This window comes from Panthera pardus, unplaced genomic scaffold (assembly GCF_024362965.1).
Source record: "Panthera pardus isolate Hobbes unplaced genomic scaffold, ASM2436296v1 HiC_scaffold_22, whole genome shotgun sequence".
Classification (NCBI taxonomy): domain Eukaryota; kingdom Metazoa; phylum Chordata; class Mammalia; order Carnivora; family Felidae; genus Panthera; species Panthera pardus.
In genome coordinates this window covers 46,450,869-46,689,805 of record NW_026526788.1, presented here as the reverse complement: position 1 = coordinate 46,689,805, position 238,937 = coordinate 46,450,869, and the positions used below count along the sequence as shown (strand labels likewise).

The 238,937-nt window shown below is 47.0% G+C and overlaps 4 protein-coding genes and 1 long non-coding RNA gene across 16 annotated transcripts in view; 4 read left to right on the top strand and 1 right to left on the bottom strand.

The window, feature by feature from the left end:
• The first annotated feature begins 40,403 nt into the window (after positions 1-40,403).
• On the top strand, positions 40,404-76,669 carry DRGX (dorsal root ganglia homeobox). Of its 3 annotated transcripts, none has more exons than XM_053909692.1 (7): positions 40,404-40,569; positions 43,547-43,662; positions 47,722-47,819; positions 48,732-48,833; positions 51,784-51,962; positions 52,046-52,158; positions 73,341-76,669. In XM_053909692.1, exons 2-7 carry the CDS (start codon positions 43,629-43,631, stop codon positions 73,604-73,606), a joined length of 792 nt encoding a protein of 263 aa, XP_053765667.1. In that variant the 5' UTR covers positions 40,404-40,569; positions 43,547-43,628; the 3' UTR covers positions 73,607-76,669. The 3 variants fall into 3 exon arrangements, with proteins under 3 accessions (XP_053765667.1, XP_019300451.1, XP_053765666.1); XM_019444906.2 differs by having other exon boundaries at positions 52,043-52,158; XM_053909691.1 differs by lacking the exon at positions 40,404-40,569 and adding an exon at positions 42,980-43,113 and having other exon boundaries at positions 52,043-52,158.
• Positions 76,670-102,342: 25,673 nt separating this feature from the next.
• On the bottom strand, positions 102,343-131,457 carry CUNH10orf71 (chromosome unknown C10orf71 homolog). 7 transcript variants are annotated; one of them, XM_053909689.1, is made up of 4 exons: positions 131,002-131,110; positions 126,279-126,380; positions 111,917-112,020; positions 102,343-107,455 (listed from the first exon to the last, which is right to left on the bottom strand). In XM_053909689.1, exon 4 carries the CDS (start codon positions 107,303-107,305, stop codon positions 103,052-103,054), a length of 4,254 nt encoding a protein of 1,417 aa, XP_053765664.1. In that variant the 5' UTR covers positions 107,306-107,455; positions 111,917-112,020; positions 126,279-126,380; positions 131,002-131,110; the 3' UTR covers positions 102,343-103,051. The 7 variants fall into 7 exon arrangements, 5 of the variants coding, with proteins under 5 accessions (XP_053765664.1, XP_053765665.1, XP_019300444.2 ...); XM_053909690.1 differs by lacking the exon at positions 131,002-131,110 and adding an exon at positions 128,664-128,922; XR_008424861.1 differs by lacking the exons at positions 102,343-107,455; positions 126,279-126,380 and adding exons at positions 107,692-109,574; positions 131,346-131,457 and having other exon boundaries at positions 131,002-131,111.
• Positions 129,109-134,171, top strand: LOC128779017 (uncharacterized). 2 transcript variants are annotated; one of them, XR_008424862.1, is made up of 2 exons: positions 129,109-129,464; positions 131,522-134,171. It is a non-coding gene; the product is annotated as an uncharacterized LOC128779017 (long non-coding RNA). The 2 variants fall into 2 exon arrangements; XR_008424863.1 differs by having other exon boundaries at positions 129,356-129,464; positions 131,018-134,171.
• A 163-nt stretch (positions 134,172-134,334) lies between these two features.
• On the top strand, positions 134,335-227,394 carry LOC128779057 (uncharacterized). The gene is made up of 5 exons (XM_053910123.1): positions 134,335-134,345; positions 135,624-135,807; positions 223,296-223,492; positions 224,318-225,684; positions 227,165-227,394. Exons 1-5 carry the CDS (start codon positions 134,335-134,337, stop codon positions 227,392-227,394), a joined length of 1,989 nt encoding a protein of 662 aa, XP_053766098.1.
• A 6,410-nt stretch (positions 227,395-233,804) lies between these two features.
• TMEM273 (transmembrane protein 273) overlaps positions 233,805-238,937 on the top strand; it is a 34,644-nt gene continuing 29,511 nt past the window's right edge. For 2 of the 3 annotated variants that reach the window (XM_019444895.2, XM_019444896.2), the window contains exon 1: positions 233,805-233,988. In XM_019444895.2, coding sequence (XP_019300440.2) covers positions 233,943-233,988 — 46 coding nt within the window. In that variant the 5' untranslated portion in view covers positions 233,805-233,942. The remainder of the gene's footprint in view (positions 233,989-238,937) is intronic. The other variant, XM_019444897.2, reaches the window with a different exon arrangement.

Genomic DNA, 238,937 nt, shown 5'->3' with positions numbered 1-238,937 from the left:
TATATGGATTTTGTGCTTCCTGAATTTGAAGATTTGTGTCTTTCAATAATTCTGGAAAACTGTAGGCATTATTTCTTTGAATATGCATCTCCCAGTTTTCTCTATTCCCATCCTTGTGGAACCCTTTCTTTCTAGTTTTCTATTTAAGCCATCCATTGCATTTTTAGTTTTTTATTTTGTAACTCCATTTGTAGTTTTAAAACTAAAATTTTTATTTCTAAAGCTGCTCCCCACCCCAAACCTTCCTGAGTTTGTTTCACACTATCTTTCTCTTTGAATTTTTCTTTTATGGTTATAATTTTAAGCAGTTGTTTTAGAGACTGCATCCAATTACCGCAAGGGCTGAAGTTTTTGGTATTTGTCCTGTTCTGTGTTGTGTCTGTTGGCTCTTCCCCACAGTGGATTGTTTTGTGTGGTTTCTAACGTTGGATGTGAATTCTCTTCAGAGGGATGGTTATCTGTGGGTGTAAACCATGCCTCTCCAATGTGGTTTTGCGTTTGTTGATGTCCCATGATATTATCAGCCTGAGACCAATTTTTGTGTTTATTTCTTGGCTTGAGGCTTCCTGGATCACATGGTAGTGTGTAAATTTGAACTCTAACCCATGTGAGCCTATAGTTATAAATTCTCAGAGAGTGGGTGTAGGGGTGAGGTATGAGGAGAGGAAAACCCCCAGTAAGAATTCAGGCTCAAAGAGAAACGCTTCTTTGTTCCAGGAGGAGCCCATTGTTTTTCTGAGGATTGTGGCTATAAGTGGGGGTCCTGCTCTGACTCCCTTGTCTCTTATCCATGTTTTGGTAGTAAATCTAAATTTCTAGATTTCAGGAACAGCACTTTTTTTTTTTTTTAAGTTTATTTATTCACTAAGAGTGCGCTAGTGAAGGAGAGACAGAGAAAGAGGGAATGAGAGAGAATCCTAAGCAGGCTCCACGCTGTCAGTGACACTGACAGCGTGGAGCCCAACGCAGGGCTCAAACCATGAAATTGTGACCTGAGCCGAAACAAGAGGTGGGCGCTCAACGGACTGGGCCCCCCAGGTGCCCCCAGAAATAGCACTTTACACTGTGCATACACTACTCTATATTCTTCAGGTTCTTTTTCATTTGTAGGCTCTGACAGTTTACTTTGTGAAGAGCTCAGCTTTTACATTATAGAATGTTTCTTATTTACAAAGACCTTTAGATGATCCTATGTGTTATATTGCTGAAACTATGGTATTTTCTGATTAGTCATGTTGGTAAAAAGGGTTTACAATAGTGCTTGGCACAAAAAATAAGAGCTTAGCTGTTATTATTTTGTTGTTGTTGTTGTTACTGTTGAATTATCTTTATAGTTCTAAGATTTTGACAGCTGATTCTCTTATATATTCTAGGTCTTTCAAATATCATCTATAAATAATGACAGAATTTTCTCTTGCTTTTCAATACTATTACGTCTTATTTTTTTCTTACTTAGTTTCTCAAGCCCAGTGATAGCCAGGATTGGTGATAAGGGTGGCCACTTCCCATATTTTAAGAGTATTTGTGCTGTTTCTGGTTGATACTTCTTTTTTTTTAATGTTTATTTTTATTTATTTTGAGAAAGAGCACGAGTGAGGGAGGGAGAGAGCGGGGAAGAGAGAATCCCAAGCAGGCTCTGTGCTACGTGGAACCCAACACAGGCCTTGATCCCATGAACCGTGAGATCATGACCTGAACCAAAATCAAGAATTGGATACTTAACTGACTGAGCCACCCAGGTGCCCCTCTGGTTGATACTTTTTAATGCGTTAAAAACTTTTATTCCTATTCCTAGCTTACAAATTATTTTTATTAAGAATGAATGTTTAATTTTTCATTTGCATTTTCTGCATTTACTGTGATGACAAGACTTTTCCTTAATTTGCTACAGAAATTAGTATAGTCGATCTAGTTTTTGTTGAATCAATTCATTCAATCAATCCTGGGATGTTCTCAATACTGGGTTGGAGGTGGGGGTTCCCTATCGGGTCATGATAATAGTTTGCTTTTAAATATATTGCTGGTTTCAGTTGGCTAATACTTCATTTGATTTTTAACCCTTTAGTTCATAAGGGAATTTGCTCTACAGGTTTTTTTCTCGTTTTTTGATGTGCTCTGTGTGTGTGTACATGTGTGTGTGTGTGCACATGTGTGTGTATGAAGGTTATATTACTCTTGGAAAATGAATCGGGACACTTCTCACCTTGTTCTAAGAAGATTTCATACAACATGGGAATTTATATGAACATTTGATGGGATGCTTGTAAAACTCTTTGGGTTTGGTCCTTTTGGGTGAATGTTTCTGCTTGATCCTTCCATTCATTAAATTGATCTTTAGCAATGTTAATTCTGTTAGTCTGTCTATGCCCTGCTGTGTGTCTTCTAATTTCACAAAATACTGCTCATTTCTGAGATTTGTCATTGGTCCTTCTTTCCTAATATCCTATTCCTTTGTCATGGATGCATTAGGCTCTTTTATCCCTCCAGTGTGTTAATTATCTTTAATATCTCCTTTCATTGCCTCTAGTCAGTTCCTTTCCTTGAACTCCAGTGCTGCAGTTCATTGTTTTGGTACTAATTTTTATGGTGCTGGTTTTCCTCTTTGATGATTGATTCTTAGTTAATGTTTGCATCGATATCTCTGAGCTCCTCTGTCGGTCTGTCTACAGATGCTCATGTTTATCCTAACCTGTCTTGAGCACTGTGGAGGGAACCGGGCTCTGCTGCTAGGGAGGGAGTTCCAAAGCAAGTCTCAGGTGCGTGCGGGTCCCCTTTCTCCTGACTGCTTCCAGCAGAGGGCATGGCAAAGCCCCTCTGTTCAAGTACCTGCCTGCAAGGCCACAGTAGGGGTGGGCGAAGGTCGGGGGGAGAGAGCCCAACCTCTGCCTCATCCTAACAAAATGACCTGCTGCTGCCTGCAGAACCGCTGACTGTGGGCTCAGCACCCAGCCACTCCCACACTGGCAGCCGCCACCTGCTCTCATCCCATTGTGTCTGCCCTTCAGGGATGCTTCATAATTTCTGATTCACAGTGGGCCCTCCTTTATTCATCTTCCAACACTTATTGATATATCTATATATCTCATACAACTATATATAACTATTTTTATATGTGTATATATATTTTGTCTGGAAGGGGTGTCAAATATTTATGCTCAGTCTACCATTTCATTCAGTCTCCATGTAATGACTCCGATTTAACTTCTTTAACCTAAATGTATTAACATTTAATTCATGGGAGTAATTTTAGAACATATTTTTTATCTGAATCTTAATTTACTGCCCAAGTGGGAATGGTTCTTTCAGAAGTTGAATTTCACTTTCCCATTCAGTGTCCTCTGTTGTTAAATCTCTGGGAGCTTCATTTATGCAGTGAGGGAAGGGAAGGTAACCTCCTGATGATCCAGTCACACCAAGGGGACATTTTATACCTCCATTGGCACAAGTGTCTGAAGTGAATGCAAACTAAGTAACTATCTACAGGAGAAGAATGACAACTAACATTTTTAGTCTGTTGGACATGTTTTAATCCTCAAATTAATGCCTGGAATGTAATTTTGAAATTGTTTTCCCTGGAATATAAAAATTTCATTTTGCTAAGCAAGTAACCTGAGAGTAAATGGAAAATACTTTTCACTAACTATAGGAATGAAATTTGGGAGGTGAAGAATCTAACAGGACCATAATCAGTTCATCCCCACAGAAGAGGCTCTTTGCAGTTCTACGACCACCTGCCCCCTGGTAAGACCAACCCAGCAAGAGTGTGGGAGACCTGTGCCCCCAAACCTATGTATTGCATCTGTGTATTGTAGATTTCAGATCTAAAAACCTTTGTTCTGCCTATTTCCTTTACCTGTTTTGTGGATTTCAGATTTGAAAAAAGTCGAAAACCAGCTTCAATTTAGATTATGGCTTTGGATAGAGTCTGAATTTAAGACAAACACATCTTTACATCTGACTGATGCATCTCATTAGTATTGTCACTGTCAATAACTTCTTCTAAGCTGCTTGTTAGAACACGCTGCTTCTTTGGAGGAGAAGAAAGGACAGCACCTTAGCTTGAATCTTGGTTTGAGAAACTGTGTATCTGAATATTGGCCACCTCCATTTATCATTTTCTTTTCCGCAATGAATTTGGTGCTTTCAACCTTGTAGGCACTGTACAAAGAAATCTACAAACATTTTTTGTTTTTCACGACAGGGTAGACCAGACCACTCCCACTCAACATGGGGACCCTCAGGGAGGAGGCCCAGAGAGGAGGGTGGTTCACATTCTCTGGTAACCTTGACCTTAGGGCTCTAACTGTACTTTGGAAAACAGTGATACGGCTGCTGAAAACTAGGCGTTTAACTCTCCAGCCTTGGCCGGGGGTTGGGGCGGTGGAGGAGGTGGTGGGCGGTGTGAGGTGGGGAGGTGGGGGGGTGGGAGTTAGACCTTTGCAACTGTGGCTGTCCACTTTAGTTTTTGGGAGAGGCCGACACCTCCAGGGCAGGGATCTTGTTTGGATACAAACACCAGGGGTGGGAGAAGATGGTCAGCAAGGGACAGAGGTGCCTCAGGTTTCCCTTGCTCCCAGGAGACCGTCCTGGCTTATCTCACAAGGTAAAGTTTTACTTTAAATTTGAAACACCATCTCTCCCCGCTTTCATTTGTTTCTTCCTCATTCTTTCATATTTCTGCCTCCTCTCTATTTGGTTTTTAGTGGGTCATAACCAGTAATCACAATAACCAAAGCTCCATTTTTAAACCCATGATATCAGGAAAATGGCTTTGTAAAGCTGTGCTGTAGTCAGTACAGGCTGCTGGTGCTGTGGATGGAACTCAGCCCCGAGGGCGCTCAGGGTTGGAAAATCTGTGCCCTGGGTGACACCTGGGGTGCACAGAATGTCCCCCTGGGAGAGTGGCCGCAGAGACCCTGGGAACTGTGGGACCACACATTTCACTGTTAAGAAATCAGGATGCAGAATTGTGCACCATATAAGATGAGTTTGTATCCGGGTAAAAGGCAGAGGAACAGGGAAAGATGTAAACAGCTGTTCTGCCTTTAAGAGGACAAAGTGGGTTTAAAGTTCTTTTTCATTTGTCGAACTATTATAATAGGTCACATTTTAGAATAATTTTGATTTGCATTAAAAAGGAGTCTCCCTCCATTTAATAACCACACTTTGGAACCTCAAACATTCTGAGATATCAAGGCAAGAATGTGATATATATAATTTTAATGTTTATTATTTTGAGAGAGAGAAACAGAGCGTGAGCGGAGGAGGAGCAGAGAGAAGGGGAGACACAGAATCCAAAGCAGGCTCCCAAGCTGTCAGCATAGAGCCCAGTATGGAGTTCGAACCTATGGACGATGGACCATAAGATCATGACCTGAGCCGAAGTTGGAGGCTTAATTGACAGAGCCACCCAGGTGCCCCAGGAAGGTGATATCTTAATAGTGTTTCCAGCTGCTTCTCTCTGCCTCCACCCAGGTAACTCTCTGCCTTACTGCTCACCTGTTCTTCAGAGATTTCAGCCCCGACTCTCAAGCTTCTCACTCCTAGGGATAAATCTTCATTTGTATGGTGCTTTCCCTACCCCCTGCATTTCCCCTTTTTCTAAGTAGATTCTTACTAGTTTTCAATGAAGTACCTTTTAAGTTATGTTCTTTCATGAAGGCAGAATATTTTGCCGAGCTTTTGCAAATGTGAAGATTGTGCAAAATTTGTTTCAGATCTGTTTCTTAGACTAAATGTGACAAAGGGATCCACCATCTCAATTCCTTTTCACGTCCTCTCTCCGAGGTAACTAGATTCCTAATGTTGGCATATGTTAACCCTCTAAAATTGACCTGTGTTCTTCCAGGCATATTTTTATTTATTGACTATATGCCTAGCCATACACTAAATGGAATTTTTTTGTTCATTTTTTTTTTTGTTATTTCTTTTAAGAAGGAGGGAGAATGTGAGTAAGAGAGGGGCAGAGAGAGAGGGAGAAAGAATCCCAAGCAGGCCCTGGTGCTGTCAGCACAGAGCCCAATGCAGGGCTCTAACCCACGAAACTGAGATCATGACTTGAGCCGAAGTCTGATGCTTGACCCACTGAGCCACCCAGGCACCCTCTGAGTGATTTTTAAAAAATTTTTTACTTATTTTTGAGAGAGAGCGAGAGAGAGCGCATGAGCCAAGGAAGGGAGAGAGAATCCTAAACAGGCTCTGTGCTGTCAGCACGGAGCCTAAGGTGGGGTTCGATCCCACAAACCGTGAGATCATGACCTGAGGCAAAAACAAGAGTCTGATGCTTGACTGACTGAGCCACCCAGGAGCCCCTAAAATATATTTTAAATGGATAGATAGTGAAATTGTATCTCATTGTTTTCTTTTCATTTCTCTGATTACTAGGAACGTTGAGCATCTTTTTATTTGCTCAAGAGACTGTTCATGTTCCTTTTCTGTGAATTGGCTGTTTATATCATTTGCTTATTTATATTACTCTTTTCTTACTGATTTTAGGACTGACTTACATAGTCTAGACACCAGTCTTTCTATCTGTATGTTGCAAAAGCTGCTTCTGAGTAGATTGTGTTTTTACTTTGTACAAGGTATCTCTTATCAGAGAAGTTTTCAGCTGTTAGTCTTTTTATTTAGGGTTTGAGCCTATGTTTATTAAATCATTCCCTCTCCCCAATGTCATAAAGATCATCTGTATTTTATTTTATTTTATTTTTTTTACATTTTTTTAATGTTTACTTATTTTTGAGAGAGAGAGAAAGAGAGAAAGCATGAGTCGGGGAGGAGCAGAGAGAGAGGGAGACACAGAATCTGAAGCAGGCTCCAGGCTCTGAGCTGTCAGCACAGAGCCCGACACGGGGCTCAAACTCACCAGGTGTGAGATGATGACCTGAACCAAAGTTGGACACTTAACTGACTGAGCCACCTAGGTGCCCCCCCCCCCCGTATTTTCTTTTTTTTAATTTTTTAAAGTTTATTCACTTATTTTGTGAGAGAGAGAGAGAGAGCAAGTGGAGAAGGGGCAGAGACAGAGAGAGGGAGAGAGAAAGAGAATCCCAAGCAGGCTCCACACCACCGGTGCAGAGCCTAACGTGGGGCTCAAACTCGCGAACTGTGAGATCATGACCTGAGCCAAAGAAGTTGGATGCTTAACCGACTGAGCAACCCAGATGCCCCAGATCATCTGTATTTTCATTTAAAGTTTTAAAGTTTTTTTGTATTTAGGTATTCAATCTGTGTGGAATTTGTTTTTGTGGATGATGTGAGACAGGAGCCTGATTCTTTTTCCATATGGATAGCTGATTGACCCAGCATAATTTATTTATTTCTTCTCCTCTGATAATTTTACCTCTGTCAGATAACAGGTTTTACATACACACACATACAATATATGTGTACATGATTTTATATATATATTTATACATATATATAAAATATATAAATATATATATGTAATATATAAATATATATAAATTATATATATAAATATATATAAATTATATATATATATATATATATATATATATATATATATATATATAACATCTCATGGTTTCAATTTCTGTAGCATTGTGGTAAGACTTGATATGTGAAGTAGAAAGTCTATTATCTCTACCTTTAGAACAGACTTGGCTTTTCATGTTGTTGGTTTTTTTCCTCCCATTGGAATTTTAAGATCAGCTCTTTGGGTTCTATGAAAAATCCTGTTTGGATTTAAGTTAGAATTGCATGGAATTTATAGATTATTTTAGTGAGAATTGCTGTATTTATGATTTGAATAGTCCATTAACCATGGTATGCTCTCCATTTATGTAGGTCTTTTATAGCCTACTGTAAGGTTTTATACTTTTAACAATAAAAGTTCATACACATATTTTGTTAGTCAAACGTATCTATAGATTTTATTGCTTATTGGGATTAATACCTTTTAGAAATGTACATTTTCTCATTATTTGTTGATGTATTTATCAGCTGGTGATTGAATCCTCTGATTAGGTCTATTAGTTTTATCTGTAGGGTCTCTTGCTTTTTCCTCTGCAGCAAATTCTTATTCCTTGTTTTAAAGGTAATGATTTCAAGGTTTCACTATTATGTATGATATTTGCTTTAGGTTCTGGTAGCTGGCCTTTATCAGACTAAGGAAATTTCCTTCTCTGATTTTACTAAGAATGGTAATCACAAAAGGGTTTTTGAATATTACCAAATCCTCTTTCTACATCTGTTGAGGTGATTGTGGTTTTATTTCTTGCTTTGATCTTTTCATGTGATGAAGCACACTGCTCTGGTGTCTAAGGTGAAACCATCACTATATTCCTGTGATAAATCCCGCTTTGCTACTATGTTTGAATATACTGTTAGGTACCATTTGCCACTATTTTATGTAGGGTAGTTGCATGTGTGTTCATAAACGAATCCAGAGTATGACTCTCCTTTTGTGTACTATTCTTGTTTAGAATACATGTTGGTTAGGATAGTTTTCTTGCTTTTTCAACTCTTTGGAGTAATATGTGTAAGATTATCTGTTCCTAGAAATTTTGAAAGAACCCACCTGTTTTACTGTATATGTCCGTATTTGTGTGAAGAGTTTCAACTATTGATTCTACTTAAATAGGTACGAATCTATTCTGCATTTTCATTCCTTTTGTGTTACTTTATTGTTATAGTTCTGTAGAAAATATATCATTTTATCCAGGTTTTCAAATTTATTGGCATAAACTTAACTCATCTGATTTTCAAATGGTTATTTCAATTTTGACTGTACCTGTAATTATGGTCCTTTGTGTTTCTGAGATTGTTTTTGTGTTTCTCCTTCCTTAATCTCGCTATTGTGCTAGAGGTTTGTCTCTTTTATTAGTCTCTTCAAAGAACCAGCTTTTAGGTTTTGTCATTCTCTCTATTATTTCTTCAATTACTATGTTATTAACTTTCTAATGGACCTCAGGTGCTCAGAATTGGATAAGCGAGAATTCTTGGCTCAGGATGCTCATCATTATCCTGCCATGGCCTGTTTTATTGTGTTTATGTATGTAATAATAATCAGGCTGGAGCCCACTGCTCAACATTAGAGAGAGGACAACCCCAGTAGTTCACATCTACCCATTTATTCCTCCCCCCTTCCCTCAGGTTTCTCCTCCAACTGAGTACTACTATTCTGGACCATGTGCTTTTCATTTTCTTGCTTCCGTATTTGTGTATATTTCTAAAAGAACATTGTTTATTTTGGGGTGCTCTTAATGTAATAAAAAGGGAATATTGCGGTACATGATATTCTGGGATTTATTTTTTATGTTTATTTATTTATTTTGAGAGAGAGAGAGAGAGAGAGAGAGAGAACATGGGGAAGGGCAGAGAGAGAGAGAGAGAGAGAGAGAGAATCCCAAGCAGGCTGCACGCTCAGTGGGGAGCCTGATGTGGGACTTGATCCTACCACCACAAGACCATGACCTGAGCCAATATCAAGAGTTGGACGCTCAACTGACTGAGCCACCCAGGCACCCCTCTGGGACTTTTTTTTTAATGTTTATTTTTTATTTTTGAGAGAAAGAAAGTGTGAGCAGGAGAGGGGCAGAAAGAGACAGGGACAGAGGATCCAAAGTGGGCTCTTCACTGACAGCAGATAGCCCAACATGGGGCTCGATCCCACGAACCACAAGATCATGACCTGAGCCAAAGTCTGACGCTTAACCCACTGAGCTGCCCAGGTGCCCCGGGACTTGTTTTTTTAAAGTCAATATTATCAATATTATACTACTGTGTCTCATCCATTGTTGCTGCATGTAGCTGTACTTCTTCAATTTTCACCATTGTATGACATGCCATTTGGTGAATAATTTATTCACTTATTGAAAGGCATTCAGTTATTTCCAGGTTTTTAAAATTATAAATACAGTACCTATCAATATTCTGATATATGCTTCCTGGTATTACATGAGTAGGGCTGTCTCTTGGACATATTTTACTGGACAATAGCCAGGAATACAATTGTATGAATTGCTCCAAAAATCATCCCTTCAAGCAAAGTATAAGAAATCCTATTAACTCATATCCTTTCCAATAGTTGATGCTATTGATGTCTTAGATTTTGTGGATCAAATGAGTATAAAATCTCCTAATCTTAATTTGATTTCCCTTGATCGTTGACTCACAAATGATAGGGAACATTTCCTAATATGTGTTTTCTTTCTTCTTCATTTCTTTCTCCTGTTCATTTTTATTGGGTTGTTTGTCCTTCTCATTGATTTGTAGGAGTTCTTCATATTCTTAATACTAATCTAGTGTAGGCTGTGCATGTTACAAATATTCTCTCCCAGTTAGCTTGTCTTTGCTGTTTTTTTAAGGTGTTTATTGATAAACATAAATTCTTAGTTGGATACAGTCAAATTTATCAAACTTTTATTTTAATGCTGGTACCTGCTATCTCCTGTTTAAAAGATCTTTTCCTACAGTAAATTCAGAAAGATGTTTACTTACATTTTTTACAAAAAAATTTAGTTTGCCATTTAAGTACTTAATGCACCTAGGAATTAATTTTTATGCATGGTGTGAAGTAGAGGTCCAATTTCATTTATTTCCCCAAATGAACTTGTTTTTAAAAACCATTTTCTTCTTTCTATGCTTTTGGAGTTTTAGCTTTAATTCTTTTAATAACACTTTGAGTTGGATTCTTGCTTCATGAGTCTTCAATCTTCCTTGTATTTTAGTGCATGCAGTTAAAGCTATAAATTTCCCTCTAAGTGCTACTTTAGGTGGATCCTAAAGTTTCTAAGCTTATATAGTCATCATTGTTTGGTTCTAATTTCTTATTTCCAGTATTATTTCTTCTTCACCTCATAAGCTATTTAAAGTGTTGAATTTTCAAATACATTTGCAAGGTTGACTGTCATTGATTTTTTTTTAAGATTTATTTATTTTGAGAGAGAGAGAGGGAAAGCGTCAGTGGAGGAGAGGCAGAGAGAGGGAGAGAAGAATCCCAAGCAGGCTCTGCACGAATAGTAGGGCCCAAACCCACAAACTATGAGACCATGACCTGAGCTGAAGTCAGATGCTCAACCAACTGAGCCACCCAGGCACCCCTGTTATTGATCTCCAATGTTATTTTACTGTGGTTGGAGACCATGATCTGCATGGTATTGATTTTTTTTGTATTTGCTGAGGTCAGTTTTGTTGTGTAGATGCTGATTGTTGGGTATACTGTAAATGTTTGTCAGATAAAACCTGTAAACTGTGTTGTTTAAATGTTCTGTGTCCTTACTAATATTTTTTTCCCTCTACTTTATCAATTACAGAGTGGGGGGTTATAAAATTCTATTATGATGTGGAGTTTTCAATTTCTTTTTATAAATGTATTGATTTTTTTCTTTGTTTTATAACTATGTTGTTAGAAATGTACAAATTTGGATTTTTTATATCTTTATGCTGAATTGTTCTCATTATCATCATGTATGATTTTTTTACTCTAATAATGCTTTTTGTCATGTCTATTTGTCCAATATAAGTATGGCTACAGTTGCTCTCTTTTGAATAATATTTTCCTCCTATATTTTCTCACCTTTTTACATTCATCTGTTTTCGTGTGTGTCATAGTGTTTAGCTGCATCTCTTACAAAATAGCATATAGCTGGGTTAAAAAAAATCCCATCTGAAATTGTTGTATTTTAATGGGAAAATATAGTCAGTTTATAACTGAGGTTACTAATAAATCTGTATTTACTTCTTTTTTTGTATTTATTATTATCATGCTTAGTTTCAATCCTCAACTTCATTTTTTGTGTCCTGTCCTCTATGAATTAACCGAATTTTTGTTATTCCCTTTAACTTTTATTTACTTGTTATATAGTTTATCCCTATTCTTTAAAAGTTGAATATGCTTTTTAAAAAATCAGCATTTTTATAATTTTTCTGAAAAATAAAAGAGCCACAGGACCTTGAACTGTTTTTGTATCTCTCCCCCTAACTTGCATGCTCATTGTCTTGCTTTTAGGTCTATCTTGTTTCCAGTGATGCCCACTGATCATAGTGTTACTTTGTACAGCTTAAGCTCACTTAGATGTACCTACAGATCACTCAATTCTTTGTTCATTATTGCTGTGAGCATCTCACTCCTTACTTCTAGGTCCAGTGTTTTTCTTCAGAAGTACATTTCTAAATAGTTATCACAGTGAGTGAGTAAATGAGTGACTGTAATGGCATGTTCTACTTGAATGAAAAATTACTTTATTTCCCCTCATTCTGGAACTATTATTCTACACCAGGGTATGGAATGCTAGGTTAATAGGTATGTGCTTCCGGTGTGCTGAAGATTTCCTTCTCTTGTCTTATGGCTTCTTCTATTGCTCTTTCGACACCTGCTGTCAGTCAGATAGATGGTCATTGCCTTGCAAGGTCATTGGTCTTTCCTCTCTGGGTGCTCTGTAGACTTTCTTTTTGTTTTTGCCTTTTAAATGATTCTTAGTGAGGTATAGCCATGGGTTCATTTTTCATTTTTCCTGCTCATGACTGTTTCTGCTTCCTCAGTCTGAGGATTCACTTTTTTTTTTTTAATAATTTCTTAAAGTGACCAACCTCTCAAAGATCACTTCTCCTCCCTTCCCCACATGCCTTCCTTCCTGAATGCCTATTGATATGTGTCAGTTCTACTCATCCTAGTCTATAGTTCTTGAACTCCTCAAAGAGTTCCATCTTTTCTTTTATTGTGATGCATGCTGGGTGATTTCCTCAGAGCTGCCCCTCTCACTCATTCTCCCCCCACAGGCATTTAACTCACTCTTAAACCTATTGCATTTTGAATTTCTGTGATTTACATCTTTAAATATTTTATTTAATTTCCTTTTTGTTAGCTAATATTTCAAAGTTTCTTGTTCTTACAGGACTTCTAATTTCTTTTTTTTTAATTTTTTAAATTTTTATCCATTTTTGAGAGAGAGACAGACAGACAGAACGTGAGTGGGGGAGGGGCAGAGAGAGAGGAAGACACAGCATCTGAAGCAGGCTCCAGGCTCTGAGCTGTTAGCAGAGGTTGATGTGGGGCTCAAACCCACAAATCATGAGATCATGACCTGAGCCGAAGTCGGACGCTTAACTGGCTGAGCCACCCGGGTGCCCCTCTAATTTCTTTAATCATTTAAAACAGTCTCTCTTTAACCTGGAAAAGGAACAGCAAATAAAACCCTAAACGAGCAGATGATGGAAAATAAAGATTGGAGCAGAAACCAGTGCTATTGAAACAAACAAACAAAAGAACAGAACAGATAAATAAAACCAGGAGCTGGTTCTCTGAAAGAATTAAAAAAAATTGCTAAACCCCTAGCCAGTTTGATCAAAAAGAAAAAGGAAAGGACCCAAATAAATGAAATCAAGAATGAAAGAGGAGAGATCACAACCAACACTGTAGAAATACCAACAATGATAAGAGAATATTATGAGCAATTATACTCCAATAAGTTGGGCAATCTGGAAGAAATGGACAAATTCCTAAAGACATGTAAACTATCAAAACTGAAACTTAAGAAGTGGAAAATTTGAACAGACCCATAACCAGTAAAGAAATCGAATTAGTAATCAAAAATCTCCCCCAAACAAGAGTCCAGGGCCAGATGGCTTTCCAGGGGAATTCTACCAAACATTTAAAGAAGAGTTAACACCTATTCTTTTGAAGCTGTTCCAAAAAATAGAAATGGAAGGAAAACTTCCAAATTCTTGCTATGAAGCCAGCATTACCTTGATTCCAAAACCAGACAAAGGCCCACTAAAAAGGAGAACTACAGACCAGTTTCTCTGATGAACATGGATGCAACAATCCTCAACAAGATAATAGCAAACCAGATCCAACAATACATTAAAAGAATTATTCACCACAACCAAGTGGAATTTATACCTGGGATGCAGGGCATGTTCAATATCTGCAAAACAATCATGTGATACATCACATCAATAAAAGAAAGGACAAGAATCACATGATCCTCTCAATAGATGCAGAGAAAGCATTTGACAAAATACAGCTTCCTTTCTTGATAAAAACCATCAGGAAAGTAGGGATAGAAGAATCATATCTCAAGATCATAAAAGCCATATATGAAAGACCCACCACTAATATCATCCTCAATGGGGAAAAACCGAGAGCTTTCCCCCTAAGGTCAAGAACCAGACAGGGATGTCCACTCTCACCACTGTTATTCAATATAGTATTGGAAGTCTTAGCCTCAGCAATAAGACAACACAAAGGAGTAAAAAGCATCCAAATCAGCAAGGAGGAGGTCAAACTTTCACTCTTCGCAGATGACATAATACTCTATATGGAAAACCCAAAAGATTCCACCCAAAACTGCTAGAACTGATCCATGAATTCTGCAAAGTCGCAGGATATAAAATCAATGTGCAGAAATTGGATGCATTCCTATACACCCAACAATGAAGTGACAGAAAGAGAAATCAAGGAATTGATCCCATTTACAATTGTATACCAAAAACCATAAAATACCTAGGAATAAACCTAACCAAAGAAGTGACAAATCTATACACTGTAAACTATACAAAGCTTATGAAAGAAATTGATGACAACACACAAAAAAGGAAAAATATTTCATGCTCATGGATTGGAAGAACTAATATTGTTAAAATGTCAATACTACCCAAAGCAATCTATATATTCAATTCAATTCCTATCAAAATAACACCAGCATTCTTCACAGAGCTAGAACAAATAATCCTAAAATTTGTATGGAACCAGAAAAGACCCTGAATAGCCAAAGCAATCTTGAAAAAGAAAACCAAAGCGGAAGGCATCACAATCCTGACTTCAAGATGTATTACAAACCTGTAATCATCAAGACAGTATGGTACTGGCACGAAAACAGGCACTCAGATCACTGGAACAGAATAGAGAACCCAGAAATGGACCCACAAACATATGGCCAACTAATTTTTAACAAAGCAGGAAAGAATATCCAGTGGAATAAAGACAGTCTCTTCAACAAATGGTGCTGGGAAAAGTGGACAGCAACATGCAGAAGAATGAACCTGGACCACTTTCTTACACCATACACAAAAATAAACTCAAAATAGATGAAACACCTAAATGTAAGATAGGAAGCCATCAAAATCCTAGAGGAGAAATAAAGCAACAACCTCTTTGACCTCTGCTGCAGCAACTTCTTACCAACATGTCTCCAGAGGCAAGGGAAACAAAAGGAAAAATGAACTATTGGGACTTACTTCATCAAGATAAAAAGCTTCTGCACAGTGAAGGAAACAGTCATCAAAACTAAAAGGCAACCGACGGAATGAATGGGAGAAGATATTTGCAAATGACATATCAGATATAGAGTTATTATCCAAAATCTATAAAGAACTTATCAAACTCAACACCCAAAAAACAAATAACTGGTGAATAAGTGGGCAAAAGACATGAATGGACACTTTTCCAAAGAAGACATCCAGATGTCATCATCAGGGAAATACAAATCAAAACCACAATGAGATACCAACTCACACCAGTCAGAATGGCTAACATTAACAACTCAGGCAAGAAGAGATGTTGGCAAGGATGTGGAGAAAGAGGATCTCTTTTGCACTGTTGGTGAGAATGCAAACTGGTGTGGCCATTCTGGAGAAGAGTATGGAGGTTCCTCAAAAAATTAAAAATAGAACTACCCTACAACGCAGTAATTGCACCACTAGGTATTTATCCAAGGGATACAGGTATGCTGTTTCAAAGGGAGACATGCACCCCAGTGTTTATAGCAGTGCTATTGGAAATAGCCAAAGCATAGAAAGAGTCCAAATTTCCGTTGGCAGATGAATGGATAAAGAAGATGTGGTATGTATGTACAATGGAGTATTACTTGGCAATCAAAAAGAATGAAATCTTGCTGTTTGCAACGATGTGGATGGAACTAGAGTGTATTATGCTAAGTGAAGTTAGTCAAAGAAAGCCAAATATATTACTTCACTCATATGAAGAATTTAAGATACAAAACAGATGGACATAAGGGAAAGGAAGCAAAAATAATATAAAAACAAGGAAGGGGGACAAACATGAGACTCTTAAATACAGAGAGCAAACTGAGAGTTGCTGGAGGGGTTGTGTGTGGGGAGATGGGCTAAATGGGTAAGGAGCATTAAGGAAAACACTTGTTGGGATGAGCACTGGGTGTTATACCTGGGGGATGAATCACTGGAATCTACTCCTGAAATCGTTATTGCACTATATGCTAACTAACTTGGATGTGAATTTAAAAAAAGAAAGAAAAAGAAAGAAAATAGTCTCTCTTTAGAAACCTTTTCATGTTGTCCTCACTCAAAATTGGTGGGGGAGGGGAGGCTAATCCTTTTGTTTGATATCCCTGCTAATTTTTACTCATCGTGTCTCATTTCCCTGTGTATTTTGGAATTTTTAAATTGACACCTTCTACAAAGCAGGGATTTCATTTGTTTGTTTTGAATGTAGGAATCTTTGGGCTGGGAAATTATTCCTAAGGACTGGTTTTGCCTTTGTTTTCTCTAGCATGCCTGAGGTCTCACCCAGTCATGACCAATTCTCATGTTCATTTTTCGGTTTAGGAATTTCTACGTTTCCCTGACTGTGTACATGGGGACTGCAAGCCCATGCGTGATGTAAGCTTAGGTTTTCACTTTGCCTTGGGAGACTCCTCTGTCTTCCCCTGACTTCAGAGCCCTGTGCATGTTACCAGCTACTCTGACCTCTTTTATGCTGCTGGGCGGGATTTTATTTGTTCCCCTTTGACTGTAGCGCCCCCACTGCTGCGAATCCCAGCTTTGTGCAGTGGTTTTAGTTCCAGCTTTCTGGCTTGAGTGGGCACAATGAGTTTTCTACTGTCTCTTTGTGGGATGTTAAAGCATAGGGGTAATTATCTCTGGTAAGCAATAGAAATGTACCAAATACAGGTAGGAATCTTTTTAAATATTAAATCACTGGTGAAATGAAATGTACACTCTAATGAGGGGACAGTCCCACAGGAAGGTCACCCATAGAGTTGTGGGCACATGTCTTCATCCTAGGATGCGTCCTTGGAGGAGGAAGAGGGGTGTGTGGGTGGGATCGTGGGGAGACCATCTATAGCTGCACTTTACAAAATGTAACCACCAGGCAGATGTGGCCGGTGTCAGCTGAGATGTGCTTCAAACTTAAAAGATTTCAAAGACTTAGTGTAAGAATGAATGTAAATATGGAAATAATGTAAGAATAATATAAAATATTTCAGTACCTTTTTATATGGATTATGTGTTGAAATAATAATGTTTTTGTGGATTCGTGTAAAGAAAACATCATTTAACTAAGTTAGCCTCCTTTTACATTTTAAAACTGTGGCTACTAGAAAATGTCTAATTTAATCTGTGGCTCAGATGATATTTTCGAGAACCTTACTAGTCAAAGTGAAGTCCTTGGGCCAACAGCATCAGCATCACCTGGGAGCTTGTTAGAAGTGCAGGACCTCAGGCCTAAGAACCTGTATTTTAACAAGATCTCTGTGATTTGTGTGCATGTTACAGATCAGTGGTTCTGAAACTTGAGTGGGTATCACTATGTCCTAGAGGGCTTCTTAAATCAGAGTGCTGGGCCCCACCACCAGAGTTCCTGATTTGGTAGGTTTAGGCTGGGCCCAGAATCTGCATTTCTAATCAGATCCTAGGTTGTGCTAAGGCTTCTGCCTGAGGACCTCACTTTGAGAGCCACCTATTCTATATATATTCTGGAAGATAATAGCCAGATATATCCCTGGAACTTAGGTTAGAGCAAAGTTCTGGGGATTAGTTGTTCCAAGAGTGGGATATTGTCTTCTTTCCTCTCCTTCATACCAGGCCCTCCCTCTGAGAGCCATCCCCAAATCCCTACTCTTTCAAATGGATTGGAGCAAAAAAATACTTTGAAGGTGGATATGAAAGTTACAGGAATGTGAAAAAGTTTTTCCTTCTCTCAGAGATGGGAAAGAGCTTCCGAGCCTCCATTCACCACCATTCACCACCACCATTCACCACTATTCACCACCCACCATCCCCCTCTACTCACCATCCACCATCCATTTTCTCTCACTGTCCACCTCCATTCACCATCCGCCATCCACCTCGATCTCATTAATGTCCCTTCACTCTCAGTCCTTACAGCCTGTATGTAGATTTTCTTCTCAACATAAGGATGAAGAAGCTGAGGCTACAGGAGGTGAGCGATTCACCCAGTGTTGGGGCAGAGTGGGTGTGTTTCTTTCCCTCTTTTTAGAGCCTTCTTTCAGCAGCACCATTGAAAATGGGTGCAGCAACTTCTCCCCATGCTGTCATTTCCAGTGCCTTGTTCAGTGATGATGGAGAGGTTGCTGTTCCAAAGACAGAGCTGAATCCTGGGTACACAACACACCCAGGCACTTGGGTCATCAAACACTTTGAGATCTTAAAGATGACTGGAAGTCTGCATTCTTGGCTTTCAAAGGTGTTTACTCATGCCCAGAGAAGTCAAGAAACATTCTTCAAAGCAATGTAACAACTTAGAAAATGAACCAGAGACATCCAGTTAGAAAGTGTGATTGAGGTCACAGCTCTCTCCCCTCCTTCCTGAAGCCATGGTGTAGACCCACAAGGGCATGAGAACAGAAGAGGAAAGAGTAGATGAGAAATACCAAAAGTATTTTCTTCTTCTTTTTTAATGTTTATTTTTGAGAGAGACAGAGCACGAGCAGGGGAGGGGCCGACACACACACACACACACACACACACACACACACACACACACACACAGAATCTGAAGCAGGCTCCAGGTTCTGAGCTGTCAGCACAAAGCCCAGTGCAGGGCTTGACCTCACAAACCACGAGGTCACGATCTGAGCTGAAGTTGGATGCTTAACCAACTAAGCCACCCAGGCACCCCCAAAACTGTTTTTAAAAGGCGACACAGATGAGGGAGGGTAAGTAATTCGGCAGAATAAAGTTGAAGGGGGAGGAAGACAGTATGCTGAGGATGGCCAGAAAGGCTCAGAATTAGAAACACAAGGGCCTGCTGGAGACTGAATGCAGAAGAATCTCCTCCAAATCAGGAAATGCCAGATCCCTTCTACTACCCAAGCAGTGCAGGAACATTGACCTTCTGCAGAAATGAACTGGAGGACCTGTGGGCTTTGGGCATCAAGCATAGCAGAGACTGGGGGTACAGAGATGTCAGCAAGATAGAAATCAGGTGGACGTCTGTGGAACTGGAGAGAGCCAAGCCACTTTCTCCAACCTGGGCCCAGAGTCCCAGTGGCCAGAATTCATCCCCTAGACAAGAAATTGGCAGAATCCTCTGGAAAAGCTGAATGACCAAGATAAAAGACCTCACTCTTCATGTCCTTCAGGATGGAGGGGCTGCAAATAGTGGGGCCCCTCCTGGAAGACCATCACCCAGCCAGCTCTGTCCTTGCACAGGGAGCTTCCACTTTTGATACCTCTTTCTGCTGCAGTAAGAACAGGCAAGTAAAGATCCAACAGTTGAGGACAGCGTGTATACCTGTGTACTCCCACCCCGATGAAGGCATACAATGCTTTTGTTTAATTACCAGCTTTAGAGTCACGTTTGACTTTTAAAACATATACATATATTGCTTTGTTAAAAAAGAAAAGTTAAAGAAAGACAAAAGAGCCCCATTTCTCTGAGGGGTTCTTTCATCTCCAACCACACATGGACTCCCTCGAGTGAGTGGTCCCGATACAGCTTCAGCATCCATGTCATACACCCATGGGACCCCATCAAAGTGAGCTGGGTGTGCATGGAGGATGGAGAAGGGACGTGGTGTCTGCAGCCCCACCTCCTGCGACACCCAGGCTGGGTCTCATGACCTTGTCTGGGCTAGTGGTGAAGGCTGTGGGGGAAACCCAGGGCCCAGGGGCTTGTTGATTTGGTTATATAAATGAGGGCTGACTGTGCATGGAGAAGCCAAGAGAACCCCCAAGACTGAACTGAAGGTATCCCTATGGTCGCTTGGTTTTCTCATCAACAGGCCCTTTCTGCCTGCAGTGAATAGGGCCTCGCTGGGCTCTCTGGGAGAGCTGAGAGGCTGAGTGTGTTTCCCTTCCTCAGGAGCTTGAAGTGAGGTAGTTGGGTGAGGGATAAGATGGAGAGGAAGGGGCCCAGGCTGATTTCTGGTGTCCCTGTTGTACAGCACACTATGGCTGGGTGAGGGGGATCAGTGAGGGTTTCCTTACAGAAGAGTGTGGTCTAGAAACAGCTGTGAGAGGAGCAAGCCAATACGGCAGTTATCACAGTGTGAGCAGGGCCTTTGGGGGGGGGGGTGTCGCCCACCAGTGATAGGTGGGGAGGCTGCTTGCTTCTCTGTACCGGTCTCAGTTGAGCTGGAGGGAGTGTGTCTGGAAGTGGACAACCAGCCTCGGCCTGTCCAAATACATTTCCCTGGGGCTCTCAGGTTGCTCACAGATTGTCGGCCCAGAGGCAGGTGGGTTCCCACTGGTTTCTGGTGGGAAACCATTTCTGAGGGAATGCTCTCGCTCTTGGGTTGACTAGGAGGCCTGTGGGGAGATAAGCCATGGACGGTTTCCTACTGAAGGAGACAGGATAGATAGGCATCTTCAGCAGCAGGAATCCAGGAGGTGCAGGGTGGGTGCTCTGTGTTTCTGGGGTCAATTTAGCAAGTCCCCAAATGCACCTTTCCTTCCTTATCCACCCCCCCACTTCCTCTCTTTCATTTGGTCATGTTTATTGAGTGTTGACTGTATGTACCATTTTTAAAAAAAGTTTATTTATTTTGAAAGAGTGAGTGGGGGAAGGGAAGAGAGAGAGAGGCAGAGAGAGTAGATCTCAAGCAGGCTCCGCATCACCAGCACAGACCTTGATGTGGGGCTCCAACTCAAGAAACCATGAGATCATGATCTGAGCTGAAACCAAGGGTCCGATGCTTAGGCGACTGAGTCATCCAGGTGCCCCAACTGTATGTGCCATTAATCCATCCTCAGGGGAAAAGAGGGTAAAGACTCTGTTCTCAGAGACCCTAATCCTAGGGGAGACAGGCTCTCAATGAACCATCAAGAGGCAGGCTGTACCAATGCCCTGGTGAGACTCAAGAGAAAGGCGGCAGATGGATTGCAACACGGATTCTGAGGGAGCTGGTGTGGGAGACGCCATTGTACTCATTCATTCCACAGTCCTCTATCAGGCAGCATCCCTGGACAAGTTCCTGCCATCTGGGCTGGCCCTGAGATATGCATAGATGCTACTATGCAGAAAAGGGAAGGTATTCTAGGAAGGGGACAGGGAAAACTGTGTAGGAACATGAGTGGGGTGGTGGGTTGGAAGTAATTGTAGAAGGCCTGGAATGAGAACAGACTGGACTTTATTCCATAGGTAACAAGGAGAACTATGCTCGCTGGAGGAACTCTGGAAGTTATATAAAGTATAAAGAAGAACCAGTAAGAATATCCATAATCATACTTCTCATGGGCAACTTTAACAACTTCTAGATGTATTCATGTCCAATCTTTTTCTCTCTCGTGACTCTTCTTTTATAGCAGATTATATTTTACAAATGTGTTTTTCATTTGATGTTTTCACTATATTATTTTCCCATGTTAAAAATTCTTTTGGTCACATAATAGTGTATCATGTAGATGTGTCATAGTTAACATCAGTTTCCCATTTCCTCCTGTTACAGATAATACTGATGGACATTTCCAGGCACGAAGGCTTTATCTCCCCTCTCACTCTGGATTTGTTTCTTGGAAGGATTCCCAGGTCAGTGGCCCTTCAACTTCTCCAGAAAGGAGGAGGCCAGCTTCCTAGTTGTCAGAGCTATGGCATTTCTTGGCATCTGGGTTTTATTTCTTAATGGTGCCAAGGGCAGCCTCTCTCCTCTTTTGGGAGTATGAGCACAGCTTGTGGCAGGTTGGCATGTCCTCATGTATAAGGCCATGAGATCCTGAGATTGACCCCAGAGCTGGAGCGAGGGAGTCTCCCCTCAGCCAGGGATCTGCCTCTAACACTGGCTGGTGCTTGATGGCACCTGGATGGTAAGGGGGCAGGGTCTCAACTCCCTGGGTTGGAAGAGCTTGGGGGTAAGGAGGCAGCATTGCTGGGTACCAATGGTGTGCCAAGCACTGCTCCCACTGCTACCGTATGCACTGTCTCAGGTGCGTCTCCTCTAGCCTTCTCCAGCCTGAAGCCCAGACTTCTATGGTTCCAGGTCCCAGGTGGTGCCGTCAGGCTTGGAGGTCTCTGGAGACTGAACATGGGTGCTGGGCCGCAGGGTGCCCACTGGCCGCACCCCATTTCCACTCTTTCAAGGATGCCCAAAGCAGAGAATCAGGGTCAGCACACAAACACCTTTAATTTTAAAATATTTCTATTTTGAAATAATTTCCAACTAACTGAAAAGTTATGAGAATGGCAGAAAACTTCCATGTGCCCTTGACCCAGATTCACCAACGGTTTACATTTTTGCCCCATTTGCTTATGTGCACTCTCTCTCTCTCTACACACACACACACACACACACACACACAACTATTGCTCCTGAACATTTGAGAGTAAATTGCAGACATCATGCCCCTTTACCCCTAAATATTTCAGTGTGTTTTTCCCAAGAAAAAGGAAAATATCTCCGTTATCCACAGTACACTTACCAAAGTCAAAAATTTCATATTGATATAATACTGTCACCTGATACAAAGCCTATCTTCAAATTTTGCCAGCTGTCCCACACTGTCCCCAGAAGCTCCCCCTGCCTACCTGTCTAGGACCACACACTGCCTTGTGTCCTCCAGCCTTTTAATTTCCTTCAATTTTTACAGTTCTGTCTTTCCTCTGCCTTCATGATAGTCCCAGCCTGAACTTGGCAGGGTGTCTCTCCACTGGGGCCTGTGGGTCCTCATGGTAAGGGCTAGGTGAAGCATTGTTAGCCGAGGTGGTGTGGTGTCCCCTCAGGGCATGGCATGGGCAGGTGCGAGGAGCCTCTGGTCCCATGTAGGTCATGCCAACTTGACCACTGGGGATGGTGGGCTCCTCCACTCTGCACTACTCTTTCGTTCCCCCTTTGAGCTCAGTAAGTAATTTGTGAAGAAATTATATGAGATTCTGTGGCTGTTTCTCGTCAAACTTGCCCAGTATTTTCAACCTTCATTGAAATGTTTCGCCTGAGTCCGTGATTACTACAATGGTTGCCAGAAATGTTCTAACTCCGCCATTCCCTCTATATTTATTATTGGCATTTACTGGAAGGAAGAGCTGTCACTGCTTATGTATTTATTTACAGCAGAACGAACTCATAGAATTTTATTTTGTTCAGTAAATTATAATCCATTAGTATCCTCATTTATTTTGATGCTCAGATATTCCCAGTCTTGGCCAGGAGCTGCTTTAAGTGAGCTCTTGTGGCCTTTTGACATGTTCCTATCATTTTTGGCCACTTCCTTACCTCCTGGCACAAGAAGCTCGTTCAGGCTCATAGTGTACTTTCCTTGCCTCAGTTGGAATAGCCATTTCTCTGAGGAATTCTGTTCCTCTCTCTCTTTCCCTCTATTTTTTACCTTTTATTTTTTCTGAAATAATTTCAAATTTACATAGCGTTCATAAGTCTGGCTCTGTTTTAGTGGGGAATGCTATTTAGAAACCAAGTAGTATGTGCTCATTGCTACTAGAATATTGTTTGTATTCTGTATTCAGTCTGTCCTCATGAATTGAAAGATAATGGCTTTATGATAGTGCTTTAAAGTGTTCATTTAAAATAAATTTTGGGTTACCTAGATGAGGCAATTTATAGAAAAAACTGAAGTCGATAGTAAGCCCTGGATTTGTATCACATCATACAGGTGGGATATGAATCAGTGAAGTCAGGAGAGCCCCAGATCATATTGCCGTGGACTTGGTTTTGAACACCAAAGGGCACTTTGGAGTACTCCTCCCCTCCCCCCATAAAACACTGAATGCTGAGAATGCCCAGCTCATGGCAAAGTTGGCTTAGGCTAAGAAAAATAGCTCATTTGTACCAAGTCATAGGAGTTAATGCTCTCAGCAGGACTGTGAGGCTTATACCATTCTTACTGCTATCATATAGATGGGGAAACTGCAGCACAAAAGGCTACTCAGTGAGGCAGGGCTCCTTGGTGCTGCAGTAATTCAAGTCCATGATGGTGACCAGGGATGCTGATCTCTGCTTTCCTAATCTGGGGTGTCAGATGTGGGGCTGCGTGAAATTTCAAGTCTCTTATATTGCTAATATTCAAAGATAAAATGTTCATTGGAGTTGTCTTTCCATTCAAAACATACATTGACTTGGGTCTGTTTAAGCAGAAAATTGTGACTTACTCGCTCAGTTTGTCTTAAGGGGAAGTGGTACATATTAAGGACTTTTTACCTGTCTCTACATGTCTCACAAGTCTCAGATTCTTTATATATAAAATGGGGATAAATATGGTTCCTATTTCATGAGGCTATTGTGAGGATTGGTTTCAGATAATGCACATAAACTATCAAGTGTCTGGCACGTAGTAAGTGCCCAGTAAATACTAAATATTAAAAGAAAACTACTCTGCTAATAAGAGCCAGAGTCAGAGTTTGGACCCAGGCAGTGTGGCTGAAGGACCATCCTGTTGAACCCCTACCTGTTTGGCCCCTCGCACTTGGATGCTGTCCCCCAGTGACTACCTGGATGCAGACAAAAGCCTTGGCCAGGAGCTTTCTGGTTCTGACCACAAAGGATGTGGGCAAGCCCAAGAAGTGACCAGGAGTGGGGCAGGAAAGGGAATGGGAACCTTTTGTAGGTTGCCTACACCAACAACAGGGGCAAGAAGCCCCTTGGGGGGACTGCCCAGCCCTGCCGGCTGGTGAGGATGAACCACGCTCAGCCTGAGTGAGCGAGAGCTCTGTTGACAGTGTGCTGGGTGTCACAGGACCATCCGACAGGCAGGGGAAGCATCAGACATGAAGGTGGCTTGGTGGGCCAGGAGGGAGGCCCGGCCAGAGGGCGACACAGAGCCCTGACATCAGCAGGCAGCCCTGTGATGCGGCCCGGCCATAGTGCATGGGCAGCCTGTGCATTTATGAAGCCCTTCAATATCCCCCTCTTTGATCATACGTACCAGCAGGAAAACTCTGCCAAGAGGTGGTGCTGTCTGCATTTTCTGCATTTTACACATCTGACACTGAGGCACCAAGAGGCCACCTGTATGAGGTAGTGGTTAAGAACATGGGCTCTGAAGCTTCACTGCCTGGGTTCAAATTCTAGCTCTGCCATTTACCGCCTGATGACTTGGTGAATCTACTCACCCTCTCTAACCTTCATTTCTTTTTGCAAAAACTGGGGTCAGCTTGGGATCTTGTGGGGTTGAATGAGTTATCGAATTAAGCTCATCCACACCAAGTCAAATGACTTTAATGTTCTCAGCAGGCCTTTGAGGTTTATGTCATTGTTATTACTATTGTACAGGGGAGGGAAACTGAGGCACGAGAAGGCCAGAGGCAGAGTTTGAATCCAGGTGGTGTGGCTGCAGGGCCATCCTGTTTAACTCCTACCCATTTGGACCCCAGCACGTGGATAAAACGCATGAACCATGTCTGACGCTTGATTGGTGTTGCTCACAGCCACCCGGCAGGGAAGAAGTGGACCTGCGTCTGAGAGGCAACAAGAGTGCTTGGTCACAGGTAAAGCCCTACCTGTACCTACTGCCCTCTGGAGAACAGAGGTGGAGGGTGGGGGCTGGGACAGGGGCAGGGAGGTGAGGCACCGGCCAAGGCTAGGTGCACATCCTCTATAGCTCCTTCTCACATCACCACTGGCCACCCAGGGTGGGGGGACTGTGGAGTGCCAGAGGCAGCTCAAAGGGCCCTATGGCCTGCCGGAAGCACCTCTTCTACGTGGACCTCCAGGATATCAGCTAGTGGAGGCTGGGTCATCTTGCCCACCCCAGGTCAACTACTGCACGGGACAGCATGTCCATCCACTGGGCCATAGGATCAGTACTTCTAATCACACCTCCTTCACGTCCTTCCTTTCCCACTGTAAGGTGAACCCCGCCATCTCCAGGCCTTCCTGTGTCTCCAATAAGCTCAATGCTGTCAGCTCCCTCTACTGCAATGAGCAGAAGACACCTCACCATGGTGGTGTGCAGGCATGTTGGTGGAGAACTGTGGTTGCCAGTGAGGCAGGGATGGGTGGCAGTTCTTCCTGGGGCCTCACCCTGGCATAAAAACTTGACTCCCTTGAGTAGGGGGAGCAGAAATCAGGCATGGGAAGAAAAAGATCCACTTGGAAGCCCAGAGCACCAGATCTTGCCTAAGGATGCATTGAACTCCTTGTGTGACAGGCAAGGCATAGACTCTCCCTAAGCCTTGCTTTATCCATCTGCAAAGTGAATCTGAATTTTGATTGACCTCACAGGATGAGACAAGGACTTGGGAATGGTACTGGCTTGGGTAGGAAAGGGTGGCCGGTTCCATTCTGGGAGGGGCTGTTATTGCTTGTGTCATCCTCTCCTGCAGGGTCGTTCACTGCTGGGTCCCTGTGGACCACATAGGCTGGGCACAGAGTCAGTCCTTGATAGTACTGAATCAATAATAAATGAACTGGAGGCTTCTGTAGTCATTCTTACCAGGCCATGTCTGGAGGAAGCAGGAGGAAGGGTTTCATGTCTTCCCTGCCTTCTTCCATCTCCTCCACTGCTTGGGTCTGAGTCCTAGCTTGGGGTCTTTCCCTCTCCCAGCTGGCTGGACAATGGATGGTGGGGGCTGTCCATCTTAGAAGGTGGATCACCAATGGTGTTTATGAAGCTTAGGGAAGTAGGTCACTGGCACAGCTGAGACCTTGCAAAGCCAAGGGGCCAGGGGCACCTGTGTCCCTGTGCAGCTGAGAGAGCAGTAAAGCAAAAGGTGTCTTTGATCCTCACTCTTCTCCTTGACAAACTCAGCTGGATCCCAGATGAGATCACCAGAGGTCTAATGAAATCAGAACAAGAACTTTGCCTTTCCTGTAAGCTACCACTGTCAACCATGTAGTGGAAAGAGAAGTAAGTCTTCCTCTATGGTCCATTGTAGGTGCGTGGTGTTGCTTAGATGAAATGAAGCAAACAAGAAAGAAAAAACTCCCGCCAGAAAATTCTTTAGTATGTTATCAAGGAGAAACCATTTGGAACATTTAAGAATAGGTGTGAACTAAATGTCCATTTCTAGGGCACTAACTGGTGAATGAGTGACCTTCCTTCCTTCCTTCCTTCCTTCCTTCCTTCCTTCCTTCCTTCCATCATCCACCCATCCGTCCGGCATCCATCCATCCACCCATCATCTACCTATCCACTCATCTACCACCCATTCATCCACTCTCCCATCCAAGTTATGGAGAAGAAATAGAAGATGATGTTCATAGCAAGATGTTCACAGCATCATTGGATGAAAAAAAAAAAGGTTACAAACTGGTTACAAAAGTTGGTTATTGAGATCTTGTGTGCTTTTTGTTTTCTTCTTACTTAACTATGTTTCCCACCTTTTCTACAATAAAGATATTAACAAGAAAAAAACAACCATTTTTAAAACAAAACAGATGTACTCTCCGATTTGGGCAGCATGGAACACTGACCAAGGGAGATGTGTGTCTCTGCAGGAGGAAGCAGGGAGGGCCAGGGACACAGGCCTTGCCTACAAGCCTGCGGTGGGCTCCTGCCCGGTACAAATGAGGATCTGGTGACCTTGAGGCTTTGCACAACTTGGGTTTCCCAGATCAACCTAAGATCCCGTTCAAGGATTTTTTTTTCTCGGTGTCCTGCAGACCTAAAAATGAGGGCTGTTGGCTTACAGCCCTTTGCACACTGAGAATGTGGTCAGAGTCCTGTGTCTGAACCCAGCTCTGCCCCTGGCCAGCTAGCTGTGTGACTTTAAGAGAGTGCCCCAGGTTTTCTGAATGGCAGCCTCCTTATCTGTAGAGAGAGGGAAATGGCACATCTCTCAAAGTGTCAGCAGAGGGGCAGACGCACAGTAAGAAAATAAGAGTAAAGGGACACTCTGGTGAGGGAGATGAAACAAATACTACTTCACAGAAAAGGTGGCAGAGAAGATGGTGTGGGGCCAGGCCAGGAGCATCTAGAGAAGATTTCACGGGCCCCTCTTCTGCAGGGCAAAGTGTGGCACAGAGCTGGTGTGTGGGACTTGTCTACTACTTAATGAAGACATGGGATGAAGAGGAGAAAGACATGGGGCCTACACGTGCCTGGGGTAAGGAAGGCATGTCAGCAGAGGGGCCATTAAGCCTGGCACACACTTGGCCCTCAGTGCATACATGTTGGATGAATGAATGGACGGATGGGTGAGCTGAGTCTAGAATAGGGTTTCTGGATTTCCGTGCTGTTGACGTTTGGGGCCTGATAGACGATTCTTTGTTGTGAGCACGGGACTCCTCTGCATTGCAGGGAGTTCAACAGTATCTTTGGCCTCTCCCACTAGGTGCCAGTAGCAACCCTTACCCCAACAGGTTGTGACAACCAGAAGCATCTCCAGAGGTTTCCAAATGTTCCCTGGGGATAAAATTTCCCCCGTTGAGAACCACAGGTCTAGAAGGATGCTGGGAGCTCTCAAAGGTAAGAGGGGAGCAGGTGCTGTGGAAAAAGTGCTCAGTCTTCCTCAGACGCCCTGGGCTCGATCTCTCCCCTCTCTTCAATCACCCCCTCCCCTGCCCCCCAACGCAGCCCTGCCTGCTGGGCCCGCTGGAGACAGGGCACAGTTCCTGAGCCGCAGAGCTGGGTTTTGCCCACCAGTCTGCTGTGATGGGGTTGGGGGCTACTGGTGGTGCCTTGCCCTGCCCCAGTTCAGTCTCTTCACAGTTCTGTGGTTTTACCCTCTTGTCCCACCTTCTGTGAGTCTGGGGCCTGCAGAGCAGCTTGCTGTCAGAGGCCGTGGCCCATGGGTCCCCCAGCTCTCAACCACCAGCATCCCCTAGCCTGCACCCCAGACAGAAACTTCATTATCCTGCACAGGCAGGAGTCTATGGGAGCACTGGCCGTCTGCAGGGACAACAGGCACAGATTCCTTCACAGACCTCCAGAGCCTGCTGCTATTTGATCCCATAGGTGTCCTGCTCTGGGTATGTCTAGGCCCCTCTGGCCTGGTCCACATTATTGACTGGTTAGATGACAGCATGCACAATACCCACTGTCTTCAGATAATCCCCTGACCACAGGGGCCAGACTTGCCACTGTGCCCTTTCAAGTTTTTGTGTGCCCAGGACCAGCATCTGGCTGCACCTGGAAATGCTGTGGGGGTGGGGGTGGGACCTCCCTTCCTCCCAGGACTCCAGCTCCAGGGCCAGGTATGGCTCTGTAGAGCCCAGTGTCACCTGCAGCCTTGGCTATTTCCAAGGCTCCCCCACCTTCTCTGCAGCTGACGCCCCCCAGATCTCACCCTTAAACACTGCTTTGCTGGTGGGCAAGAGCTGAAAGGAGGCCCCACTCTTCCATTCGCTGACTGGCCGCAGGGTATTGAGAAGTCTTTCTGGGAGCCATCAGGCAGGGTGCCATCATGTGGGGTGAAGACAAGCCATCATGCGGGGTGCTCTCCAGGGTTCCGCTGGGTCCTTTGCCTGGATATTTCCTTTCCCCCGAATTCTCTCACTGTTGCCCAGAGATGTTTTTTCCCCAGTCTCCTCCAGAGGAGAAACAAAGATTCAAAGGAGGCAGGAGCCTGAATGTGGAAGTAGAATAGAGTGTTTCTACTTCCTAAAGCTGGAAAAGCCCTAGTGGGGAGCACAGGGTAGAGGAGGGACAGGGTCCTCCTGGGGGTTGGAGAGGAGGGGGTCGTTCTTCTTGGGCAGCCAGGGAACCAGCCCCTGAGTGAGGAGGGAGGGTGCTGCCTCCCACCGACTCCACACACAGGGGTTGGGCCATGGAGGGACCACTTCTGCCCTCACCAAGGCCAAAGCACAGAGTCACTGGGATTGTCCTGTGAACGGACACACCGCCACTGGTGCGTGATAAACCAAGAAAAACGTTGGCCACGTGGAGGCCAAACAGAAGAATAAAATCTTATGGCATCCAGAGCTCTTACAAAGCATTAGTACTCCAGTAGAAATTTTGAAATTTCCAACAGAAAAACAGGCATGGAATGAGAAGCCCCCCCCCAAAAAAAGAGCCCCCAAAGAAATAGAATACAATATAAGCAATATAAGTGTGGCAAACTGTTTAACACCATATAATGATTTAAAGAGAGAGAGAGAAGAGAACATAGAAAAAGATGTCTTTTATGTGTGGCTTGTCAGACTGTCAAATTGTTTTAAAAGTTTCCCGCTGCCTCAGTGAGCATGTGGGAAGACGTCCAGGTACCTGGCCCACAGGGATCTTCCGCTGTCCCCCTGGTCCCGGGGTTCCTGACTGTTCTCCATGAGGGTGGACATCCTGCAGGGGTGGCAGGCTCAGAGCCAAAGGCAAAGAGGGATGAATAAGTGATGGGTTTCTGGGCACAGGGAGGCAGCCGGCATTACAGTAAATGAAATCGGAACAGCAAGGCCTTCACTCACCAGCAGCTCTGTACCGGCGCCTTCTCTAAATGATCTCCTTTTGTGCACCCAAGCCGTAGTTTCATTATGGCCCATTAAACAGCAATAATTAAAACAAAATATATTGGATTTGTTTATCCTGGACTTCATAAGGATATGAGGTTTGCAATGGTGGCGGGGCAGAGCTAGGACTATAGGGCTTATAATTAGCAAGATAATTAAGGAGAAGTTCTCAGCAGCAAGAAGGTACATTTCTCAGGCATCAAACTCTGCTGGTGGTGGAGAGTCCTGGCCTGGAGAGTCCTGGTGGTGGCCAAGGGGACCTGGGGCTGCTGGAAGCTGGTCCAGCCAGGGGGAGAACTGGGGTCTCTTCAGTCAGCAAAATGCTGTGCACCAGCCAGGTGCTGTTCTAGACTCCGGATGTACCATTAAGCTTGCATGCCAGCAGGGAGATGACACTAAACACGTGCCATTAAAACTTGTGAGAAGGTGTTGGGGCCCCCGCGGGGCTCAGTCGGTTAAACCACCAACTCTTGATTTTAGCTCAGGTCATGATCTCACGATCGTGGGTTGGAGCCCCACATTGGGCCCTGCACTGACAGTATGGAGCCTGCTTGGGATCCTCTCTCTTCCTCTCTCTCTGCCCCTCCCCAGCTCTCTCTCTCTCTCAAAATAAATAAAGATTTTAAAAAATTCTTTTAAACTTGTGAGAAGGTGTTGATGACTAAAAAAGAAATGAAGGCAGGAGAAGAGCAGAGAGTTGGGGAGAGTGGAGCTGTGGTGTCCCTAGAAATCTCTTGAAGAGCTGACTTTGAGTTAAGGGTGGATGAAGTGTGGGCCGGAGCCCGAAGGCTTCCCAGACAGTGAGAAGGGCAAGCACAGGGTGGGAAGACTGGCCAGGTAGGGGCGGGGGGTGGGGGGTGGCAGCTGGGAGGGTTTCTGGAGGGGCTTCTCTGATGGACCAGGAAGCTGACTCAGTGGTGTTTCCTGCTGTAAAGGAACAAGCTACCCCCCTTTGCAGCTTGGGGCCTCCTGGTGGCAATTGTTGGCTCTGGCTGAAATCAGTAGGGTGATTCTGGGTTGATTGGCTCTCTGTGACTTCAGGATAGTGGCCATTTCAGAAGTCGCCCAGCTGCTTGGTAACTCTTTCTCAAGGAAAGCAGAGATCTGAGAGAACTGGGCTGGAAGAACTAGGAACGCAGAGACCCTCCCCACTCCACTTCCCTGCTTCCGAAGATGGACTTGCCTAGGATATCCTCACCCGCCTTCCTTCCACTTCCCCAGTCTCCTTTTGAGGCACTCATGGCTAATCTGAATTTAGATTTTCATGGAGTTTATGGTGTTGACCAGTGATCCAGGAAGTAGGGGTGTAAACAGAGAGCCCCATCTGCTGGTGGCAGCTTCCTCTAAGACCCACCAAAGTTGTGGAGCGGGTTTAAGGGAGGCCCTCAGAACCACTACTAGATGAACCTGTTTGGGGAAGAAATCAGCCAGGGGCCTGGAGTCTTGACTCCCCTGGCATTTGACCTTGTGAATATCTTTCTCTCCAGCCCTGGGAAAGAAAGCTCTAACTACCTGCCTGTTCCAGGACCTGCCTCCATAGCATTCCAGCCCACATCCCAGTGTCCTTTTGCCTAAGGTTTCCTGATTGTGACCTCTGCCCCCGACCAGCGCTTTTACCTAAGAGTCTGTCTGAGGGGATCAGGGGCTCCATCCAGACTTCCATCCCCTGGCAAGGGTGTTCTCAGCAGTACCTGACATTCCAGACCGGCAGGGGCTGGGGGTGCCAGGCTGGTCCCTTTTTAAAGGATGGAGACCTGAAGTGTGCTCAAGGCAGAAGGAAAGCCAAAAAGAAAAATGTTTAAGTGGGTATGACCTTTTACAGAAACGAGGAGAAGTGAGAATCGCTCTTTTGAAACTTAAGTATGCTTATTCTTTGATAATTTGTCTACTGAAAATTTATCTTCAAAAAATAACAATAGGTGTATGATCCCACAGTAGTCCCCAAAATAAGATAGTGGCAGTAACTGACAGTTGTCTCCCATTATCTATTCCCCCTGTTCTATCTAATGGTAGAAGCTGCCCTATTCATCTGGCACAGGGATGTCAAGATAAGAACTGTTTCTAAGGCTAATGGTGGGTGTGGCCACAGTTCTGGCCAATGGGAGGAGAGCAGAGGTAACAAGTGCTCCGTGTAGACCCTGAGAGGGCTGTGCCTCTGAAGGAAGGATGTGTCACCTTTTCCACCCTCCCTGGTGACTGCAATGCTGATCTGGGGAGGGGTCCTCCTGAGCCATGGGGACAAGGACCACACCCGAGGAATAGTGGAGAAACCAGGTCAGGGGGAGCCTTGCCACCTCACGGAGCACAGCCACCTTACCAGACTGGATGTCCACATAAAAGGGAAATAAACTGTCTTGTTTAAGTCACTATTTCAGGTCTCTATTACAGCACCTGGACATATGTCTAACTACCCGTATAGAACCTCTAAGAATACTGTGAAACATTCAGTGATATCGAAAGATATTCACAATATTACTAAGTGAATAAGAAACTAAAAGACTGGGTAGTGGTACAATCCTGGGTTTTTTTTGTTTGTTTAAAAAGTATGCATACAATAAATTTATGTAAAACACCATAAGCTATATAATAACATATTAATGATTATCTTTAGGTTGTGAGATTATTGATGGTTTTAGTTCATTGTCTTATTGATACTTAAAAAACATTTTAACATTTCATTTATTGGGGCTTTTAGTTAGTTAAGCATCCGACCCTTGATATCAGCTTAGTTTGTGATCTCACTATTGTGGGATTGAGCCCCGTGTCGGGCTCTGTGCACTGAGTGTGGAGCCTGCTTGGGATTCTCTCTCTCCCTCTCTCTCTGCCTCTTCCCTAGCTTGCTCTCTCTCTCAAAATAAACAATAAACATTTATAAAAATGTTTAATTAATTGATTGATTTTTCCTTTAGACAACTTTTTGTGAAGAATACAATAAAAGGAAAGTCAGCCATAAGCCCACTAACTTAAAAAAATCTATCTAGAAAAAAAAATCTAGGGGTTGTAAATTCAGATGCCTTCAGAGGTCAGGCAGAAATCATTGTGTGAAGGGGCCATGGCCAGTTGTGTTCTGTACAGTTGTTTTCAATTTTCAAATAATATAAAATAAAGTCAATATCAATTCTGGTCAAACAGAAAAACTCTCATAGCCAGGTGGCAACCTCTGCATACAGTGAGAAATGAGGGTTTCTTTCCCCTAAACCCATTCCCCACTCTGACCTCCCCCGTCTAAACACTGTTTATAGCAGAGAGGAAAGGAGGTAGGCATCACTTGGACAGAACAGAGTTTAGCATAGGCAATGCCAGATGGAGGCAAGACTTGGGACGGGGGCAGAAGGGAGAGGGAGATAATGGGAATACCAGAGAGGCAGGCATGCTGGGGTCTTGACAGAGGAGCAGAAGGGGCAGGCTGTTATCCACTCCCCTGCCCACCCCCCCACTTACCTTTATGAAAGAGAGCCCCCACCTGCTAACAACCACCACCACATCCACGGAGCATTTTACCACTTCATAAACAACTTCTGAGATGGGAATCATTTCTCTTTTGCAGATGGGGAAATTGATGTTCAAAAAGTCAGATGACTAGAGAGCTGGAAAGTAGCAACAGGGATTTTGGATGTGAAATGCCATACGCATTCTACTACCTCAGGCTTCGGAGTGGGGAGACAGAAAGCTCGAGAATGGCTTGTGAGTCAAGTTTGGCAAGACAGCTTAGGAGAATGCTCTCATGCTGTTGTACCTTTCCTGCAAGACGGGACAGTGCATCTGCCGTGCTTTGCAAACTGCAAACTGTGAGTCACTTACGACCATCTTGGAGGTGACCGCTGTGACTGAGAGGTTTGCGGCACGGTTTAGTAAGAGATACAGGAGAGAAGGGACGATTGATTGGCCCTTGATTCATGTACTTATTTATGCCCTGACTTGTCTGAGAGAGCATCGAAGGACATAAGACAGCACTGCAGGGAGAGGCATTGATCGCCAAATGTCTGTTCATGTCTCTGTCCTGGAGACTTGAGCCCAGAGATCTTGCCTTCTTCATCTATGCACTCAACGGATCTTACTGCGTGCCTATTAGGTGCCAGGCATTGGGCTAAGTGCTTAGCGTCTCATGGTAAGCCCACGCTGACCTGCTCTCTACCTTCATGGCATTTATAGTCTACTTGGGGAGATAATATTAGCAAACACAATACAAAACAACAACACACATATATTAAAAGGTTTTGAGTACAGTGAAAGAAAAGGTATCTCTTTTCTCTTGCCCTTAGCATAAGGCTGGCACAAACATGGTTCTCAGTGAGCATCTGTTGAGGGAATAAGAGGGTGAGGGAGAACAGGAATGTTGGGGCTACAGGATGGACATGTAGGGGGCTGTGCTGGGGACCTCCACCTTCCCTGCATCCCTGCTTTAGCTGTCCTCCTGCAGCTTCTGGAACCCATTCCTTCTGGCTGGGACTTTCTGAGCCTAGCTTCTGGGGGGCTGTGGGAGTAGCCTTGGGCAGCTGGGGTCCTCTCCAGGGGTGCAGCCTGCCACGGGAGGCCTGGCTTTGGCAAGCTCCAGTACAGCGGTTATGAGAAGCTTTCCTGACATATTAACCCCCTAGGTCTTTGGGGTCTTGTTTACAGGTGCATTCCCTGAATGTTACCTGGCATGAAACTGGTGCTCCACAGTTATTTGTGGAATGAATGAAGAAATAAATGAGTAGACAGGTAAATAGAGAAGGCTCCCAGTGTGTCCCAGTGTGTGGCACTGAGCTTTGCTCCTTGCCTGGCTGGCCCGTGGAGCCCTGTGGGCTAAATGGCAACCAGGCTGAGAGGTGGAAACTGCCTGCACCAGCCTTGCTCAGACATCAGTCAATTTCCTTCAATAAATATTTATGTTGGGACTTAAATATATTCTGAGAGTCTGCTGTTGGATGGGGCTGAGGCCGGCAAGAGAAGAGGGAAGCAGTGAGTGCCTTACCGCTAGTGTGTGCAGAAAAGTCCTGCTATGCACACTCATGGCCTGGCCATGCTAGGCAAGGTGATGGCTGACCAAGTCACAAAGGTGACTGGCTGACCCAATACTGCTGGACAGTACAAGGAGGGCAGTGGAATGGACAGGTTAGGGGGCAGTATCCTGGAGGGGTGGGTTCTAATCATGGGCAGAAGCCGACTGGTCAAAGGGAAGAGGAAGGGTCCTACAAATCCAGGTTTGCAAGAGTATCACAGAGAAGTCACAGTTATGAAGTACCTACTTTGTGTGTGTGGACAGAAGACTGAGGTTCAGGTCCTCATGGCTGGGACACATAGCTTTACAGACAAGGAAAAGGGAATGTAGGAAGAAGCCAAATTTGACCCCAAGTCCACCTGATTGAAAACCCACTCCTCTCCCGCTATAGATGTTGACATAATTCAAGTCTGTTAGAAATTGGAACGCTTTCATTGTGTTTACTAATCACTCATGTAGCAAACTTAGTTCATTTCTTCAATAGTCATTTCGATTAAATTCTACACAATTATTGAGCACTTAGCATGGGCAATTGACTGTATATTTTGTTTCAAGAGAAACACGTCCGATGAAAGAGAGTAGCAGACAGCACTGGGCTTGGGGCTGGGAGGGGTGGACTCCAGTAACGCTTCTGCTGTTAGGGGCTACTGCACCTTATTCTCTCTATGCTCCCGTTCCTAAGATTCTACAGCTCTATTTTATTTCACTCTTATGGAGAATTGTTGTGCACCAAAGAGCTGACCTTGAAAGTTATTTTTCCTGGGTTTATTGGTGAGGTAATGTAGACTTGGAGACTGAGATCTTTCTTCTATTTTTGGCTGGATCTTATTTGAGATTTCCTTGGATTGGTTTCATTTTCTTGTTAGCAATTCATTATTACATTTTTAATAATCGTCAGCTAGACTCACCAACTGAATGTTTATTAAATGATTTTGCTCCAAGCCAGTGACTCTGGTAGATCCATCAGAGTAGTCCTGGATGTTGGGATCTTACAAATTGAAACTGTAGGTGTACCTGTAGGATATATCCCAGACTGATGTGTGATCCAGTCCCCCCAAATTCTCACTGCAGCTGGAACTGGGGAGGGTGAGGCTGAAGGCTGATGCTGAGCCCTGTCAAGATTCCTGGACCACCTCAGGACAGAGGGGAGACTCTCTGAATAAGAGGGTGCTTCTCCATCTAAAGCTGCATGGGGGTACATGAGTGTGGGAACCCCACCCCCAGCTGCGGGTAGCCTGTATTCTGACAGCTATCCTTTCAGAAAGCTCTGTAGGACATGGAGAGAAGTCCCAGTGAATCCAATGCCTTTTGGTGTGGTACCAGATAGTGCCACTGTTTTTTCTCCCTGCTATCTCATCTCCTTTGCTAGCTAGAATCTCTAGGGACTGGCTCCCACGACCAAAAGCTCAGGTCTGCGTCCTCTGCACCTAACACAAGTAAGTTACTAGGTATGTTTTTGTTGAATTGGGCTGAATTAAACTCTGAAAGTTCAGAGGCTATGGACTGTTTCCCCTCCCATCCTAACACTTGAGAAGAAGCCCTTATCGGTCTGAAAATTATGATAGACTCATACAGAATTTATGTCCGGGGTAGGGAAGTCAGATGCCTGCAGGAACCAGATGGGTCACACAAATGCATAAAGTGGCCTGGGGGAAAGTAGTGTGGAATAGTGGGGCTTGTGGCCAAACAGAGTTGACATGCTCAGTCTAAAGGCAGTCCATTTGAATTTCTAAAAATGTTCTGTTGGCCAAATAAAATACCCCTGATCCAGCTTAAAGGCCTTTGGTTTAGGTTTTCTGGGGTGTGCTGGGTGAAGCTCAAAAACCTGACAATGGCAGACTGACAGATAGGTAGGATGAAGAACCTTGGAAAAGCCCTCCCAGGGTGGTGCTGCTTTGGCCCAAGTTAAATACAAGCCAACTTCCAATAACTTCAGCTGTGATGGCCACAGGACAAAGTATATTCCCACGTGGTTCCCAGGGAGTCTTACAGCTCAGCTCAAAGTTGCCTAATCCTGGAAACACCCAGAAAATGAGTGTGCCATCTATTAAGTACTCAAAGCAGCACAGGGTAGCACCTCTCCAGGCACGTACCCCCTAGGCATGTGGGTTGTAGTAGTGGCAAGGCAATAATAACAATAATGATAGAACAGTCATGGCTGGGGTTAAGTGGTTGCTATGTGCTGGGCATTGTTTTCAGCACTTTTCCCCCATTCCCCCTTTTTTTAGAGGAATTTTCAATGCACAGCACAACTGAGCAGAAGGAACAGCAACAGTGCCCCTATACGTGCACAGCTTCCCGTTTATCAATAACCCACCAGAGTTGTAGGTTGACACATCATAATCCCCCAGAGCCCATAGTTTGTATTAGGGTTCATTCCTGGCATTGTCCATTCTGTGGGTTTTGACAAAAGTATAATGGCACGTACCCACCTGTAGTATCGTCCAGGATAGTTTCACTGTCCTGAACATCCTGTAGCACTGTTTTTAATCTCCTCATCAGCACTTAGGCATTTTTATCCTCCTTTCTCAGAGGAAGTCATGGGGTTTCTGAAAGGATGAGTGGCTGGCTCAAGTGCACCTCGGTTATGAAGCTAGTAGACATAGACTCTGTAGGTGGTGGGCCTGGTCACGTGCAACGCTTTCTTGTCTTGGGAGGATTAGGCAACTTTGAGCTGAGCTGTAAGACTCCCTGGGAACCAAGTGGGAATATACTTTGTCCTGTGGCCATCACAGCTGAAGTTATTGGAAGTTGGCTTGTATTTAAGTAGCTATTACTTTCACATGACAGTAAAACTAATGAATGATAGGAAATTTCCAAGATAATAAAAATGTGTATCTATCCCTTGTTGTATATATATTTTTTCTGTTCATCGTTTCCTGCTCATCTGGAATTTCAATTAGCTGCTATTTTTTTCCCACATATTCTATCTAATACGTTTAGCTAACTTGAGTTTTCTCGGCAGTCTCCAAAACTACAAAATGACAATAGATTAGCTGACAAGTAGAAATATGTGGTGTCCATACTGAGTATGCATATGCTTTACCTTCTGCCTTGGGAGAACTGTATGGCCACTGGGGATTACACTAGGGAAGCTTTAAAAAAATTCAATAACAAAACAACATTACAAATCACCCAGACCCTTTCCAAACACATAATTAGGAATTCAGTGTGGTTTTTTTCCTCCTTGAAAACTGAAATATTGTTATGGTTAAAAAAATTTTTTTTAATGTTTATTCATTTTTGAGAGAGAGAGACAGAGCATGAGCAGGGGAGGGGCAGAGAGAGAGTGAGACTCTGAATCTGAAGCAGGCTCCAGGCTCTGAGCTGTCAGCACAGAGCCCGATGGGGGGCTCGAACTCACAAACTGTGAGATCATGACCTGAGCCGAAGTCAGATGCTTAACCGACTGAGCCACTCAGGCACCCCTGAAATATTGTTATTGTTTTAAGCCATGTTTACTGAAATTGTTTCTGCTAAACCAAGTTTTAAAAGGAAAGTTGGGAAAATCTCTTCCAATCACAACTAAGATGTCAAATCCAACGTATGTTCATGTATTTGGGCTCAAAGGATGTTGACCGTGGTATCTTGAAACATTTCCCCACTCCTAAAGACAGACAGACAGACAGAGCAAACCCTAAGAAATGAATACCGTGTGTGATGTTTGCGACATCAACCTGGAGTCTCAAATCCCTACATTTTCTAAGGATTTGGGATTCTTTTTAGGAATCAATTTAAAATAACTCATAATTCAACTGAAAGACAAGTAGGGCTTTCAGATATAGATGCTCTAATTTCCAGCATTTTATTGCTGCTCTCAGTGTTTTTGAGATGACAGTTTTCCCTTCACAGAACAAGCTTAAAATTAGAAAAATCAAACACCCATTAGAGAAAGCAGATTTACTCTGCTATTAATTGATGTAGAGATGTAAAGCTCCCATCACCCAGGCGGGAGCCTCGCCCATCCCCTGCAGACATTTTCAGGGGCCAGTGGGTCAGCAGCAGCTTACTCAGCCTAAACAGGAGCTGTCTGTCTGTCTTTAGGAGTGGAGGCTTGAATTTTCGGTGGTAGAGATGCCCTCACTGCCAGGGGCGGGAGCCACATCTGCACACAAATCTTAAGGTGTGTGGGATACTTTCTTCCCACTTTATTTTTTAAAAAGTGAACAACCTTGAAAGTTGAACAACCCACCCTATTCTGGCTTCTCTCTGCTCTGCTGGACAGGAGGTAAAGAAGCACGGACTGTTTGGTAACCAGAAAACGATTCTTAGAGGGAAAGGAGACTGCGGCTGCTGTGAATTAAATACGGAGAAGAAGGAGCATTGAGGACCAACCACAGAATTGTCTCCTTCCACAGGCTGGAAGCAACCCAGGTGGGGGTGGGGAGGGCCTGCCGTGTGAGAATCTGTTGAAATATGACCCGTGGTTTTAACTTTAAATAAGCATTTCCGTCCTAATAGAAGCCCCCTCTAATGTCTCCTGCAGCTTTGATTTTGGAACACGTCACATTCCTCATTAAAGCAATCACTGTTAAAACATAAAGCAACACAGGATTTATTTCTTCATTAAACTGATGATCCGTATATGAAGCCAATTAACATTATGAGTCTGGTGAACATCAAGTGTAAAGAGGTTAGAGAAAATTAAAAGCAGTCACCTTGGTCTTTAGATAAAGAAAGTACACTTTTAGGCTGTAAATTATCAGAGTGTCCAAGCGGGACAGATCGGTGAATTTGGTTAATTGAAAAATACATTTTACCGCACAAGAATTAAGGAAAAATAACCTTTTCGTTTCGAACGCCCTTTTTGGTGGGGGAGGGGGACGGTAGCGAATGCATATTGGTCACCTCCGAAGGCCGAGTGTCAGAGACAATCGGAAGAAAAAGGGGACTCGCGTCATCAAAGTTTGTTGTAGGCTTTCGTTTCTACGTTGCTTGGCTGTGTGTTTATTCGCTGTTTTGTCAACAGAAAGGAGCCGGCCTCGCGGCTACGGGAGAGGAACGTTGGGCGAGGCGAGGCGAGGAGAGGCGAGGCGGAGGGTCCTGAGCTGGCTACGAGCCCCGCGCGAGGTGGGTGATTTCCGGGAGTCCGGCTACTTGTCCACCCCGGGGAGACGGCCAGGCTCGAGTCGGGGACGCTGCGAAGGCCATGGTCAGGCAGCGACGCGCCGCGGGCGGCTTCCAGGCTGGAGCCGAGAGACAGGAGCAGCGCGCGGGGTGCGGAGTCGAGAGTTCGGTCCCTTCTCTGAGCGCTGAGCGCGCGTCGCAAGTAACTTCCGCAGGTTTGAACCGGGAGAGGATTGGTCCCTCAAAGCCTGGGATCCTGCAGGGCGGGTCCCACTGCCGCGCAGCACAGAGCCCCAGAGGGGCCCGCGGGACTGGCCTCTTTTCCCTCCCGCAGCCCCAGAAGGTCTTGGGGCCGCTGTCCAGGGTTCTGACTGGCTAGGAGGCCTGGGGAGTGCGCTGCCCGCAGACCCAGCCAGGATGAGCCTGTCTACTTCCCCGGGACCTCTCTGGGCCTTGATAGGAATCTGCTTCGGCGGATGTGAGGGATGGAAAGCTGAGACTGGGGCTTGGACTTTGTTGGCTTTGGGGGCCAATGCGGCGCCGGGCGCCTGGTGCCGCGGGTTCCCGCACAGATACTCAGGTGCGCCTCGAGCATCTCGACCAAGCCCTCCCGGATACCTTCCTCAATTCGCTTCATGGGCACCAGGCTCTTGGAGCTCACAGCGCGCGCAGACGGGGAGCTGCCGCCTAGGGCAGATGCGAGCCCGAGGGGGCTTTTTGCAGACCCGGGCACGCAAGGGTAGCCTCAGGCTCTTTGAAAGGTCTCCAGAGAGCCCGGGTCCTCTGGGCGACACAGGAAGTGACAGAGATAGCGCGCCAAGCTTCTTGGCCTGGGTTGACGGAGGGTCCGCTCTTGGGGCTCCAGCCCTCTCTGGATGAAGTGGCAACGGCGCTCTCTGCTGCCCGGCCAGCCCCTCTGGCTACCGCACCTGCCTCCCGGTCCTCTGGGCGTGTTCCCCGGAGCCGGCCGCCTGACTCGGAGTCAGTGGCCCTGGCGGAGCTGTCGCCGGGGTTCTCTCCGTTCTGAACTGAGCCAGACTTTCCAGCGGTTTCTTCCTAGTGGCGCGGCCGACTCCACGAGCCAGGGTGGGCCAAGCCCAGGAGGGGCCGCTGAAGTGCCCTGGGCCCTAAACTGCCTCCGCTGGAGCGTTGCTGCGTCTTCCTCCCAGCGGTTTTCCGAAGGGTTGTCCACCGGAGTCCCAGGGCCCCAGCACTCGCTGCCTTTCAGCTTGGCGCGCCTTGCCCACGGCGGGTGTCCACGTGTGGGGTCGCCAGGCCTTTTGTTTCCAACGCGCTGTGTCTTTAAGATCAAGGCTGGAACCCAGGCGGTGCAGGGACCCGACCCACCACCTCGCCAGGGCTCCCGAACGCAGCATTAGAATGTTTATAAAATATTCAATTTATGCAGTCTGTCCAAGAAGCCATCGTCCCAAAATAAAATCAGCAGTCTAGACGGAACACAGACACCAAACTTATCAACAGTTGTCTGACTTGCCTCTTCTGATGCATCTTGAGTGGGTCATAATACCAACTTTATTTTCAGTGGTGCATAAATTAATTACACGCATTTAATAACCAAAATATCATTATATTCCCCCTTTAATATCATAAAGGCTTTCCGCCAGGGAAGCACTTAATAGTGCAGGGGGCCGTAACGGGCTATTATCCTGGTGTAATGCTATTACAGAACCAATTATGCGCCATTAGACTTGCTTTTTTTGCAGTTTATGTGATTTGATCCAATCCCGCGCCCCTGACTTGAAAATTTCAGCCCGGTACTTTAGAGTTTAATTTTCACCCAGGCAGAGGGAAGGGCGGTCTCTCTCCGCTGAGTGTCTGCCTCGAATGCATTTTAAAAGTAATTGCGAAGGGGTCCCACCGCATATCATTTGCATGGAGAAGCGAACATAAATTCAGGGACCCCTTGCTGAGAACAAAATCAAACTTTCCTTTTGTACGGGCGCTTGGAAAGGGAAGCCGTGTGCAGAGTCCCCCCAAAAACCCATCCGGCGGCTACAATTAGCAGCGCTTTGTCAATTCGCAGCCCGGGAGTCGCCAGGCCTGACAAGGGCGAGCCCATATCCAAGCTTTTCACGGAGAAAGAAGGTTTGAGTCAGAGGGGACTCGGGGTGGGTGTGGGTGGAGTGTTCAGAAAATAATGCCTTTTTGGGGGTGGTGGTAGTGCTGGTTGTTTCTATCCTCTTTTAAAAGAAGGAAAACATTTCTGATGTTTGCTGAGAAATGATGGATTTTTTTTTTTAACACCACGTGGGCCATTTGTAAGGCCCAATAGACCTATCCAAGTTACTCGCTGTAGACAGCGCTGGAAATAATCAGATTAAGGCCAATTATGCGTGAGATTATAAAGGCGAGTGCTGAGCCGCGGCGCGCGCTGTAGACAGACAGCAAGACATCTGGCCACTTCCCGAGTCACTTTTCTGGTCCTGCGGGCGCCAGCCGCGCCGAGCCCCGCCCGCTTCCAGCCGAGCCCAGCGTGCGGACGGGAGGCAGTCACGCTCCGGCCTTCCTCGCCCGCAGCCCACCGAGGTACGCGCGGCTCCCGACCCACTCACCCGGCCCCGCGCGCCTGGCCTTGGGGCTCGGCTGCCTTCCTGGCCAGGGCTGCAGCTCGCTCCGATGCCCTGGCGCGTTCGCTGGACCCGGCTGCGGTGGCCTGGGTGCAAAGCTTGAGCGGGGAGGGGGGGACCCCTGAGAGCCGGGAGCCAGATTTCCCAGGTTTGGTGTTGGGGCCGAGGTGGGGGCATGGCTGTCCGGGAGGTGGACCCGAACGGAGGGGCTGTCCCAAGGGGACCGGGCTTGAGGTGGGGCTGCCACGTCCCCTCCAGTCCCCACAGTGGACTTAGGGCGTTGGGGGCGGGGGGGAAGGGTGGTTTCCAGGAGGAGGACGCCCAGTGCGCACTAGGGCCAGTCCGGGCGCAGGCAGAGTGAGACTTAGATTCTATCGATGCTTGCCTTGCAGCCAGGCCGGAGTTACGCGCCCCTTGTCTGTCCAGCGGTCACTCTCCCCGGGCCCCGCCGTCCAGCTGATCTGGCCGTCGGCGATGTTTTATTTCCACTGTCCGCCACAGCTAGAGGGTGAGTAAGCGCCGTGCCTGGGGCCGCTCCGAACGGCCGGTGCTGGCCAGAAAGGGCCAGAGCGGCGGTGTGGCAGGTGGGTGGTTGGGTTCCCGCTCCGCTAGGGTCGCAGCCGCTGGGCGTTGGATACGGGTGCCCCTGGCCTCCTCCCTACATCCCACTCCAGCCTTCCGCCCTGTCACCACCTGCCTCCCACCTCCCTCCCCGCCTGGGCCAGTCGGCCCCCGGGCTATTGGCACAGCAGGGACCCGCCGGTCCTCCCAGCACAGATGCTGGTGTCACGCCTCTAATCGGGTCTCCCCCGCCCTGGGGGCCGCATCAATCTTTCACGGTGTTTTGCAAACATCCAGAAAAGCCAAGGTAGACTAGGGAGTTGGCCCGCATGGTCTGACATGGACCCTGAGCCCGACCCATGGTAGTCTGCTCCCACTTGGAAGCACAGGGCAGTGCTGCTCAGGGAAGCTGTAACGTCTGTCCTGGTCCACCGTGGCTCTCTGGATCTAGGTGGCCCTGCGCACCCCCGCACCCCTCGAGTGCCCTGGCTTGGCTCCTCCCTGTGACTCACTGGATTTCCTGATCCCAGATGCCAACCACTCCCCACTCCCAGGGGGAGCCCCGTGGCCAGGGTTTGAGACTTTGAGGGTCTCCAGGCCTCAGAAGAAATTTTGCCTCAGGATCCCTTGTGTGGTCTCTGCACTGGATTGTTAGGTGGAAGTAGGTTTGTGAGAAGGGGACAGCTTGGCTCTCTGGTGCCCCCACACAGGGCCTGGGGGACCCCCAAGAGCCGGCGTCAGACAAATGCAAAGCCACACATTCTGGCCTTTTAACAGCATCTTCCTCAGAACAAGAGTCTCAGCCATGCACTATTAGAACTTTTCTAACTGGGAACAATACCAGGCTAGGCTTTGACAACCTACTCCTACGATTCATTTGTGGGGTGGGAGAATGTTGGAGGCCAGGACGTTGAGGGAGGCATGGGGGAGGGCAGAGGTGGTGAGGCACTGAGGGACCCGGAGATATCCAAGGACACTAGTCCACCTTTTCTCCAGTTACCTAGAGCAGTAGCTGAGCCTCAGTTGGCCAACATGCACAGGGATTTCAGAAAGTTTGTTTTGTCTTAACCGTGGAAGCTTTTAAGAATTCAGTAGAATTTTCTAAAGGAGGCTAAGGATCAGTGTTTAAACCCTGCTAACTCGGGTCAGCATTCCTAAGAAGGGGAGACCAGACACTTGCCTACGTTTCAAGTCCTTTAATCTCCAAGGACCCAGGCCGATCTGTTTTATGAAGAGGTTAAAAGGTGCACTCCCTGACATTGTACCCCAGGTCCGGAGGGGGGATTTGAACTGACTGACATATCGCAGCCTACTCTTCTGGTTAAAGAGGGGAAGGCAAAGATTTGGGTATTTAGCGCGTGGTGGGCTGCTTGGATAATTAAGGGGAAGCCCTGTCCGCAGGGTGGGTTGCAGAAGTCACTTAAGGAGGGTCGTGGCCCGGCCTTATCATGGCTTCCGTGCACTGAGCTGTATGCTGCTCACCCTTCCTTCCCACCTCACCCGAGGCACATCCCACCTCAGTGCTGATTCTTCAACCAGAAGAAAAGGAGGTGTCTTTAAGAACCTTTTTATCCCTTTGAAGATGTCTTTCTGAGCCAGTTTTGCAGAAGTGGTGTTGTATGTTACTCTAATGTTGCTGGGGAGGAGGTGATCTGCGGCAGATAGAAAGGCCGAGAACCGACCTTTGGAATATGACATCTCGCTCAGGCTCTCAGCTTTTTAATTTTCATTTCTTATTAATCTAGAGAGGCATAAAGGAGAAAGCAAGGCATGACTCATAATCTCACTTCTGGGATTCTACTGATATTGAATTAAAAAGTACTGCATATACCTGCTAAGGAAATTCAAATAGAAGAGAAAACTGCATTCAAAAGTGAAATCCTCCTTCCACCTCTTTTCTAAAGATACTCTCTATTGTTGGTTTCTTATGATTCCTTCATGAAAAACACCCCCCCCCATATGTTATGCTTTATTTGTGTTGAGATCATATTGCCGTATCATTTGGGACTTGGCTTTTTTTTTTTTTTTTTTTACTTTGTAACCTATATTTTGGGGATTATTCCATGTCAATATATACAGATCTACTGATTTCTTTTGAACAGCTGTGTAATATTCCATTATATGTTGTACTGATGGGAACTTTGGCTGTTTCCAGTAGTTCCCCCCCCCCGCCCCCATCGCCATGTTGCCAGGAATGTTCTTCTTTTTCTATTTTGGAACACTTATTCACAGATTAAATATGTGTATGTGCCCTTAAATTTTTGATGAATATTGTCAAATTACCCCTCTAATAAGGCTGCACCAATTAATGCTCCTACAAATAGTTAATGAACACACACATTTTATTATACCATTAACTGTACTGGGTAACATTATGCATCTTATGTTTGCCAGAATGGTGAAAATAGCAGTTCATTGTTCTGTTTTGTTTAATTATCGGCAAGGTTTAACATTTTCGTAGTGTTATCAACACGTCTACTTATTTTTAAGTAAAAAGTTTCTTCAAAGGTTTTCCTCTTTTCTGTTTGTTTTTATTCATTTGATGGACCATCAGTCTTTTTTAGGATCCAATTTGACATATGATGTTTCACCTACAGATATTATGTGTACGCATTGTGAAACAATTTAGGACCGGCAGGTGTAAGTTAGAAGGCTGAGGCAGATAACGATTGGAGCATCTGAGAGCCTGCATTCTGTCCTCGCCAATCAAGTGCTTTGTTTCAAAAGGAGACAGTTTGGTTTCCCGCAAAATACTGGAAATAAGACCGCTTTGGGGCTGTCCTTTTGAAGTTTCCAATGAGGGGAGAGAAATATTTGTAACTAGGGTTTTTAGGAAGAGTGCAGTTTGGACAAGAAGATGGAACAGAAGGCTTCAGGGAAGCATGGGGTATTATGGCAAAGGATGTGTGTGGCACTGTAGAGCAGGATAATAAGTAGGAGGGACCCCTGTTAGTGGATAGAATTTTAAAGAGCCCGGAGAACCTTGCTTCTTTGGGACTCAGGTCTTTCTGAGGGAGGTTGCCTGTGTGGCTTGCCGGCTGCTAATGCCAAACACGCAGTGATTCTGAGACCAGAGCCCATGGCAGGTACAGCATGCACGGGCTAATGGGAACTTGCTCATTTGTTTTTCTAAGAGGCCATTGTAGACTGTTGAGCACATGGTGCAGATTTGGAAAATGATGTGAATGCATGTTTGGGGCCAAACTCTGTTCTGGCTTGGGAGGTTGTTGGGGAGGACGGTGGACAGGACGACTTTCTTTTCAGGGAAGTGGAGAGCAGTGGGTCCTTTATGAGCCTGGGGAGAGGGGAGAGAGTGGCCGTGTCTAAGCCTGCTTGGAATTCAGGACAGTAGCTATTGGTGCAGACCTCTTGTTAATTGACATCAATATAACAGATCCACTATGGTGCTGATGAGCTGTGACCAACGGTAATTAATATTCATTTATAAACTTCTTACCTCCTCGTGTCCTGAAGTTCTAGGAGAAACGTGCAGTGAAAGCTCTTGGTGTTTTCTTTCCTCCCCCGCCCCCAGCTGTTAAGCTTTGTTGTTTATAGAAACAAGGGAAAGTTAACAGGTAAGCAATAGGGAGCCGTTGAGGCTTCTATGAAAGAGTCAGAGGTAGGTAGGGGATGAGATAAAAACACAGTGGATGGAGGTGCAGCTGGAAACCAGAGGACAGGTGAAGGCTCTGCCTCAAGCCCGTGATTTTTCCTGGCACAGAGTCTGGAATTTGACAAGAAGGCGATTTGGCCATCCTGGGGGGAGTAAGGTTGCCATCCGCCCTATGAAATAGGCATAGTTGGGCCTGAAGTCAAAGGTTATTGGGAGAGGGAGAGAGCAGGAGACAGTAGAAAAGAAGGGCCCTTCATGAGAGCAGCAGAGAAAGACGCTCTGGGACAGACGGGACTATGCCTGGAGGTGCCTCCGAATAGAGCAGGTGTGTCGGGGGTTGGTGTGAGAACAGGGAGGTCCTCTGCTCAGGCTGATTCAGTTTGCTCCCAGTAGGCACTGCACCCTTTGGCAACCACTCTCCAGGAGATTTCGATGATGGGTTTCTGCGCAGAAAACAGCGCCGGAACCGGACGACATTTACTCTTCAGCAGGTAATGATGGCGTTCCCTTTCTGAGAGTCGGCTACTTCCTGCCTCCAAAAAACCCAGAGTTTGAGCAGCTCTTCTTTGTGTTTTAAAATAAAGGCAACTATGGTAACTGGATCGTTCTTGAACACTCTATGTGTCAAGAAATCTGTCTGGGGAGAGGGCAGGTGATTTGGACTTCACGACGCCAGGCAGTGAGTGAATCGGTAATAATGATCGCTCACATGTGCCTGAGGTTGCTAGTTTGGGGAACGTTTCCACATCAGCAATATCATTTGAACCTTGAAATCACCCTTTGAGAAATTCAGGTAGGACATTCTTATTCCAAGTAGAGAGATGGGAAGACCGGGGCCCCCAAAGTTGTCTGATTTGTAGAAGGTCTTGCTGTCCATAAACGGAAGGGCTAGAACCGGGACCCTCATAGTGTGTTTCCTGGACCTGGGCTCTTTCCCTTAGGTCTGTGCCACCCCTGGAGCAAACTGGGAGCCATCAGGAAAGTAACCCAAATACCTCTAGCTTGTTTCTGTGGGACTGGCACAGTGAGGACCTCTGTTAGTTGTTTCTATTCTCCTCTGTCTTATGGGGAAAGCTGTGTGGGTCGCTCTGATTCGTAAGGCCACTCTTAGGCTTTGATTCCTATGAAGATATGTAAATGGAAAAGCAAATGAATATTTGTGCTTCTCCCCTTATTCTTATTTCTTGGGGGAGCACCGATGTTGTAAGTCTTAGCTCCTCCATCATCCGTGGTTAAAATTTTAATTCTGTGGCGTCTTCTCGAAGAGCTCTCTTCTCCCTCCTCCTCCCCTATTTCATCCTCTAAACCACTTCCTCACCGCTCCTAGCAAATTTGCACTATGCATCTGCTTCCTCTCACCTAGCCACAGCCTCTCACCGGTAAATATTTTTGCCTGTTACCAGCTGGAAGCTCTTGAGGCAGTTTTTGCCCAAACACACTACCCTGATGTCTTCACCAGAGAAGAGCTGGCCATGAAAATAAACCTCACAGAAGCCAGAGTGCAGGTAAACCTTCTTTTTAATTATTTAACTCTCTAATATTAAAACTGGCAAACTTTTTTTTTTTTTTTTTTGACATCATGACTGCAGAGTGCACATTTGGCCAAAGAAAGCAAATGAAGACTATCTGTCATTTTCATGATGCACTTTAATAACATCAACATAATGTGGAATATTAGATTAGGTTGATTAATCGGTCATTCATAATTAACTAGTGATAATGTTCTACACTAATTTGTCCGCGTCTCTAAGGTACTAAATTACATCAATGCACATCCATTTCCTTGCTTTGGAAAAAAAAAAAAAAAGAGCTGAGATGCTATTCTCAAAGCAGCTCTGACCGCTCTGGGGTAAGGCCGGTCAATTGCAGAGAACTGTGTTTTCAGATGGGAACAGGGTAGGATCTGCTTTCCAGAAATTGCATCATGTCCAACTTTTCCCCTGGACGTGGGCTCTTTCAGCGAAGTGGATCCGAAGAACGTGTGCAATTTAAAAATCTTTAAACGGCAGCAGCGAAAGGGCTGCCTCAGAGCTGAGCACGGCTCATGGTGGCCGTCTCTAAGCAGGATTTTTTTCTGGAAGCCACACGGTGATTATGTTTAAGTGCACAAACCCGTCGAGCCCAGCAGATGTGCCCGAGCGCGGGAGGAACAGATTCGCAGCGCCGCCTCTCCGGGAGAGCTATTCTTTGAGCACAATTATATATTCATTTTATTTATGGGGTTTCCTCCATGCTGTTTCTGTTCTTTTTTATGTAGGGGCTTGGGGTTAAGACTATGCAAAGATCTAATTGTAGGAAATATAATAGTTTGCTTTTGGTTCCCCTGGGTCATGTTAGTATCTCTTAAAAACCAATGGCTGAAGAGAGATAATGGAATTCTGAGCAGTAAATTGGGGGTTGTAAACAAATTATTTCCCCTATAATCAGATTATGTGATCCTGATTATTAAATCTGAACATGAATCATTGGTCATATGCGGGCAAATTAAACTGATTATTATTTGGAAATGAAAATCTCCTTTGGCCAGGATGTTGTCTATCCCTTCTTTATTTAATGCCAGCTTGCCAATAGCTGCCTAAAGACTGAACTGCAAATTGAGATAAATGACACAATTATTGAGCATTCAGAAGTGGAAGATCATAACTTCTCCCTGAAAGGTGCAAGGGTGAGATAGGGGTGGTAACAATTAAAGCGGGGATTTGTTGTGCCGGCTGTTGTTGGCTATTATGCAAACAGACAATGGCTGTGAAGTATTTGTTTCGTGAGCCTCCGTGTGGGGACGTGGGCCTCGGTGGCGGGAAGGGAGATGTGTTTACATTTATACCCCTTGCTCATTCAAATATGATTAATGTTCTATAAAGCAGGGTCTTAATCGAAGCTGATGTTGTCAAACAATAACTAAATAGGGAAATAAACGACTCCATCATGCTCTTTCCTCAGAAGCAGGCGAACTGTCAGTGCAAAGTCATTAAAATATGATAATGAAAAATAGCTCAATTAAATGTTGTTATAGCTGTGACCTTCATTCAATTAAGACACAAGAAAGTGTCTGCATTTTGCTTTGCATTTAACTGCCCTAAATTTAGAATATAGATAAAATCATTATTCAATGGTTGCTGATATGTGCAATTAAAAGCCAACTCGATTAAAAACGAAAGAAACCCAGTTAGAGGAGAATGAAAATTCAGAAGTGGGGTGGGCTGGCAGAGGGCTTAGCCCCGGGACCCAGGCTCTCTTCTGGGCCAGCGTGAGGTGGAGGAGGAGAGGATTTCCCCCCGGGAGAGGAGGAGGGAGGTCTAGCCAAGCGTTTTTTTAAAGCCAGGCATGGTTCCCCAGGAGAGGAGGGAAGAGGTTTTGCTGGGTAAAGAGCGGCAGAATTCCACTGACCTCTGGGAACACCTTGGGCCCCGTCTGCCTGGCTACCATGAGGCTGGCCTTCTGTAGATGCCGTCCTGATGGGCAAAGCTTGAAGATTTCCACACCAGTCTCTAAGAAGGCACTTAAAGCAGGTGAATCATAAGCCTCCTGCTAACCTGAGGATGGCAGGGATAATGCTACCTGATGTTTACTGAGTGACTGATTGATGGCTGTGTGTCGGGCACAGTGCTCAGTGTTTTTCGTGCCTCTCTGTGCTAACAGTGCTTGGGGGTGGCCACTGTTATTACCCCCAAGGAGTTTGGGTCATAGTCCCTAGACAAACCACTGGTCTTCAAGCTGTGTGTCTGCCACTTACCACCTAAATGACCTTGGGCCAGTCGATTAACCTGTCTGTGCTTAATTTTCTCATCTCAAAAGCAGGGATAGATCTACCTGCCTTATAGAGTTGGGGTAGATTCTAGACCAGATTCACACTAAACTAAGGCTGACTCCAGAGTCAGTGTTTCTCATGGGTGTGCTGGGCTGCTGGTCATGAGCTTGTCGTGATGTGTCAGAGATGATTTCAGGGTTAAACCCCAGGTTTGAGGACAGACACACTCAGGTGCTTAGGAAAAGCCGCCGGAAGAGTGAATGAGTATTTTTGACGAGGAAACCCCAGGGCAGTGTTTTACAAACTGCTTGGATGATGATTCCCTCACCTCCCTCCTCCCCAACCATAGGAAGTACATTTCACATCAAATAATGCCCTTGAATACATTGAGCATTTCCACAAGACAACACTTGCACCCTTTCATGGGCCATGCATTTGGCTTCTTTCTGTGGTTTAACAGTCATTAAAAAAATGCCTGTCGTGCCTCCTACACTGATCTTCTGACCCCTCTCTGGGTCTGAAACTGCAGTTCAGAGGGCACTGCTTTGGGAGATCTTTTGGAGAGAGGAGGCTGTGTCCCCCACACCTGCTGCAAGGTGAGCAGTGAGCACTGGGTACGGGAACCAGGCATGTGAGTTTCAGTCTGGTTCTCTCCTCCTGTCTTACTTTCTGCCTCCATTGCGTATGCATTTCGACTGGGGACTCAGGTTTGGTTCCAGAACCGAAGGGCCAAATGGAGGAAAACAGAGAGAGGAGCTTCCGACCAAGAGCCAGGAGCCAAGGAGCCCATGGCAGAGGTGACACCCCCGCCTGTGCGAAACATCAACTCCCCGCCCCCCGGGGACCAGGCCCGGAGCAAGAAAGAGGTCCTGGAAGCCCAACAGAGGTGAGGCTGGTGGGGCCCTGGGGTCTGGAGGCTTGAGGGGGACACAGGGTCGGGAACTCAGTGTGCGTTTCTTTCTCTAGCAGCCTGGGGAGAACTGTGGGTCCCACAGGACCCTTCTTCCCCTCTTGCTTGCCGGGGACCCTCCTGAATACGGCCACGTATGCCCAGGCTCTGTCACACGTTGCCTCTCTGAAAGGTAAGCTTCGTCTCTGTTGGCTGGCAGGGCAGGGCTGGGGCTTTGCTGGCTTGCCACTGTCTCCAAGGGGGTGTGGAGATTGTGCGGTCATCCCGTTTTCTCAGTTCCATCCATCGTTGTACCTAGGGCTGGTGCAGCTCCCTTTTCTCCTGTCAGTCACAGCCAGCACCCTGCAGAGCATCCGTTTCCAAATGTGCTGTCTTGTTTGATTTCTGCATGGCCTGAGATTGTGGGATAATGTCTTAGGTAACCCTGCACCCGATGGGGAATGTCTGAGCGGTGGTTGTTTCCGAAGAGACCCCTCCATGTTCACAGGCTGTTCCTTCTCATTGAGCAGTTTTGGGGGTTAACCTGCAGCTCATGGGTGAGGCCTGGGTGGGCGGTTGTCCCCAGCTTATGAGGACCCTCTCCCTATGGGTGGCTCGCCCACCTGCCTCCCTGGGGACTCCTGATGGCAGAGATCTGAACTGTTAGGATTTATGATTTTCCAGGATTTGCTCTCTTCTTAATAGCTGTTGTCTGAAGGATGCAAGCCATCAGCGATGTTTTGTCAGGCCCAGAGAGAGGAACTTTTGGCGACTTCTGGGGCAGCCCCACCGGATGAATGTGCCCATCCACTGTGTGTAAATTCCTGGCCTCAAACTTACTGCTTCTGTGATGAGGCCAGGCAGTTGTGCTGGCCAGGAGTGGGGCTGGGTTCTACCGTGGGTCTGAGGCAGTGCGGGTTACTGCTACTCTTGGGGTTTGTCTGTCATAGGGGTTCTGGGAGCTACAAGTGCAGGTGTAGGCTGTAAGCTTATTCCTGGAAATGGGCAGTGGGAGAGGACCTTCCTAGGGTGTCCCCTGTTTGTTCTGCATTAGGATCTGGGGTCTCCTGCCCTTGCGGGGGGTCACACACGCGTGTGTGCGCACAATGGCAACTGCATTGCAAATGTGGTTTCTGGAAGCTGAATGAGGGCATGAAGGAACTTCCCTGGAGAGTCTCTAGAAGAGAAAGAAGGGCATTTTAGGCTTAGAGAACAGCACATGCAGAATGCCAGGAGAGGGGAGGAGAACGAGGCTTGTTTAGAGAATGGTCGGTATGTTGGGTGCCCATGGGAGAGAACCCACAGATAAGGTGGAGGTGTCCTACAGGGACCAAATCTTGAAGGCTGGAGGCCATGCTCTTGGGTTTGGGTTTTCTACTGTAGGAGGTGGGGCCCCAAGGCCCGGAGCCACTTCTGAATGGTCCCGGTAGCGGGCAAATCCCCTCCCTTAGACAGCTGGCATGAATGGATGAGGCTCACCTCTGTCCGTCCAGCTCTGGGCCCTGTGCCCTTTCTAATGCTTCCTTCAGCTCCAGGGCCCAGATGCTCCAGGGGCCGTGTAGAGCCCCTCGCAGAGTGACCTTGGAACATATTCACAGGACACAGTAGGATGATAGGGCACTATGGAGGTGGAGTCCCAATTGGAAGGGGCTTCTGGAAGATGATCAGTGGGACTTCAGTATCATGTCAGGGACTGGTCTGGGCAGAGGGGCAATCCTGTGTCTGTCTCCCAAATCCTCTCTGCTTCGGTGGGGGCCAGCTCAGCTCCTGAGAGTAACCATCTCTTTTCTAAATGTTCTTTGCTTGCCCGACTCCAGCCTCGTGAGTTGGAGGTGATTCCCATGTCTCTGCTATGGCAGCCCATGGCTGGGCTCTCTGGCTAGCCAAGCTGGGACCCACGGAGAGGCCTGTAGTGGCTCGAGGAGGGGAGAGAGGGCCAGGTTGCTGGGCAGGGAGGGCATGACATTGTCTGCAGCCGGGAGGCCCAGGGTGGTGGTGAGAGGGAGACAGAGGCTTGTATCTTCTGAGTGAAGACCCAGGACAGAGGCAGGGGCTGGTGAGAGAGGCTGGTAAAGGTTAAATCTGTCACCCCCTCCTCTTCTTCCCTCACTGATATGTACTCCCCTCTGGCCCTTCCCTAAACTTTTCTGGCCGGGCTCTGACCCCTGGGGCCTGTCCTGTGCCTGCCTCATTAGAAACAGACTTTCCTTTGATGCTGCCCTTGTTAAGGGGACACACGGGGTGGAACTTGGGGAGTGTAAGAGCTTGCAGAAGTGACATCAGTCACAGTGTGCTCGCCAAACCGGGTGTATCTTCGTATGTTGTCCTGGCTCTCGCTTGGGCAGCCTGTGTGTGCCCGTGAGAAGTCCTTCCTGACTGCAGTCATATGTTGGGGCAGGTGACGTGCTCAGATGTTTCCAGAGCCAGGCAGGCGGTGAGTGAAGTGAATGTGTGTAGGCATTGTCTTCACTTCCCCACATACGAATGAGCTCTCGCTCACTTTTCTTGAGTGATATAACCCTCTTGGTCTATATGTCATTTACACGCTTTTGAGAAAGGCACGGGAAAAGACACACTTCTCTACTGTCAGAAACAGTTATTTGAGGAGCACGTTAAGGGGCACTCTCAGATTTGGGCTGGGCACAGGTGGGGCTGGGGGTGGACTGCAGGAGCACTTTTCCCGCTCGAGGGTCAGCTGTTACTCAGGCCAGCTGATGGTGGCCGAGTGGGTATGAGGACACAGCACTGCCAGAACTACTGAACTTTCTGGAGAAGTTAGAAGTATGGATTTTTAGTTAAGATATTCCCATCTTTTTTTATTAAAACATTTTTTTTGTGTATTTGTTTTTGAGAGAGAGGGAGAGAGCACACACGTGTGAGCAAGTGGGGACGGGGCAGAGGGAGACACAGAATTCAAAGCAGGCTCCAAGATCTGGGCTGTCAGGACAGAGCCCTACGTGGGGCTTGAACTCACGAACCGTGAGATCACGACCTGAGCTGAAGTCAGACGCTTAACCACCACCAAGGGGGCCCTAGATAGTCCCATCTTTTAAATGTGATCTCCAAGTCTTTAGGCCAAAGCGGCACACAGTTGGTCTGAGCAGTTGGTCTGGCTTGATATTTTGGTGTGAGATAACAGCTGGTGTCGGCTGGGGCATCTTTGCCTTCTAGAAGCCCCCGACCCCATGTGGTGGCACTTCTGGAAGCAAGGTTTTCTGAGCTGGAAGTCTCGGAGTCAGCTGGTCAGAACTCCCGGGCTCTAGTCCTGGTGGGCTTTGCTTTCCCTGGAGGTCCGGCTTGGGACGTCCGGCCTCTGCCTCAGGACCTGGGAAACAAGTGTGTGCCTACGAGTCAGTTTCTAGATACCCTGGGGTCCAACACCTGGTTGTTTTGTGGAACATTTATTAAGTGGTCTGGGGACAGGGAAGATTTCAGTCTCCTGCACCTTCTTTTCCCAGGCTTCCCCAGGCTACAGAAATGAAGTGCATAGGCCCAAGAGAGGAATACCCCCGATTTTCTAGGGCCTGGCTTGGTGCCAGGACTTCTGGGCTATGACCTGGCCTCCCTTCCCTCAGTACACCCCCAGAGGTGGCTGGTCAACCAATGCTGGCAGAACTAGTGGCCTGAGCCCTGCTTCCCAGGGGTGCTGGCCAACCGGGGGACTGCTCACCTAACTCGGAGATGCTTCATGCCTACTGGTGTTAGAAGGCACCTCTCTGGGCTTCTAAGCCCATCCCTCTTGTCACAAATGAGAAACTGAAGCTCAGGGAGGGAAAGTCACGTGCTCACACATGGCTTATTCGGCTAGGTCTCCCCTTTGGGGTCTAGGTTGCCCTCCACAGGATCCTAATGTGCCCTTTCATCCAGACACCATGTATTCATTTTCTCTCGGATGGGCACCTGTTGGTAGGGACCTTGGACCCCTACTCCCCTTTTCCCCAGCAAGTAAGGACAGCTGTGAGTCCACTGGGTATGAGCCCTGGGGAGGAGTCTAGACTTACCCAGGACTATCAGAGACCAGGACCATTGTAAGCTGAGCGCCACAGTCCCTCCAGCCTGGAGATGCCAACTCACTTCTCCAGGGCTGTGGCGACTTGCAAATAACCCAGAAGAAATAAATCAAACTCAGTGTCAGCTACAGACTCAAACTAGTGCTCATGTCTCCTTTCCTAGACTCTGTGGTCCTAGTGGGATCGTATGGCCCTGGGTTGAAGACAGCAAGTATCCTGGGTGGGCCACTGAGGTCTGGCCCCACCCTAGACAGCACCTAGGTGCCACTCCTCTGACACTCTGGACCTGTAGCTCCAGACCAGGGGCTGAGGATCTAAGCAAAAACTGTCCTGTGCTGAAGCCAACAGCTGGCCAGAGTGTGAAGGAAATGCCTGGCTCTCTGTGCTCCAGGGCAGGATCAGTCCTCTCAGGGAGCATTTGGAGCCCCTCAGCTACTGTTCCCAGAGCTAACTGCCTGGAGAGCATTATGTATAGTTACAAGTCAAAGGACTCTGAGTTGGGGGTTCTGGTCTTTTGGTTCAGGCGTTGTTGTGACAGATGCGACATCTTTCTCTGGGAAATATTAAGAGAACCTCCAGGGGCATTTGTGGGATAGCTTGGGGGTTGTTGAGTTTGCTGAGTTCCTTTAAGCTGCAGTCCCTGAAGGCTTATGTCCTTTAACGTAGTTGTATGGCTATTCACTTGTCTGGAAGTCTTTGGACTTTGAATGTGCTCTGAAAACAGGAGCATTCTTGGAATACTGGCTATCACGCTCCTTGAGCAGGCTGTGCTGGAGAAGGGGAAGGGCCAGCAGGGATGTTGGATGTAGAGGGAATGAGCTCCAGCCCCCACCCCCCAACACTTGCCTCCCAGAATACAGAGCTGTGTGGTGATGCCAAACCCTGTTTCCAATGTGAGTGGGGTGGACAGGCTGGGCCCTAGAAGCTCTGTGACTGTGGCCCAGAACATACCAATGGATTATGGGGGGAAGTAGCCCAGAAAATATGAAGGGGAGCAAGTCTCTCGGCCAGCCACTTTGCTGAGACTCAGCAGCACACAGACTGAGGAGTCAGTAGCAGAAAGCTCTGGAATATGGTTTTCTTAGCAAAGTAGAGAGACTCATTTTGATTCCTTGGAGAAACCTGTTGAAAGAAGGGGTCTGGAGTTTGGAAGCAGCTAGAGAGCTGGGGAAACCAAGATCAGACTGAAAATTGCACCATGGCATCTCGGAACTGCCGTGGCAGCGAAGCTCGACTCGCGGTTTTGCGTCAGGCCAGGGAGTGAGTGCAGAGACTTTCCAGAGCTTTGCCCTCTGCCGCAGCCCCATCATCCTGTGTTTGGGGGACTGTGCTTTGCTGCCGGCCAGGTCCCAGGGCTTGGTCAGGGTAGCTGAGACACAGCTCTGGGGCGGAGTGCCGGGGATACTCATTTAGCAGGCTTGGCGTGGGGGGTGGTTGAGGTGGTGCGTGCATGGATAGGTCAGCAGGCCTGCTCGGGCAATAGGGAGCCAGGGAAGGGTGGGAGGTGGGGGTGGCATCCTTGAAGGACAGGAGGTCACTGCCCCTCCAGGATGGCTGGTCAAGCAGAGTGTCCATGCGTGGAGGCGTGGCAGGCTAGCTTCCAGGCTCTGCTGGGCAGGCCCCGGACAGGCACTGGGCTGTGCCCATCAGGGAGTGAGGCAGCTGGCTACCTCAGGCTGGGAAACTGCCCACCGGGGACAGAGCTACGTAATTGAAAACCAGGCACTTGTGGGGGTTTCCTCCTTTAATTATCCTTTAATTATCGAGCAGCCGACTAGCACAGTGGCCTCAAGCAAGCGCTCTGGGGTGGCCCGCCTTGTGTGAGTCCTCGTCCTTCTGTTCCCTAGCCATGTAAGTCTTGAGCACGGTCCTGGGAGTCTCTGCCTCTTGTCAGCTATAAGATGGGGATCTTGATCATAATAAGACTGAAGTCATAGGACTGAATGAGAAGCACGTGAGCTAGAACACCTGAGGCTCTTGGAACAGTGTGTGGCACATGAGAGATGCTCAGTAAATGCTATCATTATCACCGCATCTCTCCGTTCTCATTTCCAAGTCCCTGGGTCCCACTCACCTTTAAAGGAGCCTGTGAAATGTCTGCTTCCTCCAAATGTCTTCCATTTCTCTGAAGTTTATTGCAGCTGTCACTTATCTTTTTCTTGTAACCTTCCTTGTTCCAAATTTGGCAACGATGGGGGTTCCTTCCTGTCCCTGGTAGGATTTCCTGGGCAGGGCACCCATTCCTTCTCTGGGACTTCACAGGCAGTGATAAGTTTTGTATTTTGGGATGGTCAGAGAGGGCCCGTCCTGGCCAGGCATGCAGTTAGTGTGTTTCCTTATTGAGGGTTCCATGGAAACTCTCAAATAAAAAGGCAGCAGGACCCTACCCCATGCAGGGAGGGTTTGCATAACAGTAATGGGTGTCCAGAGAAAAAGCCTTTGCAACACAAAGAATTTTCCTGTGCTGTCTTAATGGCCAGCCTTGTGTTCACAATTCATTAATGCAGTGGAGGTTATTAATGGCTGAGGGAGGCGCTTGGGTTTGTTCCGGGGAAGTGCTGGCCACAGGACGTGCGCGATGGGGCAGGAGAGCCACGGTCGGCGGCGGAGGCCCCCTCTCCCTGGTGCACTTAGCCCGGCTGCCTCTAACCTGTGATTCGGAGAGCGGAGAGCGGGGTGTGAGGTGGAGACTAATTACAGCTGCCAGGGGAGAGCTTTCATAACTCAGTCTGGGCTCATGCTGAGGGATCACAGTCACTCTCTGCACTGGGCAGGGGCATCCCATCCGACTGTCCTTAACTGGAGGGGGCGGTGAAGGGGAGGAGGTGAGACAGCATGCTGGGCAAGGCAGGCATGGGGGCACTGGAGTCATGGAGTCACGCCTGAGGGGAGGGAACAGCAGCAGAGCAAGGGAATGAGGTCTGACCTCTTTTTACTCTCCCCTTCCATCCCCTCCCAGGGAGCTGAGGTGGCCCCAGCCATCCCATGCTGGAGGGGCCCGAGGCAGACAGCTCTGATCCCATCTCCTATTATCTGTTTGAGGCACAGCTCAGAAGCTGCTAGCAGTTGGAGTAGCAGTCCTGGTCCTGAGTCCCGTATGTGTGTGTGTGTGTGTGTGTGTGTGTGTGTGTGTGTGTCTACCAAGGGGAGGCGAGGGACAGGGTGTCCATACTGGGGAAGGGTCTGGCCACATCCTTCCAGAGAGCAAGGCCCCTTACTTAGCCGAGTATGTTCCCTCCCTGCTTCACATTGGCCTTGGCCTTGGGCTCAGGCCAGGCTGAAGTGTCCAGATTCTGGAACTGAAAGGGCTTTATTGCCCAATAAACATCTGCCCACCGAAGCTAAACTCAGAGCTGGAGGCAGTCTTTTCCTTCTCCCAGTCCCCCAAAAAGCATTTTCCCTCTACTCCTCTTTAAGCACTTTTTTCCTCTGGCTTGGGAGTTTAAAACACACACACATGCACACACACACACACACACACACACACACACAATTAAAGAACATTAAAAAGTGTTTTATGGTGGAATATAATATTCATGAGAAAAATTCATAAAGCATGCATCTAGAGTGTAGTGACCCATTTTAAGCACCTAATATACCTACCCTCTGGGACTTTGCCTGCACCCCAGAAGCCCCCCAATGCCTGGGCCCCTTTTTCTTCCCCTTAAATGAGAGCACTGTGCTGACTTTTATGCTAATATAGCTTTGTCAACCACCTAAGCAGGCATTCTGAAACTTTCTTTCTCTTTCTTTCTTTCTTTCTTTCTTTCTTTCTTTCTTTCTTTCTTTCTTCCCTCCCTCCTTTCTTTCTTTTCTTCTTTCTTTCTTTCTTTCTTTCTTTCTTTCTTTCTTTCTTTCTTTCTTCTACCAAGAAACTTCTTCCAAGTTATGTTTCAGTAGTAGAATTTAGTGATTCATCACTTACATACAACACCCAGTGCTCCTCACAAGTGCCATCCTTAATGCCCATCACCCATTCAGCTCTTTCCCCCACCCCTCTCCCCTCCAGCAACCCTCAGTTTGCTTTCCGTATTTAAGAGTCTCTTATGGTTTGCCTCCCTTTCTGTTTTTGTCTTATTTTTCCTTCCCTTCCTCTGTGTTCACCTGTTTTGTTTCTTAAACAAAAACACTACTATTGAATCTTGACTCTTTTGAACTTTACGTATAAATGAAATCATACGAGACCCAGGTTCTTCATGTCTGCTTCTTTGGCTCAGCATTATGTTTGGGAGATTTATTAATGTAATTAGGTTCAGTGGTAGATTCTCTATGATATGTGTATGATCAGGTCATCTGCAGATAAAGATAGCTGGTCTCTCCCTTCCAGATCCTGATGGCTTTTCTTTCTTTCTTTCTTTCTTTCTTTCTTTCTTTCTTTCTTTCTTTCTTTCTTCTTTCTTTCTTTTTGGTCTGTGCCAGCCAGAAGCCCTAGCACAGTATTGAGTAGAAGTGGTGATGACGGGCATCCTTGCCTTATTCTATTTTTTAATAACAGCTTTATTGAGATATAATGCACACACGATACCATTCATCCCCTGAAGGGTACAACTCAATGATTTTTAGTATATTCAAAGGGTTGTGCAGCCATCACTAGGATCAACCTCAGAATACTGTCATTACCCTGTACCTATAAGCAGTCACTTCCCACTTCTCCCCAACACCCCCAGCCTCAGGACACCACTGACCGTGAACATTTTTGCTATTACTGCTGTGGACTTTTTATATGAATGGAGTCATACAATACGTGGTCTTTGTGACCACTCCTTGCCTATTCTTGATCTCAGGGTTTCAGTTATATTTGTGGTCTTTTATTTATTTATGTTTTGGATATCCTTTATCAAGTAAAGATATTTTCTTCTTGCCTTGGTTTTCTAAGAGTTTTATTTAATTATTAAAAAAAATCATGGATATGAATGAATGTTGCATTTCATTGAATACTTTCTCTGCTGCTATTGAGACGATCACATGATTTTTCTTTCTTAATGGGTTAATACAGTAAGTTACATTGATTGATTTTTTTCAATGTTAATCCAACTGTACATTCCTGGAATAAACCCAGACTAGATGTGACATGTCTTCCTTCTTATCTATAGCCGGATTCTGTTTGCTAATACTTTGTTCAGGGGCTTTTGCATCTATGATCATGAGAAGATTGGCTTGTGATTTTCTTATAATTTCCATTCCAGGTTTTAATATTGTTTTACTTTACCCCCAAAACTGAGTCTAGTAAAAGCAGCAGCAGAACTGCCCAGCTGTTTTATTATCTCTTCTGATTCCGAGGGCTGGCTGGGTTCAGCTACTTACAACATAGTATTGCTTCCTTGTCTGGGGGCTTGGTAGGGATGCTGGGAGGCTGGGAGCTCTCTTTTTCTCTCTCCCCATGGTGAACTTGGGGTGAGATTGAATGGTGGTTGATTCCCAAGAGTGTAAAAGAAGAAGATGCCAGACCTTCTTAAAGCTTACACCCAGAACAGGCACCGTGTTGCTTCTGATTCAGTCTATTGATTTAAGCTGGTCACAGGGCCAACTTAGACTTTAGTGGAGGGGACTGCATACAGGCATGAATGCCAGGAGGTTGGTTCATTGAAGGCCCTTTTTAGACACTGATGGACACAAGCATCAAAGATACTCCAGCATTGTGATTTGAGTTGGGGTGTTTTTGAACCTACCTTGCTTCCCAATCTTGACTACAAGCACTTTGAGGGCACTGGCCATATCTGGCTCACCTCTAGGACCTTCCAAGCCACTTACATCTGCCCCAAATGCAGAGCTAATGGTAGTTAGGCTTGGGTAAAGAAGGAAAAGTCATGCTGCTCTGGTGTGGGAGACAGACCTCACTTGGGAAGCTCCGGTCTATTCATCCTAGCCTGCAGTCCTGGCTGCCTGTTGGATGCCAGGAACAACTGGGCCCTCCTTTTTTTCATTCTTCATCCACTGAGTACCCTACTTTGTCAGACTAAACCAGTGGCTGAGCCTCTGGTGATGAATTAGACACATCTTTGTCTTAAGTGGTTCATAGGCTAAGGGTGAGCTTGGAGAGATAGTCAACAAAGAATTCCATCTCATGTGACATAGTCATGTGCTCTCTTAGAAGCCAACAAGGGCATGCAAGGAGTGGGGGAAGCCCTGAGGAGGGAGGACACATTTCCCTGTAGGAATAAGGAAGGCTTTCCAGAGGAGATGTTTGAGTTGGACTTGAAGGAAGCATAGGAGTTGCCCAGTGAGTAAGAGGACCCCAGGCAGACAGAACAGCGTGAGCAAAGGCACTGAGGTTGGCAGGGTTAGTTTGTCAAGGAAAGGGCAGAGCATGAAGTTGGACAGAGGCATGTTCTCAGGAGAGGATGGCATGGCCTCAAGGTGAGCCCAAGTTCTGGAGTCAGACTGGCCATGACCCAGAACTACTTCCCTCTCATCCTGGGGTCAACTTAGGGCAGACCCCAGTCTCCTCACCTGTGAGATGAGGATCATGATGGCCATACCCAACAGGACTTGTGTATCTGTGCTCTGGCACATCTAAGCATCCAGTAGGTGCTGGAAATTGTTAGGGCTATGTTAATGAGGCTGAGAGTCACTCGGGATCTAATTAGTGTTTGGTTTTTGACTCTGGGGCAGAGGATCTTATTTCTTGCAAGCATTTGCTCCTCAATGGGAGAGCCTCTTAGCCTCTAAGGCACACTTTATGAAGTCTGGGGTGTGTGCAACTCCAGAAAAGCAACACAGCCCTCTAGGTGCCCCTGTATTGTTTGTAAGGGTATAGGTATTTGGGGAACAGGGAAACTTGAGGGACAGAAGGTGGTCAATCCTTATGGGGAAAGTGATTGGGTCAACCCTAATCTTCTCCATGCCTAGTTGATATCAGGAAGACAGGGGTAGAGAATCCCAGCACCTAAGATTTGTAAGGAATCTTTTCTTTTTAATGTTTTATTTATTTTTGAGAGACAGAAAGAGAGAAAGAGTGGGCGAGCAGGTAGGCAAAGAGAGAGGGAGACACAGAATCCAAAGTAGGCTCCATGCTCTGAGCTGTCAGCACAGAGACTGACACGGGGCTTGAACTCACAAACTGCGAGATCATGACCTGAGCCGAAGTCGGATGCTTAACCAACTGAGCCACCCAGGTGCCCCAGGAATCTTCTTAATGAGTGTGTTACCATTCCAGGATATAGTGGGGAAACTGAGGCTCAGAGAGGAGATAAGACTGCCCAAGGTCACATAGTGCATCTGTGAGAAGTAGGACAAGTCAGGGACCCAGGTGTCCCATTGGCAAGCCCCCTACACCCTTTATTGATTCTGTTCCTTTTACAGGCACCTGCTGTCATTCTCTGGCTTTAAAAACTGCAACTCACTTTCCAGAAGCCATTTCCTATGGGTGCTGATGGGTTTGCCCTTCCTGCTAATCAATGGGGCCCTGGAGTGCAGGGAGCTGAGCAGAAGGTTTCTGGCTTGTGCCCAGAGGCAGTGGGAGAAGCAGCCTGCCTGTCCAGGGTTTTGGCTGCTGCTTCAAGGAGGGAGGGCGGTGCTAACTGGCATCGGTCTGCCCAGAATCTGGGCATCTGATTGTGCCAGGGTCCTTGGAGCTGGGTGTTGTCGTTATTTGTTTGCCCCTTCAAAGACATCCAAGCAGAAAGGGGGCCGTGGCACTGGCCCTGAGACTATCACAGTCCCAGGAATGTTTGGCTGGGCTGCCTCTCATCAGGGAGTGTTTGCTGAGCAAATGAACAGACGTCAAGACAGCGAGTATACAAGTAATAGGTGGAGTTCAGACCGGGGTGGGATTTAGTGTTGATTCTAGCAGAATACCCTGCCAGATTAACCTGGGGGTTTTGACATTAATCAGATTGAGCAACTTTGTCATGACCACGGCTTCTCTTTCCATGAAGTGCTGAGGAAGATTACCACCTGGGAGATGGTAACTCTGAGGACCTAAACTCTGCCAGTGCAGTCAGGAAAGAGACTCTTCCTCCCTTTCTTCCTTCCCCAAGTATTCAGTGTTTACCTTGTGCCCAAATGGGGCATTTCAGTTCTGGCATCAGGAGTACAGGGGTGAGAGTGGGTGAAGGGTGCTTCCAGCAAGTTTGGGAGGTGAGCTGGGTACACAGATAGACACAACTCGTGGTGTAAGGCACCACGTGTTAAACTCGTTTACCACATTTAACTCATGGTAAAAGGCAATTTAGACCATAAAACGGAGACAGGAGAAAGCACTTCAGGGGTTCTGAGTCAGAAGACATTTGGTTATGAGACCTTGTCCACTTGATCATTGGTGAGCACGCATAACCACCACATCTAAAAATCCGTGCTTAAATATGGCAGGCATCTGCCAACACCTTCCACTCAGGCACTCCTGTGAATGACAAGGAACTGGTATTATGAATTATAAAATACATTTTCCCTCTGTCTAGCATCTATCTATTATTCTATATCTATCATCTATCTATCTATCTATCTATCTATCTATCATCTATCTACACAGAAAAAGACATGAACTACAGTATTTGTGTTAAAGGTCTCATAAATCCACATACTATTTCCTCGTTCAATTCTGTTATCTTTAACCTGAACATTCCACAAGAAATCAGTGCGCAAGAGCTTTACTTGTAACCGAAATTGTAGTTCACGTGCCTTTATGATGAAAATGTGCTATCGGCAGAGACGAGACAGAACTAACTTAATTTTTCCTGTCAGTCTGTAGTAGATCAATTAAACTGCCAAGCAGATCAAATATTTCAGACTGTATTTATTACATTAAGTATTTATGTCCAGGCCAAGCCTTTAAAGCATGATGTCATATAGGAATGTAGGCCGATTAGATCAATTCAGCAGAATTTGCTGTAACTTAATGGAAATCTAATTGTGTGTTTTAATTTAGTGTCCAGGAGGTAGTATGTTCTCCAAACAAAACCATTTTCAGGCTGCATTTAGGGGTCAGATGGCTCTTGTGCAGACGTTGGTGATGGCTCATGTTGGTAGGGCTAGAGGGGAGAGGTTGTAGCCTTTTAGGGGGTTCGCTTGCTGGCAGGTTGGTCATACCCCATGCAAAGGGACTCACTGACCTCGAATCCCACCGAATGGGAGGGGGGTGGAGTATTCCTGGTGGGTTTTCCAGGGCGCTTCCTCTGCCCCATGTTCACTGGTCAGTGCCGACCTTCCATTAGCAGTTATGGAGGTACAGTGAGGTGCTGAGGACACAGCCCTTATTCCTTGGCAATTTCAGTGAGACTCTGTTCTAAAGGAGAACATCTGTTCTCATCATCTGAATAGAAGGAGACTGGAAATCACGAGTCACGAAAAGGACACCATTTTTATGACAATAATACCTGGTCAGTATAGAAAGGGTGGAAAATACAATAAAACACAAAGAAAAAGATAATTATCATTCATAAACTTGGTACCCAGAATCAAGCAGTATGAGTATCTAATATTGGTACATTTGTTTTCCTCCATCTATAAATGTGTGTATCTCTAGTGAATTTATGTGTTTTATAGCTTATTTAGAAATCAAAAATTTTTAACCAAAAAGCTTAAATTTATCAATATTTTCTACTCATAAATACATTTATATTTGTGCTATACCTGTGACTCCACGTGGATATGACACATCACTGTGCATATACACGTACACGTATATACTATGTGTATACATGTGTGTATTATGTATACACACACATGCATATACCAAAGTAGGATCGTGTTGACTTATTGTTCCTCAATCTGCTTTTTAAACTTAACATTTCCTTATTGTGTTTCATTTTTAAAAAAATTTTTTTTAACGTTTATTTATTCTTGAGACAGAGCATGAACAGGGGAGGAGCAGAGAGAGAGGGAGACACAGAATCCGAAACAGGCTCCAGGCTCTGAGCTGTCAGCACAGAGCCCGACGCGGGGCTCGAACTCACGGACTGTGAGATCATGACCTGAGCCGAAGTCGGACGCTTAACCGACCAAGCCACCCAGGCGCCCCTCATTATTATTTTTTTGTTCATGGCACTAAGTGTCCTCCTGTAATAGAATTTTGCCAGAGCTTGAGTGTGTTCTGTGTGGGTGACTATAACTTCTTCAGTCAGTTCCCTAGTATTGGGCCGTGAGGTTAGTCACAGTTTTTGTTACTATATGCCACACTGGATTGACTTCCTTTGTAGCTAATTTAATTTTTAGCCCATTCATGATTTATAGCTTTTTGATAGGTTTAAAAAAAGGCCGGGGGGAACCCTAGAGCCCCAAGTCTGGAAATCTAGTAACTAAAAGATGATGCTTTTATTTATTTATTTTATTTTGTTATATTTTAAAGTTTTTAAAAAACGTTTATTTATCGAGAGACAGAGAGAGAGAGAGAGAGAGCGCACAGGGAGTGGCAGAGAGGGAGAGAGAAGGAGAGAGAGAAGCCCAAGCAGGCTCCATGCTGACAGCACAGAGCCTGACCTGGAGCTCGAACTCATGAACCCTGAGATCATGACCTGAGCCAAAATCAAGAGTTGGATGCTCACCTTACTGAGCCACCCAGGTGCCCCTAAAAGATGACACTTTTAAACTTTATTTGTCTTACTCCTTACAATTCTGTTGGCAGAAAAAGTTATTTTACTTTTTGGTCCAATAGGAAAGGTTCCACCCAGGAAACAGGACAGCCCTGCATCTCCAGGAGTGTGTGTGTGTGTGTGTGTGTGTGTGTGTGGCTAGTAGAGGTGGTGGGATGCCTCTTGCACACTCCCTACCTGTGGCAGAGCTCACTGCTCATCCGGGGTGTCCTGGGGGATGCTTACAAGTTGTGTTCTTCAGCTGCTGGCTGAAACGAATCGGTAATTGGAGTAAACCGTGAATTGTGACTTAGAATTACCCTTTAATTAGTATGGGGTTATGAAAATAGTAATTGTTTGAGGCCTTCATATTAGCTGCGTTACGGAATGTCTCTCAAAGGTAGGTGTCTCTCCTCCTCTCACAGATAAGGAACCTGAAATGTGGAAAGATGGTGTGAAACCCCATGACTGGTGAAGAAGGATGGGGCTGGGGGCCAAACCTCCAAGTCCACTTTCTTCTGCCATAGCAGGCTGCTGAGATGCCCCAGAGATGGCCTATGGTCGTTCTCATTTTATGGAATCTTGATAATGGATGACTTGCTTTTGGGGTAGACATTTTCTCAAGGGTCTCTGTCACCTCTCCGACATAATAAAGGGGGGTGCTCGGCCCCTCCTGTGGCTGATTCAGCGTCACCCCATCACTAACAGCGACGTGCAGGCTTGGTGCAGTTTTCTGAAAGACTTCCAGACTTCATCTCTTGTGATGATTCCTGCTGTCGGCCAGCGGTGTCAGGCCATCTTCATGGGGATGGCTTTGCTTGCTCACCCCTGTACCAATCAGCTCCAGGTTTCTGTGCATGTTGAGTCTTTTGGCTGTCATGAATTTTTGTCTCTTTTTTCAATGTTATCCATCAGTATGTCTCCCATTAGCAGCCACATTTCTCTCTAGTTTGTGGTAATCTTGTAAACTGAACAACTTCTGTGAGAAGTGCTCTTGAAAGAAACTTTAAGCACTTGGCGAGGGTCTTGAGTATGGCTTTGCAGGGGCAAAGTGCCAGTGCTTTGGGATCTGGGATTTTATTTGGTAACTATGTGTTCATCTGCCATCCAGATGAATCTCTATTTTGTTATTTCTGGTTTTCAGTCAGCATCCTTCTGGGCGGGTTGCTGACGTTGTTTAGGCAGGAGGCGTATGGGGAAAGCTGGGGATGCTCTTGGTACTGTGGAATCATGAAGAAATCAAGAGTTACTTTTATGAGAATCCTATTTGTGGAAATCACTTGTTTTTTCTGTTAGAAAATTGTTGTAGGAGTTGAGAGAGATTCTGGTTGTTGGATAATTTAAGTTCATTTACAACCAATTGAAATTCTGAAAACACGTTAAAGTTGGAAGAACTCAACTTTATAATTCACATCCCATTCTAAAACCCCTCCTTTTTTGTTGAAAGGGATTTCAAACCTTTTCTTGTCCAATGGCCCATATCGTGCATGAAGTTTCTCTAATGTCCTGTCAGGGGACCTTCAGGGGGTGCAGACCAGGAACCTCACAAGCCCTCTGCATAAACATAGCATGTGATGGTAAGGAAAGAAAAACTCCTTTTTTTCACACTTCTGCCCATTGCTTCGATTTCACCCTCTGCACCAAGAGAGATACAGAGACAGTTACCTCGTATCCACTGTGCCCTGGGGTCAGCGCAGCTAAATAACCCCAGTTCTTTCATTTTTCATTTCTCCCTCCTTCTTTCCTCCCTTCCTCATGTTCCCGATCACCTTGACCTGAACTCTCTTTTGGCTCTTACAGCTTTATTTTTAAGAATTTATTTTACTTTATTTTAGATTGTGATAAAATATGTGGAAGATAAACTTTGCCATCTTAACTGTTTCTAAGTGTACAGTTCCAAAGTATTCAATACGTCCCTTGTGCTGGGCAACCATTCCCTCCATCTACCTCTAGAACTTTCTCATCTTCCCAAACTGAAACTCTGTGCCCATTGAACAAGAACTTCCTATATTCCCCTCTCCCCAGACCCCCGAAACCACCATTCTGTTCTGTGTCTCTATGAATATGTCTACTCTAGGCATCTTGTGTAAATGGCATCACACGGGATTTGTCTTTTTGCGACTGGCTTATTCCCTTAGCATAATGTCCTTGAGGTTCACCCATGTTGTCGATGTGTCAGACTTTCCTTCCTTTTTAAGGCTCAGTAATTCTCTATTGTATGCATAGCCCTTATAGTTTTAATCACAGAGTGTCCCAGAGTTGTTGGGTTCGCGGTCCTCAGTTTCCTCATCCATCTGTTGTGGGGGGCGAACTAGGGCCTGTGCACAGACTCTGCTCCCATCTGCAGCCTCGGTCCTGTGAACGAATGTATTTCTCTTATCACCGAATCTGGGTTTTGAGGGCAAGGAGTGTAGTTATTGGTGGCTTTCTTAGGAGCCCGCCGATGGCAGATGTGACCTAGCAGGTGTAGGCTGTGGATCCCAGGGAAGAAGGCTCTGTGTTGTCCACGTGGCACTTCTTCATCCTGTAAGTGGCCTCTTCATCACTGAGTCACAGACCATTTAACCCCCGGCTTGATGCTTACATCGGAGCAAAGCATGGCTGGAGGCAAGAATCAGCCTGATCACGTGGAGCCCGCCTTTCTGGGGCGCGTCTGATGCGGGCAGGGCTGCCTTGGGCTGAGCCTGAGGACTGTGGCCCCTCCTGGGTTCCTGACAATATATAGCTCCAGATAAGCTCCCCTCAGACTTCCAGTGCCTGCCTGGCTCAGGCAACCCAGCCTCTCACGGCCCCTCCTCACATGTGCCTCTTTTTAACATTCATTTAAAGGTAAAGTTATGTTTCTGATTTTAAAAGAAATTCACATTGGGGCGCCTGGGTGGCTCAGTCGGTTAAGCGTCCGACTCTGGCTCAGGACATGATCTCGCGGTTCATGAGTTCAAGCCCCATATCAGGCTCTGTGCTGACAGCTCAGAGCCTGGAACCTGCTTCAGATTCTGTGTCTCCTTCTCTCTCTGCCCCTTTCCCGCTCTTCTCTCTCTCTCAAAAATAAATCAACATTAAAAAAAAAAAAAAAAGAAATTCACATTTGTTGTAGGAAAATGAGAAAAATTCCAAACAGATACAGAGAGGAAAATGTCTAGTATTCTCACTGCTGAGAGGGTTCACCGCTCTTCATATGCCATCTCCTCAACCCATGAACTCCCTTTGGGAGGGAGACCCAGAGGGGGTCCCAGTCCTTGGCTGGCACAGCACAGGCACCATCCCAGCAAAGGCTGCAGCTCCCCGCAGAGCCCCAACTGGTGTCTGTGTATCCGGCTGCATTAAGCGAGGGCCAGTGGGAAGAGCGGACTTGGGATTCGCCCGAATGTGACTTTCTGTGTGTTTCCTGCTGCTGCTGGAAATGGTCCCAGGCTGGAAGCCCACCAGGGGTGTGGGGCTGTGAAATGGGCTCTCAGAATTCCCTTTGTAAAGTTGGCACTTGTGATTTTTCCGGCCCTCCTCTTGGGGTCTGCCACCTGCTGTATCGATCCTCACTCAGAACTGAGGTAGGAGGCCACCGCCGCATTTGAACTTCCTGTTACAGTACTGGAGAACTGAAACACCACCAGAAGGTTCTGGTCCCACCTATCAATGAACTGTGAAAAATGGGACCTGGAGCTTCAGTTTCCTTACCTGGAGAGCAGGGATGAGTAATGCTTATCCCTCAGGGTGGCCGGGAGGGTGACAAGAGGCAACTGTGGGTGCTGGTAAACGTGAGCTGCCTTTTGTCTCTGAGCAGGCTTGGAAAGGAACAGAGAGATGCCCAGATGTGTTTGAGGGGAGAGGAAGGTGGCTGGCCCTGGCAGGTGGAAGCCTGTCCCCGGGGAAAGGAGGCAGGCACATCCCTGCGGATGCTGCTGAGGCTGCCTCGGGAAGGCTGATCCTACAAGTGGGTCCTGGGGCTGGTGGCCCTTCCCCCCTCCCTTTCTTCCATAGGTATTTTCCAAAGGCCTGGCCTGTTTCAGGCGCTGTGCTAGGTGTGCACAGAGTGGGGAATGAGACAGGAAGATACTTGACCCCTTGGGAGTCTGCAGTCTTGGGGGTATGTGGTGGGGAGACAGACAACAAACACGTCAATAGTCCACCTGCCATCTGTGGCCAATGCTGTGAAGATTCGAGCAGCCTGGAGCATAACCAGGGAGCCTACTTTGGATGGGGAGGACCTAAAGGATCCCTGAGGAGGTGGTGGTCAAATGGAGCCCTAACGAGAGACAGAGGTGTGAGGAGAGCATTCCAAGGCAGAGGGAGGTTCTCTTCCCTCACAGGCGGAGGAATGTGCCCTCTTTTCAGAGGGACCCAATGGTTAAGGGGCAGGCCTCCTGCCTGGTGAGGTCCGGGCCGGCCACTTATTATTCACTCTCAGTCTCCTCACCTGCGGGAGGGGATGACTACGGAGTCTGCTTCCTAGAATTTCTCTGAAGCCGAGATGTGTGAGGCATGGCGTGCTCCGAGCTGTGCCTGGCCCACACGAGCCTTTGCTTTCTGTAATACAGCTCTGTGTAGGGCTCTGCTGTGATGCTGCCATGAGCACCTGAAAGGGAGGCCTGTCTGGCACATGGCAAGGAGGGGAGGGCCCTGGGGACATGATCACACAAGGGCCTGGAGGCTGCTGGGAGGAATCTGGGTTCATTTGACAAATATGGATTTCGGTTCCCCAATACACCTGATGTCCAGTGCTGCTTCTTCCAAAGCTGGTGATCACTTTCAGAAAGAGATGAGGGACTGGCTTTGGGACGCCTCCCTTGTCAGAAGGGGCGAAGTGGTTGGCCCACCCACATGGGGCCAGTGGCCATGGCTGACTCAGGTCTCCGGCCTCAGGGACAGGCAATAAATCCCCACCGTCCTTGGCGGGGCCATGGTGATCCATTTCTCGCTCACCTTGTAGGATATGGCTTTGGATCTGGTCCGGGATGACTAGGGCTGGGGAGGGGCGTGGAGGCTGTGGGGATATGCGTCTCCCACAAGGATCACACACGGGGGCCACCACTTGACCTGTCCTGGGAGCTCAGAGAGTCTCTCAAAGTATGTCATCCCAACAGCCGAGTCTACCTACCCAGCCTGGGGGCAAAGTCTATGTGACTCCTGCCCCCACACCTGCTGTGGTGGGCAGCTGGAGCCCACGGGTGTCCCTCACACACGGGGGTGGGGCTAGCACTGCTGAGTGCTGTTCACTTCTCTCCTCGGAACTCAGATGGGCAACAGGACCACAGGATTCTATGGCCAGACTCTATCTTCCTCCTCCATATGCATACACACACATACACACACACACACACACACACACACACACACACACACAGACCACTTTCTCTGTTTGCCCCCATCCTAGCAATGGCATCTCCATTCATTTGGGTGCTCAGGCCCAAACCTAGTCATCATGTGTGAATCCTTCCTATCCATCCCCTTCCCTGTGGTCCAGGAGCAGTTTGCACAGGCTGTAACCTTCATCCTAAACCAGAATCTGGCCACCCCTTGCCACATTCCCTCCAGCCACGTTGAGTCAAGCTCCCTTCCCCTAGGACGGCACTCTCCCGCTAGCCTGCCTGCCCCATTCCTCATGCGGATAAGCTCGCAACACTCTCTGCTCCAAGCTGCTGAGGCTTCCTCCCACTGCATCCTGCACAGCCTGCGAGGCAGCCTGGCCCTGATGACCCTGACCCATCTGGCGCTGCCCTTGCCTGCAGCCTCTGACTTCGGTCAGTCTGAACATGCCACTGCTCCCCGAACAGGTGACATCAGTTCCTGTGTCTGCACCTTTGCACTGCTCTTCTCCCTGGCTGCCTGCGCCTTCCTGGGCATTCACACGGCCGTCACTCTGACTAGCTGTGCTCAGATCTCTTGCCAAGCATCATGCTCTACTCGTGTTTTCCATAGCACACGCTACCACCTGCCTTTGTATCAGGGACTCGAGGGCTCCGGCGTGCCTCTCCACTAGAGCTGCACTCCAAGACAGCGGGTCTTGCTGCCATATTCCTGCTGATGGTCGTTAGGCTCTAGAAAAATGCTGGGTGCTCGTGGGATAGTCGTTGAATGAATGCACAGTTGAGGATGGCCTATCATTAGTCTGAGGTACTATTCTCAGACTGAGCATAGCAGAGGGCTGTGCTCACTGTATTTCTGGGATGGTTTATGTACTGCTGGCCAGCAGGCTTGGGGCCGGGCAGTTGTTCCTAAGCCCCGCTGCACATACCCAACCTGTGCTAAGTGCTTTCCAAACTGATTCCTTCGGAGGTTCTCAAACCTCAGTTCACAGTGCCCTGAGGGTCTCAGTTAATTTTTCATGACTCTCTTGGGCCATGAGAAACACCTAGCAGTTTTGTTCATCAAATGGTTGGGTCTGAGCAACTCCGGAAGTATTAATGTCCCAACAACTTAGTAGCCATTTGATAAATGGCTGGGTTCCCGTTGTCTTCAGAAGTCAAAAATGTTCCTGCAGTGTCCCTCTGAGTTCGCAGGGGTGCTTTGGCACATAGTTTGGGGAGTGTGGGATTACTGCATTGGATCCTCGTAATGATCCTGTGAAGTAGGTATCATTCCATTTTGCTGAAGGAGAAGCCAAGACATTGGCCCAAGGCCACCCTGCTGGTTGGTGAGGGAAGCAGGACTGGTCAGGTCGCCCCAGTGCTCTGCTAATCCCTTGGGCTAGCAACTGGATCCCTTGTGCTGTCCATCTTCAGGGTCCTGAGCACTTGTCACGTCACCTCTCCCTGTAGTGTCCTGAACCAAACAATCACTCGGCCCCTTGCTCCTACCTCGTGTCCCCGGGAGACAGAATGTGAGCAGTGATGGCAGCCTGTTGTTTTTCCTCCTTTCAGGGGGCCCACTGTGCTCTTGCTGTGTCCCAGACCCCATGGGGCTGTCGTTCCTCCCCACCTACGGCTGCCAGAGTAACCGCACGGCCAGCGTGGCCGCCCTGCGCATGAAGGCTCGCGAGCACTCGGAGGCCGTCCTGCAGTCCGCCAACCTCCTGCCCTCGGCCAGCAGCAGCCCCAGCCCTGTGGCCAAGCCGGCACCCCCCGATGGCAGCCAGGACAAGAACCCTCCCGCCAAGGAACAGAGCGAGGGAGACAAGAGTGTATGAGGGTCCGGAGTGCCCAGGCCCGAGGCGCCCTCCCCTGCCCCCTGCTTCTCCCAGCCTCAGCCCCTGTGGAAAACTCCCCAAAAAGCAAAGGGAAGACTGCGGCCCAGGGCCTCCTCACGGACTCAGGAAGGGAAGTGAGACCCACGGCTTCCTCGGCATCTGGAGAGTGCTTCTGGAGTCCTACCGGCGGGGCTGTGTTGTCCTGGCTTCTTTGGTGACAAGTCCGGATGGAACTCGTGGGCACCAGAGCCCATTCTGTGGTGAGACCGTTGGGGTTTCCATCTGGGCCCAGAAGTCTTGGAGGGAAGTAGAGTTACTCACCCCCTCGCCTTCCTGACCCTTTCCTGGGCTGTCTTTGAAGGTCTTACCAACCCAAAGAACTGCGGCATGGGCCATCCTTGAGAGACATCCAGGGCTGAGTCTTGCGCTCCGAAGCGGGGTCGTGGTGTTACATTATGCACCAACGGACTCTCAACTGCCCACCATCAAGACCAGCAGCCGTCGCCCCCTTCCTCTTATTGGAGGATATTGGTTGTAGGCTGGGTTAGGTTAGAAGGTGAGCTGTAGGGTGAGGACGGGCTGGCACAGCTAGGCCTGGGGGTGCCCACTGGGCACTTCCGGCAAGGGCAGCTGGGCCAATCAGACAGGTCACGGGCTCCATGAGCCGGGGCCACCATCGTGACACTCCAGGCACTGGCCGGTGTGGGCCCTGTGTCTCTGGACCCGACCTCTAGGTTGATGGGAAGCTGACCAGCGACAAGCAGTACTCTGATCCAGGGGGAGTGCGGACAGCCTTTGGGGAGGACATCGCCCACGGCCGTCTCTGAAACGAGTACACATCGGATGAACTACTTTTCCTCAGGTCCCCAGCACAGGGAGGCGGCCTCTCCAGTGGCGTTATTTCTTTATTTTTTTTACAGAAGGAAAAAGAAAGTAGAAACAAGACGAGAAGGGTGTGTATGGAGAAGTGGAGCACGGGGAGGAGGGCTTCCTTGTGGCGTGAACAGAATGAATTCCAAAGGGCCAAATTTCACAGAGATTTCGGTTTCGATCTAATGGGTGTTGTTTTCTCTCGTGTGGATAGTGAACTTGAAGAGATCCAAGGGAAAATGTGCAATAGCGTGGTCTCTGTCACTCCCCTGGCAGGGGGGTCTGGTACCTAAAAGGTTGCAGTCTTTGGTGGCTTAGTGATGGCGTTTCCATGAAAACCGTTATTGCTTTTATGACAATTATTTTCCTCTCAGTTATTATAATCAAAATGTTCTACCTTTGGATCACCCTGCTCCCCTTTTTACTGCCCCCCAGACGCCCCCCACTAATACTCCCAAGTGTATGGTGCCTCGTTTCCGATTACCGCAAAGCATTTGATAAAATACACTGTCTCCTTAAAAAAAAAAAAATCAAATCCTTCTTCCTGCTGTATTTTGCTTGTTGAGTACAAAGATGAAACGATTTGCCAAAAAGCGGCAGAGTCGCTTCCGTTTCCCTGTAATTACGAATGTTCGGTTGAACGATGTAAGCGCAAGCCCTTATGAACACTAACTCTTCAATCTAATTGTTTGATTAAACTCGTATTTCCTCCAGAAAGGTACATAAATAAGTGAACTGTTGAGCAAATTAAGAATACTTAACAGCATTGCATCTGAAAAGTAGTTACGCTGATTAAATTTTGTGTCCTTGAGGACTTTCAGGAAATTACTTTTGATCGTCAATAACACAATTAAGTAAACTACACACACATTAGCATGAATAATTGATAAGAAATTATGTATTACCACGAAGCACTGATTTAATAATTCATGATGCGACACTCTAGTGACTGTGCAAAACTGGATAACATCGAAAAGTCTGCCTGATGTTACTGAAAGAAAGGAAAAAAAAAAAAAAAAATCAGCACCAGACCTCTGCAGAGATATCGAGTACTTAGTTTTGTTGTACAAAGGCAAAACGTAACCATGCATGATGTAGTTTCTGTTTGTTTAAATACCCGAATAAATTTAGAAGAGTTAAAAAGAAAGACATAAAAAGCTCAGGTTCTCTCTTTGTTCCTCTTGGCCCTCGGGCAGCAGGCCTGAGTGGGGTGTTCTTCTCTGCTTTGGCCAGCGTGCAACTGGAGATCTTTCCGAAGCTTCCAGGCAGAGGGCTTTGAGGCCTCAGCTCGGGAACCTTTTAGCAGATGCTGGGACAAAACCTGGCCTCTGTGTGGGCCAGAGCCTCACTCAAGTGCTGGTGCCTGTGGGCGTCAGTCCTTCTGTCCTGGGACAGACAGACGGATGAATAGACACGACCTCGCTGGATCCCCTTCCGGGCTGTCCTGGGTGAAGCCTCCTTTCTGGCAGTGAGAATGGCCGTCGATGGAGCCCCTGCAGAAGCTCATAGTGTGACTGTAACAAGGCAGCGGGACTTCAGTCTGGGAAGGAGGCACAGGCCCCAGGGATTGATTACTTGATTGATTATTAGTATTATTCGATTATCGGTTGAAGCCCTTTGAAGAGCTTTCCTTAATGCGCTTCAGGTTATGGGAAAGGAGTCGAAGTCATGACAGGGTCAGCAGCCCTCCTCATTGGGGATGATGAAGTGCTGGGGTGTGGATTGACAATGGGGGTGGGTGGCCCTGGCATGGGACATGGGGCCCAGAGGCTCCCTTCTCCATCCTGTTTAGGAATATCCAGTGCTTGGCCTCTTGGCTGCATAGATCTCCCTTATTAATAATCCCCATGTATTAAACTCTCCCACCATCGTCTTGCCTGGGAACTTTACAAAGGTTGATTCAGTTAATCCCGGTGACCAACCCACAAGGTAAGTATCGCTGTCCCCATTTCCCAGACAAGAAAACTGAGGCACAGTAAGGTTGGACAAGTTCTCCACAGTTAACGTGGGTGGTAGCCTCCAATGGAAAGAGAGGGAGCTTGGCTTCATTGCCTGCCACACAGGGAGCACTGAATAAATGAGTTAATGAGATTAACTGAGCTCAGTCTTTAAGGGCCAAGAGGGCAGTGGAGGTGTAACTGGGGCCAGTTTGTCCTCACAGGTTTGACAGGTGGACAATTGAGGCCACTCTGTTTTCCCTTTGCTCACCATCTGTGGGCTCTGTCCTGGACTGGCCTGTGGAGGGGAGAGCATGCTACCCCAGCATCTCTCTCTCCTGGGTCCATCCCGGCAGGGGTAGAGGTCAGCTTGGCCCCATTTTATCTGCCCCTCTGCCAGCACACTTGACCCTTGCATCTGTGACGACCTGTCCAAGGGCACTGCCCAGCAGGGGTTCCCCGTGTTGATGGTGCCCGGAACCACGGGGACCCTCAAATGGTTATTCCAGCAAGAAGGAGCCCGAGAAGGGGCCAGCCATTCCCCATCATGGAAGTTCTCTTCTTCTTAACGTTCTGGCCTCACCAGGAGAAGTGAAACATATACAAATTCAGAACCTGACTCAAGTGCTCTATGCCTCTTTCTACTTGTTCAAAATCCCAGCGCTCATTGGCTCCGTGCTGGGGGCAAGTCACCTCACCTCTCGGTGCTTCGGTTCTCCTGTATGTAAAATGGGGATGATAATGGCACCAGCCCCAGAGCATTCTTTGAAGATTACATGAATTACTTGCTAGAACCTGTGGTATAAATGCTAGCTCTTGTTCCACCAAGCCCTACGCATCTCAAGGGCTTGAAGAGCTTTTTCAGGCAAAAAGCTCATGGTCTCAAGAAGGAAACAGGGTGGGTTGGCTCTCTGAGCCCGAGGACATGCCTTCTCCTGGGGGTCTTACCCTCCCACGGCCTACACAGTTTGCTCAGGAGGTGGGCGTGGCAATCCCCAATCCCTCTGCATGCCTGAGAGCCTGGCATCTCGCCAGCAGGGTCTTGGGTCCTGAGCTCTGGAGTGGGAGGCTGTGGCGCCAGAAGGCAGGTGTGTGGGGGGCTGTGGTGCCGGAAGGCAGATATAGGGGGTAGGGGTGGGGGTGAGGAAAAGAGAATGTCTTAGTGAAGGCTTTCAGTTGCAAGTAATAGGAACCATTGAAGCCAGTGTAAGCCAAAAAGTGACTTTGTGGGGGCACCTGGGTGGCTCAATCGGTTAAGCATCTGACTCTTGATTTCGGCTCAGGTCATGATCTTGAGGTTCGTGGGATTGAGCCCCACATCGGGCTCTGCGCTGATGGCACAGAGCCTGCTTGGGATTCTTTCTTTCCCTCTCTCTGCCCCTCCCTGGCTTGTGCATGCGCGCTCTCTCTCTCAAAAATAAATAAACATTAAAAAAAAAGTGATTTTGTGGAAAGGATACAAGGGATGTCATGTAGCTCAGGATGGCTGAGGCTCTAGTCCTGGGACTCTAGTGGGAAAGGCACTGAGGGTCAGGGCCCATCAGACCCTCCCTCCTCTCTGCTTCTCTCTGTTGTCCCCCTGCAGCTCTGCCCTCTTTGCTTTATCACACTCAGTCAGGTCGGCCCCCAGGCAGAGATTCACTGTAGTTTTGGAGACCCTGCTAGACTCCTGAGAGAATGAATTGGCTTGACTCGGCTTGGGCCAGGCATCCACTCCAGGCCCTATCAGGTGCGGCTGATTGTGGCTGCCTAGCCACGCCCTGGGAAGGGGACACCATTCTCAGACACGGGGTATGTGATCCGAGCTACGCCCACTCCTGGGAGACCACACTGGAGGAACAGAAGCACACCGGTGTGGCAGAAACAAGCCCAGGGGAGGCAGGTTAAACCCAAGGACGAGACAGAGTCTCTCAGAGACTTACAATATTCACTTAACAAATGATAACACAGCTCCATTTCTGGCCCAGTCTTGGACACAGCCAGGCTTCAGAGAACTCAATGTTTGGTGATTTTCCTTCCAGGACTTGGCCAAGCATCCTGGTTATGAGTGGATGCCAGGGCTGTGGAACACTTCAGGTGTCCTCTTGAGCCATCCCCAGATGCCTGACCATGTCTAAACCCCCCTCACAATGACAACAAAGCTCTGGACTCTGAATCTGGGCCCCCCGGGGCCCTAGCACCACTCAGTGCTGTCCGAGGTGGATAGCGAGCTGAGGCCTGGCTGGCAGGCCCAAGGGATCTCCAGTCTTTGTGTTTAAGAGAAACGGCTACATCCTGTCCCCTAGCTTGAGCTGATCTCCTGGCCAAGCCAGGCCCAGGAGATCAGCCCAGATGCCCCAGCATCTATAGGCCCAGATGCTCCCTCGGTCCTATAGCAAGATCCAGAATCTATCCCTAAACCCACCAGGAAGGGGCTGCCTCTTGCCTGGACGTGGACTTTTAAACCACCTCTTTCTGAGCTGCCTCAAAACAAAGCAAGGCATCTTGGTGGAGGGTAGCATCGTCTGGGTACCCTAGAAGCATCTAGGGTCTTTACATTCTGTAGGATAGGGCTTCGGAGGCTGGGCCTCGGTGTTGAGCCTTCTCTTCCCGCTGCTGCCTGCCATCTGCTCTCAGGCTTCTGAGCTGGAAGGTTGGCCCCTGCTGGGCAAAACACCTTCTTTTCCGAGCCTGGCTCTGTGCAGGAGGTGGGCTATTGTGCTTTAGTGATCTTCCTTAGGGCTTGGGCACCTGCTGCTAGTTCCCCGGACTCTGCTGGGTGCATCTGGGCTCCAGAACTGTGGCAGGGACCCAGGCACGTGGTCAGTGCTGGGGCTGTGGCTGTGGACTCTGGCCTGGATCAGCTGGGTGCCTCAGATGTCATGGCAACCCCTATCCTGAGATGCCCGTGCTGCTGGCGGGCAGAGGAGGTTTGCCAGCTGTAGAATGGCTGTGAAGCCTTGCCTGGGGCATTCGTCCAGCTTGAGCAAAGGATCCAGAGGGCGTGGGAGGTGTGGGATAATTGACCTAAGCTGGGGACCCACCAGGTCAAGGGCTGCTTGGGCTGTGCCAGTGGGGCAGGTGCTCCTAGGGGTCACGGCTACGTCCTCGGGCAGCATCATCCTCCACTTGGCAGAGAGGAACGGCCCTTGCCCTACCCCTGGCTCTGGAGACTCTGCTTTGAGGCTGGGTTCCCCATACAGGTAACACCCCAGTGGGGTCATAGCAGTGTGGGGCAGGCGACACTATTAGCTGTGTGACATTGCGCAAGCTGCCTAGCCTCTCTGTGCCTAATTTCTTTATCTGTATAGTGGAGATAATAATCCTAATTTCAGTTACATAGGGTGTGTGTGGGTCAAGGGAAACGATACATGTGAAGGCAGTTTGTAACAACTTTCAGGAGAACAAGGTCATTGGCAGCACGTTGAAATCATGCTGCCTGAAGCTGCCTTTTGCTGCAGCAACTCGGGCCTGGCAAGATGCAGCCTAAGGGCAGAGAGGAAGCGGGTGGCCAGGAAGTGAATCTCAAGGACCCTCCCCTGAGCTTTGCATGCCTCGTGGCCCCTCCCTCTCCCAAGGTCTGGATGGGGCAGCGAGAGAGGCTGAATGACCGTGTAATGGCCATATCTGTCAGCACTGGCCAAATGGTTTTTCCAGGAGTCAGCGAGCTAATGGCCCCGCAGCCTGGAGAGAGTTTCTCCTAAGTGGATCACTTTATCTACCGGGGAACATAAGAGCAGCATGGCCCCAGGCCGCCGGGATTCGGAGAACAGCTGCTCCTCTGGCAGCCTTGAATTAGCGCCCTGTCCCCACCGGCTTGTCTCGCACCTGCTGCCACATGCCAGCCTGCAGGTGGCAGCTGAGGTGGCCAGTAGGGGGGCATGGGAACCCAACTGGGGGTGTCATCAGACCTGTCCTTGAATCCAAACCACGGACGGCTTTGGGACCTTGGCAAGTCCCTTGCCCCCCCCCCCCCAAGCCTCAGTTTCCTCATCTAAAAAGCAGAGACAGTGAAGATTAGGCGGGATGAGACGATGCTGGGCACTATGTCTGGCACTCGGGGGTTACTGCTGCAAAGGGGGACCATAAGCTCTTCTAGGTGATGACGATGATGAAGAGATTCAGACTGAAGAGGGAGAAGGACCCTGTGGTCTGAGGGAGAAGTCCTGGTAGGTGGAAGGGGATGCAAGAGTGCCGTGAACCTGGGGCGCCAAGAATGCTGTGTAGACAGGCCTTGATTTCTCCCCGAGTGCACCCCAGAGGGCACGAACGTCCTGCAGACAGAGGTCAGTGACAACTTACACCTTATAGAATGGGCTCTGTCTCCAGAGACCTACATGGTATCACAAATTCTTCAAATGTTGGGTGCATATTTTTGAAAAAGTCCTTTTATTGTAAAATAATTTTAGATTTACATGCAAGTTGCAAAAACAATAGAGTTCCCATGTACCTGTCACCCATTTTACCCCAAAGACACAGTTCACATAACCTTAGTGATCAAAACCAGGACATTGACATTGGTGCAATATTATAAACTACAGGTCTGACCTGGATTTCCCCAGGTTTTCCATGTGCTAATTTTTTTTTGGGGGGGGGGGAGGGTGGATATTGAAATCTGATCTATATCTCCCTATAAACATACTACAGTCAGGGTACAGAACTGCTTCACTCCAGAGATTGTCCCCCCACCCCCGACCCCACCCCTAACCCCTGCAACCACGGATGTTTGCTATCGCTATATTTTTCTCATTTCAAAACCGCTACACACATAGAATCACAGAGCGACTGCATGTGTTTCAAAAAGAGAGTGTGAAACATGGTGCGGTATTCATGATGATTTAAAACATTACATAGAGAGTAAACATTAACTATATACAACGTGACTTCTAAGGGGCTCTATCAGATAACATGTGGTGACATTTATGAGACGGAGGAAATTTATTTTTATGAATTTACTTTTCATTGTGGTTAAATACACGTTAGCGTAAAATTTATCGTCTTAACCATTTTTAAGCGCACAGTTCAATCGTCGTAAGCATATTCACATATTCTTAACATATCGTTGTGCGAACCATCACCAGAAGTTTTTCATTTTGCAGAGCTGAAGCTCTATGCCCGTTAAGCAACCACCTCCCATTTCCCCCCTTCCCTCAGCCCCTGGCACCCACCGCTCTATTTTCTGTTTCTGAGTCTGACTACTCCGGGTATTTCGTATAAGTGGAGTCATGTGGTATTTACCCCTTTGTGGCCAGCTTACTTCACTTAATACCCTCAAGGTTCATCCATATTGTAGATGTAGCAGTATATGTCAGAATTTCCTCCCCTTGAAGGCTGAATAATATTCCATGGTAGGCATCCCTCACATTTTACCCATCGATCGATGGACACTTGGGTTGCCTCCACTTTTTGGCAACCATTATGGTGACTAATGCTGCTATGAATATGGCTGTTCAAATATCTTATCAGGACCCTGCTTGCAATTTATTTATTTATTTATTTATTTGGGCTCCACGCCCAGTGCGGGACTTGAACTCACAGCCCCAATTTCAAGAGCTGCATGTTCTACCCAACTAAGCCAGCCAGGCGGCTCTCCATCCTTTTACATATACATCCAGAATGGGATGTTGGATCATAGGGTAGCTCCAGGTTGAGCTTTTTGAGGAGCTTTCGTATCGCTTTCCACAGCGGCTCCTCCATTTTACATTCCCTCCACCGGTGCGCAGGGGTTGCAATTTCTCCAGGGCGTCGCCAACACTTGTTAATTTGTTTAATTGATGGTGGCCATCCTAACAGGTGTGAGCTGGTATCTCACTGTGGTTTGGATTTGCATTTCCCTAATGACCAGTGATCTGGAGCATCTTTTCACGTGCTTGCTGGAGGAAATTATCTTTAATGTGAAAAAGGCTTCCTTGCTGATAGGGATCCTGCAAAGGATTGAGCAGGAGAATGTGAAGTTGACTTTGGTGATGTTTTATTAACTTCTCGGAATAATTGTCCAGAGAAGATGGAATGCCAGCCTGTTTGTCTTGACCGAGGAATCTGTAAGCTATAACGTATGGATGCATGGATCTTTTCTGCATTTGGATCGTTATACTACAACCTACAATCACATGGTAAGAGAAAAAGGAAGTGAGGTAAATTATACTTTCTCCCCAGTGCTGACTTTTCCTCTTCAGTTTGTCTCTCTAGAGATGCCCACTGCTACCTGGCTCTGTGTATCCATCCAGAGATGTGCATGTACTTCTTTTCACATAAATGGTTGTGTGTCACACACACTGTTAATCTGTGCTTTTTTTTCTCTTAAATGCATATTTTGGGGAGGGTGTTATATTAGTGTGTATGGTTCTGCTTGTGGAACGCTCTTCCGAAGCTAACTCTTAACCCGCGTGTCTGCCTTCCCTCCATCTATGTTTCCTTCCCGAGGCTGGCCAGTAATCTTCTACTGGTTTATTCCTGGCACAGATGGACACCCAGGGCCTAGACCTGCTTGATGAACATCGATATGAAAGTAGAGTTTTGTTGGTAGCATCTGATTTGGATCTTATCCTGTTCTGTTTTAATTCCAGTGAGAAACTTGATTTCTCCCCTTTACACCTTGTCTTTTTGAGGCTAAGGGCCAGTATTCCAGGATAATACAAATACTGCTATATTGATAAATATGTTGATACCCAATTATTGGCTATTTAGATTAAAATATCCATTCATCAACTGATGGTCCAAAGCCCTACGTTCGGCAGGAGAAAGTTGATTTGGAGGTTGCAATATAATGTCTGAAAATTCTGCTTATGGGACAGTTGAGGTATTCTTGTCAAGAATCAATGTAGTCCCAAGAGAGAAGAGCAAAGCCAGGAAGAACTGGGGTGTTGGGAGAGGAGCAGAGAACACAGGCTGGGGGCCAACCGGACAGGCCTTGTGAGACAGGGTCAGCTTTACCCTGGCAGGGATGCAGGGAAGTCTTGGCATCTGAATGGTGGTTGGGTTGACTTTGTCTTTTATTTATTTATTTATTTATTTATTTATTTATTTATTTATTTTTAAAGTTTATATGTTTATTTTGGCGGGGGGGGAGAGAGAGAGAGAGAGCGCAAGTGTATGTCAGCAGGAGAGGGACAGAGAGAGAGAGAGAGGAGAGAAAGAGAATCCCAAGCAGGCTCTGCACTGTCAGTGCAGAGCCCGATGCGGGGCTTGAACCCACAAACTGTGAGATCATGACCTGAGCCGAAGGAAGCTTAACCAACTGAGCCACCCAGGCACCGCTGTCTTTTATTTTAAAAATAACGATCGCTGATGGATACCATCTCTGGGCCAGGTGTTCTACCAGATGCTTCTCACATATTATTTCTAATGCTCGCATGAATTCATGAGGTTGGTTTGTTCTTCTCACTTTATATCTGGAAAAAGCAAGGCTGGGAGGGTTCAAGTGACATCTCCAGCGTCAAAGAGCTCGTGATTGGTGGAGTCAGATTTTTCACGTGGGGTCATCGACGCCAAAGCCCTGGCTCTTTGCTTTTCGCCGCACTTCCTTTCCTACTATTGCTGTCTCAAAGTGAAGGCATGTTCCGTGGTGAACACCAAGCTGTTATGAGCCCTCCCGCCAGGTTGGAGGTAGGAGAGTGTCCTGCCGACTGCAGTGCTGGCCAGTGGATTGTATGGTGCACTTTCCCTTGGCTTCCAAATAGAGGCGGGCCCTCAGCCCCTGTCCACTTCGAGGCAGAGAGCTTGATTCCCTGTCTTCGGGCAGAGTAACCAGGCATCCCACTTCCCATCCCTCCAAGGCTGCTGTGGGGATCATGCCCTCCCTGTGAGCAAGCTGCATGTCCCAAGCATGGAGCTGGAGAGAGCTTCCCAGAGTGTGGGCATTGCACACGGACCCCAGCCTGTGAGGCAGCCGGACACCTCTGCACAGCCATCAGATCTGCCTGGCTGGCTCAGCCCCTGGTCACCAGGGCATTCCTCCCCTCTGTCCAGTTATCTCTCCTGCCTTATCTCAACCAGCTCCCAGCTCTTGGAAGATTCTAGCCCATCTCTAGCAGTCAGGGTCCAGCAGGCACCCTCCCATGGGTGATGGAGGAGATCTTAAGAGATGGACTGTTTTCAAGGATGTAGGTGGTGTAAAGGTGGTAAAGCCCCGAAGGATTGGTAATGGTGGGAGCCATTCCCATCCCTGAACCCAATGGGAGGGCACTAGAACCAGTAGGCTCTGTCTCTTGGAGAGGGCTGCTGGACAGGAGCATCAGGGAGAAGAATCTAGACACTTCCAGCCCTCAGCCTTCCACCAAGAGAGTCAGGGGAGTACATATTCCTGACCCACTTTCCTCCTGCCCTAATTCCTGCCAGTTGTCCATTGCTCAAACAGAAGCCAGAGGGCAAGGAAGCTCCTTGATGCAGCTGAGTGGGCAGAGGGGACATGGGGAGGGATTGGAGGCCAGCTACACACCATCGCTCTGGTGCCTTTGGGACATGAGTCCGATTCAGTCTTCCACTGTCCTGGCTGGGCCTCCTGCTGTTCCCCCACCACAGTGAGGAAAACTTGACCCTACTCTGCCCTTCCTGGGCTTCCTGGGAGGTGCGTGAGTAGGTAGCAGAATGAGGACAAGACGTGGAAGAAAATGTGAGAGTCCTTAGGAGGTCCTGGACAGAGTAACAAGGGCCTTTGGGGCCCCTCTGTCCTGTCTCGGGGAGCACACCAAGGCTGTCCACCACCCTGGCTCTGTTGGTTTCCGGAGCTCCAGCTCTGCCCTTCCTGACAGTTTAAGTGGTCATCAATTACTCATGGAAATGGATGGCATGGCTACTCTCTCACTTTCATTAATGTCTATATCTCTTTCTCCAGATGTCTGTTCAGAGCTGACTCCCCACTGGCAGTCCTGGGCCAGACGCCCATGTTCCTTCCGAGCTCCTTCCTCCCAGGAACCAGGCGGAGCCACAGCCCCTCTGGGGTGAGCCAGTGAGCAGGAGCCCTGAGGACGGAGGGGACCCCAGATGCCATATGAGTTGGGCTGGCTCATTCTTGTACCAAAAAGGTGGTCTGTTTCTTGGTTCCTACTTCTCTATGGGCCACCCTCTCTTGTGGGTGCAGGGGGAGTGGGCATGGGTGGAGGGGTCCTGGGAGAGAAGAGGGTGGGTGTGGACCAGCAGGCCTGGGCTGCTGGCCACACCCACTGCCCCATTTTCTCCAAGGATCCCCTTTACTCTCTGTTATTTGGAATCTGCATCAGCATGTTTATGGGGGAATTAAGGAGCAGATGTGGGGTTAGCACAAATCTTAAATTCCTTGTTACTTTCATTACATCTTGTACCGCTGGGGGAAATGTAACACAACTTGGGGAGAAAATATCACATCTTGTATGAACTTCCTCCACCTCCCTCCCTGTCTCCCTCCTTCTTTCCCTGCCTCCCTCCCTCCATTCTTCCTTCTCTCCCTCTCCTTTACCTACTTTGGTTCTCTGGCTTCCTCTCAGCCGGCAGGCTCCTCTGACCATCGGCCCCATCTTTTCACCCCACTCACCCACATGTAGTGAGTGTGGCACACAGCTTCTAAAATGACCCCCAATGATGCCCACCTCCCATTTAATCCCCTTCCCTTGAGCAGGGTCTGGATTTTGTAACTCATTTCTTTTTTTTAAAAGTATTTAAAAAACATATGTATTTATTATTTATTTATTTTTATATAATTTATTATTATGTTTATTTATTTAATATTTATTTATTTTTGAGAGAGAGACAAGAGTGAGAACAGGGAAGGGGCAGAGAGAGAGAGAGAGAGGGAGACACAGCATCTGAAGCAGGCTCCAGGCTCCGAGCTGTCAGCACAGAGCCCGACGTGGGGCTCGAACCCAGGAACTGTGAGATCATGACCCGAGCTAAAGTCGGATGCTCAACCGACTGAGCCAGCCAGGCGCCCCTAACTCATTTCTAATGAATAGAAGTTATGGGATGCGTTTTGGTTTGTGTCTTTTTTCCCACATTGTTCACTTGTTTTGTTTCTCAAATTCCATGTATGAGTGTAATCATGTGGTATTTGTGTTTATCTGACTGACTTATTTCACTTTGCATATACTCTCTATTTCCATCCATGTTGTTGCAAATGGCAAGGCTTCATTCTGTTTTATGACTGAATAATATTCCTGTGTGTGTGTGTGTGTGTGTGTGTATCTCACATCTTCTTTATTCATTCATCTATCGATGGACACTTGGGCTGGGATGTGGCTTCTCAGATTCGGCTATGAAAAGACGGTGGTTTCCATCTTGGGGACCGCTCGCTCAGGGTTTGTGTGTGTGTGTGTGTGTAAGGAAGCCAGATGATGAGTCATGAAACCATCCTGTGGAGGGGCCACATGAAAAGACATTGAGGGAGGCCTCAAGTGAGCACCTTCAAGGATCAGAGGCCCGTCATGTCAGCTTGCAAAAACCCTTCCCCAGAAGTCTTCAGATAAGACCACAGCCTGGCAAACAGCTTGGTGGCAACCTCATGAGACACCCTGAGCCAGATATCAGCCAAGCCATGCCCAATTCCTGACTCACAGAACTGTGAGACAGTAAATGTTTTGAACCGTTGAGTTTTGGAATAATTTTTTGCGCAAGTAGTTGGGAGGCTCATTAAAGCATGGCAAGGAGGGGCTGGACCCAAATGTAAGTTGGCAGTGGGATCGTACGAGTCCTGCCTGGTTTCAGGAGCAGGAGAAAGGGAGCTGGGTGTCTCTCCATGGCTGTGGCATCGTCTGACAGCCTCACCAGTCTTGGAGCTGATATCAGCTAGAGCTCAATGCCAAGGCTGAGGGACAGTGGGTGACTTTATTGGGGTGGGGAAGGCTGGGGTTCCTTTCCTTTTATTATTGACGGAGCTCAATGTCTATTTTATTCACAGTACATGACTTGTGGTGATGCCTGTGAATGAATGTTTGTCTCCCACATCTAATTGTTCTGTCGGGCATCCCTCCTGTAGATTTGTCATTCAGTCTTTTCTTTATTTGGTAGTTTTCTTGCCAGTGACTAGTAATGGCAGCAGTTGGAGTCCCTCTTTATGGGAAAGAGTCATTTCTGTTTACTAATGGGATGAATCTGGAATGAGGAGGCCAGGGGGCCTTGAGTCATAACACCCCTGAGCTCCCCTTCCTGCCCCTCCCTCAGCACCATCTTGTAACATCACACTCTCGGCAGACTTTTCGAGCTGGAGAGATGTCCCTGCTGCAGACCTGGAGGTGTGGGCCACTCGCTGCCGCCACCAGCCAGTGTGAGATCCCCTTACTGCTGGACCCACTATTGCTGTCTGACATAGGTTGCTATGTCCCAGGATGGAGCTTTCTAACTCTGAGTGAACTTGACCTTCTGTTGCAGTGCCCTTGATGGCAGCCATGCCTCCAGGCATGGCCCCAAACCTGCAGGACTCAAGGCCAGGGTTTAAGGTGGTGTTCTCATTCCTGGTATGACCTGCCTATGTACGATGCATCTTTCCTGATGCACCTGTTCCTTGTCTGACTTCTGAGAGCTAAATGGGCTATGAAGTGAACCTCTTCTGCGTTTATGGAGAAGGTGGAGAGCTGCAGGGGTGAAGCAGTTGACAGTTAAAGGTTTGTGGGGAGCCATCCATTTCTGTGGATGGATGTAGTTATGCCTCGTGAGGAAAGTGGCTCCAGCCGTTGTGCAGCGCACTGACCTCTCCGAGGCTGGCTCCTCCCAGGGCGTCCAGTTGCCCTTTCAGGGCTCCTTCTGATCCCCCCTGCACTGGTTTGGGCTGCACAGCATGGCTGGGCTCTTCCTTGCAGAGCCACGGAGTTGGCAGAGCAGGTCTGGTCTGCAGTTGGACAAACCTGGGGTTTGGATCCCAGCTCAGCTCCGTGCATGCGCTGAACTGTTTGGACCTTAGATTTTCTTCATCAAAATGGAGAGAATAACAGCTTACCTGTAAGGGGCTCCCCAGGCTCCTATAGGGTGAGCCGTGCTCCTTGAGGAAAGGAGGGGTGGCTGGCTAGAGCTTATAGCCTTAATGTCTGCTTTGGAGATTTCCCTTGCTGCTGTGGTACTGACCAGCTGCCTCCTCCATGCTGGCTAAGGGATGCTTCTCCTTTAACCCAGTCACAGATACCCTGTCTTTCCCTATTCTCTATTCCTTCCTTCCCTTCTTCCTTCCTCCTTTCCTTCTTCCCTTCTGTCTTCAACACATATTCACATATACTATGCATTCAGGCATCTACTGTGTTTTAGCTTCTTTGGATACAGATAGAGATCCCTGTTCTGTGGGTTATCTTATCACAGAGGGCAAAGAGATAATAAGGAATAGGCATGATTCAATCCTAAATTATGTAGTATGTTAGCAGGTGATGTGCATGTGGAAAAAGTACCAAAGAGGAATAAGGGAGGGGAGCCTGGCATGAGGTGGGCAGTGGGTAGGTTTTGGCAGTCAGAGTAGGCCTGATCCAGAAGATGAAGCCTTGAAGGAAGGGAATGAAAGAGCCAGGGGACAGTCTGGGGAAGACCATTCAAAGCAAAGGAAACAGCCACTGTGGCCACTGCAAAGGCCTTGGGGCTGCAGCATTAGAGGAGCAACGAGAGGTCCGAGTGGCTAGAGAGACTGTAGAAGTGCAAGGAGACAAGGTTAGAGAGTGACATCAAGGACTGAGGAGCCCTTGTGGGTGGGATGGGGGTGCTGGTGGGAGCCTAAATCCTTCTGGCATCTGGCTTTTCTCACACCAGGCACTGCAAAGTCCAGGGCCTGCCCCAGGAGCTCTGGGCAGAGTATCAGCCTTCCTTCCTCAGTGAACACTTCTCAGAGGGAGCTCAAGGGAGTTCTCTGCCTGGGGCCCGAGTTCGAGCCCAGGACACCGTCCCAGAAGAGCTCTGGCCGGGCCACAGATCAGACAGTGTCTCCGATTCTGCCTCAGGAGCAAGGCCGCTCTGGGAGGCCGTGGCCGCTCCTGCCAAGCTTGCTTCTCAGATTCTGGTCCTGGGGTTGGCCCGAGGAAGGAGGGAGTAACTTTTTTCCAATTAAGCCGCGTCCGCTTTGTCATCTGAATCCAATTCCCCTTCAGTCTCTCAGTCTAGGAATTATCCTTTATTAAACCCGGGCCTTTCCTGCGTGTGCAAGGCTCCAGCTGCCACCGCAGCAGAATCCAGAGCGGTCCCCCAGGTGCCGCGGGGCCCTGCACTCCTGGAGGTTTGCCTCTCGCCGCTTTTCCAGGCCTGCTTGGTGGAAGGAAGCCAGCGGATGAATGAGCTCAGCGTCCCGGAATGGGCGCTGTGGCTGGGGCAGGCAGGACCTAGCCCCTGGCCCAGTCCGGAGGGGTCGTCTGTAGCCAGGCTGCCACCAGACTGTGAGGCGTCTGCTGAGCGGTGAGGGGTTACAGCGGAGGGAACCAAACGGATGAGCACGTCGTGGGTGTTGGGCACTGGGCTAAGTGCTTTACAGACACTCACTCACCTAATCCTTACTGCCGTCACATAAGGCTGGGGTTAGAATGATCTCTGTCTTACGGATGAAGATATTGAGGGTCAGAGTGACCGGCTCAGTCACTGAGGAAGTGGTCCAGTAGGGATGCGAATCCAGGCAGCCTGATTCCAGGCCTGGGCCTGAGCTCCTTACAGGTGGGGCGTCTCCTCTGATGTCCAACTAAGGGTCGGGTCATTGCTTTCACTGCAGGTCCTCAGGCTTCCCTTCTGGGGCGTTGAGGAGAGACCTCTACCTCCTCTCAGACTCCTCGGCTCAGGAAGGCCAGATGAACGTAGCCCTAACAGACATCCCGACTCACTTTCAGGAGAGGCCTGCAGCTAAGCCACATCTTAGCTCCCACATGTGTGACCCATGGTATTCAGTGTGAACATAAACCTTTGTGGTTTTAAGCCACTGAGGCTGGTGGTATTTCGTCACACATCAACAGGTAACTGACAGTGTGTGTACGAGTTTGCATTCTCACAAGCAGCCTGTGGGACCTGCCGTTGTTCTGCATCCTTGCCAACACTTGGGATTGCTGGAATTTATTATTCTGCCGATCCTGTGGGGAGGGAATGCTAGTTCACCGTGACTTCAATTTGCTTCATTTACTTTAGAGTTCTGTTATTAGATGCAGGCACATTTGGGATTGTGATGTCTTCCTGATTAATGGGCCCCTTTATGATGACGAAAGGGTCCCTATTTATTCCTCATTCTAGAATCTACTCTGATTGGTATGAATATTACCACTCCAGTTTTCTTTCTTTTTTTTTTTTTTTACATTTTTTATTCTTCTGCCACTTTGAGTTGATGCCTGTGAACATTAAATCAGTAAGCCGTCCGTGTTTCTGTGTGTAATTTAAATCTGTTCACGTTTCTTGCCACGTGATATTCATTCATCTTTACTATTGGCTTATTAACTATATCTCCTTTGATTTTTAGTGGCTGCTTGGAGGTTTGCAGTTCAGACTCTAAGTTGTAATAATAAGATTTTCCTGCTTTTTCTATAGCTATGCTATAGAGCCTGACAACAGCTTTCTTTCTTCTACCTTTCTCCATCCTCTGCCTTATTGTGGACATATATGTTACTTCTGCCTATGCTCTGCACCCCACCCCACATTGCCACTATTTTTGCTTTAAACAAGTACCTCTTAAATCTATTCATTACAAGGAAAAGTCTTTTAAATTTACCCACATAGTTATCATTTTTAGGGCTTACAACTCTTCAGTGGAAACCCAGATTCCCAGATTTCCATCTGGCATCATTTTCCTTCTGCTTAAAGAACTAGGATTTTTATTTTAAAGTTTATTCAATTATTTTTAGAGAGACAGAGAGAGAGGAAGAGAGAGTCCCAGGCAGGCTCCACATGCTCAGTGCAGAGCTCCAGAGCCCAATGCGGGGCTCGAACTCATGAACCGTGAGATCATGACCTGACCTGAAATCAAGAGTCAGATAACTTAACCGACGGAGCCACCCAGGTGTCCCAGACTCTTAACTATAGAGAAGAAAGTGACGATTAACAGAGGGGATGTGGGCAGGGGATGGGTGAAATAGGTGATGGGGATTAAGGAATGCGCTTGCTGTGATGAGCACGGGTAATGTATGGAAGTGTTGAATCACTACATTGTACACCTGAAACTAATGTTACACTGTATGTTAACTATACTGGAATTAAAATAAAAAAAAATTGGTTGGCATGGTTTTCTTTATACTTATTCTACTTGAGATTTGTTGAATCTATTGGATCTTTGGGCTTATAATTATTACCAAATTTGGAATAAAGAAGTCATTATTCCTTTAATGCTTTTCTCCCCTGTCTTCTCTTTTTTAAAAAAATTCACTTAAATGTATCGTAAACCTCTTGATACTGTCCCACAAGTTGCCAATGCCCTGTTAATTTTTTAAAGTCTTTTTATGTGTCTTATTTTGTAGTTTTTATTGCTGTATCTTCTAGTTCAGTAATATTTTCTTCTGGTTATACAATCTGCTTTTCATCTCATCCAGTGTACTTTTCATTTGAACTACTGTATTTTTATTAGAATTTTTTTTCCTTACATTTGTTTATTTTTGATAGAGAGAGACAGAGCACAAGTGGGGGAGGGGCAGAGAGAGAAGGAGACACAGAATCGGAAGCAGGCTCCAGGCTTCCAGCACAGAGCCCGATGTGGGGTTCGAACCCACAAACCGCGAGATCATGACCTGAGCTGAAGTCGGATGCTTAACCGGCTGAGCCACCCAGGTGCCCCTGAGCTACTGTATTTTTAAACCCTAGAAGATCCATTGGGTAATTTTTTACATCTGACATCTCCTTCCCCATTGCGCTCATGTTTTCCTCTACATTCTGGAGTACATTTAATATGTTTAGAATAGCTGCTTTAGCTCCTCATCTGCTCATCCATTCCTCCTTTTATTTCAGAGTCTGTTTCTAGTGAATGGTCCCCCACCCCTGACACCCCTGTTATGAATCTTCTTGCTGTTTTGCATGCATGGTAATATATGATTGGCTGGTGAACATTGTGATTTTGCTGGTTGCCTGGATTTTATTGCATTCCTTTAAGTGGAGTTGGGTTTTGTCTGATAAGCAACTCAGTTACTTGGAATCTGTTGGATCCTTTAGAACTTGATGAGGAAACGTTCTAGAATCTGTGCTGTTCAAAATGGTAGGCACTACTTATATGTGGCTCTTGAGCACTTTCTAGATGGCTCATGCATAGTATTGAATAGCCATGTTTGGCAGTGGCTACCATATTGGACACTGGAGTTTTAGAGGCTTGGGCTTGCCTTCCAGCTTTTTAAAGGCAGATGTAGTGAATTTTTTAAGGTTTATTTATTTATTTTGAGAGAGACAGAGCGAACGGGGGAGGGGCAGACGGTCGGAGTAGAGAGAGAATCCCAAGCAGGCTCCACACTATCAGTGTGGAGCTCGATGTGGGGCTCGAACCATGAACCATGAGCTCGTGATCTGAGCTGAAACCAAGACACTTAACCGACTGAGCCACTCAGGTGCCCCAGAGCTTTTATTCTAAGATTTATTTAGCTCCACTACTTAGGGGATGCCCCCCCCCACCCCACAAACATTCTACCTAATTCCCTGTGTCTTAGGAGGCATTTAAATCCTAATTAGTGGGAGATGAACTATTCTCAACTTTGTAATAGCCTGTAAATTGTTCCATCTATGCATTTTCTGGTGATTTTTTTCCCCAGCATTGGTGGTTTCCTCTCAAACATATGCATATTTATACTTGGTCGAAGACTCGAGGGGATCCCTTTTCCAAATTTCCAGAGCTTACCTTCTGTAAAACCCTTCATCTCTAATACTGTGCCCTGAAAATTCTGGTATTCTTGGCCTCTTGAAATTCTAATCTCTGTATCTACAAAGCCAGACTGCTGGGCTCTGTTTGGGTTCCCCTCCCTGAACGGTGGCCTGGAAATTGCCTCCAGACAATAAGCTGGTGAAATCATGGGGCTCACCTTATCTGCTTTCCTTCTCTTCAGGATCACAGTTCTATGCTGCCCGTTGTCCAGTGTCTAAAACTTGTTTAATGTGTAAGAAGCCAAGAGGGGAGGCAAAGGAGGCCATACTTTCACCACATGTAGTTTAGTAGTGATAAAGGTTAATTTCAATGTTTGGTAAATTCAGTTAGGAGATCATTCATGAAATATGATAAAATTTATTGTTATTATTATTATTTTAAATTTTGGAGAGAGAGCAAGCAGAGGATAGGGGCAGAAGGAGAGAGAGAGAGAGAGAGAGAGAGAGAATCTTAAGCAGGCTCCATGCTCAGTGTGGACCCCAATGCAGGGCTCGATCCCATGACCCTGAGCCAAAATGAAGAGTTGGATGCTCAACCGACTGGGCCACCCAGGCACCCTGATAAAATTATTATTATCTTTTCTTTTTTAAAAAATGTTTATTTATTTTTGAGAGAAAGGGAGAGTGAGACACGGAGCATGAGCTAGAGGGGGCAGAGAGCGAGACGCAGAATCTGAAACAGGCTCCAGGCTCTGGGCTGTCAGCACAAAGCCTGACGCAGGGCTGGAACTCACAAACTGAGATCATGACTTGAGCTGAAGTTGGACGCTTAACCAACTGAGTCACCCAAGCGCCCCCTGATAAAATTATTTTTTAAGACAATTTCTGTTGATACCGAGTTTCCATGAAAAATCCCAAAGACTCTTAAATAAAAATGGCCAAATTGGATGGGCCTACTGATGTCACCTTGGAGGGACAGATCTCTTCTGGTTTTCTGGAGTCCCTGCTCAAGTGACAGAAGGGAGTTGCCCTGAGTGTATTTTTGACCTAGCAAATCTTCTCCAGGGCCAGCAACAACGGACTCAGATTTACTTAGAAAAACCCTTTCTCTTAGCATTTTCTGCCAAAGCTTGGACAATTCAGATTAGATTCAAATATGTTATGGGAATTTTTGGAGGGGATAGCATGTCTTTTCCTTTCCTTCCTCCTGCTTTTGGTGGCTTCTGCCCTGCTCCCTCCCTCACTGCTATGCAGAGCGTAGATTGGGGGGAAAGATCTCTCCCTGGGCTGGGTGGGCCGGTGTTGTTAGCATGAAACATGTTAGCATGAAACGGTGTGGTCAGGGGTCCTTTAACAAATGTTCTTAGCTGCAGTCTTCTAATTTTAAGTTCTTGAAGCCTCCTCAAGAACACACTCAAAGGAAGCGGTTGGAACTTTTAGGGACATCTTAGTGGCTGATTTGACTTCCCAAGAAACTTGAGAATCACGCTGTTTCAAAAACTCATAGAGAAGTTGAGATGTGAAGATGTCAAGCAGTGTCTCCTCTAGGACTTTCTAAAGCTCTTCCATGCTTGATAATATTCAAATACTACCTACAGTTAAACTAGATGTGTGGCCCCCTGAGGTAGTGATGCTGTTTATCTTTTAAAGCCATTTTCCCCTGTAATAATATTTATTTCTCCATCCATGGAACTAAAATTAGGCAGTATCATTGGATTGAGGGGAAGTGAGGAGAGAATGACAGCTAAATTTACCCTCCTTATCCCGAAAGAGAGCAGGCTTAATTTTCTTTGAGTGACCTAAGAGTTAAACCCCATCTATACCAGCCTGGCCTTCCCACCTGGTAGCCAAACATGATGAAATGCTTTGGAAGACAGCGGTCTGATGCCGAGCCCTCCCATGGCAAGAAATACAGAATTCAGGTTCATTCGCAGCTTTCACCTAATACAATTTGTCTAATGTCCTCATTATTTCCCTCATCGCCAAACCAAATAACTCATTTCTAATTTGGGTTTTGCACATCGTTGTGAGTACGGGGCAAGTCTTTGGCCTCCTTTGGTCGGCAGGTGTGAGTTTCTCAGCAAAGAACATTAGATAAATGTGAATGCTGACTTATGGGGTCCATTGTGGGACATCTGTTCCTGGGCCTCAGGTCCCTGAGACCCCATTTGTGGGGCCACAGCCTGCCTGGCTGCCCATGATACAGGGGCAGGGGAGCGGAGTGCCTGCTCTGGTTAGGGATGGGGTTGACTCATCTACATGCTGGCAACAGCTAGGTGGGAAAATGAGGAAATAAGGTCGAAATGGCGTTAGTCGCTTTCCCAAAATATCCCTTTTACTGGCTTCAACACTTCCATTTAAAGTAAGAATCCCACTGAATTCAATGATGTTTGCCTGTTGCCCGCCTTGGATCTTGCACTGCGCTAGCCACTGGGGATGCAGCGATTATGTGGACAGGCAAGATGCCTCCTTCCCAAACTGGCCATTGAATAGGTGAGGGAGACAGTTAAATAGGCAGTTAAAATATGTGCTGTGATGGCAGGAGCACACATCATGGTGGACGTGAGGTGCATGGTCAGGAGCATGGTGTCTAAGCTGGGGCACCTTAGGGTAACAGGAGTTAGACAAGAGGAGGCTCGCAGGGAGAAGGTGAGAGTTGACAGGGAATGGAGGCTGACAGAAAGAGAGAGCTCTGGTCACCTCTTGCTGTGTCACCAGCTACTCTGAAGCTTAATGGCTTAAAATAACAGCAACCACTTTATTATCTCTCACGGTTTTATGGGGCAAGAATCTGGGAATGGCTTGGTGAGGTGGTTCTGGCTCAGGAGCAGGAGCCAGAAGCAGGAGCTGGAACAGGAGGACCATGGTCTCTCCCTTTCCATATGGTCTCAGGGCCTCTCCAGACCATTTGAACATGGGCCTGTGTTGGTTTCTTTACAGCAGAGTGAGCCAGGGTACATGGACGGCTCTGTGGCAGTTGGGGACTTGAGGAGTGTATTTTCCAGGGACTGGTGATTGTGGTGTGGAGTTTTTTGACCTGGCCTTGGCACACCAACTCTATCCTATTGGGCACACACCAGTGGCCAAGGCGGCACAGGCCCAACCTCCTGGGGAGGGGTCAAAGAATGTGGAGGGGGTCAAAGAATGTGCAAAGGGCTGGAAATGGCCCATTTGGTCAACTCAAAGGCTCCCAGGACAACTGAATTCTAAGGAGGCAGGTGATGAGGCCATTGAGATCCAAGGTCCCAGTGTGTGGAGGCATGTCTTCCTCTGGAGCTGGCTCTTTGCTGAGGTGAGCAGGAAGTCCAGGAAGATTCTGGATCAGGGTGGGGCATTAGGTCTTTGGATTCCCTCTGGGGAGGGTGGTTTGGAAGGGGTCTGTGTGAGGAGTGGGGGCAGAGAGGGGGCTCTAATAGTAGTCAGGGTGAGGGGTAGTGGTGGGACGCTGACGAATGGTGCATATTGACAGAGGCCTGGAGATAGAGTGGATGGGTTTGAGGTCTGATTGAATTGGGGGCAGGAGATTGGGAGCAGTGCGGATGGGGCCTGTGGCTTGGGCCACCAGGAAGTCAGCAATGTGGCTCTAAGCTGGGGAGGCAGGAATGGGGGAGAGCCCTGGAGTTTTTTCTTCATCCATTTTTCTCTTTGGAGTCAGGGATAGTTGCACTGCTATCATCAGAGTGTGGGTCTGAGTGGGCTCCCATCCCTTCACGATTTGGGCCACAGTCCCGAATTCTGCCTTCTCTGGTCCCTGTGCCTTTGTCTCCAGGAGAAGGTGGAGCCCAGTCTGTTTTTGTCCCCATGGGGGGCATGGTTTCCTTTAAATGCCATCGCTGTTCTGGGGCCTCAAGGTGAATGGGATGTCTGTGCTGGTCAAAAGGCTTTATGTTTTTGTTCTGTTCTTTAATCCATGACAAAATATACACACCATCACATTTACCATTTTAACCATTTTTAAGTGTACATTTAAGTACATTCACCACCAACCATCTCCAGACCTTTTTGATCCTCCCCAGTTGGAACTCTGCAGCCAATAAACATCAACTCCCCATCCTCCCTCCCCCGGCTCCTGGCAACCGCCATTCTACTTTCTGCCTCTATGAATTTGATTATTCAGGTGCCTCATAAAAGTGGAATCATACAGTATTTGTCCATTTGTGACTGGCTTCTTACACATTGCATAATGTCTTCAAGGTTCATCCTTATAGGCTGTATCAGAATTTCTTTCCTTGTTAAGGCTGAATAATATTCCATTGTATGGATATACTACATTTTGTCCATCTGTTGACTGACATTTGGGTTGCTTCTAGCTTTCGGCTCTTGTGAATAAAGCTGCTATGAACATGAGTGTGCAAATATCTGTTTGCGTCCTTGCTTTCACTTCTTTTGTGCATATGCCTGAGAGTGGAATTTCTAGATCATCTGGTAATTCTATGTTTAGCTTTTTGAGTAACCTTCATTCTGTTTTGTTTTGTTTTGTTTTTTACTGGGGCCACGCCATTTTATATTCCTACAAGCAATGGACAAGGGTTCCGATTTTTCCACAGCCTTGCCAATGCCTTTTTTTTTTTTTTTTTAATATTAGCGATCCTAAGGGATATGATGTGATACCTCTTTGTAGTTTTGATTTACACTTTCCTCAAGAATAGTGATGTTGAGCACTGGTCAAAAGATTTCCATCAGAAGGTACCCACGTTCTGGGAAATCAGCAAACTTGGCAGAAGAGATATGGTGGATGTATGGGGGTCACGACAGGTGGGGAGGCCATTGAAATCACATTGCCTGGTGCAGTGATTGCCTGGCTGGACAGAGGGCCCTCCATATACTCCTAACACAGCACACAACTGGCTAGCAGCTCAAGGAAGAGCAAGATGGGGGCTCCACTAATGGGAGTGTTGACTAAGAGTCTCTGCTAGAAGCAGACCATTTGGTTAGTTCTTGACTTGGCTTGCTGGCACTTTCCATTTTGATCAGCAGGGAAGAAAGAGCTGCTGAACGCATAGGAATGCAGAGTGAGACTGACCATGTCATCTAGAGTTTGTAAATGTGAAAGAAGAGTACATCAGCCCCAAATTTTCCAAATCCAGGGGAAAATATAGGACTGACCACAGAAAACAGGATGGCAGGCACCAACAATGTCACTTGGCAAATTATGAAGGGGGGGGAGTGGTGAGAGGGCTCTAAAGAGAGCAAGGGGCATCTCCGAGCTCAGGAAGAATGGCAACGAGAGATGGAGGTCAGGGCTGGGACCCAGGAGGAGCTTGAGAACAATGTTGGGACAGTGAAAGGGCTTACAGATGAAACTGCATTTGGATGAATGATGAACACAGCAAGGCTGGCTTTGCTTGGGGGTGATAATGTGCATAGCACCTTAATCCTCCATTATCTCCTTGTGTAGTGAGGTCACCGGCTTCACCATGCTGGAAGGGAGCCCTCGCTCCCCACAATGCCCCTCTTCCTCTCTTCTGAGAAGATCAGTCTATGGCTGCCTTTCAGAGCTTCTGGGCATGCCTGGGCCTGGCTCTGGGCAGGGCTGGTGGATGCATGGACAGTGCTAGAACTGGCTGTGCCTTTGCCTGTCCTCAGTTTTCCTCCTGGAGGAGTGTCTCTGTGTCCTCCCTGCCCATAGGCAAACCCAGATGTGTCCTTCCTCCTCAGATTCCTCCACTGAAGGGTCTCCACTGGCTGGAACTCTGGGCCTGGGCAGCTCCAGGCCATTCGTGTGGGAAACCTGCGTTTATGAATCAGGGTATAGCAGAATCTCCTGGGGAGCTTCTCCATTTACAACTGTCCTTTTCCCACACCTAGAGTGTCCGATGAGGGGAGTCAGCAGTGGAGCCGGAACTGTCTGGCTAACAGTTGCCTGGGTGATGGAAAAGCCCAGACAGGCTTAGGCTTCCTTCCTGAGAGCCGGCAGGTGAGGGAGAGAAGCACTACCAGAATGCAGTGATGGATCCATGTGGAGTCCCAATGCAGGGAGGAGGCCTCTGCTCGGATGGCCCTGCTATGGTGGTACTAAGGACAGGTAAGCAGATGGTGACAGGCTCCGGTGACAGGGCCCGGAGCTCTCTCTGCTTAACTGGGACTACATATCCGCATGGTGTAGAAGGTCCACACAAGACAACTGTGTGTAACATTGTGGTGTTATCTGGGTCAAAGCGCTTTCCACATGCGTAGAATTTGGGTTTTGCCTACAGCTCCTCTTGCAAATACCAAAGTCTCACTCATATCTTTCACTCCTGGGGGCACCCCCTGTTTAGACTTTAGACTCATGACATTGTTATACGGGAGCCCCACATGCAGCCTGCGGTCTCAAAAGATGTCATTAGGACCCATCTGACATTGAATCCATCCCTGTCTTAGAAAAGGGTTCACTAGCTTCTGTGGCACATTTCCGGTGACGGGGAGCTTTGTGCCCCCCAAGCCACTCTAGCCATGTGGAGGCTGTAGTTAGGAGACATGCCCTTCTTGTAGTGGGTGTGAACCAGCCTCCCTGCAACTCTCCCACCCGACGTGTAAGGCTCTCTTCCCGTGCCCATGGCAAAGTTGTAGATATGAGGGCCTGGATGCATGTCCCTGAAATCTTTCCTTTCTGGGCCAGAGGCTCCTAACACTTTTCAAATTTTAATGTGCAAATGAATAACCGGGGAATCTCGTGGAAATGCAGACCGAGCTTCTGGGTTTCTAACAAGCTCCCTGGTAATGTGGAGACTGCCGATCCATTGGCCACACTTAGAGAAGCGTGAGTGGGGTGTCCACCCAGTAAGAGTGAGAGCGACCTGAGTTCCTGGCTTGACTCCCTCCCTCAGTGACTGTGTGACTTTGGGAAGTTACTCAACATCTCAGTGCCTTTGCTTCCTTTATGGTAATATGAGGCTAATGAGGGTACCTCTCCTAGGTCTGTTGAGGATGAAGGCCAGTCTCAAAGCTCCTGGCTCCAGGGCTGGCACATGCCATGTGGTTGACAATGTGAACCCTTGGTCACTTTCCACTGAATAGCCCCAGGACCTTTGATTGTTCCCTTGAGGTACTCTACATCTGTGTACCTTTACCAGAAACATGTAGAGGGGCCAAAACTCATAGGAGGGCCCGTGCACTAAATAGAAGATGTAGGCATGGCCTTGACCCACAATTTCTACAAATAATATGTTTTCACAATTCTCACCACTGCTCTATTAAACACAGTGGTAGAAATAATGGTTTTTCTGGGCAACTCAGAGGAGTGAAATATTAATTCAGAAGCTGAAGGGACATATCAACAAAGGTCTATCCTCTGAGGCTACACTGGTTTCATTCCTGTGTTGGTTAAAAATGCTAAGTAACAATTAGCTAAATCATTGTACGTTGGTATGGTAAGGGAAGTCTATTAGTATTTAACAAATGTCATCTTTGTTTGCTAGATAAAAACTGGGAAGTTCTGGTGTCTTCAAAAGCTGATGTATTACTTGGTGTTTCCTAACTCAGTGTAGGTGCCGTTTCCTGTAGGAAACCCCTTTTCTTCCCAGGCTGAGTTAAGTGCTCCTCAGACCACCTTATTAAATTACTTACCACACTGGACTATAATTATCTTTCTTCTCTGTTAGATTTTACCAGATCTTATTATCATGGTATATCTTTAGTGTCCAGTGAAGTGCTTGGCATAGGGTGGGAACTCTAAAAATGTTTGTAAAAGGGGGGCGGGAGGAAAATAGAGAGAAAGAGAGAGAAAAGGAAGGAAGGGAGGAAGAGAGGGAAAAAGAAAGGAAGAGAGGGAAGGAGGGAGGGAGGAAGGAAGGAGGAGAACGGCATTTACAACTGAGTTGGTCTTCGTTGACTTTTGTCCCTCGGAAGCATTACCTGCTTCTTAGCAATATAGGCACCTTGCTGTAAGTGATGGAGGCCCTCCTTCTGGCTGACCTGCTGGGGAGCCAGGTGTCCAAGGAATCCCTGCTCTCTGTGTGCATGTTGCATGCTGCCAAACACCCTGTTCCTTTTGTGCATTCATAGGGAAGTTGACCTTGATCCCTAAATATCTACCTTTATGCTTTTAGCTCCATCAGTAGCCCTGCTTATATTGTTTCTAAGACAGAAGATGGCTGCCTCGCCAAACATAAGCTCCCCTCGAGAAAAGTATATTTTTCCTTGTGGGGACGTCGTTACTACCACTATGGTTGTTTTTTAATTAAGGGACTCTACTTTTTTGGGGCAATTCTTTTCCTGGACCCTGAGAATTCTAAGATGAGGTATCACTTTCCATGTTTGAGTAAGAGGAAAGCAAGGTGAGGGGATGCTTGGCCCTGGTGGCAGAGCCAAGATTGCAGCTCGTTCTTCTCACTGGCATCCCAGTGGGTGACTCCTGGGAACCACACTTCTCGGACAGCAGCCTGCCTGTGTCCCTGCCTAAGCATCTGGTTGACTCACCGCGGCCCTGAGCTGGGGGACTTGTGTAGTATTTGCCCAGTGAAATTAAGGTGTGGCCGTACTTATTGGGAAAACAAACGGGTATAAGATCCCGAGTCCAAATCGTGATCAGGAATATGCTCAGAGTCCTTGTATCTGTGCGAGTCCGGGACTTGGTGAGCTCTGTGCCTTCCCGTCTGTTTCCAGCCCGGAAACAGCTATCTTTGCCAAAAGAACCAGGATGATGCGTTTTGTGGGGTCCCCTGGGATGTGGGCAGCATAGTCCCGACAGCTGCCTTGACAGCTGTCCTTTCTAAACAGAGAGGGAGACGTGTTTGCTCCCGTATTTCCCATAGCACAAGAATTACATTGCTTCAGCAGATGCTCTGGGTGGAAGTCTGTGGGGACAGGCCTGCTTTCCTTCTTAGCACAGTTGCCCGCAGTGGGCATCGGCTCACAGACTCTCTCTATTCTCAGAAGTACAGAGACAGTTATTGTATTTTGCTCCCCTGACCTGATTCACATACTTCCCTCCACATCCCCAAAGGCCAGGGAGTCGGGGAAATGCAATTTCCTTTTGAGTACAGGGCACAGGCACTGGTCACTAGATTGGGACAGCTAGGGCCTGACTCAGTTCCTTGGGCCAGCCTTGATGGTGGGCTTGGGTCTTCCTCCTCTTTGTCTCCCAACAGGAATGGAGAGCCTGGCCCCAAGATGGCATGGACAGGTGCCGAGGGCTCAAGGAGAGACACCGGGACCGTGGTGGGTGCCAAAGCTGCTCTGTTCAGACACGAAGCCCCTGCGTCCCGGTGGTGATGGAAGGCCTGGGAGGCACAAGGCACTTTACTCACCGGTGGAGACCCACCCCGACCCAGAGAAGAGAGACAGGAGTCCAGGACAGAATCACATCTGCAAACGTGTTTCACTTTTTAAAAGGTAGCCTTTTGTCGATCAGAAAATAGCCTTCAGAGGAAAGCTTCCTCAGTAAAGAAAACCCATTCTATCCAGATAAACATTTCTGCAAGATTGCCTTGGGTCAGTCCTCAGCCATCTCTGCCTGCAGTGAGCTGGAAATGGCTGCTGTGTTGGAGCGAGGGTGGAGTTGTTGTCTATACCACGCTGGACCTGGAGGGGCTGGGCTGGGTGGTCTGTTTGCGGGCAGGGCTCAGCTCAGCGCAGTGCAGTGATTCTGGGGGCCTTGGGAGTTTGCTCACTGCATGAGCCAGCCCTTGAGAAGAAGAAGGTGGGCAGCTGGGGCAGAGCAGCCATTAGGAATCCTCTGGACCCGCCCCAGGGGCATAGCCAGAGGAGGCCAGGGACTAAGGGAGGGGAAGAGAGAGGGGGTCAGTGGAGCAGATCCAGGATCTGGGAAGGGGCTTGGGAGGGACCCGGTCATGCAAATAGCACCTTCCCAGGGAGAGAAGCCCTTCAGGTGGGGTTTTCTCAGAATCCCTACTTCCTTTGGGAATTTAGGGATCTCACATGGCTAAGTATGTGTTGGTGTGTGTGTGTGTGTGTGTGTGTGTGGATTGTTTGGGGAAAGGGGAAGTAAGTTCTTCTGGGTTTATCTGGGGGCGGGGAGGTTAATCAGATGCAATTCTCAAGAAATGCCTTCTGTGGCGAAGTCCTCTAGGTCGTTGGTGGAGATGATGCCCAGGCGTGGGGCATCTCCCCCCTCCTCCCCCAGGCTTGGGGAAGGAGCATCAGGGCGCTGGCCTGCAGAGTGCCGGGTGGGGTCGCCTCGAGGCCTAGGGCCCAGCTGAAGCTGCAGGCCGGCCTCTCGGGCCCTCCGGGGCCCGGGCCCAGCTGCCTCGGTGGTGTGAGGGCCCTGATTTAGGAAGGTGGGGGCAGACAGCTGAGAGGAGCAGCGCAGAGGCATCAAGGCCGTCACGGGCAGGGGCCGAAAGTGGGGGTACAGCATGTAGGGAGCATCCGGAGTGTCTGGCGGGGGTGGCTCCGGGGAGCCCCCCTCTGAGGTTGGGATGGAGACCTTGACGTATTTGCCCGTCTCGGGGTCATAGAAGGTCTTGATTCTCACCTGGAGTGGCAGATCGAAGACAAAGTACTCTCCAGATTGGGGGTCTTGGAGAACCTTCTGGGTGGCAGGGTAAGGGGGCAGGGGAGTAAGGGACTGGGATCCCCCAGGCTGCCTCCTGATGGGCTCTGAGAAGGCAGACACTGAGTGGCGGTGGATGGGAGGGGGCAGGGAGCGGACCCCGGGGCACCTGGGTCGGGGCCTCTCTCCGGGGGCTGGTGGCCCTCGTTCAAGGTCCTCCAGGCACGGCTTTTCTTCCAGGGGTTCGCCATGCTTTTCTTGCAGTTGGTCGGTCTTCCTCCTCTTGCTGGCCAGCTTTTTTGCCCGCCGCAGGGCCTTCTCTGTTTTGGGTGGGACTGCAGGAGGCTTGCTGGCCGCCCTCTCCAGTGGGGCGGGAAGTTCTGGTTTCTCAGGGAGGCCTGCTGAGCCGGCGGCCGCGTCCAGCACCAAGCCTCTTGGAGAAAGTGTCCTGAGGTCTTCTGCAGGTGGCTCAAGTTGGGGGTCCGAGCCAGCCTCCCACGTGAGGGCGTGGGTCAGGTCCTCCCTGCGGGCCACCCTGGCAGAGTGGGGGCTGGCCCAGGGACTGGTGTGGGGAGGCTCCCCCGGCAGCAGGCCCAGCTCGCTGGGGGCCTGGGAGGCATCGTCCCAGACGCTGCTGGCGGCAGGGGAGCACGCGCTGCTCTCATCCGGGGAGCTGGCATTGGGGGAAGTTGCCATCTCACCGGGGACCAGTCTTCTCCCCGGGGGCCCTGCTCGGGGTGTAGATAATAAGTGACTTTTGAAATCTTGTGTGTGCTCTTCCCAGCAGGTTCCCGGCTGCTGTGGGGGTGGCTGGTCTTCCAGGTCGCCCTCAGGCAAAGCGATGGTGGGGATGCACCTTGGAGCATCTAGCTTCCCCTGGACTGTGCAGCTGTTCTTGCCATCGTTTGCCACAACTCGACGTGCAGCCTCTGGGGGTGGCTTCAGCCCTTCAGCCTCTGCCACGAGTGGAGGAGATGCGATGTTCCCCGTTGGGGCTGGCACCTGCCCGTGGTCCTCTGTGCTCTCCCAGGCCATGTGCTTCAAGTGTGTGCCCTGCGTGTTAGCGGCTGTAGGCGTGTTGGCCACTTCCTGGCTCTCAGGGCCACAAAGACCAGCCTCTTCTCCCCAGCCTGGCTTTGGCAGGTCTTCCTCTTTGTGGCCGCTGCCCAGAGGGTCCTCTGATGACATGGCCCTCAGGAGGGGCAACATGATGGGTTTTATCACGGGGGTGGCCCTGAGGGTGTTGTCTTTAATTGCAAACAGTTTGTGCTTGTTCATAGTGGAAGATGGCGAGGGGGTAGGGTCTCTGGTTGTATCCTTACTTCCCGCGATCCAAGTGCCTCTGAAGTTGGCTTCCTCTCTCGATGCCTTCCTGGGTCTACATCCAGACGAGCTTTCCCCTTCTTGCGACGATGCCCCCTGGCTGTGCTCCTGCACGCACACCTGCCCGTTACTTAAGGCACTGTGCTGTGTCTCGTCTTTCCCTATTGCTTTCTCCTTCTCGTCCTTCTGACTGTCACCTGCACTTACGTCATTCCTCCTGTCTTCCTGCTGGCTCTCCGTGAACCACGTCTTCTGCTGGTCCTCAAAGGAGGCAAAGGACTGGTCTGAAGAGCTGGTGCTGAATTTGGCCTTACCTTTGAAGCATGGCATGAAATCCGATTGGCTGTCACTGTAAAACACATCTTCTTCCTCGGGAGAGAGAGGCCCTGGGGAGAATTTCTGGTTGAAGTTTGGATTCTGAAGTCCTGCCTCTCTCTCGGGTTCTGTCTCTTGAGACACAGATCTCAAGAACCCCTTTTCTAGGCTGGGAGTCTTTGGTTTCTCTGCAGCCTTCCCTGCCTCAGGCTCTCTACTGCAAAGCCGCAGAGACAGGTGCTTCCTGGGGCACTGTTCCCTCGACTCTGGACACTTCCCAGACCTGGTGGTGCCCATTTCCGGTTCTCCGTCGTCCTTCTCATAGCTGTTCCTGTCAGCTCCCTCCCCGTTGATGGAGAAGGGGGCTTGGGTGATGGCTGGAGGTGAGTTAAGAGTTAGATAGTTGTCCACAGAGGCTGTACCAGGGTCAGCTTTAGGGTCCATCTGGGTACTGATGTGTGACACAGAAGGGGCATCAGCTGCCCTTTCCTTAGAAAGCTCATTTGGAGGGCTCTCCTCAAGCCCATTGGGAAGGATGATCCCATTGCTCACGGGTTCTTGCTTGCCCCTGGTTTTCTCCTCGAGGCCTTTCGAGAGAGGTGAGGGACTATATGTGCTCTTGACACGCTTCCGTACATCCTTCAGGTTGAACAGCAGGCTAGGGGCTTTGGATTTGTAGCTGTCCCGAGACTGACATTCACTGGGTTCCTTCTCTTGGTACCCGTTTAGCTGTCCTGAGGGTGATGGGGTTATCTCCACCGGCTGGCTGTCAGATGGCTCCAGGATATTCTTGGTGGGTATGATGGGGGTCAGAAGCTTACTGATGTTGAAAGGAGGGCTGTAATGCTCGTTGGGGTCCATGGGCATGTCAAGAGCCTCGTTTTCTGGAAACTGTCCCTGGGGATTGTGCTTTGTGTACAAGGCTGGGCCTCTTCTGGTGGCCTGCTTCTTCTCTTCCGATGCATCTTGTAGACTTTCCTTCTTTCCTTTGCCGGACTTTGGTTTCCTCCATGGTGGCTGGGTGGGCTTCCCCTGAAGGTCGGGCTGGGAGCTAGAATTTCCCTCTGTACCGAATACCTGGGGCCCCGAATCCCGAGGTCCCCAGGGTCCCGATGCAGAGAGAGCCCCTGCTGCCAGCCTGCTCTCCTCCTGACTGCAGCTGGCCCGGGCCTGGCAGGGGGAGACTTTGTGCTCAGAGGCCGGGGGCTCTTTTAACAAGGGCGTGTTCTCGTAATGCTTGGGGGCTTTGCTTTCTGGGACAGGGTCAGCAGCCTCCTTTCTCTCGGGCAGCCGCGGTTGGTGGGCATTCCACGACTCAAAAGCACTGTTTTCACTATGAAGAAAGGTCCCTTTGCGAGGCCACTCCTTACCTCTTCCAGACTCGCCCTTGGATGGCTTGTGGGGAGGAGAGGGGAACTTTGACTCAAACGCATTGGCTGCGTTTTCAGATGTTGGGAGGAAGCTGCTGGAGCTGTGACAGGCCATCTCGGGGTTCTTGGGGGACTCCTGCTCTCCGTGCTTCTTGCCAGGCTGGTGGCTACTCTGATGGGCTCCAGAGACTTCAGCGGGCACCCTCCTGACAGTCAGAAAGGCAGAATCGAAGCAGAAGTTGACGCCACTTTCTGGAAGAGGAGCAAATTTGGGGGGGTTCTTGAGAGCCGGGGGCTTACTGGTTGGGGGCCTGCTGTCACAGCGTTGGCTCTCAGTCCTGTCAAAAGACTTAATTAGCGATGACACTTTAGAAACAGGCTTGTTGCTGCTCCTCAGGCCGGAAACTGGCACCTCCAGTCTCCTCTGGGCTGGCGTCAGTGGGGGGCTGCTTTTGGGATACTTCTCCTCCCCTTGAACGTACTTGGGTAGCTGCTGGAACGTGGCTGCCCAGCCCGAATGCTCGGTGCCTTGTGACGGTAACTGGCTCCAAATACCGCTTTTCCTGTGGGTGTGGCTCACCGTTCCCTGGTGAAGACTCCCAAACACCTGGCGGGTGATATCCGGGGACAGGGTCAGGTCGGAGTCGTGGAAGGATGTGTCCTCTGAGATGCACAAGCTTCGGAACGCCCGGTCTGTGAGGCTGCTCACCTCCCTGTCTGCATCGTCCAGCACACTGCCGATGCTCGAGGAGTCGCTGAACCCGTCCGTGCACTTCTTATTTCCCTGCATCGTCCGCCAGCTAGGAAGACTGTCCCCCGGTCAGCCAGCTGGTGCCTCTGGGTGACGGTTCTAGAGGGGTTAGATGCAGCCCTCTTTCCACAAAACTAGACCTTCCTGGTGACCAGACGCAATTGCAAAGTGGGATTTTTTTTTTTTTCTCTGCAAAAGAAAGACGTGCAGGGTATGAACAGGCTATCCGACTTAGCGGCTCCCTGTGAGAGTACACACTGGTCCAGATGGGTAATGGTGCCTGTGGTGGTTAATTTTATGTGTCATCTTGGCTGGGCCCTCGTGCCCAGTTTTTGGTTAAACACATCTAGATGTTGCTATGAAAGTAATTTTAAGATGTAATTAACATTTAAATCAATAGACCTTGGAAAAAGCAGATTACTTGCTCTCCATGCTGCGGGTGAGCAGCATCTCAAAGACTGAGCTCCCCAGAGGAAGGGAGGATTCAGCCCCCAGTCCTTGGACTGCGGCTGCAACACTGACTCCCCCCTGGGTCTCCAGCCTGCCCCGCAGATGTCAGACCTGTCAGCCCCCATCACTGCAAGAGCCAGGTCCTTAAAATAAATCTCTTTCTGTATGTGCACATCCTATTGGTTCTGCTCCTCTGGGGAACCCTGCCCAAGACAATGTCTAAAGTTCAGATGTGTCATTTTTGCAGAGAGGTCTTCCCTGACATTCCATGGGGGTGTCCCCTCCCCACTTTCTCTCACAGTACCTGGTTCATCCTCTTTGTGGTACTGAGCATAATCTAAAGTTAAGTTGCCCATCCCATCATTATACTGTAAGAGCCAGGAGCTCAGGAGCCGCTAGACTGTCTGTCTGCTCATTGAACTTGTCCTGGAGCCACCCCAAGAGGGCACAATCCCCAAGAGCCTGCATCACCTGGGTCCCTCAACTCTCCGACTTGCCCTTGGGTGTGACCATTGGGAGATGCTGGGTGCAGCCTGGAAAGACCTAGAATCCCTGGCATTTCTCCCCCATCCCTGATTCTGGCTATGGTGTGGGGTCTTGGCAATTCTGCAGTCCTCCCTCGCTATGGCCCCTCCCCTGGCCTCGGTCTCTTTCTGGGCCTAGCAACACTGCTCCCCTTCTCCCTGGGGGCTCCCGGGGGCGGGGAGGATGTCTCCCATTCCTCCTGAATAGCTCCACGTGCTGGGGTCTCCCGAATTCTTATGGCCTGTTATGGTCCCTTCATTAGATTTTCTTCTTTTTTTAAAAAAAATGTGGTGAAACATACAGGACATAAAATTTACCAACGTAAGCACTCTAAGTGCACAGTAGTATTAAGTACGTTCATACTGGTGCAACCACCATTCCTCTCCAGAACTTTTTACAACATCCCAGACTGAAACTCTGTACCTGTTAAATGCCAACTCCACTCCCCACTCCCCCCTACTGCCGACCTCAGCCCTGGCAGCCACTATTTTCTGTTTCTATGAATTCGATTACTCTAGGCACCTCATACGAGTGGAATCACACCGTATTTGGTTTTTTATGGCTGGCTGATTCACTTAGCAGAATGTCCTCAAGGATCATCCATTTCCATCCTGTTTCCCCGCCTTTTTAAGGCTGAATAGTATTCCCGTGTCATCACATCCTTGCCAGCACTTGTTAGTTTCTGTCTCTCTCTCTCTCTCTCTCTCTCTTTTTTGTAGTAGCCATCCTAATGGGTGTGGGGCTGTACCTTGCATTTCCTTCTGGGTCCTGTCTGAGATGCTGCTTCCGCTGGGGACCCTGGCCACTTCTCCCGAGGTACATACTTACGCTGCCTGGAACACGCCTGGCCCAGGCAGGAGAAAAGTCAAGGAGCACATGACAAGTCAGCTAAAGTAGCAAGTGTAGACCCTAGCATGGGCCCAAGTGGTGGGCATTTGGGACGGTGAACATCTGGCAGGGTGCTCTAAGTTGTCAGCTGACAGATGACACTGTCACACAGTGGCTTCCTTCCCATTGGCAGTAGAAGCTGGCAAGGCTGAATTCTTCCCTCCTTGGCTGGCTGGTTGGAAGGATAACACTGCCAGGGCTTTAGGGGACGGAACATGAAGATGCTTCCATCAGGGAGGTAGGGCCTGCACACCTTGTGTCCCTGTCCTGTCCTGGCCCCACGTGGGGGACAGTGCACGAGGTGTCATGCCCAGGCCTGAGGCTGCTGGGCCAGCAGCATTGTGTTTCAGTCCTGGAGGCCAGCCTTCTTTGGGGCTTTTTGTTTCCTGTGTCTCGACCACAGCCCTCCGGTGGGTTTCCAGTGTTGACTCATTGGCAGGCAGACCTGGTTTTATGAATGGGAGAACTGAGCGGGCTGTGCTGGAGAGAGGAAGGACCACAAATTTTAGCAAACCCCCAATTCACTCTGCAAAAGCCTCTAATGACGTGCTCCTCAGCCCTGCCTTGAAAATCAGGGCTGCTTCTCCCAGAAAGCATATTACAGGCCTTTTAGGGGGCAGAGGACATCTGCCTCAGCCCTCGGGCCCTGCTGGCTGGCCAGCCTCACTCCCTTCCTCACAGGCTTCCCCTTCTAGGCGGCACGCCTCTGGTCACAGGGATGGGAGCATTTGGATGTCAGGGAAAGTTCTGGCCGTTCTGATCAAAGGAACAATCCCTGTGGTCTCCACCCTGTTGACACCCTCTCTTCCTGGTCGCACGGGGACACAAATCCTGGAATGGAGTGTGTTTGTTTGCTAGAGCTGACACAACGAAGTACCACAAAGTGCTGGCTTACACAACAGAAAGTATCTCCTGGTGCTAGAGGCTGGAAGTCCCAGATCGAGGTGTCAGTCGGGTTAAGTCCTTTTGCAGGCTGCAAGGAAAGGGTCTGTTCCAAGCCGTTCTTCTTGGTTTGTAGATGCCCATCTTCTGTGTCTTCTCACTGTCTTTCCTGTGTTTCTCTCTGTCCAAACTTCCCCTTTTTATAAAAGCATCAATCCTTTAGGATTAGAGCCCACCCTAATGATCTCATCTTAACTAATTACAGCTGCCATCACCCTATTTCCAAGTAAGATCTCATTCTGAGGTCCTGGGGGTTAAGACTTCAACATGTGAAAATTTGGGGAATACAACTCAGCTCACAACACCGAGGCCTTCAGTCTGCAGTCTTGAGGAACGAGCAATGACAATTAAAGACCAATATGCTGAGGACAACCTGGTGGGCAGGACAGTCCTGGGTCATCAATGACATGGCTGAGCGGTGAGTCTGTGCCAGAAATACCTGCTCTGGATTTGTGTGATTGGGGTGGGGCGGGGGACTTTAGTGGCTTCGACCAAGGTGGGTCAAGTTTTCTGGATCTTGAGGTCCTGCCAATACAGTCAGGGAGGCTTCCGGCACCCTGAATGCTGGGGTCTTGGTCTTGGCAATGGCTGTGCTCCGTAATGGTAATACTGGGGTTTCCATACTTCCACATTTACGTGAAAATAGGACAGTAGAGATTTAAATTTAGAGTCTTAAAGTAAGCAACTCCCAGCCAATTAAATACCACCCCCATTAGCAGATATTTGTTATTTTTTGAACGCTCAGCTTCCATCCATCTCCTCTGAGTAAAAGCACTTGATAAATTTGGGGCAATTTCCTGTCTCCGCTGTGGTTAGTCTTGGTGGGGTTGAAAGTTCAAGGTGCCTGCCGAGATCTCCCCGGGTCCAGAGCAGACGTGAGACCCAGGCCAGGCCCTTTGTACTGTTTCTTCTAAAGTGATGCCAGGATGGAAATGTGCTCGAACGTTCTTTCCAGTGGCAGAGCTGTCTGCTCACTCTTGCCCAGGCTGGGACTTCACCATTCACCTGGAGTCTGCAAGGGCTCCATTTTCCTTTTAATACTCATCTATTTCAGCTGAATTTGCCCAGTTTCTGTTTCTGTTGTGCATGGCCAAAGAACTCTAATTGATTTTGGGTTGTGTCGTAATTCCACACACTAATAAAAGATGTCCACTGATATTTGGAATATTCAGAAAATACAGTAGTTTCCCCTTATCCATGAGGGATACATTCCAAGACCCCCAGTGGATGGCTGAAAACTGTGGGTGGTAGTATCGAACCCTGTCCACACTATGTTTAACCTATGATAAAGCTTACTTTATAAATCAGATGCAGGAAGAGATTAACAACAATACGATAGTATACAATAGTAAATAGAACAATTATCACAATATACTATAATAGAAGTTATGTGAATGTGGTCTCTCTCTCTCAAAATCTGACTGTACTGTACTTACCTTTCTCGTGATGATGTGAGATGATAAAATGTCTATGTGAGGAGATGGCGGGGAGTGAATGACGTGGGCACCGTGAAGTAGGGTTAGGCTATTACTGACCTTCTGACTGTATGTCAGAAAGAAGGACCATACATGCTTCCAGACCGTGGTTGACTTCAGGTGACTGAAATCGCAAAAAAGCAAAACCATGGATAAGGGGGAGCTACTGTAACCACATTTCTCCTGCCTTGGGAAGAAGAGAGGCCTTTATTCAGTTAACTTCTTCAATTCTGATTTGATTTCCCTGGCTTCAGATGGGACAGTCATAAATTTGGTTTCACCCTCCACCTCTCCCTCTCGTCTCCCGATGTCCAGTGGAGCCACCACAGCGGCTGACAACTGAAAGTGTTTCCTTGGGTTGGTTCCATACCTGTTATGGCAGTGGGGACTGCAGGTGCCTGCCTCGCTGGGTTTTAGGGTCTGTAGTTTTAAAACTTCTTCTCATGCTTGCATTCACTGTTATCATTGCCACATCTAGAAAGAAGAAAAATAATATTAGTGGACCCAACTGACCAACTGGTCAAGCACATACTGGGTGCAAAAGATGTCTTTAAATGTCAGTAAGACACTTGGCTTTGAAAGCGAACTGTCTTACTGACATTTAAAGACATATATATATATGTCTATATAATGTATGCATATATATGTGTATATATATACTATATATGCCATAATTATATTATATAGTATATAATTATATAATATATTATATAATATATAAATATATTATAATATATAATATAATATAAATGTATATATATAAATACACATGTATATGTATATATTTAATCTGCACTAGAGATTAAATATTATATATTATAAAATATTATATTAGAATATATAATATAAAATATATTATATATAATCATATATTATAATTATAATATATAATATATATGTATATATATGCATATATATGTATATATATAAATGCACATATTATGTATATATTTAATCTGCACTGGAGCTCAACAAAATTCCAGACATAGACATTTTTGGTGAAAAACAATATAGGGCCAGTATCCATACCTTCCAATATTCATTAATTCATCTCTGGTCCAAGGAATCTTCAGGAACCTGTACTAAACTGTTGGGATTTCTAATACGATTGGCGCAGTCGTGAATTATTTTTTGCTAGTCATATCTGACCAAAGGCCCTTTCCCACGTGGATTCATAACTCAGGTTTTGCAGTAAAGAGAATTGGAGTGGCAGAACTTGAATCCACTCAGCAAGCTGTAGCACGGTGTTCGATTTATTGTTGGCAGGAGGCTTGAGTATCTATTTTGACAGCTAAAAGAACCAAAAAGCTGCCCAGGAGAATTCGAAGAGTGTACAGAATAAAGTGTAAGCTAATTAAAATAAATCCATTATGCAAATTTTAAATGCAGACCATTGGGGCTTCCTCAAGACCTTCCACACCTCACAGCTCCTGGATAATTGATCTGGTCCGTGGTAGTTTATTAATAATATTAATAATCATACTAACTCAGATTTGTGGAGTACATTTCTTTGGAGGCTCACAGAGGGCTTTGTGTCTACCACCATCTGTCTGGCCTCGTCCCTGACTCCTAGGCTGTCCTTTGTCCTCACACCACGCCGGGTTCCCTATTTCAAGCTCATGCCGTATTGTCACAGGTCACATATCATAAGCCACATATCCCGGGAATTGATGGTAGCTTCATTTTCTTCTCAACTAGAAAGAAAATCCCCTGAACCCAGAAAAGAAATCTTTAAACACAGAAAAGTAAATCAATTACTTGCCTTTGTGGACTGAACTTGTCAACATGGAAGCAATGCTCAAACTAGGCATAGAAAAGAAGGAGCAAGAATGAAAGAGACATTCCACTGGAATGGAGGAGGACTGCTGACCTTGGATATTAAGACCATCTGAAAAATTCAGATTGACCCTTTTGTGTCACTAGATAGTTGGTCCATTTCATTGCCTGCCACTCCACTGAGATGCAGCTCAGAGATAAGGACGAAATCAGTCCATGTGGCATGTGGCCGAGACGTAGATGTAGAAGGGTTTGGTGACGTTTATTTTGTGAACATTTAGGGAGACTGTCACTCTGTGCTTGGATTCATGGACTCACTGTCAGTGCTGCTGAAACACACTTTTTAGAGGCTGACAAATCTGCCCCACTCACTGCTTCGGGGACTCCCTTGGGCTATGCAACATTCATTCTCAGCACCGCATTCAGGAACAGCTTGTAAAACTCAAATCTGTTCATGTCAACCTCTTTATTAGAACCCCTCAATGGTTTCCCAGTTTTCAAGAGTGAAAATCAGCCTCCTTAACAAAAAGCCTTCTTTTCCATCTTCCTCTTGAACTATTTCCCCCCACCCTCCCTTGGCTTTCCAGAGTGTGCCTCAGAGCCTTTGCACACATTGTTCCCTCTCCCTGGAATTATTTACTTTCACCTTTTCCCTATTACCTGCTTAACTCTTACATATGCTTCCGAACCCAGCTCACGGGACCCTTCAATAAGGCAGCTTCTTTAGGCTATTTTAAGTCTCCCTGTTATATGCTTTCATATCTGGCCATACCCACTCCTTTGCAGTACTTAATATAATTGTACTTAAGTAGTTAACTGGGTGATTATTATTTAATGTTTGTCTTTACTGATAACCTGGGCGCTTCTCTGTGGCTGTGTCCCTGTCTGGCTGGCTCTCCAGGCTACCCTTAGGGAGCATAGCGCACAGTGCAAGAAATATCTGGTAAATGAGTGAGCAAATCATTTTACCTCTGTCATATTATTCACACTGCTGACTGGCTTAGCAGGACTTATTTTATGGGAAGTCAATTATAATTCGATTCATTCCAGACTTATCACAAATCTCAAATTAGTGAATTTGAATTCAAGTGGATTTCATTTACTTTTTGATTCCCAGCCCTAAAATATGTAAAGTCTGCCTGTGGTAAGAGGTGGGAACAGGTGGAAGAGCTGTCTTAGAGACGGCTCCCAGGCTGGCACGCTGGAAGGCGTTCATTTGCACCATGACATATACCATTTAAGTTGGGATTGAGTTTCAGGTTAATCCGGGAGAAGTAAGAAGCAACTTCATGACCTCTCCATTTTCCCATTTGTCTTGTTAATTGCACTCAGGGCTCCAGTTGGGGGATGACTTTGATTCCCTCCGGAGGGCCAGCATCCAGTAAATATTTGTTGAGTACATTAACTGGGGTGTTGTTTACGGTCACATCACAAATAGTCATTAACTGATACATTATCTAAATCGTGGGTGCCAGCAGATGACATGTTGGCCTCTGCCCTGTGTTGTACAGGCCATCTTGGAGAACACCCACAGCACTCTGTTTTCTGGTCCTCCCGATGCTCCGCCTGCTGATGCCAGATGCTGGGAAAGCTGGCATCGGGTAGAGCGGGTTCTGCAAAGCATCAGGATGCACAAGGGGTTTGGGGTACCCCGGCAGGAAGTAGTGGACTAGACTTTCCCGTTCAGCCGCTGGGGCGGGGTAAAGGGGCTGGTGACGCATCCATCTTGAAGACTTGCTTGGTGGGGGAACTGGGGGCATGTCTGCACCCCTGTGGCCTTCAGCCTGGGAGAGTTAACACTTGAGGATGTATTTTGTTTTTTCCTTATTGCCAGGGTCATCTTTTGGGGTCAGAATACCTATCAGACAAACCACATCTGAGTGTGCATCCTCATGAATCAGCTTTTTCTCCTGACGTGCAACGAAATGCCCTCTGCACAGTCATCACTAGGTTCTGTCTCTTCTGAAATGTTTTCTCGTGTGGTGCTGTTTTCTGTGCCACACTGCAGGATGCTGTCGAACCATCGTGCACTGGAATATGCCGACTTCTGCAGATACAGTTTCCTCTCTTCTGGTCCCTTACAAATGCCTCTGCGCGACCCCAAAGGCCCTCTTGGTGGCAGAGCTGGGGCTCTCCCCATGCTCGCCTCTCTCCAGGCCTGCCGTGCGCTGATGAAGGAGCAGTAGGCCCAGGTGACTCTTGGCTTGGCTCCTTGGAGTCCTACTCTCGCTGCCGGCCATGTCTCTTTGTGTCCCCCGGCCACCGACTGCTGACTGCTTCCTCCTCAGCTCTCCTCTTCCTTGTAGAGTTTTTTTTTTTTTTTTAACGGCTTTATTCCACTTCATCTGCTGTAAATCCATCTTTCCAACAAGGTCTTGAGCTCCTTGGAGTGAGAGCCCCGACCTGCTTCGTCTTTGACTGAGAGGATCGCCGGTGCATGGTGGTCACTCGGCACTGTTTTCAGCTGCTGCAGCTGAACGCGCTTCCTGGCTCGTAAGGGTGTGAGGACAGAGGCTTGCTGCAAGTGTGTGGTGTGGTTGCAGGAGGGCCGAAAGCTCTGCCACCCCGCGGTCTCCTCGCCTCCCACCGGGCTCCTGGCTGGAGCCCGCCCAGGCCTGAGACGGACGACACACAGCCCGACTTCTGCTGGTCTGTCCCAGGCAGTGTGGACAGGAAGTGGCTGGAGGAGGGGGCTCATACCCCTCGCCCTCTGCACACCCTTCTCCAGACGCCCTACATACCGCTACTCATCCCAGCCCCATGGCTGAAGAATGGTTGGGATATTTTGTATCAGAGTTCTCCGTAAAATTAATCATCACATACTTCAGTTAAAAACACATGTTCATTGTTTATCTGAAATTCAAATTTCACAGGACATCCTGTTTTTTATCTGGCAACCCGAGGTCCTCACGACTTTTGGAACCCAGAGCGGGTCACCCTCGGCGGAGGCCAACGCAGTGAGTCAATACAGGATGACTCATGTCTGCACGTCACCCTGCAGTTCGGGACACATGTGTTTGATTCCCATCATCTCTATGAGGTGGGGTGAGCGGGCCTGAACTGTCACCATTTTCTAGGTGGAGAAGGAAAGACACAGAGAGGTGCAGAACGTTGTTCGGTGTCACACAGCCTGTAAAGAAGAGAACCAAGGCTGGGATTCAGCTCAGGCTCACCATCACTCCACGCCTCCTCCAGGAAGCAGTCTTGACCCTCTGGTCCCTGGGCTCGGGCGCAGATGGGCGTGTCTTGGGCTCGTGGGCTGCAGTTCAAGGGGGGATGGAGGGCCGGGATGGAGAAGAGGAGGGTTTTTGTTTCTCATCACCTCCCACGGATCTTCTCAGCTCCAGTTTTCGTGAGAACCACAGGAATGGACGTGCTGATTCAGCTGGTGAGCAGAGGTCCTCCCTATCGGGGAAGGCAGACGGCAGGCAGGTTCGGGTGGGCCTTGCAGAGCCGGGAGGGATGCTCTCCAGCTGCTAAGAAGGCCGTTTCGTTCTCCTCTGGTTCCTGTCTTTGCACAGGAAGCCATTGGGGTTTGCTTTGCTGCTGGGTTTGACCACTTGCCTGTAGTGTGGTTTTTCTGAGCCCTGGCTCTTTGGGTGGATTTAATTACCTTAATTGAATGGTGTTTTCACTTCTCAGCAAAGCGGAAGCAGGAAGCTGGTGGAGAGGACAGGGGTTAGCTTTATCACACCCAGAAGGCCCTAACAAATTGGAATTGATTCTTCTTGGTATTCTTTCTGGGTGGTTTTTTGAGATGTTGAGGTAGGCATGCCTTGAGGAGCAGTTCAGCGTAGCAAACACGACAGCCCCCTGTCTGTGTGCTCACGGGCCCTGTTCTAGTCTGTGAATGCACAGACGGCCCACAGGCAGCCTTTCCCACCCACCCCACACCAGGCCATTGCCTTGCTCTGGACCCCTGCCCAGAGCCAAGCTCTTTGACCTCCCTGTGCCATTGCCAACAGCCCTCCCACTTGGCAGTTTCTGAGAGAACGCCCTTGTCTACATCGTATATTTTACAAGGTGAACGAGGGTGGCAAAATCGACTTCCTCAGTTGGGGTCCTTCAGAAGGGGGAGCAGGGCACATGCCTGTGATCACTCATTCCTCACTAAAACCCATGATCCCGCACCTTACAGGTGAGGGAATTGAGGCTACCTGGGTTACTCGCTGTGTCCTGGGGAGTGCTGGAGCTGGGATTGCGAATCTTTTCTCCAGGGCCCTGCTTCCTGGCCCCATGATGATTCCTCCTCGGCTATCCCCAGTGTGATGATTGCTCTGTCCTTTTAACTTTTGGAAATTAGAAATTTCAAGGTCATTACATTGTGCCGGAAGAAAACATGGGCTCTCATAAAGCAAACTTGAAGGTCTTTCGTGCAATCATTCGCTTCACAACTATCCCCAGAGCCCTACTGTGTGCCACCCTGTTCTGGAGCTGGGGATACGGCGGTGGTAGGACTGACCTGGGCTCTGCCATGTGGGACTCAGGTGAATCTCCACGGACACGGGGCCACATATACCTCAGATTGCCTCAGATTGGCTTCCATTGGGCAGGGTCTCTCATGCATGGAAAATGCAACTTTGATTTGTACACGGGTCATTGTGCATCTGGTTTGGCCATTTTGGTTCCACTGGTCTGGAGTGAGCAGGGTAAGAGGGTGGGCCTACATCCTGGCCTGGTTGAATGGCCCCAGCCTAGGAACTAGACCTGGAAAAACAAAGGCTCTCAGACTGACCCCACTCTCTTGTGCCCTGGGAGAGGACAAGCCTGGCTTCTTCCAGCCCTAAGAATACAGTGTACAGGAATGCACCAGGGGCCCCAACGGCAGCACTGGCCTGGCCCGTGTCTGAATCTTCCCTGAATCGCATCACATGTGTGAGGGGTTTTCAAGCCCTGCAACATGTAGGAGTCCAGGAATCGCAGGGAATGTGGCTGGAGGAACCAGCTTGGCCAGGCTCGTTGGACTCACAGAGCCAGTTGTGAGCAGGTGATCACAGCTACTGTGGGCATTCTGCTGCGCTCAGGACATAGCAAGGGAGGAGAGAGGCTTTCTCCCTGGAGCTCAGCTCAGTCTGAATCGCATTTCCTTCCTAGGTCACCAGTCTGCCGTGTCTGGACGGGACATTTCCTCAGGGGCCTCTGAGCATTACCCATGTCTGCAGCTAGAGGTCAGGGAGCCTGGCATAAGGAAGGCCAGCCCTGGTCTGAGTTCCCCACATGCCCAGTGGAGCTCCCAGTCGCAGGATAATGGGGGAGAAGCAAGATAGAGAGGCCAGGGGAGGAACGAGAGAGGTGGAGAGAGGGGCTGAGTTCAAAGACCCAGCAACTTGACCCTGCTGGCTCCTGTTTTGTTCCCTGGTTGTGTGACCGGGGGGCTGAGTAATGTTTAACAACTGGCTGTCCGGGGCAAAGTTCCTGCTTTGTAGCACCGGCTGATTTCAGTGGCTGACACCCAACTGCTGACCCAGTATTGTGGCAGTTGGTCTGACATACAGATAGTGGACCATCCCATGTACGGGGGCTCCGGGAGCCTCTGGATTCTCACTTTGATAAGGATCCTTGGGCAGGGGTCTCGCAGCCCTGCTTCTGACCATTTCTGGTGGCCGGCCACTGTCGGGGAACACTCCTTGGAGTTCCCAGTGGCCAGATGTGCTAGACTCAGCCAGAGCTGTTTTTGGACACCCCCTTCCACCAGCAAGGAGATCAGGTCTGGCATCGCTGGGCTTTGAGAAGCGGATCCACCAGGTGCTCTCGGCAGATGGCCTCAGTGGACAGACCAAACCTGAACTCCAGGGGCTATACTGACCATCAGGCCAGGGCAGGGCAGTCTCTGGAAGGGGGACACACAGCTCTTTCAGAAACACAGGGGCCACCAAAATGGTGGGTCCACCTGGGTCTGGTCCAGGCTCTGGTGCCCGTCTACATGCCCTGGGTATGGCCTCGGCTAAATTACAGCAAGTCTTTGAGCCTCAGTTTTCTCATCTGTAAAATGGAGCCAATGTTATGCACCTGTGTATAAATAACGGGGGTTCTCAACCTTGGCACTATTGACTTTGCTGAAGTGCCCTGGGGCAGATTCGGCACTGGCTGAGAACTGCTGTTGTGGAATCAAGGAGAAAACATTAGCCCAGCCACTGGAACATCATTTGTTCGTTCATTCGTTCATACATTCATTCATTCATACCTTCCACATCTCCAAGAACATCTTGCCCTGAATTCTGGCAACGGTAGGAATTAAAATGAGCTAGCAATTGAATAGGCAGTTCTAGACAGTAGAAAGAGCTGCAGGCCTGGTACCAGGGCAGGGTTGTTCTTGAGCAAGTCACTTAACTTCTACCTATTTGCAAAAAATAAGAAACGAACCTGGCTCTGCCCACCCCCTTTGGGCTGCTCCCCACGCTGGAGGGAGCTGAGGAAAGAAAGGGTCCTGAAATTGGTCCCTGAGGCAGTCACTACCTGAGTCCCCAGGTGATTAGTGCCACCCGACTCCCCAGGTCCTGGGTCCTTCCCCGGCCAGGGGGACACCGCCCCAGGAAGAGGCCCAGTGAGCCCCAGCCACCACAGAACTGTGTTTTACCTTCTGGTCACTGGGCGTGAAGGGAGCTATGTGCGTGCCTTTCTCATGTCTCCCAAGAGTGGAGGTTTTTGACAACTGCTTGTTTTTCACTCAACACAGAGTAGGAAATACACTTCCCTCGCAGCACAGAACCTGCTCAGAGATGTATACAGTTGACCTTTGAGCAACATGGGTCCGCTTATACGCGGCTTTTTCCATAAATACAGTACAGTACCATACATGTGTTTTCTTTTCCTTATGCTTTTCTTAATAACATTTTCTTTTTTCTAGCTTCTTTTATTGTAATAATAGAGTACAGGCTATATATGTATTCGATTGTTTATGTTATCAGTAGTTAAGTTCTGGGGGAGTCAAAATACACGGATTTTTGACTGCGTGGGGTGGACATTGGTGCCCCACACCGCCTCGTTATTCGAGGGCCAACTGCAGATCAAGGAAAATTCAGGAAGCAAAATTCACTCTGCTTATCTGTGCTACTCTGATACCTTCTGTTCTATCTTTCTATTTAAAATTTTTTTTTTAACGTTTTATTTATTTTTGAGACAGAGAGAGACAGAGCATGAACGGGGAGGGGCAGAGAGAGAGAGGGAGACACAGAATCGGAAGCAGGCTCCAGGCTCTGAGCCATCAGCCCAGAGCCCGACGCGGGGCTCGAACTCACGGACCTCGAGATCGTGACCTGAGCTGAAGTCGGCCGCCCAACCGACTGAGCCACCCAGGCGCCCCTCTATCCTTCTATTTAAAAAAAACCCTATTTGCAATTTGGTAAGTGATTTTTATACCCAATAATGAGTTCTGATCTGCAGTGTGTTTTATAAACTACTCTGGATCAGTAATTTCAGGCATTCCTGGTTAGGCTCAATTGTAGTGATGTTGGGTCTTCCTTTGGATGGAGAGGTGGGGAGCTGAGGCGCTTGCCCTGCCTGCAAGGTCTGCCCAGATGCATGTGGGGGAGGGGAGGAGACCATCTCAGGTGGTGGGTTTACAGGCCAGGCCTTGCCCTTGCTTCGGCGCTGTGTCCCCAGTCCCTGCACAGTGCCTGGCCTTTGTCAAAGGAGCAAATGAATCAATGAATAAGAGACATCCCCCTGTACTAAGTGCCTGGCATAAGACAAGTACTTCATATACCCCAATATTATTGATTAATGTTTATTATTATGTAATTAATATTTGCAACAACCTTGAAAAGCGGCAATTGCTCTTGTTCTTTACAGAGGAGGAACCTGGAGTCTAGAGGGGTTTACTGCCTGAGGGTGTGGGGTTTGAACCCAAGGCTGTTGGGAAGGAGAGGGTGCCTACAACCGGCATTTAAAGGGGGTTCCTCCAGGAGCTTCTGAAATGCCTCATGGAAACTGAGGAGTTCTGCTCAGTACCATCACACCCCTGGCCACCCGCAGCCCCCACTCTCCTGGTTCTTGCCCTCAGATCTCCTAGGAGCTCATCTCATGACCTTGGGTCATAGGATGTCCTATCGCCAGCACCCCATCACACCTGAGATTCTGTGTATGGTGCAAAGGCCGTGAAAGCCTGCCCTGCCCCTTACTGGCAAGCGTGGCTCTCTGGTTATGAGCTGTGGAGTCAGGCACACTTGGGACAAGTTGTTCGATGTTTCTGAGCCTCAGTCTCATTCTCATAGGCTAGGGCTGATGGGGAGGGACACCCAGCAGCCTGGGACTCACAGAAGTCCCTATGGCTCATGAAGTGGGTCTTGCAGGGAGAAATGATTATACCCAATAACCTGAACTCCACCTTGGGGAGCCTTGTCCAGAGAGGAGGCCCCTTCAGTGGCTCCCAGAGAAAAAAACACTTGGATTTGTTGGGAGGAGGGTGTCTCTCAGCACCCATCCTGTCTCCAGCTGCTGGGAAGAGAACCAGGAAATTTGGGAGAGGGCACCCCATTAAAGCATCCCTGGAGCATTCCAGGTTTGGGCAGGAGAGGAGGTTCTGGGCAGGGCACCCAGACCATGGGGCCAGTGGTGCTGCAGCATTCACCCATCTGTAAATCGGAGCCATGGGGCTGGGTGGCAGAGGCAGAGAAGCTGGGAGAGCCTTCTGTGAGCATCAGCACCCTCCTGGACAGTTCCAGTCGTCTGCCCCATTTATGCAGCTCCTGCTACCCACCACATACTTGGTATCCGCGGTCTTGCTCGGTGGTCACAACCAGAGGCAAGCTAGGCAGGGTTCATGCCAAAGGAATCTGAGGTGGCAAAATTGAGGGTCAGAGAGGTTGAGGAACTTGGTCAAGGTCACACAGCGAGAGAACACCAGAGTTGGGATTCAGACTCAGGTGTCTGTGCTACATGACTCTGCCCTTCCTATGCAGCCAAGGCAGAGAGAGTCTTTGGGTTTCTGGGGGCCTCCATCTGCCATGGTGTCCATGCAGGGTGGGGAGTGGCAGCAAGCTTCTCTCTTAGCACCTTCTCTTCTACCTTCTACGGCCCCCCTCTTCCCATCAGGGAGCATCTGCTTTGGCAAAGCTAGACCTGGCTGTCCTTCAGGGAGCATACTGGAGGGTGCCGTATTCCCTGTCCCTGCACAGCCAGGAAGGCATGACTTTATGGGATGGGGGAGGGGCCTTGCCTGGAGAATCAGGAAGTCTTAAACCCAGGAATTCCTAAACCCCTAAACCCCATGCGCGCGCACACACACACGTATACACACACACCAGAGCCTGGCTGTCCCTGGCCTTCTCGTTTCCTGCTGGAGGTTGGAAGTAGATGGCAGACGCCTGTTTGGTAGATGACAGCTGTCCTTTCTCCCAGGGGCGTGGCAGTGGAGAGCCCAGCTCCTCCAGGGAAGGAGAGACAACTTCCTTGCCATGAGGGACTGACAACCATCCCGCCTTCTTCATGGAATCCCTCATGGGATGCTTTACAGTGGCAAGAAAAAGAATTCAGATGTGGCCACCCAGGTTATCCTTCTAAACATGAACCCTGAAGAATGTTCTTCAGACAAAGTTATTTAAAACCACAGCTCCAGTGGATGTGAAAAGATCAGCTTCTTGGAGCATTTCCTACCATGTTCGAGAACAACGTGGGGACCTTGTCCCCTTTCCTTCCCTAAGGCAGGGGTCCTTCTCAGGGCCCCAGAAGGCTTGTTGGAGTGCTGGGCCCCACCCGGGAGATGTCGACTCGGGAGGTGGGGGTGGGGGTGGGGCACTGGGGATGCTGGTGCTGCTGGTCTTGGGACCACACTAGGGGCACCGCTGCCCTAAGCTGGAGGCTGTGCCCCTTTCTGGGAGGTTTTGTTGATAAGTCATAGCTCTTGGGCCACTTGGGCCACATGGGTGTCAACCATTGAGGTTTGGACTGCGTATGCCTCGCTCTAGGCCCGGCTCTGGGGAGGCTGTGCCTGTGTGGGGTGCAGAGATGAATCAGAAACACTACCCTCCTCAAGGGACCATCACCTGTGAGGGGAGAGCAGGCAGAGGTGAGTGTGAGCTGCCCGTCCAGGAGGTGGAAAGAAAGAGGTCTTACCAGGCGGGGCTTGCATGCAGGCAGCCGCGAGAAAGCTTTGGCTGCCAGTGTGTGTGTGAGCACCCACCCGGGTCCCTCCTGGGCACACAGCAGAGGGTAGTGGAAAGTGCCCGAGATTTAGAGTCAGACCAGGGCTCTCCTTTCCTAGTCCTGTGTGACCTCGACAAGTTACCTCCCCTCTCTGAGCCTCCGACCCTTCATCTGCAACAATAGCTACCTCACTGGGTGGTTGTGAAGGGCAGGGGTGAAAACATATCAAGAGCCCCGAGGACACTTACGCAGCATAAGGACTCAATACATGGAAGCTACCGCCACTGAGATCTTGGGCTTTTGAAAGCACAGAGAAGGAATCCTCTATCTACCACTGCGTAACACCCGCCAACAGGATTGCTGAGTGCATTAAATGAACATGTGTGTGTAAAGCACATAGTAGGTGCTCACTAAATGCCAGCTGGCATCATTTCTAATCTCCAGAGGGGGGCAATATAACATAATGGGAAGGGCAGACACTGATGCCAGGCCCCCTTGGACATGGCTCCTGGTTATGGCAGCTGTGAGTGGCCCTCCGCGAATTATAAACCCTGTTTGTGCCTCAGTTTCCTCATCTGTAAAATGAAACTAACAGTAGTACTTGCCTCATGGGGTCGTTGTGAGGACCCAGTGAATTCACGTCTGTGAGGTGGCTGGCAGCTAGGAACGATCTGTAAATGTCGCTATCACCCCCACCACGCATCCTGCCTAACCTAGGGCCGGGACATGGTGGTCAGTAGGACAACATTGCCTTTGCCCAACGTAAAAGGGAGAGAGAAGCAAGGCAGTGACTGACCAGCGTGCCCAGGGGGCTTCCCTGTCCTGGGATCCACCCCCAGGTGTGCTCTCTCTGCCTGGTTTCTCTGCCTTAGTAAACCACTCCGCTCCCTCATTCTTAGACTGGATCTTGGCTGACCTTGCACAGCATTGGCGCTTGTAGGGTGTTCCCCTTAAACAGCGCGTCTGCAGCTCTTGGGCAGGCCCCCAAAGCAATTTGGGGAAACCTTCCACGCTCAATGACAATTTGGATTCCCGCCCTTGCCCTTGAGATTTAAATTAAGATGAGGCAAATTTACATTAGGTAAAATCAAGTATAGTTTTAACCTCCTTTCTCCCCCTCGGGAGGGGCTGGTGGGGCAGAGCAGGGCGTCCTGGCTGATGATGGTGTGCACGGAGTGGTCCAGATGCTGCCCACGTTGCCGTGTGGGTGGGAACATCACTTCCCTCTGGGGCTGAGTCCTCCACCCCACGTGCTAAAAGGTGCACAGACCCAGGACACAATATGGTATGAGAGGGAAGGTAATAATGACGTGTGAGTGTCCAGTGGTCACTGTGAGGATGGGTCAGTCCTCCATGGTGCCAGCTGCTCTACAGCCGAGCAATGAACATGAATCAGCTGAGCCCTGGCTCATTGGGGTTTCTCTTTCGTGACCTCTGGAAGGAAAAGATCCAAGTTGCAGTTTAAGCAGGAGAGAAAAAAATTGACAAAGAGGGCAGTTGCAGAAACAGTTGGTAGTCCCATTTTACAGAGGAGGAAGTTGAGGCCCAGGGGCTTGCTAAGAAAGGTGGAGCCAGACTGAATCTAGATTTGCCCCACCCCAAAGCCCCTGCTGAGCACCTCCAGCAGGGCTGCTCGGAGTAGCAGGGAACTTCTGAGGCTCTAAGGGAGGAGCCTGTCTGGGCTGAAGGGCTTCTCTGAGGAAGGTTTTGACTCTGGTAAGTGGACTGGCCTCCTCTTGAGACTCATTTGGATGTGGAAAAGACATGGGCTTTGGACTCGGGTCCCAGGTTTGCATCTCAGCACCTTATTAGCTGTGCATCCTGGGACAAGTTACCGAACCTCTCTAAGCTTTGCAAAGGGGATCCTGAAACCTACCATACTGGGCGACCTTGGCAGCAAAACCCGGACAATCTTTGTAAGTGCTTTGCATGTGGGAGGAAGGCAGCCAGGGATGAAAATGGTGGGCGCCCAGGGAGAGAAGTCATTCACAGCTGGCGGGTTTAGCCCAGCGGGTTTGAATTCTGACCCCTTGACCTCCGCGGCCTTTAGGCTTGATCTGCCTCAGAGAAGGGCCGACAGGGCCAGGTGAGGGACCAGCTAGTGGTCCTGCATGTGGCCAGGCTGCCCCAGGAGATGGCAGACCAAGGGGAGGCTCCAGCATGACCTGGCTGTTGCAGGCGGGGCTCAGGGGCACGAGGCCTGAAACGAGCCTCCACAGTCAGCAGGGAGTGCGGAAAGCACTGGGCCACTCAAGCAAATCTCGGTTTCCTCTCCCCCTTGCCTTCCGTCAGCTTCAGGTGAAGGCTTGCAATCCCTCCGTTAGCTCAGCCTTGTAGCCTTGCGTAAGCTCAAGCCCATCCTGGAAGGGGCTCCTGAGGGACAGAAGGGGCCAACTGAGGCAGGCACCAGCATCCAGGCTATGGAGCCCCCGGGCTCTTGCAGGCACCTCTGTGGGATTTGGAAGCTCTTCTAGGCCCTAGGCGCCTGCATTGTGCTCATCCTCTCTGGGCCAGAGCCTTAAGGGACCACCACGCAGAGAACAGAGGACACGGGGAAGGTGTCCTCACTTTCACGTGCCGTGGTCCAGAAAGGTCCCTTGCCCTTTCCTACTAGGAAAGGGAGGTCTGTCTGTCAAGTCCTGGGGAGAAAGCCACATTGGTTGACCCTCTTGCTGTCAGATTCCCATTCTGACTGCCGTCAAGCTCTCCAAGGCTGACGGATGCAGGCTTGGAAAGGAATGCACTGGGCACCAAGCGGTCTTCTGTCTCCCACCTGAGAACCGAGGTCAGCCGACAACTGCTTTGCCTCCACCTTGAACAGGAGACGTGCAGCCCCCTCCAGGGAACGCGCCCTAATGATACCGATGACTTACGTTGGGGGTGACACATCTCAGCGGTGCTCCACGTTCTCCACGTACCTTGATGGATCCCCTGTCCTCTCCCCCTCCATCTGTCCTCACTAGCTTGTGCAACCCCTGGGAACCAAGTAGAAATGAAGAGGTATTTGGGGTCCTCTCGACTCACTGAACGAAACATACAATCGAGTTGTAGGGTTACAGACTGGCTGGCTTCGGTGAAATGTGGTTTAAACCCTCAAATGGAAATAAAACCAAGACCTTGTGTAGCCTGTTGGGAAATGTCAGCTCTGATGTCTCCGTGAGGGCCACCTTTCTCTTGAAGCCCTTTGCATCTCTCCAGCAACCCTGCACAGACGGGGTGAAATCCCAAGAGCCAGTGAGGAAGATGGCCCAGCCCTGTCTCCACTGGCTGGCAGGTTTCAGTTACTGAGATTTCTGGCATAGGCTGGAGGAAAAGGGCTATTTCCAGACTCGGGGCTTCCCCTTTCTGTAAGGGTCTCTAAGGCTTCTTTAGGGTCAGGAACAAAGAAGCAGAAGATGCCAAGACACTTGCCTGCACACTGGTGAAAAGACACCGAGGTGGGTGCATTCACCTTCTGAGGACTGGTAGCCTTCTGTAGCCTTCCCTGCCTCCTCCCCACACCCCTTCTCCCCAGGTTTCCGGGGGATCCAAGCCCCTGTTTCCAGGACCCAACATCCCACCAGCCCTCTTCCTCCCAGTAGACACAGTTGCTCCCATCCCAACTGGCTTCTGGTCACCAAACAGCAGGCACAATTGTTCTCCTCCCAAAGACCCAGGGGCAGAAACACGCTGGACTCGGGTCACCCGGAGGTGTCTATTTATAAACCATCCTGATAAGCACAATCTGCCCTGCTCAGCCCAGGCCACACTCCACAGCAAAGCTAACCTCCCAATGGTAAACTGAACATTTTCTTTACCAGCCAGACTGGAAAAACCAGCCCTGAGGAGGGGCTGGGGCTCCAGAGCTGGCCACTGGTCCTGAAGGGTCGGTCCAGCTTACAGGCTGTTTTAACAGCTGGAAATTTCCCTGCTTTTTTCTTGGTGTGGGTACCAGATCAGCCCATCTCAGGAGTGTTCTCATACAGCAGGGGTCAGCAAACTTTTTCTGTAAAGGGCCGCATAGTAAATGTTTTCCTCGTTGCTGGCCATATGGCCTCAGCCTTGGTAGCCATGGGCAAAATGGAAATGAACAAGTGTGGCTGTGTGCCAATAAAACTTTATTTACAAACCGGGTGTCTGGCCCACAGCCGTGGTTTACCAACCACTGTTGTAGAGGAAGCTGGAATGCTGGCAAATTAAACATGTGTTTAATCTACTTTCCAGGATTCTTATACTTATAGTCTTTAAAACTATTACTTCAAATAGAGTTCATTATAATTGGGTTAGATGCATTGAGAGAAATGGCCTATAATTTAGTTTCAAAAAATAACTTGTATTTACTAGAGGAGTTTTAGGTTAACAGCAAAACTGAGCAATTTAGTGAAAGGTATAGAGAATTCTCATATACTCTGTGCCTGCCCCCCCCCCCCCCCATATACATGGCCTCATCCATGATCAACATCCATGGGAGGGGTTTATAATCCTAAATAATAATTTTAAAAAAAATTTTAATGTTTATTTATTCTTGAGAGAGAGACAGACAGAGACAGAGTGTGAGTGGGGGAGGGTCAGAGAGAGAGGAAGACACAGAATCTGAAGCAGGCTCCAGGCTCTGAGCTGTCAGTGCAGAGCCCGACGTGGGGCTCGAACTCACAAACCGTGAGATCATGACCTGAGCTGAAGTCGGACGCTTAACCGACTGAGCCACCCAGGCGCCCCTAATTAATAATTTTTGAAGGCTGTCTAGTTTTCCACACAGATTCAGTATTTACTCTCCTCAGCGATCAATTCTTCCTCCGGAGAAAAGAGAGATATGACTTTAAACATGGCCAAGCGTGAGTCTGGTCAAGGACCCCCAGGGTGTGGGAGAACACTGTGGGGGTTTCCACGTTCGGGAGACACATACTCTCAGAGTCCACGGGCCAGAAACGTCCCAGTGAACACTCGTCCTGGCCACGCATGACCTGGGTTCATCCACAGGCTTGTGCCTGCTCAACCCTGCGAGAGCAAAGTGCCCAGACATACGCACGTAAGGACGAAGTCACACACATCCATCTGCACCCTGAACGGTGTACCCCTCATGGTCCACACAGAAATCCAGCACCCCGCTGAGAACCTCAGCCCCCAGCGTGCCCTTCCCACTCACACCGCCCTGCCCGGCGCCCGGACACAGAGCTCCAGCCCCGACGGTGCCGGTGGCCCAGAGCAAATGTCCCTGCTGCGGGGAGCGTGAGCCTCCCTGCCCACGCCGAGAAACCAGACAAGTGTCTGCGCCCTACCTTCCGCTCTCCGCGTGTCCCAGCTGCTTGCTCTCCGGCCTCCCCAGGAACGGGGGACAACCCTGACTCTTCCAGCAGCCCGGCTCTGCCCGGCAGCCGGAACTTCTTCCCTCGTTCGCTGGCTGCCCAAAGACGAGAGGGCCACGGATGCAAGACCCAGACCTCTTATCTTTTTCACAAACCTGCCCACCTGAGGAAAATCAGTGGCCAGAAGTTGTCCAGCCACTGGAAGTTCATGAAGTGTGCCTACATAGAGACCCAGCCGGGGGAAACCAAATGGTGTTCTTGGTGGGGAAGGAGGCAAACAGTCCGCACAGCAACACCCGCGTGGTGTCAGGTAACAGTCAGATTAAACAAACAGCCTCACCAGCTATTTTTACATCCAGATCGGCCACTGGTAATAGATAACTTGGGGAGTGAGAAATTGCTTGCCGCTGAGCTGGACCCTAACCATGATTCCAACTTCAATCCAGAATGATTTCTAAAGCTATTTCAGCACCCAGGTTCAAATACAAAGATCCCAGGGTGCGAAGGAAAACATTTGTCTAGGGAAACGTTAAAAACACGATAGTGTGAGCCTTGGAGCCAGCGCCCGGAGGCCTGCTGATGTCCCGGGGGCAGAAATAGCCCGTTTCATCATCGCCTCGGAGGACCGCAGCCTGCATTCCTCGAGTAAGGAGCCGCGCTCTGCTGTGCTTTTGGAGCAAAATAACACGCCCAGCTGCAGGCTGGGGGACGGCCAGGCTGGGATTTCAGGGTGAGAGTTTCAGAAGGATGGGAAATAATCAGGGAAGAGGCAAGGTAAGTGCCCACTTGGTGAGCCTGGCCGGGGCAGGCCTCGTGGCGTGTAGGGTCCAAGTGCTGGTGGATGGGTCTCGTTCTGCAGCTGAGAGCTCCCCTTCTCTGTCTCTGGGAGGGGCTGGCCCAATGGCCACTTTCAGTCTTGGCCCGGGGTTCCCTGCTCTCCAAACTGCCTGCAGATCCCCAGACATCTTCCAACCCCTTTGCCTTTGTTCATGCCCTTCCAACACCTGGGAGCTCTCCCCTTCCTTACCCTCCCCAAGTTGGCCCTGTAACAGTCTGCTCACTGTTAGGATTTAAAGCAAGAGCTCTTGTCTTTCTTTTCAAGAGCTTTTTTTCGTGCTCCCCTGCCCGTGGACTGGGAAACCCCAGGGGCTGGTCCCCACCAGGTGCCCCGCTATTTGAGGTGCTCAAAGCCCCCGAAAGTCTGCACCACACTGTATCTCTGTATCTATTTGTGGACTGCCTCCCGTCCACCCCGCCCCTGTGGGCTCCTCACAGCCAGCAACCTCTGTCCCAGCCCTAACTCAGGGCCTGGCACCACCTCCAGCCTTGAATCTGCTGGTGGCCAGGGTCACAGGGACCTGGGTCTGTGAACGTCAGTTGGAACCAAGTCCGAAAGAACGGCTCCATGTTGCCCTGCAGGTGGAGGGGTCTGACCACTAACAGCAGAGTTATCCAGCCCCCTTTCCTCCCCAGAGCCTTAAAACTTACTTGCCTTTTGCCCTGGGGACTTAGGACCCGACTGCAGGGACACCTGCTCACTGATCAGTATTCAGAGATGGCTTAAGGGAGACTCAAAGCGAGCCCCTTGATTTTACCCGCTCCACCCGCCTCCCCTGCTTGCCAAAACCAACACTAGCCAACCTGGCCAATGAAAAGAATCAACTTGAAATGTGAGCCAGCATTAAAACCAAAGCAAAGCAAACGAAACAACACAGCACAGCACAACACAAGAGACTCAGAGCCCTGGCCCCTTGTATTTCCCAGTTATTTGACACCAACCAAATCCCTTAACCTCTCTGTGCCTCAGTTTATTCATCTTTAAGATGGACAGACTGCCTATGTTCTGTTGGGTTGAAGATCAAATCAATTTGTGTACATGTATACGCTTGTATACGGCAAAGCTTCTCAAATGTTAATCATTTTTTGGGACGATTTTGTCATGCCTTCAACCACCCGTACCATCACTTACTTGTTATATTTTTGTAAAGAGAATTCAAGTCGACTTAAAAAACAAACAAACAAACAAACCAGAGCTTTGTGGTGAATAACAATACCTGTAAAATCATGGGTTTGACGTTCTAGTTCATTTTTTTCCCCTATTACACATTCAAGCACGATTCACAGCCAGTTTGCACGCTATGTGTGTATGACCCAGATCATTTTGTTCCAGATTTTAGGGAAGGCTGCATCACGAAATCTCGTTTTATGGGGGAGTTTGCTTTGGGGTGTGAGTAACAGGAGGCAAAGCAGGGCCCTGGTCTTCCTCACCCGCTTTCCTCCCGCTTCTCAGCATGTTTCTTCCCCAGCTTACTTTTAATTCTTCCCAGGTGGACAGCATGACCGCATGTCTGGTTTGGAGTCTTAGAAGCGGTGAGGTTTGCAGTGTGGCGGGACCTGGCGGTGTTTGCTTCAAGTGGCTGCCTGAGAAAAGAAAGACATGAGGGTGACCCAGGGAACTTTCAGGGGGCAGGACAGTGGCTGGCAGCTTTGTTAGCGTCAGCAGGAGGGGTCAGGAGAGAACAATAAAACACAGTTGACCTGGCAAGAGCCCGGGCTGGGAGCAGAAACCCTCAGAGCTTGGCTGGGGGCCCCATCCGGCTAGCCTGACCACAGCTGACCACTGTAGAATCCCATTTCTCCCAGAATGGGCCCTACCTGCCCTGGGCCATGGATTCCACATCTGGTTCGGGTCATGGTGGGCACACCGGTGTGGACCACCCCAGCCCAGAGCACAGCCAGAGAACTCGGCCCAAACTCTGGACCAGGAGCTCGAGGTGAGCTGGCGTCTTCCCAGGGGACGGGCCCAGGCAAAAGTAACCACTCTCTTCCAGTCCAGGAGCCGTGAGCTGCGTGGAAAGAATGTGAATGAAGACACAATTCTAAATGTAGAACCGCGGACGCTATGTGAGCTGGCTCCCTAATCAGCCAGAAAAACAAGGCCTGCATGTACATTCTGCAAGAGCATAAATAAAGCTGTCCTCAGGCGGCGTGCTACGGCATCCCATCCTTGCGGTGACGTCGCTGGCCCCCACTCTCAGCAGAACCTCTGGGACATTGTGGGAGGTGCCCAGCTGCCTGACTGCATAGATGAAAATGGCCTTGCTCTTGCCCGGACACACGCGATGCTTACTGACCTAACCCTGCAGCAAAATGACTCTGGTCTGCCTCTGTGTTATTCAGAAATGTTCAAAAGCTGCTAATGAGGACAGTGCAGAATTTCTGGTTCTGGGTGTTTGAAGTCACATCCCTGCAAATGGCATGAGGCAACTCCCTCATTTCTTCCACCATTGTGGTTATACTGGACCGCTTGTCAGGAGGTTTTCTTCACGAGTGCTCAGCCGCTTTCTTCCTCTTCTTCTTCTTTTTGATTTTTTAACGTTTATTTATTTTTGAGACAGAGAGAGACAGAGGGTGAGCAGGTGAAGGGCAGAGAGAGAGAGAGGGAGACACAGAATCCCAAGCAGGCTCCAGGCTCTGAGCTGTCAGCACAGAACCCGACGCGGGGCTCGAACTCACGAACTGCGAGATCATGACCTGAGCCGAAGTCGGAGCTGAACCGACGGACCCACCCAGGTGCCTCTTCTCAGCCTTCTTTAGGAGTTGTTCGAATAAACTTCTTCAGAAGGGTGGAGCATTTCCTGGGCTTAATGATAACAACAAAATAATAATGCTAGATAACACTTATAAAACCTTTCCTCGGTGCCCTGCACTGTTTTCAGTCTTCACCCAAATGAACCTATACACTGTATACTCTTTATCTCCAGGCCCGGCACCATTTTGTTCGATCCCCACGGACTGCTACCTGCCAAGGAGCTAAGCAAAGACACGATGAGGAAACCAGTATTTCCTGAGCACGCATAATGTGCCAGGCACTGCCTGTGCGTTCTTTCACTAAATCCTCATGCTCTCCTAGTGTGATGTCTGTTCATACTCGCTCTTTACAGATGGGCAGACTGAGGCTTGCAGAGATCCTGGATGTCGTTCAGCTAACATTGGCACTGAGGATGCAGATGAGGGTTTGTCTGTCTGCCTGTCCAGTCTGTATATCTCTGTTGCACCCCCCCCCCCCAACCCCCAACACAAGCACTCTCCCAGCCCAAGTCCGGGGAACATGGCTTCCTTCCATCCACCTGTTTTCCTTGCTTCTCTCTGGTGAGAGAGCAAAGTCTGGCCAGGGCACCTCCTTAGCTACTGATTTGTTATGGGAACCGAGGGGATTCTGTGCCTCAGTGTTGGCACAGTGAAAGTATATCCTCAGGGCTGATGGCAGGATGGGTCGTCGCTGTAAGGAGCATACTTCTGGAGCTCAGGCCCCACTGAGCTGCTCACCTGCTGAGGGGCCTGAGCACTCAGACCCCTCCTTTCGAATGGATTTTCTTACCGGGAACTCTGGCTTGGCTCCTTTGTGAAGGGTTGTTACTTGATAATGCGTGTCTGGTGCCTAGCTCAGAGGGGTTGGATTTATCGAGGCGCGTGTGTGGGGGGACCCTGTTTACGGCCCACAGCTGGAAAACAGTCCACTGGCTAAGTTTTCTGGTACACCCCACCCTTCTCCCCCCACTCCACCCCATCCGCTGCTCTCCTGGCCTAACCAGCCCGGTGCCAGGATGGTGGTATCATAGTCACCTGAGAGCCACCTGGGTCGGAGGGGCTCTCCTTAAGGCCTTTCCTTCGAAATGCTTTGCTTAAGAGTTTCTAGTGAAAGATTTCAATGTAAGAAATAGAACCTGCTGTGAAATGAAGTAAATCCAGTTTATGAAAATGCTACCAAACACCAACAAAATCATGGTGGCCTAGCTGAGAGGTCGGCCGCCAGCGCCTCTGGAGTCTATGTAAGTCACCTCTCCACACGGAAGGATCTGGCAGTCTAGAGTCAGGAGGAGTTGGGGGAGGTGTGCTCTCCTGTCTAACATATGGGTCCACAAACTTTTTTTGTAAAAGGCTAAAGTAAATGTTTTCAGCTCTGCAGAGGCCACATGGTCTTTGTCACAACCGCTGAGCTGGGCCATGGAAAGTGGTCAGAAATGATCTGTAGACAAATGGGTGTGGCTGTATTCCAATAAAACTTTATTTATGGACACACAAATTTGAACTGTATATCCTTTTCACGTATCATAAAATACTCTTGTTTTGATTGTTTCATTTAAATAGGCAAAAGTCATTTTTAGCATACGAGACTACACAAAACCACGGGCAGGACAGATTGGCTCACAGGTCCCACGTGCCGACCCCTGAGCCACTCTGTCCGCTTCAGCCACCACCTAGCCCATGTGGCTAATGAGCACTTGAAACCTGGCTAGTCCGAACTGAGACATGCTGTAAGTGTGTAAATGCACCCTGGATTTCCAAAGCAATGCCAAAGAAAATAAAAAAAGTGTAAAAGATCTCCTTTCTAATGCTCTGGGTTGAACGGTGTATTGAATCTTGGGCTGATATGATGATACTTTGCATATTGTGGCTTTAATAAAATATTATTATTAAGATTGTTTTCACATGTTTCTTTTCACTCTTTCAATGTGGCTACTGACAAATTTCAAAGGATACACGTGGCTCACGCCGTACCTCTAGTGGGCAGTGCTGGGCTGCTTGTCTCCTGGCTGTGACCCTGCCCCTCACTGCCGCCTACATCCATGAGGCCAGGCTGATGTGCTCAAGGTGAGAATGTCTGAATTTCTCCATCGTCAGTTGCTCTGCCCTCAGAAGTTAAGCAAGAAATGTGTATTCATAGTTCACCAGTATTATTATTATTTGGTTCTGCCATTATCTGCAAAATATTGAACCTTAAGAAATAAAACTTTTTCCTGATGAAGAAAAATGGGGATAGTTGCCATTTTCCAAGCACCTACTGGATACTGGGTTAACTGTCCCATAGCCAGCGTATATTTTAGTTTTTACACTAACCCTTGGAAGTGGGGGGTGGGAATCATTCCTGTCTCCATTTCCAGATGCAGAACAAAGTCAAAGAGGTAAAAGTCCCTTGCCCCAAATTATGTAATTGATGGCAGAGCTGGTTTCAAAGTCTGGTCACCCTGTCTCCCCAGACTGAGTATTTTCCTGGTGCCATAATCACTAACGTGTCTATAGAAGCAGGGCCTCCTGGAAGAATTGCTTCTCCTTACAGTATAGAGAGGTGGTGGATGGATCACACAGAGCAGCCAGGCTATGAGGGGAGAGGATCTCAAGGCAGGGCTGGGGTGCAAAGCCAAAGTACACTCTTTTGCTGCTCAGCACCCCCAGACATTGCCTGCTCTGTCTGCCAGCTGCAGCTGGGGAGGAAGGCCTTTGTTTCTTGGTTCCATACCCATCTCTGACCCAGAAGTAGTATGATTGTTCTGACGTCAGAGAGGGACCAATATAAGCACCTCTTCTCTCAGACTGGTTCTAGCCATACTGGCTCCTTGCTCCCCATTCATGTATGTCGCTCCATCCTGCCTCCGGGCCTTTGCACCTGCTGATCCTCTGCTAGAAGCACTCACTCTGTCCCTGATATTTACAAGGCTGCCTCCTTCTCCCCGTTCAAATGCCAGCTCAAGTGTCACTTGCTCAGACAGACCTTTCCTGACCATCCCATCTAAAGACTCTCACTCTTAGCTTCAGTCATCCTCCACCACACCACTTTGTTTATATCCTTCATGGCATTAATCCCTAACAGGACCATCTCCTTCTTTGGTCATGGATTTATGTTCTGTCTAATGCAAGCTCCAGGAGGACTTTTACTCTGTCTGCCTTCTCCTTCCCTGCTCCTAACCTGTGCTAGTGGATGAATGGGAGGGCGGTGAAGGGAAGGGGGCCCATTACTACCTTGTGTCTCTCCCCACCAGTAAGAACTCAGAGTGTTGACTTGATGTTGGAGCAGTGGTTCTCAAGTCAGCTGGCAGGCTGATGAAAGCACAGATTGCCCCGCCCTCCCTCTGAGTGTGTATTTCTACCAAGTTCCCAGGTGGTGCTTACCCTGCTGGTCCAAGGACCATCCTTGGGGAAGAAGGAGCTGCTGCTGGACAACAAGTCCCCTTCCTCACTGTTGCTCCTGGTGATTTTCCAGAAGCTGCTGCTTCTGAGTGGCTTCCCCCTCAAGGTGAAGCTTTATCCTCACTGCATCCCCGGGGTAGATTTACAGGTAAGAGAGCTGAGACACGAGTTAAATAAGTAGGAGATGAATTGAATTCAGGGGTTCCGGCACTCAGCCTAGGTGGGCTCCCACCCACCTTGCCGCCTCTCTGGAAGCCTTTGGAGGTGAGTCCTGGGCGCCACGTAGATCCAGCCACCTATTTTCCCTTGTAATCTTTGTGATGCTTGGCGGCACTTGACAGAACTTGGGGAGGCACAGCCAGGAGAGTCTGTGCAGCTGCGTGGCTAAGATTGTAGATTCTGGCCTCAGAGACAGGCAGGTTCCATTCCCAGATCTACCAACACCCACCATGTGCCCTTTGGCCTGTGATTTGACTTCTCCAAACCCCAGTCTGGTCATTGCAAATAGTTAACAAGAGGATACGAGAGCCGGGCGCTGGTAACTGCTCACGGATAGTACAACAGGCTGATGTCGCTCTCGTGGCGTCATTCTGATCCCCTTGGCTAGATCGGGTTGGGCAGGAGAGGGACAGCAGCTCGGCATCTGTTGAGGAACCTGGGAGCCTGGGTGAGGAGGTGGTGAGTGGAGGACCAAGAGCGGGGCTACACCTTGCAGTGGAGCACTGTGCAGCTATGGGAAAGAACCAGGGCACGTCTCCATCGTTCCCAGGGCAAGGGGAAGACTCACGGGATCGTACGCTATCCATTTACTCAAAAAGAAGAGCATACAAATGTGTGGGTATTTATATGTGTTTGCTTATATTAAAGGAAAGCAATAGGAGAAATAAGAACCCAGAAAAGTTACTTGCGGGGAAGGGAAGGCACAGGTGGTGGGAATGGGAGGAGGAGCTGGGCTTCTCTGAGTCTAACCTTGTTTGGTAGATTTAATGCAGGGCCATGTAAGTGCCTGACAGATTATAAGGCTAGATCAGTCCAAACACTTAAAAAAAAAAGGCAGTCCCTAAAAATTAGAGCAAAGTGAAACAAATGAACTTAATGTGTAGGTGTGGCAAGATTTCACAGAGGGGAATTATTTCAAGTGATTTTAAAATACACTGATTTGACTTAGCATCCATAATCAGGATACAGACTAACACCAAATTGACTGTAAAGTAAAACCTTAAACTGTTCTCAAAAATATAGGTAGGTTGATCTGGAAAAAGCAAATTATTAAGTATGTTAATGTCGTTAGAAAGCCAAGTTGTTTTAGAGAAAACAGATGCAAATATAAAATCAAAATGGCCAGTAAGACCCAGTACTTGTATATTTGAATGTCAATATGAAGAGAGTGTGTAACTATCAAGAACTATATAGAAACTGTAAAGAGATCAAATGTGAAATCAATATAAAGGGAAAGTATATTGTCTTAAAAAAGAAAAGTATTTCCTAATAAAAAGGCAGTAACATAGTAACTAGCATAATAGCAATGAGTCTCCTTGGCACCAAGATTTTTGTCTCTAAACATGATTTCTCATTAAAAAGAACAAGCATTCTCTGAGCTGAGGCAGAAAACGTAGGAGAAAGAGTATGAAACTCCTTGTCACACCGAAAAGCAGGCAGGCTAAGAAACCCCCCTGGGAGGATATCAAAAGAACACAGCGCCAACTTGAATTGGTTCCCACCAGTGAGAAGTGGCACAGTGTGTTTATCGGTAAGAATGAAAACCACGATGTGCTGAAACATACCGAATTTGCTTGAACCCAGGAGCTCATAATCATACTGAAAAAAACAAAACAAAACAAAAAAACAAAACTCAAGCCACCTTCTGTGGTCCCCTGGGCAGGTGCAGGGGGTGGCTTTCTTCTTTTGAAAAGTGGAGCAGGGTTGAGTACCTCACCTGACTTTCCTGTATGAGCGGTACAAAATAGTTCAAGGACCCAAAGGATGCATGAAGGAAAGTTTCTCTAATAAGGAGGGAAGGGTAGAACTAAATATTATCATTTTCAAACCCCTGGCAGAATAGTAGGTCAAGATGACAATCCTCCATGGGGCCCCCAAAGAAAATACATATTGCCCATGAAGTATTCTTGCCAAAAAAAACCCCAAGCCTAAATCCGAACAAGTCTCTAACTCTGGATTTAACTACCAGATTAAAGGAATACCAGGGACAGAGAAAATCATTAAATGACACCATGAGGAAGCACAGAGAAAAATCTGGGGTATAGAAAACTCTACAGGGCAAGTGACCAATTTCTTTTACACCTAAACCATTGAAATTGAGGCAAGTAGAATCACTTGATTAAAGGACACTAAAAAGACACACCAATTAAATGCCACATTTAGACTCATTTGGGATTCTGATTCCAACAAATGCAGCAAACATTTATAAAACTTGACAATTTTGAGTGTTGCCTGGGTATTTGATGGTATTCAGGGATTGCAGTAATGTTTTAGGCATGATCATGGTATGTTAAAGAACGAAGCTTTATTATTAACAAGACCTGCACTAATATTTATGAATGAAATGAGATGGTATCTGGGACTTACTTCTAAGTAATGCAGTACATGGGGTCATGGGTCGGAGTACGTGAAACCTGATTTTTGGCGTTGGGCGTTTGCTATACTATCTTTTGAACTTTTGTATACATTTGGAAAGTCCCATAATTTAAAAAAAAAAAACAGAAAATTCTCTGGGGCAGGGAGGAGAGAAAGAGTGGAAAGAGAGGGTCAGGGTGAGCTGGGGGGGAGGTGGGAGCTCCGGGGAAGGAGAGAGACGCTGCAGGGAAGTCAGAGAAATCGGCAGTCAGGCGGCTCTGTGGGAGCCAGGGTGAGATCTGAGACTGTCCCTGGGGCCACGTGGCACTGGAGGTGGCACCTGGGTCTGCCTGACCCATCCCGTAGACTCCAGTCTGTCTGGTAACCTCACTTAGGGTTATTTGATATAAAGTAGCTTCAAGAAGGCCAACATCTCTACAAATGTTGGCAGGTGTACAAAACATCAGAAACAATTAAATGTTCACTTTTAGAGTTTGGTTGGCTCAGCCTAGGCTTAAAAATTGAAGGCTTAAAATAGAAGAAAATATTTATGGTAGATTGTTAAGTAACCAAGTAAAAATGTGTATGTTCAAGGAAAGAAAAAAAAACCCTGTAAAAAGGTAGTTATGTAAAAAAAGTTCCCCAGTAATGTATCACTAAGCATTAGGTATAAAAGATACCTAAAGCCAACAGATGCTGTTTCATAAGTGGAATATGTGTGTGTTGATTTTTTCTTTTCAAAAATCATGCTAATGCATTTTTCACTGAGATGATTTGCAGCAGGGTGAAGAAAACCTGTTCCTACTTTTGACAAGAGATCATAGTTGGACCAACTTGCAGGAAACTTGAGTCCAGAGTTTTAGTGGGGCACCTTCAGTTCCCCCACCCCACTAGCCTTGCTGGAGCCACCTTCCCCTGGCAAAGGTGAGTGGCTAATTTCACTCATGATGTTAACACCCCTGGAATGGCTATATGGGATGGTGGGGCTAAAAATACCCCGGTGCAGGAGGAGTTTCTCTAGAAAGCCCGTAGCTGTCTACTTTCTCCCAAGGGCTGGGGAGGTCACTCCCCTGCGGGCAGTGCTGTGATGTGATGACCGTGTCTGGGGCAGATACTGTTTCCTGGACGCTTGCATATCCCAAAGTCCCCAAGGCATTGTCTTTGCTGCAGAGGGTCCCAGGAAGGAGGTGGGGGATGCTCACAACCACAGATGGGCTGCCCAGCTCATATACTTTTAATCTAGTTTCCTGTTGGGGGGGAAAGAGGACACCAAGACTTCATTCAGGCACCTCAGCTCCACCAGAGGAGGTTCATTTGCATTCTCCTGTCCAGTTTTAGGGCACAGAGAAGGAAGGGGACAGCCACAGTGGGACAGGGACTGACTCAAGCAACTTGCAAGGTGGAGACAGGGTCAATCTGTGCACTCTCAGATGACTGGCTTTGCAGGTTACCGTTTCCCCTCCAGCTTCCCTAACTGGGACATTTAGATCCCAAATCCCCAAGACAAGTTTCCAGAAGCTTCCCGAGGCTTCCAGAGGCCAGACTTCAGGGAACTCTCTCACAGCTTCCCGGCATCCACTAGTCACCGTTCTGTTGGCACCAGTGAGGCTGTCTGGTCTGCAGAATGCTCCCCCATCACTTTGTGGGATGCTGGTTCTTAGTGCAGCCCTTTGAGGAAGGCTCTGCCACCTTGTGACCCTTCACTTTCCAGCAGAGGGAGGAGGGTCTTAGGGATTTATGGAAGTCACATGACTGATAGAGCAGATAACAGAGCTAGTACAGACCTCAGGTGCTCAAAAATTAGGGTAGGTGATTTCTGGCTCTTTCCTGACCTTCGTGGAGCGACCAGCATATACCTTTGCTTGCACATCCCTGGCTCTTAGCTCTAAGCCCCAGATTCGCCTAGAGTGGCCCATGGCCGGATGTGGCCCAGAAGGCTGCGGGAGGGTTTTGTTTTAACAGAATCTGGATCGGTTAGTGGCTTTTAAAGACCAGGAGATTTTTGTGGCAAGAGCAGCATTTCTGGTTCTTTTTAATGGAAGATTGGGCACCACTGGGTAGCATTTATGCGTGGGAGGAGGTGCTGGGGCTGAGGCTGCCCCTTCAGATAAGGCACACGCCCTCCTACCATCCATCAGGTAACTTCGCTCCTTTACCTAACCTGTCAGGATGAAGATTTTGGTGTTTGCAATTGCTTTCTAAGCAGGCGATGGTTTAGATGGTGTTGGAGAGGGATGGCTGATCGCAGCAGAGCTAGCCTGTCTCAATGTCTCCCCTAAAACCAGGGCTCCAAACCCCCAGCTCCACCACCCTCTTTGCTGCTGGACACCATCGAATACTTGCAGAACCGGGAGCCGTGTTGTGTTGAATTAAACCTTGACTAGGACATAAACCAGGACGTGTCCTACTGGCATTAATACTAAATAAGGCTTATCTTCAGAAGCATTTACCTGCTGTGAGCAGATATGTCTTCATGAAATATGAAATCCACCCAAATTTATTAAAACCGCCTGCGAAGTGGTGGGAACTCAAACTGAGCAGCGCTCCGTGAGAGCCTCATTATTATTATGACATTATTTATTTATATCCCACCCTAAGACAGACATGATGTAATCCAGTAATTAAGATTGTTATGATTGAATATTTATTAAGCACCTACAATAAGCCAGTCACTGATCCACATAAAATGAGTCTTTACCCTCAAGAGCTCCCATCTCGCTGCCACGGGGAGCTCAGTGCCTCTCATAGGGGAGCAGGCGGGTAGTTTAATGGATTTTGCCTTCTCTGAGCAAGCCTGAGAAATGACACTGATCAGAAATTGGACTCAGTTTAGTCTTGCTGTTCATTCCGAATGAAATGAAAACAATCCATCGCTGGCTTAGAGAAGAGAGAGTTGTGCAGAGGCGCTGTCCCTCCGAAGTGTCTCGGATGGGTAGCGGGGCCTCCCAGCACCCCACGGTGGGTGGGCAGGGCCTCCTCTGTCTCTCCCACCGACCTCCACCCAGGCCAAGAGGCAAGTGCAGTTTGGGCTGCTTTTTAAACTCATTCCCAGGCCCAGATCAGGTGGCATTTTTGTGCTTCTCATAAAATTAGCCCTGCTCTGGGGTGCCTGGGTGGCTCAGTTGGTTGGGCGTCTGACTTCGGTTCAGGTCATGATCTCACGGTCCGTGGGTTCAAGCCCCATGTCAGGCTCTGTGCTGACAGCTCAGAGCCTGGAGACTTCTTCAGATTCTGTGTCTCCCTCTCTCTCTGAGGAGCCTCCCCGGCTCACACTCTGTCTCTCTGTCTCTCTCTCTCAAAAATAAATGAACACTTAAAAAAATTAAAAAAAAAATTAGCCCTGCTCTGACACGTCATAAGACAACATTTGCTGGGTCCCTCCTGTGTGCTAGGGGATGGACACCAGATACAGCCTGGGGCCTCCTGGAAGCCTTGTCCCCAGACAAGGCTCCACAGGGAACTTTCTCCATCTGTTTCCCTTCAATCGTTCCACTGCAGCCTGTGAGAGCTTCCGTGGCTCTCCTCTCTCCGGTTCTCCCTTACTTGTCCTCTTCCTTCGTGCCCCTCCCTGGCCCACTTCTCCCCAAAAGGACCTGCTGGGCCATGAGCTCACCAAGGTAGAGACCGTGCTCTGGGTACCTCCTGCCCCGGTGCCTGGCAATTGTTTGTACAGTGAAAGAGTAAATGAATGAATGAAAGCATCGGGGGTGAGTGAGCAAAACACAATCGTATAAACATGTGCCCGGCATTGATATATGACCTTCTGAGACTTTCTTCACTTACAATTTTTCCCTTGCAGGTTGTTTCTGTGTTTGGGAAGAGGATGGAATGTCTCCTGGATTCTCTAGTGCCTTTGGTAGGAGCTGTTTTGAAAACTGACACATGCATGCCACGCTTGCCTTAGCATTAGTCCTGACTTCGGCACGTGGTTCAAATAAAATCCACCTTATCGTGGAGGAGACCCTAGTCATCTCCATAAAAGAGCAGGTTATTTTTTTTTTAAATAAATGTCATTAAAAAAATTGTGGTTAAGTACATTTAACGTAAAATTTATCGTCTTAACTGAGGCTCCTGGCTGGCTCAGTCGGTAGAGCATGTGACTCCTGATCCTAGGGCCGTGAGTTCAAGCCCCACGTTGGGCATGGAACCTACTTAAAAACAAAAGTATCATCTTAACCATTTTTATGTGTACAATTCTGTGGCCTTAAGTGTGTTCACTCTGTTGGGTAACAGTCGCCACCATCCATCTCCAGAACTTTTTCAGCATCCCAAACGGGAACTCTGCACCCCTTAAACAATAACTCCCCCTTCCTGCCTCCCCTCAGGCCCTGGCAACCCCCATTCTACGTTCTGTCTCTCTGAATCTCACAACTCCAGGTACCTCATGCAAGTAGAATCATGCGGTATTTGTCTTTTTGTGACTGGCTTGTTGCACTTAACATAATATCCTCAAGGTTCATCCGTGTTGTAGCCTGCGTCAGAATTTCCTTCCTTTTTAAGGCTGAATAATATTCCCCTGTGTGTATATATCATATTTTGTGTACCCGTTCATCTATTCATGGACACTTGGGTTGTTTCCACCTTTTGGCTGTTATGAATAGTGCTGCTATGCACATGGGTGTGCAGATAGCTGTTCAAGATCTTGTTTTCATTTCTTTTGGGCATATGCCTGGAAGTGAGATTGGCTCTCTAATTTTCTGAGGAGCTGCCATGTGGCTTTTCATAGTGGCTGCATCACTTGACATTCCCACCAACAGCGCGTAAGGGCTCCAACTTCCCTACATCCTCACCAACACTTCTTCTTGTCTTTAAAACGGTTATGCTAGTAGCCATCCTAATGGGCATGAGGTGGTATCTCATTGTGGTTTTGATTTGCATTTCCCGAATGATTAGTGACGGTGAGCATCTTTTCAAAAATATCAGAACTTAAAGACATCACTTAATGGGGCTTTATTTTATTATTAAAAAAATTTTTAATGTTTATTTATTTTTGAGACAGAGAGAGACAGAGCATGAGCAGGGGAGGGGCAGAGAGAGAGGGAGACACAGAATCCGAAACAGGCTCCAGGCTGTGAGCCGTCAGCACAGAGCCCGATGCGGGGCTCGAACTCACGGACCGCGAGATCATGACCCGAGCTGAAGTCAGACGCTTAACCGACTGAGCCACCCAGGCGCCCCTATTTTAAAGGAGAGTCTTCTTGTTGAACATGCTGTATGGTTTGTAACCATGTCTTTTGATGGGCACGCCGGGTGACCAAGGGTGAGACCCTGGGAAGGCGTGCAGCTGTGAGAGTGCCAGCTGTGCCCACGTCTTCCCTCTAACGCAGGGCCAGCTGCAAACTGTGGTCACCCGTGGAGCACCACGTACGGTGATGCTGCATGCCCTCTTACGTGTCTGATTTAATCGGTCTGGGGCCGCGCTCGGCCACACATACAGGGGAGGGCAAGTGTGATGTGCAGCCAGAATGGCAACCATCGCTTCAAGCCGTGCTATTGTCTCCTTGGTGTGGGGAACTTTGGGGGCCGGAGATGGGACATAGCTGCCTGTGTAAAAGTGAATGAGTGTGCTGCTTTGGGCAGGTTTCTTTTGGTGATGAGGACCACACTGAAGTCCACTCAGGTCCTCTTCCTTCTCTGACACTTGTCCTGAGGCCATCGGAAACCCCTGAAGTCTGGCTTGCATGCCTTACAAGGTATCCGCTGGTAGGCTGGGGACACCTCTCCCTTGTGGAAAAGAAGCTGTCACTTATTAGCCACGTCCCCACTTGGAGGGGACATGGACCATTTGCTTTCGCAGAAAGTCTCTGCATCTAGAACCAGCCATTAAGCTACCGTGTTTCCCAACCATCTTGATGATAAGACTGGCCAGGGGGCTTGTTCCAATGCAGATTACCAGGCCTCTCCCTTGGAACTTGTTGGTAAGTCTGGGTCGGCGCAGGAGAATCTGTTTTGTTTTGTTTTTGCACTAGTTCCATAGATGATACTTATCTGGGGTGAGGAAACACGGCCCTAAAGTGGGTGGGTGGTGGTGAGGCGTCGAGACCCTGCCCTGCGTCGCCGTAATGCACCTCTCACGGTGTGTCCGTTCACTCCTAGCCAGCCATTCGCCAGGTGTGGACTCTGAAACAGCAGCATCAGCATCCTGGGGCTTGTTAGAAACTCAGATTCTCAGGCTCTGCTGGGTCAGACTCTGTGGGTGGTCCCCAGAGAGTTCTGTTTTTCAAGCCCTGCAGAAGATTCCCCTGCAGCTGCTGGTCTTCACAAAGCATTTTCACACATTACCTCTTTTATCCCTTATGTTTCATAGGTGGGAAGCCAAGACCCAGAGAACAGCATGACTTGCCCAAAGTCAGACACTGAATGGGGCTCAGAGCTAGAACTCAAAGCCATGGTTCCAGACTCTGGGTCTAAGAACTCCCATGAACTTCCCCAGAGAACATAGGGGTCGAGAAGGATGGGCGTGGAGTCTGGGTGTTCAGGAGGTTCTTATCCCCGCCTCGAGCTTCACTGCCAGGGATGTGGAGATCCAGGGATAGAAGGAAAGAAATACATGCTGTTCATATAAATTAGAGTATATTTGGCTAATAAGCACATAAACTACCCCCATCTAAAGACAACCGTTGACCCCCACCACCCCCTGCCAGACAAAAGTCCTACAATTAAAGTCTAGGATTCTAAATTACACTAAAGGGGAAGAACAAAGGATTGCCCAAGTAGGCAAATCGGACATAAACATGATGTCACCACCCATGGATGCCATCCACGAGAATTGTGTACACCAGAAAACAGGACTGCCATTGACTGAAGTTCTAATTTGGAGCAAGATCAAACCACCAGACCCGGGTCACACCCTGCAGGAACTATTAAAAGAGATTGTTGTCGAAATGCCAGGTCAGCCCAGAGTAGAGAGGAAACCTCCAGAGCGGCTGGGCTTGAACAAGGAGCAAGACTTAAAGGCAGAGCTGTGACCTCAGGGAATGTTTTCCGCCTCCTGTAAGGAAGGTTGGCCACCCATCCATGCTCTCCCAACCCTTCCGGATGAAAGGGGATGGCGAGGCAGCCAGAGGGGAGAAAAGGGGTGACCCCTGACTGCATAGTCCAGTTTGGCCTCTTATTAGTTATATGATATGGGCACATTGTTAATCCACCCTCTGCCTCAGTGGTCTTCTCTATAAAGTGGGCAGACTAATATTGACCTGGCAGTTTTGGTACAGATTAAATAAACAATGTGTATTCCATACTTGACGTGAGGTTGGCCCTCAGTGAGAAGCAGCTCAGATTAAGAGAATGGTATGTTGTAGTCCTTAAGAGAAGTGTCTTTGAACAGACCCTGCCCTGGTGGTTGGGGCCACCAGTTTAGACAACAGAAAGCAGTGCCAGGATGCCTCTTTGCCCTTAGTAAGTGTTCTGGGCAAAAAGTCAGTACCATCACCCCTGAATGCTTCCCGCCCCAGAAAGACAAAAATAGCCCAGACTTTGATCTATTTTAAACCCCCCAGGGAGCTTGTGGCCTCCATTTCCCCAGTGTCATTTCCTCCTAATTCAGACCCAAGTTTCATCTTTTCCTCTTACGTTCCATTGGCTGGTCTCATTCCTAAACATTTTCCACGTACACTTACAATACAGTAATTTGTGGGGGGTGGGGAGGGAGTGGAGGTGATGATGAAATGTATATGGATGTGTGTGTGAGTATGACAGAGTATGCATGCATGTATGAATGTGAGTGTGTGTGTGTGTGTGTGTGTGTGTGTGCACCACGGGCAGGCCTGGGGGTCAAACTTTGCATTATTATCTTACTGAAAAGATAACAAGAAGCTGATTTCCACTGTTAGCTCACTCCTTAGCTCTAAGGATTTTCTAAGGATCTTATTTTCTAATTAGAAAATTTTCTAAGGATCTTACCCTAAGTTCTTTGTACACATTACTATGTACAACATAAGAAACAAATATCTCATATTTTGGAAGAGCGTCCGTGTTGAGAATTCATTATACATTCAAGTGATCCTTAATGGGATCATAGCATCATGGAAGGAGATCATCTTACCTCCTCATTCTACTTCTGGGGAAATGCAGGCCCTGAGAGGGAAGGAGCCGGGTCCAGAGTTATGTGGTGTGTGTGTGACAAACCCCAGTCCTGGCTTCTCTCTTCTGCAGAGCAGCTGGATGGAATTGGCCCTTCGAGTGATCTACCAGAGACCAAAGCACTAGCTATGGACTGTTCTTCCGTGGCGGGATCTAATGCATGTAAACTCCACCATCACTGCCCAGAAAATCCCATTTCCCCATTTGACGCTGCAAAGAGGGCCAAGAATGGGCCTACGGATGCATCCACTCATTCATTTAACGTTCCTGTGTCCCCACTTCTGTTTCTGGCTACTGGGGACTCTGAGATACATACACAGCCCTGGCCCCCACCCAGCTTTGTCCCTCAGCCCCCTGCTGGTGGGCTGCTGACATTGCAGGTCATGTTCTCTCCATTGCTATGGAGAGTGAGAGAGAGCGAGAGAGAGCGAGAGAGAGAGCGAGAGAGAGAGAGAGAGAGAGTGTGTGTGTGTGTGTGTGTGTGTACATGCCAGAGAATCTTTGCCCAGGCTTCAAGGTTGCAAGGCTGCAGGTCGAAGTGGGGCCTAAGTTGTAGGGAGTGGGAGAGTGAGCTAAGGAGGCTTGCCTTGGAGGTCTGCTGGAATTTGGAGTTTGGGGGAGGGTTGCAGTGATGAGAAAGTATAATTAACACCAGTTCCCTGTGCTATTCATTCACTAATTTTTTATATCGTTGTCATCACATAATCTGGACAGTTAAAAAATGTTCTTTTGTAAACTGAGGGTTGATGGGGGTGGGAGGGAGGGGAGGGAGGGCGATGGGCATTAAAGAGGGCATCGTTTGGGATGAGCACTGGATGTTGTATGGAAACTAATTTGACAATAAATTTCATATAATAAAAAAAAAGACAAAAAATTTTCTTTTGTCACTGAGTGTTACAATGAAAGGATTTCCATGTTATTCTGAATTCTTCTGAAACATTATTATTTTGTTAACCTTCTTATTTTAGAGAGAGAGAGAGAGAGAGAGACAGAGAGAGAGTGTGAGTCGGGGAGAGGGGCAGAGGGAGAGAGAGAGAATCTTAAGCAGGTACCATGCTCAGCGCTGAGCCCAATGCAGGCCTTGACCCACAACCCTGGGATCATGGCTTGAGCTGAAATCAAAAGTCAGATGCTTAATTGACCGATTAAGCCCAGATGCCCCGTGAAACATTATTTTTAATGGCTTAATATTCCATACTCTGGGATTTCAATGTATTTGGCTCCTTAGAAAAATGCCACCATAAAGATGTTTGTAGGTAAGATTTACTCTTGTTTGGACTCACTGCCTTAAGATGTATTTGCAGATGTGTAATTACCGGAGCAGAGATGCACATTATTAAGCTCTGTATGCATACATCTTGCCAAATTGCTTTCCAGCAATGGGAAAGCCTGCCTGTTTGACCACATCTCTGGCAGCATTGAGTATTTCCTTTTTACAGCTTCTTGCTACGATGAGTTGTAGGAAATGGGGCCTGATATACACAGAAATGTCCCTGGTTATGACTGAGACCACAGCTGCCACAGCCCACGTGGGAGGCCTCTGTCAGAGTTGGAAAGGACACAGGTGAACCCCATGGCAAACCCAGCAGCTCTGATCACCTCGCCCAAGCTGTGCCCGGCATACCCCCCAGTGGGCATGGCCAGGCCATTCAGCAATTTGCGGGGTATCTGGAGGCCAGCCTTCCATCTTTCTTCTTTCTTGTCTTTGGGATGAGATCATGAGATGCAGGCTGGTAATTGCCCGGGAAAAGAAGGCTCCTTTTTAATCAGGTGCTAAAAGTGTTTTCAGCAGCCTTGGGCCTTGCTGCTGACGGGAGCAATCTCCAGCCAATTTCGTGACACTTCAAAGAGCAGAGGTAAGATTGCTTCTGGGAAATTAGCACCACCACCTCCGCCCCCAACCTCGATTTTCTTGGACCATTTAACACAGGTCAAACCCAGAGATGGGAAATATTGATGTGTCTGCAACACAAATATTGCTGAGCCCCCGGTTGAGACCTTAGGCAGAGCACCCTCTCTGAGTGTTGTGTTCTGTTTCCTCATCCGCAGAATGGAGAGAGATGGATGAAATCCCACCTAGTAGGAGACAGAAGGGGAGAGAAAGTTGCAGAGTGTATTGTGCTGCACACTTTTCAGGTCCTACTTCATTTGATATTTTCAAAAACTGTATGAGGCGGGGAGCATCATTATCTGGGATTTGGATCCAGCCTGTGGCACAGCCCAAGCCCCCTTCCCAGCACCGATGCACCGCACGGAGACTGCCCGCCGGTGCAGGCACCCGGACACACAGAAGCAAAGCCTGGCTTTGTGACCCACGGCCAGCACACTTCTTACCTCTCTTGTGCCGAACACCTCCTGCTGCATATGGAGCTCCAGACCAGAATCGCTTGGCAAATCGCAAAGTCTCCCTAACACTGGGAACAAAGATTGTTCAGAAAGTGGAAACTTACCCGAGCAGTTAATCAAGGCTGCACAGCTGGGGCGGCACAGGGTGGGGGTTCTCTCTACCCCTCCCTCCCGCTCCCCAACCTTGTGGTTCTGCTCCTGATAACATCTTAGGTCAAGCATGTGGCTAAATATAGCTGCTCTCCCAGCTGGGCTGTCATCAGCACTGTCAGTGATGTCCCAGGGTTTCAGACTTAGCGTCAGGCTGTGACTTGACAGCCAAGTTCAGTTATAGGGTCGGGATTTTGTTTTCAGGAGGCCTACCCTCCCTCCCACTCCAATTTTAGGCACTGGGGATGGACCCCACAGAGAGGACTGGAAGGCAGGTGTGGAATGGGGTGGGGCTGGAGAGAGCCCAGTGGGCTGAGTCTTCAAGATCAAAGTCTCTGACTACTATCCCCCTTGGCCTTGGGCATACCGCTGCCTCACAGGAGCTGTAAGGCTCATCCCTAGGGCCAGGTACATCACTGTCTCACCGCCAGCACTGTGGGAATTGGGGCAGCCATTGACCCTTTTGAACTACAGTGAACTCATGTGCACGAAGGAATAATGGTAACTTCGTGCTCGCCATCATGGTGACTGCAGACCAGCAAGTGCGTGCTGACTCTCTTGTGAAGCGAAGCTCCTCACACTGGTGGAATTGCTGTGTTTCCCATCTCTCCACCAGCCCTGCCATAGGGATACCCAGTTCAGCCCAGCTCAGATTTTCTGAGCGTCTCTGTGCACTGGCAGCCCACGGCCCAGAAAAGTGATGCGTTCAAGGGCACACAGACCGTAAGCAGCAGAGACAGGATTGAAGGCTGGGTTTGATCGTGCCCAAGTCTGCACAATCCCCGTCTGATACTCCATCCTCCCTCCTCCCCAGGTGAGGATCGCTTGAATTTTTCTCTGGTTTATTGCTCTGAGAATTCTTAAGAAGGAAACCAGGTGAGGGCAAAGGAGCACAGAGGGGTCTGGACAGGGCTGAGGGAGGGGGCTCAGTGGGGGCTCACTCCCAATGGAGCAGGTTGGGGGTGCCAAGGCTGCTGCAATGCCCCATCTGAAAACTCTAGGAGCACCCTATGCTGTATCAGTGGCATTCCCAGATTTGTGCAGCCCATAGCCTGTGCAGCTGAATGTGGTGGCCCCTCTGCGGCCACTTCTCTTCCAGGCCACCTTGGCCCCTTGGAAATATAGTTGGGTACGCACAAACTCTTTCCTCACTCCCCCGAGCCCCACAGGCTCCCAGTTTAGGAGGAGGAATTGAACTTAGCTTAGGTGCAGTGATTTATTTTCATGAGTGCCCACTGCCCCGTTCAGTGGTACAATGCAATATATAGTGAGTTTGCCTGGGTTTGTGGCCTTCTTTTATTCTAGAAACATTTGTCTTGTAATCATCATGGGCCAGGCAATGGGGATATAGCAGTGAAGAAGACAGACAGGGTCCCTGCTTTCCCAAAACTTAAATTTGGGAGTTAGGGTGGGGAGTTCGAGTTGAGAGTGTGGAGCCTTGAAGGCCAGGCACAGTGTTTGCATTTCATCCAGTGTTATGGGAAGCCAACGGTGGGTTCAATCAGGGGGCCAAAAGGATCTGATGTGCATTTTAAAAAGACTCCTCCAGTTGCTGAATGGAATACAGAATGTTGTAGAATGAGACGGGGGCAGGGGGTCAGTCAGAGGGACATGTACAGGTCCTGGTGAGACAGACGGTGGCCCAGAGACTCAAGGAGACCAGGGAGGAGATCACTTGGGATAGAATCTGGCTCTGAAGGCTTGGGTGTGAGGGATGAGGAAGAAGAGATTCAAGCAAGCCTCCTAGTATTGAGCATTAACTCACTGTTTGCCACGTACATGCGGTATGTGTATGTTTTGGGAAGTCACCGTGCAATGGCCCAGTAGCCACGGTTAACAGGTGGTGACCATGTGTCTGTGACTGAGTGATCGCTATGTATTGGCTCACTTCAATAATCACAGCAATCCCATGAGAGAGGGGCTATTGCTATGCAAATAATTTGCTCTAATCACTTGGCAGTTGGCTCCTCAAGAAGATTGGTCTCAGTAGTGGCTGTCAGCTTCTCCTTGGGCCACGAGCTCTGGTAATCAGCTGGAGCTTTGCTCACACCCATGGCTAAGCGGTCATGTCCGCACTTGACAAGCGGACATTCGCCTTCTGCAAACATAGGTTTGTAATTCCTTTCGTGAGTTTGCTGAGGGTTAAACGTGCCATCCCTACTCCCTGTCCCTCAAACAAGAGATGAGCCTTACCCTGGAGAAGGTGTCGGATGGCAGGGCTCTTGTACCTTCCAGGGGGCTGGGCCCCAGAACGATCTGGAGTCCCTGACCCCAGGGACCCCAGAAGCACCTTTGGGCCTGTTTGGAAGTTTCTGCACAACAGAAGGGCTCTCATTCAGGTGGCCCCCTCCAGACGCACACACGCAGCGGCGGCTCCGGCTGCTAGCCGTCCAGGAGAGCTTGTGATGTCGGCTGGAAGTTGGCCATGGCCATGCTGGTTAGCGCCACACGCTGTGGGGGAGAGGGGAGAAGTGCAGAAGCGGACGGGCACAGAAGCCCCAGGCCCCCGTCCTTTCTCTTACGTCGCAACTTCGTCCCAGTACATCTTTGCATGGATCATTGGGCCGGTTCCCCGGTCATAAGTGCCTGCTCTTCAAAGTATAGTGGGACGCGCCAGCTCGGAGGCCGGGACTGAACCGCTCCCTGTGAGGCTGAACCCACGGGAGGGCTGCGAGGGAGGCAGGATAAAGAGATTGGCATTTGGGGCATCCTTGGCAGAGATGAGGTGGTAGTGCAGCCAGAGATCCAAGTAAGGGAGGACAAGGGTGTTCCTCAGGATCTCAGGGCCATCTGTGAACTAGGTGCCACCATCTCTGTTCTCCAGAGGAAGAAACTGAGGCTCCGATTCGCAGTGGCACCCCAGCCGGGCTCGCGTGGCGTGCCTCTTGCCGTTACCTCTTTGGCTCCCACACGGCCATCCATTGTGTTAATTGAGTGCTTCGCAGCGTTTGAAGGCCGGGTTTTGTGCTTGAATATATTGCCACATTAATAACTTCAGAACATTTCAGGCAGCGTCGAAATAGTAAATTAGGACACGACGGGCCATATATTCAGGGCAGAGAGCTGAAGTGCCATTTTATTACATGTGCCATGGAATTAAAGGCTTAATTTTCTTTTAAAAGATGGCGATGCATCATTTCCTGCAGCCAGGTAAAAACAGTTAGCAGAAATGATTTATCCTTCATTTCATTTAAAAATAAGAAACCGGAATCCTAGGATCACGCTCTCTGTTATTTATTTCTGCCTGGAGGGCACTTGAGACTTTGATCTGCCACCCTGGCTTGAAGGACACAGCCAAGCCCTGGGGGTGGTCAGGGAAGGGAAGCGAGGACAAAGCGGTGGCCGTCCTTATGGGTTCCGGGGCCCAGCAAGTCTCAGAAGGCAGGTCGGAGACGGTCCTCTCCCAGATTTGGCCCCGGGTTGGCTCTGGGGTTGGGCCATCACCTCTTGGTGCCTGGTTTTCTCACCTACAGAATGAGTAACAGCAGGAACGACCCATGGGGGTGCTGTAAGGACTTTGCTGGAAGCAAAGCAGGCCTCTAAATACTCTTGCACAACTCTGATAGATGCAGGAAGAAAATTTCAGGATAGCTCCTTCATCGTCTGTAATAAAAGTAATACTCACTGAGGAGAATTTGGAAAATACAGAAAATACCAAAGAAGAAAAGAAAGAACTGGTGTCATATTGCCTAAAGACCATCAATGTGATTTTTTTCCCTTTTTTGACAGACTTTGAAAAATAAAATTGGATATAGGGCTCCTGGGTGGTTCAGTCAGTTGAGCGTCTGACTTCGGCTCAGGTCGTGATCCTATGTTCCATGGGTATGAGCCCCACATTGGGCTCTGTGCTGACAGCTCAGAGCCTGGAGCCTGCTTCGGATTCTGTGTCTCCCTCTTTCTCTGCCCCTCCCCCACTCACACTCTGTCTCTGTCTTTGTCTCTCTCAAAAATAAATAAACATTAAAAAAATAAAAATAAAATTGGATTCACATACATTTATAATTTAATATTCTGATTCTCTGGCTTGATATTATGATGTGTACATCTGTTTCATCCCTGACAATTGTCCCTAAACTTCTTGTACCGCTGCGTACTATTCCTTTACAAGAACGCACGTGACCTATGCTGATCTCCTAGTGTTGGATGCTTACATTCTTTCTTTTATGAACACTCCCTTTTTAGTCCTCTATAACTTGTAACTGGAAAGGGCAGATATTATTAACCTGTTTTATATGCCACTGCACTGCGGCTGTGGTAACAAATTATCACTGAATGGCTTGAAACATAGAAGTTTATTCTTTTACCATTCTGGCGTCCAGAAGTCCAAGATCAAGATGCCTAGAGAGCTGAGCTGCCTTCCAAGACCCTACTGGAGAAATGTCCTGCCTCTGCCAGTTTCTGGCGGCTCCAGGTGTTTCTCAGCTTCTGCCCACATCACCCCAGTCTCTGCCCCCATCTTCACATGGCTTCACCTCTGTGTACGCTTCTGTCCTCTGAGTGCCTCTTGTAAGGACACTTTGCCACTGGCTTTAGGGCCTGCGAAGACTCTCCAAATAAAGTCACATTCACAAGTTCTCGGAGTTAGGATGTGGACATATATTTTAGGGGATACCATTCAGCCCACTGTAGCCAGGAAACTTGCCCAAGGTCACAAGGCTTTATAGGTAGAGGAGCTGGGATTCTAACCTAGGCATGGACCTAAGCGTATTTAATTTGTCTGAACATCTTTTTACCTACGTGAGAGTCATGTTTTAAATTTTGTGTTCTAAAGACCTCTTTGTCAGATGCCACTGGCTCTCTCTTTCTGTCCTTCCCAGGCCCATCCTGGGATGCCCATCTTCAGAATCATCCCTACCAGTGGATGGGGCCGGCCTGGCCACCTGGCCACCCAACTGTAGTCTCCCATCCTCCTGTGGGTGCCTGAGCCTTAGCATCAATTCTAATGGGAGCCAGCACTCGCAGTTTAGCAGGCATGAGCTTGCCCTGGGATTTCTGTTGTCCCAACCCTCCGTCTACCCTACCAGATACCTCAGGTCTCAATAGCACCACCTGGATCCAGACCACCTTTGCCCTGACTGCTCCGGGCTTCTCTCCTTCTCCAAGGAGACCCCAGATCAGGTCTACTTTGCCTTCCTATTGAGGTCTGGGGGACACAACCCTCCTCCGCCATAGCACTGTCCCTAGACATTGACCTCCCCATGTGGCCAGAGCTGCTGAGAAGCTCAAACGGGGCAAGAGTGACACTGCCCTGTCCACTGCTTTGCAAATCTGATTAATATATGAGAAGACTTTGTGGGATTTCCTGAGGATGAATGAGAGGCCGGGGGAGGCACCTCTGAGAGGACCTGGCTAGCTGGCTCGCCCCCGCTTCTTACTGTGGCTCTGAGTACCGTTGGCTCTGGTAACCACCGAGGTTATTCTCAGCTCACGTTGATTTATGGCTGTCCACACCTGTAACCAGGTCTGGGTTCAAATCCTGTCTCTACCGTTCCTGACAAGGCTTGTTATTATGATAGTTATTAATGTGATGGGCCAGAGGGAAGACTGCTTGATCCCAGAGGCTCAGCTGCCTGGGTTTCTGCTTCCCGGCAGCCCCCCATCAGAGGAGGAGCAAGTTTGGCTGTGACATAGAGGATGCTTTGAGGACTGGATGTGGTGGTGTGGGGGAGCTCTCCGCATTAGTCAGTGGAGGAAGTCTTGCTTGAACACAGATCTGAGACGGCTCTGAGAATGTGCCTCTCCAGCAAGGGCCCAGGGGGTGCTGTCCTGTAACCATGGTGCCCACAGTGGGAGCGGCAGGTGGGATCGGGGCCTGCTCAGAGCAGGTGCTCTAGATGTGCTGGTGCACCGCCTTCCTGTCTCACGGCCCCGGGGACTGACAGGGGGAGTGGACCCGCATCGCCTGGCCAGTGCTGAGCTGCAGCCATTAGAGTCAGACTGGGCTCTCTCACAGGCTGTTGGCCACTGCCGTTCCCCTGTGTGAGGGTCTGGGAAGAGCATTTCCCAAGAGTCCTCTGGCGGAGCTGGAGGCAATGGGCACTCTCCCATTGTGGGTCGGTTCCGGGTGTGTGAGGAGCCAGCTTCTGGGGCGTGGAGGGAGTGGGTGCCACGACAGGCACCCTAAGTGGGTGGTGGAACTCTTCTCCGGGTTGTTTGAACGTGCAGGTGTGGGTCTGTTTCTCCAGGCTCAAGGTTGTAAGACAAATGCAGGTTCCAAACCTAAGCATTCTTAGAGACCCTCTTGTACTGCAGGCTAAGGGGCAGTGTCCAGATCCACCCAATCGCCCTGCTTTGTTCTTGGAGCTGCCTGTCGGGGAGACCTCCTGATGTGGGGTAGTCTGGGAAGGGCAGGGGCAAGGCCGATGGAGCTCTAAGAGGCTGTTCTGACAGAGTGGCAGGTGCAGTGAGGGTCTGACCTGAAGCAGCAGAGGGAGGAGGGAGGCAGCCAGAAGTCGCACAACAGGTCTTGACAACCAAGGGGACATGGGGGCCGAAGAGACCTGGCCGGCCTCATACCCGGATGCTCCAGAGAATAGGGGAGGTGGGGGGGGGGTATGTGTGTGTGTGCGTGCGTGTGTGTGTGTGTGTGTGTGTGTGTGTGTTGCAGGGGGTGGTCAGGAAGAAGATCAAGTTCAGTTCTGTCTGAGTGGGATGATGAGCACAGCTCTGGACAGAGGAGTGATGGCGTCACCCTTTCTCCTGCTATTGGAAGAACTCCTTCAGCTGAGTGCTGACTTGGGACAGTCAGCACCCAGGAAAGGGAGGTAGAACCCATCATCCTTCCTTGGGTCTCTTGGGTCCTGAGCCCTCCTTGAGCCAGCTTGTGCTTGTGCCTGGGGCCTGAGCCATGCCACGGTGTTCATGCAAAGTGGAATTCTGGGTAAGAGGAGAGGGAGAAACGTAATGTTAACTGAGCACCTACTATATGGCGGTGGCTGACCAGGTGAGGAAAAATCAATGTATGGTCCCTCTGAGATATAGGCATAATTATGCCCATTTTAAAGATGAAGAAACTGAGAAAAAAAAATGACTTGGCCAAGGCCATGTATGTAGCATGGAGCACTGTCCCATGGCTCTGTGGTGGGGGGTGGCAGGTCCTTTTCCGTAGATACTCCCTATCATATGCAGATTCTGCATTTACTTCAATATGAGAAGGTCATGGCCATCAGACGTCTGCAGGAAAGATAGAGCTTGACAAGTGAGTGAGAAAGATACAGGTTTTGTTTTAGGCTTGAAATCCCGGTTCCCTGATGGGGACCAGCCGGCAGAGCCCAGAGTCAGGAGGAGAGAGTGGAGAGGGAGTCTGTGGGCTGCAGGTCCCACGTGAGATACATGAGCGTCCCCATGAGTGTCCACAGCAAACAGAGGCCAGTCCTGAGTACAAGGTGCTGTGCTGAGTGCTCCATGAGACTGGGTGCGCAGCTAGGATGGACTGGGCCCCGGAGGCTCTGGTAGACTTTCTCCGTCACACATACTGTCCCATCTAACCTCCCCAGCAGCTTGGTGGAGTGGGCCATGCTATCCTCATTTTACAGATGAGAAAATGAGGCTCGGAGAGGTTGAATGACTTACCCAGGGTCACACAGCAAGAAGGGGACGAAGCAGGGACTCAAGGCTTACTAAAGCTTGTGTCTTCCAGACCCAAGCAGGTGAATGTTTGCCCCTGTTCTTCCTCCTGCTGCAGCTACTCAGTCAGAAATTTACTCCTACAGGCGGAAGTGCTTAAAACGTACACGACTCGGAGATGTGATATGGTCACAGATGTAAACGAGGCAGGCCTCCTAACTGTGTTCAAGGCTGCTCCCGACATGGAGGAAAGCCTTCTGCTAGGAACCCTGGTGTAGGAGAGCCAGGCATCTCCCAGGCACAGGCCTGTGGGAGGGGCTGAGCGAGGCAGCCTGTGTGCCGTGACCTCCTCTGGACAGCTGGGGCCGGCACCCGCTGAGCTGAGAAAGGACCCTGGTCCAGCTCCGCCACTGATCAGAGTCTCTGTCCACCCACATCCCTGGCACTTCCGTGCAGGTTCCCACCCTCCGTGGGACAGCCTGGCTGGGACACCACCCAGTACGTCCCTCTGACGGGTCCTGTGAGAGAGTGGTCTTTGTAGTGAGAACCACAGAGGGGCACGGTCCCCACTCGTGGTGACAGCACTGCCCTTGAAGCAGCAGGAGTGGGAGGGGGGCGCACAACAGCCCACAGACGGGACACGGGCCCCTTGCAGGGTGCCTGCCCCGGGCGCTCACACTTCCTTTCTGAGAGCAGCAATGAGGCAACGGGAAAGAATCCCCTCCCACCCAGCCGGGCCTGCCCTTCACCCGAGACACCAGATATGACTTGGAAGCCAGCTGGACATTCCTGCGTTAGGCTGTTCAGAAATGGGCCACAGCTCCACTGCTCAGAGAGGCCCCAAGTGCCCCCTGCTCCCACCCGCTTCGGCAATGCCCCTTGTCCCGAGGGACTGGGCCTCTGACTTTGGTAAAGCCCTTGGCCAACCCCGCGCCCGCCCTCTGGCTCTATTTGTTTATAAATAGGCCCATTTCTCATCTTGCTCCAGCCCAGAGAGGCAGAGGCAACCTCGGGATTCCCTTTCCAGCCAAGGGCAGAGCAGGACCCGACGGGCTTGTGGGCCTGAGGGATGAGGTCACAAATTCTCCCACAAATAGCTACTCGCCCTGCACAGCCCCAAACACAAGCCAGACTGTGCGTTCCTTTCCCATGACCTTCCGAACAGATCATCACATATTCTCACAGTTTTGGAGGCTGCAAGTCCAAAGTCAAGGGGTCGGCCAGGCCACTCTCCCTCCCAAGGTTCCAGAGGGAGGATCTTTCTGTGTCACCTCTGGCTTCTAGTGGAGCCATTCACTCCTTAGCTGCGGACACACCATTCCGATCCCTGCCTCTGTGGCTACGTCACCTCTTCCTTTTCTGTCTTGAATGTCCCTCAACCTTTCTCTTATAGAAGGACACTTGTCTTTGGACTTTGGGTCCAGCAGGATACTCCAGGACGATTTCCTCATCACAAGATCCTTAATAGAAATCCCCAGAGAGAAATCTGCAGGGAAGGTTTTGTTCCCATTTATAGGTTCTGGGGATTAGGATGTGGACGTACCTTTGGGTACCAGCATTCAGCTCGCTGCAGCTTGTCACCAACAAAATTTATGGAGATGGTCATCAGGTCCAACGAGGAAGCCCAAGCGAGGAAAGGCATATGCAACAGAGGGCTGTGAGCACGGAGATGCCTTCTGGTCTGCTGTCTAGGGCACCCCCGGCCAGGTAAATCATGCTGATTCGGAAAGCAGTTCTACTGGTGAGCTACCTCTGGCTCAGCCGAGGACTCAGGAGAAGCCTGTGTCGTCTTCGGCTTGGTAGTCTGTGGGTCAGCCGCCCAGCCTCGGCTATCGGCTGGATTAGTAAATCGTCAATAGATCCGGTTGAGCTAAGACAGCTGGAATAAGCAGACCACACATCGGCGCTTGTTATTTTGGCTTTCGTGGTGATGTGGCTTGATTTGTAGTTTGGCACTCAGCCACTCCAACACTCACAAAGCCTGGTCAGCTGTCACCATGTCATGCTCTTTGCTGAGCGAAATGACCTGCGTGGGATTTCACGATGCACGGGGAGAACATGGTCTCTGGAGTCACTCAGACTCCCTGAGTCTGTCCCCCTCAGTCATCGCTGCTGGTGGGAACTTCTTGAGGCTCCAACAGTTTTCTCCTAGGTAAAATGAGGAGGGACAAACCCACCTGGAGACATTGCTATAATTATGAAGGTAGATTGTATTTCAAGGGCCTGGCATGTAGTAGGCACTCATTAAATGGTTGTTTGGATTTCAGGATGGGGAGGGTGCCACCCTCTGGCATCCACAGAAGCCTGAACCTTTCCACTGTCTCCTCCCTTCTCCTCCCCCCTCCCCTCCTCCCACCCCTCCTCCCTCTCTCCTCCCTCCGTCCAAGTTATACCCTGTCTTTCTTGCTCCCCTGAGTCCCTGCAGCAGCTTCCTGGCCACTGTCCCTGCCCCAGACTCCTCGGTCTAGACCCGCCTCTCATGGCAGCCAATGCCAGGGACAGCTCCGGTTTTGTCACATTCCCCGGTTAAACGTTAAACGTGTTGATGATTTCGCACCCTTGCTGGATCATGTCCCTCAGCATCAGCCCCACCCACGTGGTAGCCTCAGGGATTGCCGCTTCTCCTTCACTCCACGCACCCCAGACAGCTCTGAACAGGGCTCTGTCTCCTCCCCAGCCCCCCTCAACCCTCCCTTCTTCTCTCATCCCTCCTCTTCCCCCTCATCTCTCTCCTTTTTTCCCTCCTGTCAGCCCCTCTCTCATTCTTCTCCTTAGCTCTTCTCCCCCCACTCCTCCTTCCCTTCCCGATTGTCCAGGCTGCAAGACATGTCCCTTCTTCTGTGTTCCTGTAGTGCCTCGCCCTTCCTGTAGCCACACCGCGGCTCCCTGGGCTGAGCACTGGGCTAGGTGCTGTGATTCTGCAGTGAATGCAGCACTCCCAGCTGGCTGTCCTATAAGACAAGGAGGGTCATGGTCCAGGGCCTCAGCTCTGGAGCCACAGTAGCTGGCATTGAACTGCCTGTGTGACCTTGGGCAAATCACTTTACCTCTCCGGGCTTCATTTTCCTCAGCTGTGAAGTTTTGGTGTCTTGGGTTGCTGTGAGTTAATACATGCAGAGCACTGAGAATGCTGGTGTTTGTTCGTCTGTGTGAGTGCTTTTCATCATGGGGTTTATAGCCCCGGGGGGAAGTCGGACAAGACAAGCAGTCAAGGCTCCATCTGATAAGAGGAGTGTGGGCACAATAAAGGGACAAGAAGGGGTGCCTCACCAGCCAGGGGCACTGGATACGCCAACAGCCTTGCTCAAGAGGCCATGAGGTGCTCCGGGACCGGACTGTGTCATGCGTGTTGATACATTCCAGGGCCTGGCACCCCCTGGTTCCATGGTGTTGGATACCTTTCGAGCACCATGTCAATCTGATGGTATACACCTCACGCTCTGGTTCCTGCTGCCTCCGTCTGTGACAGACAAGCCCTGTGGGGACTGCCCCTCCTTTTCCTGGACCCCACACTGCATGCCTCTCAGTAGGGGTGTGTATACCCGGGCTACATTTGCCCTGTGGGAAGAGGACAGACAAAAGTTGCGCTGTTCCCCATTTGAGCCCCAGGAGGATATCTCTGAAAGTCATTTAAAGAAGCTCTTCCGAAAGTTCTGGCCAGATGGACTACCACCTCCCTCGGCAGTAACCTGTCACGCATCCTTGACTTGCCTCTCATGTTTTCTCTGCCCAGTCCCCCAGTCCTACATTCCACATCCCTGGGAGTCTTCCCAAAGGCATTACGTGCATCAGCCCTTTGACTTGGTGTCGCTGGGACCACCCAAGGAGATCCCCAAGAAGGATTTAATAAGGGCTGACGGAACACCACAGCCAGGGAAGCTGCCACAGCCCCTAATGCCTCTTAGTAGACACGTCCCTTTTGGTACCAAAGTGAGGAAGTGAGGAGGGGGCGCGTCAGGCTGGGAGAGAGACACTGGGTCCAGCCAAGGTGGACCTAGCTGAGCCCGGAACCCACGGCAGTGACTGGAGACATCGAGTCCAGATGGAGAGTGTGAGACACCGCCTCCAAAGGCCAGTTCAAGATCAGGGCCAGGAGGTAAGTGACAAGTAAGCCATCAGAACCAGGGAGCTCACAAGGAACACTGCCAGTCTCCTCCCAAAAGCTTCTGACTGACCCAGCTTCACCCCAAATCCCCCGAGAGTCTTACAGGACTGGCATCAAACAGAACCCTGCATCTGGCATTCAGGGACTCCCACTACCCAAGTAAGAAAGCAAGTCTTGAGCATACAGGTGGCATTTTCATCTTGCTGAAGGACCGGCTTTGAAAGGAGGGGAGGCCCCTGGAGGTGGCCGGCTGACCTCATAGATGAAGTTGTAAACTGGTCCGGTTGTTCTCAGCTTCCAGAGTCACTACAGAACCAGTTGGGCTCTCACAAGGACAGGGGGTGTGGCAGGATACAGTCTTCCTGATCCAAAAGGCTAGAAACTGGCAGTGGAGGGAAGAAAAATGTGTGCAGAGATCCCAGGTATTTTGAAGGACGGCTTCTCATACTAAGTGAAGAAGCAGATTTGAAGATGTGCTGGCAAATTAAGGGGGAAAAAAATCACATATGGCCTTGCCCGGCCTCAAAACAGTGAGAGTGTAAGTAAAGTCCAAGTATACCTCCTGCCTATCCTTTTTGGTGATGCCTGTCCTATCTGGTCGTGGCTTTTATCCATTGTTTAATTGGATTATTTGTTTTTACTCTTTTTAATTGGGTTTTGATAATTCATTATATACCTGGATATAAGGCATCTGTTAGATGTTTAGTTTGCAAATATTTTCTCCCAGTCTTTCTTCCTCTTAGCAAAAGCTTTTAATTTTGACACGGCTCAATTTTCATTTTTTTCATTTTATGGATTGTGCATGTTATATCAAGTTTAAGAATTCATTGCCTAGCTCTAGAAACCAATAATTTTTTCCCTAAAAAACATTGATTGTTTTGGCTTTAACATTGGAGTCTGTGATCCATTTTCTGTTAATTTTTGTGTAAGATCTGAGACTTAGGTTGAGATTCATTTCTTTTGCCAATAGATGTTTAATTGTGCTAGCACTGTTTGTTGTAAAGGCTGTGTTTCCTCCATTGAATTGCTTTGATCCCTTTGTCACAAATCAGTAGGGCGGGGCACCTGGGTGGCTCAGTAGGTTAAGCATCGGACTCTTGGTTTCAACTCAGGTCACCATCTCACAGTTTGTGAATTCCAGCCCTGTGCTGGGCTCGACGCTGACAACATGGGAACCTGCTTGGGATTCTCTTTCTCCTTTTCTGTCTGCCCCTCCCCTGCTCATGCTCAATGTCTTTCTCTCCCTCTCTCTCCCTCTCTTTCAAAATAGATAAATAAATTTAAAAAATCAGTTGGGCATTTTAATGGCTGAATTATATCCCTCCAGAATTCGTATATGGAAGTCCTAACCCTCAGTATCTCAGAATATGACTGCATTTGGTGATAGGGTCTTTAAAGAAATAAAGGTAAAAAGAGGTTATTAGGATGGGCCTTAATCCACTATGCCTTGTGTCCCTATAAGAAGGAAATTTGGACACAGATACATAGAGAGGGAAGACCATGTGAAGACACAGGGAGAAGATTGCCATCTACAAGCCCAAGAGAGAACCCTCAAGAGAAACCGACCCTGCTGACATATTGTTTTCAGACTTTTAGCCTCTGAAATTGTAGAAAATAAATTTCTACTGTTTAAGCCATTCAGTCCGCGTTACTTCATATGGCGGCTCTAGCAAGTTAAAACAGTGTGGGTCCGCTTCTGGGTCCTGTATTATATTCCACTGTTTTATTTTCTATCTCTCCACAAACACCACACTGGCTGTATTACTGTAACTCTGTTGTAAGACTTCATAGTGAGTAGAGTGATTAGTCCCATTTTATTCTTGTTTTTCTTTATGTTCAAGTTAGATGAGGGTTTATGCCTTCATTATAAGTTTTAGAACAACCTTGTCTACAAAATAACCTGCCTGGAATTCTGATAGGAATTACATCAGACCTATAATTTAATTTGGGGAGAAGTGGCATCTTTATTATGTTGAGTCTTTTATTTATTTTTTTTTAACGTTTATTTATTTTTGAGACAGGGAGAGACAGCATGAATGGGGGAGGGTCAGAGAGAGAGGGAGACACAGAATGTGAAACAGGCTCCAGGCTCTGAGCTGTCAGCACAGAGCCTGATGCGGGGCTCGAACTCACGGACCGTGAGATCATGACCTGAGCCAAAGTCGGATGCTTAACCGACTGAGCCACCCAGGCGCCCCTGTGTTGAGTCTTTTAATCCATAAACATGGTATGTCTCCCTTATGTAAATTTCCTTTGCTTCTTTCCTCAGCATTTCATAATTTTAGCATACAGATCTCTTACATGTTTTGCCAAGTTTACACCTAAGTGTTTCATTTTCCTTGAAGCCATAGTCAATGGTACTGTTTTTAATTTTTGTTTCAAATGCTTTATTTGTGTATGTAGACATGTAACCTTGCTGAACTCGCTTATTAGCTCTAAGTTTTTGTGTGTGTTTGTGTATTTCTTGGAATTTTCTATGTAGACAAGCATGTAATCTGTAAAGAAGAAGAATTTTATTTCTTCCAATCTGTATGGCTTTTATTTATTTTTCTTATATTATTGCAGTGGATAGAACTTCAACTATGTTGAAGAGGAGTAGGTGAGACATTCTTCCCTTGCTCAGTTTTTCACTATTAAGTATGTTGTCAATTAAAGGCTTTTTGTAAATGCCCTTTATCATGTTGAGGTGGTTTAATTCTATTCCCTAAATTATTGGGAGCTTTTTTCCCCTATTATTATCATAGGTGAGTATTGCATTTTGTTAAATGTCTTTCCTATGTCAGTTGATATGATCATATTATCTTTTTAGTCTGTTGATATGGTGGATTACATTGATTTATTTTTAGATGTTGATTAAGACTTGCATGCCTGGAATAAATAAATTATGGTGCAGAATTCTTTTTATACATCATTGAATTAGACTTGCTAATACTTTGTTGAGGGTTTTTACCTGTAAATTCATGAAAGATATTTTTCTATCAGGATTTTAAGGCATTGTTTCACAACTTTTAGCAGCCAGTGTGGTTGATGCAATGGTTAGAAGCATGGATGGTTTTCCTTCCTTTATAGGTGACTCAATTTTATTTTTCCTCTCTGAAGACTTTAAGATATCTTTGTTTATCCTTATGCCAAAACCACACAGCATTGATGACTATCGCTTCATGGTGAGTTGTGAAATTTGGTAGTGTAAGTCCTTACATTTTGTTCTTTCTCCCCCCAAGATTAACCTGGCTAGTCTAGGTCCTTGCATTTCCATGTAAATTTAGGATCCCTTGTTAATTTCCACAAACTGGGATTGGAATAAATGCATAGATCAATTTGGAGCTAATTGGTATATTAAAAATATTGAGACTTTCCAGACACTAACAAGGTTATGTCCCTTTATTTCTCTAGTTGTCTTTTATTTCCTTCACTAATATTTAATAGTTTTGAAAAGATATATATCTTGCACATTTCATGTTAGGTTTATTTATAAACATTTTATAGTCGGGTTGTACATGGGACTTTTTATCCTTTTCTATTTTTTTGACTGACTGTTGAGATCTCCCCAGGGCACTAGATACCCAGAGAGCCCCTTTGAAGTCTTGGGCAGTGAAATAGGTCTCACAAGGGCCTCTGGGACCTGGGGTTCCCTTGTCAGTTTAGCTGACAGCTCTTATGGATTTCAAGGAGTTGTGAGCAGGAAAGGGACATGGTCTGATCTAAGTTTGGGACAGAGTCTTCTGGCCATAGTGTGTATGTTCAGAAGCATGGGGAATGGGCCCGTGCCAGAGGCAAGGACACTGGTTTGGAGAGCGTTGTCACAGGAGTGGTCCCAGACTGGATGGATTTGTAGTGGGGGGAGGGACCTCTCCCTAAGGAGACCATGTTCATGATCCTGACTGAAGTTGCTTTCCCAGCTGTAGGCACTAAAGGGCTTCCCTTCCCGCTTCCCTGTTGGAAGAGCAGGAGGAGGTTCTTCCCCACTAGAAACTCTGGAATGGTTTGTTTTCCATCTCCGATATGAATCTTCATGATTGCCTCTTTCTCTTGCCCCCATGTATGTGGCCAGTTTACCTCTCTTGTTCCGTATTCCCTCTCTGGGTCTCTGCTGGGGCCGAGGCACATTGGCTATATATCTGAACTTGGACTCTCACCACAGGCTCAGCACTGCTGCTCCACACAGCATGGCCGCTAAGTACTGATGCTGGCCATGCTGACATTGTGTTCATCATGTGTCCTTGGACTTTGGGGATGCCGGCCTTTCTTGGAGATGCCCATTGGGAGACTGACCTCAGTTTCTATCAGTCATCACCCAATAGTTTGGAGAATTTCTGGAAATAGGTGAGGCATAGTTCCATCACGCATCAGTTTTCTGTTGCTTTTCTCTTCCTTTGGAGACGCAGAGAAAATAGAGAGGCATTGGAATCCACCAGCAAATGCCTAATTGTTCCGCCATGCAGCCGAAGCTGCCCTCAACACGAACCGACCTGAACCGGTAGCAATGTTTAATCATTTTTCATAGTCACTAATGAAAATAGCTCTGCCTCTGGATGGGTAGTCCAAAGTGCCCAACAAATGAATTCTGAGTCCCAGGTGAGAACTCTAGATCTAGAAGGTCTTGGATCAACTAATGACATACCTTGTGCAAATTTTAAGCTTCCCAATAATGTCCGCGCATGTGCCCTAATGGTACTATAGAGATTTTAGGATTGGTACATATATTAGTCACTGTAATTAAAATCCTGGAGTTATATTATATCTTATTTGTATGGCAGTTTGTGATGTGTTTAATGCTCCCAGTTTCAAAATTATTAAAGCTGCTGTCCCTGGGCTGGCCAAAGTGATAAGCAAAGTAAGAATGTGATCTTATTCCCTCTCGATGGGGCAGGCAGGGAGGAGGATGCATGTGGGATTGTCTTATAAAGAGACCAAATGCAAAATAAAAGAATTCCAGCTGTGCAACAGGAAAGTTGAAATGGTTTGTTAGGATCATTAATATCGCAATGAAAACTAATTAAACCTGGAGCTAGAAGGAGTTTCATCAGTGGTTTGGAGCCCAGGATTCTGCTTCTGCCGAGTTGGTTATAGCACTGTGGAACTTGGAAAGTTGTCAGCTGGCCTTGGGGTCAGGTGGCTCTTTCCTTTTTGTGGCTTCTGGAATTGTGCTTGTGCTAACTATAGGTACTTAACAGGCACAAGGCAAGAGATCTCCTTGCAATGTCTGAAGTATCCTCAGCTCCTGTCCCCAGAGGGGACCTGGACAGTGCCACACCTGTCTGAGTGAGTGACCCCTTTCAGGCTACGGAGAATGAGTTTTCGAAGCTAGGGAAGAAGTGTGCCTGTGTGTTGTGGGGGGGGGGTAGTTGGCAGATTTTCTTTCAAAGCAATCAGAGGGGTTTTCGCATTGCAACGTGACTCGCTTCAAACCACTAGAAAGAAAAGTTACCCAAAGCTTCAACGGTGCTTTCATAAACACCCCACTTGCTATTCTCCCCAGTCCTCATGAAACGGCTTTATCATTTCTCTTCCCAAGTTGGTTGCCTAAGAAAGGGAAGGTAGTTTTTGTTGCAGGCTGGGTTTCCCAGGCAGCTGCCTCTGAGATGGGCTTTGGTGGGCAGGATATCAATTAATGAGGGTCCTTGGGACCAACCCTCGTAGAAGGGAGGGGCTAGAAGCAGGTGTGGGTGGAGGGAGAATCAAGCTTTGATCCTGTCCAACATCTCTGGGAGCTTTGGGGCTGGAGTGGCCCCTCAGAGGTGTCCTGAGTTGGTTGAGATAGCCAGTTCTTCATTCTTTGGCTTTGATCAGTCATTGGAGGGGAGCTGCTGAGATGAGACCTTGTGCCAGGTTGTTGTGCAGTGACATGGCCTGTGAAGGGGCTGACAGCTGAGACCCTCTCCCACCAGTACCCCCCACGGCTGAGGTAGCAAGTCCTTCTTCGAGGGGGATTCTGAGTGACACGTGGCAACATCCTCTGCAGTTTTGTTCATCAGAATCTCCCTTGCCTCTAACATAGTACTTGATACAAAGTAGGTTTCTAATAGATATTTGTTCATGTGTCTAGAATTTCTCTTTTTTTTTATTATTTTTTTTAAATTTATTTTTGAGAAAGAGAGAGACAGAGCATGAACGGGGGTGTGGGTCAGAAAGAGAGGGAGACACAGAATCTGAAACAGGCTCCAGGCTCTGAGCTGTCAGCACAGAGCCCGACGCGGGGCTCGAACTCACGGACCGCGAGATCATGACCTGAGCCGAAGTTGGACGCTCAACCGATGGAGCCACCCAGGCACCCCTAGAATATTCTTGTTTCACACAGAAAAACATTAAGACTTAGGAAAGGAGAGTGAATGATGGAACTAGATTTAGAAGAAACACCCCTAACAGAATCCTAGCCCTGGTCACTGCCTCCTGTCTCTACTCACAGTGACGTACATGAAGGAGGACATCTGGGTGATGGTCATCCAGCCCCTGGTACAAACAAAATGAAGTTCATCTTTCAATGCCCAAAAGCCTTTCTCTCTTTTAAGTCTTTTCCCTGAATCCACAACCTAGGCTAGACTTGGGGGTGGAAGATTCATTGTTATGGTCTCAAGAGGAAGGACAGGGCTTGTCCAGCAGGCTGAACAAACTTGGCCTTGCGTTTGAGGACCCTCCCCACCCCATGAAGGATGGGCCCCGTTGTCCACACTATGGCTCAGCAGCTTGGGCCAGCCCAACGGGCTGCCTGGGGCTGGAGTCCTGGCAAAGAGGACGGAGGCTGTGGACACACAGGCCTAGACTTTCAGGAAAGTTTCTCTGACATGCTTTTGGATAGTTTGTTACGAGGTCCCCTTGTAACAGCCCTTTTGGGCAAAACAAAAGCAAACAGTAAATCTGATAACCAGACAAATACAGCAGAAATGTTTACTCTTCTTGATTTTCTGGCCCTCAAATTTGGCACCTCTCACAGTGCCATGCACAGGTTATAGAAGTGTTAACATACTGCTCCCTGCAGCCTTGGGGAAGGAGGGAGGCACAGGGAGGTGGGCAGCTGGGCACCTCTGATCACAGGCAGCCTCTTCTTTCTATTCCCATGCTACATGTGTGCCATAACCTAGGAAAAGGTGGGTTATAAGACTTTCAACTTGCCACTGAGAGCTCGCTTTGAGTGTTGGAAGCAAAACTTCTCCCAGAAGGAGATAAATCATTTTTGCCTTGTCGTAAGGATCTTTGTCAGTTTTCCAAGTCAAATCCCATGTCCCAGAGGAAATTGTCCTCTTTCTGCCAGGGCCCAGGACAGCCACGTGTTACCTGCCAGATCCATGAGATCCAAAGGCTCCTGAGAACAGCTCGCTCAAGCCCCTCATCTCGTAGATGAGGACACTGAGGTCCAGGAAGGTGAATGCCCGGGCAATGGGCATGGAAACGAGGTAGGCTTAATTTGACAACATTATTAACCCTGCTCATTATCCTGGAATGATCCCATAAGAGCTCGTGAAAAATGGTAATTATTTAATTGCACACTTTATCTACATAGTGTATTTTATGCATTATATAATTATCACCATCATAATTAATGGTGGTTAATTCTTCTGTAGCTGAAAGCAGTCTGCTGAAGGAAGTCTTTAAATATCTTTTCTTTCTGCCTTCGAAGTTAAGGCTAGACAGCCCATTGCTATTTGTTTAACCACAGCCAGCATGGAGAGGCATGAAGAACACGTCTGTGGGACATCACTCACACACCCCAAGTCTCGATGGTCAGCTATCATTTCCCACTGTGGTGGAGGAGCACACTTCTGCCACACTCCAGAATGCTCTGTGGTGCCTGAAGATTCAATCTGACTTTACTGGAGGCCCCCAAATTCCATAATTTCAGGGGAGTGGAAAATTCAACCATCAACTCAGAAACTTCCTGGTCTACCTTTCAGAATTATTGAGATGATTTGTAACATTTTGGGTTAAGTTCAACTGCAATAGAATAGGGAAATCAAAAATCTTGGTGGTTTAAAGACGTCTGGAGCCGGGCAGCCCTGCAGTAGAAAGGCAATCTCCTGGAGCCACTGTGATGCATCCTGATGTGTAGTTTTCACCCTCCAGGGCATCTCATGGTCCACGTTGTTTGCAAAGTTCCAGCCATCGTGTCAGTATTCCAGGCTGGTGGTGGGATGGAAGGTGGAGGCGGGGGCGGGGGGGGGGGGGGTTCGGCGTAGCGGGGAGAGACAAGGCTGCTCTTCCCAGTTGAATAGATTTTCCAGCTTTCCCATAGAAAAACTTGCTTCTACTCCATTGGTCAAGATCCATCACAGACGACCTTTAACTGCAAGGGAGAGAGGTCAATAAAGGTTTTTGCTGCTGTGTTTTCTCCTAGCTAACAAACCACGGCTCTATAACTAAGGAGGACAGAAGGATAATGGTTGGGGTCGACAATCACTGTCTCTGTCGTGAGATTCCACGAGATAGCATACACCAAGCCTTAAGCACAGTGCTTGTGTATGAACAGGTAGTGGTTCATTTAGCAATCGTTTATGGAATGCCTCCCCCCGTTAGGGCAGAGTCTACAGAGAGAGAAGGCTGTCAGTGTTCCCAGGGAATTCTTTTTTTGATTTTTTTTTTTTAATGTTTGTTTATTTTTGAGAGAGACAGAGACTGAACGTGAGCAGGGGAGGGGCAGAGAGAGAGAGGGAGACACAGAATCCGAAGCAGGCTCCCAGCTCTGAGCTGTCAGCACAGAGCCTGATGCGGGGCTCGAACCCACGGACCAAGAGATCATGACCTGAGCTGAAGCGGGAGGCTTAGCTGACCAAGCCACCCAAGTGCCCCATCCCAGGGAATTCTTGATCTAGTACTCAGCACACAGCACACAGAGGCATGCACATTCTTCAAGCAGACAGAACCTCTTTGACGGGTCTGCTTTTGCTGGATGGCACCTCTGTGGTTTTCAAAGCATAAGCTGTAGAGCCAATGGGTCAGGGATCTGGGGGTGGCTATGGTCTGCTTGAGTCCTGTTGCCATAAGAAAGTTTTGGGGGCTGCTGAAAGGGGCATGGTTTGGTGGGAGTGGTACAACTTGGGAGCCAGAAAGTCCTGGGTTCAAATCCTACAATGATGCTGGTGCCAACCGCCAATGTGCTGAACCTCAGGTTCCTGGTCTGCCAAACGGGGGTAATGACCCTGGCCTGGCAGGACTGTCTTGAGAATTACATCTGGACTGGTTCTTGTCAAGATGCTGCTGCTGCTGCTGCTATTAATCTGGAAGACCCACTCTGAGAACCTGTAGTTTAGGGAAAGTACCTAACTTTAGAAATCCCACTTTCCTTATTTGTAAAATGGGACCACAATTCCCACATTTTGGGCTGCTATGCAGTTGAATGAAATGATGTGTGATGGGCACCCTTGAATAAGGATGCATACATGGTCCCCTTATCCTAAGCTCCTAGGCAATGCAAGGATGCATTTTAAAAAAGAAATTTTTTTTTTAATGTTTATTTATTTTTGAGACAGAGAGAGACAGAGCATGAACAGGGGAGGGTCAGAGAGAGGGAGACACAGAATCCGAAACAGGCTCCAGGCTCCGAGCTGTCAGCACAGAGCCCGACGCGGGGCTCGAACTCACGGACTGCGAGATCATGACCTGAGCCGAAGTCGGCCGCTCAACCGACTGAGCCACCCAGGCACCCCAAGGATGCATTTTTTGACATCCCCAAAGCATGAGCTTAACATCCTCTGCTTAAAAACTTCTTAGGTCAGTATCTCCAAGCGCAGACCCCAAGATGAGAGTTTGTTAAGAAAGTATTCCCAGAAGACAGTGCTGAGGGAGTACAGGGAGGGCAGGGAAAGGGAGGAGGCCAGAGTGGTGTAATTTCAGGCAAAATCCCACAGCATTTAGCCTCAGACTGATTCCAGGGGGCTCTGGAAGGTTAGTTCTACCTCAGAGCTGTTCCAACGTATGACCAAGAGGATGGCTTCCAGACCCCGTACCTACCAGCTATCGTCTAAGGGACACTTCTGACACTCGGCTCTGCTGGCAAAGGGGCTCCAGCAGCCGGAGGACAGTCTTCTTTCAAAGGGAAGGGGAAAGCACAACTGAGCTGGGGGAGAGAGCAGAGATATGGTCAAAGAGATCCAAGGGGACCTGGGCAGGGCACTGACATGTCCACTATGGAAAGTTAAATGCACTTCTCTGTCTGTGTCTCACACAAGACCACAACTCCACAAAGGGATGAGGTGCACACATTCTAAAATGAAGTTTGGGACATAACCTCACATGGCCAACTACAACAGGGTCCTGCTCCTTTAGCCAACCGTCAATCTCTAGTGCATGTTCAGGCTAGAATGGCTCAGAGTAAGGATTCTTTGACCAGGGGCTGGAGGTGATTTAGGAGAAGTTGGCCTGAGGGTCCTGGGAGGCAAAGGGGCAGCGGTGATGCAGAGGAGAGAAGGAGGGGAGTAGGAAGAGAAAGTTTATTTATTTACTTTGAGAGAGAGAGAGCATGCTCACTCACATGAGTGGGGGAGGGGAACAGAGAGAGGCGAGAGAATCCCAAGCGGGCTCTGCACCGTCAGCACATGGAGCCTGAGGTGGGGCTTGATCTCATGACCTGGGCCAAAATCAAGAGTAGGATGCTTAACCGACTGAGCTACCCAGGCACCTGCCGACCCCCCATTATACACATTTTAAAATGACACTGAAAAATTCAGTTTGCCATAATTTATTTAATTATTTCCCTGTTGTTGGGCATTTGAATTCATGTTTATTTTATTTTATTTTATTTCACTTTATTTTATTCTTAAGAATAATACTGCAAAACCTGTACACAACTGTTCCCAGCAGGCCCAAACTGGAAGCAACTCAAATGTCCTTCAGCAGGTGAACAACTAAACAAAACTGTGGTCCATCCATACCATGGAATCCTTCTCAGCAACGAATAAAATATTATCACATGGAACAACTTAGATGGTCTCAAGGGAATTATGCAGAGTGAAAAAAAGCTAATCCCAAAGGGTTACGCACTGATTCCATTTATCTAACATCCTTGCAATGACAAAATGATAGTGTTGGAAGACAGAGTAGTGATTGGGGTTAGGGGCCGTGGAGGGAGGGTGGGGGTGGGGCTAAAAATGTAAAGTATCCTTGTAGCCTTGTAGAGACAGAACTGTTGGTACTTTGGTTGTATGTAATCTACACATGTGATGAAACTGCATAGAATTACACACACACACACGATTGAGAAATATGAATAATGACGTATCTCCTCCAGGTTCCTGGTTATACAAGTTGTTACTGTGGGGGAAACTGGGTGAAGGGTACGCCTGATCTCTCTATTACATCTTCTTATAACTGCATGGGAATCTCAATTATCTCAAATGGAAAATTAAGAGATAACATTTTCTAACTAAAAATTGTGAATCAGTGCAAAGGATGCATGATGTAATTAAAAGTACTTGGGGAAAAGATAATATTGTATTTATTGTTCCTGTACTTATATCTTGTGGCTCCTCTCTGATGATTTTTTCTTAGTATAGATTTGTAGAAATGGAATTATTGAATCAGAAGGTGTAATTTTTTAAAGGCTCCTAATACATGTTATCAAATTGTTTCCAGAAAATGTGTAGAATTTACACAACCCCAGAGTTTGTTTTCTGCCCATACTGGCATTAATTGTCCCTTTCAATGTTAAAAACAAGAATAAAAATTACTCCCTTCCTCATCGCCAATTCCACCTGCATGAGGACAATATCTCTTTGCTATAATTCTCATCTCCTTGATTACTAGGGGGGGTGGACATTTTTCCATATATTTATGGCATATTGGCCATTTTCCTTTATACTTAACTCATGTCTCTATTGGGATCTTGATACATTTTTCTTTCTGATTTTTAAAGAGTTCTTTATATTATAAGAATGTTAACCCCCTTTCATATTTGTTGAAAATATTCTTTTTTAGCTTGTCTTGGCCTTTTATTTTTTAAATGTGGCATTTTTGATATGACCTATATATGATACACATTCATAGATCATGCAGTTTAATTTGTCAGTATTTTCCTTTGTGGTATCTGTTGTTGCTGATCTGGGAAGTGCCTCCCCATTCCAATATCAGTTATTATTGGCATGCATTCACCTCTCTTTTTCTAAGGTTTCATTATAAATAAAAATTCCATTTGATGACTAATCCATTCCTTTCCCCTTGGGGGTGATGTTCCCTTTTCTCATCTTCTCAATTCTTATATAATATTGAGATTTCTTTCTGTGCTTACTTTGTCTGTTCCATTGATCTGTTTGAAATTCTTCCGCCAATAAAACACTTAATTGTTGGAACTTTAGAATACGCTTTAAAATTTGGCAGAACAGTTTCCTCTGCTTTTTAAAAATGCTGCCAACCTTTTCCACTTGTTTATTTTTCAGATACTGTTTAGAATTATTTTATAAATATTCATCTTATGAAAAAATTCTACTGATGCATTGATAGTAATTGTATTAACTATTTAAGTGTAAAACAATATTAATTAATTAATCGATTGATTGATTGATTAACTAATACCCAGTTATGGAACCCTATGACAACGTTGCAATATATTTTCTCCACTTATCAAAATATTACTTTATATATTTCAATAAACTCCCATGTTGACTACACATGTGTTGTAATAGTTACTTGTGGTTATTTAAAAAAATCTATAATGGGGGCGCCTGGGTGGCTCAGTCGGTTAAGCGGCCGACTTCGGCTCAGGTCACTATCTCGCGGTAAGTGAGTTTGAGCCCCGTGTCGGGCTCTGTGCTGACAGCTCAGAGCCTGGAGCCCGTTTCAGATTCTGTGTCTCCCTCTCTCTGCCCCTCCCCTGTTCATGCTCTGTCTCTCTCTGTCTCAAAAATAAATAAACGTTAAAAAAAATTTAAAAATCTATAATGAAGATGTCATTTTCTTCTTATTCCTTTTTAGTAAGTACCACCAATCTTTAGCAATGTTCTTGATTTATGTTTATTTATCTTGCACCCAAGATCTTATTGATTTAAACAGTTTTTTGGTCAACCCTCTGGAGTCTTCTTAGTTTATAACCATATTGTCTGTAAATAACATGATGCTGCACTTTCCTGGAGTCTTTCCACTCATCAGGCTTCATGCTTATCGCACCAGCCGGAACTTGCCAGAGTTCACCCATACGGCTGGTAGAGGGCTTCTTTTGATGGGCTTTATTTCAAAGGCAATGAAGCTGCATATTAATGAACTAAGTATTGCTTTGGCTTAAAGTTGGCCTTTACCATTCAAGAATACACCATTCAGCTTTTAAAATGGTAAGAGTCATCTTCAGGAGCAATTTTCTCAAATGTCTTCTCAGTGTCTTAACACCATCATCTTACAATACATCTCATAGATCAGATTTCCTAACATTTAACCTTCCTTGAATCCTCGCATAAAATAGTCTTGATCAAAGTAGAGAATCTTTTATTGTACCAGCATACTTGATTTGCCAAAACTTTTGCCAGGACTGGCTATATATATAATTTGCATAGGTAAAGCTCAGTGTAAAGCAAAAATGTGGGGTCCTTTGTCGAAAAATTATTAAGAATTTCAAGTGGGTGACAGCATTAAATCAAGCATGGAGCCCTTCTGAGCACAGGGCCCTGTGTTATGCACAGGCTGCATGCCCGTGATGCTGGCCCTGATTTTTGCTTTTATACTTATACATGAGGTTGAAATTGGTCCTGGTTGCTTTTCTGTGCTCTCTTGGTCAAGTTTTGATATCAAATTCATATTCATTTCAGAAAATGAATAGGGTGGCTCCCCATAATTTTTGTGTTCCAGTAGAGTGTATATACCATGGGGGTCAACTGGTCCTTGAGAATGTGCAGGGGGACACGCAGACATGGTCATTTGGCCATGGGGAATTCTTGAGGAGTTTTTCTGAAGCATTACAAAATTTTCAACATGAATATTGTCTCTTCTCTACTCCTCCTGCCCCAATTTCCTAGTTTTCTAAAGCCAGTTTTAATCCTCTGTTTTCTTCCAGAAAATTTCTGAACTTTATCTGGATGTTTGTACCCTTTGGAGTAAATTTCAGTGTGAGATTTCATAACAATTTTTGCAATTTCCTTATCTCTGTTACATCTCATTTCACAGAACTCATATTTATTTGTCTAGCTCGCTCTTCACTTGATTATATTTGCCAGAGATTTCTCTATTTTATAGTGATTTTTACCACCCCCATACCCCGCCCCAACCAAAGAGCCAATCTGAGAAGGATTTATTAATTATGTCCTCTTAGGATGAGGGAATTTCTGCTTCTATGTTTTGTTTGTGGCATTGATTTCTGCTTTTATCTCTATTGTTTCCATCTATCTGTCCTAATTAAGCTTTTTCCCCCTGCTAATTTCTAATGCGTCTGACTAATATTCATTAATATATATATATGTGTGTGTGTGTGTGTGTGTATTTAAAATATTTAAAGAGTATAGAAAATATAAAAAATATAAATGAGAGCACTTAAGATTATAAACTTGTTTCTGCTTCCACTTTGGGCCACATTATGTTCTTCGAAATTCAGCGATTTTGTTTTTATTGTTTCTTTTTTCCCCAAGAATCTGTAATTGCAAATGTGACCTCTACGATTCAAGTTAGTTAAGAGCTCTCTTTTTTATTTCCATGGGGCTACATATCATTTGTTTATTTAAAATTTGTCATCAACTCTGGTCTTGGTGTATTTTGTTTCAGACTATTGTATGTGTAATTTCTGCTTCATGGGTTTTTGTGTCTTCTTTCTTTCTTTCTTTCTTTCTTTTTTTTTTAAATGAAACTTATGGTCAAATTGGTTTCCATAAACACCCAGTGCTCATCCCAACAGATGCCCTCCTCAATACCCATCACCGACCCGATCCTCCCTCCCACCCCTCATCAACCCTCAGATTGCTCTCAGTTTTTAAGAGTCTCTTAAAAGGTTTGGCTCCCTCCCTGTCTAACTTTTTTTTTCCCTTCCCCTCCCCCATGGTCTTCTGTTAAGTTTCTCAGGATCCACATAAGAGTGAAAATATATGGTATCTGTCTTTCTCTGTATGACTTATTTCACTTAGCATAACACTCCCCAGTTCCATCCACGTTGCTACAAAAGGTCATATTTCATTCTTTCTCATTGCCAAGTAGTATTCCATTGTGTATATAAACCACAATTTCTTTATCCATTCATCAGTTGATGGACATTTAGGCTCTTTCCATAATTTGGTTATTGTTGAAAGTGCTGCTATAAACATTGGGGTACAAGTGCCCTTATGCATTAGCACTCCTGTATCCCTTGCGTAAATTCCTAACAGTGCTATTGCTGGGTCATAGGGTAGATCTATTTTTAATTTTTTGATTTTTGTGTCTTCTTTCATAAATGTCCCAGGAGGCCTGGTCACTGGGCGCAAAGTCAAAATTCTTGCTGCTAATCCAAACTTAGCCATTGTAATTTTCATTTCTATGTCCCTTGTTTTTAACTGCTTGGTTTGTTGAAGGTTAAAAGATGTATGTTAAGATCAACCGCAGTGAGTTTTCCTTCCATTATTTCTGTACTTCTTTCAGTGCTTTGTATCTGCTATGCTCTGTTCTTCTGAAGGTGAAGTTTCATGGGTGTTACGTATCTATTCTGAGTGGTTTCTTTTGTCCACTGCAGTGTTCCCTTCTAGAGTGGCTTTCTCTGAGGTGGGCACCCTCTGTTTTCTGCAGAACACTCCCTGACATTTGTGATGCATTCATCTGTCCCTGGTTTAGTTTCTTGTCGCCCATCTCCCCTTTACTCCTTATGGGTACAGAGCACCAGGTGCTGCCTGCCAGGTTACCGCTTCTTCCCTGTGCCCAGGCACAGCTCCTGGTCCAAACAATGCATTCAACAGGGGCACCTGGGTGGTTCAGTCGGTTAAGCATCCAACCTGGGCTCAGGTCATGATCTCATAGCTTGTGAGTTTGAACCCCGCATCGGGCTCTGTGCTGACAGCTCAGAGCCTGGAGCCTGCTTCGGATTCTGTGTCTCCCTCTCTCTCTGCCCCTCCTCCACTGGTGCTCTGTCTCTCTCTCTCAAAAATAAAAGAAAAGAAAACGTTAAAAGATAAAATAAAGTTTTAAAAAAATGCACTTGATAAACATGTTGTCAAGGAGTGGGTAACAAATGACCCTCTCGGACATGTTAAATAGTTAAATGGGCTTTTCTTTTTTAACCCTTGCGCTTTATTTTATCTGGAAATAATCTGATCACTCTCGCTTTCTCTCCTCTTCTCACCCTGGTCCCTGACGGGAGAGCAGGGTCTGGTGGCCGCTTGCTCCTGGAACTGTAGCTGCCTCCTGGTGCACGAGCCTCACTGCCCACTCCCGTTTGCTCCCCTTCGCCTGCTGGCTCTGCTGTTGTCCCGCTGGGCCCTGCAGGCAGAAGGGCACAGCAGAAGGAACTCTGGGCTCGGAACCAGCGAGCAGGTCTCGAGCCTGGTTGGCCAGCTGAGAGACCTTGAGGACACTACTGAACTCTTTTGGACCTCAGGGTCCTCATCTGCTGTTAGTGTAAGTCAGATGGCGTGTGGAAGGCACTGACCCCACGCAAAGCTGATGATCCCCACTGCCTTCCAGTCCCCAGCTTTAGGGGAAAACAATAAAAATGCCACTGTCAGAAAGTTGCTAACTGATCTGTGGGTGGGCTGGTGGTCTTGGGATTATTGGCTGTTAGATGTGTCAGGTGCTGTCCCTGGGCCCGGGGAGAGGGACGTTAGTGCTGTCCTAGCACCAGAGAATGGCCTGATACTGGGGTGCCATGGCTCACGAGCCCATTAGCTTGTCTGGGCATCTGCCCTCCACACAGCGGGGCAAAGCGACAGCGATGGTTATCTGCATTTTATCGTTGGGAATGGGGTTAAGGGTTCATCCTGTGTCACACAGTGAGTCGGTAGGGAGTTGGGGTTATTAATACGTTCAATTAACTCAGTGCCTGCTTTGGAGGAGCCGAGCGCCTCATCTCGTCTAGGATTTCTTACCTGGATCGGCAGCATCACAAACAGTGAAGGGAACTTGAGTCACTTCTGATACTCACGTGTTTTGGGGAAGATGGTGGACAGGACTTTCCATCCCCCTTCTCAGGGTGAAGAAACCCAGGAAGGAACCTTGGGAAATCTGAGGTTTCAGAGGAGGGAGACAGTGTCAAAACTGCCTTGAGGAGACGTGGGGTCTGAGTGCCTGGGCTCCCCAGCAAGGACCCCTAGAGTAAGGAGCATCCTAACGCCCAGCTGCTAGGGGCCCAACCTGTCCTGAACCTCAGGCCCCTGGACCTGAGTCCCATGCAGCAGCCTCTCTGAAGGGTGAATTCCTGCTCTGACACCTGGCAAGTTAAGACTCTTCAGTTTCCCCAAGCCTTGCCTCCCTCGCCACGGTCAGGGTATGTGCCCTGCTTGAGAGGGCTTCTTCCTTCGAGGGCTGGTGGACTCCAGACCGTCCCTGAGGTAGGGGAGTCCCTGGACCTTGTGTGAGAGTGGTTGAGTTCAGCGTCTTCTTCCTGTAGCCACCCTGCACTATAATCACCCCTCCTTGACTCTTCCCCATCTCTGAGGCCTTTGAAGTGTCCAACCTACTCAAGGCCAAGTGCCTTGACAATAAGAAGCCACTGTGAGTTTCGCACTCTCAGCTATGTTTACTCATTTTCCTGTGCCTCTCACTCTTCTAGGTCGTGCCCTTTAGTTCCAGGGCCTGACAGACAAATGCCCGACCAGAGCCCCGGGGAGCATAGGCTCACTCTTAGCCCCAGGCAGCTGGGCCCAACCTGGCCCAACACAGAGGGCTATGGCAATCCAAACTTGGCTTTGCAAGGACTCCTGGCTGAGCAGCCCCAGCAAATGTTGGATCTCGATTCCTCTCAAGTAAGAGGAATACTTTCTCACTTCCCTGGGGTGCCCTGAGAATGAATTATTTACTATTTGTAAAGCACTTTGTAGGGTTCAGTATCATTACACAGGGACCACAGGGCTCAAAAGCAACCCTGGATGCCTGACAGGGTGGTTGTTACTATTAAGCATTTATATAGCACTTTACATTTGCCGAGTGCTTCCCAATCATTTATTAGTTAATTCTCCCAGCACTCTGGAGCTGTCAGTGGACTTCAGACACCGTGTTCTCCCACCTGGAAGTGAGGTTGCTGAGGTCAGGAAAGACCGGCGGCCTTGCCCAGGTTTACTCAACACAGGTGGCTGGTGACTCAGGCCTCACTGTGCAGGCTGGACCTTGAGCCTGAAGACAGCTGCAGATTTCATTTCTTACAGCCTTGTCACCTACCCCAACCCACCCCAGTTCCCTAGTGGGGCCCCTTGCAAAGGATTGCTATAATTCATGACCTTGGTGACACTCTCAGAGTGCTCTCAATTTATGACCTACTGTACCATGAAGCAATGGGCACTGGCTTCAGAGTCAATATCTGCTTGTACAACTTACCGGAAATGTGACCGTGAACAAATTTCTTTAATGTTCCTGAAGCTTGGGGGCCTTGATTGTCAGTTAGCGATAGAAAAACCAGCGAGGCTATTGTGAGGATCAGAAATATTTGATGGAGAGAACTTGGCATAAAATAAAGGTTGAAGACTTTGTCAACTCTGTCAAGGCAGAGGCGGACTTCAGCCTCAAGGAAGACACGCGTGAGCCCATGGGATGTTCTATAAAGAAAAGTGTTGGATCTAAGAAGCCCATTCAGAACCTAAATAGTTCCTGCCTTCGGCTTAGGAGCCTAGGAGTAGCAAGGGAAGGAAAAGGGAAAAGCTGGAACTACTATTATTTCCACTTTACAGTAATAAATCACCTTAGTTTGAAGCCACACTATTCTTCAAAAATTTTTTTCATTAATAACAAATGGCTAAGTATCTGCTGTATACCCCAGGCAGTTTTCGGAGTGAAGGTTTGGCCATGAACAAGAGAGACAAAGTGTGAAGGAACACTGATCAAGCAATTAGCAGGGGGGATGGTGGAGTAGAGGGAGGGAATGGTATGTGCAAAGGCCCTGGGGAAGGGAAGACCTGAGAATGCCCAAGGGACTGAGAAGAACACTGAGACTTGGGTAAGGCAGAAAATGGTGAGGACATGAGCAGGGTGAGGACAGCAGGAGCAGCTCATATGGAGCTCTGAACCCCAGGGTGAGGGATAGGCTTTTATTCCCCATGCAACACTCTGAGCAGCTCTAAACAAGGGGGTGACATGATACTTCAGGTTGCTGGGTACATCATCACACAGACAAGAAGTGGAGAACCCATCTCCATCAGACTGTCTATCTCCCAGCTCTAAGAAGTCCAAGGTGTGTGTGTGTGTGTGTGTGTGTGTGTGTGTGTGTGTGTGTGTTTGGTGATATAGACTGAATGTTTGTGTCCCTCTCTTGCCCCCCAGTTCGTATGTTGAAACCTCATCTCCAGTGTGATGGTATTTGGAGGCGAGGCCTTTGGGAGGTGATTATGTCATGAGCATGGAACCCTCGTGAATGGGATTAGCGCCTTTGTGAAAGACACCCCAGAGAACTCCCTTGTTCCTTCTGCCATGTGCGGACACAGCGCGAACACGATCGTCGATGAACCAGGAAGCAGGCCTTTGTCGGACATCAAACCTGATGGTGCTTTTTTGATCTTGGGCTTCTCAACCTCCAGACCTCTGGGAATAAATGTTTGCCCGTTTATAAGCCACCCAGTCTGAACAGACCAGCCACTTCGAGCATGTCCAGAACAGCGAGCCCAGTGAGGAAAGACCTTCAGATGGGGGGCTTCTCACCTAAACCCTTTGACACCAAGCAATGATCATTTCGGGGGTGGCCTTTGCAAAGACCTCTCATCCACGATCATCTGTTAATTCTCATAAAGATCCAAGAGGCTCAGTGGAATGTAGAAACCCATGTGGACACCGCAGTTCCCAAGCGCTGGTACCAAGGCTGACTCCAGATCCCGAGACTGACTGAGATGCTCCTCTTACTGCCCTCGATCGTCTTTTCCTGCCTCCCTTTGTGCAGTTTGCCCACCGACTAGCGGGGGAAACCTAGCCATCTTTCTTTCCTTCCTGCTGGACTGGAGGAACTGTGCCGCCTACCAAAGTACTTCCTCATCTCAGAGCTACGATAGACAACTGTGGGTCCCCGATCCTCTTCCTGAGATGCTGGCGTAGAGTCTCCTGCAGGACCATTTGTGTGGGAATGACAGAGCTTTCTAAGAAGGCTATCCTGGTCAGCTAGGAGCTGCAGTCTGGATAGGGAAACATGTCTTAGAAATTGCATTTGTGGAGTTGTAAAATGCTATGGCTGCAAAGAATCTTATCATCTTCTGGTTGCTCAAGATAACAGCTGCAACTACCAGGTCATAATTAGTTACTGGATGTGTCATCCTGACGATGTGTGGTTAGGAATCTGTGCTGAGCCTAACGGTGAGTGTCCCTGAAGCCTCAGCAGTGGGGAGGCCACAGCTGAGAAGCTTTTGAGAAAAATAAGGCTGAGGTCTGAGGTCACAAATGAATCCACGAAGAACCGTAGATACATTTTTTTAACCTTCAATACGATAAAACAAAGGCGGCATACTAAATAAAGGCAAAAGCATTGGCCCCTTCTACAACATAAATTTGTAATAGCAGGAAGTTTATAATTAATTTCCATTTACCATCCCTTCCTCTCTAGAAACTTTTGATATCTCTTCCTCCCAATTGCAGCAAGATGCTTGTACATTCCCTTGGCTTGCACTCAGAGAACATGTTTAAAGGCGACAATCTTTCTGAAATATTTTCATACCCCGTAACTCTTCATGCCCTGGGCTCCCCACCTGTGTTGGACAGAGTTCTTACCAGCAGATAACAAAACCCATAGTAGTTAGTTCAATCAGAAAAGGGGATTTAAAAATCATATTAGTTTGCCTACGGGATCTCCTGGGAAACCAGGGAATGAACTTGGCTGCCATACAGCCAGGAAAAGTGCCCAAGCATCCGCAGGACTGTTCTAGCAAAATACCACGGCTACCACCACCCACTGCTTGACACCTACACCACCAGGCACTGAAGATCCCATTTCAGCTGCTGGGAAGAGCCAGTTCCTTCCACAGTCAAGTTTTCTGGAAGATACCATGTCTTGTTGTGTGGCCAGAGACTCTTGTGGCTCACTTCTTTTCCCAAATCTTGAGTAGGCATGTCAGCAAGGCGGATGCTAGGTCATGTGTGGAACTCTATCTGGACATGTAGTGTCTAGCCTGTGGACTCTACAGAACTGGAAGTCTATGAGAATGGAGTTGGTTGACTTCCTCCATTGTAGCAATAGGCTTCAACGCTTCTGACGGAAGATGGATATTAGGTAGAACACCATGTCGCTACTCGGCTATGGCTTTTCAGATTGAATGCGTGTTTTTAAAGTCTCTAGCAGGGCAATAGTCTTGAAATCCAGGATTTGTAGAGAGAGATAGGTTCTTATAAATCCTTGAAGCTCCCGTTAACATGTTAGCAGCCAGGCTGGGCCAACATTAAGGTAATTAAAACATGTGGGGTGTGGAAACTCATGCAGTAATATAATCATAGACTCTGCTACACAAGAAAAGGAAATAAAAAGCTCACCCCTGCCACTCTGGTGGGTTGTAGAAGGAGAAGAGAGAAAGAGGTAGGACAAATTGGTCAGATGCAGTCTCCGTCTTCCCCCTTTTGAAGACACAACTGTGAGCTGGTGAACAGCAGCCCCAGGTAGGGACCCGACTGGCCAGGCTGCAGCAGAGGGCAGTGAGGACTCAGCCTAGGCCCAAGGTCCCCTCTCCCCTGCTGCCATGAGGCCTTGTGAGTCTACCCCATGCCCAGATTCCATCTTGGTTATGAGGGGATGGTCTGTCTTTCACCTCCCCTCTCCCACCCTCCTTTGGTTCTACTTCCTATATAATCGGGAAGCGAAGGAATAGCTAAAGGAAAGGGCAAAGTTCTACATAAGTGATGGGTAGTGTGCCCTCTATTGGGCATTGCTCTTGCTTCTCTGGCTAGAATCCCTGTTGATGAATTTGGTGTGATTAGTATCCACATGCTGGTGTGTGTGAATTCTCTGAAGGCCTCTGTCTGCAGAGCCTTTCCTGAGAGAGGAAACCCAATTCTGACACAGTCTCCTTCATCTCTCTCCTTCAGCTCCTGCAACTATGGTTTCCTCTATTGCCCCTAGCAGCTTCTTGTTGCTGACACCCCATCTCATGGTGGGTCAAGCTTGGGTGGTGCATCAGCAAGACAGCTCAAGCCTGTTCATCTTTAGGGGGCCTTGCTTGACCCACAGAAGACTCGCACGTTCTTGCTACTCAGCTGATAGGAGCGTGGGCTGCTTTGCTGTCACCCTTCTCTTGGCCGTTATGCCTTCCTTGCATGCCATTTTCTCTGGCTTAGAGAGGTGTAGGGTAGACGAGCAATCCCAAGCAGGTGAGAGGAAATGGAAAGTCAGTCATCCTTCTTTGGAGGCACCTAAATCCCTAGGAGATCTTCTCACTTACTTGGCCTGGGAGGTAAGGGAAGGCAGATTCCTCCTAAGTCCAATGATACATGTCTTTCTTCTCCCTAGTCTTTGTCTTCTGATTATATAAACTTTATTGGGGTTAAGGTAGGCTGGAGTGAGGGTTGGCATGTTCAACAGGATTCTCCAGAGCCAATAAGATGTGTGTGTGTGTGTGTGTGTGTGTATACATATATATGTATGTATGTGTTTGTTTAAAATTTTTAATATATTTATTTTTGAGACAGAGAGAGACAGAGCATGAGTGGGGGAATGGTAGAGAGAGAGAGGGAGACACAGAATCCGAGGCAGCCTCTAGGCTCTGAGCTGTCAGCACAGAGCCCAAAGCGGGGCTTGAACCCATGAACCGTGAGATCATGACCTGAGCTGAAGTTGGACGCTTAACCAACTGAGCTACCCAGGCACCCCAAAGTGTATTTGTTTATTATAAGAGATTGGCTCATATGATTAGGGAGGCTGACAAGTCCAAAATCTGCAGGGGTGTGCTAGTAGGCTAGGGACCCATAGAAGAGCTGATGATACAGTTCAAGTCTGAAAGCTCTCTGGGCAGGATTCCCTCGCTCAGGGGAAGTCAGTCTTTTGTTCTGTTTAATCCTTCAGCTGATTTGATTAGCCACCCACATCATGGAGGTAAATCTGTGTTATAGGAAGTCTATTTATTAAAATATAAATCTCCAGTCGGTTGAGTGTCCGACTTCAGTTCAGGTCATGATGTCGCAGTTTGTGAGTTCGAGCCCCGCGTCAGGCTCTGTGCTGACAGCTCAGAGCCTGGAGCCTGCTTCAGATTCTGCGTCTCTCCATCTCGCGGCCCCTCCCCTGCTCATATTCTGTGTCTCTCTGTGTCTCAATAATACATAAATGTTAAAAAAATTTTCTTAAAGCCACATGGCTTCTTTAAAAAATATATATATTATTATATTATTATTTATATATATAATTTATATAATATATTTATATATTTAAATATATATTTATATGTAAAAATATAAATATATATGTATTTATAAATATATATTTAAATATACATATATATTTATAGGCACATATATATTTATTATATTTATTTAAATATATAAATATAATATCTAGGCACCATGGCCCAACTAGGTTGACACAAAATTAATCATCGGGTAATTGGGTGTGTTTCATCCTTTTCATTACCTCTGAGGGAGTAGTCCATCCCCAGTTGTTAGCCACTTCTTTGTAAGTCCGTATTGACTCTTCAGAATGAAGGACACTTCGCACTTCTTGTCTCTAGCTTCTGTCCACAGTCACAAATTTGGGGGGAATAAAAACAAAGTTGCAGTAGAAACGAAACAAGCACTCTCCCTGTGTAATTTCCCAGAGGTAACAATTATAGATGGTTGATAGCCCTTCATATTGTTAAATGGCATATATTCTCCCCTCTCTCTCCCTTCCCTGATTAAGTCTATATCTGAGTCTCTATTTATTTTTTGTCTAAACAGCTTTACTGAAAATAATTCACATACCATACAATTCACCCATTTAAAGGGTATATAGAAAGATATGTGCGATCATCACCACACTCAATTTTAGAACATTTTCATTATCTCAAAAAAACCTCCTATCCTTTAGCTGTTACTTCTCTATTTCCCTGTCTCCATTCTCCACCCTGAGCAACCATTAATTTACTTTCTAGCTTGCTAGAATTCTCTATTTTGGACTTTCATGTGAATGGAATCATATAGTATGTGGTCTTTTGTGACTGGCTTATTTCACTTGGCATAATGTTTTTAAGGTTCTTCCAGGTTGCGGCACATATCAATATTTGATTCATTTTTATGGATGAATAATATTCTATTGTATGGATGTACCATATTTTATTTATTGATGAATCAGTTGATGGACATTTGGGTTGTTTCCACTTTTTGACTATTATGAATAATGCTGCTATGAACATTTATGTGCGAGTTTTTGCGTGGACATATGTTTTTATTTCTCCTGGGTATATTCTTAGGAGTGGAATTGCTGAGTCATGTGATAATTTCTATGTTTAATCATTTGAGGGACTGCCTGTCTGTTTTCCAAAATGGCTGCATCGTTTTACATTCCCATCAGCAGTGTGTGAGGGTTTTAATTTCTCCTTGTCCTTGACCACTGTTGGTATTGTCTCTAGCCATCTTAGTCAGTATGAAGTGGAGATCTCATTACGGTTTTGATTTGCATTTCTGTGATAACTAATGATGTCAAACATATTTTCGTGCTTGTTATGGAGAAATTCTGGCTGGAGTATTTGGCTGCAGCTAAATTCTGTTTAGCTTTGCTAGAAAAGTCAAGGGTAGAGGTGATGCCTGGAGTTGAAGGGTGGGCTTGGCTGACAGAGACAGCTTTTCCCTTTACTGCTTTTCCTAGAGAGATCATTTGTCTAGAACCTCAAGTCACCTGGCTGGGTAGAGTGACATCCCCTGAATTTGCCGTAAGCCCACAGCCCAGCTCTCTCCTGCGGTCCCCTCCTCCACCTGCTTTGGAATTTTTCTTCAGCACCCTAGCCTGGACTTCCCAGGCTTCCTTCCATACCTCAAGATGGCTGGAGCCCATTAGCAATATCAGAAGATCCAGTTCCATTGTTCTGGCCATAAAGGTCATTCTAGTAAGGGCTGAGTGTGCCTATAAACAGATTATATGCAATAATGTATGTTGGAGCCAACTGAAGTGCTCTTCTCTTATATGTACCCCCTTGCTGCCTTCTAAGAAGCATGGATGTGCTAACTGGAAGTTCTTTTGTTTGCTGAGTGCAAACAGTTATCGTGCTCTGTGTAATGGCTTCCATAGGCTTGAGTACAGTATTGATTCGGGTGTGTAAGGTTAAAGGCAGAAACCAGAAAATAGTCAATTGCTCTCCTTAGTAAGGAAGGAGTGGCAAATTGAGTGGTCCTAAGGAAAATCTAGGAATTGGAGGTAGTGGTAGAAGAGAATTAGAGCAGAGGTAGGCACACTTTTTCTTAAGGTCCCGATAGTCAATATTTTAGACTTTGTGGTCCATTCAGTCTGTCCCAGCTACTCAAGTCTGCCATTGTAGCTCAACAGCAGTCCTAGACTGAGAGGTAAATGGGCAGGTAAATGTGGCTGTAGTTTGCTGGGCCTTGGGAGTGTTGAAGAGATAGGAGAGAGAGAGAGAGAGAGAGACAGAGAGAGAGAGAGAGAATGACCTGACTAGTAGCTGAAATGTGACTCCTAGGAAAAGAGACATGACTAATAGAAAATTTTCAACTGCGGTGGTGCTTACAAAATGCTTTTGGTGTGGAAAGATTCTTTATGATGAAGGCAAGAAATTGCTGAGTATGGCTCCATAGTCAGTGAAGGGTGAACACAGAAGCTGTACCTGGGGCAGCCGACATAGGGGTTACTAGCAGAAAGCGCTGCCTACCCAAGCTCTTGGCGCTCAGGAAACTCTCATTATAACATTCAGCTGACCCTGAGCAGAACCAACACTGTGATCCAGGTGGCGGAAGTCTGCCTTGGTCTCTGGAAGGCCCTGTTGTTGCTGGAGAAGGTGTTTAACTTATGAAGCCTCTACCGTCTGCCCACCACAGAACCCCATTGGACGGAAGCCCACATCCCCTGGAGCGGGTGACCTGGGTGCCAGGGGAGGGAGGGACACCCACTGGCTGGTGGTGCAGCCTAATCGCACATCACCTACTGGATGCACATGGACAGATAATTGGGACAGTGGGGGTGTCAGACCCTGGTGCTCTTTTCTACCATAAGCTCAGGCTGGTTTATGTAGGTAGAAACCCATCCCGGGAGAAATAGATCTTCTTTTTTCCTGTGGGGAGGTTGTAGCACCTTTTTTTTCTTTTTTTTTTTAATGGGTTAGACTTATCTGGCGACCATTATGTCCTACTTTTACTAGTCATGAGACTATTAATTTGGTTGTTAAGGAAACAGGACAAAGACTACATCAGCTATTTTTAAAGGTGGTTATTTTGATCATGAAGACACAGCCAGGACCTTTGGTCTGTTTTGCAGTCTTTGGAAAATTCTCTCAGGAGACAGTCTTTCATACTATTTTATGTTCTAGATAAATATAACTATCTTGTTTTCATTTATTTATTTATTTATTTATTTATTTATTTAGAGCATGGGGGTGGGCAGAGATAGGGAGAGAGAATCCCAAACAAGTTCCACGCTGCCAGCACAGAGCCTGATGTGGGGCTTGGTCTCATGAACCGTGAGATCATGACCTGAGCCAAAAATCAAGAGTCAGATGCTTGACCGACTGAGCCATCCCGGTGCTCCTAACTATCTTGTTTTCTAAACAGGTGACTGCCTTGCCAGGATGTGGAGCTCATCTTACAGAGAATGTGGTATGTGGTATGCATAATGGCTATCTATGTCTAGCCACTGTCTAGCCAATGTCTAGTTCCTTACACATCCTTCCACTTAAAGTGAGTTTTTCAGGAAAAACATTTGAGGCAAGTACGATATGAAAGGTTATACCTTTATTACTTAAAGAGCTCATGCCGAATTTGAAGACCATGAAGGTCCCAATACAGGGATGGAGACAGAACAACTCACAAAAGAGGAAGCAGAAAGATGTAAGTAACCCAAGCCCAGGACCAGTAAAAATTTAATGCCAAGTCCCAATGCTTAGTCTCATAAAATGTAAGTTGGTACTACTTTTTGGAAAGCAATCTGGCAAAATGCTTCAAGATTCACAATCATGTCTAAGATCCAGAAATTCCACTTCTGGAAATCTTTCCTAAGAAAAGATCCCATATGTGAAAAAGCATGATATATTTGAGTCTGCCATTCAAGCAAAGCAACAAGTTCAGCAACAGGGAAATGATTTAATAAATTATCTGGCCCATGAACTAATATGCAGCCACTGAAGAGCCAATTGGGAAGACCTTGGTAACTTGAAAAATGAAAGAGTCAGGATTTGAATTGTTTGCACAACAAAATATATGCATCACTCTAAAGCCTAGATGGGAATATTCAAAAATAGTATTCCTTTACAGTCTTTGGAGAGATGCACATGGAATTAAGAATGCCTTAAAAATGTTTATATTACGAAAAATTTCAAACACAACATGGAGGCAAAGAAGGTAATAAACTCTCATAAACCCACTGCTTAGATTTCAGTTACTAACCTTTTTCAATATTTGCTTCATGTGGATTAAAAAATATCTAATAAACAATGATTTTTAAAAAAAGTATAACCAACATGACATTGTCACTACCACCAAATAAAATAATTTTTTTGTGTGTATGACTTTTTAAAATTTTTGATATACTATTAGACGTATAGAAAATTCAAAGAATTTCTATAGACCCCTATTCTAAAGTCTCCAAATGTTAATATACCTCATTTGTTCTGTTATCCTTCTCCTCCATATATACACCCATTTTTTTTTCTAAATCCTTGATCTAAATCTGTGCAGGCTGCTATGACAAAAGTACTATAGACTGGTGACTTAAATGACAATTATTTAGCACAGTTCTGGATGCTGGGAAGTTCAAGATCGAGGTGTTGGCAGATTCAGTGTCTGGTGAGGATCCATTTTCTGGCTCGTAGACAGTTGTGTTCTTGCTGTCTACTCACATGGTGGAAGGGGCAAGGGAGCAATTTGGGGTCTCTTTCATAAAGGCACTAATCCCACTCATGAGGGTTCCACCCTCATGACCTAATCACTTTCCAAAGGCCCCACCTCCAAATATGATCGCATTGGGGATGGGACTTCAACATATGAATTTTGGGGGAAACAAACATTCAGTCTATAGCACCATTTGAAAATAAGTTGCGGATATAATTCCACTTTATTCCTAACCACTACAGACTGTACTTGTTAAAAAGAAAGATGTTGTCTTGCATAACTGGAGTCCACAGATTACAACCAGGAAATTTCCATGCAATCATGGGTATGTGATCTGTGCAGTGGGTGCCCAGCGGTGACTTGTCTACTTTTAAATTTTATTCTACATTTATTAGTTGGTCTTTTGCTGTAAGGAAGATCTTTTTCTTTCCATTGATTGATTGCCCGATTGACATCAGCATGAATTTTCAGATTCTTAATTTATTCAGTGGATTATTATCCGTTATGCCATTATTTATTTTGATGTTCTAATTGTCCCATATTTGGTCACTGAAAGCCATTCATATTGAATCCTGTGTCCTTTTGACATATCCGTAGTATTTTGAGCACTTTCTAATTTTCTGACATAACAGTATATTCCTGTTTGGTTCTGTGCTTTTCATAATCCAGCCTTGGAATCAGCTATTTCACCAAGGAGAGGTGGCTCCTTTGATTGGAGATGGTATTTAGAAACTAGGATCCGGGTTCTAGGTGTGCGGATTACTTTTGGGGTATCATTTCTTCTGGGCTTTCCCAGTGGGCGATGCTAGGATATATGTGTATGCACACACACCCACATCCACGCATACACCCACATACATGCATGTCTTTATATCGGCATAGCTGTTTTTTTACACATACACTGTTGTATACATAAGTTTACACTGATACCTCTAAGTCCAATCCTGCACCACAGATTTCATTTATCTTTCTCACTTGCCATATTTGTAATCCATGCCTCTGACCATAATAATAAATTTAGCTCCCACTGCCTATGATACATTTACTATTTAATCAAGTAATCTGAAGTTGCTGTCTTCTAATTCTATGGACAGTATGGGTTTTGTGAAGTTTTGTGTAGTGTTATTTTTTCCTTCCTCCCTTCCTCCTTCCTTCCTTTCCTTCTATTTGCAGGTTTTGTTGGGAGATTTAGATTTAATCATGTTCATCATCTTGGCTACCAGTGATAATTTCTTAACATTGTCTAATAACCCCATTTGTGTTCAGTTTCCCCTGATTTTCTATAAAGCATCTTTATAGTTGACTTGTTCTAATCAGGATCTAAATAAATTTCACGCTTGCTGTTTGGTGATAAATCTCTTAAAGCTATTTATTTTTCATTTTATTTTTTAATGTTTATCATTATTATTATTATTACTGTTGTTTTTGAGAGAAAGAAATAGAGAGTGCAAGAAGGGAGGAGCAGAGAGAGAGAGGGGAACAGAGCATCCGAAGTGGGCTCTGGGCTGACAGCAGGGAACCTGATGTGGGGCTTGAGCCTGTGAACCATGAGATCATGACTTGAGTCAAAGTTGGATGCTTCACTGACTGAGCCACCCAGATGTCCCTCTTAAAGCTATTTAAATAATCCAATAATCCTTAAAAGTACCCCCTTTGTGTATCATTTGTTTGTGGAAGAACTGATCATCTATCCCGTGAGCCTTCTACATTGTGGATTTGGTTGATTTTATCCTAAAGATAAAATGTGTCGTTTAACATGTTTGTCTAGCCCCCCAATTCCCTTTAACTGGCAATTACACCTAGATTCTTGCTCATGTTCAGGTTCGGTTTTGTTTTGTTTCGGAAGGAATCCTTGCTAGATGATGTTGTGTTCTCCCTATCACATCATATCCTATCACTGAGGGAGCACCATGTCGGTGGAATCACTGTGAGTGCTGATTGATCAGTCCCCACTGACGAGTGACGTCAGCTTCTGTCATTATCAAGTTCCCTGTCCACCTTCCACGTAAGGGACTTGTAGTCATTGACGAGTGTTGCCTAGACTCATTGTCTTGGGAGTGACAAAACTGTGACTTCCAATTCTCTGTGAACGGCACTTTATCTCCTCCCACGCTTGATGTCACGTTATACTTGTAATTAAAAATATAAATACATAAGAATAAAAGTTGATACTAATAGCAGTAAGCTGAGGCCAAGTGGCACTCTCCACGTGAAAGATTTTTAATTTAGTTTCCCAGATAGCATCTTTACTGTTCCTCTCGAGAGCGCACTAAAGTTTCCGAAGGCTGAGGGGTTTATTTCGGGAGAATGTATGTGGCCAGTTAAATCCTTTCATAGAAAAGAAAGGAATTAAAGCGCACATACCCTCTCACTCGACAATTCCACTTTGGTAGTAGCCCCTGTGAAATAATGATCTTCGGGTAATGGTTTCATAGCCACAAAGTGATTTGTTGTGTCAGTTTGAAGGTAGAATCCGGGAGAGTTATACCAGGATATTCATTGCAGCACTGTCTGCAGTAATGACGCACTGCAACAACCTAAAGGTAGCACGAGAGGGGGAAAGGACAAATTAAATGTAACCCGTGCAGATGTGAGAACGCCGCACGGCAGGCAGAAGTCACAGATTTGAGCTATTGAGTTGATGCGGACAAATCTTAAAAACCTGATGTTGATTGAAAATAACCAAGTACAGAAAAATCCATTTTCGTGTCCGTTACCAAATAGAAACATGCCAAACACAATTATTTATCTTTTAGGGGTATATATGTATCTATCTATGTAAAACTGTAAAAGTGAGTGGAAAGCAATGTGAAATTCTGCACAGAGGTGGCCCCTGGGTTGGGGTGAGGGTAAAGGGCCTTTATTTTAGCTGACATGCTCTGACCTTGGTAAGAAAATAAAAATAAAAAGAATTAATATAGTACTCGTGCAACTTTTTAAAAAGTATTTCAGCACAGAAAAAGACAGAGAGGAAATATACCAAAATAGTCACGATGGTTAATTTTAAGAGTTTGAAATACCATATCTCATTGTTTTTTCTTTGTATTTTTCTGTATATGTACTTACTTTTTTATTCCAAAAATTAAAAAAGAAGGGCAAGACCTTGCCCGGTAGCAGCAAAAACTTGTCCCCAAAGTCATGTGCAGCAGGTCCCCTGAGGGGTGAGGACTCTTGCTGCAGTGTGAAGGCTCTGTCCCGACTGGTAGGTGTCACTGGAGTGGGTACCAGCCCTGGGAAGGTGGCATCTCCTGGGGGCAGAATGCGCTCCTGCAGTCTGAGGCTATCTTGAGCGCCTCTCTGATACAAATCTCTCTGCCCTTTTGTCATTGGCAAAGACCTAGATTCCCCAGCTTCCTTCTCCGTCTGCAGAGGCAGACATTGCTGTGTGCTGTGACGCCACGTCCTCACGGCTGACCCCCACCCCCACCTCTGGCTCTCCCTCCCATCCATGGTGTGTAGGATTCCAGATGGCCTTCCCAAATGCCACTGCACAACTGCCATCCTCAGGTATAAAGATTCTCCGTGGTCACTTATGGAGGGCGGGACAAAAATCAAAATAGCTTAGCCAAATAGTTGGGGTCATTTCTGAATCTGAGCCCAACCTTCATGTCTTCACCACCTCCCCATCCCTCTCCTTCCCTTTCTCGCCCCCCATCCGCCACTACCACCCGCAACTCCCTTCTCCTGACAAGAACCTTTTGCCAGGGCCAAATAGTCCACACAGTGTTTCCCAAACCTACGGCACACCTCCCCACTCTGGGTCTTAGTCGGGGGCCATCCCTGGCCTGGAATGCCCTCCGCATTCTCCCGACTCTGATCGGCTCCCCCGTGAGCCTCCCCTTGTGCTCGGTAATCTATCTCCCCTCTGAGTTCCTGTGTCATGAATTATCCGTGCCCCACGCATTTCTTCCATACCTACCATAAAATAATAATAAAGTAATAGCTACTGCTTATTGAGTACCTCGATGTCAGGTGCAGACGGAGTTATTAACCAAAGCCATTAGTTTGATGGAAGGCCAGGGGGATGAGAAGCCAGAAAAGGGTTGGCATGGTCCCAGGCATGAAGCGATGGCTAAAGATGGGCTTTCTTCGGCCTGTGAAATTCCTTGGGTCCCAAAGAGCCAAACAGAAAAGGGTCTACTTGAGACCACCAGGGGAGCCAAGGTGGGGAATACGGGAAGAGGTTCCTTTCAGATGTCTAGAAGGGGGCAGGTTTGGGACATGGCCGGTGGCTGTAAAGGACCACCGCTCTAGACAACCGCTTTCACGCTGACCCATAGAGGGTCCAGGGCTCCAGTGACAGGAAGGGAGAAAGGAGCAGATGCCAGCTTCGCCCCAATTCTTTCTCCCTGGCTACATTTGCCTGTCTGCAGGGTCAGGGGACAGGCCCTGGGCTAGAAGCCTGAACAGGATCTTACTTAGGGCCCCGTTGGCTCATGCGGCCCAAGTGTCCTTCAGGGCAAGGGCTCTGAGTTCTCACCACCAAACATCCTCACAGAAAAAAAGCAACAGCATAATTCCCACATAAAGGCAGAGGATGGGGCCGTAGCCATAGGTCAGGGGGCCAAAGCCAGAGATCCCCAAGGAGGCTACGGGAGCCGGTCTCGGAGGGCAGGGGCCACCTGAGGAGCAGGCTCTCGGCCCCAGGGTGGACGTGTCTCCTTCCAAATGCCCAGCCTCCTGCCAGCAGCCAGTGGCATGAGGCCCTTACCGAAAAGCCTTGGGAAAGGCGGTGCATTTGAGGGAGCGATAGGAACGCCGTCACCTTCCGGAATGGATGACGTGGAGTTTGCACACGGGTGGTTTTATTTTTACCCCATGTTTCTAGAGAAAGCCTAATGGCTTCGAGTGCTCCTCTCAGATCGTGAAATTTAAAAGGGGGAAAAAAGAGAGCACATAATTATGATCCCACAGCAGGGCAATTGGCTTGCCTCTGACTATTAGGTCCCATTAAAGATGTAATATCTGTGGTGTCTCAGGAGAAATTCCTACTTATTTATGCTTAGTATTAGGGCAAATATTAGTTAGCATCAAAACAGGATGCAGTTAAGTCTAATCTGATGTCACCAGCAGACCTTGCCTTATAAACAAAATAAGTGGCAATTACTTTCAAGCTGAACTAATAATTTTTTCAAGTGATTCCATTTTGTGTTCATCAGAAATGCCCACCAAAGGAAGGTGTGTTTCAGGGAAATGTGCAGGGTATGCTTTTTAATCACACTTTATTTAAATGTACAAATGAAGGCTGCGGGGCTGGCTTCTTCTCTCTCCTTCTCACTAGGTTTTCCTCTGGGACAGTAATTAGGAAATACGACCCAATATAGGAAATGAGCATTGCTGCTTTTATGGGGATTTTAAACCAAATGGCTTTGCTCCTATGACTGAAGGAGCTGCTCCCTCACAAGCCCTGCAGGCCAATCCATGCTACCTGGTACTTCAGGCCTTTTGGAAAATGACTCCTTGGCCTCCTGGAAAGGCATTTCCTGAGAGAAAGTTGGGAAGGCCCCGCGGTGGGTCTGAGGGCAGGACCTCTGGGTCAGGAGCAGGTCCCAGCACTCAGCCTGGCCGCAGGTGACCAGACGGGCCCTCCAAGGTAGCAGTTTGGGGGCAAATCCTCTCCCTTCCTTTCCACATTGTGGTTTTCCTCAGCAGTTAATGGCAATGGCTGCACACCCTACTTCTTTACCTCCGACGTCAGCGGCTGGGTTTCTAGCACTTTCTCCTGAGGCTAGAGGGTCCTTGGCTCAGGCTTGTTTGCCAAGAACTTTCTCAGGTTCCTCCTCCCAGGACTCCCCCTGTGCCTTGTCAAATATGCCCTTGTAGACTGAGCACATGCACATAAGCACCCAGAGATACCCACGTGTCAGGTGGGAGGGGATCCCACAGGACAGCTCCCAGGCCTACTGCCAGAGAGAGCTCTAATCACTCTGGACAGATAGGGCCAGAAGTCTGTCCATGCTCCCAGGAGGGGCAGCTGCTCAGACTCTGTGGTCCCACCCAAGGGCACTTTCTCTGGAGTAGAGAGATGCCCAAAACCCTTCACTGGTCGGCAATGGGGCCCGTGAACCCAGAGCTGTATGTGGAACTGAGCGCTCTTTCCCATGGGACCCTGATTCTATGTCCACACCTCTGCCCAGGACTGGCCAGGGCTGTCCAGGGCACTTGAGCACTTCAGATCTTGGGTCCCATCCTCTCTTCATGTACCCCCTGCTGTTACAGCAACAGTGAGCATTTTCCCCGTGTGAGGGCTGGTGAGGCCCAGTGACAGACAGATTCAGAGAAGGAGGCCCAGGTTCTGCCTACAGAGAACCTACAATTCTAGTTGAGAGAGTTGGTAAAAGGTAATTTCCTAAGACCACCAGACTGAATAAGGTAGGTGCCATATGGTATTAGGTAGAAGGGGGTCTAGGGAGGGATCATATCCATTGGGGAAGACCAGAAGACCTTCAGGAAGGAGGCAGAGTTTGAGACCTTAAAGGTTGGATACAATCCCCCCACTGGGAGTGGCTTTTCCAGGGATAACATCTCAAGTAGAGGCAGCTGCCGGCAGTGGGAGGTGGGGGGGAGGCACTTGGACAGTGCCACGTTGGTAGCTGAGTTAGTTAAGTTTCTTTCATTCAAGCAGCAGAAACTCAATCTAAGCTAGTGACACAGATTAGCATATCAGCCATCATGGGCAAAGTTGGGATACAGCAGCACAGGTGTTGAGAGGGGCAGAGGTCCAGGTCATGGGGTGCCCTCAGAGGGCAGACCTTTCAGGGAGCACTGCTGGGAGGGCCTCTGAGCTGTCAGGGGAACAAGCAATCATGAGCAGATTAGCATGTCAGGTATATCCCCTGACCAAACCCACCAATGGCTTTTCATTGCACATAGGAGAAGTCCAAATGCCTTTGCTTGGTGTACCCCAAAAGTCTATCCCCGAGCCACCCCTTCTCACCTTCCATCTGTTATTGCTCTTTAGAAATTATTTCCTTTGACTATAGCAGACCCTTCTTGGAGGGTCTACAATTCTTTCTTCTCTAGGAATACAGATACCCCAACGAAAACCTGCCTCCATGGTCCATGGGGAAGCACCTGACCAAGTGTCCAATCATATTCTTTCTAGGAACTCAGAGAAGGGCAGAGGCTTATGCTGGTCCCATAGCTGGGCTCCAGAGGAAAGGCCAACGAGGTTCTGCTGAGCCCAGGGATGCTGCTACTGGCCAGGTTCCTGTCTTCTGAATCCTAGTTGATCATGTCTTTCTCAGATTCCCTGATTTCTACACATATATATATTTTTACCTCCTATATTGAAAATAAGCATTTAAGTGCTGATTGCATCACCAAACACTCTGCAAGATGTCTTCTAACAACGAGTCTAAAATAGGTAGAAAAGTGTTTCAAATAGTGAAAAAGGACTGGGGTTGGTGTAAAGCCTCTGGAGTTGACTCATTGCTTCCCAGGGCCAGTTGTTGAGTCTCTGCTTACTTATCTGTGAAGTGGGCTAAATGGAGCCTCCCTTGACCCACGGAGTGTCATGGAACCCTGATGTTAATGTCACTAATCCACAGGAGCTGGTCGCATGTTGCTGCTGGCTGCCAAGTTCAAGCCCCACCAACTTTCTTCCGTAGACCAGGGGTGGGAGGCAGCATGTCACCATCCTATACTATCAAAGAAAGAGAGTGACCTTGTTAGGTTAAGGAATATGCCCAGAAAAAAATCTTGTAAGAACTCCCGTACACGGTCACGCATGTGTGGAAATATTTTCCATGCCACATTGGGTTGTTAGAAATAGAATGTAATGAAGCAGCAGAAATCCGTGGATTTCCACAAACATATCACAGTCAGCAAGATAGCAGGAGATGCGATGCTGATAAAGAGGAAGGGACTCTGTGGATCCGATGCTCTCCCAGCCTCGACGGAGGGGTGGGATCCCGGAGGCCGAGTTGGTGAGAAGTCCTGTAGGAGACAGAGATGGGCTCTCTGGGGCAGGCGGGGGCACACACTGAGGGGGCACCGAGCCTGCCAGCTGGAGAGGGTCCCGAGTAGGCGCCTGGCTGTGCCTCCATCACGGTCATAGTGATCACTGTGTTTGCTGCATGGAAGGATACCGGTGGGGGGCTGGCAGCGCTCATTTCCTTGTGGCTCCTCGGAGCTGCGTTCCTTGCCAGCTACGGGGGTGGCCTCCTGCCTCTACTCCTCTTCGCCTATCCTTTCCCAAGGGAGCAAGATACAGAAGAGGCCCCTAGCATCCAATTGTATCACTCTCTTTACCCTTTGCCTTGACATGTTTGAAAGTGACAGCATCTACTGGAGAACTATTTTAAGAGCCACGTGGTGTTATCAGAAAGCAACAATAACATAGTGGAATTTGTCCTGTGTCTGTCTGGAAGCTGACCTAGGAAGCATTCCAATTGGAGCCAATTTGTCATAGCTCACGGGCAGGAAAGAGGACAAATAAGCAGGCAAGCGCTTTTAGGTTTGGTGCTCAAAGCTCTTTGACTAGAGGAAAAGAAACATTATGTTTTCAAAGTAATATTTCATGGGTCACTTCATTTTAAGACTAGAAACTGCTTTGTTTTCAGAATCACCTAATCACAATGGGGTTCAGAGAGGGGTGTTGGTCTGCCTGGAGCCACTCAGCAGGCAGCAAGGATTCTGATCCTGGTTCTACATTCTATGACCCCAGTCCATTGCTCACCTATTAGTTCACGGGTCTGGTGTTTGTCATGTCTCTCCAGGAGGGAAGTGACAGGTCCTCGGGAGCAAACATTACGTCAGATGTGGCTGGAAGGTCTGGAGAGACTAGTTGGCCACCTACTCTATTTTACAAATGAGGAGGGAGGTACAACAGGCACACAGCATGTCAGGAAACCATTGCACTAATGATGAGCAGAGGACACTCTTCTCATGAGAAACAGCACCCTGGGGACGGGGTGGGGGGCAGGTACTAGGTTGGGGAGATGATGAAGACCTGCCCATCTGCTCTGGACCATCCTGAGTTGGCCTCTCTTATCTCCCCCATCTCTCCAGGTCTGCATTCCCCTGAGAGTCCTTCCTGAGCCCACCTTCCTGACCTTGGCCAAGAAGTTCTGACCCTCAGGTTCCACCTTCACTGGCCATCTGGTGCTCACTCTCAGCCTCCTGAGCCTGGGTGTTATGTGAGAGAGCAGACAGATACTCCTATGCTGGAGAAGGGCATGGAGCATTGGGATCCAGAAAAGATTTTGTATCACAATGCAGGTATCATGAAGTCACCTGCACCAAATGACAGGAGGCCCCATGCCAGCTCCATCAAGGAAACAGGCATAAGTCAGAACAGATGACCTTAGGGGAGGGCTGAGAAATGATGACCTAATTCTTCGCCCAAGATAAGGCACTTTGCAAGAATTCCAGAGTCCAGAAGCTATGGAGTGGGAAACCCTGCAATATCAAGGTTCTGGTCCTGGCTTCCCACTGGATCTCCCTGTAGCTACTCTGATGGGGGTGGGTGAGCAGGTGGGAACTGCAGCCCATCCTTGGGCTAGCTGAACCCCCCTCCCCACCCAGTGTTATCTGGAGTCTGTCCAGTGTACCAGTCCCTCTGCCCATCCTACATCCTCTCTTACACCCACTTACTTACTCTTACTTACATCTTTACCCTCTATCTCTCTTTTTAAAAACGCTTATTCATTTTTGAGAGACAGAGACCAAGCACGAGTTGGGGAGGGACAGAGCAAGAGGGAGACACAGAATCTGAAGCAGGCTCCAGACTCTGAGCCATCAGCACAGTGCCCGATGCAGGGCTCGAACACGCGAACCGCGAGATCATGACCTGAGCCGAAGTCAGCTGCTTAACCAACTGAGCCACCCAGGCGCCCCGTCATCTTTACCCTCTCTTACTCAAAACCTTATTGTTTTTGACATTCCAGAGCTTAATTTGTTGGGGGGGTGGGTGGAACGTGTAGGATGGGGGCGTGACTCTGAGTGACTTATAGCATCACATAGCCCTGGGTTCAAATCTGGCCAGACTGTGGTGCCACTGTTTGACTTGGGCAATCAGTAAAGCCCAGAGCCTTGGCTCCTCTGTGTGCAAATGGTGGTAATTAGAGTACATTGGCCCATAGTGCACTGCCGCAGAGCAGGGTGATGAGTGTGAAGCCTGTGGTACTGCCTGCTATGGGGTGCAGGGCTCAGCGACCACAACAATTTCCACTACTCACAGGCGGTCACATGGAAAGGGGCAAAGAGGCTTTAGAATCCAGAAGACCTGAGGGGGATGCCTGGGTGGCTAAGTTGGTTAAGGGTCCGACTCTTGATCTCAGCTTAGGTCTTGATCTCAAGGTCATGAGTTTGAGCCCTGCACTGGGCTCCATGCTGAGTGTGAAACCTACTTTAAAAAAAAGAAAGAAGAAAAGAGTCCAGAAGACCTGACATTGCATCCTAGTTCTGCCAACACACATTAGCTGTATGTCCTTGGGCAAATCACCTTCCCTCTCAGCCTCAACTTTCCAACATAACTGACATTTAGTTGGCTAGTTGGCCAAGTACTTTACCTACTGCAGGCATTCTCCAACTTAGGAGACATTTGGAGGGTTGATGATGTGAATACATAGTTTAAAACCCTCCCTTTATCTTTAGTTTTGTGAAACTTGATGCCGATGTTAATATTAGGTAAGGTTTGGTTGACTAAAATCTAAATGCTAAAGTAAACACATTTGCCTCATGTATTTGGAGATACTCATTCAAGCTCATCAATGAAGCTTTTAAACTCAGATTCATCATGAGTTATGTTGCAATTTATTTATTTGTTTATTCTTGGTTCCTGAGGTATGATAAATTAGGAATTTCAGGTTTGATCATTGTGGAAAAAGAAATGCCACAAAGAAGACCTTGCATAGTGTTGTGGTGATCATTTTGCTAGTATATACATGTATCAAATCATCATGTTGTACATGTTACACTTATACAATGTTATATGTCAGTTATCTCTCGATAAAGCTAAAAACCATCAAGTTTGAATTTTATACTGAATGGATACCATTAAAGGATTTTCTGCTTGTGTCTTGACTGAGGGTCATGTCTTCTCTCTCCAAGTGACCCACTCTGCATGACTACTTCTAGATTGTTGTAACTACTTCATTATTTCCTCCCTGGTAGCCGGTGGTTGGTAAAAGCGTGGAAATACTGGTGTCATATCCTATTTTAGCCAACTGGATGATTTTTTTAATCTGTTGTTCAGTCTCCTCCTCCTTCTTTCTACTGATTTTATTTTCCGCTTGTTTTGTCAGTTATTTTGGGAGATGTTTTAAAATCTCCCGCTATGATCCTGGATTTACCTGTTTCCATTTGAGTTCTGTCAGCTCTTCTTGTATATATTTCGAGGCTGTCTTGTTAGATAAAATGTTAGGATTATTACATCTTCCTGGTGAAAATGTTCTTATTATGAAATGTTCCTCTTTATTTCTAATACCGCTTCTTCCCTCAAAATCTGATGTAAGATGGCCACCCAGGTGTCCTTTTAGTTGGTGCTTGCATGACATATCATTTTCTATCTTTCTACTTTCAACTGTTGTGTGTCATACAAAGTGTGTATTTTGTAAGCACTGTGGTCTTGTCCAGTCTGATGACCTGTGTCTTTTAGTTGAAATATTCCTTATATGTACACTTACTGCATTTACCCATGTATTTAGGTTTATAACAGTCCTCCTGCCGCTCCTTGTGGCCAACCTCTACTTGTTCTGCCTATTCTACGTTCCTTTGTCCTTTCCTTTCTTGTCTTCTTTGGATTAAGTTTTTTTTTTTTTTAATATTCTGTTCTTTCCCCTTTGTTAGGTGGTGTATTACATATCATTTAACTGATTTGGATGGTTACCTCAGAGACTGCATTTTATTTATGTCTACTCCAGATTGATACCTTTACCACTTCTTGGACAATGGAAGGATCTTACTCTTTCATTCCATAACGCCCTCCTGACCTATGTGTTTGTTGTCGTGCATTTAAATTCTATACTTATTCAAGTCCCACAGGCAAGATTATTATTATTATTTAATTTTTTTAAAACATTTATTTACTTATTTTGAGAGAGAGAGAGAACATGAGAGCACGAGTTGGGGAGGGGCAGAAAGAGAGAGAGAGGATCCCAAGCTGGCTCCACGTTGTCAGCACAGATCCCCACTTGGGGCTCAACCCTGTGAACCATTTAATCATGTCCTGGGCTGAAATCAAGAGCTGGATGCTTAACCGACTAAGCCACCCAGGTACCCCTTTATTTTTTTATCTTAGAGAGAGAGAGAGAGTACAAGGAGGGGAGAAGGGAAGAGGGAGACAATCTCAAGCAGGCTCCACACTCAGCACAGAGCCCCACACAGGCTCAGTCCATGACCCTGGGATCATGACCTGAGCTGAAATCAAGAGTTAGATGCTCAACAGACTGAACCACCTAGGTGCCCTTCCCACGGGCATTATTATTATTGTTTTACACAATCAAGAGTCATTTATGTTGACTTACATTTTTTTCTTTCTGTTGCTCATTATTCTTTTTTGCATATCTGCTTCTATCTGGAATCATTTTCCTCTGTCAAAAGGAAACCTATTAATACTTCCTTTAGTGATTAGTCTGCTGGTGATAAATTACCTATTTTTGTTTGCCTGAAAATATTTTTATTTAGTTTTTATTTTTGAAGGATATTTTTGCTGGGTATAGAATTCTAGTTCTGCAGTTGATTTTCCTTCAGGACCTTGAAGGTATAATTCCCATTATCCTCTGGTTTCCAACATTTCTGTTGAGAAATCAGTGCTTGGTCTTATGATTGTACCCCTGAAAGTAATGTGTCTTTTTCCTCCTCAGGCTTCTTTATATATTTCCTATTTGTCTTTGATTTACTATAGTTTTACTTTGATGTGTGTAGGTGTGGGTTTCTTTGTATTTGTCCTGCTTGAATTAACCCCCCTTTTGAGTCTATCCTTATTGTTCTACTTTAGAGGTAGGGAAATTGAGCAAGAGCAAGAATGAAGGGTGGCTCATGATAACCCATCTTTTGGTATTTACCAACCACTCACAGACAACATCACATCCTTCTCTACCCTCCACCCCCACACCATGAACTTCAATCTTATCCCAGAGGTTTTAGTAGAGAATGTAAACATTGATCAGATTGTGAAGAGTTTGAGTTGAGAAATGTTCTTCCAGATCATCAACATGCTCAGGCTGGTGTGATGATATCAGACATGGCACCCCAGCCATTTATTGATACCCCTTTTCAGAGATAGTTTAGAATAGCAGTTAAGATCCACCTTCTAGACCAGACTACCTGAATTTGTATCCCAGCTCTGCCACTCCTTCCCGCAGTAGCTGTGTGACCTTAGGAAGTAACTTCTCTATCCCTCGGTTTCCATCCGTAAAATAGAGGACGCTAATAGTGCCAGCTCAGGATGATACTACTTCATAGAGGTTTTTTATTTTCCATTGAACAGGCAAATTAATATCAAAAAGGTATCAGAACCGTGTCTGGGACAAAAGCTTTCTGCAGTTATTACTTACTGTGTTTATTATGTGTAAGAGCTGGTTCCTGCTTTCAAGGTATACACTTCCATGTGAACATTGGGGCTGGTAAACACATATAATGACAAACAGCACCACAATACAGGAAGCCTACAGTGGCAAAGGTTCAAAGTGGAGCATCCCTAGGGTCTCTGTGACCTGAGTTTGGCAAAGTGGTCTCCACCCTCTGGACCACATATGTGTGCAGCATGTGTGGAAAGGCAGGGTCCTAAACTAGCTTATCAAACATGTTGGGGACATACTTCCAAGGAAATAGAGTTATGCTTTGTCCAAATGAGATCATGGGACCAGGGGTGTGAGCTACTCACAGTCTAAGCACTAATAATCTCAATAGTGATTTGGCTTCATTTCTATATCCAGCAGACACTACAACTCTCATTTTCCCCTCCAGCAATTAATAGAAGAGACATGTAGAGCTATTTTGGGAAATGTGAAGAGCCACTCAAGGTGGCCAAATTGTTAGCAGCCATGCTTGGAAACACAACATAGAAATAATGCTTCATTCCAAGGCAGACGCCCTTCCTGAAACACCAGGAAACAGACGTTATCCTCAAGCTAACCCTTTTGCTGACTTTACCATTAACGTTTCTCCTTTGGGGAAATATCATGTTGTGAAAGGCAAAGATTTTGGAGACAAATATGCCTAGATTTGGTTTCTGGTTCCCCTTTGGGTTAACAGTGACAAATCCCTAGCCCTCCCCACCATACCCTTGAAATCTTCAGTTTGTGCCTCCCAACACTATAGGAGGGACTTCAGGGACTTCAGCTGGTCCATGTGGGGAAGAAGAGCTCATTCCCCAACTCCACCTGCCAAGAAAGCTTTGCATCGTTTCTGGTTCTCTTTCTTTAAGCTTACAATGTTTCAGTAAAGAAAATGAACAGAAGGCAGGGTCAGGACTATGCACAGCAAGGAGAGAAAGAAAGAACACTTTGCAACAAGGATCCTGAGCGACAGGTAGGATGGTGAATGGCAAACCTGAGAGCTATTTTGTCATTTCAGATACCTCAAAGCTTCTGGGTGTGACATCTGTGGAGTGAAGTTGTGGGGAATAGGCTGATCATAAGAAGGTCATAGGAAAGATTCATCTAACCTCATCACCTTTCACCTGTGACTGCTCATCTACTGTTCTAGACTTGGGCCTAGGTGAATTTAAGCTCTCTTCCCAAATCAAATTCACTTCTGGAATTTGCCTCCTTTGAAGAGAAGCAGAGGAGATCATCCAGATATACGATCAACAAGATATGGTGCTAAAAGAAGGGAGGCCTGAGCTAGGCCACCTGCCGACTCAGTGACATGGGTGGGTTCTTTTACGCATCCAGGCCTCATCTGCTCCAGGTGGGTGGACTTAGGTATCCTACAAGGTATTTCCTGCCTGATCAGTCTGTGCATCCTCACCTGGGAGGGATTTCATGAATATCAGTTTCCTGGGGGATACACACCCCTTGGGCACCGTGGCACAAAGAAGACATTCAAGATGGGGCACCTGGGTGGCTCAGTCGGTTGAGCATCTAACTTTGGCTCAGGTCATGTTCTTGCAGTTCATGAGTTTGAACCCCACATCGGGCTTGCTGTTGTCAGCTCATCAGTGCAGAGCCCCCTTCCAGTCCTCTGTCCCCCTCTCTCTGCCCCTCTCCCAGGTGCATTCTCCCCCCAATAAATAAATGTTAAAAAAAAAGAAGATACTCAAGGTGTTATGACAAGATGGAAACCAATTTGTAGCAAGAAATACTTTTGAAGGTGAGGGATGGAACACATTTGAACGATCAAGAGCTTTTCCCTAACCTCACCCAGGCTTGGGACCTTGTCACCTCCACCCTAAAGTAGTGGGACCTTCATATTATCTTTTCTTTAGAACCACACCCAGAATCCCATGTTGTTCTAACCAGCACTCACAGAAACTGACCCACAGAATTCTGACTCCTCACTGCCGACTCTCACACATGCATTTCTTCTGATGTCAAAGTCCTCTGTGCAGTGGCTCTTCAAAAAAATCAGAGCTAAAGACATATTAGACAGTCCAGGTAAGTCAATATGGTGGATACGATGATGGTTCCTTTTATGAAACGCCTTTGAAATGCTAAATAACTTTCCAGTTGTGCTTCAGAAATCATCTGCTCCCTGTAATCCCAAGCCACACTGAAGATCACAGCTTATTTGCCCTTTAGTTTAAATCCTATCATGGGCTTGTGGCTAAAAGCAATAAAATCTGCCCCAAGCTGTAAGCCGTTTATACAGAGAACTGTACAGATACATTTCTTTTTTTCTTTTGTATAATTTTGTATATGGTGAAAAACAATATAGTGAAACAAAATCATTCTGAGCAGAAGCTTGTATTAAGTCCATCCTGGAACTGTTATTAATTTCCTTCCTAATGGAGAAAATCAATTCTCAGGAAGGCTGTGAGGCTGTGCCTGATAGCTTCCCTTGGTATTGAAAACTGAACTCAGGTCTCTAGTATTCTTGTTTATACAGCCTTCTGCCCAGTCTGAGATGATTGACTCCAAACCTGCTAGGCTGTCTCCTGCCTTTGAAATGGAAAGCAGTTTCTACAGACCGACTCAATGACCATTGGATAAAGTGACAGCTGAGACAATCGTGAGGTAAGCTAGTAAACTCCCTCTCCACCATTAGCAAATCAGGTTCATAGCCACTGTTTCTGTACCACGTCTTCTCCCAGGAAGAAAGGCCTGGAAAAGTCCACACTGAAAACTGCTGACACATGACCTATGCTGCATGAATGGCTTCAGGCCCTGGGAGGTGCATACATGATCAGAGGAATTGCTGTAGGAGTAATATCCTCCAGTACTGCCCCCTCCAGGGTACTCTCCATTGATGAGGGCCTGGTTCATGAGGCAGAGTAGACTAGAGATTTTCTTCCACGAGAGCTGTGTGGAGGATGATGGATGTGCCTCCACGAGGTTTCCTGTCTCCCAAACAGCACCAGATGGTGGCAGTGGCCATATACTATCTTTTAGTTTCTACAGGTATTTTTAATGCTTCACTGCCCCACCAGGGGGCATTTGCATCAAAGCTACCAAGGAGGAAACCCACCCAGGACAGACTGGAGGATGACATTTCCAATCCAGAACACCGGAGAAGAATTTCCCTCCTAGGTTTTCTTCAGGGGGAGGAGGAAGGAGTGCAGCACTAGTGGAACCCAGGGTTTTCTCCGGGCAGAGGAGAGGCCCCATTTTGAGTGTGGTTGCAAAGCTGGGAGGGGAATCACTTTGCTCTTCAGTCATCCAGCTTAGTGATAAGGCTGGCCAACAGTAGCCAGGCAGAGTCTGAAAGCCACTCCCTGTCCCAACAACAGTGCCCAGTTGCCACGCTTTAGTCCAAGTGGCCATTCTGGGCTGAAGGCTATCATAGTCCCTGGATCTGCCTTCACGAATGGGCTCCGAACTCCCCTCCAGCAGCACTGGGGATCATTCGTGTGAGAGGAGCACACAGGCTTGGGAGTCAGCAGGCCAAGTTCCAGTTTTGTTGACCCTGGGCTCAACTCTCTGAGGGTCAGTTTCCTTACCTGGGAAAGGGATAGCAGGGCCAGGGGCTTTACTCAATACATTGATAATAGCTACTATTATAAATGATGCTTCTGAGGAGAAGCAAAGAGAGGGAAATGTGGGGTCCCCAGAGGAAGAGTTTCTGCCACCCAGGCCCTGAGGGATGGAGAATCTTCTGTATTAGTTCCTGTGAAAGCTTTGAGGCCCGAGAAACAAATCTTTCTAGAATGTTCTCTCTCACCGCAGCCATTCTCACAGGAAGGGCTGTGGCTTTGTTGTGGCTCCTCTTTGAAGGCAGCCTGTCTATCAACAGGGGATTCCACCTCCTTCCCCGGCTCAGTGTCTACATGGGCAGAAGTGAGTGGAGTATCTGAACGTGTGCCGGGGGCCCTGTGCTGACACTAGGAACAAAGGCGGATGAGATGCCCCGCTGCCATCTGCTCTCCTCAGGGAGGAGAGGAAGGGCCAGAGAGGAACTCTGCTCCCGTGCCGCCTGGGGGTGGGGGATGGCCAGGGAGAGCCAGCTGCAAGCCTCGTGTGCTGCTGAGACTACAGGCCTCGGCAGGGAGGTGACGTGAGGGAGGATGTGGAGTAGCGGGGACACAGGATGTCTTCGTCACCAGCATTTGGCTGGCTGTGTCTGGAGAGGAGGCTGAGCCAGGCCTGGTGCAGCGTGTGCGTGAGCCCCTTGTTTCTGGCCCCCGGGGGTGGAGGTGGGGTGGAGGTGAGTGCCGGCCAGACGGTTGCAGGTGGGCCATCGCGGAGCTAGAGCTGCCCAGCTTGGCAAGGTGGGAGCACACGGGTGGGCTCAAACCAGACACGGCTGGATTTGGGGCCAGAAGGAACCAGGAGGAGAGAAGCCCAGATGTGCCCTGCTTCTGAGGCAGCCGGAAGTCCGCGAGGACTGAGGTCGGGGAGACTCCGTGTGAAGCTGAGGTGCTCCTAGCGTGGGCCAGAGAGTGTTCTGGGTCTGTGAGTGAACATCGACGTGTGGCAGGTGCAGTCCTAATTGCCTTAGCGTGTCAGCTAACTCTGACCATCGTCCCGATGTTACAGATGAAGCAACTGAGGCCCCGGGAGGTTATGGGTCTTGCCTTAGGTGACACTGTGCCTGAGTGGGGATGTGGAGGCTGGGCCCCAGACAGCTTGGCTCTAGGGTGGAGCTCCTAGCCGTGCATGAGGCTGCCTGCCTTTTGGGGCTGGTGCTGCCTCATGACAACCCTGTGGAACAATCGTGATTCATCCTGTTTCACCTAGACACAACTGGTAAGGACGGAGCCAGAACTCAGAGCTGGCACTTTCTGGCTCTAAAGCCTGAGACCCTTCCTTAGGCCCCAAGAACGGCCTGGACCCCCAGGGTCTCAGCCCCAGACACTTAGGTTACAGCTCAGCTTCCTCTATTTTTTCTTTTTTTCCAGAGAGCTGTATCTCTAACCTAATCATGCTCACTTCTTCCTGCCTGTCTATTTTTGACTGTGGGCTCTGCATCCTCCCTTAGTGTCCCCCCAACCCCCAACTTTAATTAGAGCTCACAATTGACTCATGATCTTGTTCCTCCCATCGGCTCCCCTGGTACGGACTACTTCTGTCTCTTGGTTCCTCACAGAACAAATGGCGCAAGGAGAGGGTCCGTGGCTTAGAGCTCAGGTAATTGGTGAGACAAACCTCCCAGCAGAGCAAAGGATAACGCCGCCCCCGGAGCCACCCGAGCCGTGCTAGAAGATGATGTTTGACACTGGAGAAAGCTCTTGCCAACTGCTCAGAAGCAGGTGGAGCTCAGAACAGGATGTGATGAGAGCACTAAATTCCAGTGGAAATGACGGAAGGATGCAGTTAAGTGGTAGATAATTGTCCCAGTTGGGATCCAAGGCAGAAGTTTGAAACAAATGGAGCCTTGGTGACTTGCAGAAAATAAAATGGAATAAAATCTTGAAAGTAAAGGGGAAATACATGAAGCTTCATCCAGCTTCATGCCTTAGAGCTGCTGTACATTGTCAATAGGGTTGGATTTGGGTGTTTGTGAGCAGCGGTCACCAGGTGGGCGGTGGGGCGGGGCGGGGGTTGCTGAACACAGGAGGCAGTTCTCCTGTGAACACTTCACTAAAAATTCTCCTGGGAATCTCCCCCCGGGGAAAACCTGCTTGCCGGTTGGGCCTTTGGGTTGGCAGGCATTCTGTGGCTACCTATGTGGAATGGGCTAAGGGCTCTTTCAGAAGTGGGACACCTGCTGTGGCGTTGATCAAAGTTTGGAAAATACAGAAAAGTTGAGAGGAGGAGACATTGGTTCTCCTGTAGGCTTATAGTCCAAACACAGCTGTTCTTGTCATTTCGATGTTTTATGACAGTCTTTTTCTTCTTTAAAAAATTTTTTTAACATTTATTTTTGAGAGAGAAAGAGAGAGAGACAGAGACAGAGATAGGGTGTGAGTGGGAGAGAGGCAGAGAGAGAGACACACACATACAGAAGCCGAAGCAGTTTCCAGGCTCTGAGCTGTCAGCACAGAGCCTGATGTGGGGCTGAAACTCACAGACCGTGATATCATGACCTGAGCTGAAGTCGGACGCTTAACCGACTGAGCGACCCAGGTGCCCCATCTTCTGTGAGTTTTTATAATCATGCTGTGTAAACAAATTTTGTGCACTTTCTCCTCAGATGGGCTTTTCCATCTTATTACTGTATAAAAATTATTGTTATTAGTTGCACTATATCCCATTGAGTGTGTGTGTTCTGTTCTGATATGGTCCTCTTTGAACATTTGGGTTATTTTTCATTTTTCATTGTTAGAGGACACATTTGTGCATAGGGCTATTTTCCATCTTTGAGTTCCTTTTCTTAGAAAAGAACTCCAGCGGTACAGTTTGCAGGTCAAAGAGCGTATCCATCGTGAAAGCTTTTGTCAAGACTTACCAACTGACCTCAAGGAGGCCCCCCCAGCTTATCCCGTTTACCATCCAAGGGTGAGCCCTGAGTCTCCATCAGATCCCACTTACAGCAGAGGCTTTGGCTTCTCTCTGCTACTTTCTGATCCTGTTCATTTGTTCGTTCATCCATTCATTCACTCATTCAACAGTTATTGAATCTCTGTTGTAGTCCAGGAATTGCTGTGCGTGTAATGAAAGCAAAAATGGATCTGACACATCCCTGTTGCTCAGAGAACTCATGATCTCCAACAGAAGGCAGGAAATGGACGAGCATGGTCTGTGGAGGTGCAGGTGGAACCAGGTGCCATGTTTTCCTGTGTCTGTTCTTGCCTAGTCCATCTCAGTTCTGCAGCTCTGCTCCCACCAGGCTTAGGTTCCCATTCCCTGATCCCAGTGTTCCCTGGGGCGGCTCCCATGCCTCTCCTTTCTCCAGAATCCCTCTCCTTTTGCCTCCATCCCAGTGCTCCTTGGACTGTCCTATTTATACCACGGAACTCTTAGCTCCCCTGAGTTCATAACTGTGCCTTCAGCCTCCCACCCAAACCATCCACCTTCTTCAGACTGACTGTAGTTGGATTGTCTAACCCATTTTATCCCATAGGGCTTCTGACTTTATTTTTCGGCAGCCTGGGGACTCCTACGTAAGCTCCCAGTGCCTCTGGGCTGCTTTCTCTATACATTTAAGCCTGTGCTGAGTCCCCGGCCTGGGGTGCAGAGGGGATATTTGGGTAGAGGCAGCAGCAGAGTAGCAGAGATATGCAGAAGCCCTTCGAGCATTTCTGCCATCATCATGCCACTTGGATGGGCTTCGGGAAAAGATGTGGGCAACAGCCCTTCAGAGAATTCAGCAAATGTGGATATTTCAGGGAACGGAAGATTGCTTCCTTGCAGCTTCATCAGGTGCAAGCTGTTGCCCTGAAGTTTTCATGTTCTTTTCATTTTTTTTTCTGTGTCATAACCTGTTTTGAGATAAGAACTATTCATTCAATTCAATTCCCCCCTTTTTTTCTTTTTGGCCAACTCTTGCACAGAGGCAAAGTTGATAAGGAAGTAGTTTTTCCCCAGTCCCAGAGGACTGTAACAGTAACGCTTTAGCTTGCCTCTAATTACAGCCACCATGACAGTTCATATGTTGTAGCAATAAAAATAACCATAAACCTTACATAATCATTAAAGTTAAGCAAACAGCCCCTCACTGCATCATAATGTACAGGTAGTTGCTAATAATCCAGGAACAGCATTGGGGCATTCAAGGAACATCTTTCCTATCTCCACAGTTTCTTAAACAACTTTAGAGACATATTTTTATTAAGTATATGCAAGGCAGATGATCTTAAACCTCAAGAAGAGTGTGCATAATAATTGTGTACTCTTCTAATGCTCTCCAAAGACCTATTCAGAGTCCATTCTGAAAGACAATAATATATCAAGAAGTTCTGCAAACTTCCTCCTAATGAAGACATGCCAATTTGAGACCAAGAATGTGGCCTCAAAGGACAAAATAACCACCGCTCTCAGTCTCTCGGTGTTTTGCTACTTTATTTCAGAGTGATTCAAAATCTAATTAAATTTCTAAACTCTAATGAAATTACAGAAGAAAAATCATTTAGGATTATATTATGTACAATTACTCACAGCTGAAAATTACAGTTACCCTTTTTCACCAGGATGGAGTCTCTGGGGAAAATGCTTGTTATTTATCCACCATATAAATCTGACACTTCTTCCACTATTTACAGGTTGGAGGTAAAGCTGAATTAATTAAATGTATATATCCTGAGCTGCAGCAGATAGGTGGGGAGGGAATCAAGAAAGAGAGGGAGAACATGTTGGCTGATATTCTCTTTTGCAGGAAAGTCTGGGATTGGATGAATAAAGACTGACACTAGATTCCTTGTAGTAGAGGAGATGCTCAGAGTCTGGGATCTCTTGGGGGAAGAAGCATTGCTCATCTAAGAGGAGGTCAAAGCTTTAGATGATGAGCTTAGGGTGTGAGATGTTCATTTCAACTTCCGGTTGGCTGAGAATCCTAGAGTATTGTTCTGTGGATAAGAGAAGACCTTGCTACCAGAAGTTTGCTTAGGGATGGTGGCCTAAATTTCTATTAAATCTTAAATTAAATCCTGAGTTTATCTTAAACTGATTTAATCTATTGATATTAACCTGATTAAGTTTAATCAGTCAATGCTAATGTAAATAATAAGACTCTTTTGAGTCTCCAGCAGCAATTTCATGATATTCATCCACTCAAAGTCTTTAGTCTCTGTGAATAGAGAGCTTTGAGGAGGGTGCCTCCATACTCACAAGTATCATCTTGTATGGCAACAAGTTTGGCTTTGGAGGAGTTGGACTTCTGGGAATATAGACTAAGTAATTTGGATCTTTCCTCTCATTAAGAATGAATGGAAAAGCTAGACAAAATAGATACTTTTAAATATCTGTTGAAATTTATCAAAGAGGTAAAAAGGCAATGAAGAAACATAAGAACAAGATAAGGGAAAAGAAACTCCAAATTAACCTGGAATTGGAAAAGTTTTTCTTCCAGAGGCATCTTTCCATCCCAGAAGAGATGGCTGAGAAGCTGAGAAGTGAGACAAGCTCCCAGTAGCTTTGAGGAAATAGAACTCAGAACCTATTAAGGAAGCCTCCTAACTTTTGAGTCGCGATTTTGAAAGGTTAATCCCTGGGAGAAATGGTAAACCAGAAATAAACCGGCCCTCAACAAGACTGAAATCCAGCCTTCATTCATCTTAATCTCTGGCACTGTATTTAGGTGTTGCATTTTTTGCTAGTAAATCCTGGAAGATTTTGAAAATCCATATGGGGGAAGATAACATTACCCTATGCTTACAATTTTATTTCTCTAATTTTTCATATAAGGACTTAATAAAAAAATGGGCATATGAAAAGATAAAATACAGTGGAAAGGATAAAAGCAAGAGAAGCAATAGGCAGTAGAAACAGACCCATAGAACAGACCCAGGAAATGGAGCTATCAGAATATATAGACTCTGAAAGTCTATATTCTTTACTTACTCTGTTCAACAAAATAAAAGATACAATTGTGAATTTTGTCAGAGAACTAGAAATTATAAAAAAGGGTCAAGTAAAAACCGTAGAACTGAAAATGACAATAACCCAAATTAACTCATCAGATTCACACATCTGAAGAGAGAATTGGTGAGCTGGAAGATAGTTTTGTAGAAAATATCTATACTGAAGCATGGGAAGATGAAAGGATGAAAAGTGTGGAAGATATTATAACAGACATAAGGGATACACTGAGATATTCTAAAATATGTGAAATTAGAGTGCCAGAAGGAGAGCACAGAGAGAATGAAACAGGAACAATATTTGAAGAGATAATGGCTAAGCCTTTTCTAAAACGAATGAAAACCATCAAGCCACATATTTAAGAAGTCCTAAAAACTCTAAGCAGGATAAATCAAAAGAAAACCACACTTAGACACAATAGAGTAAAACTGGTGGAAAGGAAAAAAACAAAGGAATCTTCTAGGCAGCAAGAAAAAGAAGAAAAGAGCAGCAGTAAAATAGATTGCCAGGGATGGAGTTCTGTGACACCAGTGAACTTAAAACTCCAGGCTCCTCACTCTCTTTGGTCCCTTCTGAGGCATCTATTTACCTGGTCATAGGTTGTTTTTTTTAAACCTACTAGTAAGATAGTGATTGACTGCTCTTTTCCTCTCTCTAATTTTCCTCTATATGCTAGTTGCCATAGTGGATGGTGTTAGAGTCGTTCTGGGGTTTTTGGAGATCAAATCAAAGGGAAGGTGAGTTAGGAATTCATCTAGTTTTGTTTAATAGAATATAATTATGTGGCTTGTGGTCACTTTCACATATACCATTGTAATGTATGAACAGTTTTCAGGAGTACTGTGTCCTTCTGATTATGACGACTTGCCATGACACAAAAGTATATAAGGTTAAAGGTTGCATCTTAGCATAAGCATATGCTTATGGTGGCCATGCTGGAAGTGTACGGGTAGTAGAGAAAAGCAAGCAAGCAGAAACAAAAGATTTGAAACATATGGAAGCCAGAAACAAGTCTATGGGAAATTCTTCAAAATCTTATAGTTCATATATGAAAGACACTCGATGTGGATTTTCCCAATTTTGACAACACTCATAAACTTTTTTTTTATTGCATTAAGAATAAAGGATGATGCTAAAGAAACTCTATAAACAATCAGTAACAAAAAATAAATTTCAAACACGCTAGAAGAAACTTTTCTCTTAAAAAGTATTTATATGCAGAGATATCCAAGAATTTACAGCAAAAAAAATGGCGGTAATAGTATCATTTTGTTTCTCTAGATTTCTGATGCTTATAGTATTTTTAGATTTTATAAATTTGAATGTTTTGTGATTTATTCTCTTATTCTAAATAAATATTCATTTTTGAATCTATTTTGTGTTAATGATGTTATATTCTTTTTTGCTTAAAGCGCTCCTCAGTTTTATAAGCTTCAGATAACATAAAACCTGGATCTTTTACTGCTGATAGTCGACTTTTAAGCAAAAATAATGTAAGTCAATACAATAATATTTTTCAAATAGTAAAAGCAAGAATGATTATTTATCTAAAATTCCAGCAATACCTAGCAAAAATATCTTATAAAAAGGAAAGTGACATAAAGGCCTTTTCAGAAAAAGCATTTGTCATTAGCAGACCCCCAATGAAAAGTATACAGAGGGTGTTCTTTCAAAGGGAAAATGATCCCAGATGGAAGCTAAGAGATGCAGTAAGGAATGAAGGACAATGAAAAGGATGTTTGATTGTATAGAAAATTCATCACCACCGTCGTCATCATCATCATCATCATCATCATCTTCTCATTACTATCATTCCCACTTAGTACGTGTGAGTATCTGTCAGGGCAAGTTTCCCTCCACCAATAACCCTCATCCTTGCTCTGCCCTCATGTGTCCTTTTAGCAAAAACCTCTAGCTATCCTTGGGCTTATATTTTTCCATATATGTTTTAAAGTCAGTATGCGAAGCTCCTAAAAACTTTATCTGGAATTTTTGTACTCTTCTTGAGTTTACACATTAATTTGCAGGCAATTGTCATATTTATAATGTTAACTTGTCCCACATACAACCATGGTGCTCTTTGCATTTATTTGGTTTTCTTGAATGTCCTGTACTAGAGATATATGTCTCCATAAGTCAGTTGTACGTTCTTTATTAAGCAGGCTTTTAGATAATCTATCATTTATGTTGCTACAATGAATGGTATCTTAATATTTGAATGTATTTTTGAATTTATTTTTGCTGCTATAAAAGAAAGCCATTGCTTTATACAGTCACTTTGAATTCAAATACCTACCTTAGCTCCTTTATTAATTTCCACGATTACACATTCTGTTGAGGTTTTATTCAGGTAATCATTTCATTGGGAAGGAATAGCAGTTTTATTTTTTCCTTTTCAACATCATTTTTTGTTGTTGTTTTTAAAAACCATAACTAGGTGTTGGACTTAATTAAATTCATTTGTAAGATCTACTCAGATGATCACGTAATTTTTCTCTTTTGACCCACAAATACAAAACATTGCATTGACAGATTTTTCTGATTTAAATCATTCTTTAATTCCTTGAATAAAACCCTGTTTGGTCAGAGTTTATCAGTTTTTTTAAGGTAAGAAGTTGAATTTTATTTGTGAATATTTTATGTAAAGATATATATCTATATTTATATATGAATGCTCTTTTTATACTTCCATTATCTGATTTTGGGATCCAGGTAATAAGAGCTTTTATTAAAATGAGTAGGATACATGTTACTCATTTTTTTTCTGTAAAAATGTATGTAAGAATTATTTATTCTTATAAAATTTGGTGGAGTTCACTTACAAGGTCATATAAATATGGTTTTTAAAAGGAAGAATGTCTTTGATTCTCTTTTCAATTTTTTGATGGCCATTGGTATCTTTATGTATTTCTTCTCATGTTAATTTTTGCATTTTTAAATTTTACCCATTTTTGTGCATTTTTTGAGGTTTTTAATTTTGGTCATATAGGCCTTTTTAAAAAAAATTTTTAATGTTGATTTATTATTGAAAGACAGAGAGAGACGGAGTGTTAGCAGGGGAGGGGCAGAGAGAGAGGGAGACACAGAATCTGAAGCAGGCTCCAGTCTCTGAGCTGTCAGCATAGAGCCCGATGCGGGGCTCGAACACACAGACCGTGAGATCATGACCTGAGCCGAAGTTGGGTGCTTAACCAACTGAGCCACCCAGGTGCCCCAGTTATATAGGTCTTTATAAAATTATTATTTTTTAAATGTTTATTTATTTATTTTGAGAGAAAGAGAACAAGCCGGGGAGGGACAGAGAAAGAGCGAGAGAGAGAATCCCAAACAGGCTCTGCACAGTCAGTGCAGAGCCCCATGCAGGGCTCAATCTCAGGAACCATGAGATCATGACCTGAGCAGAGATCAAGAGTCAGTTGCTTATTATTTTTTTTTTTTTAAAAAGAGTCAGTTGCTTAATCAACTAAGCTACCCAGGTGCCCCTTTATAATTTTTTTTTAAAAAACTATCAATTACGTGATAGTATTTTATTTATTTTTATGTTATTTCTCTTTTCCCTTTTCACAGGTCTTTTTTTTTTTTTAATTTTTTTTTTCAACGTTTTTTAATTTATTTTTGGGACAGAGAGAGACAGAGCATGAACGGGGGAGGGGCAGAGAGAGAGGGAGACACAGAATCGGAAACAGGCTCCAGGCTCCGAGCCATCAGCCCAGAGCCTGACGCGGGGCTCGAACTCACGGACCGCGAGATCGTGACCTGGCTGAAGTCGGACGCTTAACCGACTGCGCCACGCAGGCGCCCCTCACAGATCTTGTTAGAGGTCTATTGTATTAGTAATTGTAATGAACCAGTTTTGTGAATAATTTGTTCTGTGTGGCTTTTTCTCCTCCCCTTTACCTTAGTAATAAATCCCTCAATTTTATGCAGGACATGTGCATTTAGACGATGTTTCTCAGCCTCTTTGGTGTTAGTTCTGGTCATATAATTAAGATGTTGTCAAAAGATGTGAGTAAAAGGATGTGTTGCAAAATTTATATTGTGTCTTTGTTGAGTATAAATGTATTAGTATGAACTTATTTATAATGTTATTCAAATTGTTTCCTTCTTGCTTATTTTCGTCTACTTGATCTCTCAGTTTCCAAAGACATGATATTCTCCACCTATAACTGTTTATGTCTCCCTGTGATTCTTTCATTGGTGCTCTATATATTTTTAGATCATATTTTTAAGTTCCTACATTTGTATTATCATTTTATTTTCTTACCCTATTTTTTTTTTTTACCAAGATACGTAATATCCACCTTTCCTTCTTATGTTTATTTAGCATCTTAAATTCTGTTTTATTCAATATTGAAATGGCTACCCTGCTTTTTGTATTTGGCTGCTATTTTTTTGTTTCTTATATTCAACTTTTATGAATTTCTTTTTAAAATATGTCTTTGTTTAACATCAAATAGATGACACGGAATTTAAAAAAAAATCCAATATTAATGTTTCTGTCTTATAGTTAGTGAGTTGTCCCTATTTATATCCTTAAATTTGTACTGAAGTTCAATTTATATACAGAAAATGTATATAGATCAAAATACAGAGCTCAAAGAATTTCATAAAAAGAACACATCCATGCAAAGCCCCCAGTTCTTTATCAGCACCCCAGAAGTTCTCTTGTGTTCCCTTTCAGGCATTACCCCCTGCAAAGGAAAACACTATCCTGACTTAGGAAAGCATAGATTAATTTGACCTGTTTTTGTACTTTACTCAAATGTATCTGTCTTTTGCTTATATTAGGTTTGTGAGATCAGTCCACATTGTTGTGTAACTATTTTGATTGTTCAGGTTCACTGCTCTATAGGCTTCCATTGTGTGAATATACACTATATCTACTTAGTTATTAGGCATTTTAATGATTTCCTTATTTTTGCTATTATTATTTGGACGGCCATGAACGTTCTAGTGCATGCCTTCCGGTAGACACACGTAAACACATATCTACATTTCTCTTGGGTATATTACCTAGAAGCAGAATTGCCAGGTCATAGAGTATGTATATATTTAATCTTAGCAGATGCTGCTAAGCATGTTTTAGTTGTACAAATTTATACTCCCATCAGTGATATATGAGGGATCTGGAGGCTCTACATTTTCACCAACCCTTGGCATTTTCTGCTTTTATCACTCTAGGTGGGTGGGGTGTAGCAGAATTATGCTGAAATTTTACTTTGTATTTCTCTGCTAATAAATTTAATTGAGCATCTTTTTATATACTTCTTGGCCATGAGTGTTGTTTTTTTATTTCTTTGTTTGTTTGTTTTTTGTGAGTGTGAAGTGCATCCTTAAGTCTTTGGTCCATTTTTTCTATTGAGTGTTTGTGTAGTTTTACCAATTTATAAAAATATTAAGGCCTCGAAATGAGAACTGTGTCAAATACATGCATTATCAGTATCTTCTCCCCTTCTGCAAGTTGCATTTGCGCTCTGTTAAATGATGTCTTTTGATGCATGAAAGTTCTTAGTTTTCATAAATTACAATATATAAAATTTTCTATATTATGTTTTGTGTCTTTTTTTTAAGTTTATTTATTTATTTTGAGAGAGAGAAAGCAAGTAGAGGAGGAGCAGAGAGAGAGGGAGAGAGAATCTCAAGTAGGCTCCACAGGAACAGAGCAGAGTCTGATGCGGGGCTCCAACTCATGAACTATGAGATCATGACCTGAGCCGAAATCAGCCACCCAGGTGCCTCTGTTTTGAGTCTTTTTAAAGAAATCTTAAAAAGATTTCTGGGGCGCCTGGGTGGCTCAGTCGGTTAAGCATCCGATTTCGGCTCAGGTCATGATCTCGCGGTCCGTGAGTTCGAGCCCCGCGTCGGGCTCTGTGCTGACAGCTCAGAGCCCGGAGCCTGTTTCAGATTCTGTGCCTCCCTCTCTCTCTGGCCCTCCCCCGTTCATGCTCTGTCTCTCTCTGTCTCAAAAAAAAAAAAAAAAAAAAAAAGTTAAAAAAAAAAAAGAAATCTTTGTTTTACCTCAAAGTCACAATGTTATTTTTACACATACATTTATTTTACTTATTTTGTGATTGTTTTAGGTTACAATTATTTCTGTCCTATGTTTTTACCGTTTCCCTTCACTTTGTTTTTTGTTGTTATTTGTTTTTTATTCTCCTCTGTCATATTCCATTACAATAATTTTTCTTCTCTTCATTTAAAATTCACATAGTCATGAGCTCCTGGGTGGCTCAGTTGGTTAGGCATCCAACTTCAGTTCAGGTCATGGTCTCATGGTTCATGGGTTCAAGCTTGGCCTTGGGCTCTGTGCTGACAGCTTGGAGCCCGGAGCCTGCTTCCAACTCTACATCTCTCTCTCGCTCTCTGCCCCTCCCCGACTCGTGCTCTGTCTCTCTCTCTCAAAAATAAACAAACATTAAAAAAATAAAATAAAATAAAATTCACACAGTCTATTTTTGTTATTCTGATGCTTATCCCTAAACCTCTCATGATCATCCCTATGATTTTCTCCTAATTTCTTGAGCTTGTCAATACTTGTCTTCCTGGGAATAGGTAATTACTTTAGAGTATGCTTACTTCCATCTGATATTCTCCCCATCTTTATCTTCACTCTCCCAACCCCACCCCATGCATATCATCAGAAATTTTATTATTAAAACATGTGTGTATGTGTGTGTGTGTATGCATATGTATGTGTGTATCCTGAATTATTTAAAAATAAAAAGAGATGGAAAATGAAGAATGGAGAAAAGACATTTTAAAAATATACATATTTAAAATGTGTTTATATATATTTATATTTCTCTCCATTCTTTTGGTAATTCCACATTTGGGCAATAGACTTTTAAAGCATTTTAACCCTAACTTCCAGTATCTTTTTTTGGCTTCTTAACTATTTCTTTTTGCTGGAGTATTTCTTGTCAGTGTTTTGAAAGAGACTGTGAAGTTTTACACTACTGAGAATATCCTTACTTTATCTTTGCATTTAAATGAGAGTTTAGCTGGATATAAAATTCTTGTTGTAAAGTCCTCTCTTTTGAGTACCCCATTTTATTGCTGCATCCATTGTTTCTCTTGAGATATTGGCTATAACCTGATCTGTTTTCCTTTGTCAGTGATGTACGTTTTCTCTCTGGAAGCTCTTAGAATCTTTTATTTTTCCGTGAAAATATTTAATTTCAATAAAACATACTTAAGTCTTTTTTCTCCCTTAAGACATCCTTCTTAACATTCTTTGAGCCTTCTCAGTCTGAAACCTTTAATCTCTGTATCTGAGAAAATTAATGTGTCATTACTCCAAATATCCACTCAGTTTTTTTTTTTCTCTTCTTTCAATACTCCAGTTAATGGATGCTGACACTCTCATTTCTGTCCTTCAAGCTTCTTAGTATCCATCTTATTATTCTTTTTGCTCTTTCTTACCTTTTCAGAGAGAGTTCCTAAACCTGATTTTTCAAAGATTGCTGATTGCTTTTCCTGCTGTATTTTCCTTCTACTCATCTCCTTTCTAGCGTTCCTTAATTACATACTTTCATACCCAGTGATTTCATTTTTCTTCTTTTTCATAACTGCTTGTTTCTGCTTAATGTTTCCAATATCCTCTCTTATCTCTTTGGGTATGTTTTTTATGCTTATGCTAAATTATTGTGCTTTTTACTGTTCCATTAACTCTGATTCTTCTGTCATCATATGTTTAGCTTTTCTGCTTTTCATACTTAGTTCTTGTGCTGTTCAGATATCTCATTACTTTTCCCTGTGAACGTATGACCTCAGGACGACCCGCTGCCCTGGCTTGTGACATGAACCAGAGCAGCAACACAATCCCAGCTCATGTGAGCCTCTCTGAGAGAGTTGAGGGCAGATTAGGTGGGGCTGCTTGGCTTTCTGACCTGGGTTCAAGCACTCGTTTGCATACCTCCCCTCCTCCTGAGCCACCAGGCTTAGCAGCCTTCATAGGACTGCTCAGTAACTTGGCTTGCCTTTCAGTTCTAAGAATCATGTGGCCTCCATGATGAAGTCTTTTGTGTATAGAGGGTGAGGAAGGGGTGGAAATAGTGTTAGAATGTGTAGGCCCGTCAACATCCACTGCTGTCACTGGCACCCTTCCCTTTAATGCAGCACTGATGACAACTCATGACTCTGGCTGGCCCTGCTGTCTTTTTGTTTCATCTGGGCAATTTAGGGGAGGGTAGCTCAAGTAAAAAGCTCCCCACCAGCCTAAACTGGGTCTGGGGTGCCCAGACCTTTCATTTCACCATTTCCTACATGCACACCCTGAGACTTTTGTCTCCACGAGGTTTCCCCACAATTTTCACTTTAGACCCTTGGGATTCCCCAGTCTTCTCACTTTTTTGTGAGAAGCCCTGTCTGGTAGGTAAGGGACCCTATGCTAATCTATGAGGGAATGCAATAAGTTTCCAAGTTTGTAAGTCCCCCATTGTACAGATTTGTAATATTTATTTTATAGCTCACTCACACTTGAGTTTACTCTTTGTAAGTCAACATTACAAAAATAACAATAACATCGACCACTTACACTTACGATGTGGCAATCATTTTTTTAGGACGTTCAGATATATTAATGCATTTACTCCTAATAACAACCCTCACTCCTATAACCACCCTTATAACATTTTTATTTCTCTTTTACAAATGAAGAAACTAAGATGCAGAGAGGTTAAGTTCAGGGTCAAGGTCATCTGACCTCAAGTCTGTGTTCTTAATCATGACATTTATAGCTGACTCTAAATTTCTTTTTTAAAAGCCTGACTCAACTCCAAATGGTTTCTCCAAAAATTTTGTCTCCTCCATCCCACGTCTTAGTGCTTTAATTAGCAATATCCTTGTGGGAATATTCCCCAAGAAGTTAGATCTCTGGGTGTGTGTTGATAAGAAGAGATTTTTCACGTAGGTCACATTTTTGGAATCTTTATTTATATGGTGACATTTGTTAATACAAAGAAAATGGTATTTATGTTAAACTCTTGTGATTCCAGGACAGAATCCCATCTGCAAATTGGGACTTTGTAGATGACTCAAGGCTCACGTCCTAGGCAGGGAACCTAGGAAAACACTTAATTCCTTCTGAGAAAATGAGGCAGAGTGTGAGATGTTTGCTAGTGTTCTTCAAGAAGCTTCACGCATTGTCACCTGAGATGCCCAGATGCTAGACAATCCTCTACTAAAGGTTGAAGTCAAGAAACAGGGCATCTGGGGGGCGCCTGGGTGGCTCAGTTGGTTAGGCGACCGACTTTGGCTCAGGTCATGATCTCACGGTCTTTGAGTTCCAGCCCCACGTGGGCTCTGCGCTGACTGCTCAGAGCCTGGAGCCTGTTTCAGATTCTGTGTCTCCCTCTCTCTTTTGGCCCCTGCCCCACTCAAGCTCTGTCTCCATCTCTTTCAAAAATAAATAAACATTAAAAAAAATTTTTTTAAAGAAAAAAAGAAAAGAAACAGGGTGTCTGAGTAGCCTGTATTTTTGCTGATTTTCTATTTGATAAATTGAAACTTTTGCAATTTTGTAAGACATATGGGCTGAGAATTAAGTTCTTTTCAACAGTGTGGGAAATACTGCATACACCATAATGTCCTAATTCTCACACAGGCTGCACATGGCCAAGTATAAATGAGGTTGGATGCTCATGAAAGGAACAGCTTTGAATCCAAATGACAGCCCCACCTTAGTTTAAAGCTAGGTTCTCTTTTCTGCTTATTATGGATCTTTGATAAGAAATACAATTGCTGAGAAGTTTGTTTTGCTTGCTGTTTGCTACGAGCATTGTGAGACCTTTCCTGATTGTAACCCACTGTAGAATGGGCTGTAAAACTTCCTAAATGTAGTCTGATATGTAATGGAATGAGTGATTGTATACAAACTAACCGGCATTTCTCGCTTCTGTAAACCTGCCTGCTTAGCACATTCCTCACCTACCCCCTTCCCCCTTTCTTCCTCCCGCCACAAGTAAATAACCTCCCCTGTGCTATTTGTCTCTGTCTATAAAAACGCTATACCAACCCTATTCGTGGCCTCTTGTGTCACCGGCGACGAGTGCGCAGAGGACCAGGTTCGAACCTGCAATAAATGACCCTTGCCGCTTGGCTTTGACTTACGACTCTGGTGGTCTTTTGTGGGAGGTTTTGGAACTTCAGGCATTACATTTGGAGGTTCCACCGAGATCTCCCCCGAGCCCACCAGACTTCTGGTCAACGGGTCGTATTTGATTCCGATCGGTAAGTAAGCCGGCTCTAACGTTCTTCCTTTTCTCTCTGATCTGTGTTTCTTCTCTGGAGAACCGGTTCTGTCTGGAAGCTGGTGTGACCCTGGCGGACGCGCTATAGGGCACCCAGCCGGGGTCAGTTGGAGACGTCCACTGACATCTGGGGGCCTTCTTGGCCCATCTGGGGACCTTCTTGGCCCATCTGGGGGCCTTCTTGGTCCATCTGGGGACCTTCTTGGTCCATCTGGGGGCCTTCTTGGCCCATCTGGGGGCCTTCTTGGCCCATCTGGGGACCTTCTTGGTCCATCAGGGGACCTTCCTGGTCCATCGGGGGGCCTTTTTGGCCCATCAGGATTCTTTTCTGTGGGCTACTTATGCCCAACGCGCCTGCGAACTAAATACTTTCATTTTCTCTATGAACTTCCAGAGTGCTAAGAAATATCTCTAGGCGTCTAAAAAGAAAAAAAACCATCTAGGCATGCCAATTGTTACCCGTATTTTGATGTGATGTGTGTCTGTGTGTCTGTCTGTTAAATCGACTGGAATGATTGTTGGGAGTCAGGGGCACGCGCCTGACTTACCCTATGTGTAGTCCCACGGCATAAGCTACGGGATTCGAGTGGGCTCTAACCCGATTTCCGCGGTGATCCTCATACGGCTTAAGGCGGTCAAAATTTATTTTGATCCAAGCAGGGGGTTTATACCTGCCCGCCCATGCTAAGAGGCACCTAAGTTCCCGCGAGGGACGCGGACGGGCGAGTACGCGAGTGCTTCTATGTCAGTCTAAATGTATTGTCACCCCTGGGCCCTTGTAATAACCGCCGTCCTAGCCATAACCCTTTCTGTTGGGCTGGCCGAGACGGCCCCAGAAAGTTGAAACCACTGTCAGAGATTCTTGTTGGCTCTTGTTTTTCTTTCGTGCGTCGGATGTTTTATTGGAATTAAGTGTTTTTTCGGCTGATCAGAATTAATTATTCCATCCTTTGTTCCTCTTTCCTCCTTCCTCAGCTGCCTGCGGCTTTCCCTCCCGCCCCTCCCCCCGGGGCCCAGCCAGGCCGCCAGGGGTCTCACCCTCGGAGGTCGCCTGTGCAAACTCCATCGCTGATTTCAGCCGCTTCAGGGCCCCCTCCGTGCCGCCCCCTTCCCTTCTCCTCTTCCTCAGAATCATAACATGGGCCAAACGCAGAGCACCCCTCTCTCCCTCCTTCTCGCCAACTTCAGGGATGTAAAAGCTAGAGGACACAACTTAAGCCTAGACATTCGCAAAAGGAAGTTGATCACCTATTGCCGCTCTGCATGGCCCACCTTTGGGGTCAATTGGCCTACAGAGGGAACCTTCTGCCTCCCTGTGGTCCTTAAAGTAAAATAAAAAATTTTCCTACCAGGGAAAGAAGGTCACTCGGATCAGATTCCCTATATTCTGGTGTGGCAAGATTTAGTAGAAAACCCACCTCCTTGGATGGCCTCTTCCTTAATAGCAGAGTCATGCCAAATCCTAGCGGCTAAACCTATCAACCCTCCCAAGCCGCCAACTCCAACTGCACCCCCTGTTCTCCCCGACAACCAAGATTTACTTTCCCTTGACCCTCCCCCTTACCAGATTCCTCCTCTTATTCCGAAAGCTGCCCCCATCCCTGCTGCGCCGGCAGAGCCTCCCGTAGCCCAGCCCATAGGAGAACTAGAGAACAGGGAGGCTCAACCCGCGCCCAAGCCTAGTGGGGGCAAAGTCCAAGGGCTGCCGGACATACCCGTAGGCGGGCCCCACATGAGCCAGGACTCCGCCTTCCTGACTCCACCGTAGCTTTACCCTTACGGGAAATAGGGCCTCCCGATGAGACGGGGAACCCCCGACTTCAATACTGGCCCTTCTCTACCAGTGACCTATATAACTGGAAAACCCAGAATGCCCGATTTTCTGACAACCCTAAAGATTTAATAAGTCTCTTAGACAGCGTTATGTTTACCCACCAACCCACCTGGGATGATTGTCAGCAGCTCCTCCGAATCCTGTTCACCACTGAGGAGCGAGAAAGAATTCAATTGGAAGCAAGAAAGCTGGTTCCTGGAGATGACGGCCAACCCACTGCTAACCTTGATCTCATTAATGCAGCTTTTCCCTTGACCCGACCCCCACAGGATGGCTGGGACTACAACACGGCAGAAGGTAGGGGACGGCTACGCATTTATCGCCAGACTCTAGTGGCGGGTCTCCGGGCTGCTGCACGCAAGCCCACTAATTTGGCAAAAGTGTATTCAGTGATACAAGGTAAGACAGAGAGCCCTGCCGCTTATTTAGAAAGATTAATGGAAACCTTCAGACAGTATACCCCCATGAACCCCGAGGCCCCCGAAAATCAAGCTGCTGTTGTAATGGCCTTTGTAAATCAGGCAGCCACTGATATTAAAAAGAAACTCCAGAAACTAGAGGACCTGGAGGGAAAACAGATTCAGGACTTAGTCCGCATTGCCCAGCGTGTCTTTAATAATAGAGAGACTCCAGAGGACAGGCAACTTAAAGCCACGTCATGATCAAAAACCGTGGCAGCCAAAAACCACACCCGCCCTCTTCACTCAAGATGCAGAATAGGGGGGACGGGGTTCGGATCCCCTCCCCGAACCTAGGGTAACGCTACAAGTGGAGGGGAACCCAGTTCAATTTCTAGTTGACACAGGAGCACAACATTCGGTCTTGATCAAGCCCCATGGAAAAATTTCTAAAAAATCTTCCTGGGTCCAAGGGGCTACCGGAATAAAAAAATATCCCTGGACCACCCAGAGGACTATGGATCTAGGAAATGGAAAGGTCACCCATTCCTTCCTAGTCATCCCCGACAGCCCATGCCCCTTATTAGGAAGAGACTTACTCACTAAAATGGAGGCCCAAATTCATTTTACGCCAGGGGGCCCCCAAGTGACTGGCCCTCACAACCAGCCCATTACCACACTTACTCTAAGATTAGAAGATGAATATCGACTCCACCAGGGGCCACCCTCACAAAGTCAAAACATAGAGCCCTGGCTCCAACAGTTTCCAGGAGCATGGGCTGAAACCGGGGGTATGGGGTTGGCTAAACATCGCCCAGCTCTATTCATAGAGCTGAAACCGGGGGCAGATCCAGTTCGGGTCCGACAATACCCGATGTCAATGGAGGCCAGAAATGGCATCACGCCACATATCCGTCGCCTCCTAGACTTAGGCATCTTGCGTCCCTGCCATTCAGCCTGGAACACCCCCCTGCTGCCTGTACGAAAACCTAACAGTGCGGACTATCGTCCGATACAAGATCTGAGAGAAGCTAACCGCCGAGTCATGGACATACACCCAACAGTACCCAACCCCTATACCCTCCTAAGTGCCCTCAGCCCAGAAAGACAATGGTATACTGTCCTTGATTTAAAAGATGCTTTTTTCAGCCTGCCTCTGGCCCCCAAAAGTCAAGAGCTCTTCGCCTTCGAGTGGTCCAATCCTGAGAGAGGCATAAATGGGCAACTCACCTGGACCCGGCTCCCCCAAGGATTTAAAAACTCACCCACCTTGTTCGATGAGGCACTTCACGAGGATCTGGGTGAGTACCGAAATCAAAACCCCAAAGTGACTCTCTTGCAGTACGTTGACGATCTTTTAATTGCCGCTGAGACTGCCGAAGCTTGCTTGCAAGGCACCAAAAATCTCCTCCGGACACTTGGTGCCCTGGGGTACCGGGCTTCAGCAAAGAAAGCCCAAATTTGCAGATCCGAGGTAACCTACTTGGGGTATCTGTTAAGAGAAGGCCAACGATGGCTCACTGATGCACAGAAGGAAACCGTCCTCCGCATCCCCCGACCCACAACGCGAAGGCAGACCCGGACTTGGATACCCCCCTCCATGACTGCGCTGAGATATTGGCACAGGTTCATGGAGTTCGGGAAGATTTACAGGATCACCCGCTGCCAGACGCCGAGGTTACCTGGTTCACTGACGGCAGCAGCTTTGTACATCAAAGTCAAAGGTACGTGGGGGCAGCAGTCACAACTGAAACTGAGACTGTTTGGGCAGAGCCTTTGCCAGCTGGCACCTCTGCCCAACGAGCTGAACTTGTGGCCTTAACCAAGGCAATGACTTTGGGAAAAGACAAAAAACTAAACGTGTATACCGATAGCAGATATGCTTTTGCTATGGCCCACACACATGGAGCTATATACAGAGAGAGGGGACTGTTAACTGTAGAGGGGAAAACTATCAAAAACAAAGAAGAAATATTGGCTCTTTTAAAGGCACTCTGGCTGCCTAAACGACTAGCCATCATACATTGCCCAGGCCACCAAAAACTGGTCACACCGGTGGCCAGAGGAAATAATTTGGCTGACCAGGTGGCCTGAGAGGCAGCCTTACAAGTGGACTGTGCTTTAATGACCACCCTACCAGACCCCGGTTCAGCTAGTTTACCAGAAAATCCCGCCTACACTAAAGAAGACCTAAACTGGATCCAAAAATTACCTTTAACTCAGTGCCTTAACGGATGGTGGAGAGCAGCAGACTGTAGCATAATCCTCCCAGAAGAAATGGGAAATAAAGTCTTATCCAAGATGCACCGAGCCACTCATATGGGCACAAGAAAAATGCAAGACTTAATAAGACATGCTAGGATCACCATTAAAGACTCCAGGACAAAAATTGAGCAGAGTTACTAGCTGTAAAGCTTGTCAATTAACTAACGCCACCAACCACGGGAAAAACCCTGGCTCCAGAACCCGCGGAACCAGGCCGGGAGCCTATTGGGAAGTAGACTTCACCGAGGTAAAGCCTAAAAAATATGGATATAAATATTTGTTAGTGTTTATAGATACCTTTTCAGGATGGACAGAGGCCTTCCCCACCAAGCATGAGACTGCGCAGATAGTAGCAAAGAAAATGTTAGAAGACATCATACCCAGGTACGGATTCCCTACCCTAATAGGATCAGACAACGGACCAGCATTCATTTCAAAGGTAATACAAGGGATAGCGCAGTTTATTGGGGCTGATTGGAAACTACATTGTGCATATAAACCCCAAAGCTCAGGACAGGTAAAAAAAATGAATAAAACTCTAAAAGAGACCTTAACTAAATTGACCATAGAGACTGGCGCTAATTGGGTAGTCTTACTCCCCTACGCTCTGTTCAGGGTGCGGAACTCCCCTTACAAACTGGGATTAACCCCCTTTAAAATCATGTATGGAGTGCCCCCCCCTATAATTCCCAACCTACAGTCTAATGTGTTAACTGAATCTGATGATCATAAACTTATTTCCCTGAGGGAACTCCAGCACACCCACCAGGAAGTTTGGCCTAGATTAAAAGCCATTTATGAGAACGGGCCCCCTCCTGAGCCGCATCACTATCGACCCGGAGATTGGGTATACGTGCAGGGAACACAAGCAAGAGACCCTCCAACCACGGTGGAAGGGACCCTATATTGTGATCCTAACCACACCCACTGCTCTCAAAGTCGATAGGATTGCTACCTGGATCCATTACACCCACGCCCGACCAGCTGATCCCTTTGCGGTTCGAGAAGACTTCGTGCCGGAAGCCAACACCGCCTGGACGGTTGACCAGAGTAAGACCCATCCTTTAAAATTGACTCTGCGTCGAAAACCTGACCCCGAAAACCAGCTGAGACCAAAGGCCTGGGTGTCCCATACCAAGACTGTTGCAGCAGCTCTGGACCCACAATAATCGGAGGAACACTCATTAGCGTGCTCCTGTTCACCTCCTACGGACTCATAAGTATTGCAGGCAACCCCCACATACCCTATACTTTAATTTGGGAGGTTTCTAATTTAAAAACCCAGAAAGTCTATAATACTATCCTGCTCTCCGCTTTACTCGGGCCTCTGGCCATTCTACTTCTCGCTCTCACGTTAGGCCTCTGCATCATAAACAAAATTATTAATTTTATCCAAGACAGGTTCAATGCTGTACAATTAATGGTCTTACGAACTCAGTACCAACCGCTCGAGACATTACAAATAAAAAACTGAAGATCCAAGATTGGCTCTTTAGGCACAAGGAAAAGGGGGGAATGAAAGGAACAGCTTTGAATCCAAATGACAGCCCCACCTTAGTTTAAAGCTAGGTTCTCTTTTCTGCTTATTATGGATCTTTGATAAGAAATACAATTGCTGAGAAGTTTGTTTTGCTTGCTGTTTGCTACGAGCATTGTGAGACCTTTCCTGATTGTAACCCACTGTAGAATGGGCTGTAAAACTTCCTAAATGTAGTCTGATATGTAATGGAATGAGTGATTGTATACAAACTAACCGGCATTTCTCGCTTCTGTAAACCTGCCTGCTTAGCACATTCCTCACCTACCCCCTTCCCCCTTTCTTCCTCCCGCCACAAGTAAATAACCTCCCCTGTGCTATTTGTCTCTGTCTATAAAAACGCTATACCAACCCTATTCGTGGCCTCTTGTGTCACCGGCGACGAGTGCGCAGAGGACCAGGTTCGAACCTGCAATAAATGACCCTTGCCGCTTGGCTTTGACTTACGACTCTGGTGGTCTTTTGTGGGAGGTTTTGGAACTTCAGGCATTACACTCAGCCTGAGAAAGATGATCCATTCCCTGAGCTCCCTTTGAGCTGGGATGTTAAGAGGCCATTCCTAGGTTTCTTTGGCCACGAGACCCTGAGCCAAAGGGACTTCCTGTTGTTGAACATGGCTTTATTCCCCAAAGTTGCTTTGGTGAATGTCCAGCTCCTTAGCTCCCATGGGGCACTGGAGAGAAATTCAGAATGAAAGTTGCTTTTAGTTTTGGTAGTTTCATTATTTCAAGATCGATTACTTTAATAATGAAATTTGCATTAGTACTTTAATGGACTTTATACTTTTTATCATGACCTGGCTGTATTCGAGAAAATTTAGAATTACAATATTATTCTTGGGTCAGCAACAGACCTATGTACAGCCATGCAAAAACAGGGGAAGAAATTAAGCCATATATATGTAAAGGCATAAATATAACTTTTATAATCAGGAAATAATATTAAAACAACAACAACACATGTAATTACTTACGGTAAGATGGGATCACGTTTAAGTACAGGATTCCCTGTAGCCAACTTCCGAATGCACACATCTCTTACTTTACCTTATTACTTCTGCTAACCATAGTCCAAAGTCGTGCTGTTCTTTATTTGCACAAGGTTTTGGACAAGTGGGCTGTAACCACTGGCCATGTTTGTCTATAATCTTTACCGTCCTTCTTTCCCTGGAAACAGATACATATGCAAATTTGCTTAGCAACTCAAGCCAGTTGATGAAGGTAAAGGTATAAGTTTACCGCTACACGCTATCCTGTCTGCTATTTCGTTACGTACATGGACCAATTTAGGTTGGTTCTTGTCTTTATTTGTCGTTTGATTTTTAATTTTCGAAAATTGTGTGGTGAGCACCCTTATTTACACATCCTTCGTTTGCTCAATTATTTCCTTCAATATGCTTTTTAAAGTGGGATTAATGTGTCAAAACTTGTGTAAATTTTTAAAGCTATTGACACTTATGACCAGAATGATTGAAATAATTTAAATTTCTATCAAAACAATTCTTCTAGCATTAATATTTTTAATTACATTTAAATTACGGAATCTTTCAAAAATAAACATTAAAAAAATTTTAAAAAGGGGGGGCATCTGGGTGGCTCAGTCGTTAAGTTTCAGACTTTGGCTCAGGTCATGATCTCATGGTTTGTGGGTTCAAGCCCCTGTGTCAGGCTCTGTGTTGACAGCTCAGAGCCTGGAGCTTACTTTGGATTCTGTCTCCCTGTCTCTCTGCCCTTCCCCCACTCGCACTCTGTATCTCTCTCAAAAATAAATAAACATTAAAAAATTAATTACGGAGTCTTTAACAAGGAGTTATGAATAAAGAGACCATATAATTTATGATCTAAACTTTTTGGCCTTTGTCAAACCTTTGGGAATGAAAGGAGGGGCTATTATAGCCGCACCAAGATAATGCACATAAACCAGGACTTATCTGGAAAAAACTTGCATATAATCTTCTAACGAATCATAATAATAACACAAATACCCATGCACCCACTCACAGTTAAAGAGCTAGAATATGACCTCTGTATCCTGCTGCGTGTTCTTTCCTTATCTACCCACTCTTCTGAATTTTGTGTTTATCATTCTAATGATTTTAAAAATATTATTTAATGAAGAAAATGTATGTATTCCTTAAACTCTCTATTGTTTAGTTTTGCTTGTTTCTGTGCTTTGTAAAAATGGTATCATTCTAATTGTCACCTTTTGCAATTTGATTTTTCACACAATACTATATTTCTAAGATTTATCTAAGTTGTCCATGTGGCAGTAGTTTATTCATTTTTATAGCTATATAATAGTGAACATTTGCCCATTTTTTGTTGATGGGTTTCATGGTTCTTTCGAGGTCTTTTTTGCCATTATAAACTACGCTCTATAAATGTTTTGTTCTGTATGTCTCTGAATGACAGATCTTAGAGTGTCCCTGTTTATATCTCCAGCAGCAGAATTGTTGAATCCTATGATAAACAAATCTTCACCTTTCCCAGAGAATAGAAAATTGTTGACAAAGATTTCATATCCTATTTTTTCCCACAACCTCAATTTAACTTTAGCATTATCGAAGATTGTTTCCCCGTCCTTACCAAGGTATAAGTGACAAATAAAAATTTTATACGTTAATGTTTTGATATACAGTGTGAAATCATTGCCACAAAAGAGAAACTTTACTTTCTGGTTTATTCATTTCTGCTTTCATATTTATTATTGCCTTTCTCCTGCCTTTTCTTAGGTTTATTCTTTCCAAACTTCTCCATTTGCTTGCTTAGCTCATCCTTTTCTCAACCCTCTTTTCTAAGTATTTATATCCTTTCCTTCTAGTTATTATTTTACTTGCAATCTACACAATCAGATATGAAACATTTTCAGTATTGTTAGGTTCTAGCTATTTTTAACTTTCACTGTAATTTTTTATTTGACTTCTGAGTTACTTAGAAATGTGTTTTTAAGTTTCCAAACATAAGGGCACTGCATGTATTTTTTTGTTACTGTCATCTGATTCGATTGCACTGTGTCAAAAAATGTGATCTGTATGTCAGCCATTCTTTGAATTTTTTGAGAGTTACTTCATGGCCCAGATGTAGTTGTTGTTGTTGTTGTTTTCTTTTTTTTCTTTTTTGTAAATATTGCACACATGCTTGAGAACTTGAGAATAGCTCTTTTTTAATTGCTGGGCGAAGAGTTCTTTTTAAGTTCGATAGATCAATATGTTTCCAATCTTCCCTGTCTTTAATTTTTAAAAATCTCCTGTAATGATGGTGGATATGATGGTTTTTCCCATCTTGCACTCCAGGCATCTGGGGTGCAAATTGTGTGCTCTGTGGCAGGGGGGAGGATAGGAGCTTCCAAGTTCTGATGGTGACCACGTTGGAGGAAGGGCAGCACCCTGAGGAATATCAGAGCTGAGCTCTCCTTCTCTTTGGATTGGCAGAGTAGGTTACCTCCTGACCAAGGCAAGGTCCACAACCCTCTCACTCACAGGCTGGGCTGTCTCAGCCCGGGTGTGAGCTAAGCAAGTAAACTGATCCTTTATTCAGCAAGCATCACTGAGACCTTGTGCTGTGTCCATCACCGGACTAGGTGCTCTGGCCCCTGCCTTCACAGGCTCCTGGTCCAGGGGGGTTATCCCAACCGCCGTGACAGGAGCAGACTGAGGTTCAGAATGAGGCATTTGTTACAAGAGCATGGGGTGGGGTACCCACTCTGGTGGGGTGGGGGGCATCACACCCCACTGAGATCCCCTTCATAACCAGGTGCACTGGCTAGGTGTCAGGTCTTTTTTACGGATTCTAGCTTACGGGACAGTTGAGTGTCTGTATTTCCTACTTCTCCATGCAAGTAGGTAGCAGACACTGACTTTTCCGGTCTCAGGAGATTGTGGCAGTGTAAAAAGCAGAAGTTGCCACAGGAACTTCCTGTCTTGGTATATACATGAGAGGTTGAGTCCTGGAAGCACTCTCAAGAAGTATTTTAGAGGTGAAGTTACATACCAACATCTGGTTTGACCTACCCACATGTAAAAAACATTTTAAAATTAGTACCAACATTTACAAATATGATTTCACAAAACATGGACCTCTTTGTGCACCGGGAAACCAAGGCCTGCTTGCAGCTCCCCTGATGCATCTCCTGCAGTCCCCCAGCCCCTGCCTATGACTTACCATGTCTACACTGGCATGGCCTTACAGTTTGCTTAGGAAGTGAAATATTTCTTCCACCAACATCTCCATTAAGCAGGATGAAAGTTTTAAAAGTTCACACGTCTCATGGAGCACCTGGGTGGTTCAGTCAGTTCAGCATGGGACTCTTGATCTCAGCTCAGGTCTTTTTTTTTTTTAATTACTGTTTTTTATTTATTTTTGAGACAGAGAGAGACAGAGAGAGAGTAAGCAGAGGAGGGGCAGAAAGAGAGGGCGACAGAGGATCCTTAAGGCACCAAAGCGAAGAAAACTGCTTTTTCCCGCGAACGGCCCGCCCTGCTCATGTCCATCGTTTATGTGAGACTCAGAAGGACAAAAGTGCTCCGTGAGTTAGCTGTTTTAGGGATTTGGCAGAGGAAGCTTGAGAATGACAAAGAGGTTAACTGCTGTCTGCCCCTTTGGAAGGGGCTCAACAGTTGTCATTAAGGGGCTTTGCATCTTGGAAAGTGAGATTTCTCGCATATTCGAGCTGGAGGCTTGCACAGTCAAGCAGGTGTCAAGGAGATGTATGGAAACACACGGCCCCAAGTCTGCTGGTCGAGCCTGTGTTGACAACCAAGGGTCTTCCAGCGTTGGGTGCTTACCGTGGGCTCTGGGAACGTGGATGGGGAAACATCACATCTCAGGCCCCTACCCTCTCATGGAAACGTAACGGTCCTTTCCAACGTGAGGATAGCCAATAAACCACAGTGATATTACTGCATGGGTGCCTTCATTGCTGGTAGGAACTGCAGATATTTTCATCCATATATTTTTTTAATTTTTTGATGTTTATTTATTTTTGAGGCAGAGGGAGACAGAGTGCGAGTGGGGGAGGGGCAGAGAGAGAGGGAGACACAGAATCTGAAACAGGCTCCAGCCTCTGAGCTGTGAGCACAGAGCCCGATGCAGAGCTCAAACCCATGAACCGTGAGATCATGACCTGGGCCGAAGGTGGTTGCTTAACCAACTGAGCCACCCAGGCGCCCCTATTTTCATCCACATTTTAGCTGGTGCAGATAGCTCTAAATATCCTTTACCTTTGTCCTGATGTCAGGATGGTGGTAGTTACTGCACCTGAGCTAGACCTTGCTGTTGACTGTGCAGATAAAGAAGCACCTGCATTTCCATATCATAAGTCTTTTTTATAAGTATTTTGATATTGGATAAATATTTGGATTCAGCATAACTGGTTTCTTTTATGATCCTAGCTACTTTATTTTGGACATCAAAAATGGTATTCTGAGAAGAGAGTCATAGGCCTCCCCAGACTCAGAGGTGTCGTCCCTGACCCAAAGCCGCGGGGGTTTCTGCAGGACCCGGACATCCAAGTTGACCAGCTTTGCCCACACCCCCCTCCCAGACTTATCGGCCTGGGTCTGTGGGCAAGATTCTGCACCCAGGTGCCCTTCTGTTCCTGTGCTGTGTGTGTGTGGTGGGGGGCAGATCACAGGAGATAGTGTTGGGTGATAGTGTTGGTTTTTTTAAAGTCATCTTTAGTTCTGTGCATCAAAAGCAGGAAGAAGGGAGAAAGGCAGGGACTAACGGAAAAGTAGGGCCAGATACAGAGGGAGAGACAGAAGACCAGAGAAGCAGACAGGGAGGAAAAAAACAAGAGAGATAGGGACGGAAGCATAGAATGATGATTAGACATGAGATATGTGTAGACAGAGACAGGGTTGAAAGAGCCATGTGATTTTGCAAAATTCCCTTTGACATTAACTGTTATCTCTTAAAAAGGCAACAAAGTACCCCAGCGTGCCTCAGTGAGCCCTCACCGTGGGCTTGCTCCCTTCCACCGACTGACAGGGCAAAGGCAACACGCACTTCCTTCAGCCCTGCCCTTCGACAGAGCTGAGAGGAACTGAGCAGCCTCCCCACTGCCGCTGTGGCGGCAGCTTCCGCCTTGTCTGTCACGAGGAATGTAGCTTCTGTCCCTCACAGCCTTGGGTCAGACAGCCACAGTGCTTGCTCGGAGGGGAGCCAGGAGCAGAAAGCCAGCATGGGCTCCGGGGCCAGCATGCTGAGAGCCCTCCTCCTTCTCCTAGGTGAGTGAGGAATGCAGACACAGGGTGGACGTGACTCGTCCATGGCAGGGGTGCCTCAATGAGTGGGAAACTGGGGGAGCATTAGCTCACTGGGGCTCAGTCCCTGAAGCACAGATGAGTCCCTTTGAATAGACAGCTTTTCTCAGTTTGAGACACAAGGCAGTGAAAATGATTTTTGTTTGTTTCCTTCCAGCTGCAACTTACAAAGGCTTCTTCTGGGCCAGAGGGGAACAGGAAAGGGTCATGCGGTAGAAAGAGCTTTGGGCTTGGGACTTAGACCAACCTGGCTTTAAATCATGGCTCCATTGGTACCAAACGGCAGCAAGCTTCTTAGACTCTCTCTCAGTTTCTGAACCAGTAAAATGGGGGGTAATAATGCCTAGCTTCCAGAATTGTATGAAAATTAAGCTCCATTTAATTAAGTCAAACCGAAATAATTACATAAAATGAGAAAATGTGGGGATGTAGGTGCTTCTTTATAGTCAGTGGTGAATCAGTCTTATTGGGGAGCGGAGTAGACTCTTAGTCACCCAGAAGTATCCTGGTTTTTTTAAAGTCATCTTTAGTTCTGTGCATCAAAAGCAGGAAGAAGGGAGAAAGGCAGGGACTAACGGAAAAGTAGGGCCAGATACAGAGGGAGAGACAGAAGACCAGAGAAGCAGACAGGGAGGAAAAAAACAAGAGAGATAGGGACGGAAGCATAGAATGATGATTAGACATGAGATATGTGTAGACAGAGACAGGGTTGAAAGAGCCATGTGATTTTGCAAAATTCCCTTTGACATTAACTGTTATCTCTTAAAAAGGCAACAAAATAGTCCCTCGTCTCCACAAAGATGCTGTTTCTCAGAACTTGCACTGGGTCAAAACTCAAAGGCAAGCAGCCTGTCTTTGGATCTAATCTTCTGTAGGGGAAGCAACAGCCCGTATCCTGGACATGGGCAGTGTTATTCCCACGTCCCTGAAGCCTGCACCCAGCCTGGGAGCGAACACAGACTTTGGCTTTCTGGGAGCTAGCCTGTCAGTCAGAGAGCCTCAGCATCTATCAGTTTACACATGGAAATGGGCACATGTAACGAGTGGCACGGAGGGGGTGGCTAGAATCAACAATCAAGAACTCAGAGTGTGTAGGGCAGAAAATGCAAAGTGTGCTCCGTAAAGCGGCAGAAGGTGGCAGATGTTCTAACCCGTGTCTGCTTTTGACCTTACCTAGATATACAAACCAGTGGGTCCTGGGGGAAGGGAGAGGAAGTTAAATTTAAGAAATCCAATGGAAAAAATGTGCGTATTGTACAAACAGGCAGCTTGCTGAAGAAATCCAAACAAACACTAGACCTTGAAAATGCTGAAGGTCGCAAATAGTAAAACAAATAGCAACATTTAACATTTTGAGTGGACTCGATAGGCTGCATACTCCCCTAAACACTCGAGTTAGCTCATTCCATCCCTACGACAGATTTATGAAAGAGGTCCCACCATGATCTGCACTTTATGGAAGGGGTTTTAATTCATTGGCCGAGACGTCACAGCCGGTTAGTGTTTTCACATATTATTAGTAGAGAAAGTAGCGTTTTGGAGTGTGTATCTAGCTCTACACCTGCTGAATGTTAATCTTTTTCTGCTATTTACCAGTCCCGGGATGTGAACGGGCTGTTGATCCTTTCTGCTCAGTTTTCTCATCTCTAAGTTGGGGATAATGATTGTCCCAATCTCATAGGGCTATTGAGGGAACTCAAGTCTGTTACCACATTTAAAGCATGTACCTGGTATCTGCCATGGGGTGAGTACTCACTGTTGGATATTTGGAACACTACTTGAACCGATTTTCTCAGAAGGCAATTTGACAATACGTAGCAAAGTGTAAGCTGTTCACAATCTTTTATCTGGAAATTCCACCTTCAGGTACTTATCCTGATGAAATAATAGGATAAAACCTCCCCAAAATATTTAATGGGGTGCTCTTCAGCACTGCTGACCCCAGTGGAAACCAGAAACAAGTGATTTTCAGTTGGAATCTGGCTAAATCAATTATACTTGAATGTTTCTAATGATATCCAATATGTTTACATAAAAGACATAATTTCCTCGGAACTGACATGGACAGAGGAGAAGTGACAAAGTGACAGTTACAGAGTTATCGTTAGGTAGTTATATTTTGCAATATGTTTGCTTGCCTCTCCAAAAATTGGCTGGAAGTAAATACAGCAAATTGTTAATTGTTTCCTTTTACTCTTTCTAGGAAATAGGATAAGGAGGCATCTTTTAGTTTCTTTGGATTGAAATTTTTCATAATGATCTTATATATACTCTTAATACCAAATAAATTTCTGTGCAACAAAAAATAGCATGATAGCCTGTTGAAAGTTGTAAGAAATAGTGGAGACTTTATGAGAAGCTGGTGAAAGAGATCTTGAGGCTTACTGAGTGACATCCTGTAACTGAGGGCAGGTGACCGACCAGGCTGGCCACCCCAGGATGTGTGGGAGAGCTGTGTGTGAGGACTTCTGGGGACATGGTAGGCATCTCTGCCTGTACACTCCAAGGCTTGCATGACTCCAAGGTCAAGGCTTGCATGATCCACTATTCTCCGCCCCCTCCCCCCCCAGAGTAGCTGCAGAGTTTTGGGAAAACCAATTTTCAAGTATTCTAAAACTATTTTTAAAACTGAGATCCATGTAATGAACATATGGACTCCACACCTTGAATTACACATTAAAAACCTCAGCTGGTTGTTTTCGATACATGGATTTGAAGGGAGATAGGTAAATCAACGCATCCATCAGAGAAACGGAATGTCACAAATGGAGTTAATGCCCTTTAGGCTCCCCTCCTCTGTCTGGTTTTCCTCTCTCCTCCAGAGGAAACAGCACCTCTGTACTTCCTTCCTGTGCTGCTTTCTAGGTGTTCAACTTGTGACCTGAATGTCACCACAGCATACTCAACGTGCTGCATTAGCTCCCCATTCTGATCACATACATCTGTTTCAACTGCCCACTAGGATTCTGATGCAACACTGTATCATAATTTAGTCATACATTCTGGTACTGACTGATTTGGGTTGTTTGTAACTTTTTGCCTCCGGAGTCGATGCTGCAATGGGCCTTTCCATCTTCTAGAACCCTCATTCTTCTGGGAGACAGTCTGGGAGAGGTGTCATTGTCACGGGGATGCGCGATTCTCCCTTTATTGGATATTGCCAGATTGCTCTCCGTTAGTGAGATCTGGACATCTCTGTCCCTCTGCAGATTTAGTAAGATTCAGTATTGTCAGACTTTTCATTTTTTTGCCTATCACAGTTGTAAAATATTATCTCCAAGTTTTTAGGTTGCATGTTCCTGATTACTAGTGAGAATATGTAATGTATGTTTACCAGAGAGCCAGGATTCTTTGTTCTGTAAATTTCTTGTTATTTTTCTTTCGTTATTGGTCTTTTACATATTTTTCACAAATATGCTGTCTCAGTATATTGCTTATCTTTTATTTTGGTGGCGCACTTGGCTCTGCGGAAGTCTCTAAATGTGATACGATCACATTTATCATTCTTTGACTTTTGGTGTGTTTGGTTTTTCCGTCTTGTCTAAGAATTTGGCCTTTTTTTTTTTTTTTTTTTTTACTTAGAAGCAGTTGCATTTTTCACAATTGGACTTTTAATTTGTTTGGAATTTATTTTGTGTGTGGCCTAAACAAAGGATCCAGTTTTACTTTTTGGGGGGTATAAAACATCCATTGTCTCAATATCATTTATTTAACAATCTTTCCTTTCTCTCCTGCTTCTCCATACTTCTATTTTACACCCATTTAATGAGTGAACTGTTAATGGGATTCCTATTCTGTGCCACGTTTTGCATCTGTCTGTGTTGAGTCATGTCACACTGTTTTATTTACTGTAGCTTATGAATCTTGGTAACTTGTAGGTAAGATCCCTTCTCCTCCTTCTCCTTCATCTGTTTCCCCTCCTTCTCCCCCCTCCCCCTCCTTTTTCTCCCTTTCCCTCTCCCTGGCCCTTTCCCCCTCCTTCTTTGGCATTAAACTCAGCTCTTACTATGTCTTCTCCCTTGCATGTAGAATGCTTTTCTGGAAAGCATCATAACCACCCACTTCCTGAATGCTGATTCTGAGCATGGTGCCTCGCCCAGCACTGCTATGTAGGTTTCATTTGTTTCTCACAAATAGCCCACAAAGCAGATGCCCTTATCAGCATGCCTATTTCACAGATGAGGAAACTGAGGCGCAGAGTGATAAAGTAGCTTACCAGAGGTCATCACAGCAGGTGAGTGGGACTGCTGGAATTCAAATGCAAATATTTTGATGCCAAAAAGCTGTATTTTTAGCTCTAATACCAAACTGCCTCCCAGCTGAGAATAGAAAGTAGGAGTGTCATCATGGAAAACTGACATGACTTTTAAAACTGTTCTTTCAGTCTTCTATTTCAAGATAGTTTCAAACTTAAAGAAAAGTTGTAAGGGGCGCCTGGGTGGCTCAGTCGGTTGGGCGATCTCGCGGTCTGTGAGTTCGAGCCCTGCGTCGGGCTCTGGGCTGATGGCTCAGAGCCTGGAGCCTGCTTCCGATTCTGTGTCTCCCTCTCTCTCTGCCCCTCCCCTGTTCATGCTCTGTCTCTCTCTGTCTCAAAAATAAATAAAACGTTAAAAAAAAATTAAAAAAAAAAAGAAAAGTTGTAAGAATAAATCATACAAAGAACACCTATATGATTTGCTGACTTCTTAATCAAATTACGATTTACTTTATCTTATGTGCTGTCTATAGAGAGATATGTTTATATAAAACAAACTAATATATATTATATATGTTTATGTGTGTATATATACACACACATATATATGTATACACACACACACACACACACACACACATACACACACACACACATATATATATATATATATATATATATATATATATTTAGAGAGAGACATCTTTTTTTCAGAGCC

Bases quoted from the DNA above. Each gene is read 5' to 3' on its own strand.
- DRGX (XM_019444906.2), top strand. From the start codon at position 43,629: ATGTTTTATTTCCACTGTCCGCCACAGCTAGAGG. The intron at 43,663-47,721 runs GTGAGTAAGCGC...TGCTCCCAGTAG, and splicing joins CTGTCCGCCACAGCTAGAGG to GCACTGCACCCTTTGGCAAC. The intron at 48,834-51,783 runs GTAAACCTTCTT...CTGGGGACTCAG, and splicing joins TCACAGAAGCCAGAGTGCAG to GTTTGGTTCCAGAACCGAAG.
- CUNH10orf71 (XM_053909689.1), bottom strand. From the start codon at position 107,305: ATGCAGGGAAATAAGAAGTGCACGGACGGGTTCAGCGACTCCTCGAGC.
- LOC128779057 (XM_053910123.1), top strand. The intron at 135,808-223,295 runs GTAAGAGAGCTG...CCCCCTTACCAG, and splicing joins TCCCCGGGGTAGATTTACAG to ATTCCTCCTCTTATTCCGAA. The intron at 223,493-224,317 runs GTAGCTTTACCC...CCCCGAACCTAG, and splicing joins TCCGCCTTCCTGACTCCACC to GGTAACGCTACAAGTGGAGG.